Source organism: Giraffa tippelskirchi, chromosome 3, assembly GCF_054371585.1.
Source record: "Giraffa tippelskirchi isolate mGirTip1 chromosome 3, T2T-mGirTip1v1.2.pri, whole genome shotgun sequence".
NCBI classification, from domain to species: domain Eukaryota; kingdom Metazoa; phylum Chordata; class Mammalia; order Artiodactyla; family Giraffidae; genus Giraffa; species Giraffa tippelskirchi.
Genome location: NC_137277.1, coordinates 185771505 through 186059023, shown reverse-complemented (window position 1 = coordinate 186059023; position 287519 = coordinate 185771505). Strand labels below are relative to the sequence as shown.

General features: G+C 45.6%; 5 protein-coding genes, 2 long non-coding RNA genes and 3 other non-coding genes across 42 annotated transcripts; 4 read left to right on the top strand and 6 right to left on the bottom strand.

Moving 5' to 3' along the window:
• Window positions 1-13859: 13859 nt before the first annotated feature.
• Window positions 13860-13932, bottom strand: TRNAD-GUC (transfer RNA aspartic acid (anticodon GUC)). Its single transcript has one exon. It is a non-coding gene; the product is annotated as a tRNA-Asp (tRNA).
• A 53716-nt stretch (window positions 13933-67648) lies between these two features.
• On the bottom strand, window positions 67649-100498 carry HNRNPR (heterogeneous nuclear ribonucleoprotein R). Of its 9 annotated transcripts, none has more exons than XM_081574518.1 (12): window positions 99845-100498; window positions 97684-97808; window positions 97123-97288; window positions 94756-94874; window positions 94097-94204; window positions 92308-92421; window positions 78561-78737; window positions 76710-76845; window positions 75076-75281; window positions 71306-71455; window positions 69040-69161; window positions 67649-68928 (listed from the first exon to the last, which is right to left on the bottom strand). In XM_081574518.1, the coding sequence occupies exons 3-12, from the start codon at window positions 97277-97279 to the stop codon at window positions 68316-68318; spliced, it is 1902 nt and encodes a 633-aa protein (XP_081430644.1). In that variant the 5' UTR covers window positions 97280-97288; window positions 97684-97808; window positions 99845-100498; the 3' UTR covers window positions 67649-68315. The 9 variants fall into 9 exon arrangements, with proteins under 9 accessions (XP_081430644.1, XP_081430643.1, XP_081430642.1 ...); XM_081574517.1 differs by having other exon boundaries at window positions 99946-100496; XM_081574516.1 differs by having other exon boundaries at window positions 99896-100484.
• A 183-nt stretch (window positions 100499-100681) lies between these two features.
• LOC145540279 (uncharacterized) lies at window positions 100682-105717 on the top strand. Its single transcript, XR_014078245.1, has 3 exons — window positions 100682-101542; window positions 102865-102938; window positions 105640-105717. It is a non-coding gene; the product is annotated as an uncharacterized LOC145540279 (long non-coding RNA).
• Window positions 105718-112368: 6651 nt separating this feature from the next.
• On the bottom strand, window positions 112369-121304 carry ZNF436 (zinc finger protein 436). 15 transcript variants are annotated; one of them, XM_081574508.1, is made up of 5 exons: window positions 120090-120239; window positions 119320-119414; window positions 118959-119115; window positions 118371-118497; window positions 112369-116097 (listed from the first exon to the last, which is right to left on the bottom strand). In XM_081574508.1, the coding sequence occupies exons 4-5, from the start codon at window positions 118474-118476 to the stop codon at window positions 114845-114847; spliced, it is 1359 nt and encodes a 452-aa protein (XP_081430634.1). In that variant the 5' UTR covers window positions 118477-118497; window positions 118959-119115; window positions 119320-119414; window positions 120090-120239; the 3' UTR covers window positions 112369-114844. The 15 variants fall into 15 exon arrangements, with proteins under 15 accessions (XP_081430634.1, XP_081430628.1, XP_081430632.1 ...); XM_081574502.1 differs by having other exon boundaries at window positions 119048-119188; window positions 120090-120235; XM_081574506.1 differs by lacking the exon at window positions 120090-120239 and adding an exon at window positions 119615-119714 and having other exon boundaries at window positions 119048-119188.
• On the top strand, window positions 120200-122940 carry LOC145540276 (uncharacterized). Of its 4 annotated transcripts, none has more exons than XR_014078243.1 (5): window positions 120200-120334; window positions 120798-120876; window positions 121343-121536; window positions 122296-122405; window positions 122722-122940. It is a non-coding gene; the product is annotated as an uncharacterized LOC145540276 (long non-coding RNA). The 4 variants fall into 4 exon arrangements; XR_014078242.1 differs by lacking the exon at window positions 120200-120334 and adding an exon at window positions 120341-120489; XR_014078241.1 differs by lacking the exon at window positions 120200-120334 and having other exon boundaries at window positions 120341-120876.
• A 6561-nt stretch (window positions 122941-129501) lies between these two features.
• TCEA3 (transcription elongation factor A3) lies at window positions 129502-173180 on the bottom strand. 2 transcript variants are annotated; one of them, XM_081574496.1, is made up of 11 exons: window positions 172977-173180; window positions 167582-167644; window positions 166720-166825; window positions 166130-166274; window positions 158039-158101; window positions 144957-145120; window positions 144728-144784; window positions 140505-140659; window positions 133231-133377; window positions 131660-131731; window positions 129502-129615 (listed from the first exon to the last, which is right to left on the bottom strand). In XM_081574496.1, exons 1-11 carry the CDS (start codon window positions 173043-173045, stop codon window positions 129607-129609), a joined length of 1050 nt encoding a protein of 349 aa, XP_081430622.1. In that variant the 5' UTR covers window positions 173046-173180; the 3' UTR covers window positions 129502-129606. The 2 variants fall into 2 exon arrangements, with proteins under 2 accessions (XP_081430622.1, XP_081430623.1); XM_081574497.1 differs by lacking the exon at window positions 167582-167644.
• A 4152-nt stretch (window positions 173181-177332) lies between these two features.
• On the bottom strand, window positions 177333-227303 carry ASAP3 (ArfGAP with SH3 domain, ankyrin repeat and PH domain 3). 6 transcript variants are annotated; one of them, XM_081574490.1, is made up of 25 exons: window positions 226893-227303; window positions 203275-203347; window positions 203047-203192; window positions 200199-200273; window positions 198828-198877; window positions 190961-191072; window positions 190646-190731; window positions 190155-190230; window positions 189887-189973; window positions 189598-189713; window positions 188377-188446; window positions 187971-188058; window positions 186055-186103; window positions 185742-185932; window positions 185528-185661; window positions 185158-185252; window positions 184793-184970; window positions 183517-183602; window positions 183246-183361; window positions 182557-182624; window positions 182355-182462; window positions 182031-182229; window positions 180971-181196; window positions 180338-180427; window positions 177333-178990 (listed from the first exon to the last, which is right to left on the bottom strand). In XM_081574490.1, the coding sequence occupies exons 1-24, from the start codon at window positions 227019-227021 to the stop codon at window positions 180340-180342; spliced, it is 2646 nt and encodes an 881-aa protein (XP_081430616.1). In that variant the 5' UTR covers window positions 227022-227303; the 3' UTR covers window positions 177333-178990; window positions 180338-180339. The 6 variants fall into 6 exon arrangements, with proteins under 6 accessions (XP_081430616.1, XP_081430617.1, XP_081430618.1 ...); XM_081574491.1 differs by having other exon boundaries at window positions 182031-182226; XM_081574492.1 differs by having other exon boundaries at window positions 189598-189707; window positions 226893-227274.
• TRNAC-ACA (transfer RNA cysteine (anticodon ACA)) lies at window positions 207324-207396 on the top strand. The gene has a single exon. It is a non-coding gene; the product is annotated as a tRNA-Cys (tRNA).
• Window positions 208363-208469, top strand: LOC145543880 (U6 spliceosomal RNA). The gene has a single exon (XR_014081126.1). It is a non-coding gene; the product is annotated as a U6 spliceosomal RNA (small nuclear RNA).
• A 22744-nt stretch (window positions 227304-250047) lies between the features above and the next one.
• E2F2 (E2F transcription factor 2) lies at window positions 250048-271697 on the bottom strand. Of its 2 annotated transcripts, XM_081580615.1 has the most exons (8): window positions 271047-271697; window positions 265624-265729; window positions 263602-263821; window positions 262603-262761; window positions 261115-261229; window positions 259056-259248; window positions 257606-257611; window positions 250048-253232 (listed from the first exon to the last, which is right to left on the bottom strand). In XM_081580615.1, the coding sequence occupies exons 1-8, from the start codon at window positions 271296-271298 to the stop codon at window positions 252979-252981; spliced, it is 1305 nt and encodes a 434-aa protein (XP_081436741.1). In that variant the 5' UTR covers window positions 271299-271697; the 3' UTR covers window positions 250048-252978. The 2 variants fall into 2 exon arrangements, with proteins under 2 accessions (XP_081436741.1, XP_081436740.1); XM_081580614.1 differs by lacking the exon at window positions 257606-257611.
• Between the last annotated feature and the right edge of the window lie 15822 nt (window positions 271698-287519).

Genomic DNA, 287519 nt, shown 5'->3' with positions numbered 1-287519 from the left:
GGTAGCCTGCCGAGTTCCTCTGTCCATGGATTTCGCCAGGCAAGAATACTGGAGTGGGTTGTCATTTCCTTCTCCAGGGGATTTTCTTGACTCAGGGCTTGAACCTGGGCCTCCAGCATTGCAAGTGGCTTCTTTACCATTTGAGCCACCAGGCTTGGACCCCTAAGAGTTGCAGATTCATTATTTTTGAAAGGAGATAGTCGGTGGTTTTGTTCACCCCTGAGATGCTTTGCTCAAATAGTCAGTCCCATTTGAGATTTCCATCCAGCTTGGTTTCCACTGACCTGCTGGCTCTCCCAGACTCATTTCCTGGTTCCAGGTCCAACGGATCTGGTCTTCCGGTCCACCTCTGCCATATGCTATGCATAGAATTCTGGGCAGGCGGTTTACTCTCTCTAAACCCGTTTCCCCATCTGAAAAATGGAGGGTGAAGTGATAAAACTCTTCTCCAGGCAGAGATTGCAAGAGGAAATATGCTGCTAGTGAGCCTAGCACATGGTAGGTGTGATGCCTAAGCTGCTGGCTTTCAGCACAGTGAGGTTTCAGGGGAGACCATGCTGTGGGGGTGCGGGCTGCCGCTGGCTTGAATGCTACTGTGATCGTGGGTGTGACTTCTGGGGTGTAGTTGATGGGGACGGTGCACAACTGCTTGTGTGTGGCCTGAGTATGGGGAAAGTGTGTCTAGAACTGTCTCCTCGGGGAGGTTCAGGCAGAACCGTCTACTGTCTTGAAGCCACCCAACAGGGAAGGAGGGGCTGTCTCCGCAAAGGCTCTGAGGCCCAACTTATAAAAATAACTCTCCCAGCCCCTCGTGGGCAGAAGCAGCGACCCCCCGCTTTCCCTGCTCCTGACGCCTCAAGTGAGATGAGACAAGCGTAGTCATTAATTATTTCAGAAATAACCGAGGCAGCACTTGCCACCCCAGCAGCTGAGGCTGCAAATGCCATGTGGATTTTAATTATTTTTCAGGGCAATGGTTGCATTCATCAATCACAGACCCATTCCACTGAGTGCTCAGGGATGGGTTGGGCAGGATGAGGGAATGGTACCTGGTTGGGCTCTCAGGGAACCACCAGGGTGGTCAGGAGGAGTAGGGAGAGGGTGGGGTGCGATGGGACGAATTTAGGGAAACTCCCTGAGAGCAAACGGATCCTTTGCTCCAGGGGGTGACTCAGCGCTGGAGCCCGGCCTTTGAGTGTGGAAAGGATGGAGACACATGGGGAGGAGAGCCAGGGTCTGTATCCAGGCACCTCATTTCTCAGCCACGACCTTGAACAAGGTCACACACCTTTCCTCTAGGGTATTGGTCAGGAATTTGAAAACATCCTACTGTGGAAGCAGTGGGAAGAGCAGGAAGAAGGAACCAAGGCCCAGGGAGGTACACCGGCTGCCTGAGGTCACCCAGTGGTCATTGGCAAGTGGGATCCTCAAGGGTCTCACCTCTGGATTGTCGCCTCCATGGCTCCCGGGGCCTCCCCTGGTTCGCTCCCTTTTCCAGGCCTGTTTCTAGGAGCCTCACGTGCTTGATGGCTGCTCTCTTTCGGCAATGATGCTAGAAATAGGCCTGGTGTGTACCCAGCAAACCCGGGTGTCCCGCAAGCCTCCTTCCTCTCTGGCTCTTTAGACTTGTTAACTATTCCTGGCTGTTCAGGGTTTTTGGAGCAGATCCAGGTGGTGGCTTGCCCAAAGAGTGAAGAGGGAGGTCCAGATGAGCTCCTACACTGGGGAGTGCAAGAGATTCTCCTTTTATCCAGGAGCCCCCCTGGATCCTGGGGACTTCTGTCCTGAATTCTGGCTATTCCCACCAATTCTACTAGATGACTTTTCCAAATGCCTGACCAATAGCCTCTGTCCGAAATAGGTTCAAGCAGCGGCTCACACCACTTGATAAGCCACAGACAGTACAGACAGCTAAGCCCTGGAAACCCAGTGCCTGGGTTAAAATTCCCACTCCACCCCTTTCTAGTTGTGCAACCTTGAGCTAGTTGCTTCACCACTCCGTGACTCAGTTTCGCTATATGAAAAATGAGGCTAATACCGACATGACAATGTTGTTACAGAGGCTAAATGAGATAACACACGTCAGTGCATAGCCTCATACCAAGCCCATAAGAAGGGCTCAGTGATTGTGAGCTAATAACAGGACTATAATAGATCATTTCCACATATCTGCCTCCCGACGTGGTGTGCAAGCTTTTGGAGGGCAAGGTTCACATCTGTTTCAGGACTTCCTGGTGGTGCAGTGGTTAAGAATCTACCTCCCAATGCAGAGGACATGAGTTCAATCCCTGGTTGGGGAACTGAGATTCCACACACCAGACAACTAAGCCTGCTGGCTGCAATGAAGACCCAGCACAGCAAAAAGATCACATCTGTTTTATACCTTGCACATAATGGATACTAAAAAAAAAATTTAAATTTCCTTAATTCAGAAAGTAGGTGAGTAGGAGTCTAGTTCTTGGAATTCATGCTTCGGAGTTCTGGGATCATGTTCTACAGGAGTGATATTTTAGCACTTAATTTTAGATTCATACTGCTCATATTCTCCTTGCACAAAATTGCACTTCTCTGGACTTATCTTTTTTACTGTAATTATAAGACAACTCTGTAATTTTTCTTGAACTTTACCTCCTTTCCTAGACTATAAAATCCAGGGAGGAAGGAACCCTGCTTACCTTGATTATCTCTGACTGTACCCGTAGGCCCTGCTTGGGGGTCTGGCAAACAGTAGTGAAGAGAAGTGAAAGTGAAAGTTGCTCAGTCATGTCCAGCTCTTTGCAACCCCATGGACTATACAGTCCATAGAATTCTCCAGGCCAGAATACTGGAGTGGGCAGCCTTTCCCTTCTCCAGGGGATCTTCCCAACCCAGGAACTGAACCCAGGTCTCCCGCGTTGCGGGCAGATTCTTTACAAGCTGAGCCACAAGGGAAGCCCTGACAAACAGTAGACACTCAATTAATATTTGTCAACTGGCTGATGACTCAAATGCTTAGCAGAAGGGGCGGTTAGTGAATAGAGAAACTTGCTTTTTTTTTTAAGGTTTTAAAATTATTTTTCAAATTTGTACTTATTTATGTATTTTTATTTTTGGTTGTGCTGGATCTTCACTCCTGGATGGGCTTTTCTCTAATTGCAGCCAGCAGGGGCCACTCTGTAGTTGCAGTACATGGGCTTTTCATTGCAGCGGCCTCTCCTGTCGCTGAGCATGGGCTCTAGGGTTCTAGGGCTTCAGTAGTTGCGGCTCCCAGGTTCTAAAGTACTGGCTCAGTAGTTTCGGTGCATGAGCTTAGCAACTCCATGGCACGTGGGATCTTCCTGGACCAGGGATTGAACCTGTGTTGCCTTCATTGGCAGGTGATTCTTTACCACTGAGCCACCAGGGAAGCCCAACTTTGCGTTTTAAAGAGACCAAAGAAACACTGGCAAAATGTTACTGTTCTATATAATAACATATTATATTAAAATAATAATAACAATTCTATACAATAATATTTTATATTATTGTGGGACTTCCTGGTGGTCCAGTGGCTGAAACTCTGTGCTCCCAATGCAATTTGGCCAGGGAACTAGATCCCACATGGTGCAACTAAAGGTCCTGCCACAACTGAGACCCCGTGCAGCCAAATAAAATAAATATTAATATATATATGCAATCAGAATAACAATTAGTTTAATACAAGTAGCCAGGTATCACTAATTTTTAACCATTACTTATTATTGCTAGTTTTAACCTTGATTCAGGGCTCTGGCCAGAACAGAAAGTATCTTTAATTCATTCTTCATCTCTTAACAGTCTAAAACTTCCTGGGATGTATATCTAAATATCTCTGGGGGGCTTGAAAACACCTTTACCACAAAAGGCTGTACACGTGGCTTTTCTTACTCGCCAGCAGTGTTCTCATAGCCATAAAGACTACATATTTTTAGTTGGGAGTGCTAATTAACTTTACTGTTGTCCCTTTTTTCTCTGCTCCTATTTTTGCCCCTGTATCTCAATCCATAGACAAAAGAAAACACAAGAAAAGAAAGCCAGGTCTGCCTCACGTGGCCTCTACCCTCATCAGCAGCATGAACATTTTAACTACCTTTTCCCTGAACAGAAAAACATTACTCTTAACCCATCAGCCTTTTCCTAGTTATTATTTTTCTCTCTCTTTTTTTTTTTTGGAGAAAATTGCTTCTAGCCTCTCTCCTCCCTTTCCCTACCAATTACTCAGCTGGGTTTACTGTAAAATAAAGTTTACATTAAATTGTTTCCATGGCAACCTCACACAGGGGTTCTCTGGTTCTAAAGCAATCATATCCCTTTTCTGATTATGACTCAAGCTTGCCAGAAAGTAATTTTTCCTTAAAGTACACAGACAGAACCTAACAAGGTTTGTAAAGAGAGATAAAAGTCGTTGCACAAGATAGGAGTCCTTTGATAGGGGGCATGAGATGAATCCCTGAAAAAATCCTCTGTAAGTCATGGTTATTTACCTTGCGATAGAGCCATTTTAAGTCTACATAAGAAAGCTTGTTGAATTATAAATATCAGGGAGAGCTCTCGTTTCTGGAGCACCACCTGCTATGTGCTAGCCGTTGGACAGAACACTCTGCACACATGAATTGCTTCGTTTAGTTTAATCCTCTTTGCATCCTGCAGAGATTTTTGCCCACAGACTGTCATTAGAGCCAGTGGGCATCTGCTCCCATGGAAAATGTCTCAGCCCCTGAAATTAACTAGTTGGAATTGAAGCAGTCATCCATGGACCCCCTAATAAGAATAACAGCTGCCACTTACTGTGCCAGGGCAGTGCCAGGAGGTTTGGCCACATCCTCCCAGTTATTCAGTATTAGTACAGGCTGCAGAGGTGATGTTAGCTCCCTATCACAGGTGGGGAAACAGAGGCTCGGGGATGGAAAGCTACTTGCCCACACAGCTAGAAAGTTACCAAGCTGGAGTTTGAACCCAGGTGGGTTTAGTCCCAAGGCACGTGCTCTTGTCACTTTCCCTCCTTGAAATGCTTCCAGCCATAGAGCTAAGGGAGAGACCAAAATCGCTGCTCGGAAGACACAGGCTTCCAGATGGGTGTGAATATCCTGGGCAAGTCCTGTACTGGGGTGGGTAACTCTAGGTCATGGGAGGTGGGGAGGGAGGAAAAGGAAGCACTCCTCCCCATTCCTTGAAATTGCTGAGCTTTTGTTGGTTCCCACCAACTGGCAGGCTGTTTTCCTCTCCCATCCCCCTCAATTTTTCCTTCTGTCTATCTCCTACTCCCTCTTCAAGGCTCAATTTAAAAGCTGCCTCCTCTGGACATCCCTGGTGGTTCAGTGGTTAAGCATCCACCTGCCAATGCAGGAGACACGGGTTTGATCCCTGATCCAGGAGGATCCCACATGCCGCAGAGCGACTAAGCCCTGTGCCGCAACTACTGAGCCTGTGCTCTAGAGTCCGGGAGCCCCAACCACTGAGGCCATATGCTGCAACTACTGAAGCCCGCACACACCAGAGCCCATGCTCTGCAACAAGAGAAGCCACAGCAAATGAGAAGCCCGTGCACCGCATCTAGAGAGTAGCCCCTGCTTGCCACAACTAGAGAAAGCGCACATAGCAACGAAGAAACAGCACAGCCAAAAATAAATAAATACATAAAAAAAAAGATTCTACTGCCCAATATAGGGGACATGGGTTTGATCCCTGGTCAGGGAAGATCCCTCATGCTGCGAAGCGACTCAGCCAGAGGACCACAAAGACTGAAACCTGTGCTGTAGAGCCTGAGCTCTGCAATAAGAGAAGCCACTGCAATGAGAAGACTGCACTCCGCAACGGAGCGTAGTCTCTGTTTGCCCCAATTAGAGAAAAGCCAGTGCACAGCAATGAAGACCCAGAAAAGCCAAAAAAAAAACCTGCCTCCTCTGTGAAGCCTCCCTGACTTCTCAGGCAGATTTGAGTCTGGTGATCTGGCTCAAGCCCTCATGAGTGCTTTCAGTGGGACCTTTCAGATTGGTTTTCCTCTCTTAGTCTCAATTTGTTCATCTGTAGAATGGGCATCTCACAGGATCAACATGAAGTTCCAATGTGATAAAGTGTAATGGAAGGATGTAGCAGACCTCCTGACAATAGGAAGCCTTGGGTAAATGTCAGCTCCTACGATTGGCCTCCCATAGCACCTCATTCCCATTTCCAATATTGCAATGATCTTATTTTGAATGTCTCCCCAGTCACTGGTGAGGCCTTAGAGCAGGATCCTCATTTTCTCCACTGTAGCCCCAGCTCTGGCACCAGTGAATGTTTGTTGATTGAATGTGTAAAAGATTCTCTGGGACTATCTCCCAGAACACAGGGCTCCTGGGAACTGTGGCCTGGAAGAAGTAGGATGCTGGGGCATCCCGTGCTTCTCAAGGGCAAACATCCTGAGGAAAGGTCATTGACTAGTCAAGCTTCAGCTGGGCTTGGGTGACATGCAGCTGGGAAGGACCACAATCTTGGGGCCTGGGGTAGAAAGATACATGTCCTGGGGACAGGAAGAGGGAACTACAACTTTTCTCAGTGCCAACCCAGGCAAGGTCACCCTGAAAGACCTCTTGGTGCTTCAGATCTATTTTGGGGAGAAAACAGAGTATATAAAATAAATAAATCTTATAGGCCACCCAAGTCACGGGTTCTTCATCCCTTGGTGTCATAAGTTCCAAAACTGGTCCATCAAACAAAAGATAAAAAAGAGGGGGTGGTTATAGCCAATAGGTGGGTTTCCCAGGTGGCGCTAGTGGTAAAGAACCCACCTGCCAATGCAGGAGACTAAGAGACGAGGATTCATTGCCTAGGTCAGGAAGATCCTCTGGAGAAGGGAATGGCAACCCACTCCAGTATTCTTGGCTGGAGAATCTCATGGACAGAGGAGCCTGGTGGGCTACAGTCCATAGGGCCCCGAAGAGTCGAACACGACTGAAGTGACTTAGCATGCATAGCCAGTGTGCAAACGTGTGGGGGCCGGGTGGGCAGGTGGGTGGGGGGCTGTTTCATCGCAGCTGGCTGGAGGCCTCCCTGCAGAGCCGCAGGTCCCCTCTGGCCTGGGCTCCTCCTCCCAAGTGACTCAGCACTGTGTTCGCCTGTGGACACTGAGGACCGGGACTCTATGGGACTGGTCAGTCAATGACCTGCTCTGTTCATGACAGCTTTCAGACAAGTGGATCCTAGGAGAGCATCCACCGGGGCAGCTGAGACTGAAAAGAGAAACAGAAGAGGCTGAATCCTTTCTGGGAAAAACTGTTATTACAGCTGAAAAGCATGGCTAAACTCCACTCTGCCCAGACTCCGAGCCTAGATGCTCTCAAGTCACTGTGCGTTTCCCTGTGGCTCTTCCTTGGCCTCTCCGGCTCCAGCTTGTCAGTTAAGTTCAGTTCAGTCACTCAGTCGTGTCTGACTCTTTGCGACCCCCATGGACTGCAGCACGCCAGGCCTCCCTGTCTATCACCAACTCCTGGACTTGACTCAAACTCATGTCAATTGAGTCAGTGATGCCATCCAACCGTCTCATCCTCTGTCGTCCCCTTCTCCTCCTGCCTTCAATCTTTCCCAGCATCAGGGTCTTTTCCAATGAGTCAGCTCTTTGCATCAGGTGGCCAAAGTATTGGAGTTTCAGCTTCAGCATCAGTCCTTCCAATGAACACCCAGGACTGATCTCCTTTAGGATGGACTGGTTGGATCTCCTTGCAGTCCAAGGGACTCTCAAGAGTCTTCTCCAACACCACAGTTCAAAAGCATCAATTCTTCGGTGCTTGGCTTTCTTTATGGTCCAACTCTCACATCCATGCTTGTCACCGACACAAAATTGGAAAGGAGGGAGAACCGGAAAGGACTTGGAAAACACCTTGTTCCACTCAACGTTCCCAGGAGTGCGCTCTGTGTGCCAGACCCCAGGATACAGAGCCTGATAAGACAGCCATCAGCACCTGTGCCAACCTCACGCCAGGCGCTGCTCTAAGCCCTTGACAGATAATAGCTCATTGAATGATCACAATCACGTTGTAGTTATTATTCCCGTTTACAAAGGAGGAAAGTGGAGGCGCAGAAATGGTAACTTGCTCGAGACTACACGGAGAGTAAATGGCAGAGTAAATGGGTTGGTCGCCAGGCACTCAGGCTCCAGGCTCTTGGGCACCATAGTGGTCCTTGCAGTTGGCCACAGTCTGGCGAGTGTGTGCAGACAACAGACAAGGAAACAGGCCATTTCTGGGGCACCGAGTAGTCCTACCCCGGGAGCTAAGAAAAGGCCTTCAGGAAGAGATACTATTTTTTAAGATTTTTTTTTTTTTTTTTGATGCTGACAATTTTTAAAGTCTTCATTGAATTTGTTGCATATTTTTTCTGTTTTGTGTTTTGGTTTTTTGGCCATGAGGCATGTGGAATCTTAGCTCCCCAACGAGGGATCAGACCCGCACCCACTGCATTAGAAGGCAAAGTCCGAACCACTGGACCACCAGGGAAGTCCCTGGAAGAGATATGTAAGCTGAGATCTGAGATACGGGAGAGGGGGTGGAAAGGAGATCCTTGCAGAGGGAATAAAGTGAGAAAAGCACTGAGGCGGAACGAGGCTTAGAGAGGAGCAGCAATCTCGCTGGAGATCCTACAGAGGGTCCAAGCACAGCTGACCTGGAACCTGGCCCGGGGCCTCAGATCTTCAGCACACAGCCCAGGAGGATTCCCGGCAGCAGGAGGACAAACCAGCCAGAGCTGTAACACTGCTGCTGTGCCCTGTTGGGCCTCAGGACAGAATCTACTCACTTCAACCGAGTGAAAGTGAAAGTCGCTCAGTCGTGTCCGACTCTTTGCAACCCCGTGGACTATACAGTCCATGGAATTCTCCAGGCCAGAATACTGGAGTGAGTAGCCTTTCCCTCCTCCAGGGGATCTTCCCAACCCAGGGTTTGAACCCATGTCTCCTGCAGTGCAGGCGGATTCTTTACCAGCTAAGCCACAACCTGAGAAGGTCATACAAATCTGCACAGACTCACTAAGGGAACAGGACAGCAGAGAGCAATTAGTAGGCATTTTGGCAGAGATGAGGGCTTAAAAAATCACCACTCATGGAGACCCCCCACCCCTTTCATTTGTCCCTCTTTCTGGCTCCTCTTACCTGTCCTTCTTTCTTGTTCCTCTTACCTCGTGTGAAAAATGCCCTTCAGGACTTCCCTGATAGTCCAGGGGTTAAGAATCTGCCCACCAGTGGGGGCATGGGTTTGATCTCTGCCCTGGTCTGGGAAGATTCCACATGTCAGGGGGCAGCTGAGCCCGCTCACCCCAACTACTGAAGTCCACGCACCCTAGAGCCCAGGCTATGCAACAAGAAAAGCCTCCACAGTGAGACGCCCTCGAAGCACAACGAAGATTAGTCTCCCACTCTCAGCAACTAGGGAAAAGCCCCTGCACAGCAATGAAGACCCAGTGAAACCAAAAATGAAGATAATAAAATGTAATAGAAAAAGAAAATGCCCCACCCCACAAAGATAACGTTCATATCCCAATTCCCAGAACCCGTCAATGTTACCTGATTTTGAAAGTGGGTTGTTTCAGATACAATTACTTTTAGGATTTTGAATTTGAGAAGATCATCCTGAATTGTCCCAGTGAGCCCTGAATACAATTGTAAGTGACTTTGTAGTGGAATACCAGCGTTACTCACAACAGGTAAAGTGTGGAAGCAATGCAAGTGTCCTTGCATTGAATTGCTAAGCAAAATGTGGTGTAAACATGTAATGGAATATTATTCACCCTTAAAAAAGAAGGAGGTTCTGACACATACTACAATGTGGAGAGAACTTGAAGATATTATGTTAAGTGAAACAAACCAGCCATGAAGTTCCACTTAAATGAGATACTTAGAGTAGTCAGATACATTGGGTAGAAAGCACAGTGGTGGTTGCCATGAGCTGGAGGGGAGGGCAGGTTGGGGAGTCATTGTTTAATGGGTACAGTTTTGTTTTACAAGATGGAAAGAGTTATGGAGATGAACGGTGGTGATGGTTATACTGCATCATGAATGTATTTAATGGTACTGAATCGTACACTTAAAGTGGCTAAGGAAGTGAATTTTATTTTATGTATATTTTAATCATAATAAAAAGTGGGGAAGAGGGCTTCCCTGGTGGTCCAGTAGTTAAGACTCTGTGCTTTCAATGCAGGGGGTGCTGGTTCAATTCCTGGTTATGGAAAAAAGATCCCACATGCTGTGCATTGTGGTCAAAAGATATAAAATAAAAAATACAGAGACACATAAAAAATGGGGAAAATGTACCTGTAAACAATAGAATTAATAGTAAAGTCACAAACCACCAGTTTGAAATATATATATATATATTTAGAGAGAAAGAGAGGATAGAGGGAGATGAAGACAGATACACAGAAGAGAAGGCCATGTGAAAATGCAGCAGAGAGAGATGCAGCCACAAGCCAAGGGATGCTGACAGCCCCCAAAGCAGGAGAAGACGAGGAATATATTCTTCCCTAGAGCCTCATGAAGAAGTACTACTCCTCACACTGTGGTATAAATTTCTGGCCTCTAGCATTGTAAGAAAATACATTTCTCTCATCACATTTGTGAGAATTTGTTACAGTGATGTGTGCTAAGTCACTTGAGTCGTGTCTGACCCTTTTGACCATGGACTGTAGCCCTCCAAGCTCCTCTGTCCATGGGATTCTCCAGGCAAGAATGCTGGAATGGGTTGCTATGCCCTCCTGCAGGGGATCTGCCCAACCCAGGGATCGAACCCGCATCTTTTATGTCTCCTGCATTGACAGGCGGGTTCTTTACCACTTAGCGCCATCTAGGAAACCCTCACAGTGGTGACAGGAGACTAATACACATGCCTCCCTTTCCCGTCATTCCTTTTCCTGGTCTTTCTCCTCTGGGAAAAAGCGAAGAGATGGGGACAGGGGGCTTCCTTGACTTAAGCCATGGGACATCTCCACCCTGGAGATCCTCTGTCCTCCTTGGGAGTCTGAAGCAGCTGGATCATCTCTTCCTTTGCTTCTTGTCAAGCCCTCATATCCTTCTCGCACATCACCGGATATGTCCTGGCCGCAACTCGGAGAACACGCGGCCCCTCATTTACAGATGGGACTCAGGGGCCCAGAGAGGGGCCATGACTTGCCTGAGGCCACACAGTGAATTAGTGACAATTCCAGAGCAAAGACAGGTGTGTCCTGCCTGACAGCACTTCCACAACCTCTCTCTGCTGCTTGTGTTTCCCCAGCTGCTCCCAGCACAGAGCTGGGAACACCGCATCCCCCTGGTAACCTACCTAGAGAGGTAATGTGGGGTGATGGTGAACAATGTGGGCTTTGAAAACACATCAACCCGGGACTGAATCCTGGTTCTGTCACTTAAATGCTATGCGGCCTTCAGTCCTTGACCTCTCTGGGCCTCAGTTTCATCATTCATGAAATGGAAATAATAATAATAGCACATCCTTCAGAACAATCCTGAAAGAGAGCAGAAGTGAAGAGGATAGCAATGAACTCAGCTGAAAAATGGGTTTAATCATAGCATTTACCTTACAGTGTGATTTTAAGGATTCAAAGTGATAATGTACATACACTATTTAGAATGGTGGGTGGCATGGAAACACTCAAAAATATTAGCTGTCACTATTTATCTTTGCAATTACATTGCTGCGTCCTCTTGTGAACTAAGAATTTGCTGTCTCTTAAGAATCAGTTATTTTAGGATAAAGTGAATCTGTAATAATTGTTATAGAAACTGTCTGTGTTGGGAATTCCCTGGCAGTCCAGTGGTTAGGACTCAGAACTTTCACTGGTTAGGGCACAGTTTCAATCCCTGGTCTGGGAACTAAGATCCCACAAGCCTCACAGCAAGACCAAAAAAAAAAACAAAAAAACTATTAAGTGTATAGAAGTTAAAAGTATGGATGCTGGGACTTCCCTGGTGGCCCAGTGGCTAAGACTCCCAGCTCCCAATGCAGGGGGCCTGGGTTCAATCCCTGGTCGGGGAACTAGATCCCACATGCTGCTACTAAAGATCCTGCATGCCACAATGAAGACCTGGTGCAGCCAAATAAATAAAATTAAAAAAAAAAAAAAAGATTTAAAAAAAAAAAAAAAAAAAGAAAAGTATGGATGTTGGAGCCAGACTAATTGATACAGGCCCCAGGTCCACTTACATTTGACTTGGGCAACTGTGCCTTAGTTTCCCATCTGTAAGTAAGTGAAAGTCGCTCAGTCATGTCCGACTCTTTGTGACCCCATGGACTATATAGTCTATGGAATTCTCCAGGCCAGAATACTGGAGTGGGTAGCCTTTCCCTTCTCCAGGGGCTCTTCCCAACCCAGGGATCAAACCCAGGTCTCCTGCATTGCAGGGGGATTCTTTACCAGCTGAGCCACCAGGGAAACCCAAGAATACTGGAGTGGGTAGCCTATCCCTTCTCCAGCAGATCTTCTTGACCCAGGAATTGAACCGCGGTCTCCTGCATTGCAGGAGGATTCTTTACTAGCTGAGCTACCAGGGAAGCCCCTTCCCATCTGTAATTTGGGTATAATAATAGTATCTACTTCACAGAGGTAAGAGGACGAAATGAGATACTTTACATGAAAAGCTTAGCATCGAGCTGACACAATTATGTTCTCAATAAATGATATTCATCATTAGGTATGACCATAGGGTTATGAGGAGCAGTACATGAGATAATGCACAAAAGCAGTTGGTGCAGGGGGGGGACACAGCAAGTGCCCTCTAAGGGCACATGTCTCTGCTGTCACTTCTTGCTGAGAGGCTGTGGAGGATGGGGCTGTCATTCCCAGGGCCCACAGGTTCCACCACCCGCAGGCCCCTGGCTTCATTCTCAACTTTTGAGAACAGCATCTGATGCCCATTATAGATTGAGTTCTCCTAACCCACCCCAAGCCCTTTACCAGTTGTCAGCCGCTTATCAGCAATTAAGCTTCCATTTTAGATGCCAAGACAGAAATACATTTTGCTGCTGAGTGGGGAGGTGTTCAGATGGGCTGTCAGACTCAAGTTCTTAATGTTCTTTTCAGTTTGGCAAAGACTTTCTTAGACTTATATGGACTGTTAAGAGCAGAAGGGACCCTAGAGAAGCCCATTTTACGTGAGTGGAAACCGAGGCCGAGGAGCAGAACCAGATGAGCCAGAGGCAGAGGCAATATGCGTAGGGAGAGACCTACATGTATTCATGTGAGGCTTGACAAATAGTGGGCAGCTGTGTAGAAACTGCTGCTGTTGTGTGTTAGTCACTCAGGCGCGTCCAACTCTTTGCAACCTCATGGACTGTAGCCCAGCAGGCTCCCCTGTCCATGGGATTTCCCAGGCAAGGATACTTGAGTGGGTTGCCATTTCCTTTTCCAAGGGATCTTCCTGACCTAGGGATTGAACCCGTGTCTTCTGCATTGGCAGGGGGATTTTTTTTTTTATCCCTTAGCCACCAGGGAAAACCTGCATATAAATACGACAGGGGATATCTGGCAATGCCAATTTGTTAGGATTCTTCTTTGCATCCCTTTTTCTTCAGAGATAAGGATTCTCCTTTCCTCTGGGTAGAGAGATGGCACATCTTATTGAGGGTTTTATGGGAGAATCTTTCAGGGAAGAAGGGTTAGAGAAGGAGGTCAGAATGACCTTCCTGCTTCCTGTATTTTCTCAAATCCTTCAGCTTAAAATATTCAGTGTACCAAGGTGCCATATTTGGGAGCAGTGTGTCCTGAACCCCACCCTGGGACCACTTTTAAGAAAAGGATGAAACAAATAAGCAACAAGGATATATTTTTATAAAATATATAGCACAGGGAAATATAGCCACATTTTGTAATAACTTTTTGTTTGTCTTGTGGGATTTTAGTTCCCCAACCAGGGATTGAACCAGGGCCCTCTGCAGTGACAGCTCAGAGTCCTAACCACTGGACCACCAGGGAACTCCCTGTAATAACTTAAAAAAAGTTATTTACTTATTTGACTGCACTGAGTCTTAGCTGTGGTGTGTGGGATCTAGATCCCTGACCAGGGATCGAGCCTGGGCCCCCTGCATTGGGAGTGCAGAGTCTTAGCCACTGGACCCCCAGGGAAGTGCCCCCTCATAATAACTTTAAATGGAATATAAATCTATAAAAATATTGAACCCACATACCTATGATCATTTTTTAAATTTTTATTTATTTATTTTTGGCTGCACGGGGTCTTCATTGCTGCCCACAGGCTTTCTCTAGTTGCACTGACGGGCGCTCATCTCTAGTTGTGGTGCGTGGGCTTCTCATTGTGGCGGCTTCTCTTGTTGCAGAGCACGGGCTCTAGGGCATGCAGGCTTTAGGAGTTGCAGCACGCAGGCTCCAGAGTGCAAGTTCAGTAGTTGTGGCGCATGGCCTTAGTTGTCCCATGGCATGATCTTAGTTCCCTGACCAGGAATCGAACTCATGTCCTCTACATCGGCAGGTGGATTCTTAACCACTGAACCATGAGGGAAGTCCAGAAGTCTCTATGATCATTTAATCTATGACAAAGGAGGCAAGAACATACAATGGAGAAAAGACAGTCTCTTCAACAAGTAGTGTTGGGAAAACTGGACCCTGACACATTAAACAATAAGGTTAGAATGTTTCCTCACATTGTATACAAAAAAACCCTCAAAACAGGTTTAAAGACCAAAACGAAAGACCTGAAACCATACAACTCCTAGAAGAGAACATAGGTAGAACGCTCTTTGACATAAATCATAGCAATATTTTCTTAGATCAGTCTCCAAAGGCAAAAGAAGTAAACGCAAATGTAAACAAATGGGACTTATTTAAACTTAAAAGCTTTTGCACAGCAAAGGAAACCACCAACAAAATGAAAACACAACCTAGAGAATGGGAGAGAGTATTTGCAAATAATGTGACTGACAAGGGGTTAACATCCAAAATATGATCAACAACTCCAACAACTCAATATCAAAATACACAAACAACTCAATCAAAAAATGAGCAAAGAGCCGAATAGATATTTTTCCAAAGAAGACATACAGATGGTCAACAGGTGCAGGAAAAGATGCTCGGGGAATTCTCTGGAAGTCCAATGGTTAGGACTGCAGAGGGCCCAGGTTAAATCCCTGGTCGGGGAATTAAGATCCTGTAAGTCATGCAGTGGCAGCCAAAAGAGAAAAGGAAAAGAAAGAGAAGAAACGACGTGTGACATCTCTAACAGAGACAGGCAAAGCAAAACCGCAATGAGGTATCACCTCGTACACGTCAGGTTGGCGATCATCAAAAAGAACACAGATAACAAACGCTGGTGAGCTTGTGGAGGAAAGGGAACCCTCATCCACTGTTGGTGAAGAATGTAAATTGGTGCAGCCACTGCGAAAAACAGTGTGGAGGTTCCTTAAAAACTAAAAATAGGGCTATCAGATGATCCAGTAATCCCACTCCTGGGCACGTTATCGTTGTTCAGTTGCTCAGCAGTGTCTGACTCTTTGCGACCCCGTGAACTGCAGCACATCAGGTTTCCCTGTGCTTCACTGTTTCCCAGAATTTGCTCAAACTCATGTCCGTTGAGTCAGTGATGCCATCCAACCATCTCATCCTCTGTCGTCCCCTTCTCCTCCTGCCTTCAATCTTTCCCAACATCAGGGTCTTTTCAAATGAGTCAGCTCTTCACATCAGGTGGCCAAAGTATTGGAGCTTCAGCTTCAGCATCAGTCCTTCCAATGAATATTCAGGACTGATCTCATTTAGGATGGACTGGTTGGATCTTCTTGCTGTCCAAGGGACTCTCAAGAGTCTTCTCCAGCACCACAGTTCGAAGGCATCAATTCTTCAGCGCTAGCCTTTTTTATTGTTCAGCTCTCATATTCATTCATGACTACTGGAAAAACCACAGCTTTGACTATATGGACCTTTGTCGGCAAAGTAATGTCTCTGCTTTTTAATATGCTGTCTAGGTTTGTTATAGCCTTTCTACCAAGGAGCAAGCATCTTTTAATTTCATGGCTGTGGTCACCACCTGCAGTGATTTTGGAGTCCAAGAAAATAAAGTCTGTCACTGTTTCCATTGTTTCCCCATCTATTTGCCAGGAAGTGATGGGGCTGGATGCTATGATCTTAGTTTTCTGAATGTTGAGTTTTAAGCCAGCTTTTTCACTCTCCTCTTTCACTTTCATCAAGAGGCTCTTTAGTTCTTCACTTTGTGCCATGATGGTGGTGTCATCTGCATATCTGAGGTTATTGATATTTCTCCCGGCAATCTCGATTCTAGTTTGTGCTACATCCAGCCCAGCATTTTGCATGATGTACTCTGCATATAAGTTAAATAAATATATATATACTCCTGGGCATATATATGAAAAAGACCAAAACTCTAACTCAAAAAGAATTAAATTCTAACCCAACGTTCATAGCAGCACTATTTACAATAGCTAAGACAAGGAAGCAACCCAGGTGCCCATCAACAGACAAATGGATTAAGAAGATGTACATACATACAGTGGAATGTTATTCAGCCACAAAATAGAATGAAATACTGCCAGTTGCAGCAACATGGATGGACCTAGAGAATATTATGCTTAATGAAATAAGTCAGGCAGAGAAAGACAAATACTGTAAGATATCACTTATATGTAAAATCTACAAAATAATGAATGTATATGCAAAACAGAAACAAACTCATAGATATAAAAAACAAACTTGTGGTCACCAAAGGCAAGAGGGAAGGAGGCAGGGACAAAGAAGAGGGTATGGAATTAACACATATAAACGACTATATATAAAATACATAAGCAATAAGAATATACTGTACTGTACAGGGAATTATACCCATTTTCTTGTGATAACCTAAAATGGAAAATAATCTGTGAAAATAGTGAATCACTATGTTGTACACCTGAAACTAATATATTAATAACATTGTAAATCCACTCTACCTCAATTTTTCCAAAAGGATAAAAAATTAGAAACACAAATTTTGATGTGAATGTTTCAGAGTAAAAGGAGACAGTAAGTAGTCTCAACTACCTGCAGTTAAACTATCTTGTTTTTGCAAATTTCAGCTGAGTCAAGAATACTGAAGTGGGTAGCCTATCCCTTCTCCAGATATCTTCCCAGAAATCAAACTAGGGTCTCCTGCACTGTAGGCAGATTTTTTACCAACTGAGCTATCAGGGATTTGCATGACATCAGTTCAGTTCCTCAGTCGTGTCCGAGTCTTTTCAACCCTGTGGACTGCAGCATGCCCAGGCCTTCCTGTCCATCACCAACTCCCAGAGTTTACTCAAACTCATGTCCATTGAGTCGGTGATGCCATCCAACCATCTCATCCTCTGTTGTCCCCTTTTCCTCCCACCTTCAATCTTTCCCAGCATCGGTTCAGCTCAGTTCAGTCACTCAATTGTGTCTGACTCTTTGCGACCCCATGAACCGCAGCACACTAGGCCTCCCTGTCTATCACCAGCTCCCGGAGTTTACCCAAACTCATGTTCATTGAGTCGGTGATGCCATCCAACCATCTCATCCTCTGTCGTCCCCTTCTCCCACCCTCAATCTTTCCCAGCATTAGGGTCTTTTCAAAAGAGTCAGCTCTTTGCCATCAGGTGGCCAAAGTATAGGAGTTTCAGCTTCAACATCAGTCCTTCCAATGAACACCCAGGACTGATCTCCTTTAGGATAAACTGGTTGGATCTCCTTGCAGTCCAAGGGACTCTCAAGAGTCTTCTCCAACACCACACTTCAAAAGCATCAATTCTTCTGTGCTCAGCTTTCTTTACAGTCCAACTCTCACATCCATACATGACTACCGGAAAAACCATAGCCTTGACTAGACGGACCTTTGTTGGCAAAGTAATGTCTCTGCTTTTTAATATGCTGTCTAGGTTGGTCATAACTTTCCTTCCAAGGAGTGAGTGTCTTTTAATTTCATGGCTGAAGTCACCATCTGCAGTGATTTTGGAGCCCAAAAAAATAAAGTCAGCCACTGTTTCCACTGTTTCCCCATCTATTTGCCATGAAGTGATGGGACCGGATGCCATGATCTTAGTTTTCTGAATGTTGAGCTTTAAGCCCACTTTTTCACTCTCCACTTTCACTTTCATCAAGAGGCTCTTTAGTTATTCTTCACTTTCTGCCATAAGGGTGTCATCTTCATATCTGAGGTTATTGATATTTCTCCCGGCAATCTTGATTCCAGCTTGTGCTTCCTCCAGCCCAGCGTTTCTCATGATGTACTCTGCATAGAAGTTAAATAAGCAGGGTGACAATATACAGCCTTGATGTACTCCTTTTCCTATTTGGAACCAGTCTGTTTTTCCATGTCCAGTTCGTACTCTTGCTTCCTGACCTGCATACAGGTTTCTCAAGAGGAAGGTCAGGTGGTCTGGTATTCCCGTCTCTTTCAGAATTTTCCACAGTTTATTGTGATCCACACAGTCAAAGGCTTTGGCATAGTCAATAAAGCAGAAATAGATGTTTTTCTGGAACTCTCTTGCTTTTTAATGATCCAGCGGATGTTGGCAATTTGATCTCTGGTTCCTCTGCCTTTTCTAAATCCAGCTTGAACATCTGGAAGTTCACGGTTCACGTATTGCTGAAGCCTGGCTTGGAGAATTTTGAGCATTACTTTACTAGCGTGTAAGATGAGTGCAATTGTGCGGTAGTTTGAGCATTATTTAGCATTGCCTTTCTTTGGCATTGTAATGAAAACTGATCTTTTCCAGTCCTGTGGCCACTGCTGAGTTTTCCAAATTTGCTGACATATTGAGTGCAGCAGTTTCACAGCATCATCTTTTAGGATTTCAAGTAGCTCAGCTGGAATTCCATCACCTCCACTCGCTTTGTTCGTAGTGATTCTTCCTAAGGCCCACTTGACTTCACATTCCAGGATGTCTGGCTCTAGGTGAGTGATCACACCATCGTGATTATCTGGGTCGTGAAGATCTTTTTTGTACAGTTCTTCTGTGTATTCTTGCCACCTCTTCTTAATATCTTCTGCTTCTGTTAGGTCCATACCATTTCTGTCCTTTATTGAGCCCATCTTTGCATGAAATGTTCCCTTGGTATCTCTAATTTTCTTGAAGAGATCTTTAGCCTTTCCCATTCTATTGTTTTCCTCTATTTCTTTGCACTGATCACTGAGGAAGGCTTTCTTATCTCTCCTTGCTATTCTTTGGAACTCTACATTCAGATGGGAATATTTTTCCTTTTCTCCTTTGCTTTTCAATTCTCTTCTTTTCCCAGCTATTTGTAAGGCCTCCTCAGACAGCCATTTTGCCTTTTTGCATTTCTTTTTCTTGGGGATGGTCTTGATCCCTGTCTCCTGTACAATATCATGAACCTCTGTCCATAGTTCATCAGGCACTCTGTCTATCAGATCTAGTCCCTTAAATCTATTTCTCACTTCCACTGTATAATCATAAGGGATTTGATTTAGGTCATACCTGAATGGTCTAGTGGTTTTCCCCACTTTATTCAATTTAAGTCTGAATTTGGCAATAAGGAGTTCATGGTCTGAGCCACAGTCAGCTCCCGGTCTTGTTTTTGCTGACTGTATAGAGCGTCTCCATCTTTGGCTGCAAAGAATATAATCAATCTGATTTCGGTGTTGACCATCTGGTGATGTCCATGTGTAGAGTCTTCTCTTGTCCCAGCATCAGGATCTTTTCAAACGAGTCAGTTCTTTGCAACAGGTGGCCAAAGTATTGGAGTTTTAGCTTCAACATCAGTCCTTCCAACGAATATTCAGGACGGATTTCCTTTAGGATGGACTGGTTGGATCTCCTTGCAGTCCAAGGGACTCTCAAGAGTCTTCTCCAACACCACAGTTCAAAAGCATCAATTCTTCAGTCCTAGCTTTCCTTATAGTCCAACTCTCACATCCATACACGACTACTGGAAAAACCATAGCTTTGACTAGATGGAACTTTGTTGGCAAAGTAATGTGCTTCCTCAAATCAGGAAACAGAAAAGGAGCCCTGCCCCCAGCTTCTCCCCTCACCTTACACAGGGAAAGGGGAGATGGTTCAGTTCACCTTTAATGCTGCTTTATTCCTTACCTTATCTCCCAAGCACAACACTATGATGGAGCTTTTGTTTAGTCTTTGCTGCACTTAGGATGAATGAAGCATGGAGCCCCAAAAAACCGATTTGGGGAAAACCTATTTTTGGCCAGTTTTCAGGATATACCCAGCCCCAACCTCTGTCCTCCCAGAGAAGGGGGATGAGTTATCCCATTGTATGTATACACTACATAGTGCTTATCCACTCATCTAGCAACGGACACTTGGGTTGCTTTCTCAAAGATAACTTTATTAAACTCTTTAAAACAATTGCCATTTCAGATGGAAACATCTTTAAAAGTTCATGTGTCCCACCTCTACTGTATGAGAAAGAACTTGGGTATGAGTGGAAATCTCTAGACCTTTAGGCTTTGACTTAAGAATCAGAAGTCTTGTAGGCTTTCTTCGCTTTGAGCTAAGAACCAGAAGTTCCAAATCCAAGCCCTAGTTTTGCTACCAAGGCAGTTTTAACCTTCTAGGCCTGTTTCCTCACTTGTAAAGTGAGTGATGGTATAAGTAATCATATCTTAATCCATGTGCTCATATTTTATTCCATACACATACCCATTATGTGCTAGTGAAGTTGCTCAGTCGTGTCTGACTCTTTGTGACCCCATGGACTGTAGCCTGCCAAGGCTCCTCCGTCCATGGGATTTTCCAACCAAGAATACTGGAGTGGGTTGCCATTTCCTTCTCCACATTAAGTGCTAGGCAGCATAATTTTTTTTTTTTTTTTTTAATTTGGCTGCACCAGGCCTAAGCTGCAGCACTCAGGATCTTCCCTCTTTATTGCGGCATATAAGATCTTTAGTTGCAGCATGTGGGGTCTAGTTCCTTGACCAGGGATTGATCCCTGGCCCCCTGCATTGGGAGTGCAGAATCTTAGCCACTGGGCCACCAGGGAAGTCCTATGAGTATACAATTTCAATTCAGAATGAAGTCTTGTCCTTATCACTTACTTGACCCTCCCACAGCCCTCCATCTCTGAATCTGTTCCTTTATCTGCCAAATGGGCTCAAAGAATCAAAATGAGGTCCTGGGTGACTTGCAAGTGCGTATAGACATGAGCCGAAACCATGATCACCCTGAGACTAGTTCAGTGTCTGCTATGGAGCTGTTTGCTAAGGGGAGAGGGTGGCCTGAGCTAAAGAGATGTGACGTCACCCTTTAGCAGTCACACAGGAAAGAGGGGACTGTATGTGGGACAAAGACAGTGAGTATGGGAAGAGCATATGGAATTTAAGATTTTTCAGGAGAAGGATCTGAGCTGGAGGCAGATTAGATGTTGAGGGGATGGGTGCAAAGGTAAGATAGCTGTCAAGATGTGCTCAAGTGAAGGGTCCTTGGTGACATAGCCTTGGGGGGCTGAGCTTTCCTAAGGGCTGGGATGGAAGGTGAAGCGCCATCCCACCCCATTCTCCCTCAGTCTCCCCCTGGCTGCTTCCCTTCCCAAATTCCCCCAGGGCTTTGGCCTTTTTACAGTCACTTTTACAGTTGCTGGTGAGAATTGATTTCTCTTCTAGTGTTACTGGCACAGGGCTTTCTGGCTTTCACATGTCAGAACAGGTGCCGGAGTCCTCACGCAGGGGAGGCCCTCTCCAGTATGCCCCAATACATCTACTTACATTCCAGAAACATCAGGCAATCATCTAATTCCAGTCCTACAGGTTTTTTTCCCCCCTTTTCAACACTCAAGCCTCAAGAATATCTTTGAGATCATTTTGAGGTGCATTCAAAAGGAACACACTCAAACAGTTGGATGGCTTGCTCTCATTCACTCACTCATCAAACATCCAGAGAGCCCCTCCTTTGGGCCAAGTTTTGTGCTAGGCCAGGGTTTCCCTGGGATTCCCAGGTGGCAAATGGTAAAGAATCCGCCCGCCAATGCAGGAGCTGCAAGAGACATGGGTTGGATCCCTGGGTCAGGAAGAGTCCCTGGAGAAGGAAATGGCAACCCACTCCAGTATTCTTTCCTGGGAAATCCCATGGACAGAGAAGCCTGGTGGACTACAGTCCACGGGGTCACAAAGAGTCGGACATGACTGAGTGACTGAGCAGGCACGCATGGTGTATGCAGGAAGCACATCACAGGGGAAATGGTCACCTCCGGCTCCAAGAGGTCAGGGAAGAGCGAAGACTTGAAAGAGAAGTAGACATTAACAAGGGAAAGAACCAGGAGGCTTTAATGGGAGTGAGAAAAATCATTTCAGGCAGAAAGAATAGCACAGGCAAACACTCTGTGGTTTGGGGGAGCACAGGCTTGAGAAAGACCAGAGTGACTGGAGTTCAGAAAAGAAGAGGCTGGAGCAAGGGGAAGTAGGGGCCAGGCCAGGCGAGGCTTCATAAGTCAAGGCAAACATTTTTTAAGCAGCAATGGGAAACCACTGCTGTGTGTTAAATGAGACACACGGTTTCTCAGTGTGATGTGCCAAGCCAAAGACTTCTCCCCCAAATGCCAATAGTCTGAGAGCACTCTGGTTTGGCTGCAGTGGTCCAAAAGGACCTTCAAGATCGTCTAAAATAACCCCTTCTAGGGGTCTTTGCTGGTGGTCCAGTGGTTAAGATGCCACACTGCCAATGCCAGGGGCACGGGTTCGTTCCATGGTCAAGGAGCTAGGATGGATCCCACGTGCTGTGCGGCACAGCCAAAAGGTTAATAGCCTCTGTCCACACTCCTCGTGTGCCTCCCTTGTACAGGCCCTTGAGTCCTGGTGTTGGCTAAATCCCAGTGCTCAGATGCCCAGTCGTGTCCGACTCTTTGCGACCCCATGGAGTGTATGTAATGGAGCCTACAAGTCTCCTCTGTCCATGGGCTTCTCCAGGCCAGAATACTGGAGTGGGTAGCCAGTCTCTTCTCCAGGGGATCTTCCTGACCCAGGGATCGAACCCACATCTCTTAAGTCTCTGGCCTGGGCAGACGGATTCTTTACCTCTAGCACCACCTGGGAAGCCCAGCTATATCACGAAATAGGCCCCAGAGCAAAATGATTTCTGTGGTATCTCTGTAATGTTTGGAAACTTTAGGGCCAAAGCAGGGGCCAGGTAGAGTCTGGATTTGGAGAGGCTGAGACTGGGTCTCATGCATCTTTGCATCCCTCACTGAGTAGTTAAAGAATTATTATTAAAGGATTATTTTCAAAAAAGGGTAAAATCATACTATGTATCTAGGTATAAAATGAAAACATGTTAGAGATTTCATTTAACTCATTATCAGTGAAGGAACTGGTAAGATGTTACAACTAGTTTAAAGGAGAATCCAAAGGACAGACACATTTATTGATCAGGAATATTGACATAAATGCCCAAATGGAAGACAAACCAGTTTATTCTGCAGGGAAGGAATAAAGTCCATGGAGTGTTGCCCAGACAGAACTTGCGTGTTGATAGACCAGAACTATTTTACTTTGCTCTCAGTTCTCTACTATTTACAGAGCTATAAAGTAGTTCAAAGGCAATAAAAAAGCTAGAATTTCCAGCTAGACAGCCTGGAAAACTGTGAGCCAGACCAGCGTCAGCTTTTACTGTTAATGGCCAGGTAGTAAATATGTTAGACTTTGTGGGCCATGTGGTCTTGTTTCAACTATTCAGTTCTGTTCTTCAGGTGTGAAAATAGCTGTAGATAAGACCCAAATAAGCCTGCTGTGTTCCAATAAAACCCAACTCAGGGCAGTAAAATTGGAATAGCATATAGTTTTCACATGTCGCACAATATTCTTTTAATTTTTTTTCAATCCTTTAAAAATGTAAAATCCACTCAAGGGATATGAAAGTAGGTGGCTATTGGATTTGCTCAATATATAATATTTTGCCAACTCTTGCTCCAGACAATGCTGTTTTCCACTGAAGCTTAACTTTTCCTCTGTAGTCTCTCAATTTGGTAGGCAGAATATTGCCCCCCTCCATATATGCACATGTTCTAATCCTGGGGACCTGTGAATAGGTATATTGTGTAACACAGCAGAGGGGAATTAAAGTTGTTAATCAGATGATTCTGAGATGAGAAGGCTACGCTCGATTCTGTGGGTGAGTCCAGTGTAATTCCAAGTGTTCTTTTTTTATTTTTAAAGCATTTTTATTTATTTGATTGCACCAGGTTTTAGTTGCTGCATGTGGAATCTTTAGTTTCAGCATATGGAAAACAGTTCCCCGACCAGGAATCAAACTTGGGCCCTCTGCATTGGGAGCTTGGAGTCTGAGCTACTGGACAACCACGGAAGTCCCCACAAGGGGTTCTTAAACATGGAAGAAGTAGGCCAAAGAGTCAGAACACAGAGTTGGCATCATAAGAAAGACTCGACAGCCATTGCTGGCTTGAGAAGATGAGAAGATGGAAGGGGACCACGAGCCAAGGAATGCAAGCAGCCTCTGGAAGCTGGAAAAGACAGGGAAATGACTTTTCCTTGAGAGCCTCCAAAAGGAACACAGTCCTTCTGACAACTTGATTTTAGCCCAGTGAGACCCATTTTGGGGCTTCTGACTTCCAGAACTGTAGGGTAATACATCTATATTGTTTTAAGATACCAAGTTTGTGATAATTTGTTATAGCAGCAATAGGAAACTTATATATCTCCTCTTATAAAAAATATAATTTCAAAGAAAGATTATTCTTGATTATAGAATAAAATTGGTCTCATTCGGTTTGGCCTGATTATGTACACAGGTGCAGTGAGAATGTTCATTTACCAGATCTTAACAATTTGTTTCAAATTTTCAAAAGGAATCCCAGATTGGGGTTTAAGTTTACGTAAATTCCTCTCTTCTTGAGTTCTCCAAATATCTAAGAGTTTGGGATTTTCCAGGAAGTGAACTTACTGATTCACCTATAAGGCTGGGAACACTCCTCGTTGGGTGCCAGGTCACTTTTCCTGGGAGAGCTGTGAAAGCATTAACTTCTATGTCTTTAAAAGTGTTAGTCATATCAAAAGTGGTGATTAGGGACTTCCCTGGTGGTCCAGTGGTTAGGATCCCATGCTTCCAATGCAGGGGGCGCAGGTTTGATCTCTGGTTACGGGGAACTAAGATTCCACACGATGGGGCGGCATGGCCAAGGAGGAGGGGGAAGGAAAGCAATGACATCAAAAGCCTGCTATTAAAGACTATTCTTTAACATGTTAACAGTTTGAGGTAAGCATCACAGTTCTTTCTTACTGGGTGGGGAAAGGAAAGACTCTGAGATGGTCCTTCTTGGCTGAATACATAAACTCTTGGCTGATGGCTGATTGTTGAACCTTCAGAGGAGCATCAGAGTAAAACAAAATCTAGCTGTAGGTGATCTCATAGTGAAAGAGGTCACACTTCTGTTTGTTCCAAGAGTGTAAAAAAATCACTTTCTTCTTTAAATTGCCAGTTTATGGAAAAATGAAATTAATTGAGTAGACATAGGATCCATGAATAAATTTCTGAATCCTCCTTTTCTGAAGATTATTTTTTATAATCTACAGAATAATTTCTGAATTATTAGGTAAATACATTTGTACCTAATATTGTATGTGCATTTTGAAAGAGAAATCGTTCACAGCTTTCATCAAATCCTGAGAAGAGATGTATCCTCAAAGAGGTTAAGAACAGCTAAACTAAACGGTTTCAAGATTCTTTCCAGCACCGACATTCTGATTTTATGATCAGCCATCACTACTCCCATCACCTTCATAGGCTGCCCTTGCCCACAGCTGTAGGGCAGAAACAACTCTTTAGTTCAAGCAACATTTCTCTCTTTCTTCTTTTGAATAAGGATACACCCATCCTCACCTGCTGGACTGAAACGGCTCTGATCACTGCTGGTGGCTGCTATTTTTCTTGCTATTTTAACATACTTCAGTGTATAGGATGTTCTTGTCACTGTAAATTTTCCAAAGTGGTTTTCCTTACCTAATTATTTCTATCTTCTGGTAACCTAATTTCTACCTTTTCAATTAGGACCCATTTCCTCTTAAGAAATCCTGCTTGAAGACTATATGGTTCATGTAAAATTGTTTTCAAGGCAAATGGCTGGTCAGAAGCCTGGGATAGTTTGAGCAGTAAAATAAAGCATGGTAGTAATGGATTATAAACCATAGAATAAAGTAAGAATCTGTGAGTCCATACTGATAAATGAATAGAGGAGAAGGAAAAGTTCTTACTTATAGTAGCCTACCTATAGACTTCCTTCCTATAAGGAAGTTGATTTCTTTCCTTCCCATAAGGAAGTTGACTTCCTTCCTTCCTATAAGTCTTCCTTATAGTAGACTATATAAAGGAATAATGCTAAAACTAGTGGGTGAATGTTCAATGAGAAACATCGTCTCAGTGAATATCCCCACAAATGACTTATTAATTTCAAAGTGGAAAATAGTAACTTTACAAGGGAGGAATCTAGCAGACAGCATCTTAACCGAGTGATTAAAGCTAGCAGCAACATTGAGACAAACCCACAAATATGCCTCCTGATATGATGCATGAAGGACATGAGATCACTTATGTGGTATTTCTGCTAAATAGGCACGTACAACCCAAACCCAATCATAAGGAAACATTAAGACCATCTCAAACTGAGGAACGAACTACAAAAACAACCAGCTTGTGCTCTTCAAAAACTCCACAGAGAAGGGTGAAGAGTAATTTCAGGTTAAAAGAGTAATAACCCTTATGGCAGAAAGTGAAGAACTAAAGAGCCTCTTGATGACAGTGAAAGAGGAGAGTGAAAAAGTTGGCTTAAAGCTCAACATTCAGAAAACTAAGATCATGGCATCCGGTCCCATCACTTCATGGCAGGTAGATGGGGAAACAGTGGAAACAGTGGCTGACTTTATTTTTTTGGGCTCCAAAATCACTGCAGATGGTGACTGCAGCCATGAAATTAAAAGATGCTTACTCCTTGGAAAGAAAGTTGTGACCAACCTAGATAGCATATTAAAAAGCAGAGACATTACTTTGCCAAGAAAGGTCCATCTAGTCAAAGCTATGGTTTTTCCAGTAGTCATGTACAGATGTGAGAGTTGGACTATAAAGAAAGCTGAGCACCAAAGGACTGATGCTTTTGAAGTATGGTGTTGGAGAAGACTCTTGAGAGTCCCTTGGACTGCAAGGAGATCCAACCAGTCTATCCTAAAGGAGATCAGTCCTGGCTGTTCATTGGAAGGACTGATGTTGAAGCTGAAACTCCAATACTTTGGCCACCTGATGCGAAGAGCTGACTCTTTTGAAAAGACCCTGATGCTGGGGAAGATTGAGGGCAGGAGGAGAAGGGGACGACAGAGGATGAGATGGTTGGATGGCATCACTGACTCAATGGACTTGGGTTTGGGTGGACTCCGGGAGTTGGTGATGGACAGGGAGGCCTGGCGTGCTGCAGTTCATGGGGTCGCAAAGAGTCAGACATGACTGAGTGACTGAACTGAATAACTAAATGCAACATATGATGGTGGCTTGAATCCAAGATTGGGGAAAAATAATAGGACATTATTGGAATGGCTGATGAAATTTTAAAATGGGCTGTGGATTAAATAATAGTAATCTATCAATGTTCAACTTTTTTTTTTTTTTGGACGCACTGCATGGCATGTGTGATCTTAGTTTCCTGACTGGGGATCAAATTTGTATTCCCAGCATTGGAAGCTCAGAGTTTTAACCACCTAGACTGCCAAGGAAGTCCCAATGTTAAACTTATTGACTTCTACAATTTTACTGTGGTTATGCAAGCAAATGTCTGCTCTCAAAAGATATACATGAAATAGTTATGGTTATACAGATACAACATCTACAATTTACTCTTTTAAAATTATTTTAATTGAAGGATAATTACTTTACAATATTGTGACAATTCTTTGGCATTGCCTTTCTTTGGAATTGGAACGAAAACTGACCTTTTCCAGTCCTGTGGCCACTGCTGAGTTGTCCAAATTTGCTGGCATATTGAGTGCAGCACTTTCACAGCATCACCTTTGAGGATTTGAAATAGCTCAACTGGAATTCCATCACCTCCACTAGCTTTGTTCGTAGTGATGCTTTCTAAGACCCACTTAACTTCACATTCCAGGATGTCTGGCTCTAGGTGAGTGATCACACCATCGTGATTATCTGGGTCGTGAAGATCTTTTTTGTACAGTTCTTCTGTGTATTCTTGCCACCTCTTCTTAATATCTTCTGCTTCTGTTAGGTCCATACCATTTCTGTCCTTTATCGAGCCTATCTTTGCATGAAATGTTCCTTTGGTATCTCTAATTTTCTTGAAGAGGTCTCTAGTCTTTCCCAATTTGTTGTTTTCCTCTATTTGTTTGCACTGATCGCTGAGGAAGGCTTTCTTATCTCTCCTTGCTATTCTTTGGAACTCTGCATTCAGATGAGAATATCTTTCCATTTCTCCTTTGCTTTTCGCTTCTCTTCTCTTCCCAGCTATCTGTAAGGCCTCCTCAGACAGCCATTTTGCTTTTTTGCATTTCTTTTCCATGGGGATTTTCTTGATCCCTGTCTCCTGTACAATGTCACGAACCTCTGTCCATAGTTCATCAGGCACTCTGTCTATCAGGTCTAGTCCCTTAAATCTATTTGTCACTTCCACTGTATACTCATAAGGAATCTGATCTAGGTCATACCTGAATGGTCTAGTGGTTTTCCCTACTTTCTTCAATTTAAGTCTGAATTTGGCAATAAGCAGTTCATGATCCGAGCCACAGTCTGCTCCCAGTCTTGTTTTTGCTGACTGTATAGAGCTTCTCCATCTTTGGCTGCAAAGAATACAATCAATCTGATTTCGGTGTTGACCATCTGGTGATGTCCATGTGTAGAGTCTTCTCTTGTGTTGTTGGAATAAGGTGTTTGCTATTACCAGTGCGTTCTCGTGGCAAAACTCTATTAGCCTTTGCCCTGCTTCATTCTGTACTCCAAGGCCAAACTTGCCTGTTACGCCAGGTGTTTCTTGACTTCCTACTTTTGCATTCCAGTCCCCTATAATGAAAAGGACATCTTTTTTGGGTGTTAGTTCTAGAAGGTCTTGTAGGTCTTCATAGAACCGTTCAACTTCAGCTTCTTCGGGTTACTGGTCGGGGCATAGACTTGGATTACCGTGATATTGAATGGTTTGCCTTGGAAACGAACAGAGATCATTCTGTCGTTTTTGAGATTGCATCCAAGTACTGCATTTCGGACTCTTTTGTTGACCATGATGGCTACTCCATTTCTTCTAAGGGATTCTTGCCCACAGTAGTAGATATAATGGTCATCTGAGTTAAATTCACCCATTCCAGTCCATCTTCGTTCGCTGATTCCTAGAATGTCAACGTTCACTCTTGCCATCTCCTGTTTGACCACTTCCAGTTTGCCTTGATTCATGGACCTAACATTCCAGGTTCCTATGCAATATTGCTCTTTACAGCATCGGACTTTGCTTCTATCACCAGTCACATCCACAGTTGGGTATCGTTTTTGCTTTGGCTCCATCCCATCATTCTTTCTGGATTTATTTCTCCACTGATCTCCATTAGCATATTGGGCACCTACTGACCTGGGGAGTTCATCTTTCAGTGTCCTATCCTTTTGCCTTTTCATACTGTTCATGGGGTTCTCAAGGCAAGAATACTGAAGTGGTTTGCCATGCCCTTCTCCAGTGGACCACAATCTGTCAGACCTCTCCACCATGACCCATCCGTCTTGGGTGGCCCCACACGGCATGGCTTAGTTTCATTGAGATAGACAAGGCTGTGGTCCGTGAGATCAGATTAGCTAGTTTTCTGTAGTTTTAATTTTAGTGTGTCTGCCCTCTGATGCCCTCTCACAACACTTACCGTCTTACTTGGGTTTCTCTTACCTTGGGCCTTGGGTAATTCCTCTTGCCGCCGCCACCGCCGCCGCCGGCCCCAGCCCCCGGCCTGGCCTAGGCCCTCTCGGCCGCCGCCCCCAGCTCCCGGCCCCCGGCCCGGCCTAGCCCTTGTCGGCTGCCGCCCCCGGCTCCCGGCCCCCGGCCCGGCCTAGCTCCTCTCGGCCACACTTCTGCGCCGAGCTGTCGCAGTTTTCGTTCCAATCCCAAAGAAAGGCAATGCCAAAGAATGCTCAAACTACCGCACAATTGTACTCATCTCACATGCTAGTAAAGTAATGCTCAAAATTCTCCAAGCCAGGCTTCAGCAATACGTGAACCGTGAACTTCCAGATGTTCAAGCTGGTTTTAGAAAAGGCAGAGGAACCAGAGATCAAATTGCCAATATCCGCTGGATCATTAAAAAGCAAGAGAGTTCCAGAAAAACATCTATTTCTGCTTTATTGACTATGCCAAAGCCTTTGACTGTGTGGATCACAATAAACTGTGGAAAATTCTGAAAGAGATGGGAATACCAGACCATCTGACCTGTCTCTTGAGAAACCTGTATGCAGGTCAGGAAGCAACAATTAGAACTGGACATGGAACAACAGACTGGTTCCAAATAGGAAAAGGAGTACGTCAAGGCTGTATATTGTCACCCTGCTTATTTAACTTATATGCAGAGTACATCATGAGAAACGCTGGGCTGGAAGAAACACAAGCTGGAATCAAGATTGCCGGGAGAAATATCAATAACCTCAGATATGTGGATGACACCACCCTTATGGCGGAGAGTGAAGAAGAACTAAAGAGCCTCTTGATGAAGGTGAAGGAGGAGAGTGAAAAAGTTGGCTTAAAGCTCAACGTTCAGAAAACCAAGATCATGGCATCTGGTCCCATCACTCCATGGGAAATAGATGGGGAAACAGTGGAAACAGTGTCAGACTTTACTTTTTTGGGCTCCAAAATCACTGCTGATGGTGACTGCAGCCATGAAATTAAAAGACGCTTACTCCTTGGAAGGAAGGTTATGGCCAACCTAGATAGCATGTTTAAAAGCAGAGACATTACTTTGCCAACAAAAGTCCGTCTAGTCAAGACTATGGTTTTTCCAGTGGTCATGTATGGATGTGAGAGTTGGACGGTGAAGAAAGCTGAGCGCCGAAGAATTGATGCTTTTGAACTGTGGTGTTGGAGAAGACTCTTGAGAGTCCCTTGGACTGCAAGGAGATCCAATCAATCCATCCTAAAAGAGATCAATCCTGGGTGTTCATTGGAAGGTCTGATGTTGAAGCTGAAGCTCCAATACTTTGGCCACCTCATGCGAAGGGTTGACTCATTGGAAAAGACCCTAATGCTGGGTAGGATTGGGGGCGGGAGGAGAAGGGGACGACAGAGGATGAGATGGTTGGATGGCATCACCGACTCGATGAACATGGGTTTGGGTAGACTCCGGGAGTTGGTGATGGACAGAGAGGCCTGGCGTGCTGCAGTTCATGGGGTCGCAGAGAGTCGGACACGACTGAGCTACTGAACTGAACTGATTGTGACAATTTACTCTTCAAAATAAAAAGCTTTTCATTTTATATTGGAATATAGCTGGTTAACAATGTTGTGATGGTTTCAGGTGGACAGCAAAGGGACTTAGCCATACATATATGTGTATCCCTTCTTCCCTAAACTCCCCTCCCATCCAGGCTATCGCATAACATTCAATTTACTCTTAAGTTTCAGAAACCACACATTCAGAGAGAGGGAAAGATAAAGCAAATGAGATAAAATGTAAACAATTGATAAATCTGGATAAGGCTATAGGGAGTTCCTTGTACTAACCTGAAATTTTTCTGTAAGTTCAAAATTATATGAAAATAAATTATAAGAAGTATAGCTGACCAGAAACCTTTTATTTCACTGCACAGTGCTAAAAATATCACTAGGATTTAAGGCCACTTTCTTGGCTTGGTAAATACCTCTAAGGAACATAACTGAAACCCGATGAAATAATTCAGAGGTTCTTCAAGATCCTAAACCTTCAATAGCCATTAATTCATCGTTGCTGAGAAAAAAAATGAATTTTCCATGTAATCAAAATTTATTCCTTTCAGTCAGGAATAAATAAATGTATATCTTTCAGCAAATATGTGGGAACCTTTGTGCCAGACACATTCTAGATGTTCAGTGGGCCAAAGAGACCAACATCTCTGCCTTTAGGAAGCTTATGGTCTAGCAGAAGGAGATAGACAATAAACAATGTTCACAACTAAGAAGTAAATGATTTCTTATGCGTTAAGTGGTGATAAGCGCTGCAGAAAGAGTAGACAGGGCATGGGGGATCAGAAGCGCAAAGGCAGGGCAAGTCAGGCCAGGCTGCCATTTTAAATAGTGTCTCTTGTGTTAGAGTTTGAGCCAGCTCCAGGAGTTGGTGATGGACAGGGAAGCCTGGTATACTGCAGTCCATGGGGTTGCAAAGAGTCAGAGATGACTGAGCAACTGAACTGAACTGAACTGAACTTGTGTTAGTTGCTCAGTCGTGTCCGACTCTTTGTGACCCTACGAACCCCATCAGACTCCTCTGTCCACAGGATCCTCCAGGCAAGAATACTGGAGTGGTTGCCATGCCCTCCTCCACAGGATGCCCTCCAACCCAGGGATGGAACCCATGTCTCTTACATCTCCTGCATTGGCAAGTGGGTTCTTTATCACTAGTGCTACCTGGGAAGCCCATAAACAGTGTCAGAAAGGCCTTATTGTGGAGAAGCACAGGCTTGATAGAGAAGAGTTTGCAGGCATCTGTGGAAAGAGGAATTCAGGAAGGAACAGTGAGTGCACAGAGTCCTCACCTCTGGACCACCAGGGAGTTCCCATTTTGTTTTTGCTTTTTTGGCACAAGCTGCTCATTTTCAAGGAACAGAAACAACCCGTGGCTGTAGTGGAGTAAGAAAGTCCTATTTCTGCTGAAAATCTTCCTCTGACTTCCCATTTCTCTCAAAAATTTTTGCAACCCCCTTAAAGTTCCTATGGACTTCACACTTCTTATCTTTCTGATTTCATCTCCTACTCTACCTTTAAGTTCACAAACATCTTTGGGACTTCCCTGGCAGCCCAGTGGCTAAGACTCTGCACTTTCATTGCAGGGGGTGAGGGTTCAGTCCCTGGTCAGGGAACTAAGATCCTGTGTACCTCAGGGTGTGGACAAAAAATGGGTCTGAGTTCATAAAACATTTTTGTTTTAAACAATTAATATATTAGAATAAAACTGTCTTCTTAAAAATGCATTATTATCTTTTGAAATGCAAGCCTCACACTTTTTGGACTGTAGGTTAATAATTATACTGTATTGTAATTATCCTGAGTATTGCCATGTAGATTAAAACGTTAAGGTCTGTCAAACTGTAACATGTGAATGTGTGAGTCACGTAAAAGAAAGGCACAGGAAGTCCAAAACTGTATGTGCAGACATCCTCCTCACTGTTGGTTCTCTCAAGTATAGGGTTTTTCCCCAAATGCGCATGCATCCTCTGTTTCAGAGAATCAAACTCCTTCCGATTATCGCCAAGCTCCCTCCTAACTCTAGACTGACACCCCATTTTCCAGAAGAGAAAATTGCAGCTCACGGTAGACGACCTACCTAAGGGACACATACCAGGGAAAACTAGGAGTCTGTCTAAGCCACCTGAATCGACCTTCTCGCAACCCACCACTTTCCCAGAAGCAGCCTGGAGGACAAAAGCACAGAAGTTCCCTCTTCTAAGAATAAAACAGTTCACCCTATTATTCCCCAGGGACAATTATGGCGTGTTCCAGGTTGTCACTGATTGCTTGCTGCCATTTTGCAACTCCAAATAACTTTAGGTTCCCATAGCAACACATTCTTGCTCTGGAAACTGACATTGTTCCCTAATCCATGTGGGAAGGAACCAGAAGCTTCTCCCAGAAAACACAGCAGGTGGGAGAAGCCACGTCATGGGGGTGTGAAGGGTGGGGATGGTTACTAAGGGCTTTGTCCAGCCAAAGACAATGAACCTAACTTGGTCACCACTGAATGACTAACCAATCCTTGACCATTCTCCATGGGGCCCAGGCAGAGATGTCTGCCATGAAAGTGTCTATTTCATATTGCAAGAAATGTTATAATGTTTGGCAGGACGAAGGCAAAAAATTAAGAACCTAAGCTCCATCAAGTAAAAAAAAAAACTTCCACTAAACTTCATTAAAAGTACACAGCATTTTTCATAGAAAAGCTGTTGCAAACCCAGAAGATTCATGTTGGCATATAAACTGAAAGGTCTGTCACACGCAGAATTATTTGGGAGGTTGTTTCCTGATATCTGCAACTTACTTTGAAATCAGTTCAGTTCAGTCACTCAGTCGTGTCCAACTTTTTGCGACCCCATGAACCATAGCACGCCAGGCCTCACTGTCCTGGATCACAGAAATAAGATGGATTGATGGAGGAATGGACAGATACATACTAAAATAATTGTAGAAGCCTAGTGGTAAGGTATAGGTGTAGTCACTGTCAAGTGTTTCAACTTTTCTCTAAGTTTGAAATTTTCATAATAAAATGTAGGAATAAACTTAAATGTGTATCATGAGACCAGCAAAGAAAAAAAAAAAGTGTGAGAGAAAAAATGTTTGGGAAAAGATAAAAAGGAAAAAGAATCTTCAGTGTTCTTCCTAAGTTGATTCCCTTTCTCATTTCTGTCCTTGAGAGCTTACTGAAGCAGATTTTGGTTAAACTGGGCTGAAATTATTGAAATATATTTTGGTGTCAAAAGAAACCAAAGGATTTTTTTTTTTTAGTGTCCTGCACAGCATGTGGGATCTTAGTTTCCTGATTAGGAATCAAACCTGCACCCCCTGCATAGGAAGCACAGAGTCTTAACCGCTGGATTGCCAGGGAAGTCCCAGCAACCCAAAGGAATTTTTGAAAAACATCAAATCACTAATGTCTTTTGACGTTTTGAAATAGGCTACTGTTATTCTGAGATATCTATGTAAAATAAAATAAGCATCTAGTATGGGGTAGAATTAAACAAGTTTTTTTTTTTTTTTCCCTAAGCTAGCAAGTCCAATATCCCCAAAACAGAAGCTAAAGCTGGCAGCTTTTGAATGTTAGGGCTTATCACTCAAGTCCTAAGGGCTAGTGGAATATACAATGGAAACATTTCTTCAAGGCTCATGCTCATTCCTTTATACACAGAGCTCAAAACAGTGACTGTCAAGGTAAAAACCAAACTTAAAATCTTTGATATTTAAAGAAAATTTTCTGTGAGCTGACAGTTTCATAAATATGCTGCTGCTGCTAAGTCACTTCATAAAAGGATGTAGAGGAAGACCTATTACCTGTGAAAATAGTGCCACCTAGTGGACAGAGCAGGGAATACTGTAACAATGTCTTTCTTAGCAACTAGTTTTCTTCTCCTTTAGGGAAAGATTGTTGTTTAGTTGCTAAGTCATCTCCAATTCTTTGCCATCCCATGGACTGTAGCCTGCCAGACTCCTCTGCCCATGAAGATTTTTCAGGCAAGAATATTGGAGCGGGTTGCCATTTCCTTCTCCAGGGTATCTTCCTGACCCAGGGACTGAACCTGCATCTCCTGCATTAGCAGGTTGATTCTTTAACCACAGAGCCACCAGGAGTGCCCAAGAGTGTCTACTAGTTCTTTTCTTCTTCTATTATTCTTAATTGCTCAACAAATGTATAAAAAGAACCTCTGTCATGTTGAAGTTTGACAGAAAACGAAGTTCTGTAAAGCAATTATCCTTCAATAAAAAAAAAAACAAACCTCTGGAATACTAGAAAGACAACAGGACCTGGAACCAGAATGACTTGTACCCTATATTTCTATTTCTTTATATCCCTGTATTTCCAGCATTAGTTTTGAATATAATTTCTCACAAGGATTTGCTCATTATCTAAAAGCCCACAAAATGGTATTTATATGATGGGATGGAGGTATTAGCTAATGCTGGGTGATAATCATTTCACAATATATTAGTGTATCCAATCAAGACGCTGCACACCTTAAATTTACACAATGTTATATGTCAATTATATCTCAAAACAACAGAGGGCCAGAGGGTGGGGGAATGGGAAGAAGCCCAGAGACCAAACTGCCTTCCATGTGTCTGACTCTTGGTGACCCCATGGTTACCTGCTAGGCTCCTCTGTCCATGGAATTCTCCAGGCAAGAACACTGGAGTGAGTTGCCATTTTCTACTCCAGAGGATCTCCCCAACCCAGAGATGGAACCTGGCTCTCCTGCATTGGGAGGTGGATTCTTTACCACTGCGCCACCTGGAAAGCCCATAAACATCTTCATATACTTAAGATGATTGCAGTCACCTTGGTCATGCCATGCAAAACCCCACCTTGAAACAATTCCTTTCTAAAGGTCTGGAAAACTCTCCAGTTTTCAAATTAAGAATGTCCACAGGTAGAATAACACCTCAAACGAAAAGGCCTGGGTTCTGATACCTGCTGTCAGGTTACTAATTGTGTGGTTTGGGGAAATCACTCCCTTTGAATCCACTTTATTTATAAAGATACTTGTTTATGATCTACTTACTTGGCTGCACCAGGTCTTAGCTGTGGCATACAGGATCTTCACTTTTCATTGCAGCATGTGAAATCTTATACTTGCAGCATGTGGGATCTAGTTCCCTGACCAGGGATCAAACTTGGGCCCCTTGAATTCAGAACATGGAGTCTTAACCACTGGACCACCAGGGAAGGCCGAGTCTGCTTTATTTAGATATCTTTTGCCCACCCTACTTCATAGAGTTAATGCATCTTAAATTTTATGTTTTCTTTGTAACATCCAAGTCTGGGACTAGCAGCCAAGGCCTAGAATGACTCTCCTCTCTTCTTCCCTGAGCAGAGAGGGAGCATCTGCTTCCCTGCTTCAACTGCCTTTAGAGTATAGCAGCAGCTATAGCAGCAGGGAGTTGGGGCAGGAACAATACTGCAAGGATGCTAATTATTTTGCTCAAGATTACAAAGTTAATAAATTTAGATACGGATCTGGCTCCAAAGCCCATACCTTTTTAAAAATGTTTTGATTGTGAAACATGACACCAATAACAGACAAGGGCATTAAGCAGAGATTAGTAATTATAAAGCCAACACCCATGGAGACACCATGCAAAGCAAGAAATAGAACTCTACAAGTCTCTTGTGTTTCTTCCACAACCTTCTTGTATGTGAAGCCTGGTGCATGAGTACCTCAGTTTCTCTAAGGTACAGCTTTAAGGAGTGGTAATACTGTATCACTGAGTATATGTGTATGGATCTTCAGATTTACTAGGTAAAGCCTAACCATTTATCAAGTGGTTGTTCTGACTGATTCTGCCACCACCAGAATGAGAGTTCTCATCGCTTCATGTCCTTACTTGTCCTTGGCAGACACTTCCCTGATTGCTAATGAGGTTAAGTGCTTATTCATGCTATCACAGAAATATCCTCTTTATTCAGCTGCACTGGGTCTTAAGTCGCGGCACACGGGCTCAGTTGCCAAACGGCATGTGGGAGCTTAGTTCCCTGACCAGGGATTGAACTGGCGTCCCTTGCATTGCAAGGTGGATTCTTAATCTCTGGACAAACAAGAAAAGTCCCCAAAATATCCTCTTTAAGATGTGCTGATTCATGACTTGTCTCTTGCACAGTTTCGTACGGAGTTATACCACGCTCTTCGTTCCACTCTGTGCCTCCTAAGAGGTTCTAGGGGTGTCCAAACGGCAAGGCGCAGAGGGAGGACCAGCACCAGAGCTGCTTCTTTGCAACACTCAGAGTGCTCCACAGGCTGGCCACAAGGCCGGGCTTAGGAAACATGCTGACTGATGAGTACATAATCCTTACCGGCAATCCCCAAACACGGACTTATGAAAACCAAAGAATTTTTCTAAGTTTGGTACAGTGTACATTTGGAGTCAAAACCTGAACTGACACAAGGCTAATTATAGCTTTTACTCATCGTATGCTTCCTGCAGAAATATTAATAGTTAACTATGGTGGCTGTCCACAGACTCTCCTGTGAGGTAACATATAATGTTAAGTACCTATGTTTCAGAACAGCTTCCTAAAATCTGAAAATTTCTGAATTCTTAAACACATCTGGCCACAAAGTCTCAAATACAGGATTCTGGACCTGCCATTTATTGAATCCCTGCAATATTTCTAGCACCACGGATAAGCAGGTGCCTTACATACATAATAGACCTGTTGGGAAGATTAGATAAGGAAGTTACAAACCTACCTTATTTTACACAGGAGACACCAGAGGCTCAGACTGGTTAATATGCCTAGTCCACACAGCAGAGCTGAGATTCATGTTTATTGAAATTAGTATATCTTACAAAACACATACATGGTATATATTAAAGCATAAGTGATAACTAGTCATTTAAAGATATCAATGAAGCATACCTAAAAGTAGTTATACTGGTGAGCCAAACTGAATCCCTGCAGCACACTCACTGGGAAACGCGATTTAGATGGACTAGTCACACCAACGCAGATCAGAGGCGCTGAGTGCCCGTCCGCACTCTTCTCAGAGGAGAGAACTCTGCCCAGAGAGGTCCAAGTGCACGACCAGGGCCTCAGAGCTAGTCGCTCGGAAGAGCTGAAGGCATTCATTTTAGTCTGCTGAACTATAACCAGGCTTCCTGATACAAATACCAACAATCAATACGGCACTCCTCATGGACTTGCAAGGCAACATGAAACTGTTATTTCTGAAAAATTCAGTGTTTGAAGCAAACAAGGTTTAGTAACATAGACTCACATCTCCCTTCCCACTTCACAAGCTTGCAAAGCTCTTGCCTTGTCTCGGAGGGTGAGATTGTCTTTTTGCCCAAGGTCCACTGCTTGATCAGGGCCGACCATTCCACTCACTCCCATCTTCTCTGGGGCCTTGGTTTCATCATCCCCTTTCATATTTTTTAAAAACATTAAATTTTTTTTTACTCTTGGCTGCACTGGGTCTTTGTGGCTGCACAAGGCTTTCTCTAGTCGCAGAGCGTGGGCTTCTCATTGTGGCGGCTTCTCTTGTTGTGGAGCACAGACCCTAGGGTGTCCGGGTTTCAGTAGCTGTGATGCTCAGGCTTGGCTGCCTCTTGGCATGTGGGATCTGCAGGCACCAGGAATCAAACCCGGGTGCCCTGTATTGGCAGGCAGATTCTTAACCACTAGACGACCAGGGAAGGCCCCCTTCACACTGTTAAACTAGTTTTCAATTGACCCTTCCAACCTTCAAAAGAGGGGGGAGGGCCTCCTCCCTTCATTCCCTCTAGTCATCCCTGTGTTCCTCTTTACTTTTTCAGAAGCTTCATAGTCTACCCCACGCCGTTTTCTCACTCCTACTGACCCTCGAAGCACTAGCAACCTTCCGTCCCCGCGTTCCTCTGGCATCAGACGGCCAGCTTCCGGGGACACACCTCGGTCATCTTGCTCACACTCGGCTCTACTTGGTGCTGTTGACCGGTCCCCGCCTTGAGGCTCCTCCCCCTTGGGCTTGGTGCTGCTCATTTCCCGGTTCTTGGAGGTTTATCTAGATGTGGTCTCTCACTTGAGCTTCAGGCTACATGCAGGCAGGCATATTCCAGACTCAAGTTTCTGGCTTCTCCAAAGACACACCCATCTGTCTTCAAACTGCTTAGTCTCTCCTTTTGATCCCAGGCCTGCTCCTGAATTCTCTCAGGAAATCGCTACTACCTACCAAATAATCTAACTAGAAACCTAGTGGCCACCACCTGACCCTTCTTTCCCCTCCCTCCACATCAAGTCCCTAATTCCTGCTGGTAGCTCATCAAACAAGCTCAAAGGAGAATTCTCTCTTCTTGACAGTTCAGTTAAGCAAATATTGAGCACCTGATACACACTTAAAATGAATTAGAACTCAGTGTACAAATTAAGTAGCCTACAAATCTTAAAAAATGCTTAACACCTACCAATTTATTCATATAGGTCAAAACACTTGGGAGAAATCACTGTAGATAACTAAAAATGTACCAGAAATCATAAAAAGGCATCTCTAAGTTGACAAGGGCCAGCTTTTATAAATTTGTTTTAAAATAGGATAACAAATAGCTCAACTTCATCCTAAGCTGTGGCAGCCGGCTCCCAAGGTGGCCCCCTCTGTCTCACCTCCTGATGGTCTTACTCTTGTGTTGTCTCTTTCCACTGGTCGGGGCTGACTGGAGTGATCAATGGCATACTGCGGAAATGATGGAGTCTTGCTCCATTATTCCCTGGGTGGGTGGGGAGCTAGCCGCATGAGCACATTCCGTCAGTCCAAAGAAGAGGTCCACTTGGCTGGGACTGAGGTTTCCTGCCCAGCACCAGGTGTGTGAGTGAGCCACAACGGAAGCAGATTCTCCAGCCTCAGTCAAGGCTCCTGGTGACCATCATCTCCTGAGAGACTTGAGCCACATCACTAAGCCACTCTTGAATTCTTGATCCAGTTTAACTGTATGAAGATCAATGTGTTTTAAATGGCTACATTTTGACCCTCATATAAGAAATGTGGAAAGCCCTGGAGCACAAGCATTGACATTTTTGACCAAATGAAGACACTCTGAATGTAATGACTACTGTCAAGTTCTCTGAACTTTTACAGATACGAGAATTTATTTTGGAGAGAAAGCCCTACTGAATGATATCAGTATTGGAAAGTCTTCCATTTTTTTCCACATGCCTTAGAAAACTTGAGAACTCACACTGCAGAGGAACTTGTGACTATAAAGAATGACGGACAGCCTTTAATGATGTCTCTTACATTAGGAAATACGCAAAAACCCTGCCTGGATGCAAAATCTCTAAATGTATCAGCGTTGGGAAAATTGTCAGTGATTCCTATCTTCACTGACACGTGAGAATTCATACTGGAGGGGACCCTAGGAATGCAATCAATGTGGCAAAGTCTCAGCCTCAGTTCTGCAATGAGTGGCCACAAAATATACTGAGAACAAAATATAAATATTGCTAAGCACAGGATTAACTTTATCAATATCACATTCTTAGTTTGGGCCACTAGCTCATTCCGTTTGTCTTTTTTGTTTTAGATAAACATTGATGTCTACAGCTATCCTCTAAAATAAACCTTAAATCACATTCTTAAAAAAATACTAAATAAACTACTAAGCTTTGGGGGTAATTTGTTATGCCACAATAGATAATACCACAAAGAATTCCCAAGACATGTGAAAACCTGTTCAACTATGCATGAAAATTTTGTCCTCCGACTTTACCTGTTGGAACGGGGAAAAGAGACTCTTGGATTTCCAACTATGGGGGTCAGAAGTCCGCCAGTATAGAAACCGAGGACTAGACCAAGTACCCTACAGGCAACAACTTACGATTGTAGGTGATAGTCACACACGCACTCAAGACCCCAGCTCAGACTTCCTGATGTCTCTCTCCTCAGTACTGGCCACACATTTGGTTTTCTAGACCGTTTCTGTCAAAGTTAACAGGCAACAATACTACCCCAATTTATCTTTACATTCATATTTCCTACTCCTTTCACTTCAGGTACCACTGAGTGAAGCTAAAATAGCCAATCCAGAGAAATTATACCTTCTTGGACTGGCCATTATACATCCACCACTATATAGATCACGGTGTGGTATACACAGAATCTCTTGATTGCTATTATGAGAGTCAAGGTCTAGTTATGTTCCTTTCCATAGCACACATGGTTGCTGTTCCATAAACAATAACTTTAAATGCTACCATTTATGATCTCAGTTATTTTAGTGCCTTTTGCTCTATCATTTTGGAATATATCCTCATACACCTCTACTCCTAAAATTCTGGCTTACTTCTAGTAGTATCTCCTATCTTTTCTAATTTTTTGCCACTTCCTACTGGCAAACTGTTACCTGACCGCACACAAGATGGGTAACTGCTATTCATTGGAAAACTCACAGATCACTAAGCTATACTTTTCTCATGTTCTGACATCGTATTTGCTTTCTGCCCACCTAGTCTTCCCCACCAAACTATGAACCAAAGCTCAGAATCCAAGTTTCCCACAATTAGGTCACAGTTGAATGATGAAAGAATTGAGCCTAGGCATCCCAGTCTCCTGAGTCTTCTGTGTACCTGCTCTCTTTCAGTCTATCCTACTGTTCACCAGGGTATTATATCATTTACTCAGATACTTCCACCACTATACCCTTCATTCCCTGAAGACACCTAGAAAGGATCCAAATGTTCAACTGGAAGGAAATGTCTACATCCTCTCATTCTGATGTTCATGCATCTATTCCTCGCTCAATATTAACAGCATATTGGAAATCACCCAGAACTTTTGTAGAACACTACCAAAGAAGGATCTCTGTTACTATTCTGCCATTTATATAAGCATTCTCAACTTAGAGCTGCCTCTTTCAACTCAAAATGAATTTTCTCTTCTCCTTCAGACACCCTTACATGAAGAGTTTAAAGACTAGATGAAAAAGCCCAGGCACAGGAAGACTAGTGTTAAATGAGGCACTATGACCTTGTTTGCTACTGACTGGACACTGCCAGTTGAATTAAGTTAAAGCTCATGTCCTGTTTATTTTGTAGGTGCCCAAACATAATCTAGAGCCTGTTATCCATCATCACCTGGAAGCTTATCAGAAATGCAGACTCTCAAATGGTACAACCACTTTAGAAACAGTTTAGAAGTCCCTCAAAATGTGGAAGTTAACGTATGACCAAGATCTACTGTACAACGTTGTACCCACAGTTAACAATACTGTATTGTGCACTTGAAAATTTACAAGGCTAGGTGGTGCCGCGTTGCTATAATTTCTTAAAAAGGTATCATGACCCAGAAATTCCACTCCTAGTTATTTTAACAGAAATGAAGACACGTCTTAACTGAGATGAAAACATGTCCACAAAATCTTGCACACAAAATGTTCACAGCATTATTCATAAGCCAAAAGGCATAAAAGGTATAAACAACCCAAATGTTCCATCAACTGATGAATACATAAACAAAATGTGGCATGTCCATACAATGGAATATTATTTGGCCATAAAAAGAAATTAAGTACTTGATATGTTACAACATAAATAAATCCTAAAAATATTCTAAGAAGCCAGTTACAGAATTCCACATAATGTATGAATCCATTTATATGAAATATCCATAAAAGGCACATCCATAGAGACAAAGTAGATTAGTGGTTGCTGGAGACTTGGGGTAGTGGTGGAGGTGATGAATGGCAGTAATTGTGAATGGACATAGGGTTTCTTTTTTGGCATGACAAAAAATGTCCTGAATGAAAGACAGTGGTGATAGTTGCACAACTGTTATGCTAAAAACAAACAAACAAAAAACCCCACTGGATCATACACTTTTAAGGAGAGAATTTTATATCAACTCTATTTCAATATATGTTACTTTAAAAAAAAAAAAAAAAGAACTGTAGGTTCTCAGGGTGACCCCAGACCTACCGAATCAGAATCTGCATTTTAACAAGATCCCCAGGTGATCCTCATCTGCATTCAAGCTTGAGAAGCACTGATTTAGAAGAAATACAGTCAAAATTGTTTCTCCAGTTCATCACTATCTATTATGGGACAGTTAACTTGATTTCACCAGGGCAGATTTTTGTCACAATTGCTTGAGATACACAGTCAACCAGCATTTACAGTGATAGTTTTACAACATCTGGTTTTACCTTTGAAAATCTGCAGTTTTAGTTTGGCAAATGTATTTTTTAAACCCTCAACAATACTCGGTATACAGCAGGTGCTCCTACTTTAAGTAAACCACCAACTTTGAGAAGGGTGGCAATGACATAAAGTGACCAAAGGAGATATACCTCCAAATGGGAAATGAGACCAAAAAAACCCACTCACTTCAGAAAATAGTTTATTAAAGGTCAAATCAGATTTACAGAAATATACAACAGGATAGAGGTGCAGAGGCTTCAAAGAAACTATACATACAATAGGAAGTAAATTACCTACCTGGAGTCCTCACAGGTTTTTCTTTACTATGTACAGAGCCTAATCTATCTTCTAAAAGAATACTAGCGAAAAATCTCAGCAGTCATATTTTTTCATGAGTTAGCAGCTAAAGAAAATGTCCACATTCCCAAAAGAAAGAGGATTGGACGTAAGCAACAACAGGGCGTGAGCCTAACGGTAACCGCCGATAAGCTCTGCTTCTCCTCTGCAGCCCTTGAACCTGTGTGTGTGCACGCACACCACTGCAGGGAATGGTCGGAGGGGAAGAAGGCGGCGGCAAAGTAATCACACTCAACGGCTGTCCTGGAGCCAAGAGTTAAAGGGAATTTCTGGCTTTCTGAAAAGTTTAACAACTATTATCTACAGTCTTTCTATGCTACTGAAACTTTCCCTTTTAAAACTACCCAAGTTTTATTCAGAATCTGGAATGTCTTGCAGGTACTCCTAGCCAGGTACTGCATATAAATATCACGCCCAAACTGAGAGTCCAGCCACAATCAGCCTGTCTGGGTTCAGACACTAGTCTTAGATCATAGCTGTACAAAGCTGAATAAGGTAATTAGCTTTTCTGCCTTAATGACTTAAAACAGGTTTTAGTAATAGCACCCATCTTACAGCAGGACAGTTATAAGGATTAAAAACTATATATGTAAAGAGCTTAGAACAGTACCTGGAACATAGGAAGTATTTAGTAAATTCTCTCAAACACAAGCGCTGGATCTTTCAAATACAATTTGTCATATTTAAATTGCAAGCTACAGAGGATTTTTGATTGGGAAATGGAATTAGTCTCATTTTATTCGATTCTGATTCCCAAAACTAAAATTCTAACTATTTTATCAATAAAAGTGAATTTATTGAGGACATGAACTGTGTGCTAGTCCATCTTTTTACTCCAGGTCTGGAACAAGGCCTATTACATAGAAATTTAATAAATGTGGAACAATTTAATCTCAGTAATTTTAAAATTATCTATAAAATCAATGTAGGTGAGGTTAAGAGAGACCTATAAAACCCATTATTTTATTCTTGACTATATACAACGCAAATGTAGTTCTGGTAGGAACTTAGAAGCATTTGAAAATTTTTTCTATATAGTTAAAGGGATAAGATTAAAACTCAACTGAAAATATCTTTTTTAAGAGAGGAGTTGAGGACAAAGCAACAAAAACCGGCACTCTGTACACTTCAATGCCAGTTCGAGCGTAACTGCTGAGAAGTAGAGGAAAAGCCTCATGCCGGCTGGAACAATTCCACCTTCTCCACAACCACTGAGAACCACACCAAATGGGGGCAAGATTTCTGAAGCTCAGAATAAAGAAGCTATCCATTTCTACTAACACGTATGTAACTGGTTTAAAAATACCTAACAAAGTCTTTCTTCAAAACAGATATCTCACTTACCTTTTCAGTACATTTCCTAAAAACATTAAAGACAGACGTAAGGTTTAGTTGGTAATTTCCATGAACTCAGTTCTTTTCCTCTGACTGCAGTGAAGCTGACGTGACAAAGCAGGTTTGGGAACGCTAGAAATGAATTCCTACTTCCCCGTGCATTCTTCAGATTCATTTTCCCCCAAATTTCTGCATGGTTGGCTTCCATTTCAGCATCAGTCACGAAATCTTGAAGGTTAGACACAGTAAACAGGGAAGGACATAAAATTAAGTGACATGGGCGTAGCTTTGAGTCTCACAAGTTTAACAGGGATGAGTCATACTTTAAATTATATATTTTGTTCCTTTATGAAATTCAGCCCTTAGTCAAGCTAAAGGTATCAGTTTGGTATAGCCCAAATTTTGTTTGATCCTTTAATAAATGTTGAGTGAAACAATGTGTAAATCCCATGAAGACCAAAATGCAAGTTGATCAACAAGTATGAGTCGTACTACTGATCTATTTTGCACTATAAATGTGTAAAGGAAAAACAATTCTACGAAAAGTAATGAAAAATACTGGCAAATTACTGATTCTCTAATTTGCCAGACAAATTTGAAATGGATATTTTACTTACGTTATCACTTAAAGTCGGGGGTGGGGGGTGGAGGTAGAAAGTGAACCTTATCTGATTATCATTAGTACAAGCTTTAAATTAAGACTTATTCAACTGCTTTCTTAGGAAATTAGCATTGAAATTAACTGAGAGAGGAGAAAAAAATAAATGTGGAATTAACAACCAAGAAATGTCTTTAATGCTTTGCAAAATCATCAACTGAAAACCAAAACATTCTACACTTCCAAGTAGTCAGCAAACAAAACTATTTTTCTTTGCTTCCTATAAATCATTAAATAGGTTTGTTGTTCTCACATACTGACACCTCAATTCCCTTTGATAGCCAAAAGTGACAGAATCAGGTCACGACTTTGGGAATGGAAATGAGAGTAGGTAGATTAGGGGAATTCAGGCTAACAAAACTTGTTTTTTAGGGGACAGGAAGATAAAGCCATCGGTATGCCATTAGTTTGGGCATTCTGACCATGTATCAGGTAGTTATCCTTGTGGAATGGTTCTGGATTCCAAATGACACCTTCTTCCTCAATGTACTCACTCCATCACTGGCTGAGCAGTCCACACTGGAGACCATTTAAAAACGTGCCGTTTGTAATAACCATTATCTATTTTAGTAGCTAGAAAGGTAAAACAAAAGTTAGCATATAAAACTATCTTTAGGGACTAGGGCAGAATACTAATTCAGGAATAATGAACATAATGACCAAAGCAATTTTTCAAAAAGTACAATGAACACATCCTGTACTAAGGAGTTGGTTTATGTTTTTAAGGGGGGGGGGGAACAACCCTCAAAATGTCTTTTATTTAAAGTATGGTTCAAGTACCCTCTTTCCTCCCTGCAGTCTGTTTTAGGATTGGCATTCCAGACACGAACATAAAATAACATGGTTAGGTATTCACTAAACAGGAAGGCGAGCCAGTGAATTTACTGATACTGCTTAACTAAACAACAAACACTGGAATCAATATGACTTCGATCCCAGAAAAGAGAAGCTTATGGACGAAAATCAGACATAGCAACAACTGCTCCTGATGCCAGATTCTAACAGCAAAGGGCAAGAGGGATTCATGTTACCTACCCTTAACTTTATGAAGAAAAAGCAAAGTTCAGTTTAAAAAAAAGAAAAGGAATCACAATTGCAAATGATCTGAAAAGAGCTGAGAAATTTTATAAAACAGAGCAAATTGTGTGAATACTGGGTTCAATGCTTACTAGTTTGCAGTTAAGTAGTATTCAAAGGGAAGACAAAATGCACACATAACTTTTCAAAGCAGGACACTGCTCAAAGCCAGGCAATTGGGTAGAGCACTTGTGTTAAGCTGGTATCTGGAAATAAGGCAAAAATAAAATACTGTTTGGTGCAGGGTTAAGATGCATCCTGGATTAGATTTGTTAACCTAAGAGCCACGAGCTGGCAAGAGCAGACTTCTGTTCTTGAAGACATTCTAGTTTGTATTATAGTATTTTGTTCTTGTACCAGCCAACAATTATTAAGTTTTAAGGTCTGCATTAATACCTTGAAGCTGATTACTCATCTTACTTTATGAATTTTCAAGGTAAATCTTACCTTTTAAGTCAGTGGTAACAACTGTACTACAAAACACTTCTACTGTTTGTATTTTAAATCCTCTAACATAATATACTTAACCATAGCTTTACTGACATCACAACTGCTCCTACAGATTTAAAAAGAGGAAGGGTAGGGGTAAACTGAGAAATGATTATCATTATACAAGTTCCATGAGACCAGCTGAAGAGAATAAACCTCAAGATACGAAGAGTTAATTATTTCCTCTTCATGCCTGGTTTATAAGGTGACTACTGGACATAAAAAAATGGAGGTCCTAGCACCAAGTTTTCACAGGTATTTTCATCACTCATTTGAAGTAAATACCAAGGATACTGGCTATCCAACCCATATACGTATTTGTTTTTTATAATAGTGTAAATAATCAAGAATCACATGAGTCATATCCTAATAATAGCCCTATTTTTCAGGCCTACACCAAATCCAGCTACACTTTTAAGTGCTTACAAGGTTCTTTAGTAATTTCAAACACATAAAATGAGTAACATTCTTATTTTATTTAAACCAAATATCCAGTGTCCCTGACTGAGGTGGGCTCAATAACCTTTCAAAAATGATACACTTGATTCATATATATTTTGAATTAAGCTTTTCACCACACTTTCACTTAGTTCTCTCAACTTGGTTCTCCAGTCAGGGACAAAGCCAAGAGCAAAACTGAACCTGTAGACTAGGCCTGGCTAACACTGGCCGCCAGCTGTGATGTGGAAAGCTCTCCCCATTTGGGATGCTCTGGATGTGACAGTAAACAAAGGGTCAAGTGTAAACTATGTCCACAAAACGGAGATTCCTGTAGTTTTAGCTCAGGAAAATTCATTTTAAAAGATAACAAGGTGTTATGATTATTTTAGTTGTGAAATGTGAAATATCAAGGCAGTAAGATACCAGGGAACTCCCCTGGTGGCCCAGCAGTTAAGAATCCACCTTCCAATGTAGGGGATGCAGGTTTGATCCCTGGTCTGCAAACAGGATCCCACAAGCTGTGAGGCAACTAAGAGTGCCCCAACTATACCCCAGCGCAGCAAACAAACAAAAGAAACCAGAAAAAGAATTCTCAAACATAATTTCAACTTTTTTATATAAAATTTCCTGACAATCAAAAGTCATCAAAGGGCCCTTCAAGAAGTCTTATTTTATCCATTGGCTGATGATGGTGAAGCTGATCAGATTCAGGAATTTTAGACTTTTTCTTCGGAGATGCTGTTGCTCTTGGACTGAATGCCATCAAAGCCATTACGACCTAGATACAGAGCATCTGCTGCAAATCTGTGTCTCCAGCCTGGCTTCCCATTTTTTTCTCAAGTGCATACTTGAGGAATGAAATACTCATTTCATGTCAGTTGTGAGTAAACCACACTGGAAGCAAATAAGACCACAAATTACTTAACATCTCCTGCCTTCCTGATGCTGACCTTACTCCATTTCCTGCAGCTTTTTTTTCTATTTTCTTTTTAAGAAAACATTTCCCTGCATAATTCACTTCTCCCAACATTTGCGGGCTTTGCCCACCCCATCCTCTACCCTTTGAAAAAGACATCAAGCTAAGCTCCTGGAAATTTCAGGGGAAAAAAATCAGTGTTGAAACTAGAGGCAGAGTTTCCCTGGTAGCTCAGACGGAAAAGAATCCACCTGCAATACAGGAGACCTGGGTGTGATCCCTGGGTTGGGAAGATCCCCTGGAGAAGGGAACGGCTACCCACTGCAGTATTGCCTTGAGAATTCCATGGACAGAGGAGCCTGGAGGGTTACAGTCCATGGGGTCTCAGAGTCGAACACAACCTGAGCGACTAACACTTTGGCTACTGTGGGCTGCCGTCTATGGGGTCGCACAGAGTCGGACAAGACTGAAGCGGCTTAGCAGCAGCAGCACTCAAAAGAGTAAACACTTCTTTCCAAAGGGTCAAATTTAAAAGGCCACAATTGATCTGATTAGCACCCTCTCCCCTTTCTTCTTGCCTCTGGTTCCAACAATGAACCTTAGAAATCATGGTCACTGGCAGATTGTCAGGGACAATCTGCATAATTCCCTGGTCTGCGCTTTACTCATAAGTGTGGAGACTCTGACTCCATGTTTCTCTTAGAGAAAATCTGGATTTGAATGAACTTTTGCCAATGACTGTGAAGTAACCTGAAGTGCCACTCTCAAAAATAAATGGACAAAACATTTCCAAATGTCAACAGCCACACTTATTTTTATATACCAGATGAATTTCCTACTTACAACAAACTAAGTCCAAAGATGCTTTACAATCTTTATTTCTGATTGCTATCAACAAGCACCTTCTCTTTCCCTCTAGTTTTTCTTTTTCCAAGTAAATTCTCCAACAGTCTAATGGTTCTACCTGATACCCTGGGTGAAATTCTCAATGTGATCTTGCTAAATTAGGTTACCATAAAAAAGATATAAAATGTGGAATTTTTTAAAAAATATATTCTTGGATAAGAAGAAATCATCTCTATGATGTAGACACTGTTATAGTCTATAGAATTTTAAATTGAGGAAGCAGTTAAACTGTGCTATTTTATAGATGATGGTGAAGTCCATGCAGGGTTCACCTTGGCACACCTGGGTCAGATATATGAGAGAGACAACATGGAGTTTATACTCAGTGAGGGCTCTGGGGAAATTGGAAAGCGTTTCAGACACAGCAGCAGTAAAGCTTAATTCTGATAAATCTAAAATGTGTTTTAGATTAATATTTGCTATTCACTTTACAATTAAGTAACTCAAGTACTGCATAAAATTTTACACAGGGGAAATATTTGAAAGTTCTAAGTACTCCCTAATGTAATATGAAACCACCTTTTTCTGATGTGAAGGATTAGATAATTGATGTTACGTTTATAAATATAAGAGAACTGAAATATCCGTAATTGTTTTAGCAAAACCAAACCACTTAAATTGTTGTAATTTTCAGACTGAACATAGCAAGTAGGCAACTAAAGGAAAGGACTTCATAACCCTAATGTCAGAAAATGTTTCATATTATACTTTTTACCTATGTCCTTCTTCAAGTCTGAGGGCTCCAAAACATGCTAGTGAAAAAAAAGATCAAAATTAGCATTAACGTAAGGATTTTCAGTCAATATTGCAAATAGAATCACCAGGGGAAAAAAGGTCAGAATAAGGAAAACTCAAATATGTGACTTAATGAGAAACCCTTGAGACATACAAAATCAAACTGCATTACTTACCAAACCTCTACACCATCTCCTGATAAATATCCAGGGAAAAAATGTGAGAGATCTAAAATGTATCATAAACAGGCAGAGAAAACACTTTAACAGCCCTCCCCCTAAATAACATTTCAAAATGAAAAATTTCAAGATAAAACATAGGTCAGTAAAGTACAATTATTTTGAAGCCTTTGACACAACTTCTAAACTTATGAATAAAATTCCAATTTACTGCTCCTGAGGATGTTGAAATATTTTGAAAAGGGGGAAAAATAGCAGAACTTGAATGTGTGTGAGGGGGGAATCTACACGGAACATGGGGTAGGGGTATGCTGCAAGGAGGAAAGGGAAAGAGAAAACACCAAAATTAAAAATAAAAACCTTCTTCTACCTTACTCTGGAGCTCTATTTTCCCTTCTAGTTTAGTGAGATGCAGGGCTCTACTTCTGAACAGACCAGATCTTAAGTATCTGAATGAATTGTGACTCCACTGCAAATGTTCCTGCCTCTCCGTTTCCTCATCTGTAGAAGCGAAGCTGCGCAGATGAAGAGAACACCTGAAAAGCACTTTCAACAGCAGCTGACACACAGGAAGCATGTAACAAGTGCTAGCCAGTGGCATTAAACAGAGTACATATTTACTTAAATTTTACTTCCTCATTGGCTATTATTTTTTATTTTTGCAAGGGATAAAGCAAGGATCTTCCTGATGGGCTCTGTGAGAGGGTGGAATTTGAGCCCAGACTTTGCCAATGTATCGAATGATACTTAACTTTCAGAACAGCTTCAGGCAAATTTCTTCAAATGTTCTTTATGTAGAAGTAGCTGATCCAAATATGAGGTAGCACTCTTCCTGCCTGGCATCAATTATTACTATTAATAATAGGAGATGGAAGGCAGTATACCATATATTTTTATACACACAGTGTTATGTATATGTTAAATGTGGTGAACTGACTTTTCAAGTTTGCTGTGGGGATAATCTGCTGTGGTCAGATTACTTGCAAGTACAAAATCAAGTTAACCTCTTTTATCCCATTCCTCGACAAAATTACAGATTTTGTATATAAAGAAGCAAACATATATCAATCACAAAATGTAGAAAATATTCAACGATGCTAAGGACAGGGCAACAGAAGCATACAACAGCAAATAAAATTTTCACAAATTTAAACCTTATATTCTAGAATACACCATCTATTTTTAGCTTGTAATTCAAAACTCCCCACAATAAATCTAACCTAAAGAAAATGCTTTGATTCTAGCTCTAAAAAGCAAAATATATTTCTACAGAAAGATAAAAGTGAAAATAAGTTTTTAGTACTAATACTTGCTTTATTACAAACCTAGCTGTACAACCCTGGCTATGTCATTTGGTCTCTCTGGGCCTCAGTTTTCCCACTGGAAACAGGGATACCAGTGCCTAACACGGGGGTTCCTGAGAATATTAAAGATAATATAAAGTACCTGGCTGCATGTAACTGGTGCACAGTAGGAACTCAATGAATAGGAGTTACTGCTTGACCAGTATGAGAGGTGTTGGATATCAAGTCAAAAATTCAAAATATCAAGAAGCCTTTTTGTACTTTAATTTCCCCAGGAAGAGACAAAGCATCAAATATAGGAGGCAGGTCTGACAGACTTTGTCTAAAGGAGGCTATCTCCGTGATTAAAGTGTAGATTTAGACAGTCTCACAAGTATGGACGACTATTGCAATACGGACACGTACTGCAATAATATAATAGTACCTTTTTTTTTCAGAAAATACAAGAGCATGTGAAAAACCTCTGCATCCACCTGTTCAACTTTTAGGTCGAGACTGGCCAACTAGGCTGTTTTTCTACTGATTGGTCTGTGTACTTTCGAGAAGTGGAATTCTGAAAACTTTAAAGCAGAAGATTGCTCTTTAATAGTCATGAGCAGAGAATTTTAAATTCCCTTTGAGTCACTTGGTTCAGCCTCAAAACCTGATGCAAACTCCTAAATCCGCAGGACTAAATCTAAGCCTTCCGCATTTTCTACTTACAGACTGTTACCCACTGCATCTAGATAGTAAGTTTCAGTATAACTTCGTTGTCAAATTGCCACTGAAGTGATTCCAAGTATTCCTTAAAGCGGGCCGCTGGTTGAAACCTATAAATCATTATACATGGCAATTTTCATAGTTCAACCATATATCCCTGTTATTTTCATGAATGATATACCACATTCCAATCCATGTCTTTTTAGAAAATGTAATTGCTAAGAAGTAGTGAGTTAAAGCAAGGTGGACAAAGGCAGCGTAACTTTCCTATGGTTAACAGTAAAGGCTTGAACAGAATTAGTGTCAGAATGGGAAAAGAATAAAAGCTTGAAAGGAAAGATTAAGATGCCTGGGAAGCATATAAAAGGTCTCAAATTTCAAGAATTTAGATTTGACACCATGATGTAATGGGAATGTAGGTATTTAAGGCAATTGTATAGGACAGAGTAGTGAGAGACATCAAGTAGGAAAATTAGAAAGAGAGTTGTAACAAACTAGAAACTGACTTTTTAGACACATAGCAATGCCTCCAAATCTGTGAGTCTTAGATTTAGGGGTACATCAAGCCAACTAAATGTGAATTTCCTCCCTTAAGAGATTAGCTCCATAATGGGAGAAGACTGCCTTGTGCCCACTGTATACTTTTACTCTTTAGAACATTATTTAGCATAAAGGTGGCTCTCTAAAAGTATAGTCTAAATCTGAGTGTAAATGCTATGGTAATTAATTACATAATTCACTTAAAAAGTATTGCTGAATTCCCACAATCTTTTAACACAAAATTTCCAACCAATTAACGTAGTTAAGTACAATCATTAGTTCCTATGGCTAGTCTGATAAATGTCTTTCTACACTTAATCCTGCAAGATTAAGAACTACAATCCTAGGATAATAGAGAAAGTAAGTAGAAGACTTCATAGAAGAATCAGTATGACTCAATCAACAGAAAATCCAACAGAACAACTATTAAGATTGCTACCCAGAAGATCAAAACATGCTCCCCAAACACGTAATTCTTTCATGGTTATCTAAGAAGGAAATGGTAACCCAATCCAGTATTCTTGCCTGGAGAATTTCCATGGAGAGAGGAGCCTGACAGGCTATACAGCCCATGGGGTCGCAAAGAGTCGGGCATGACTGAGCAACTCTCACTCACTGTGTAAGGTTTTGTTCCCTCTGCCAGATGTTGCCTCTTGTATCTATCCGCAGCACCAGCTGAGTGCCAGGAACACATGTACTCACTAAATGTTTGTTAAATGAATGGCAACTGTTTTTCAGCACTATCAAGTTTCATGTGATCTGGAGATACAGATGAGATTCGAGGCTGCGAGTAGAATTAAGAGATATAAAATCCAGTGGCCCTAACAGTGGTTAAAGTCCCTAAAAAGGGACAAAAGACAAAGGAAGAGGGCATTACAAGGAACAAGGAAATAACACGCATAGTGGATGAGAGCCAGCAAAAGACAGAAAAGTTTTGAAAGTTTACTCAAATTGTGTCAAAATTAACAAGATGATTAAGAATAAAGATCAGGGGAGAAAAGGGCAACTGAAATGGCCTTTAGATAATTGCTGTCATTAGCAACACTGGTTTTGACTGAGCAGCAATTAAAATGATCTGTACTTATGAATCTCCTAGGCAGAACACAGCTGGATGGAACCCCAAAGCAACTGTGGGCACCTTGGTTTGTCAGATGTCTATTTGGAATTCTGAACTTGGTCTTGGTGCTAAGTACAACAAGAGCCAGCGTGACTTTGATTAATACCTTCCACGTCATAAGTCCCAGCTCTGATACTGCAGAATTGTTTATTCACCAGCCATATATACATACATGGGCTGTTACTATCAGTGAACTGATTTCCCCAAAGTTCACAGGCAATCAGAATGCCATTCAACTCTGCTTATGTATGCTACACACAGGCTTCTTTCTTCAGGAATCAAGGTATGTGGAGAACAATAAGGTAGTAAGTTCTGGTTCCTCTATCTTTAACCTAACACCTAGCCTAGGCAAATCATGAGTTACAAAGTAAAATGGAAACAACGTTTGTCTAAAACACACACACACAAACAGAAAAATAACAATTGCAGGTAATCAGAATGATGTTAGGGAAAAAAAGATAATCAATATTACACAAAGCTATGGTTATATATGCACCCAGCACACTTCATGACCTTCCAGCAGCCACTTCAAAGACATAAAAGAAAGCCAGGGAAGGTACAAAACAGGGCAGTTAAGAAGTGTTCACAAAAATAAAGTGGCTTTTACCTTCAAAGAGTAAGAACTCCAATCTGGAAAGAAAGTTAAGATGATAAAATTGAGTTCCATATAAAATCACAGTGATTACAGATAAAATACCACAGTCTGGCTCCATTTTATTCAAAGTAACTTAAATCCTGAAACACTCACTAGGAAATGTTTTAAAACTGGTAAAAAGAAATCTCAGATCACAAAATGTTTAGTAAACTTGTGACAAAAGCCACAAGTATAAAAAAAAATAGTTAACTGTAAATAGGTTTAAGAAGGTTCAATTGATGAAGGCTATACTAACAGCAATACTTACAAGAGAAGTTTCTCAGTTATTCCAAGGCTATCATTAATCTTACTATCACAACACAAAGTACTTCTTACACACCTACTTCTATGAAAATAGTCTTCAAACCCACCCATAGTTCTGAGCTGGGAAAATAACACTCCCCATTACTCAACATTTCAAAGAAGCTCAATAACAATTAATGGGGACATAATTGCATAAAGATTGCATACAGCGAGTAAATGCCAGGAAGCAATACACACACAGTGGTGGTTAAAATGTGAGCTCTGGTTTCAGACCAATCTGGGTTCAACTTAAGACTGGCCACTTCTGGTCAGGAGGCCTTGGACCAGAATGTCTCTGTTCTCACATTTATACTTACTTTACAGGGTAAATTTGTTTTTATTTAGTCGCTGAGTTGTGTCCAACTCTTCTGTGACCCCATGGATTGTAGCCCACCAGGCAAGGATACTGGAGTGGGTTGTCATTTCCTTCTCCAGGGGATCTTTCCAATCAGGAATCGAACCCACCTCTCCTGCATTGTCAGGCAGATTCTTTACCATAGAGCCATCAGGGAAGCCCCTTACAGGGTTAATAAGTTTAACACAATGACAGCCCATTGGAAATATTCAACATTAGCTTTTCTGTCCGGTCTGCCTCTGACTGACATTACAACCAGTTCAATGTGTTAACCTCAGTTCCCTCTTACTAAAAAGTTCTAGCTAGCAATTATAGGTCTTAGAACTTAAAAAAAGAAAATGTTCATAGGTGAAAAAGAGAGATAATAAGAGTGTATTATCAGACACTAAATTAACCGGTTTTGTTAAGACATAACGGAGTTTGAAACAGCCTGACCTCATGAAGAGTTACAGGCAATGGAGAAAAGTTATTTTTAGTAAATCCATCCCATTTGAACAAAGCAACATGTGTATGTCTATCTTCAGGGAGGTAAGAAATATTTCAAAGAACTGCTCATTATTTCAATCCTGACCAGGAATTTCTCACCTAAAGGCTTAGTTGTCAGTAAGGGGAAAAGGAGATAAAAACATAAGGAGACCTACCTTCACATGTGTTCTGTCAGATTCATACGGTCATTCCATCTTTATGTTTTAAAGTTTGAACTGTATGGTGAAAATTCTTAATATCAAGTTACTCTGATCATATCCAGTGGATACTAAACTTAATTTTAGTTAAAAAAATTCATGATATATACACTTTACAAGCTTTTCTCTCTAGGAGAAATCTAAATCATACACATTGTTCATGTATTCCAATTATAAGCTGAGTATTATATTACCAGGAAAGAATACCTTTCAAACTTTCAAAGGTGTTTTTTCTGGAAGATTTGGTTTGATCATTACTATTTATAAATAGTAAAATCAACCTGAGTATTCACTGGACGGTCTGATGCTGAAGCTCCAAATACTTTGGCAACTTGCGGCAAACAGCCAACTCACTGGAAAAGACCCTGATGGTGGGAAAGACTGAAGGCAAAAGGAAAAGGAGGTGACAGAGGGGTGACAGAGGATGAGGTGGTTAGACAGCATCACCGACTCAATGGACATGAATTTGAGCAAACTCCGGGAGACAGCAGAGGGCAGAAGAGCCTGGTGTGCTGCAGTCCGTGGGGTCACAAAGAGTCGGACATGACTTGGCGACTGAACACCACCATCATCATTTATAAATCTATTACTGCCTCTTGGAACCCTCTCTAAATTCTCTGAGGATAATGATGACTTACTATTTTGTATTTCTAACTTCTGAAACATAAAACACTCAGTGGTTGTAAAATACATGGAAAACACATCAATTATCAATGTTACGGACAGACTAGACTTAACCTTTTCAATGAACAGTTGACTTCTAGCTAATTACCTAGATTTGGTTGATAATGTATGAGATGAATCTATTTAATTATATCCCTTCCTTATTAACAGGTTGATCAAGATGTTACTGTACTTTCTGAAAAGAAAAAGAAAAGTTAATTACTTTTATAATACTTCCCAAAGACAAACTGCAGTATGGGGAATTTTTGCTCATTCCTACTGTAATACTGAAAGCCCATACTACGGAGAAAGCAACTGTGTATTTTGCAGGTTTTTTTAAGGCAAAAAAAATTATATAACTTAAAAAAAAATAAGACTAAAGTTAATTTTCAATACCACATGTCATGATGAAGTTTCAATTTGGGTTTGCTATTTATTAGATTTAGACATGTCCCCCAAATACCTATTGGTAAACAAGATCACATAAATTACATACTGAGAACTGATGCAAGCATTCAGCTGCTGGAATAGTTACTCAAACTTCTTTCTTCAAGGCTACTACACTATACATTTATAGACTGAAATACGCTGCCCTAGACAGAATCTCTGGGTAAATTTTAAGAAGCCCTATCATTGCTTTGACCTGCTTTGCAGATTTAAATGTAAAGCAACACAAAAACTGATATACAGCTAGTTACCTTAGAGCCAGATCACCTGATCAGTTATAAGCTCAAGTATGATTAAATATAAAGCCTTCAACCATTCTCTTATACAGTGTCACGTTACTGTCACGGTGACCTTAAATTCAGGACTGGTGGGTGTACTGGGAATCCCTGATTCTAATCTGAAATATCCAATTATTTTTAAGCAATGGACCAAATTACATAGAATTGTAGAAGCAGGATACACAGAATTCTAGAAGCAAGACCCTGCAGTCCTTAATAGGATTTTAACACAAATACTGGTATCTGTTTACCTATATACTGTTTTTTTAATATGGCTCAGATTTTCATGAAACAGAACAGCAGAAAAAAACTGAATAATCTAAAGCCATTATTTTTATGAAAAATTTTTTTAAAGACCAGTTTTCTTTTTTATTCAGGGAAGATAACACTTTATGCAAGAGTGCATAAGGAAAATAGGATCTTCATATGACCAATCTTAGGGCTGAGCATACTGGCTTCTTTTATGTGTTAATTCTGTATTTTGCACACATGCCTGTGCTCATACACACACACTCACTGAGGATTGGAAAGTGAAGGCCTATAACAAACTTTTCCACCATGTCCTTGAAAAACACAGAAGGACTAAAAATCAAATGTTAAACAATGGGGATGGCTTAATATTAACAATACTTTAAAAACACTTAAATACTAGTATATATCAAAACTCAGTGATGAAGATTAATTTGAATTTTGTGAATAAAAAAAGTGAAATTTTAAAATTTGAAGTCAATCAGAATATGGCATCTCCTTTTCAAATCAACTGTTTAAGTTTGCTTAGATAAAAAATGGCTTTTCTGGAGACCAAAATTCAGTATGATATTTTGACCTAAATTTTTACAAATGATGAAGAAAAACAAAACAAATGGCAACTGAACTACCAATATCACTCACACACAAAATGTTAGCAATCTATTTCAATCTAAACAAAATTACAGTTGACCATTGAACACACACATATTTGAACTGCACTGGTGTACTTACACATGAAATTTTTTTCAATAGTAAATACTAGACAGTACTATATGATCTGTGGTTGGTTGAATTCGAGAACATGGAATAGCCATATATGGAGGAACTGTGTATAAGTGAATTTTCCACTATAAGGAGGGTTGGTGCCCTAACCTGTGTTCAAGTATCAATGCTACTTTGAATTCAAATTAGGTTGGTTTATTTTAGGCACAGGTTAAAGACCTTTAAAGTAAACATAGAACTAAACATTTAAGTCTAACCTGACATTATTAGGTCTATTCCTAACCTAGTGTACACTCGGAGTTCAGGCAGAACCGGGTTTGAATCCTGGCTTTGCCACGTTATAGGTAATGACCACTAGCTATCCATAAAATATACTTCATCTTAGTCTCGGAGTTCCTCATAGGTAAAGTAGGGACAATATCACCTACCTTAAAGGGTTGTTGATTACATGATACACAAAGTGATTCCTCAGCACAATGCCTGGTAACAAGGTATACTATGTTAGTAGCTTATAATTAACCTACCATAAAGACATGCTTGCCAAAAAAGAAATAGCAGAATATTCTTTTCCATACTTCATCTATATTTTTTTTTTTTAAATAAAGTTCTGGAGTTCAAAGTAAGATATGTTATCAGTTAACAAGGACTACCTACCTCCAAGTCTCTCTTTATCTAAAAATGGATACACTTGCCATTTCTATTATTTGAATTTCCCATCTGTTGATCTTAATCCATATAAATTATTTTTCAAGTCATCTGTAATGATTTTCTTCCTTAATCTGCTTTAATTTTTTATCATCAAAGGTTTACTTTGATCTGATTAATAAATGTTAACTTTTTTAAGTCAGAAATTAAAAAAAAATACCACCAAATGGGTGTTCTTTGTGACCTGTTAGCCTTTCCTTTCTGAGCTTTCAGAAGTTATTTTTATCTTTTATGGCTTGTACCTGTTTTCTGATCTAATGCCTAAATAAACATGCCATGACACTTCCTCAGAGACCTAGTCTTTTTTTGCTTTTTCCTTATTATCTCCCATCAATTCCCTAAAACTATTAATGCCTGATTTTCTAAACTCATTTCATTTTCTTGCAGACTAAGCTCCCAACCTTTTCTTGGGATCCTAAACACTATTAACATTTGTGGTGGCTGTTAAACGTTTTTCATCTCCAACTAGATCCACTGAGACCAACTAGTCTATAAATCATTATAAACATCTGCTGTTGCTATCTTTTTCTACTAAGGTCTACTCTCTAACACCCCCCACCCAAATGTAAAATGACCTATGACCTTGCTATGTATTTAAGGTGTATTTAGGGACACTGGCATCACTAAGAAGCATGTTAGAAGTCTCTCGCTCCATCTCAAATTACTGAATCAGAATCTGCATTTTTAAAAAATCCCCAGGGATTCCTATCCACATTAAACTTTGAGAAACACAGATGAATGGTGAAACTGTGACCTAAACAGTTTAACTAAAAAGTTAAAATAATCACCAGAAGGTCTTTCAAAATTACTTTGATAAATGCAACAAATGGTCTCATTTATCATTTTCCCCCCATTTGAAAAGTCAAGTAAAAATGATATTACAACTAACAAGCAAACTTATCTTTACGATTTAAGAAGACATTTCAATAACAATATCGCTGGTTGTATTTAAATTCAAATAGACCAAACTATTTTCCACACCAACTCTACAGAGATTATACTTAAATATTATTAATCTATTAAGCTTATACTTCTTCATGGGAAGCATGGAAAGTTTCAATATGATAAGCAAATGCTAAACATATACCATCTAACCAAAGAGTATGCCCAAGTCATTATGACCAATGCAACTGGGGTAATTGAATGATAATATATAAACATACACAATTATAATCAATAGGTTCAAATAATAAAGAAATTATTACCACTTATTATCAAGATTTGTCTTGATAACGTTTTTCACATTTTTCCCCCACAAAATTTTCAAAATAGCGACTTAGGTGGTAAACAGTAACGGCCTTTTAAAATACATTAACCTCTGCTTAATCTACTTAAAAACTCAGGTAATGGAAATTTGCAGATTTAAAGAATTCCTGGCTGAACCATGAAATTAATACCCCAAGAACACGTGTACAGGAATATCTGTGTTGCCAATTCGACTAAAAATTGCTCAGTATATGAGACCTTTAATAATGCAGTATTCTCATATTGAAGGAAGTATCTTTCCCTCTACGTGTCTAAGGCTGAGCTCTTTTACCAATGTTACTGAACTACTGATCCTCATGTTTAATCCTGTAGAGAAAATTTGTAAGTGATCAAACCTCACGTTATTATGAAAGGCACGACAAGTTGTACAACTTTATGACTAATTTAACCTCTTGTCCTCTTAATAAATGGACAGCTAGGCCTAAAATTTACCCTTGGGGGATTTTAATAGTGGAATAGAACGGTAGTCCTGCTTATAAAGTTTTTTGAGGAAATGTCTATACATGATTGTGATTTCAGTCGTAAATTTTAAGTCTAAATAAACAGCAATGTGATTTCTTTCACATCAATAGGAAGATATTCCCTTATGTGAGTAAAATATGAGAGGTTCCCAGGTGGACTCTAGTGGTAAAGAATCTCCTTGCCAATGCAGGAGACATAAGAGACTTGGGTTCGATCCCTGGGTCGGAAAGATCCCCTGGAGGAGGACTTGGCAACCCACTCCAGTGTTCTTGTCTGTGCAGTCCCCGTGGACAGAGGAGCCTGGAGGGCTATGGTTCATAGGGTTGCAAAGAATGGGACATGACTGAACCTACTTAGCACCCATGCAACAGTGCATTTAAAGTGTTTTTTTGGGCTTCCCTTGTGGCTTAGCTGGTAAAGAATCTGCCTGCAATGCAGGATTGTGATTTCAGTCGCATCAATAGGAAGATATTCCCCTATGTGAATAAAATATACTCCATAAGAAAATACTTAATAAAAATCTTATTTCTAAAAATAAACTAGTAAATTCAGGGCTTTAGGTAGAGAAAAAAGACACCAATAGAGCCTAAGCTTAAAACAACCTCTTTCTATTCCTGGAAAAAATACACCACAAACCAGTGAGCTTCTCACCCCCACCCCAATCCACCCCCAGCCCCAGCTCTGCCAATACTTAAAGGTGCCCAAGTTTAGATACTTTTGCTGTCAGAATATTCCTTACTGTCTCAGTGAGTGACTTTTTGATTTGGGAGAAAACAAAAACAGTAAAATCTTTCTGGAAAATATTGACCAAAGAATTCTTTCTTTCTTGAAATAGGGTACATTTCTTCTTCCCCGTAGCTCAGGTTTATTTAACAATCTTCATTAAAAGAGGGTAGAATGTATTACTACTCCTCTGAATGGTTTCTTACTTGATTTGTTTACAAATCATCAGGTCACTTTCCTTCTAAATCCTGTTATTAACAGTACAGTATTCAGAGGAATGAACCTTTATTTCAAGCAAATTTCTACTCTGACTTGCAGAACTTCTACCTTTTTGACTAGTAAGGAAATAACCATGCCTTCAAGGAAGACAAGTCACAAAAAAAACAACTAGATTAGGGCTATCTTCAAGAGAACGGGATCAGTACAATAGAAACCCTTATAAAGTTTAAGAAACAGAGCTCTTGATATTCTTATACACTAGAGACATTCCTCAGCAGTGCACCTAAACCCTCCAACATAGCTTTCCTCAAATATTCCCTCACCTTTCCTTCACTTGCAGACACGTCATGTCAGGGGTCAAGGACACTGGAGAATAAAACGCTTCCTCAAAGCACTGTACAAGTGTTCCCCTTTGCTCACCTCTGTATGTTCTCCAGGATCATTTCCGATGTGAATATGCCAGAATTTCATCATAGAAGCTTTATAGGTAGCCTGTTATGCCAAAGACAACAATTCCATCTGACACCAGGAAACCCAGTTCTAACCCCAGTAAAGCTACTTCCTGATACCCTAATAAGCCACTGGAATTCAGTACTTTTATTTGTACTATCCCAATCCTTCACTACCTTCACGTGGACAGGTGCCCAATATCTAGTACTAAATGTGAAGAAAATAACTCCATTTGACTACAAGTCTCCATTACAGTAATACTGAATCTTTGTTGCACAATTGAACCCACCACACCCCACCCAAAATCACCAACACAACGCTTTGAACATGTTAGATTTTATTAAAAATATTTAACATTGTACAAATATTCCAACACAGTTATAGTACCTGAACACTGTACCAAAAGCATAATTTTTATTAAACTATTGATTAAATGGTCTTGCAAATGTACCTATTTCAATATTCTCATATTATTGTATGCTATCAGCAATGTAATGCTTGCAGAAGCTTTCAACTCAATTATAGAAATAGCCTTACAACATACTAAACATCATAACAGAACTCATTAAAGTACATTTCTATCTGTGTTACTAAACAGGCTAGAGAAGTCGCCTTTGTCCAGCCATCAAAGATGAGACATCAAGATAAGCAATGGGATCCTGACAAAGTTACTTCAGAAACTGAAAGCCCTTTTTTATATTTGAGAAATTTAAGTTTCCCCCATAATGCCTCCTTCTTTTCCAGTCCCATGAAATGTATTTTATTGTTAGTGTATAAAAGCCAACAAGTTTGCACTGCATTTTCCTTAACTTATATGAACCTTCAGCACTACTAGAGTGTTCCTATTGCTCATTATAAAATTTCCCTAGGATGATACATTATTAAGTACAATCTAAAAGTTCTACACTCCAATCTGTTCTGTCACTGATACATGTATAAAATGTGTCAGAAGAGAAACATTTAACACAATGATACAATCACTGCAGTTCTTAAAGTATAACTTCATGGCAGTCATATACCTCTGATCTACAGCAAGCTTACAGATACAGGTTAATATTCATGACACTGACTAGTCCATGTTTATCACCTAGGAGATTCTTTCTAGACTGATATACCCAACCAACAAAGAAGGCATAAGAATACTGAGGAGGTTCTAGGCATAAAAATTCATAATTACTTTTAACCAGTGCTTACAATTATTTTTTATGTGGTAATTAGAAATGCCTAATTATTAATTTCCTCAATTTATACTGTACCATCATGGGTATGAGATTTTGCTCTTCAGTAACAACCTAAAAATCAACTGTAATTCTATCAATATCTACTTATCCCATCAGCTCTCCTGGGGTTTAGACAAAATACAAGTTGATAGACTTAGATTTCTGTTTCTCCTATATAAAAAGGTCCTAATAGTTCAGCTACATAATTTCCTCTTGACCTAAAGGCATCATATCAAATGTATCTGTAAACTGAGCCCACTCTTATTTGTCAAATTGCTAAAACTTTTAAGATGTATTATATATGCTAATCTATCCAATAAAACGTAAATATACTGACGATATTGGACTGAAAATCACATAAAATAAAGCAAATTTACTGTTTCTCCAAGAGATTTAGTTTATCTTGACCACTTATAATATACCCTGAGTATTTCATTACTTTACTTCATACTTGCAGGCCTTTCCTGCTAATCTACAAATTTGAGAATAAAGGGTATGAAGTACTTTTTATATGTTCCTACTATGAACAGAATTATCTCGTGTTAAAGTCTTATTCTTCTACAAGGCTGACATAAATGCCCACTTACAGAATATGGGCATTCTCCCACACTTAATGCCCCACTACTGATTAAAAAAAAAAAAAAAAATAGGAAAAAAAAGTTCTTACCAACAATTCCACTGGTTATCGTCCCCAGCGAACCCCACCTAGCAAGTCGACATCATGACATGTCAGGTCAGGGCAGCCTCAACCTCGCTTCCCTGATAGTCAGGTGATAAAAGGAAGGAGTTAAAACAGGAAAAGTACACTTGCAGATTTCTGGATAACATCTGAAAATGATTAAAAAACAGAAACAAAACAAAACAAAAAAACCCAGAGCTTCTGGTAACCTCTAAATAAAAAAATATATATACATGTATATATGTAAAAAAAAAAAAAACTTTCCTAAAACGATTATGACCACTCCCAATTAAATATTTAAATTACTGACCAATACATTAAATAAACAATATTTTTTAAAGTTCAGTATTTGCATTTCTAAAATAAAAACTAATCAACAAACTTCTAATGCAAAGTAAAAATGCCTGGTCAATGAACTTGTCATTCTGGATTCTCGAGTCAGTCACCCAAACCCACAGTCTTACTCAGAACAACTAAGTTAACAGAAGCTCCCATTCTTAGAAAAACATAAACACACTTATAAATCCAGTGCACTCTTTCTATAAGGCTTTTTCTTAGACACTCACTTAAGAGGCTTCACATAATAAAGGACAACACTAACATTAACAATTCTTCTACATACTCTGGTTGGTTTTAAGAATACTGGATAGTTCAATATAATAAAATCTCTTTGGAAAAATCAAAATGGTAAACTAATATATTTAGAAGTCTTTTAAATGGACAAATGATAGCCTTATAGCAAGTATTTACTGGAAGGGTTTGGTTTTACAAATAATACACAATTAATAAAACATAGGTATGATTATCCAAATGGGCAGGAGGCAAATGATGCAATGAGTTTCAAGAATATTATATGGCTTTATGCTAGGAATGGAATTTAATGTCCCTTCTCTTTTGGAATTTAATAAATATATTTTGATGTATGCTGACCTTTTTAAAAAGAGGGTTCACCTAAGTCAGATTTCAAAGCCAAATGAGAAAAATTATCTAACAGAAAGCATTGGGCTTTCTTATGCAGAATAACCCCAGTAACTAGAAAAACTGAAAAACAATTATGCTGAACTCTTTAAAAAAAAATTAGCTACAGAACCATAGTAACTCAATTTCCACATCAATTGATCAAATAAACTTGGAATTATTAGAAATCTGGCTAATTAAAACTTTTTTGCTTTAAAAAAATTAAAACACCATCATATAAATACATACATTTAAGCAACTGCTATAAATGAGTGATCAAATAAAAATTAGGATTTCACTATGGGGAGGGGGCATATTTATATCATTCTCCGGAGAGTATCTACAAAGAAGAGGTCATCCTCAATATAAAGTAAAAATCTTTCCCAACACGCATGTTACTGTAGCAGGCTCAGAAATAAAAACAAATGAATTAGGTGGGGGAACAAAAAAGATGGCAGGAGAGTAGGAAATCAGATTTCCTAGAACTCATAATATGCACCTATTTAAGAAAAAACCTAATGCACATCTAGAATAAAAGCCTCTTCAGGTGACATTTTTCAGGTTTGTTTATTGGACTGTCAGATTTACTTCTGTGAGAAGTTAGCTCTGAATCTGTTTTCTTGGAATGCCGCTTACAGCAATAGCTTACAAGAAGACATCAGTCAGGCAAAAGCTCCAGAGTAGACTGAATGCTTATAAAGTTATGTTTGTCTGTTAAATAGCCACAAAAAACCTATAAAGTGCTATTAGAGGGATACCTCTATAGGTATATTTTTAATTGGTGTGAGTAAAATATAATTTGCAATTAAAGAAAAAGATTTTGACATGGAACCTAGGTTTGATTCGTATGTTTTTGCCGGGTTTACATTTTAGGATGGGTGGGGGAAGCTCATAAATTACTTTTTCAGAATTACTTCTATTCCCACTCCTAATTTTGTTCATAAGAATTTGTTCTCTGGTCACATCTAAGAAATACAAATAATTCAAATTTTACTCCTAGAGCCTCTCTTCTTTGCAAGAAAAATTGTGGGTTTTACTTAAATCTAATTTAGATTTATAGTTAGAGCTTCAAATTATATTTTCAAAATTGAAAAGACAGCATTTAAAGAATGTTTGGTGTCTATACCTGCATACATGGGCCTAAGAAAAACAACTGGATCCAAGCTTTACCAAATAGATACCCATGTTAACGTCAATCTGTTATACACGGAACTATATATAATTCCTCTACTGGTTTCCAAAAACATAAAAGGAATATTAACGAGGACTGTTAACTTACTGAACTATGTAATACATGTATTCTTAAAAAGAAATGATATACTGGCTTTCATCAGCAAATACTCATTTTTCTCCTCAAAGTCAAAAGAGAAGTCATGAAAACCAAAATATGCTCTGACTGAGCTCTCAAGGAATTAAGACAGCTTATAATTTTGAAATCTAATACCACTCATAAAAGACACCAAACAGGAACAAAACACAAAATAAAGGTGTGCCCATTTAAATTCTTCTCCAGTGGCTTATTTTTATAATTTAAAAACATTTTAGATCTGCCTAAGAATAAAATGGAAGGGAAAATTTTTATTGGTTTTCTGAAAGTGATCCAGACTTTTCTGCGCTGTTTAGATTCTCTCGTTCCTCTTATTCTCAAGCAAAAAAACGTTCTTACAATAAAGGAGAATTTCTAAAGAAATGGAAATAGATGCTATGATTTGGCCAACAAAATTTTTAGCCATTTGAGTAGTAAAATAAATAAATAAATAAATAAAAATAAGAGGTATTAACAGGAAGTCAGAAGTAGGACTACTGGATATTTTTAAGCCTCTCTTACAAGGCCTGAGTGTTTCTCAAAGCAAATTTACATAGTAATAGGAAATTATATTCCTAATTAGTAACTGAAGTGGTAGTCACAATCATGTATACTGAAAGTTTACATGAAGTTTAGTCCGCAGAGCAATTGACGCCACAGTACTAACATTTTTTCCTGCTATGTACATTCACTCCAGCAAATAAGGTCTTCAGACAACAAATTATCCTTTATAGAAAGAATGTGGGTCAAAATAAATTGCAGTCTGCTTCCCCAACCCCATTTTATTTAATGCAAATTATCCAATGCCTGCAAGAATGTTCAAAAGCCTGAGCTTGTTTTTATAAAAATAAAGGATAAAATTGCCAAATTAGATGACTATGAAAGAACATCAATCAATGAAGTACTATTTGGAATAAATATTAGAATTTAGACTAATCCTCAGTCTGATATCCACGATACATATTAGAATAGACAAGAAATTTTGCATGAATTTGATCACTCACATAGGCAGTTATAGTTTGAAAACAATATTCCTTGCAAGGATTACGAATAAAATAATGTTTTAGGACACAATTGAATTTGAAATAGGTAATGTTTTGAATAGATTTTTGAGTTTTATTGAAATCTTACATGAACAAGAAATTGGAAATACAATCACATCAAAGAACAAATTGTCACGGCTTTGACGTTTAAGCCAAACAAATTTTGTAGGGCAGGTTTCAAAAAGGTGTGAAGTTATAACAATTTAAAAACACAGTTGACCTACTTCTAGGAATGCAAAACATACAATCATAGGTTATTTTCAATACAAGAAAACTTAAATTTGTTTGCTTTTAATTTCTTCAAACTACTAAGACAAAGCACTAGCTTATATTTTTATTTACAGCATACTCCATACCCCTATGTAAGCTATCCCAAATCCAAAAAATGAAACTGTCCAAAACCAAAGGTTTTGCAAAATCATGATTTTAACAGTGTGCTCAGCTTGTTTTGAAGCTAAAATGAAGCCTGAAACGATAAAAGCATTGTAACTCCCAGAATAAGGGAACTCTGCAAGCCCAATAATGTCCAAGAGCATTTATGAAAAGAGGAAAAAATAAAAAGACTTGAGTATATACACAATAGTGATTTCTTCAGCCAAATACAAATGGCAGCAAATTGCTACTTAAAGATGAAACAGATAAGCCAATTTTTTTGAAGGATGTAGATATATAGAGCCAATCGTATCTTGTCAATATCATTTTCAAGCCCTCACTTGTCTATTTCCACTGTTGCCCATAAGTATCCTGATAAAATTCCTGGTTGTCATTATTGTAACCATAGTTACCAGAATAGTCACCACCTTGCTGAAGCGGCTGTTGAGCGATGGGTTGGGAACCCCAGTTCTGTTGGTTGTTGGTCTGACGGCGCTTGGAGTCAGGTTGGTTGTACCCGTCTGCCTTTCTCTTGCCTCCTACATTGCCCCCACGGTTGCCCCGAGATCCACGGGAACCACGGCCTCTCTGCTGCTGTGCAGGACCCCCTCTGCCACCCCTAGAGCCTCTTGGTGGTCCCAAAGGTGCCCCCCTCTGTGAGTAGCCAGCTCTACCTCTCGGAGGTGGTGCTCCCCGCCCCCGTGGTGGTGGTGGAGCACCTCGCCCTCCCCTTCCTCCTCCTCTTCCTCTTACTGCATAGCCATCATCATAGCCGTAGTAGGGATCTTCATAGCCTCCACGGTAGTCGTGATAATCATAACCATAGTAATCATCATAGTAATCTTCATAGCCATAGTAATCTGGAGGGTAGCCATATCCACCTCTCCCCCCACCACGACCCCGACCTCTAATTGGAGGTGGCATGCGAGGAGGAGGGTGATAGTAATAATCTTCATACCTAGCAATGGAGGGAAGGGAGAAAAGAAAATACAAGTCAGTGTGCTTCAAGAGTCTTCCTAACTTTTTAAACTACCCAATCTCTGATATATTCGACAAAATGCAGACTCACGCAGTACTCCTGGAGGCCTGTCTAGCAGCTTGGCGCTCTTTCCTTTTCTTGTCTGGTGGCTTGGCTAAGACTATTTCAATTTCTTCCCCTTCTATTTCTTTGCCGTTCATTTCATCCATGGCCTATGCAAAATTAGAAACAAATTTATTTTACAAGTAACAGTACCTTAAATATAACATTGCCTGTACCATTTAATACACCTGATAAACAATTTACTTCACAACTGTTTTAATTTCCAAGATGAATATAGCCACCAAATTTTTAAAAATACACAAAATACTTATTCCCCTCAACCTTACTTTATGTGTAAGTTACACTGAGAACAAAACTGATGTCCTATTACTATATTTAAAAAGATAAAGCAGAGAGCTGCTTGTTGCTGCTCCTTAATTTCAAGTAACTAATTCCTCCAAGCTAAGGCCAAAACAAACAGCAAATTCCCATCTGGAGAACATGCCAGTATTAACAAACTTTTCAGGATTAAAATTTTTAAACACATGGCATTCAGCCTGTAGGTCTTAAACTGTTCTTTCATAAAAATGTCGAGAATTTGAAATATAAATGAGACTATCGGTGAAATTCAACAAGATAATAACCAAAAAGAAAAAAGCCTAGGCTTCTTCCCCATACCAACAATGCTTAACCTGGAATATACTTTATCTGAATGGTTAAAAGCACAGAGCCCAGCAAAGACTTGAACTAATTAAGACTCAAGTACTCATCTGGAAAGCAGTAATCAAAAGTATTCCGGGCTCTAGTTTTTTATTTATATCATTCCACCTAATAACTTCTGCCATACTTCAAGGTTCAGGTAACTCAGTAACCAAGTATCACCTCCTCACCACAGTTTTTCTGTTTCCCAATACAACCTTTCCCTCTCTGGATATACGTAATAAAATGCTCTAACCGTAAAGAACATTTTAGTGATTTACAAGTACCCAGACAAAAGATTAAATCAGTATCTTCCTCTTACCTAGTTTTTTCCCCTTTAGCACCTTAGCTTTTGGCTGCTTCAACTAAAGCAACTAAATGAGTCTATAAAAGCTTCCTGGTATAAACAAAATAACAGAGTATCTGTCTATACTCTTTCCTCTGGCCATCCTCTGAGCTAGAAGTCTTATAATTTCAGAAATCGCTTTGGCAAACCACCCTTGAAAATTATTTTCAATTATGAACAGTTATTTAATACCAAGTAAATAAAAGGAATATTTAGAAGGTATAAATTCATTAGTTATCTGTCCTTCCTATCACTCGCAATTCAGAAGCCAAACAAGTTCTGTACTAAGCTATGAATTTTATAAGCAATATTGTCTCAGTAATTAGCTTCCATCAAAAAGCAAACCAATAAATTCTACTAGTCAAAGATTCTATAAGGCACATTGTAAAGCAGTACCCTGCCCTAATGTTTTTTTGGCAACAAAACATGCAAAAAAAGAACCAGGCCTGAGTCACCAAGGGTTTTAGATCTATCTCCCCAATTATATAAAAAATATTTTATTTTGTTCTGTCTTTTGTTTTGTCAGCCCCTCCCCCCACCTTTTCTCCAGAAGGGAGAGAGGGACAAGAGGAAGAAACTGAAAATTTTAGCCGTTAAAGATGGTGTTGATCCACCATCAACGGAAAGCAGCAGAGTACTCAGGTTATATGTTCTAGACACTATATGAAAATACTTTTTTTCATACTTTTAAAATACTATCATCAACAAGCAAATTAACTATTATATGCAAGAAATATTTCTAACAACTATTGAAACTGGCACAAAAAAAAAAAAAATACCGTGAGGATTCTAAATGACTAAAGAAAGGCAAGACTATGAAGAACTAACCATTCCCCCAGAACACACCTACTGAATTACACTGTACTAGATATGAAGCCATGTACACTACTCAGTTCCATTCATAGGTCCTTAAACAAGTAAATAAAGTAGTTATAATATATTCACTATCATTTTGGTATTTATGGAAGCTAATTACTATTCCTTGTAACATTTTCAAGGTATCATGCTATCAAAGCTTAGGCTTACAAAAATAATAGAGATTAAAAGTAACTTGCCTGAGCTCACAAACTCAGTTAGTAATAATCAGGCTTTGAAATAGAGTCTTACCTGTTACATTACTACCACTTCACAGAGATTATTAAAAGAAAGCTCCAGAGTTCGGTAAAAGCTGAAAACCAATTTCATTTGTTTATAAAGTCACTTTATGTGTTTTAGCAAGTTTCAACAACAAAATTCACATATCAAGAAACAAAATATCAAATTTTCTACCTTAACAGCTGCTCCTCTGTCTTCGAAATGAACAAATGCATAATCTTTCAACTTCTTCACTCTTTCAAGTTTTCCAAATTCAGAAAATGACTTTTCCAATATTTCTTCTGTCACTGTAGTAGCCAAGTTTCTCACAAATAAAACTTTCACCTAATATAACAAATATACAAAACTGGCATTGGCTACTTAATTTTAGCTGAAGTCCTATATTAAAGTATTTCTTCCTATTTTCATGGCATAGGCTTTTATTCTCAAAAACAATTAAGTGCTAAAGGTGCTATCAGAGAGGTATGAAAACTGAGAAAATAATTGTTACCATTTATATAAATCATCAGTTTCTTCTCCTGCCACGTTGTTAAAGTGCCTAATACTGTGAACAGGACCTTCAAGGGACCAAAATAAAAGTATTACTAGGTTACTTTACTAATTTAATATGGTCCCTTTGTTTTTGTTTAGCCGTTAAGTCTTGTGCAACTCTTGTGATCTTGTGGACTGAAGCCCACCAGGTTCCCCTGTCCATGGGATTTCCCAGGCAAGAAGACTGGAGTGGGGTGCCATTTCCTTCTCCAGAGGATATTCCTGACCCAGGGATCGAACCCAAGTCTCCTGCATTGGGTGGATTCTTTACATCTGAGCCACCTGGCAAGCCCAATATAGTTCCTAAGTCTCCCCCAAAACAAGTTTTTCTGTCCCTCCTACCCCACCCAAGAACTGGATGAGCTCATGCTTCTAAAGTTCATATGAAAAAATAAACAAGCAGTAGTAGCCAGGGAAAAAACAAGAACAAAGTTTTGAGACTAGTCCTACTAGATAAAACAAACTCTATCAATTCATTGCTTAAATCATTTAATCAGTGCAGTGTTGATCTGAATAAAGATGAAAAGTGGACTCATACCTCACACTATATACTAGGATAAAGTCCAAATAGTTAGAAAATTTAAAAGGAGGGGGATGTTTAAATATTAGAAGAAAATAAGAAAATAATTATGTAACACTGCACTGGAGAAGGCTTTGTTAATTTAAAATCTATATAAAGGACTGAAAAATTCAACTACCAAAAAAAAAGATTTCCATATGGGAGAAAATACCATAAGTAAAATTAAAAAAAAAAAAGCATCACAAACAGTTAACCTGTCTTTTATATCAGAACTCTAGAAAATAAGAAGAAGATTAACAGAAAAACAAATGAATGGAAAGACAGGCAAAATTCATGAATATATGGTTCATACAAAGAAACATAAATAGTCCTTAACTGCATAAGAAATGTAAACTCAGGCATGTACAGTAAAGAGAAACAAATCATATAACAGCTATGAGATACCACTTGTTACGAGATTTGGCAAAACCAAGTTTGAGCCTATCCTTTTTTGACAAGGATAGGAACATCCTGCTGTATTCTGCTTGTGGAGAGCAGAATAAAAGCGTACCTCCTACAGAACATATGGTCAGTATCTTAATAATTACAGATGCATTTACCCTTTGACCCACAGATCTATCCTACAGATCTATCTGTACTTATATTAACTGAAATGATATAAGCTTACTCATTACAGTATTATAAACAACAAAAGATTAGAAACACCCAATGTCCAGCTAGTTGAATATACTATGGTACACCTACAGAATGAAAAAGTACATAGTCATAAAAAATTAAGAGCTGATATTAAAAAAAAAAAGTGAGGATGCACTGTTGTTAAGATTTTCCCCCATTTTATACCTCCAAAATAGGGATCCAATTTACAGTCAATGTGACAGACAAGCACTTGTCATAGTTTAATTGGCAGCACTTTACAGTTTCTTAGTGATACATAAAATAACGGTATACTTCCTTAGAGCTGAAATACGAGATGAGATGAAATATGACAGTGAATAAAACAAACATCGTTCATTAATACAACTACCAGTGACCATTTGTGTAAGAAGTAGGGAAGGAAAGAATATATAATTATATTTGCCTGCTACGGACTACAAGGATAAACCAGAGACCACTAACACTGGATACCTACAAGGGACAAGGAGGAAACAGTAGCTGGAGCTAGAGGTAGAAATGGGAATTCCTTGGCTATACTTTTCCATACAATTTTGATTTGTGAACTAAGGAAATACATTACTTGTTTAGACAAAAAAAATTAACATACCTAACAAACAAATTGTTGCCTTAGATAAAGAGCTAAGTAAAAAGGATTTGGGGAAGACACAAATTCAAGGGGGGAAAAGTCTTCCACCTCTATCTTTAACCCCTTTAATTTTCCAAATGTTGTCATACTGATGTCTAATTCTACATCAGACAGACCTCCATTACTTTATTTACCTTCTTTTTTGAAACTCAACATAGATCGTTTTTCTTTTCTGAGATGAAACCAAGGTATCCTATATAAAAATTACTAGTTGAAATAATGTTTAAAGCACTCAATAGGAAAAAGATCCCTTTAAGAAAGACACCTGTATGTACAGCTGAAACTAACACAACATTATAACTCAACTATAATCTAAAATAAAAAATGCCCCTCTCAATCTATAATACTATTTTTAAAATATTTTAGAAAATGCAATACAGGCTACAGTCAGTTTCTACAAGATAGATACAAAGTTGTAACAGATCTTGTAAAGAGATTTATCCAACTCCAATAAAATAGACAACATCCAAATTCAGTAAGTTTGCTCAAAGTCACAACTGTATTAGAAGAAATAAGTGGAATTAAAATCAAGCTAGTAATAAACAAAAATAATCAGGGCTCTTTAGATTTCCAGCCCCTTCCCTTGACTCCTACCTACTCCAGGACTATAGAAAAAGTGTGCAACATATCTGAGTCTCTCTGGTTCATTCTCAGTGGATCTTCGCGTAATCCAAAAATGTTTTTGCTTACAAAAGCTTTTATCATGTTAGTATAAACCAGGTCCCTCCGCCAAATTAATCAACAGTGAGGACTGTCACCTCAGATTCTGGGATAAGAAGCTTGCAGAAAAGACTTTTCAGTCCAGGAAATCCAACCATTCTCACGGCCATCCACAGAGTTGCTGCCCCAAGAGTCAAGAGACATACACCAAAATAATCAAAAATTCACTAAAAGCAAGAGATGCAACTCAGATATGTCCCTTCGCCCCCAGGAGTCACCCAGAGGAAAGCCTAAGAACCAGGTCTCACAGAACCATCCTTTACCAGGCCAAGATCCCAGCAATGCAAGTATAGGGTTTAGGAGGAAAGTGAAACTCCACTACAGGATTTGCCATGCATGTTTTGCCACTAAGAGCAAACAGGATAACCCTTTGCCTTTCTTCACGGAGACAGTACTATAAGGAAGCTTGATCCATTAAAAAAGAAAAAAGACACTAAATCTAAATAAAATATAATTCATGGCCATGTAATAAAAGTCATAGTATGGTCAATGAAGATCATAATTCATAATCTCCAAAACATTACTTCTCTCTTTATTCCATAAAACCTTGTCTTTTTTCTTTTCTTGACATTTTTATCTTTGTATCTTTGATAGTGCCAAGCACTAATCAAACTTTCAGTAGAAACACCTAATTGAAGGGATTTAATTTCAGTTCCTTTTACACATTTAATCTGCAGAAAAAGAAATGGTTAATGGAAATTCCTGGATACCAAAACAGGCTGTTAAATTGGTGCTAAAGCAGGTTTTTGCTTAAACAGTTAAGATCAAGAGCTACAATTTGTATTTACCGTAAAATTTGAAATATTCAAGCTTATATTCTAAGTACAAAATGTAAATGATAACCGCACCCCCAACCCAAGATACTGCATTTACCTTAGCCATGACTTCTGGATCTGGTTCTTCCACAGGGTCAGCCCATTCAACTGTAACTACATTTCCCCATACTTTTACTTTTCCACTCATCAGCCGGCGTCTGGCTTGTGCTGCTGACTTGTGATCCTCATACTCAAGGAAGCAGAACCCCCGATTCTTCTTTTTGTCATCGGGTTGATGATAGAGAATAACGTCCACCAAACCCTCTGTTAAACCAACAGCCAGATATATAAGCCAAAAGCATCCACCACACATTTAGCGATTAGGCAGACCTAAATCCATGTGCTGAAGAGCAAAAAGTAATTGGAGAAGCCTCATAATGATCTGCTAATTATCTAGCTAGACAACTAAATCAGAATTATTAGATGTGGAGCTACAGACAGTATGTTATGTTCCTTTTAATTTCAGGGGCCCTGAAAGTACAGTCATAGTAAGTCCAACTACTGTATTCTGACATATAACATTCATTCTATTTTACAATGTTTTAAAGAGTGTTTGACATAACATGACCTTATTAAAACTTATGAAAATACTACCAAGGAACTTAAAAACCAAACATAAATCCAAGAGAACACTCAACAACTAATCATAACCAAAAATCATCCTTGAATCTCAAGTTTTTAAAAGTTACTATATTTACCAAGAATAAAAGTAACTGGGTAAAATGTACCTCTGATCTTAGTCCTGTGCCCTCACCTTTCCGCATATTATCCAAATCCTTAACAGTAATTAGATTTTATTTCTAGCAGCAATATCCAGAATGTGATTTGGATGTGGGAGAGCGGAAGTAAAGGATCAGAGATGAGGCAGTCATAAAACTAGGAGATTACGGTATTGGATAGTTCATCCACATAGACATTGAAAGTACTAACAATAAGTTAATTCAGGACAGAAGAGAAAGACTATGAGCCAGAAGCAATCTTCAGTTAACACAAAACTGAAACCAGAAGAGCAACAGATAACAGCTTGAAGGAAGGGGAAAGGATTGCTTATCTGTAGTATGTCTGGACAACAAAAATGTAAAGAAATAGTGGTTTTTGTCTAGGATGGAGAAACAATGGTCAAAAGTTGTCTTTTACAATGCAGCTACAATTAGTGGATCTCCATCAGCATTTTAAAAAAGGAAATGGAATAGGAAATGTATGATTAAATCATATGTAATAAGTGAATATGTAATTCTGCTAAATTTTGTTACATATACATATATAGATATAGATCTGTGATCTAAAATGTTCTTCTCAAATCAATTCCACGGATTTAGGATTGGAAATGCGGAAAAATCTGAAATAGACGAGGTAAGAGGAAGGAGGAGGAGGAGGAGAAGCACTCTCATCCCCTTGGCCTCAGAGTACACTGAGTACCAGACGGGGGGAAGCCTTCACTTGAGAGCTACAGGGCAAAGGTCGTGTCAAAAGTTATGGTTCAATTAAGGAAAAGAAGTGAAGAGGACATTCCAAGAATTTGAGGCTACAAGAGAAGCTGTTTAGTCCAAACCACTAAAAAAAGGAGAAAGGAGGCAATGTAGACACTCAGTATATAGGTGAATTCTTAGATTAAGATACACCTCCTTTTTTTGCACTTATACTGTACCACAGATTTCCCAAAACTAATTTCTAAACACATTTTTGTTTTACCTGTGACTTTACTGAATTCTTCCAGAATATTTTCTTTAGTCTTATTCTTCGGAATTGATCCAACAAAAAGCCTGTTGTTTGCCACAGAAATGCACACTCCAAGGTGTTTACCAGGGCGAATTTCATAGCTGTCACACTGAAAGGAAGAAAAGAACCAGACACCCCACAACCACCCCAAACTCAGAACAACTGATTTCAGTCTAAAAAACTGAACAATTCAAGATCAAACACTCCCTCCTTCATGAACTCACCAAGTCCCCTCATGCTTGCCATAATATAAAATGTGTATTTTAAACTTTTACAGTCTCTGTTTTAGTTTGGTTTCATTAACCTTCACTGCTCTATCAAATAGAAATGAATCAAAGTTATTCACTTTATCTTTGGAAAGATTTGATTTCTTATTTCAATTTTATCAATCTCAAGATTTTTTTCCCAGAGAATTTTAGAAAAAATACCTGAGACTGGTAATTTAGAGCCCTTGGAAATGAAATGAGATATAGATAAGTCTCAGGAAAACAACAATATGTAAAGAATAACAACTATGTTTAATCAATGCAAAGAAACGTAGAAGAATTTCACATTTTACATTAACCAGAATTTTAAAAATGTAAACTTCATATTAAACATAATACTTTCAAAATTGTATTAAATCATAGGAATAAAAAGTGTTTTATTTTTTTTTTTATAAATTTATTTATTTTAGTTGGGGGCTAATTACTTTACAATATTGTAATAGTTTTTGCCATACACTGACATGAATCGGCCATGGGTTTACATGTGTTCCCCCTCCTGGACCAAAAGTGTTTTATTTAAATGATTATGGTGATGATTTCCTAGGTAAACTTGAGCTTTTTATGCCTTAACATTACTTACCTATTAGTTTACTAAAAAAATAATTAAAAAAAAATCACCCACATGTTACCAGAAGCAAGGAAATAAAGCTCTGAAAATTTCTCAGTACTAAATAAACAAACTGGAAGGGAAAAAGTCCATAATAAAAAATCTGGGTCAAGTTAGAAGTAGAACAAATTCAGAGGCAACTAATGAAACAAAAAGCCTTGGTGAAAGAGGATACCATTCTGAAAGAATTAGAACTAGATTAAGTGAGGCCCTTCCGCTGTCTGGCAAGAGTACCCCCAAAAACCAATGATACTGCTATTTTGAGTTACTGAGATGATTGTATCTTAACATGGTAGGAGTGAACCCATACTTAATTTGTATACTACTCTGAAATAAGTACAAAGGGTAAAAGGCCCTACAGAAAGGAGATTCCTAGAAGACTGGTTATCAAGTAACAGAAAAAGAGAGATTAACGACAAAGAGAACTGGAGAGTTCGAAAACAAAAAGAAAAGAACAAGAATATACTTAGAAAATAAATAAATTGTATGATTAGGTTATGACAAAAACAAAAGAGATTCACAACCATTTCCTGAATTGTGTCCTAAAAGTCAATATAGCCTAGTTATATTCCCCAGAACCCATTAGAGACTTCATCACACTTTAAGAATCTTACTCTAAAGTTTAACAGCAAGAATAGACATTTCTGTCTAAGATCAAAAGGGAGAACTGCAAAAGCCAAGTATTCAAATGAAACTTTAGATACTAACTGTTGTAATAAATAACTTCTTAGAATTATGGGAGACTATCCCCTTATTTCTTGGGTATTTTTATTTATTTTTTACTTTCATAATATGAAAAAATAGCCACCAGTCACATACTAACTCAGTCAATATAAAAACTTTCAAAACAAAAACTAAAGTAAATCAAACAATGTTAACTGCAAATGTTTTTAATTGAGGTATTTCTCTCAAATGACTTGCTAGACAATGGGCATTTGTTTTATCACATACCAGTTTAACAGCTTCCTGTGCAGCTTCCTTTCCACAGAAGGTGATAAACGCATACCCTCTGTTCTGACCAGACAGTGGATCCATCATAAGACGCAGATCCCAAATGGGACCAGCCTTTTCAAAAAGGGGTACCAATTCATCCTCGTATAAATCTCTCGGTATTTTACCTACAAAGACCTGAAATAAAACCTGTGTGTTAGAATCCCAATGTAATAAGCATTTGATTTTAGAGCCACAAAGCCTAGCTGCCTTTTTTAGGGGGTGGGGACACAAAGACAGTTAAGGAAAAATTGGGGCAAGTTGAATCTTACGAAGTTAACCCTCGTTTTTCATTATAATGACTTTCAGGGCATCGACACAGAACAATCTTCTATACTGAAAAATGGAAACTGATTAACAGTAGGCGCTCAAAATTTGCAGTAACAGCTCTAAATTTGAAATTTTTGCAATTTGTCCTTTTCTCACAAAAAATAGAATAAAAAGCCTATATAAATCTTCACTGAAATACGTCTGCATTTTTAGAGAAACAATTGAATATGGAGAAGGGATTGGCAACCCACCCCAGTATTCTTGCCTGGGGAATTCCATGTACAGAGAAGTCTGGTGGGCTACAGCCCATGGGGTTGCAAAGAGTGGGACATGACTAAGCGAGGAACACTTTCACTTCCACTATAGTATAAACATGACAATTCAGTAAAGTTACAATAAAAGTTAAAATAAAAAAAAAAACTGAATAAAGATCAATGAGGTCTCTTTCAAATTTTCTCAACTCTAAAATCTTTACTACTTAAAACTCCACTGCTTTAATCTTTCATCAGAATTCCTTTCTCTATCAGAATATTACATTTTAAGATATGAAAAAAATTCATAATTTGAAGATTTTGTATTCTTAGTTAAAATTATATAGTAAGTAGGATTAAGTCATAATATACAGTAATGCTAAATTAGAATGAAACAATCAGAAACTCTCTCAGTATTTAATATCAGATGACAATTTTCTTCAAATTTCTACCATGTCAGCAATACGGAAAATAACCTTTTATGTTAAAACATTTGAAATCCACACACCAAGTCTTAAAGAATAAATTACTGCTTGCATGAGATGAATTTTCTAGTGAAACTCATCTACATCAACATTTCATATCCTGATAATTGATCTGACTGATGAAGTAATGAAGTAAAAACTCAACAATCAGAAAACTAAGATCATGGCATCTGGTCCCATCACCTCATGGCAAATAGATGGGGAAACAACGGAAACAGCGACAGACTCTTTTTGGGGGCTCCAAAATCACTGCAGATGGTGACTGCAGCCATGAAATTAAATGACGCTTGCTCCTTGGAAGAAAAGCTATGACCAACCTAGACAGCATTTATTAAAAAGCAGAGACACTGCCAACAAAGGTCCATCTAGTCAAAGCTATGGTTTTTCCAGTAGTCATATATGGATGTCACAGTTGGGACTGTAAGAAAGCTGAGCACCGAAGAATTGATGATTTTGAACTGTGGTGTTGGAGGAGACTCTTGAGAGTCCCTTGGACTGCAAGGAGATCCAACCAGTCCATCCTCAAGGAAATCAGTCCTGAATATTCATTGGAAGGACTGATGCTGAAGCTAAAATTCCAATAGTTTGGCCACCTAATGCAAAGAACTGACTCCTTGGAAAAGACTCTGATGCTGGGAAAGATTGAAGGCAGGAGGAGAAGGGGATGACAGAGGATGAGATGGTTGAATGGCATCACCACTTTGATGGACATGAGTCTGAGCAAGCTCCGGGAGTTGGTGATGGACAGGGAAGCCTGGCGTGCTGCAGTCCATGAGGTCGCAAAGAGTCGGACACAACTGAGTGATGTGACTGAGCTGAAATGAATGAAGTAATGGGCTTCCCTTGAAACTCAGACAGTAAAGAATCTGCCTGCAACGCAGGAGACCTGAGTTCGATCCCTGGGTGGGGAAGATCCCCTGGAAAAGGGAACGGTTACCCACTCCAGGATTCTTGCCTGGAGAATTCTATGGACAGAGGAGCCTGGCAGGCTATAGGCCATGGGATCGCTAAGAGTTGAATACAGCTGAGCAACCAATACTAACACTAATGAAGTAATACCAGCAATCCAAAAGATGCCAAATTATTGGAGATTAAGTTCTGTGAGAGCTGTGGTATCTTAAGACAATCCTTTTCAAAACAATCAGGTTCACTTTCACTGCTATCTGGTAAAGTCTGAGGTGGTCTTCTGAATCTCTAGCAAGATTCTTACACAATAGCTATTCTAATTTTTGTACTTCCTTAAAATCTCCAATCCTTATTCATGAAATCTCATTCTAAGAAGGTCGCCTGAAAAGTCATTGGTTTTCCTAACATTCTTTCCTCTTGGCCTTAAAAACTTTTCTCAACATCTCTTTTCATTTCTTTCCTTTATACCTCAGAGAAAAAAATGTACCTCTTTTCCAAAAAAAAGAGTAGCTCCTTAACCCTAATAAATAAGCCCATTTCTTCTTACTACCTTCTTCTGGAAATAATTTTAAACCTTTATTTCTTCAACTGTCCTATCTTGTTCAGTACATTCTTTCCTTCCCACTATTCCTCCATCTTCAAACATGCCAAATCTCCTATAATAAAACACAAAAACCCCTTCTTTAGCCTGTTATTGTTCCTTCCATTTTTAAATGCTTTAAAATATGGCCCTTACCTGTTTGATTTCACTCATACAGTTATTCTTTTCAACACATCTGCTGTATGCTTAATATTGGGCAGCTAAGGAAAGTATAAATAACAGATCGGCAATCATCTCAGTGACATCCCTACAGAACCATCTTTCTAATGAAAGCTCACTCTGAAAAGCACTTGCAAGTATGCTTTTTTAAAAAATTGTTCTATCATGTATTCATCATCAAGTTCCATTTCTATTTCTTTCTTATATTTTTTTGTTTGGTATCATTTTCTTTCCATTTTTTTTAAAATTGGAGGATAAATGCTTTACAACGTTGTGTTGATTTCTGCTATGAAACAATGTGAATCAGCTATAAGTACACATATGTACCCTCTCTCTCGGAGCTTCTCTCCCATATGCTTTTAAACTCTTTAAAAACTGGTTTCTTCCAACACTAAATTGTACACCCAAATGTCGCTAATGGATTTTTAAGGACCAAATTCAAAAGCCTTTCCTTCCTCAATCTCATCGTCCTTGCCTTCTCAACAAACATTAACACTAGTGATGCTACCTTCTGAAAATTCTCTTCCCATAAGTTTTCAGTTCAGTCGCTCAGTCGTGTCCGACTCTTTGCGACCCCATGGACCACAGCACGCCAGGCCTCCCTGTCCATCACCAACTCCCGGAGTTTACCCAAACCCATGTCCATCGAGTCAGTGATGCCATCCAACCATCTCATCCTCTGCCGTCCCCTTCTCCTCCAGCCTTCAATCTTTCCCAGCATCAGGGTCTTTTCCAATGAGTCAGCTCTTCACATTAGGTGGCCAAAGTATTGGAGTTTCAGCTTCAGCAGCAGTCCTTCCAATGAACACTCAGGACTGACCTCCTTTAGGATGGACTGGTTGGATCTCCTTGCAGTCCAAGGGACTCTCAAGAGTCTTCTCCAACACCACACTTCAAGAGCATCAATTCTTCTGTGCTCAGCTTTCTTCATAGTCAAACTCTCACATCCATACACGACTACTGGAAAAACCTCAGAATCCTCCACTAACCTGTTCTTACCTTTAACTATTCCTCTATCCTTTCCATGGTGATTCTTCTATCCATTTAATAAAATAAGCTGCATGTTTCCCAAAGTTATGGCCCTATTTCCCATAATTCACTGTACTTCCTTCCCTTGTAAGGATCATATTCACATCCATATTCACATACAACACTACAATCATCTCCCAATACCTCCTATATATCTCAAGACCTAATTCTGTATCTCCAACTACCTATTAAACATTTCCTCTTGGTAGTCCTGATTTTACCTCAAATCATCAGTAACTACTTTAGTAATGTCAATTTTCATTTTTTTGAGTATAAATGTATGTATAGATAAGAATGACTATGTATCAGAATGTTAAAAGTGGTTATCAATACATGAAAAATTCTAATTTTATTTTTCTTATTATATTTTCTAAGTATTTTACAATAAAGGTACAATGTATTTGTAACAAAAGTTTCCTTTGTCCAAAAATCAAAATAACTAAAACTGACCCTTGTCGATCAGTTTCTCTGATTTTTTCCCCACATTTCTCTTGGGAGAACATAATTTCTGCCAACCACCACCCCACCCCACCCCAGCCCCACCACCGGCAAATGACTGAGGAAAAATACTCTCATAAACAAAAAACCTCAGATACTTTTAATCCCTCCGATTCCCATCCATATCTAATTAATTTTTAAAATATCAGTTTGAGGGCTTCCTTGATGGTCCAGTGGTTAAGAGTCTGCTTTGCGGTGCAGGGGTCATGGGTTTGATCCCTGGTCCAGGAGGATCCCACATGCCACAGAGCAATTAAGCCCATGTACAGCAACTACTGAAGCCAACACTCTAGAGCCTCTGAGCTCCAACTACTGAAGCCAGTGCACCTAGAGCCCCTGCTCCACAACCAAAGAAGCCCCCACAATGAGAAGCCCGAGCATTGCAACTCCAGAGCAGCTACCGCTCTCTGCAACTAGAGAAAGTCCCCGCGCAGCAACCAAGACCCAGCATAGCCATAAATCCATAAATAAATAAGTGAAATGCCAGCTTGAAGTTGCTCCAGTGCAGGTAACTGGCTCCGTCCCTATTCATAGAACTTGTCCAAACCTTTCATGAGACGTGACTCATATGCCATGTATTTTTTCTACATTCTAGAGATGAGTGAACACCACAGACAGGTCTAGATGTTCATGAAGCTCATATTCTACTGATAGAGACAGACAATTTAAAAGATAATACAATTTCAGGAGGAAATTGTAAGATAAAAGCAAAGAAAAGGGATAAATAAAGAAGAGGTTCTATTGTAAGTAGGAGGGCCTCCCTGAGAAGACAAATTTGAACTGAGACCAGAGAGAGAAAATGAAGTATGAGGAAAGGACATTCCACGGTGATAGAACAAGTTTGTAAACATATCAAGTACAATTGATATATCTGAGGAACAGCAAATAGGCCAGTGATTAAATAAAAGGTCCACACAGGAGACAGTGACGAGAAAGAGAAAATGAGGACCAGATTAAGTTAAACCACGGTTAGAAGTTTAGAGTTTTATTCCAAACATGTTAGGAAGACATTAAGAGGACTCTGAGCAGACAAACAACTAGGTATTACTTATGTCCTAAAAGAAATAAGACTGGCAGGAGGGTAGAAAGTGGGTCGTATGGAAAAACAGGCTGACCAGTCAGGTTAACAGGGCAAGAGATGATGGTGGCTTGGTGCAGTAGGGTGAAAGCTTCAAGGCAGGGAGAATGTGAGAAACAGTGAGTTTCAAGCTATGTTGGATTCAAATCTACATTCCAGCTACCATGAACAAGTTTCTCCATCAGCGAGTCTCAAGATTCTCATCTGGGAGTAACATCAGCAAGAGGGTTCAGCTTCCATGTAAGCAGAGAGCCCACGTCTTGTTCCTCATTTTATTTCCAGTATTGAACACAGTGCCAGGGACATAACAGCTGCTCATCTTTGAGTAAATACATGTATAAACGTCTATTTCATACTGTGACTTACACGCTAGATTCCCTCCCTTCTTTCCTACTCAAGGACTCTTCCTCTGGTAATAATTTTATCATCAATTTCCTCCTTTATACATGGATCATTTCCATCAGCACATAGTATATTACAATCTCTCCCTTAAATTTTATTTTTTTAAAAAATATTTATTTATTTGGCTATGCAGGGTCTTTGTTACGGCAGGCAGACTCTCAGTTGTGGCATGTGGGATTTAATAGTTCCCTGACCAGGAACTGAACCCAAGCCCCCGGCATTGAGAACACAGAGTCTTAGGCACTGGACTACCTGGGAAGTCCCTTTTCTTTAAAATTTCAATTAAAATAAAAATATATCCTGACTATAAACCTTCTAACTATTGCCCTATTTCTCTGCTACCTTTTGTAGCAATGTTGCTCAGAAGAGTTGTAATATTCTTAATGCCTCAAATTTACTCATCTCTTTAGTCTCTTGAATCTTTTCCAATCTGACTTTTGTCACCACTCCAGTCAAAGTCACTAACAACATTTATGCTATCACAATCAAATGTCAATTCTTAGTCTTCATCTTACTTGGGAAGTTTGATATAACTGACCTTCCTTCTGTGAATACTTTCTTCAGTTGACTTCTGGGACACCACATTCCTGGTTTTTCTTATCTCATTGGCTCTTTTTTAAAAATTTATTTGGCTGTGTTGAGTCTTTGTTTCGGCAGGCAGGCTTCACAGTGCACAGACTCAGTAGCCCTACTCAGCATGTGGGGGTCTTAATTCCAAGACTAGGGATCACACCCAATCCCCTACACTGGAAGGCAGATTCTTAACCACTGGAGCATCAGGGAAGCCCCTTCATTGGCTCCTTCTTCTTAGTCCCCTTTGCTAGTTCCTTCTCATCTCCCCATCTCTCTAAATGTTGAAGGGCTGAAGGAATCAGATCTTAAAATTTTTCCCTAGCTATACACACTTCCTTGGTGACCACATCCAAACATGGTTTTAAAACACCACCATCTTAGATGCTTATGCCTCCCACATTTATGATCACCAGTCAAACCTCTATGAACTCCAGGCTCACATAAGCAACAGGTCACGCAACAGCTCCATGTGGATGACTAAGAGACCTCTAACTCATATATGTCCAAAACTGAACTACTACTTGTCAATCCTGCTCATTTGCTCTTCTTTACAGCCCTCCTCATTTTAGTAAGTGGCAACTACATCCTTCTAACTGCTCAGGTCCTAAGACTTAAAGCCATCCTCTGCTCCTTTCTCTCATGTCTCAGTATCCAACTCATCAATAAATCTTGTTAAGATACACTCTCAAATTATCCAGAATTTGATCACTTCTCATTAGTTTCAGCTGTATCACCCTATAGCATTCACAACTCTATATATTAGGACTGATTAACAGGGCACAGCACTTAAACAAACAAAAAAACTACTGATAAAAGGCATCCTGAGACAAAAAATACACACGAGTAGTTTAGTTCAGTCACTTGGTTGTGTCTGACTCTTTGAGACCCCATGGACTGCAGGATGCCAGGCCTCCCCGTCCATCACCAACTCCTGGAGCTTACTCAAACTCATGTCCATTGAGTCGGTGATACCATACAGTCATCTCATCCTCTGTCATCCCCTTCTTTTCCTGCCTTCAATCTTCCCCAGCATCAGGGTCTTTTCCAAGGAGTCAGTTCTTCACATCAGGTGGCCAAAGTACTGGAGTTTCAGCTTCAGCATCAGTCCTTCCAATGAATATTCAGGACTGATTTCCTTGAGGATGGACTGGTTGGATCTCCTTGCAGTCCAAGGGACTCTCAAGAGTCTTCTCCAACACCACAGTTCAAAAGCATCAATTCTTTGGTGCTCAGCTTTCCTTATGGTCCAATTCTCACATTCATACATGAATACTGGAAAAACCATAGCCTTGACTAGACGGACCTTTGTTGGCTAAGTAATGTCTCTGCTTCTTAATATGCTGTCTAGGTTGGTCATAGCTTTTCTTCCAAGGAGCAAGTGTCTTTTACTTTCATGGCTGCAGTCACCATCTACAGTGATTTTGGACCCCCCAAAAATAAAGTCTCTCACTGTTTCCATTGTTTCCCCATCTATTTGCCATGAAGTGATGGGACCGGATGCCATGGTCTTAGTTTTCTGAATGTTGAGTTTTAAGCCACCTTTTTCACTCTCCTCTTTCACTTTCATCAAGAGGCTCTTTAGTTCTTCTTCGCTTTCTGCCATAAGGGTGGTGTCATCTGCATATCTCAGGTTATTGATATTTCTCCCGGCAATCTTGATTCCAGCTTGTGCTTCATCCAGTCCAGCATTTCTCATGATGTACTCTGCATATAAGTTAAATAAGCTGCTGCTGCTACTGCTGCTAAGTCGCTTCAGTCGTGTCCGACTGTGCGACCCCATAGATGGCAGCCCACCAGGCTCCGCCGTCCCTGGGATTCTCCAGGCAAGAATACTGGAGTGGGTTGCAGTTTCCTTCTCCAGTGCATAAAAGGGAAAAGTGAAAGTGAAGTCGCTCAGTCGTCCGACTCTTAGCGACCCCTTGGACTGCAGCCTACCAGGCTCCTCCATCCATGGGATTTTCCAGGCAAGAGTACTGGAGTGGGGTGTTAAATAAGCAGGGTGACAATATACAGCCTTGATGTACTCCTTTCCCAATTTGGAACCAGTCTGTTGTTCCATGTCCAGTTCTAACTGTTGCTTCTTGACCTGCATACAGATTTCTCAGGAGGCAGGTCAGGTGGTCTGGTATTCCCATCTCTTTAAGAATTTTAAACAGTTTGTTGTGAACACAAGAGTAATTGGTATTAATTTTGAAATGTATTTTTTAGTGTTGTGAGGCTCTGGCCACACCTAAGTCTAGCCTGGTTAGAATATCTTTATATTTGAGAATATTTGTTATTTGAATATTTTAAAGCTGTTCTGGGAAGTAAATTCTGCTTATATCGTTTCTATTATAATGCAGTGATGCTTCATATTTACACCATTCACCATCCGTATTCTCTCCCTACCCATTACAAATGCATGCAAAAGCGAAGACCGCACACACAGTGGCACTATGAGAACACTCTTGATGGACTTCCCTGGTGGTTAAGAATCCGTCTTCCAATGCAGGAGACATGGGTTTGATCCCTGGTCGGGGAACTAAGCTCCCCAAGACTACATGCAGCAACTACCGAGTCAGCTCTCTGCACGGAGCCTGTGCAGAGCCGGAGGGAAGCCTGCACACTGCAAGGGAGACCCAGTGTAGGCAAAAATAAACAAATATTAAAAGAAATATACAGCTAAACACAGCTAAATGAGGAATCTCAGTGTCAGATCATTACACTACTTAACACGTGTCTATATTTTCAGAACCATTCAGGTTTACTTCATTAAGCTTACTTGAAAAGATCTGTATTTTCAGGAAAAGCAATCATTTGATTAGAAAGAATTCGTAACAGTAAGCTCCTTGTACTCTAAATGATCATCTGAATGTTAGAAGTCCACCTGACATTACAGCTTTTCCATAAGACTACTGTTCTATTTTAAAAGAAATACCAAGGAATTCCCTGGCAGTCCAGTGGTTAGCACTCTGCACTTCCACACAAGGGACAAGGGTTTGATCCTTGGTCAGGGAGCTAAGATTCCTTATGCCGCACATGGCATGGCCAAAAATAAACATATACACAAAAATAAAAGAAACATCATCAAACCTATGCCCAATGTTATAATCACTAGGGTCCATGAAGAAACAGGACAAAAACACTGATTTGCTTGAGAAACAGGATATGGTCTCATTTCAAGATCAGTTTAACTTAGGACTTTAAAAGAACTTTAAAAGGCTGAAAATAGATAGTATTCAAAAACTAACCAAGCATCCCTCTTTTTAAAGTTTTTTAAGCTCAGTTTTTAGTGAACTGAAATGTAATATAAATGTTTTCCTTTTATTACTGTGTTGATCCCTGAGCCATTCTGGCTCCATACAAGCTGTCCAGAGTAAACACTCAGTCATATGCAGGTTAACCCTCACCACCAGTACCAACAGAATCCAGTGAATACCCTAACAACTGTTCTTCCTTTACTCATTAGACATCAAGGTTTTGAACAAGTTTTGGCTGTTGTCTACCCACTGATTACTTCAACAGTAACAGAGGAAGCCCTGAAGACTCGGGAAGGAATCAACAGAAGTAACCCCGCAGATCAACAGTGTCTTCTGATTATCTACAACGGTTGTTCCATTATCCAGCTTCTATTTGCTATTTTTGCAAACACAGTAGCTTTTCTTTATATATAATGCAAATCAGATGCTACAAAGTCATATACTTATAGGTCTGTTAAACACCCTGTTTTTTTTAACACTTCAACTAGCTAATAAAACAAAGAGTTAAATCCAATATACAGAGTTTATTCAATATATAGACATGATCTGCATGGAGATTACATTTATGTCGATGAAATAAGTTTTACAAAAACAGCTGAAAAACCGAAAGGTACTGTGCACATGGCAACCAGACTTATGGTGATCACTTTGAAACTACAGAAATATCAAATCACTATGCTGTGTACCTGGAACTAACACAGCGTTGAAGGTCAATTGAACTTCAAAATCAAAGAGAAAAACAAACTCATACAAAAAGAGATCAATTTGTGGTTACCGGAGGTGGGGTTGGGAGGAGAAGGATCTGGATGAAAGTAGTTAAAGAAAAGTACAAACTTCCAGTTATAACTAGGGATATAATGTACAACATGATAAATATAATTAACACTGCTGTATGTTATATAAGAAAGTTGTTAACAGTAAATCCGGAGTTCTCATCACAAGGAAAAATCATTATTTTTTTCTATTTCTTTAATTTTATGAGATGATGGATGCCTACTAAACTTAGTGTGGTCATCATTTCATGATGTATTTAAGTCAAACCATTATGCTGTACACCTTAAACTTATATAGTAAGTATTTCTCAATAAAACCTAGCTATACTAGGTCTGAGAGCCAAGGCACACTAAAAAAAAAATACATTTCAAAATTGGTATTATCATTCTTGTGTATTTCTCATCTCAAGGTCAATGCTTAGCAACAAGGTCCATTAATGAGTATTCACCATAGGGTTAATTTACAGTAGATTTTGTCCAAAGATAAAACTTCACTGTCTTCTCCTAACTTACTTGAAATACTGTCAGTATCAGGCACTGACCCTAATTTCAACTTCCTCAATCAAGAGCTAGTAGTAATTTTCAGTAACTGCAATGAGCCATAAAAGAACAAAACCCCAAACCTTGGAGCATCAAAAGTGGTATCAATTAAAACCAATTACTTTACTAAATCTCTCATCAACCCAATATATTAAAAGCCTCCTAATTTTCAAAACTTTAATCTTCAACAAGTATGGGCCAAATCTCATGAAATCTGAACTTAAGGAAGGAATCCAAAATTTTACACTGCAATTTTGTTGCAACAAATTGCTTGACAGGAGTGCTTTAGGCTGGTGATCTCATATAGGGATTTTTGCTGCAACCATATATCTGCTGCACATAATGATAACTAACATACAGAAAAACACATCTTTCTCCTACAGAGGGAGTGCAATATAATATCTGCAAAGAGATCAAACCAGTCAATCCTAAAGGAAATCAGTCCTGAATATTCACTGGAAGGACAGACGCTGAAGCTGAAACTCCAATACTTCGGCCACCTGATGCGAAGAGCTGACTCATTAAGAAAAGACCCTGATGCTGGGAAAGATTGAAGGCAGGAGGAGAAGGGGACGACAGAGGATGAGATGGTTGGATGGCGTCACTGACTCAATGGACATGAGTTTGAGCAAGCTCCTGGAAGTTGGTGACAGACAGGGAAGCCTGGAGTGCTGCAATCCATGGGGTCGCAAAGAGTCGGACATGACTGAGTGACTGAACTGAATTGAACTGAAACAAATTTTACATTTAACATACGATTTGTTTTTAACTGGGTACTCAAAACAGTTTATTAAATGAAGAACTTCCAATGACATCTTAAAGTACTAGCAAATCCCTCCCTTATCTACATCAGTTCAGTTGCTCAGTAGTGTCTGACTCTGCGACGCCATGGACTGCAGCACACCAGTCCCTTATCTACACAGAGCAAAGATAAACCAAGTCTCCATTAAAGAGCTCATTAATGAACCTACCTAATGGGCGAAAATAATTTATTTCAATTAATTACAAAATAGATACAACCAATTTTACAGTAGGCTATATTGGGCACTGTGAAGAACAAAACTGTATGACACAACTTTTATTTCTAAGGATTTTATAATTAGTCAAAGAAACAAGACGAAGAAAGTGTAATAATAATTGATAAGGATATCATACAATGAATGGTATACTATAGATAACTTTTTCAAAACGTATTCCCCTCTTGGAGGTGTTTCAACTTGTCTCAGGAACAAGAAAAAGGCAAAGGAACAATTCCATTTTTTATTCACTTTACATGAGGGCTTAGGTGCAAATTTAAAACCATTAGAAAAAAAATACATATAGTACAGGAGTCCCTGTAAGAAAGCTGAGTTATATTTCCATATTGTTTATTATTCTTTTGGTCACACCATGTGGCATGAAGAATCTCAGTTCCCCAACCAGGGAGCGAACCCACGCCCCCTGCACTGGGAGCACAGAGTCTTAACCTACACTGGAGTACCAGGGAAGTCCCTCCATACACTTTAAAAATGAAATATAAATGTAGACTTGAAAGGGTTCACAACGTAAGTAGAACATTAAAGTTAAAGAATGGTGTCAGGGAATTAATGAGAGGACAACAGTGAGTATATTATGTTTCAATGACACTTTCTCCTATAAGGAATGAAGATGGCTTAGAGTCCCAATCCCAACTCTATCAATAATTATATAGCAGTAAGTAATTTACACTAGTTTTTTTGAAATTCAAAAACAAGCATATGTACCTGATTCAGGTATCATAAAAATAAAAAGGCCTAGAGTCCTTTTAATAATGTTAAATATTAAGAGACAGAATATTAACTATAATAATGCATAAAAGAAGCTCAGGGAACAATGACCAATAAATGTATATTTACATACAGAGAACATAATTAAAATTAGCTCTGATATAGATCTAAAAAGTTAACACTAAATGGTGATGTCTTTATTTACATACTCACAAACTAGAAATAACAATCTGTGCTTTGGGCTACCTCAAAAGTTAAAATTTCAGCACTCAGGAGGGTGTCATTGATAATGTTTGAGTAAAGTTTTCGAATTTCGTAAAATTCTAATAAGTAGCAGATACATAATAATACCACCCAAATATTTTAACTGACATCATCACCTAAGGATTTACCCCCTTCACTTTGTTTTAAAGAAAATCCTGTAAGATTATCATTTAATCTAATTTTAAACTATGAAGTCATGATTACAGTATTCAACGAAAAAAAACCATAACCACCAATTATCTGTCCTACTATACTCCCGGCTTTACGCTAGGCACTGAAAAGACAATGGAGACATCAAATCAGAAAAGGTACCTGCAATAATAGGACTTATCTTTTGGCATTCAGTGTTCTCCATTTAAAGGACTAGAACAGTCTAGCATAAAGGCATATGAAGAAACCCTCATGAACACACAGATGGAGAAGGGACTCCTCCTTTCAAGTATAGACCAATGTGCTCAACCTTTTATTTGATTCTACATCCTTCCCTTGTGCAACCCAGTCCTTTCAATCTATCTCTCTGTAAACACTGAGTATCTTCTATGTGATGGAGGGGAGGGTCAAGGAGAGATGACAAGCACCATTTTGACATAAAAGAAAAACAGAATAAAGCAATTACTTCTCCTTAACAACCTCATCCCAGACCTAAAACGGTGTGTCACTAGTTGCACAGTTCTAGCTACCAGTTCCAAGAACTCTATACATTCCTTTACAAAGTGTTTAGGTATCTACCATTCACAGGATTAGCCCTACTTACGATGGCAGCAAAATACAGATGGATACCAAAACAAAAGTCATGGCTACTCTGAAAAAAATGGAAGTTATTTTTCCCACCATACAATAGATAGAAATATTTACAAACTGGAAAGATTTCAGCAAATGACTGAAGAACACTTACTTCTGTTCCAATTCCAGGTTGCACGCCAGAGTACACACTGTCTGGGGGAGGACCACCATACTTCCTCTGTCCTGTGGTTACATCCAAGGTATAACCGGTCCTTTCAAGCAAGGCCTAAAGGTAATTACACATAACTGTTAATACCTGAATGTTAAATATCATACAAATATACACACAAATCAAAATATAAATCTTTTCCAAAAGGTACCCCCAACATTTTAGGTATTTTAGTCGAGGGGGAAAAAAAAAAATCACAGAATTCACACTGGTTCTTCTCACACTCACAGACTTTTACTTCTCCTTTCCAGACATTTAATGGAAAGAGCTGTAGGCAAATTAAGTCTCTAAGCACACATCATCTTTTTTTAATGAGAAGAGAAAAAAGGCGGAAGGATTACTAACACTTTGACGTAAGCTGAACCCAAGCTATCTGTTCATACTTACATACCACAGTATGCCTCCTTTTGTATCCCCTCTACATCAGATTTTTTCCTTATTTGTTCCCTTTACATACCATATACCCACAAGTGATTCTTTTCAAATAAAATGTTCTCTATCCTTAAAAACAAAAAGAAATCAGCAGTCCTAGCTCTTTTAGGCAACTACTCTCATTTACTATTTCTCACATCGTCCTACTCTGACTTTCTATTGTACTCAAATAATTTAAACTTTATTTTGTTTGATTCTGTTGTTTTGTACTCCTATACCATAAGCTTCATAAGAACCAGACCATTTCTCATACAGCACAGACTCAGAATACTTGGCAATTACCAAATGAATATATTCTCAGGTTTCAAAAAATAAACTGTTTTCTGATTTCCAACCTTCCTCACAACATTATATGAGGTATTAAGAATCACAGAAAAGAAGATACTGTCCTTGCCCTTAAGGGTTTGTGTTCATATGAAAGGCCTACAGAACAAAGACACAATGGAAAAAAAGAAAGGCAATCTATCTAGGAATGGGAGGATTTTACACTACAGGTTTTTAAAAACCACAGAATGTTAGAGCAACAAGAAATTTTAGATGACATCAAGTTCAATAGTTTTAAAAAATCTCTCTGGCTAACCCTGGGATAGCAGTTATCTTAGACCCTCCATTCTTCTACCATTGACACAAAACGTGTATTATCCATTACTTGTGTAATATGTAGCATACACATATTACATATACAATATGCACCTTCTCAAGAGCAGATAGCCAGTTTTAGGGAAATAACATAGACCTAGTCTATGAACAGCAGTTAAGTTTAAAAAAAAAAAATAACCATTATAGCAAATAAAGTTCTCATCTATTATTTAAGATATAAGAATGGGAGTGTGCCCTTTTCCACATGAGGAAAAAAAGGTACAAAGGAGTAAAAACTGTAAGTTGTATTTCTTGTCTAAAACATGATTGAACTGTACAAATTTCAACACTAACTATTTCAAATTGAAAAGTCTATCACTACAGCAAAACATCAATACCCATTTAACTAAAGTATGAGGTTCACTAGTCTTTTACTAAAAGCCCTGTATTTTCCTTTCAGTTTATCTAAATAATAACAACAGTAACAACAATGGCTCACAGTTATACTGATCTCCCTACATTCCAGGCATTATGTACTCTATGTCAGAGCACTGCAACTGCAGAGAAGCCCTTGCACCGCAACACAAGACCCCATATCCTGCAAGGAAGACCCCTCGTGCCACCATCAAGACCTGACCCATCCAAAGAAATAAATATTTCTAGAGCATCTGATCTCACGATTACATTTAATTTCATTACAACTACCCAAGTCAAGTTTTACCTTGATCTTTGCTTCATCAGGTCCCTTGGTGGATTCTTGCACCTTGCTCCCCTGTTTCTCCCTTTGCCTGTAGGTCTTCATAACTCCACATAAAAATGCACTTTTGTTCTAGAAGAGCCAAGTAATTCAATGAAAAAGAATTACCAGGAATTGTTGAAGGGTCAAATATACAATTAAATTTAAATTTCAAAAGAACAGAATTTAAACAAAATATTTACTCATTTATTCACTCAACAAATACTTGATGAGTGGTCGCTATGTGCCAGAAACTGGAACTGACAGCATTTAAGACATGTAAGACCTCCAAGGAGCTTACCTTCAGCACTGGCAAAACAGTCTTCCATTTGCTGATATTTAAACGCATCTGGGCTATTTTTGCCAGATGTCCTGACACTATTCCTCCTATCTACACTATTTCCCTCCAAAATAACAAAACAGTTTCACATAATCCAAAAACGTCACAAAGATGTGGGAAACTTTTACTTTACACATGCATTTCTGAAAACTTTTTGCCATGTAGATTTTTTTAAGCTAATTTTTTTTGAAGAAGCAGAAGTAGTCACAAATCAAAAATACCACTTATCCACAGGAAAAAAAGTAATAGTAAAATAATTTCAGATCATTAGCTGTTCAAAGACTTTTTTGGATAATGTCCTTACCTGAACATGTGATAAGTCACTTTCCTTGAACTGCTGTAGTACAGACAGAGCTCCTTCTTCATTAAATTCCCTGAGAGCATCAATTGCTCTTTCATCAAGATCGACATAAGCTACCAATCCTAAAAATTAAATTGAAAACGGGTAACATTATTGCAACAAAGAGGATAGTCTAAACTGTGCTATCAATGTTCATCAAGAATTGCTATATTCAATACTATCACTAACTACATTTTCATTCAACTATATGCATACAGGTCAGCTATACAAATACTATATAGAAAGATCAAGAGTACAAATATGAAAACAAAAGACACAATGTTAATAGCTATAAACATAAATTTCAATCCCCACATCCCACAAAAAAAAAATTCTAACCCCATTTCCCACTCTCCAAAATGTTCAAATCTTGGGAAGTTAAATCTGATGTACATACACATTGTACTACAGATTAAGCATTAATATAACAAGTTCTGGTTATGTTAGAGTGGTTAAAAAAAACAACAACACTGTATTTCCCAAGGATCAACCTTTAAATTATATCGACTGCTGGAGTTGTTGCTAACCACCCAAGAAGTGGGGGGAAAAAATGAATTATTTTTGCTAAATAATTTTTCCCACTCTCCAAAAAGTGTCAAAGGCTTTCCCTCCTTAGCACCCAAGATAAAATGAAATTTCATTTGTTTTGAGCATCTACTTTGCTGCAGTCAGAATGTGGAAAGGCATATTTTACATTTTAAATTTTTCCTATAAATGCAAGTGCAGCTTGATTAATCAATTCTGAAAAGTCATATTTAAGGCATTTTTTGTTCTTCAGAAGTGTCATGCTGAGATTTTAAAAGATGCTGTAGCATTAACAACACTGTCAACAATGACAATTTTTTTTTCAAATGGCATTAAAAGGACTTTACTATGGACTTACAAGCAAAGTATACAGAAAACATATGCACTGCATTCTATATATACATATAGTATATTTAACTGCACACAGAACATCTACTATGTTTAAATATAATTTAAGTCTGTTAAATTTTATATTTCTGAATATATTTCAGAATTGATCCAGAGTAAAATGGAAATACTTGGCAGATTAAAAGCCCCAAGTCCATATGAACTAATATCAAAAGTGACTCCATTTTGGTAAAGCCAAAAAGAACTTTATTCCATAATAAATAGTATCACTTGCAAAGTTACTTTAAAAAAAAAAAAGATGCCATGATTTAAGAGCTCAAAATGAGCATGCCAAAATAATTGGCATTTCCTTGACTATTCCATATCACCACCCAAAGTCACAACTCAGGATTCCCATCAATCCATTCTGTCAATCCAACCCTACACCCAAGCCATCAACCTCTTATCAATAACAAAACACTCTACAAGAGAGCATCTCTAAGCAGATCACTGCCAATTCTCTATGGCAGAACATCAAAGAAAGTTCCTGAGCACTGATTTTCAAAGGGACCATCACCCAGGAGTCAGTCTGAGAAGTCATTTTAGTGTCTAAATGAGCTTTAGCTTGAGCTTCTCGGATTTAAAAATAAACAAATAAATAAGGACAAAAAACCAGGTATTTGTTACTACAGTACTTAAGACACAGTTTGTGAGACAATTCCATTTTCTCTCCCAGAATCTGGACAGGCACACAAAACACAGAGGAAGAAGGTTTCCATCTAATGGCCCCAAAGGGGGAGGACACATTTATTTATGAACAACGCTCTCTAACGGTATATATATTTCTCTCCCTCTTTAGAACTTCAAACCACTTACAACAACCATATTAAAATGTTCAAATTTGCTTAAGCACTTAACCATGGGATTCTAGATTAAAAAAAAAAACACAGCTGTTACAAACCAAACACTTCCAAATTACTGAGAGTTGTAGATTTCTGTCTGTTACAAACTGGACAGGCCACAAACTCTCAAGGAGTCTGACATTTTATTATCATTTCAGACAATACCATCTAACTAGTCCTCTTATTATGCCACCTAATAAGACCTAAGCTATTTTAACAATCACTTTAAGAAGCTAAAGGTAGAAAAGTAAAAGCAAAATGACGACTGATTTAGATTAAGAAAAAAATGTAAAATTTGATATGCTGAAACACATTTTAATTGATGGTAAATCTAAGACAAATTGATGTACTGTTCTGAAACAACTCAGACTGCATATTCAACACTAAGAAGGCTTCAAAATAATGAAATAAGAATATCAAAGTCAAACCCAATATGCCTTCAATGAAGGGAAAGTAACATTCAGCTCTACATAGATCAGAAACAATAAGTAATATTTAACCTTAAAAAATCTATAAAATTCAAAGTGGTTTGCCCTCACTTTCATAACCAGTCAGAAACAAGAAATGTATATTATACCTGTCTGAAATATTTCATCAAGTCTTTCTGCCACCTTCTGAGGGAGGCCTGCCTCTATCAGTGTCTTGTAGTGTTCTGTGTGATTTACACTGGAAGTATCCATTGGTTCTTCCTCTTCTTTTAACTGTACCGCATTACCATTCACCTGATTAGCCATTTTATTATGCTGCTGGAAAAAATTCAGGAGCTATATTACATTAAGCCAGAAATAACTAGTTTGTAGGACAATGCATGATTTATCTAATTTGTATACATGCTGCTAACAACCTCTATCGAAATATTATTTCTGATGGCTTTTCTCATGTATCTGACCTAAATTTGCGATAATTCTGCAAAACCATGGGAAATGTACATGAAGTGTCGTATCTTTAAGGAACTTCATGTACACTAGGTTAGACAAAAGCTTGAATTTATTTAAGGTAGAATCACTGATTAACAAAAGCAGCTGTTGTGTCCTGACAAGCTTATCAACAGATCACCACAAAATCCTAAAAAGCCCCTCAGCTCTCAATTCTTAAACAGTTTTAAAAAGTCTGGTTTAAAAACAGAATGAACACCCACAGACAACTTAAGGTTCAAGGACTTTCAAACTTGACTAGCTCTGCTTCAAATCCAACATAGGTGTGAAATAAATGCCGTGTTGTCTCTAGTTCAACATGCTGCTGGTTTGGGTTTTCTCCACCTAACTTAAAAAACACAGCTTGACATTAATTTTTGTTCTAAAATTAATTTGCTATCCCCATTCACAGATTTAAAAGAAAAAATGACCAGGTTTAAAAGCTAAATGGTTGTTTTAAGTCCACATAAAATAAAAGTGAGCTATAGTTAAGGTTGCTTCTTTTTAAACATAGGTCAGATGTCTCAGATTAACCTACCCAAATCATTTTGGGTATTCAACTTTTATGTAATGCTGAAATGGATCAACTCCCTGAAGAGAGATTAAATAATAAAACCACACAAGGCCAGTCTTTATACTAGCTCCTCAAAAGATAGGGAATTAAAGTGCAGTTGTCTGTGGTGAAATTATAATGTGATGAAGATAATAAGCAGCAGAATAAAGACATTGCAACAAATACTGAAATAAAAGACATGAAGGTGGATTTCAAGGAAAAGCCTACTTTTCCTGATGAAACTGAAGATACCTAGACAGCTATAAAGAAAATACAAGTTTCCTAAAAAGCACTAAAACCCGTACATAAGATAACCACACTTCCGGACTGCTTATCAAAACACTGTGCAAGGCACCAGGTGCAGTTTTTCTGACTTAAACCAACTTCAAAGTCCACTGATATTTAGTTGAAGTTAATGAAAAAGGAAGACTGAGAAGGAGGTAATAGAAAGCAGGAAGAGAGGAAAATGCACAAACTGTTACTCTGAAAATGAGATAAACAGTATTCTTATGATTACAAAACATTAAGACTTAGTAACCCACTAATGTCTATATAGAGGCAGACTCCGTGGTTAATCTCTGGGTGGATAAATGTTTCTCAAGGCAAAACTCAAATTCTGATGAACTGGCAAAAACAAAAACATTCAAAACTGGCCCTTTTGATAAAGAAACTACTTATAGTGTAAGATGAATAGTTTACTGATTAGTACAACCTACTTCTATAAAGATGCATTCAAGTCCAAAATATTTTTGGGAACATATAGTTGTCTTCCATGCTCGCCCACCCTCAAATACGACCATAAGATCATTAGAACTCAAAAGTTCTCAGTATCACAAGACCCTTGCGGTATTGCACCTGGGAATACTATCAATCACGGAAAGAAAGCAAATTTTTAACAGAAAAGTTCAATGAACATCTGTTAAGGTGGTATTTTTTTTAAAGTATGTGTAAAGCAAAAAGACAAGTTGTGTATTAAGCACAAGATAGAAATATTTATGACTACCATTCATTGCAAAGGCTCTCTACAAGTTGATTATGAAATTTGTTGAAATTTTCAAAAAATGTCTGTAAACTTTAACAAAAAAGTGCAACTATTAAGAGAGTCCAGAAAATAAAACCTTCCAGATCAAGGAAAAAGCTCTCTTCAAACCAAATATAATGTGCTCATTTTAAAAAGACTTTCATGTCATATAAGACCATTTAAAACTCTTGTGTCAATTAAATGCCACACAGCCAAACCATATTTCTGGATGCAGCAAATATACTAATGGGACTGATGTTACTCGATCTAAACTTTTTTTGCAAAAAGGAGAAATTTAAAATCAGGGTTGCTGGGAAATTTGGGAAATCTGGCACTAGCCCCTCCCTGACTTTTTTTTTTTCTGAATATCTCGTGAAAATTCTTCTCATTTTAAGAGACCGGATTTCAAAGATCCAATGAAATGAAAACTAACGGTTCTCTCATGGCTTAGGAGTGTCAAGCCCTTATCCTACGACTGACTCATGAGACATAAATTTAGACTCCGGAGGACAGCAAAAAATCTGAAACAGGTAGTGTGGAAAGGGGCTGAACCCTTCAAGATCCCCGTGGCTTCTTCGAGTCTTAAAATTTTGGCAATACGGTTTCTATCGCAGAAGAAAAAGAGAATCGCCTTTTCAAAAGAGTGCGCCTATGGCATTTAGACTTCGGTATCTCAGGCGCCGCTCGAAGCCTAAGTTTCATGGCCTCTAGTAGTCATTTTTTCCTTCAAATCTCTCCTTGCAGCATGCAGAACTGGGGGGGGGGGGGGAGTTGCTGGGGAGGGGAAAGGGAGGCTTTTTCCTACACACACCGGCCTCTCGGCCTTTGCTTCACACAAAAGTTTTCTCCTGGCTTGGCTCACCAGGGTTGGCATCCCGCCCTCGGCCCACCCCGGCCCATGCCGGTCCTGACCATCAACAAACCCCACTCGCGGCTAGGCCGGCCGAGACGGGGAGCAAGGCTGGGCTCCGGCAGGGAGAGGCGATGGGGGTCTATCTAAAGAGGGGACTGAAAGCGGCCGGCCCGGCCGCGTGGAGCGGCGGGCGGAGGCGGGAAAAGCGCCGCGGCCCGGCAGGCCGCGCGGAGAGCGCCCGGCGGGCCGGACCGCGGGACTGAGCTTGGAGGGGAGGCGGCGGGTGCAGGGGGGAGCGGGGGGGATGAGCGAGGGCGAGGAAGCGCCTCGGCGGCGGCTAGACCCTCCGCTGAGCCGCCGGACGAGGCCGAAGCCGCCCCCAGCCCATCCCCACCCCCACCCTGGGGGCCTCGGAGCGAAAACGAAAACTGGGGAGCAGGCGCCGAGCCCGGGCCGGGCCCGGTAGGGTCGGATCGGGGCTCCCGGCCCCTCCCCCCGCGGGCCGGCGCGAGACTCACCAGGGCAGAGCTGAGGCCGGTGGCCGGGCCCGTGAGAACCAGCGCGAGGCGCTTTGAAAACGACTAGAAATGGCGCGCGCGCCACCCCCTCCCCCCCCCGTCACGGACCGAGACGCGATCCCGGCAGCACGCGGGGTTTCCCGGAACTGCTTCCAGGGACTCTGAGCGGCCGGACAATCACCTCGCGCGGCGGCCTGACGAGCAGCTCAGACGACCAATAGTAGCGAGAAGAGGCGCCCCACGCCGGACGGCTCAGAAGCCAATCGCGGAAGCCGGCGGCTGAGCCAATGAGGGAACTCAGCGCCGCCGGCTGGGGCGCCTCCGGGGCGGGGGCAGGAACACAAAGGGGTCTGTGGTAAAGCCCCGAGTGGTAGGCGAGGCTGTGGGGCCGCAGGCCCGGAGTGGCCGAGGCCCGCCCCCTGCCCCGTCCCTTCTCGTCTGCCGCCCGCGCGAGGTTGCCCCCGGAACCCCGCCCCCTACGGTCCGCATCGCCTCCATCGGCCGCGGGCCCTCCCGCCCCTTCACCGGCGCCTCAGCGCCGGTAATCCCCCTCCCTGGAGGCGCCGCTGCCTCCGTGTTCGCCCCAGACACGCCCACCGCCACGCGGTCCGGCCTCTAGGTCGTCTTCTGGGCTCCAATTAGAGCACGCTGTAGGGGTTTGGCTCATCTGTTTTGCTGGAGAATTTATTCGCGGAGAAAAATCATCCCTTGGAGCACTCAGAAAGCTCCCTTCTTGGCTCCCTGCCACACACGGTTGGAAGCAGCTCAGAATGTGAGGGAAATCGCTAAAGTGGGCATTTACCCACGAGTCTTGTTACCTACAAATGACAGAGCTGAGACCTTTCTGCGTGGGGTTTGGAGCTAATTCATATTCACAAAGAACATTGGGCTGGTATATGCATCTACGAAGCCAAAGGAGCCGTGCAAGTTAAAGGACTAATTCCCAAAGGAGACTAAATCCCGTTTTTCCTAAATGTTTCTCACCCTCCACCGCTACTGGTTTGTCCCCTGTTCCTCGCCTTAGTCCGAATCTCTCTCATCCCACGGCCCTTCCTTCCCCATCTCCAAAGCCCTGTCCCTCTCCAGGCGAGAAGGAAGCCAAGCAGTGGCCTGAAAGATTTCCAGATACACTTCAAGGGTAATTTAAATTTCCCGTAAACTATCAACCAAAAATTAGCTGTTGAAAACCTATGCATTCGGTACTAGGCTGAACGTCATGGAGAACCCAACTTTTGCAGCGCTGGGTGTGAAATATATGCAAATGATTTTTGTTCTTTAGTAGCTAAGCCGTGTCCAACTGTTTGTGTACCCCGTGGACTACAACACAGCCAGGCTTCCCTGTCCACCATCTCCCCGAGTTTGCTCAAACTCATATCCATTGAGTCTGTGGGGCCATCCAACCATCTCATCCTCTGTTGCCCCCTTCTGCCTTCACTCGTACCCAACATCAGGGTCTTTTCCAAAGAATGGGTTCTTCGCATCAGGTGGCCAAAGTATTGGAGCTTCAGCATCAGTCCTTCCGATGAATATTCAGGGCTGATTTCCTTTAGGGTTGACTGGTTTGATTTCCTTGCTGTCCAAGGGACTCTCAAGAGTCTTCTCCAGCACCACATTGCAAAAGCGTCAATTCTTCAGCGCTCAGCCTTCTTTATGGTTCAACTCTCACATCCCTACATGACTACTGGAAAAAAACCATAGCTCTGACTGTAGACATCTTTGTCAGCAAAGTGATGTCTCTGCTTTATAACACACTGTCTAGGTTTGTCATAGCTTTTCTTCCAAGGAGCAAGCATCTTTTAATTTCATGCAAATTAAAATGCTAATTTTATAATTTGAAATGATTAATATAATTTTGTAATTATATAATTCTATAATATATATGTTAGAAATAATTTTATAATGCAAATTAAACTGTATATGCTAGGATCCTTAAGAAAAATAATATAAAATGATGAATACAAATTTAGGAACAGAGTCTGGAAGGGCATGGTAAAGGGACTTTGAAGTTTAAACTTTATTAGCTTCACATTAATCTGCCTCTAGCTCGAGGGTTCTTAACCTATTTTGTGCCATTCGACAGTCTGGTAAAACTATGGATCTTTTGTGTTTTTAAATGAGCAAAGTAAAATACATAGCATTATAAAAGAAATTTTGTGTTGAAATACAATCAGGAAATACATATTTAAGACATTTGGGATATAGTAATCTTTTTCTTTAAACATCAAGATCTTGCAGCAAGTTAAACTACTGAAATTTTAAAGCAAAAAGAAGGTATTTCAAGAAATCCCACAACTAGAATGAGGTATGATATATGAAAATGAGATATGAAAATATCTGTTATTCCTATTGGTGACAGAGTGAAAGTACCACTAACTGTGGTTTGTTTCCTGTATTCACAATGGGAAAAAATGTTAGTTTCAGCAGTATGTTAACGAAAATAGTTACCTTTTTTCTTTCAAGCTGAAGGGCTAGCGAATTCCAGTCAGAGACCCTTCTCCATTTAACATAGAATGAAAACGCCTGGACTGGATACTGTAAGTAAAGTGATTCTATCATCCAATATTTTCTGAGGTCAAATACTCACCTGTATGGTTCTAAGTATACTCCACCTTTTCAGACCATGTATCTTGGTTTTTTAAAATTTGGAAAATATGGGCATCTGACCTTTGCATTTCAAAAAAAAATTGTATGTGTGTGTGTATTCATGAATGTGCTCCTGCTGCTAAGTCGCTTCAGCCGTGTCCGACTCTGTGCGACCCCATAGATGGCAGCCCACCAGGCTCCGCCGTCCCTGGGATTCTCCAGGCAAGAATACTGGAGTGGGTTGCCATTTCATTCTCCAATGCATGAAAGGGAAAAGTGAAAGTGAAGTCGCTCAATTGTGTCCGACTCTTAGCGACTCCATGGACTGCAGCCTACCAGGCTCCTTCGTCCATGGAATTTTCCAGGCAAGAGTACTGGAGTGGGGTGCCATTGCCTTCTCCGTCATGAATGTGATATTGCACAAATATTTGTTGTATGCCCTCTACATATAAATCACTGTGTGAAAGTACGAAATATAAACATAATAGCTGTCCTCTAAGTGCTTACATTCTAGTTTACAAGGCAAGACAAGTATACAAATAAATATAATAAAATGAATTGCTAGGGAGAGCTCCAGCTATATTTCTAACCTTTTAAGATGAGGTAACACAGCCCAGCTGGACCAGTCCACAGCTCTTCCCTGTCACAGAACAAATCTGTGGTCTGACTGGTATGTCAATGAACAACATGTTTTGCTTCTTTAAACAATTACAGAGCACCAGAATACTCAAATTGAAGCTTTGACTTTTACTACTTACAACCTGAAGTAATAAAGAATGTTTAAAATTATCAAACCTTTTTATTAGATCCTTAGATTAATCTTCGTCTTACTTGTCCCTTTCATGATTCTAAAGGAAATAGTCTATTCCTCAGACTCTAAACAAGATTACATCAATTCAGCCTCTTCAAAAATGCCTTCACTTGCTACTAACGAAGTTAAGCCATCTCAGCCACAGTTCAAGGTCACATTCAGGGGAGAGGAAAAAGAAATAGAAAGTAAGAAAGAGGAGAGAAAAATGGAAAATGAAGAAATACCATGTATAGAGTGTTAGTGGAGAGGACATCAACAACCAACCCTTGTTAACATTTAGGTGCCAAGAGGTGTCTACTCAGGGAAGCCCCAATATGATGAATAAGTTAGAAAATACTAGTTAGAAAACTTCAGTTCTACTTGGAATTCTCCCACTGTCAAATAGAACTGTTTATTTCCTCCATCAAACTTTAATAATTATCATTTTAAGCCACTTTCCAAAATGGTAGTGCTCCTGACCAGAGACTAAAAGACTGTGTCTCATTTATACCTCCTAGGATTACCCTTCTTTTAAAAAATAAAGTGCCATCTGGCTGACATACAATAGCTTATAATCAACTTACTCCAAGACCTTACTGCATGCCTGCTTTATCATTTTTGCAACATTGTTCTCTTGAAGATTATCCTAGCTGGCCCATCGACTTCCCTTAGATTCTCAAATTCATCCAACTGTTTTAAAACAGGAAGAGTGTTTCTCCATCTTAGTGACAACAGTGTTTTAAACAATAATCACTACCATTTATGGAGTTCTTACTATGTATTGGGGCTTCCCTGGTGGCTCAGACAGTAAAGAATCTGCCTGCAATGCAGGAAACTTGGGTTCAATCCCTGAGTCAGGAAGGTCCCCTAGAGAAGGAAATGGCTACCCACTCCAGTATTGTTGCCTGGAGAATTCCATGGACAGAGAAGCCTGGCGGGCTACAGCCCATGGGATCGCAGAGTCAGACGTGACTGAGTGACTAACACTACTATGTATTGAGTGCTTTATATATGCTGTTGCTGATCCTCACATGAAAACGTAAAGGCTAGTAACATCCCATTTTATTGAGGAAACAAAGCTCAGAGAGGTTAAAACATTTGCTCAAAGCCACACAGGTGAATTAAGACTCAAACACAGGTGTGAGCTACTTTATCAAGCTCCTTTTTGACTGAGTCCTAGTGTTGGCAGATTCGTCATTTGAAGAGATGGATATTTTTACCAGTCAAACACACACACACACACACACACACACCCCATCATTTGGCTTCCTTGGTGGTCCAGCAGTTAAGAATCCACCTGTCACTGCAAGGGACACAGGTTCAATCCATGGTCCGAGAAGATTCCATGTGCCACGGAGTAACTAAAGCCCATGCACCACAACTGCTTGGCCCATGTTCTAGAGCCTGTGCTCTGCAACAAGAGAAGCCACTGCAATGTGAAGCCTGAACTCTGCAACTAAGAGTAACCCCGGCTCGTGGCAACCAGAGAAAGCCCACGCCTGGTTTTTACTCAGCACAACCGAAAAAAGAAAAAGAACCATCATTGTCAATATGATGAATTTGTTGTTTAGTTGCTAAGTCGTGTCTGACTCTTTTTTGACCCCATGGACTGGAGCCTGATAGGATCCTCTGTCCATAGGACTTCCCAGGCAAGAATATTAGACTGGGTTGCCATTTCCTTCTATAGGGGATCTTCCCAACCCAAGGGTCGAACCCATGTCTCCTGCATTGCAGATAGATTCTTTACCACTGGGAGTCATCAGGGAAGCCCCAATATGATGAATAAGTTAGAAAATACTATTTAGAGCCAAAAGCAAACTGTGATATAAGATAATGAGAACATTTTCCTATGTCCTTTGCAGATTGGCGTCGCATTGCAATTTGAACACATTCTGAGAAACGACAGTATTTAAGAATAAAATTGTGGCCTCACAAAATGTCAACATTAAGGAGCAACAGTCGTTTGAGTAGCTTTGTTAGAAAATTTCCCATAGAGGTTATACCTATATAGACTTTACAACACTAGTTAACAGTTTTAAAGCACCTACCATGCTGTCTCATTTAATGCTCACAACAATATATGAGGCAAGTAGCAAAAGGTTATCATTTCCCTTTTGCAAATGAAGAAACTAATTCCCAGGTGAGAGCTGACACTCAAACTGTGACGTAAGTCCAAATTACAGTCTCGTAATTATGCTACACAGCTAGAGCATAATTGGTTTGATTCATTGAATCAAAACCAATAAAGTTAAACCTTCACCTTTCTAAGGCTTTGTATTTCCAAACTTGTTGGTAGTCTCTGATTTTTCTTTCTTTTGGTGATATTTCATGGCTTGTGGGATCTTAGTTCCCAGACCAGGGATGGAACACGGAGGCAGCGAAAGCGTGGAATCCATGCTACTGGACCACCTGGGAATTCCTGGTAGTCTCTGATTTTTAAATTCTTTTTTGTACTTCTTTTTTTCATGATTTCTCTGCTTTCCTGGAGTTTTGTTTAGGGAACATAGAAAAAGTGAAAAAAAAAAATAGCAAAATGAGCTCTCCTTTCCAGCCTTCCATTCCCTCAATCAAACTCAAGAAGGCAAGAATCAAATTTCAAGGCCAATTAGGATTGCTGAGTCCTATTTAAGAGTGATGAACACTCAGTCTTTGGAGGAATTTAACATATTTGTTCCGCTTGGCCACAGCAGAATTCCCTGGAGAGTCACCACCAGGACCTTGGTGCATCTTTGCACTGACACTGAACTCTGCAGCCGGTAAAGAGACTGGCACAGGCAGTGGTAGCAACTGCCACCTAAATTCAAGAAATCAAATTCTAGGAGACTGTTGAACATAACATTTGGTCCATTGACTTCTGATTATTTTAAGGCTTCCCTATGAGCAGACAGAAGAGTTATATGTGGCAAATCTTTTAGGAAGTGTTACTATAAGCTTTTAACTGAAATCCAGTAGAATGCTAAGTATTATTACCCATATTCCAATATGCAAGTTTAATATACTGTTACACAAATCAGATTAAACAGGGATTGTGAGTCCTGCTCCCTAGGTATAACTTTTGTTTTGATAGTGCAATAAAACAGTAAGAATTGATTATAAATAGACAATACATGTATAGCTAAAGTTTCGTTACCCTTAAGTTAAAATATCCATTAGAGGGACTTCCCTGGTTGTCCAGTGGTTAAGACTCCAAGCTCCCAATGGAGGGGGCTTGGGTTCAATCCCTGGTGGGGGAACTAAGATCCTACAGGCCGCATGGCACAGCCAAAAAATTAAAAAAGGAAAAGAGGAAAAAATATCCATTACAATAAGGGGGAAAGTGCTCTGAAATTATCATTAATACTAACAGTAATATCATACCGTATGTTTGCATAAAGTTTTTCCATTTACAAAGAGTTTCAAATAGAGTATCTCACTAGATATCTACTACATTTGAACATCCTGAAATGTATGGCCTTTGCCCTGTGACGCTTCTCTCCTGATTCTTCTGTGGGTTCTGTGATACTCCTCTACTCTGCCCATTGTTACATATGGGTGCTCCCAGGATTCCATCTTTGATGCTGTTCTCACATTCTTATCAGGGCCACCCCAGTCACGTGCATGGTTTTCACTATTCATTTCCATACTCACTATTCTCATTTTTTTTTTTTATTTTAAAAAATTTGTTTATTTTTGGCTGTGCTGAGTCTTTGTTGCTACACTCAGACTTTCTCTAGCTGTGTCGAGCAGGGGATACTCTCTAGTTTTGGTGCATGGGTTTCTCATCGTGGTGGCTTCTCTTGTTGTGGAGTATGGGCTCTAGAACATGCAGTCTTCAATAATTGCAACTCCCAGTCTCTAGAGCAGGAGCTCAGCAGTTGAGGCACACAGGTTCAGTTGCCCCACGGAATGTGGGATCTTCCCAGACCAGAGATTGAACCAGTGTCCCCTGCATTGCAAGGTGGATTCTTGACCACTGGACCACCAGGGAAACCCCATCACTATTCCTATTTATCTACCGGCCCCTTTTGGGTCCTAAGCTCTGAACTCATATTCTCAACTACCTGCTGGGCATGTGAATGTGTTTGGATGTTAAGAGGTGCTTTGAACTTCACAACTAGTCTCTAAAAATGGTTTTTATCTCCCATCATTTGCCCCCTTCCTCACGGAGCTCCACCCACCCCAACCTGGTGCTATTCCTCCAGCATGCCAACCACTGCCTCAGCCCCTCACATTTGCTCTTTAGTAAAGTAAGTACTTAGAACACTTTCCTCCAGATATCCTGACACCTTCAGAACTCTGCTCTAATGTCACCACCTTGGAGAGCCTTGACTATCTTCTCTTAAAATAGCAGTCCCTCTTCACTCCACTTCCCTTATTTTTATTTATTGCATCTGTTATCACTGACGTTATGTATGCCTTTGTCTGTCTCCCCCACAGAATACAAGTTCAATAAGGGCGGAGCCTTCATCTCATTCAGTCCTATACCATGTATACTGTTGGTGCTCAACAAATTTTTATTAAATGAATTAGCTTCTGTCCTTTGTACCCTGACCAGATTTCTCTTCTTTGTGTGTCCGGGTTCCGCTCACAGCATACTCATCCATCCAACAAATTACTCACCTCAGAAATCTGGATATCATAGGTTCTGACTCCTAATAAGTCACTGGTGGAAACAGTTCATTGTATACCTGGAGGCTGGGACTAAGACTTGAGCTAGAGTACAAATGAAAGCTTGTCCCCCTTCTTTTCCTATTCTGGCTTTGTCCTCTTCCAGAAGGGCCCTCGTGTTCACATGTGTGGCTGCAGGTCCAATCTCTGTCCGTTCTCCCAAACCCAGGGCTATGGGTACACACGTGGAGCTTGGTTTGCCTTCAAGAGAACAAACTTGGGGAAAAGGCTTGAAGTGGGCTGTCAGGGCAAAGGAGTCCAAGGTGCTAGATAGCTGAAGTGGGTGATCTAGAAGGGGAGGCAGGAGTATGAGCTCTAGATGGCACGTTCCCCTGCTCCCATGGGGAAAGGTGCAACTGGAGGAGGACCCTTTAACATACAGGGCTCAGAAAGATGGCCCTGCTGCCCTGATGTAATGGCAATATTACCTGGGCTAAAACCCAAATTCCAATAGCATGGCTACACCCAAATGAAGGTGTAGTCTAGAAAGCATGCTTCTTCCCTCCCTCGTCTAAAAAACAAAGAGAGTCTTGTAACCTGAGAACTATCAATACGGAGACTTAGAAAAGGAAAGCTTGGGTAAAAATCCTATTAGAACACAGGGCTTCATCAAAATGTGAAACTTTGGTTCCTTGAAAGATGTTAAGGTAATGAAAAGCCAAAGACTAGAAGAAATATTTGCAAATCATGTATTTGATAAAGGACCTGTATCCAAAATATATAAAGAATTCTCAAACAAGAGTCAAAACTTTCATTAGACTCTGAAAGGAATCTGGATCCTCCTCAAAATATTAACAACTATTGGTTTATAAGGCTCAACTTGGAGAATTATCAGCTTGGAGAATTCAGAGGTTGACCAATAGCCAAATCTACAGCTGGGAGCTTAGAATCCTGCCCAAACTCCCTGTATTGAGAGCTTGTCTTGCAACATTTTACCAAAGTTGCCATAATGTCTAATCCTAGATAACCCTCCAAAGATGACAATGATTCATCAAATACTGACGCCTCAAGAGTAGGTGACTTTATCCTCGTTTTACCTTGGGAGGACCACGTAGCCTCTAGGAGCCTTTTTTCCTCTTGCATGAGGCCCCACCAGATACGCAATGATGGACTATCTCCCGTTTCTTTTATGAGTGGCTTGTGTGGTGAAAAATCAGAAATGAAGTCACCGGTCCCGCTAAAAGGAATGAAGTTGATACATCAACTCCTTTCATTTATCCAAGACATATTTGTTGCCTCCCTATTCTAAGTCAAACATTTGCTAGGGACTGAAGATACAATGGTGAGCAAGACACAGTGATTTCTTGGAGGATATCAAAATCTAGTGGAGGAGACAAAGAAGTAAACAGGCATTTACACAACAGGAATAAAGTACTTTGACTGGGATAAACCCAGGGAACACTGAACAGGAACACCTGATACAGTCTTGCGGGATCAGGAAAGGTTCCCTGGAACAAGCTAGGCATGGAGACCTGAAGGATGGGGAGAAGGTGACCAGAAGAGTGGAGAGAAAGAGATGCAGCTTGGAGAGTGCTGCAAGTGCAGGCAAAGTGCAGAGAATCAAAGCTCAGGAGGGCAGCAGAGGCCAAACCTTGTTCACACATCACACGCTGTGCCACTGGCAATGGAAAGCATGAGAAAGTTTTGCACAGAAGACTGTCAAGAATGGGTTTGCCCTTCAGAAAGATCATTCTACCTCCAGCTAGGGAGAATAGTTGGAAGGGGGTTGAAAATATGCTATGCTAAGTCGCTTCAGTCGTGTCCGACTCTGTGCGACCTCATAGATGGCAGCTCACCAGGCTCCGCCATCCCTAGGGTTCTCCAGGCAAGAATACTGGAGTGGGTTGCCATTTCTTTCTCCAGTGCATGAAAGGGAAAAGTGAAAGTGAAGTCGCTCAGTAGTGTCCGACTCTTAGCGACCCCATGGACTGTAGCCTACCAGGCTCCTCCATCCATGGGATTTTCCAGGCAAGAGTACTGGAGTGGGGTGCCATTGCCTTCTCCGGTTGAAAATAGAGGAGTCTCATTAAGAGGTTGTTTCAGTAAGCAGGATGTGGCTTGGGGATGGTCTAAATAATTGCAACTAATATTTTGAGCTCTATTATTTCATTTAATCTTTGCAATTCTGTGAAGTAGGTGTAATTACCCACCACTTTACAGATGGGAAATCCAAGGAACAGAGAAGCTAAGCAACTTGCCCAAGGTTACATGATAAGTGGGGGCAACAGAGAAAGCAGGTAGACAGATCTGAGAAATATTTAGGAGGTGGCAAGGTAATGACTGGAAGACTAATTATGCAACTGATTTTCATGATTGCTTTTGGAAGGGTGGCTTAAGGAGCAGTTTGCAAATATGAAATACAAGTTTCTAGCATAGATGACTAGACCATGACTGAGTTTGGAAGTAAAGAAGAAGCAGGTGAAGGGTGACAGTGGTGATAGAACAAAGTGGTAGATTCAGTTTCAGGTCTGCCTGGGTAATTTGTGAGTGATGTCTACAAGGCAGCCACAGGGGATGCTATGAAATTCAAAGTGAGATTTTGATATCATCAGCCTCAGTCTCTCCCAAAGGGAAAAAAAAAAGCACCTTTGAAGAAGTTAAAAATGATACCAACTTTGCGTATGAACCATTTAGGAAAACAGATAAATACAATGAGATTCACCATGAAACCATTTTAGGTCATTACAGGGTAATTTTCTTCAATCCATTTTACTCAATTGTTTTTCACTAACAACCTTTTTATCTTGAAGTCTCCTAGAGATGGGTATCTAACCAATGCTTCAAAGAGTAAGTTTCTCCTGAGGCACAGGAACTCCTTTTTCAGCAGGAACACTAACTAACCTTTGAAACACTATGGAATCATTTAACAAATTATCATTTCAATGGACTCAGTGGAGTCCTAATGGCCTGGAAGCACAGCCCTAACCAAGGGCTAGCCACCTAGAGAAAATTCAGAGAAGGAAATCTGTCTCGATTAGAATAATGGTGAAATATTAACATATTGAATACCCTGAAGGAGAGGTGCCAGGTCAATTTCTCCAGCGTTTTCCTTGAATTTTCCTTTCCAGAAATAAAAAATGCTGAACATGTAGGAAGGAGAAAAAAAGTTTTAAGAAATGTTTATGCCAACTCCCTGGAGATCCAGTGATTAGCTTCTGAGCTTTCACTGCCAAGGGCACCAGTTTCATCCCTGGTTGGGGAAGTAAGATCCCACAACCCATGTGGCGGAGCCCATCACCTCCCCCTCACAAAAAAAAAAAAGTCTGATAATTTATAAAATCTCTTTCAAGTCTTGGCTATAAGGTAAATTAAAATTTTTCTTTCATATTTGTATTTTTCCCAGTTTAAAGCACTTTCACTCTCTACGTCTGTCTAAATTGGTCTTCCATTTTTTAAATAAAGGCTTCATAAGATAAAATTACTTGTAAGAAATTTGAAAATTGTGGCTACAACCTACTAGAACATAATCAGTGCCTTAGGCAGACTGTGAAATTTTGTCATGAATTGAGAGCCTTTGACTATTTTTAAGACACATCTCTGTTCTGGGATCCTAATACTAATTTAGTAGAAACTGTTTTAGTATTCTTAACAAATACCCAAAAATATCTCCTTCAAGCAATGTGGCCTCCCCTCATTTTTTCCTTTTGGATTTTTTTTTTTCCCTTTTGTCTTCCTTCCCCAAAGTTAATGAGTTACCCATACCAAATATTTCCATGTTGCTTTGCCATCAGCCTAATCTTCATAGGAAATGTCCAGGTTTTTGCATCTCCCCAAAATACGGCAATATCCAAAAGGCTGACCAATATATGAAGACACTTCCCAGATTCCCACAAGAACATCTGTACAAAGGCATCAATATGAAAAACCAATTGTGCCCAATTTTAATGAATCCAATGAAAAGCTGTCTTGTGAATTGGTGCTGAATTACTAAAATAATTCTCCACTTTTTGATTTTAAAAATTTTACTTTTAATTACAGAATATTGTTAGAATAATACAGATGTAGATAGATACTAGTATAACTGTGACCAATACCAGAAGGAAAACTGCGCTACATACTTAACTTGTTCACTCACTCTCCACAACCATAGAAAACAGGCACAATGTGTTCAGGGTATTTGCAGAAGCAGCCAGAGACTTGGGAGCAGAAGGCATGCAGAAAGCTTTAGCAAAGAGAGACTGATGCGTAACTTTACACAGACTTCAACGCAGCAAATGGGCAACAAGTGGCAGAAAGAGAGGAGATAGAGCTGGTCTGGCCCTCTGCCCTTTTAACTTCCCAACTGGAGTGTACATGTCTGGAGAGAAGGCTGGGGCACTTAGAAGCCAAAAGCAGCAGAAGGAACAGGTTGGGAGTAGGGCAGAAGAATAGGGAAGGAAAAGCGGGTAAAATACAGTTGGGTCATGGAGATGATGTCTTCTCTGGCCACTCTGAAGCTGATGCCCCTACCGGCTCACAGAAACAACAGAATTTTGTATTCATCAAAACCATCAGCAACACGGATATGGGAAAAAGACACGTTTGAGTTTAGTCATCAACAATATGTAAGTCATTCAACAATTAAAATATAAATACCCACAGCTAGATTTCGTATAGAACAAAGAACATGCTCCCTGCCCGAATCTGTATTTAAATAGGAGTGGCAACATAAAGACATCTACTTGGTGGAGTAGTTCTTTGTTACTTCTGAGGTTGTGTTATTGCAAGGGATGCAGACCCACAGGGAGGTGGATCACAGGAAATCACTATAGTACACTACCCAAGAAAGACCACTGGCTCTTTTAACACCAAGTCCCAAAGAGTTATGGCAAAAGTTTTTCAAATGTTACAACACTCACAATAAAGCACAGTATTTGGGGCAGACTCAAAAAAAAAAAATATTCCTTACTCTAGCCCCCATTCCTGGACATCAGTTCCCTCCCACTTCCACCCCCAAATGCTTGGATAAGCATCAACATTCGGGATATTTCTTGATTTCTATTTGAGCTAAGGAGAACTGACATTACCGGGCTTAAACTGGGTCAACGCTGACATAAACCACTTAAATTTGTAAGCTGAGAGAACGGAAATACATTCCTATCTAGGTTTATTAAGTCCTTGTGACTAGGGCAAAGAGAAGATCATTCAGTCTGAGAATAGGACAATCAACCTATTTGGTAATTATCTCCAACAGACTAATACATACAAACAAGTGCTTGGTTCTGTACAGATCTTTCAGCAGAGTGCACACAAGAGCACTAGTGTTTAAATTTTTTTCATAAAGAATGAACAAAAGGACATTTCTCACATTGGAGTTATGTCGGTTTTTCTGTCACATGATCAGTATCATCCAAGAGCATGCTAATTCAGTGTGAATTCAGTTTCTGCTATTGGAAAAACAACAATACACGTTTCACTGTACATACACATGCCCTTATGCAAGCTAAGATAAACACTGGGATGTGGCCCTTATCAAATCCTAGAGTTAGCAGTATAGGGAGTCTTGATCTTAAAGGGTAGAGGGGAAAGAACACAGAAACGACCTGATTCCTTTGGAAGGAACTCTATGCTTCCTTCCCCGGTCAATTCCACTTGCTCCTTACACTCCACCATCATTTATGGTCCTAGCTTTCCTTGAAGATATTTTCCCTACAATATTCCCTACAGTGATCCCCAAAGAAAAGTCATAAATTCTGATCAATGGCAATAACAACAGTGGGTATCTCTTGCTAAAATCACCACTGTCGATGAGTCCTTGGTCCCCAAATCTGTGTCTCATTTTTCCTTTCAATCTGAAACTTCAGTTAGCTTTCACAAAGAGGAAAGCTTTAAAAAAAGTTAATTAGAAACAATAAGGAGAAAAGCGATGATCACTGCCTTCACCGTGCAGAATCCTGCTCTCAGGAAGATAGAAAGATACAAATGCATGAGCAACTCAAGGAGAAAGCCCTTTGAAGGGAAGATGTGTGTGCCCAGCTACTATGGTGAGTGAATAGGTGTGGCAATTCAGGCAAAGTCTCTGGTGGTTTTGTTCCAAAGCAGCTGTGACCACCCTATCACAGTTCAACATTTCTCCTAGTATAGCTCTTTGGGTCAAGGATGGGAGAAATTACTTTGAAAGATTTATTCCATTTCCAGGCCTGAGCATTTACCAGCATTTATCACCTGGTCTTCAGATTTCCAGTTATTTGTGAGGCTGATTTTGATGAAATAATTCGTTAGTATTGGGTGAATACAAACCACTATTTTGGAAGAGGAAATAATATTCCCAAAGCCATGGGTCAGAATTTCAAGTGGCTTGTCTTTCTGTGATGTTTTAAATGGTGACCCACAACAAAGAAATTCAGTACAGTAAGCGAAGCTTCAGTCTTGAGAGAGCTCTTTGATATCAAATATAATTGTACCTTCAAATGAATCATTTCCCAGTCATAATTATAGGACTTAGTCAGTGTGCACTCTCTTATGTTTAATAAGAGCTGAGCTCCGGCTGAAACTCTTCTCACATTCTGTACATTCATAAGGCTTTTCTCCCGTATGAACTCTTTGATGTGTGATGAGGTTGGAGCTCTGGGTGAATCCTTTTCCACACTGCACACATTCATAGGGTTTCTCTCCTGTGTGGGTTCTCTGGTGTTTAATTAGGTCTGACCTTTCACCAAAGCTTCGCCAACACTCGTTACACTCGTAGGGCTTCTCTCCAGTGTGAATTTTCTGGTGTGTGATGAGGTGAGAGCTCCGGCTGAAGCTTTTCCCACAGGCATTACATTCATATGGCTTTTCCCCAGTGTGGGTTCTCTGGTGCTGAACCAAGTGTGAGATGCGGCTGAAATTCTCCCCACATTCATTACAGTGGTACGGCTTTTCCCCCGTGTGGGCTCTGCGATGGCGCACGAGGTCAGAGTTCTGACTGAAATTCTTCCCACACTCATCGCACTTGTAGGGTCTCTCCCCCGTGTGGACGCGATAGTGTTTGATGAGATCAGATCTTTCACTGAAGCCTCGCCCGCATTCATTACATTCATAAGGCTTCTCACCTGTGTGGGTCCTCTGGTGCTGAGCTAGGTGAGAGCTCCGGCTGAAGCTTTTCCCACACTCCTCACACTCGTAGGGTTTTTCCCCACTGTGGGTCCTTTGGTGCTGGATGAGGTGAGACAGCCGGCAGAAACTCTTTCCACACTCATTACATTTGTGAGGCTTTTCTCCAGTGTGGATTGTCTGATGCTGAATGAGGTGAGAGCTTCTTCCAAAACTTTTCCCACATTCATTACAGTCATAGGGCCTCTCCCCAGTATGTGTTCTTTGATGTTGAATAAGGTGGGAACTCCGACTGAAGCCCTTCCCACATTCATAACACTTGTAGGGTCTGTCACCCGTGTGGGTTTTCTGATGCCGATTAAGGTCTGAGATCTGACTAAAGGCCTTTCCACAATGAGAACATATATGATATCGGATGCTTGTGTGGACTTCTTTGTGGACAAGCAGATCTGTGACTTGTTGGAGAGGATAGCTTACCCACTCTTCTGCCGTTAAATCTCCCCATTGTCTTTCTGATCTATCCCTGTTGTCAAAGGCCTCTTCACTTTCAGGATTTTCCTCAGTATTACCAACAGGTCTTTCAGATGCAGTCTCAAATTCTACATCTTCACTAATCTCTTGCTTTGGATTCACCTCGTTTTCACTCCTGATTTCAAAATCTGTAATAAAGAGTAAAGAATATCATTGGTAAACACACACAAAAATGATCCACTGTGTGCTGGGCACTGTGCTAAGTTTTTTATGTGAATTACTTCAACCACCCTGAGCACCAGACATCATGATGATTTCCACTTTATGAATGAGAAATCCAAGGTCCACAGAAGTGGTTCACAAAAGGTTACACAGTAGTAAATGGTGAAGCTAAGATACAAATCCAGGTGTCTGATAAAGGTTAATGCTTTGTATCACTACAGTTAATGGCTGTTTATTCAAATTATATACGTTCCTGGTGTTTCAAGAGAAGAAAACCAGGGACTTCCCTGGTGGTCCAGTGGTTAAGATTTCAAGCTCCTAATGCAGGGGGCGAGAGTTCAATCCCTGGTCAGGGAACTAGATCCCACATGCTACAACTAAAACCGTGTGGCACAACTAAGACCCAGCAGAGCCAAATAAATAAATAAATATATATATATAATATATAAGAAAATATAAAAGACTCTAAATTAGAACTTCTAAAAGCCAAGAGCCTAGATATTTTGCGTATGAACGCATGTGTGTGTATATTGTATATTCTTAAGTTGTCAAGTCTTCATCATTAGCATTATTTAGTATCTACTAAGCACGTACTAGGGGAAAAAACGGACTTACTGGTTTAGCATGGAGAAAAACAGATTTTTATCAATCTATATCAAGTCTCACTTGACAGGAAAAATGACTGCCAAATGTTACTTGCTACTTTTCAGTGGCTTTTTTTTTCTGCCTCATCATGCAGCTTTTGGGATCTTAGTTCTCGGACCAGGAATTGAACCCACACCCTCTGCACTGGAAGAGCAGAGTCTTAAGCACTGGACTGCCAGGCAAGTCCCCCTCACTGGCCATTTAATGCAAACAGAAGTGAGACAATTGGAGACGGCAAAAAAGACGCCTGGCTCAGAATACTCTTGGGATTGACTAGGTAAAGACTTTAAAAGAAAATCAAAATACACAAAGTCACTGTGTATAAGAAACTTTCTACCAGTCACTGCTTTCCCAAGTTGTGTCTCTTGGTACACTTTTTTATAAAGAAGTTACTAGGTATTTTGGGGAAAAAAGGTCCATGGATAAATTAGTTTGGTAAATGGTGCATACAACATCCTCTTCCTAGAAATTCAAAATGCCCTGATACCAGATTATAGGTTCTGAAGGTAAAGAAGTCTTGTAAACATTATTTAACCCATTCCCAAACTTATTTGGGCAAGAAACTTTTTTTTGGTGCCTCCATCTTTCCAACCAGCATTCCTTGGGCTGGACCACTGATGTATAAATTCACATTTCTTTAAGATTCTTATTTCTTGTTTTTGTTGGATTAAGTGGAATACTTGGGTTCCTGACTACAACAGATCTGGGTAGATAGAGTCATTTCTAGTTGCATTTCTAAAGGAAGGATCCAAGAAAGTTGAGACAACAGAGAGAGTCCAGGTTAAAAAGGAAACCCTTCAGAGTTGCCATTTGTTTGTTAAAAGCTATGAAGATAATGCTTTCAGAAAAATAAATAATCTTAATGAATGGCAGATAACCTAATGAACCATACATGGTTGCTAACTTCTGTCAAGTCCTAACAGGAGACAGAGTGAGTCAAAAGACTGTTCAGCTCAAGAACAGTTTATTCTAGTTGCACCTGGACAAAAGGGTATCTCAGAGAAAAGACACGTTTGCAGAACATTAAAAAAAAATTAGCTTCCCTCTTTAATAGAACTTGTGATCTCATTTAATTCAGGATTCTCCTGGAACAGCATCTGACACACTCAAAATCTATGATCAACTCTGAAACATCTCTAGACAAGTACCTACTCTGGATAAATAAAGGACCTGAGGCAAAGCTAGGGCTCTGAAGCCAAAACGAACACAAAAAGGTGCCTTTTGCCCTTCTGTCAACCTCGGTCAGTACCCCTTCATCTTCTAGTAAAAGCACCATTTACAGGAGCATTTATAACCTGGCAAGTACCATTATGTCAGACCTGTTTGGTCAGTGATCTGTACAAACACGCTGGAGAATGACAAATGATTCAGGGCGCAAGAAATCTGAGTGTTTCTAAAATGTGCAGAAACAATCTTTCATCCTAGACGATATGACCTTGATATTCCCTCACTCAAAGATCTGCCTGAGGACTCAGCCCACGCCAAAATCCAATTAGGTGCTTTAAAAATCAAGTAACTAGGTTGTTTTGAAAGAGCTAAGGCATTTTTGATAGTCTCAAAAAACGTGGGGTGGAGAAAGACAGAGAATTCTTACCTAATGAGACAACATTTCCATAATTCTCCTGCATAACATCCCTGTAAAGGTCCCTTTGTGTAGGGTCCAGAGGTCTCCATTCTTCCCGGGTGAGGTACATGGCCATATCTTCAAATGTCACAGGTGCCTGAAATCACACATTGCTTCCTCAATACTCGGTATCTAGAAGGTTAGTACCAATTTTTCTTCTTGAAATTAGAGAATGGCTAGAATTGTTGAGAAGGCAAAAGGCATTAGGTCTGATATGTAGAATCCAAAGGAGAAATAGGTAAGGAACAAAGAGATGTGGTTCAGGAGAGAGCAATTTATGAGCAGACAGCTTTGGTCCCAAGGCCGGACACCCCTGCCCTCCTCTTAACAGTACTCTTCTCAGAACACATCGAGCATCTACATCATTCCATACCTTTACCTACAACGTTACTCTTTTCTTTGAATATCTTCCTACATACTAGTGAAATCCTACTATTCCTTAAAACCCTGTTCCAGCACCAGCTGTTCGTCAGTGCCCTCCCCCCACCGCCCATTCCGCCGCTCTGCTCCACTCCTTCCTCCCACACCTCAGAAAGAATACACTCCTTCCTCCCACACCTCAGGAAGAATACTCGCACGTCCTGGTTCCCACAGCACCTTGCTCCTACAGAAAATAGTGCTTTTATCACGCTAGTTTCATGGCTAACCGGATGAATCTGTCTTCCGACAGATTGTGAGCAGACGGGGAGGCCACGTTCCATCCATCTTTGTCTCCCTAGTATTGAAAGGCAAACAGCAGGTGTTCAATAAATGCTTGTTTGTGGCTATACTGTCTTGATACTGGGTCTCTGGAGGCAGAATGGCAAAGCAAGCGAATTACTAATTCCAGGGAATTTCCCACAGGGATTTGCAGAGCAAAGAAACGCGGGGACGAAGTGGTTAAGCACAGGCAGGGTCCGAGAAGGCACCCCCGGCTTACCTGGGACCCAGCCATGAGCAGGGTGGCTGCCATCTCGGGCTCAAGGATTCGCCTCCCAGGAGAGAGAAAGCAGGAAAAGCAGCTAGCAGACAGCGCTAAAGGAGGCGAAAAGCAGGGCGTGAGGCACAGAAACAGGCCCTGCCCACTCCCCAGGGCTGGAGTTCTGGCCGCCCAGGCGGGTGGGGAGGGCCCTGAACCCGGGCCGGGTCACTCTCCTCCCTGACTCTCGAGCGCGACCCGCCCTCTGTGTCTCCGCCACCAAGGGGTGGAGGCTGCCAGAATTTAATAAGACAACCCCCTGGCTCGGTCCCTCCCGGACCCGGGGGTCAAGCCGATGCTCTCTCACGGAGGAGGCTCTCAGCCCAGCCCACAGAACGCCTCCGCTCCTCCATGTCGAGGCTGGGCCCTTTCCGGCAGCTGCCTCGGCCAATCAGCGAGCGAAGCTCCCAAAGCGCTCTGCCAATTAGATGCCGAGTATTAGGCCCGCCTCTCGTAGCCCGGCAGAGCCCCTTTAGCGCGCCTGCGCCCGTCCCCGTGGCCTGTCGGGAGTTGGAGTTCCACTCTGTCGTACAAAGGCCAGTCAAGAGGCCAAAAGCCACGGAGGGAAAGAACAAAAGGGTGAAGAAAAAAAGCGCGTCCTCCTAGCCAGGGCGGAGTATCTTTCACTTTCTTCTCTTGGAGAGCGCAGCCAGATTAAGCCAGAGAGGTTGCCCTGCTTCTCCTCACACTCCTAGAAGTTTATCTTGAGTCGAGCTTAAGTTAAGCTTAACTGCGACATCGAGCCTAATATAGGTGCTGATCTGTGTTGGGTTCCTCCGGGATTAGCTCGCAGACGACCCGGGCCTGAGAGGAAAGCAGCAGCCGCCCACTCCCCAGGGGAGACTGAGCGGCCGCGCTGGAACTTTGAGCTCCACCCACGCACTACATCTCCCAGCAGCCACCGCGGCATTCTCACACTGCTGCGCAGACTACAACTCCCAGGAGGCACCGCGCAGCCCATCCGCTGGAGAGTGAGGTCCGCGGCAGGGCCCGGCTAGGTCGGGGCTCCATCGCTGTTAACCCTGTAGGGGCGTCCGACCGCGTCCTTCTAAAACGGGCTCCCCTTGAGGGGCCGGCTGAGTTGCGCCTAGCGGAGGGGAAGCAAAAGCTGGAGCGAAGACAGAAGCGAGAGTGGGTTATAGGGCGCGTAAGGTGGAGCGAGCCGGGCCCCGGGGTTCGGAAAGTCTGTCTTTATTATCCCCGAGGGCTTGCCTGCTAAAAGAGTTCCTGGCGGCCTCCTGCGTCGATGGGACCGTGGGCCTCTAACGGCCTAAGCCCAGCGAGCTCTCAGGATGTTAACAGCCCCTGACCGAATGAAGGCAGGAAGCCGAAAACCCGAAGTGGGAACCAACAGACTCACCTCCTGGCCCGCAAAAGATGCGTTAGGTCTCCGGCTTCAAAAGATACAAGAGGCCTCAAAACAGATTTCAAATCCGCAGGCGGAGTTCTCTTGAAACTGCAGACGTTTGGAAAGATTCTAGGGATCACCGGCAGATCCTGGATATCTTAGATCTGCAGGTAGATCTCGAATCCGTAGTCATGCAGGCAAAGCCCAGAGATGGTAGGCGGTTCCCAAAGACTCAAGGAATTCCCGAAACATCAGACTCTTAGGCAGCTCAGAGAAACCAATGGCTCCTAGGCAGATCTCCGAGACCACAGCAGCTAAGCTGCATTCAGCTGGAGCTCTTCCGAACGGAAGGACTTGCAGCCTTCCCTTTCCCCAGCCAGGATGAGAAAATGAGACAATGAAAGTGGAGCACTGGGGAGAGCAGGCATTCTGCGCGAAGAAGAGCTCCGAGCTCGCTGTAGCCTTGGAGAGGGAAGTGATGGAAAAAGAATATAGCAGCTTATTAGGGACTCCCACCCTCTTCAAGTTATAAATATCCCCAGAACCTTGGCCACGTGCCCAGAAGCCTGTTGTCTCTAACTGTACAGGAGACTTCTCTGCCTGGGCTGGGAAAGGGGCTTTTCTTTTGTTTTGCAGATATGTCCACCCACCAAGTGACTTGAATTTTTTTCATCAAACGTGACTCTAGGCTACGCTTTTATTAGTGAGTGTCCTGTTCCCAGTGCCCAGTCATTTATGGTTAATTACTCAAGTGTTTAAAAAGAACTCAGGACCCTACCCAGCCAGGAGGCAGACTCTCCCACTCCCCACTCTACACTGCCAACTGTGAGGTAAGAAATTTTTTAGATACCACAGAATTGTACCATCCCTCCCCCATCTAAAATTAATATGAGAACCACACAAAAAAATAGAATCGTAGAGGATCCCCAAGAGGCGGTGTCCTGAGTGGGAAGTGTGTGGGCATCAAGGTCAGACAGACCTAGGTTGGAATCCAGGCTGCGTATCCTTTGGAAAGTCATTTAATCGCTCCAGGCCCACTTCCCTTTCTGGTGAAATTGGGTAATCCGTACCTAAGGTGGTGGTGAGCAGTAAGATGATTTAAAGCACTCCATACAGAGAGAACGCTCAGATGATCATTAATATTCCTATTAATCCTGCCTTTGGTGGCAGGAGAGATTTTCAGAAAGCCTGTGGATATTTTCACTGGCTCAGAACATCTGGGAAGTCAGAGTGGTTGGATAGCTTTGGATATCTGCTGGTGACCTTATTATCCAGAGTGTTTCTGCTGAAAATCCAGAGGGAGCTGGCAGTTGAGTCAGTTTGTTGAGTTCAAGAGAACTGGCGTATTGAGCTGAGTAGAGCAGAAGTATTTGGGGCTACCAAAAACCCAGCAGGGTGAGGCCTCACGCTCCCAGGGAAAGCTCTGGGACAAGGAAGAGAGAGATCAGCTCAGAGTTTGCAGGTTTCTAACTGGGCTGAAGGTGAGGTGAGTGCCTGAACCCCTCTGCTCCGTGGGGCTCCCTTTTCATCCCTTCTCTGACAGATTGCTTTGTAAACTTTCTTAGGCCTTTTCTTTCCCCTTGTTCCAGAGCTTTAAGTCCTTCTTTGTCCTCTCGCCACCGTTCCTTTTATTCCTCAGGCCTGCCCGGGGGCAGGACGACTCTCCAAGCCCAGCTTGGCTGCTTGCCTCCTCCTATGAGTAAGTGCTTTTCTCTTTTTTCACCTGGGACCCTCCAGAGGGTAGAGAAGAAGGGGAGCTGAGAGTGGATGGAAAGCGTGAGTGCATTTTGGTGCCCCTGGGGGGTAGGCAGTGGGGAAGAGGGGGAGGAAAGACACTGGGTGAGGGGTTTCCTGTTGTATGTGACCTTCAGCTGGACTCTGAGGGTTGGGGGTCACTGGAGAAGGAGGTGGCTTCCTGCCCCATTGTTCAGGACTTTATTGTTTTCCATGAATACGTATTGTGGGTGGGTTTTCAGTAACTAACTGGGAAAGCTGTGTTTGTTCCCATTATTCAGCATACAATCAGCGCCTACTGTGTGCAGAGGCAGCAGCACAGCCTGCCACTGGAGAAGGGGGCCAGGAGAACAGTTTCATCAGGGTCTCCAATTTAGGCTTTTGACAATGTCTCCAAATGGGGTTTTACCTTATGTCACATCCACTGACCAATTTGATCAAAGAGCCTCCTTGCATATCCTGAAGCTTGTTTCTTATTAACAGACTGCTGTGCCTACTGAGCACTATAAATTATTATATCTTAATAAGTCTTATATATATAATGTATAAATACAATATATATTTATATAAATCATATAAAATAGTGTATTTCTTATACTTTAATGAATCATATATTTATTAATATTTAATATATCTCAATAAATCATAATTATCTTGTGAGCAGCACAATTATAATTTTTTGTACTTGGAAGCATTCATTTGCTAGACGTTGAAAAAGATGCCTCAATATTTGTGATCTTGTCACCTCTTCATTTTGAAATAGACCAGGAACATTAAAAAAATAAAAATCAGTGATCCCAAATCCTCTTTACCCCTGCTCGGAGCCGAGATGAAGCCTCATCTTAGCACAAGGAGCTGGGAGCCTGGGTGACACAGTGAGTTACAGACGGGCGCTGCAGTCCAGATGCAAGAGCACGCCAACCAGCTGGCTAGTCTGCTCCAAAGAGGGGCGGACTCACAGCTTGGGGAGGTGGGCAGGGGAGGAGTCTTCACAGAGGAGGTGACTGCGGAGCTGGCTCGCAGAGACCGAAGTAGGAGTCTTGGAGGTGGAGAACGAGGGGAGGGGAGGGAAAGCATTCCAGTCTTCCAGAACAGCATGTGCGCAGTCACGGAGGCGTGAAAGGACAGAGCGTGTTTCAGAATGGTCAGGATTGGGTATGTTTGGAGGGAAGAACGTGGGGGTGGAGTGGCAGGGGGAGGAAGCAGAGCAGGCACAGTCTCTTATGTCCCTTTGCCCGCCTGCCCACTTGCCTCTGGCTCTGGCTCGGCAATGCTGGTGACGAGGTGCAGATGGGATGGGGGGTGGCCTGGGGTGAGACGAGCAGATTGACTCTACAGGAGGAGAGGGGGGGTGGCAGGGACTGGGAAGCTCTTTCTGACCTCATGCATTTCAGCTGGTTTTCTCCTGAGAGTGTCAACACTTTGAAAAAATGTGAACAATTGCATTAAAAATGTGCCACAGGCTTATTTAGTATTGCTTAATCTATTGACAGGCGTCAGGCCTGATTCCACATTTACAGTGTATCTGTCCTATATCAGCTCTGCGCTGGGAGATAAGACACTGCCCCTCAATGACTGCAAGGCTGCCGTGAGGATTACACGTGAGAATGGCTGCAAAACGCAGGGGCCCAGAGGAGGGCCCTGGCACACAGTGGCCACGATGGTTATGGGGGAGGTAAACACATCACAGATGCTGTCTGAGGTGAAACTGTACTTCAGAGTGACTCAAGAGTATGCCTGGGGCCCCAAGTTCAAGTCCAGATTCTGTCTCCTAGAAAGAAGCAGATTCCTCTCTCAACCTTGGTTTTCTTGGTCTGTAAAACCAGTATAATAATACAATACATAGAGACATAAAGTAGAATAGGGCTTGCCAGGGACTAGGGAAGGAGGAAATGGGGAATTGTTTAATAGGTATAGAAGTTTAGTTTTGCAAAGTGAAAAGTTTTGGAGATTGGCTGCACAATAGTGGGAATGTTCTTGACATTACTGGACTGTATGTACACTTAAAAATGGTTAAGATGGCTAATTTTTTGTTATGTATATTTCCCCACAATTTTAATTTTTTTGTTTTTGTGCACAACTTCATTTAAAATCCACCAGTTCTCAACCCACAAGTTTTTTTAAAAAAAAAGAGTATAATAATAATAATCTAGTTCAGGGGGGTCTGAGGGTTAGTTGAGACAATATAAAGTACCACCCTCCCACCCCCCACCCCCCTGCCCAATACTCATACCAATAGCTAATACTCACTAAACCAGGTACTTTGTGTCAGGTGTGATTCTAATGAATGCTCACAACAACCCTATGAGTTCAGTGTTATTATTTCCATCATTTTACACATAAAGGATGAAGGCATGACATTTACATAATGTGCCCAAGACACTCAGCTAGTAAATGCTCAATAATTAATGGATAATATTGACACTGTCATACAAAGAAATTATCTTTGTCATGGTAGAATGCAAAATTATTAGCATTTCATAGTACTGTCGAAGTTCTGAGGAACCATATCTTTTCAGCTGGGGTATCAGAGAAGACTTCATAGAAGACATGAGCCTTGAAGAAAGCGTAAGATTTGGATTAGGATGGGGGTGGGGTCAAAATAGGCAGCCACAGTTGGAAAGGTCCGTCAGGTTTGCAAGAACAAGACAAATACTTCCCTTAGGCTGGTGCAGCATAAGAGGCAGCAAGGGTGGAAGACGAACCACTGAAGACAGGCAGGAGGAGAGGAGCTTTTCAAGTCAGACCAAGGCCAGCTGGTGGAAATCCACTGAAAATAACTGAGGGAATGATGCTTAGAGCCATGCATGGCTCATGCAGGTACGGTAGGGGGTGTTTGGGGGTTTTTTTGGCCATACCACACAGCCTGTGGGATCTTAGTTCCCTCTCCAGGGATCGAACCTGTGCCTCCTGCATTGGAAGCTCAGAGTCTTAACCTCTGGACTGCCAGGGAAGTCCAGGTAGGGAGTGTTTTGAGTTGGGAGTGTTTTGAGTTGAGTATCAGGCCTTTGCATCAATCCAAAAAAAAAACAACACCTGAGCGAAAATGTTGATGGTGGCAGTGGAGAGGAGGATTGGGCAAGAGAGACTCTAGAACTGATAACTGCTAAGATGATGAAGAGGGCAAGGGGAGAGGGTCAAAGATGGTTCTAAGGAAGGAGATAGTTGACAAATAGAAAAGACAAGACAGGATTTAGGAAAGAGAAGATGTGAACTCAGTTTGTGATGCATTGGACTGAGAGGGCCGGTGGGGTACCTGGAGGAGATAACCAGATATGTGCTTGGAGACTTAAGTCTCAAGCTCAAAAAAAAAAAAAAAACAGACCCTGAGAGCTAAGACAGAATTTGGTAGTCTGGATGAGACTACTAAGACTTTTCTATAGTATTTCAGGTTTCTGTAACGCTTGAAATCATCTAAACTGATCGCAGGATCTTGACTGTGGTTTTCAAGGCCTTTTGGCCCTAGCTTTCCTGCTGAGACCGTCTGTTGCTTCTCTGTTTCCCCTAATGTCATCCTTTCCCCCCTAACACCCCCCCCCACCCCCGCTGAAAGGTAGCAGTCTCTGTGCCCCTAGGAAGCCTTCCAGGGAGGTCGAGCTAATACTAACTCTCTTGCAGCTCACACCCTCTTCATCTTTGATATTAGGGAGGGCAAGGGGTTAAACCACGTGTTCCCAACAACAGTGAATGCAAAGCCCATGTGATAAGGAGCACAGCTTGACCAGTGTGGCCGGAGCACAAAGGGTCGGGGAGAGGCCGGGGAGAGGCCGAGGCCAGCACTGCGGGAGCTTGTAGGCTCTGCCACAAGCGGTGGGAAAACATGAAGGGTTGTAAAGGGGGGTGATGGAGTAGGGGGCTGCAACGTGATCAGATTTGCAGTTTCAAAAAGCCTATTCTGGTCAGTGCAGTGGAGAGCATGAATTGGAGGGGTCCCGAGTAGATACAGGAAGACTGGTTGGGAAGGTCCTGATGCCTGCTGACTAACAGTCTGAGGCCTAGTCATGCTTTTCTGTGTCCTCTTGTGAATGCAGATGTGAACTGTATCGATGCGGGAACTGGAGACGACGACTTGTTCTTCTGCTGTTTACTCTGACTCATGTCCTTTGTAAACAGTAAGGTTATTGAGGGTGGAGATTCAGTTTTGTGTTTCTTCCTTTGCTATAAATCCCTGTGACACCAGACCCACAATGGGTATTCAGGTGGAGAAGTGAGCACTGAAGATTGCCCAAGGCTGCCATCTTTAAACAGCCCCAAAGTAACATTTATTGACATTATTGTCAATAATTATTGACATTATTGTATTAATAGTGGTTGATATTTTGTTCTGCATTTTTTTTGTTGTTGTTTAATCCATTTGGGGAAGGGGTGATCTATTGAGTCCGTATTTTCCCAATGGGAGTCTTGACTGGATGATATCTGCATCCTTTTGACATACTTCCATCATCCATTGAGTAGTCCCTTGCCTCTTTTTTTTTTAATTATGTATTAAAACAAAACAAAACAATTTATGCATTTTTATTTTTGTCTGCACTGGGTCTTTGTTACTGTGCTCAGTCTTTCTCTAGTTGTGGTGAGCGGGGGCTACTCTTTGTTGTGGTGCGTGGGCTTCTTGATTTATTTTGGCTGTGCTGGGTCTTTGTTGCTGCGCCGGCTTTACTTTGGGAGAGCAGGGGTGCCTCTCTAGTTGCAGCGTGCGGGGTTCTCATTGTGGTGTCTTCTCTTGTTGCAGGGCCCCAGCTCTAGGACTCCTGGGCTTCAGTAGCTGGGCACAGGGGCTCAATAGTTGTGGCGCACAGGCTCCGTTGCTCCATGGCATGTGGCGTCTTCTCAAATCAGGGATCAAACCTAAGGGATCAAACCCACGTCTCTTGCATCGGCAGGCAGGTTCTTTACCACTGAGCCACCAGGGAAACCCTCTGTTTTGATTTCTAGATATTTGGAGGGAGGCTTAGATATTGCTGAGAAAAGTCTAGATATCTCAACCACAACTACTCAAAGTGTGGTCTGTGGATCAGCAGCATTGGAATCACCTGGGAGATTATTGGAAATGAAAAAAAACTCAGGCACCACCCCAGGCCCACTGAATCAGAATATCTTTCATTTTAACATGATCCTCAGGGGATTCCCACCCATATTACAGTTGAAGAAGTACCCGGGTATCTTAAGCAACGTCCCTCTGCCTTTCTGCGGGTGACACTCATACCTCAGGCATGTATCACATCCCATCATCCCATCTGGTGTGGAAGTCTGTCCCTGTGGGTTTCTTCCCTTGCCGGGCTGAGGGTTTCTGGAAGGTAGGGGCAGAGCACTGTGTTTGGCCCTGCATCTCTCATAGCCTCGAGCACAATGACAGGAAGCAGAAGACCAGAGTTGCAGTCTTGGGTCTGATATTTATGAGCTTTGGGTTTTATATCTTCTGAGAGTCAACTTTCCATCTTTCCAAAGGACCATCCCACATTTGACTGCTAAAAAGCTAGAGATGGTGGCAGGTTTCTGTACACAGTTTATTTACAGGCTTCATCTATAGGAAGAGGCAGTTGGATAGAAAGAGGAAAGTGATACCAAATTCAAGAGTGGATGATGCCAGGGCACATAAGAAGCGTGAGCCGAAGCTACCCCCAAAGCTGCCCTAAGAGTGAGCCCCGAGGCAGACGGAAATGCTATGAAGCAGGCACTAGGACCACTCCCATTTCTAACGAGTAAGTAAATGACTCAGAGAGGTTAAGGGACTTGCCAAAGCTCCCAAGACTTCACAAGCTCCTGCGTGCTCAGTCATTAAGTCATGTCCTACTTTTTGCGACTCCAGGGACTGTAGCCCGTCAGGCTCCTCTGTCCATGGGATTCTCCAGGCAGGAATACTGGAGTGGACTGCCATTTGCTTCTCCAGGGGATCTTCCTGACCCAGAGATCGAACCCAATGCAATCTCCTGCATTGGCAGGTGGATTCTTTACTGCTGAGCCACCCAGGAAGCCTCTTTTTGTTTCACAAGCTCTTACGAGTTAGCTATTTTAGGAAACAAGTGTCCAGGAGGCTCAGCCTAGGGCTGCTGGAAGGTCAGGGACAGTCAAGAGACTGAGACTCAGGACAGATGCACCAGACCTGCTCCCAGGGGTTTTTCAGAAGGTTCCAGCTTTGCCTAAAGTTTCCTATCAGCTTAAAAAGCAAGCCAGCTTCATCGTGGGAGAAGCACAACAGGGGCCTTGTGCCCCAAAGACCTCCTCTGTAGCTCAGGCCACAACAGAGCTGTGAGGAACGCATTGCCTGGGCCTGGACAGGTTCCAAGGCTCAGGATCTCCCAGGGGCCGCCAAACTGAGGCACCATTTCTTCACTCAGAAACCCTGAGCTCAAGATGATGTGTGGCCTGCCTAGAGGGACCAGGTCTGGAGTCCTCAGAGCCCTGCCCCCAGATCAGCTCGGAACAGGGGAGAGCAGCGAGTTTGAGAAGAGATGAGGGGCGGGGAAGAGATCTTCCTACACGGCGTGGAAGTCATGTCTGCCTTAGCCAAACCGCGTGCCAACTGTTCTGCACGCGTGACTCACAGTGGAGGGGGTAAGATCTGAGTCAGTCTGGTATTTTTCAACTCAGAAAAGGCTGAGAGGTTCAGATGTGAGGGAAGGGACTTAAAGCAAAGCTACTATCAAAGATACTGCACGTTAGCTCTGGGGCTCTGAAGTCTTGAGTTTCTGCAAGAGGTCTGTCCACATGGACTTAGAATCACCCCCCAATTAGCCTCCCTCATTAGTCAATGCCAATCAACGTGCTGCTGCTGTACTGTGCTCAGTCGTGTCCGACACTTTGCGACCCCACAGACTGAAGCCCACCAGGCTCCTCTCTCCGTGGAATTTTCCAGGCAAGAATACTGGAGTGGGTTGCCATTTCCTCCTCCAGCGGATCTTCCTGACCCAGGGATTGAACCCGCATCTCCTGCAACTCCTGCATCAAAAGGGAGATTCTTCACCTACTGAGCCACCTGGGAAGCCCATCCCTATTGATAAATGATTATTAATTTGCAAAAGAATTTTCCCCCTGATCCCTAATGCCCCATTCAGAGTTCCACATTTCTCTTCATTTTAATTTTTATTTTTCTCCAGTTTACAAAGGGCTTGGTGCTTTCTCTTTGTTCTTCCTCACCTTGTTCACTGAAATCCTGGCTGGTGGTTCTGTCAGCAGAACTACAAAATCAAGAAGGCAACAGCATTTTAGAACTTTCTCTGTGCCACTCAAAGAGGGTAAGGGCATGTAGAGGGGACGTGAAAGGGAAGGTGGGGTCTGGAGCCACGCAGGATTGTTTTCATTCACTCAGTCATGTCCGACTCTTAGCGACCCCATGGACTGCATGGGGTGGGACTGCAGCCCACCAGGCTCCTCTGTCCATGAGATTTTCCAGGCAAGAGTACTGGAGTGAGTTGCCATTGCCTTCTCCATACTCTGGGCTAAGCAGTATTAACATATATCAACTCATTTCATTCTCATAGCTACCCTGTGAGATAAGCACTATTATAATACTTGCATTTTCACAGGGAAAGAAGCAATTCAGACAGGTTAAATGACTTGCAAGCTCCCATTATACTAACAGGTAACAACTCTGAATATTAAGAATGGTGGTGTCTATGTACCAGGCACATATGTGCTCAGGACTTTTTTGTGTGGTTGTACAGGTGGTTCACTCCACAAGAGAGCCTCTTCACAGGGGCAGGTTGGGGCTGAAACCCCACCCCTGCCATTTCCCAAGCTCGTGACCCAAGAGCAAGGCTCTGTCTACCTGGAGGAAGAACACCTTTCCCTAATTTGACAAAGATACCATTTGAGCGGTCAGAGGCCCTGTCAGTTTTTTATGTGTATTACCTTCTCTAATCCTCAAAATAGCTCTGTGGGCTATATTCCTACCCTTATTTTATAGACGAGAAAATCCAGGCCTCGAGGTTCAGGGCACTTGGCAAAGGCACTTCATGAGTGATAAAGCTAGGAGTTGAGCCTGATACCCAAGCCCATGCTTGAAACCAGTATACCATTATCCTGGCTTCACCTCTAAGTGCTCAACAGGTGGATGAAAGAAAAAAAATACATAATCGTCTGACTTTTACCCTAAAAAAACTTAGCAGTTCTTATGAGGCCCCAGGGCTGTCAAGGCCTTTTATAGTCATAGAAAGATCCATCAATCAGGAATTTGGAGCACTGTCTTTCCGTGCTCCAAACTCCGAGACTTGATTCTCGTTAACCATTTCAGTAGCTCAATTTCCTCATCTGAAAGTGAGAGTAATATTACGAAGGAACATTTCTCGTAGCTGTTGCAAAGCTTGTGTGCATATGTAACAGTCCTCATAATCATCCCGGGAGAAAGGCGTTCGCATCACCCTTTAGTTCAGGGAGGTGGGTGACATGCTCAGGGTCACACATGGAGGAGGGCAGAGTGGAGGCCGGAAACCAGGGCTCCTGACTTCCGGTCTCATGCTCAGTCCTCGCTAAGTACCTTACGACTTTCGGAGCACCTGCAGGCTGCCCAGTGACCCAGACATCACACAGCACACATACAAATCAGATGGCACTAGAAGCGGACACTAATCACGTGACCACACTCAGGTGGTTCAGAAGATGAGGCGGAAAGGAGTGCTCCAGAAGGAGCCTTTGCTTGGCTCCCACGCCTGAAAACAAAACCGCTGCCTTTGCTGGAGCTGGGGCTGCCTGGGTTACAGCCTTGGGTAACGTAAGGCTTTTCCAGAGCTGCCTTAGGAGGGGAGGGCGACCTGGGTGCATTTGAAAGCAGTGCCAGTTTGACGGGGCTCAGTCGTCCCCACCTCCCTGGCTGTGACCGGGCTCAAAGGAAATAGCATCTGTGGAAGCACTTTGCAGAGAGGTGTGGTCCAAGTGCAGAGGGCTATTGTTTTTCCTTCCCCCCCCCCCACCCCACACCAGGGATCTCAGGAGGCTGATTCCATCTGTGTTCAAATGACAGACTTGCCCATCCTGTGATAAAACGCCGGCTGCTGTCCCCACCCCAGCTGGGTGCTTTGCAAACAAAAACATGTGCACACACGTGTCCTCCACCCTTGCCTTCCCAACAATGCACCACTATCTCCAGCTCTGCAGACCTGCTCTGTGCAGGCTGGCAAAACCGCGCCCCCCTCAGCCCCCGTTTGGGGCTGTGGGCCTAGTACTCCTTAAGTGGGGCAGCACCTGAGGATGACAGGGGAGGAAGAAAGATACAGACATACAGACCTTCCAGCGATTGCCACACTCATTGCATAAGACAAAGGTCGTCATGGGCTCATCAGCGCTGCGTGTCTGCACCTGAGAGGAAAAAGAGCGCGGGACCACTCATGAAGTCCCCCCCCCACCCTCCACTCTCAGACCTGCCATGGCTCCCACTGTCTGTAGAAGTAGGTCAAATCGCAGAGGTTGGCACCATTATTCCCATGCCACTGGCAGCGCCCTCATCACTGAGCACTCCATTGTGTGTGCATGTTCTCCTCTCTCCTCGCAGGCCCATCGGCTCCCTTCCAGTATCTATCTCACTGGCTCAGCCTGACCTCTTCACTCTCACTCTTGTTGATGCTTCTGAACTGATCTCTCTTCTCTCGCTTCTAGACTCATCTCCTACAGGAAGAATGAACACATCCTATTGGATGTACCTCTCTGATCAGAACTGAGTGAGCTGGAAGCACTCTTAGGGATCATTCTGTTTCTTCTTCATTTTACAGGTGGAAGAACAGAAACCCGGAGAGGAAAGAGGATTTGAAGATCATGGGGGATATTTAGTGTTGTTTTCTGGTTTCTCATCCCTTGAACTAGACCGTTCAGGGTGCAGAAATCAGGTCTGCCCCAGCAAATCCCGGGCATTTCGAGATTTAATGACTGATGTTGGGACTTTCTGCAGCCCACCCTGGACGGCCATGACATGTAGCAAGTTGTGGCTTTGCAGACTCTCAGCCATGAATGGTGTCAGCTATGAATGGTGTCAGAGGGGTGGGAGGGAGTCCTCTGGCTAATGAGTGTGCCCAGCTGCGGGCCAGGAGGACACAGCACAGCACAGCCTTGTCATTGCAGACCAATGACACCCCAGGAGAGAGAACTCTGCAGAGAGCAGGAACCTGCACACACATCTTCGGATTCCTGAATGGGAATTCTCCAAGGGACTTCTGGAAGGCAGGGCCGACTACTGTATTTCTGCTGCAGCCACACGTCCCCAGGGGCAAGGTGCTTGCTTGACAAGCAGATGGGGGAATGAATAGAGTTCTAGAATAACAGAGCACTAACTCAAATCCAAGAATATTGGTGCCTCAAGGGTATAACTCATGTAACCCAGAAATAGGAGGCCAGGCCAGGGCAGTGGTCTTCACCCTCAGGACTCAGGGCTCAGTCCCTTAGGCTTTACCACCAAGTTGGCTGGACTGTAGGCAGAAAGGTCTGGACCTGGGTTTATTATTCTCTCTGCCACTAACCGTCTTTGCCACTTTAGACAGAGCCTGTCCCCTCTGGACCTCAGGCTCCCTGTGTGTGAAGTGAGGAAGCAGAGTTTTTATTGCCAAGTTCTCTTCCAACCATCTGTGACTCTGCAGAAGTTCTGTGCCCCCTGTAGGTCTGGTCCTTCTTATTCTGGCTGCAGGTCAGATCTGGTCGCACCTCACAGACATAGATCTGGGTGATTCTCTCTGCATCTTTTCTAGAAGCCACAGATGTATCATGCTGGTGAACTAAGACATGCCCCTCTCCGCAGCCCAGAGTTTTAGCCCCTTCTCCCTGCTGGCTTGTCCCTTGGCTCTTTCTGGTCCCCCACCCCCACCCCATACCTGGTTATAGGTGCAGTTCTTCTTCTTGCATTTGCTGCACTGGAAGAGGTCGGTGGTGGTGCCACCAGTCTTGGCCATCTGGTGCTCACGGATGGCCTCTTGGGTCATGGCATTCCTCAGTTCCCTCAGCTCATCACTGGCCATTTCCTGGAGAAAAAGGAGTCTGCCCTTCAGGGCTAGGGAGCCCCCAGGAGCCCTACCCCACACCTGGGTTTCAGGGAGCTTGAACAGAGGAAGGGGAACATTCTGGACTGAGTATGATGAACTGGACGGAAGCCTGGCCCTGTCCCAGCTGGGGCAAGGCTTTACCAGAGGAGTCTCTGTTCTGCCTCTGGGTGGCAGGTCAAACCTTGGGGCTCTGACCAGGCCAAGTACAGTAGGGCAAGTACGGGAGAGCACAAGACAAACAGCTTCCACCCAGAGTCAACCATCTCGTGTACATTTCCTCAGCTCTGGCACTCACAACGCCCGCCAAGGACCTCGGGAACCTGCCTGAACCTTCCTGCTTAAGCTTATTTGACACTGACCCTGTGATCTATGATGTTCCCCTTGTCCTTCTGGGCTGGACTTGACCCACCGCCTGTCTGAGCTATGATCACTGTTCAGCCAGGCCATTCTGCCTGGTGGGAACCTTGGCCTCAACTCTCCACGATTTACTGCGGCTACCCCACCCAAGCAGGACCTGAGGCTCCCGGGTTCACACCACTGACCACTCACCTGTGATTGCATCATGGAACATCTTTTTCTCTAATGTTCCTATAGAACAGAGCCTTCCATCTCCTGTCAGCTCCCTGTAGACACCCAGTCTCTGCATTATCCAGGCCCCCCCTCTTTTTTTTGTCTATCTCCCTAGCCATCTGACTTGCCTTGACCTTCTTCCAGAAGAGAGGGAGACACTCAAGCTGGAGAGAGCTCTAGTTAGCCTCAGTTTAGGGGGAGGAAGATGGCTGAAGCTAATGTGTTTTTTTTTTTTTTGGCTTCGCACATAGCATGTAGAATCTTATTTCCCTGCCCAGGGATTGAACCCATGCTCCCTGAAGTGGAAGTGTGGCGTTCTAACACTGGACCACCAGCGAATTCCCTGAACCTAATGTTAAAAGAGGATCTGGAGAGTTCCTTGGTGGTTCAGTGGTTAGGACTTGGTGCTTTCACTGCTGTGGACAAGGTTCAATCCTTGGTCGGGGAGCTGAGATCCTACACACCTTGTGGCATTTACCAAATTTAAAAAATTAAAAAAAAAAAAAAGAGGATTTGGCACTGGCTAAACATTTTAATTACTACCATTTAGCCTGACCCCTTACACCACGGAGAACAGAGTTGGCCCAAAGGTCAAACAATTTTTGTGTGCTGATTTCTGTGTTATAACCAATTGTGTTTCCTGATAAAATGCAGATTCCTATGAATCCAAAACTTTAAGGGCAGGCCCAGGAATATGCATTTTACTACTGCCCCCAAGTTATCCTGGTGTACATGAATGTTTAACTCCTACTGTGTCAAATGCAAGAACTAGGTCTTAACCAGTGGCAGGGGTATATACAAAACAAGTCATCATGCTCAGTTGTATCCGACCCTTTGCAACCCTGCAGACCATAGCCTGCCAGGCTCCTCTGCCCATAGGATTTCCCAGGTAAGAAAACTGGAATGGGTTGCCATTTCCTTCTCCAGAGGATCTTTCCAACCCAGGGATTGAACCCACGGCTCCTGAAGCTCCCCCACTGCGAGTGGATTCTTTACTGCTGAGCCACCAAGAAAGCCCACAAGTCAACCCCAGGCTATATAAGCAAAAAAGCAGCTGACTTTAATGTTGAGGGACTTTCCAGAGCACAATACATTTGTTCTTTCAAAGTGTATTGGATATCAATCTCTTGAATGCCTTTCATCGCACTGACATGCTGGTAAACTGGCTTTGGCCGCAGCGGGTGGCTGATTTGTAGTATCTACCAATTTCCATAGTATAAGCACTCCCACCACAGCCTTTCAAGCTACTAATGTGATGTAACTGAACACAGACCTGGGAATAGCTATACACAATCATCTCTGTTGAGCTGGTAGCATGGACAGTCCACCACTGCCTCTAAGCCCTAAGGACTAAGACATGATTTGGTTTCTGTCTCCAGGTAATGATGATCTAGTCAAAGAGCCAAGCATTCACCTAAGATTGCAAGATAGTGTTGTTGTTCCGTCAGTGGTGTCTGACTCTGCGACCCCATGGACTGCAGCACACCAGGGTTCCCTGTCCCTCACCATTTTCTGGAGTTGGCTCAGACTCGTCCATTTAGTCGGTGATGCCATCCAACCATCTCATCCTCTGTCACCCCCTTCTCCTCCTGCCCTCAATCTTTCCCAGCATCAGGGTCTTTGGAACTAAAGCAAAGGTCTGCAAAGTGCAGGGAAAGCCTGACTAGTGGCTAACTGCCTGGGGGCAGGGAGGCTCATTAAAGAAATTGATACCTTCACCAGATTTGAAAGATAAGCTAGACTTCCCGAGGGGCATGGCACATTCCATAGGAAGAGAATAATAGATGTGAGAGATCAGAGGACAAGACTAACATGTTTGGGGAAGGCTACCTGGGGTGGGTTCAAGGTGAGGAGTGTGGGAGACCAGACTAGGGTCAGACTGTTCCAGCTAAGAAATAGAGACCAGACAATCAACTATACTTCAATTAAAAAAGAGAGCGAGAGAGAGAACAGGAAAAAAAAAATCTGTCCACTCACCAGTCCATTTCCCTATCTTCGCCTGCCTTATTAGGAAGCACATCAAAGACACAAGGAGTCAGTACAGTAATATAAGAAATAAGGTTGAAAATGAGGAAAGTAAGCGATGACACTGGATTTTCACATCACGTACAAGGTGAATTTGATACATATTTGTTGAGCACTTAAGAAACAGCAGGCACTGGCCTTGACGCTGGGTATAGACAAAACCCCTCTCCTTTCAGGCTGCCAATGTGTCCACTCAACAGTTCTAATGGGTATCTCAGAATCCACCCCATTCTCAGAATCACCTGGGTGTGAGAGGAAAAGCCAGAAGAAGGAAGCATAAGGGTATCAGGTGGACCAGGAAAGAGACATAGAAAGGGAGTTAGGGAGACCCAGGAGGCAGAGAGGGATGGCCAGTCACATGCGGGCATCCGCTTCCCCAGGCTCTGTCTGATGGGAGCCCTTGTCTTCTAAGCAGGCAGCCCAACCCCAAGCTGTTATCTTTCTTATTAGAGCAAAAATGGTCCTGTTCAGTTCAGTTCAGTCGCTCAGTCTTGTCCGACTCTTTGTGACCCCATGGACCGCGGCACGCCAGGCTTCCTTGTCCATCACCAACTCCCAGAGCTTACTCAAACTCATGTCCATCCAGTTGGTGATGCCACCCAACCATCTCATCCTCTGTCGTCCCCTTCTCCTCCTGCCTTCAATCTTTCCCAGCATCAGGGTCTTTTCCAATGAGTCAGTTCTTTGAATCAGGTGGTCAGAGTATTGGAGTTTCAGCTTCAGCATCAGTCCTTCCAGTGAATATTCAGGGTTGATTTCCTTTAGGATGGACTGGTTGGATCTCCTTGCAGTCCAAGTGACTCTCAAGAGTCTTCTCCAACACCACAGTTCAAAAGCATCAATTCTTCAGCACTCAGCTTTCTTTGTAGTCCAAGCTATTATTTTTCTTATTGGAGCAAAAATGGTCCTGTATTTCTTTTTATTATTATTTTGGCTGTGCTAGGTCATCCTTGTTGCAAAGGCTTTTCTCCCATTGTGGTGCCTGGGCTTCTCATTGCAGTGGCTTCTCTTGTTGCAGAGCACGGGCTCTAGGGCGCGCACAGGCTTGCTTTTCCTGGGCCCTCGGGCACAGGCTCAATAACTGTGGCACATGGACTTAGCTGCTTCTCAGCATGGGGGACCTCCCGGATTAGGGATCGAACCCATGACTTCTACATTGTGGGTGGATTCTTTACCACTGAGCCACCAGGGAAGCCCTGTTCCTATATTTCCTATAGAAATCTCCTGCTTAGAGCAGAAGTTGACCCCAAGAAGGAGGCCTCCTGGACCTCTGTTGCCTGGGTTGCTGGTGGGGGCCCTTCGGCAGCTGGCATTGGCAGTCCCTGGGGAGGGCCTGGTGCAGTCCTGGCTTGCTGTCCTTGGCCTGGTCAGCCTCTTCTTGGGCCTGTTGATCACCTGACTCTCTTGCCCTGTTCTAGTGAATAGTCCTTGGATGGGGCCAGAGTTGGCCGGTCACTTTGCTGAGACTTCTGGGGCCTTTGTCCTAATTCAGGCACCCAGCTCTGTTCCAGCCTCCGGCTTCTGGGAACTTGCCAGGCTTGGCTCACACTCATGCCTACACCTTGCTATTGGTTCTCCAGGGCCTGGTTTCCCAATGTCTCTTCAACAGCCCGTAAGACACTCTGATGATAGCACTCTTAGGACACACAGGCACACAGAGGCAAAGGGACCCCAGAGCCACAGAGGGAGAGACAGACGGAAACACAGGCTGGGTTCCCATCTAAGTTGCAGCGCCACCTCATAAGGAAAGAGGATACTCTGTTAAGCCAAGTTGCATGTGTAACCCTGGGTATATGTTGTTAGTGGCCTAAAAAGATCAGATACTTTAAATGAAGCAAAAAGTCAATTCTTGTTCACCTGAGCCAGATTCCCCGTTTTTATCCTAAAGCCGGGGCTGGGAGGGGGTGCTTCCCTGGTGTCTCAGCTAGTAAAGAATTCGCCTGCCATGCAGGAGACCTGGGTTTGATCCCTGGGTTGGGAAGATCCCCTGGAGAAGGGAAAGGCTTCAGTATTCTGGCCTGGAGAAGTCCATGGACTGTATCGTCCATGGGTCACAAAGAGTCAGACATGACTGAGCAACTCTCACTTTCAGGGCTTTTTGTTGTTCTGGGTATTTGAGGAAAGCAGTGAACCCAATTCTCAGAAAAATGTACGCATACACATTATGTGGGGCTTCCCAGGCGGTGCTAGTGGTAAAGAATCTGCCTGCAATGCAGGAGACTCGGGTTGGACCCCTGGGTCGGGAAGATCCCCTGCAGGTGGGCATGGAAACCCATTCCAGTATTCTTGTCTGGAAAATTCCATGGACAGAGGAGCCTGGCAGGCTACAGTCCATGGGGTTGCAAAGAGTCAGACATGACTAAAGCGACTGAGCAAGCACAGCACACATTATATAACACATACACCACATACCTACGTACATGATACATTAACTACACATACCACACACACATATACTACTTCACACATACCACATACACACCCCACATACACATGCACTACATCTCACACACCACAAACACACAGAGGCACATCCAGACTTCAAGACATGTCTCCATCCCTTCTCCAGCATCTTGGATTTAGTGGCATTTTAGCTATGCCATTGCTTATGTGCTTGCAGGAAATCCCCTGAGCGCTGGCAGCAAAGAGCCACTCATACTGAGGGTGTGCAAAGGTCTTTCCAAGACAGAGACTCTGAAATAAACAGATCTGGGATCAAATCCTCATCATCACTTATGAGTTGAGTGGGGCTTCAGTTTTCTCATCCATAAAATGGGGATAATTATTTCACTTTGAAGAGGGTTACATGAACTGGCTGGTGAATGGGCGTCAGTTCAGTTCAGTTCAGCCGCTCAATCATGTCCAACTCTTTGCAACCCCGTGGACTGCAGCACGCCATGCTTCCCTGTCTATCACCAACTCCCAGAGCTTGCTCAAACTCATGTCCATCAAATGGGCCTAGCATATACTAATGCTGGGGATGGCTTTACTTGTCTTAACCTTTTAAATACTTTACATGTGTTAACTCATTCTGTCCTTCAGGAGAGAGCTGTTATTCCCAATTTACAGATGAGAAAACTGAGGCATAGAGAGGTTAAGTGGCTGGTCTAAGATCACATAGCTCATGGCAGAAGTCAAACCAGGGCAGTTTGGTGCAGCCCCTGAACTTCTAACCACTGCATATACTCCCTCAAACACGCTTGTTCCCTTTTCCTTCCCTTACTGACCCCTTCACACTGGGTCAATCCTTCCCTCCCGTTAAGTTCCTACAGTGTGGCTCTAACATGGCAGCCACCACCTCTGTATGAAACACATTTGTATACATGTCTGTTGTGCTCCATAGAGTCAGGGACTCCGATTCAGGCTTGGGCCCAGAGCTGGGGAATGGGATATAGGGTTGAACGAGGCAGAAGAGGGAGGCAGATCACAAAGCAGGGAAGAGGGACTTCTCTGGTGGTCCAGTCATTAAGAATCTGCCTATGTGGGGGACGCTTGCTCCTTGGAAGAAAAGCTATGACCAACCTAGACAGCATATTAAAAAGCAGAGACATTATTTTGCTGACAAAGGTCCACCTAGTCGAAACTATGGTTTTTCCAGTAGTCATGTATGGATGTGAGAATTGGACCATAAAGAAAGCTGAGTGCCGAAGAATCGATGCTTTTGAACTGTGGTGCTGGAGAAGACTCTTGAGAGTTCCTTGGACTGTAAGGAGATCAAACCAGTCAATCATAAAGGAAATCAGTCCTGAATATTCACTGGAAGGACTGATACTGAAGCTGAAGCTCCAAAACTTTGGCCACCTGATGCGAAGAGCCCACTCATTGGAAAAGACCCTGATGCTGGGAAAGAATGAAGGCAGGAGGAGAAGGGGATGAGAGAGGATGAGATGGTTGGATAGTGTCACCAACTCAATGGACATGGGTTTGAGCAGGCTCCGGGAGACAGTGAAGGACAGGGAAGCCTGGAGTGCGGCAGTCCATGGGGTCGCAAAGAGTCAGACACAACTGAGTGACTGAACAACAACCCGCAGGGGATGCAGGTGTAGGGGAACTAAGACCTCAGATGCCACGGAGCAATAGCCTGTGCACCACCTTTGCACTGAAGTGAAGACCTGGTGCAGCCAAAAAAAACCAAAAAACAAAAAAATAAAGTAGGGAGGAGTAGATGCTCTGAGGCCAAACAGCTCCTGGCATCACCCTTTTCTGGCTGTGTGCACAGGCGAAATCAGTTAAATCCTCTGAACATCACTGTCCTCACCTGTAAGACTGGAGACGATAAACATTTCTACCTTGGTTGGTGTGAAGCTAGAACTGGCCCATGTGCCTGAAGCGATGAGCACAGTGTTGAATACCTGGTAGCCGTGTTCACTGTTCTCACGGTGCAGAGGCCCTGAGGGATGGGGCGTCCGAGACGGTCCCCAGCTAAGGAAGCCCCTTGGCTCATAGCTGCATCACAAGCCTCTGCCTCTCAGACTCGGGCAAGACTGGAGGGGCCCCGGCCCTGCCCTCACCTCCGCCGTCATCTTGGCAATGAGCCCCGCGGAGATGGCCCCGCTGAGCACGTTCCGCCTCAGGCCAGGGTTCCTGGGGTCCTTGAGGTTGCTGATGCGGCTGCGCACGCGGTTCCGATACTTCATGTCCGTGCTCTTGAGCTCCTGGTAGATATGTGACACAGTCAAGGGCCAGCCAGCCACTCACAGAGGGGCCCGGGAGGACGGGGAGCCTGTCCCTGAAGCCCGAGGAGCCCCAAGGCCACCTCTCCCTTTCCTTGGACTTGGCTCACCCCACGTGCCTAAGTGAGTACCCCCAACTTGTACAGGGGTCAGGCCCCTTCATGGCCTCTGACTCCCCAAGTCAGGGTCCTCACACGGGCATTTGGGATCAGCCACATATCGGGGACAGGAAATAGCCTTCAAGGTGAGATCAGGTCATCACAAGTACTGTGGGGCCAGGGACCCCAGGAATGGGAAGTCTGGGTTTGTCTGAACCTCCTGTGTGACCTCAGGTGAGCCCATGACTTCCTTGTGCCTCGGCTTCCCTCTTTATAAAATATAGGTTGTCATGAGGATTCCCTGAGCTAAGCTGCACATTGCACTAGCGTGGTGGTTGGGGCATGTCAAATGCTCAACATTTAGGGGCTAAGATGATAGTGATGACGATGACCCCCTAGTTTGGAAGGGCTCCTGGACACTTTAAGTCCAGCTGTCAGAGGAAAACATAAGATTGGGGGCCATGTGTCTAAGGCTCTTGGAAGTATTAAAATAAAGAACGCAATGGCTTTTGTTTCATCTGGTGTTCCCAGCATATTAGAACACAGACCAACCTCCCCTTCCCCTCTTTTTCTCTAGGAATACCTATCACAGAACCCACTTTGGCAATTGCTGGTCAGAGTTACTTGGCTCATTAATAGATGAGGAAGCTGAGGCTCAGAAATGGTACAGGCCCTTGCTCAAGGTCACAGGGCACATTCCCAGCAGAGGCAGGGCTGGAAGCCAGACTCCCTCCTGACGGTAACACTCTTCTCCACTCACCCGGCAGGAAGTCACCCCTGGCCACCAACCACAGGGAGTTCTCTGTCCAGAAGCTGCATCCCAGATGGGCCTCCCGTCCCCTCCTCCCTCTTCCCTCCTCTGGAGGAGCTCAGGGAACACAGCCGCATTTTCTTGACCTCCGCGAAGCCAAGAAGAATTAGGAAGATGAAGCCTTTTCTGGGAAAAACCCTATACGAGAAAGAAGCTGTGGGGAATGTGGAGAAACGGACACAGCTGGCTAGTTCCAAGTGGTGGGAGGGAAGGTGGTGGTATTTATTGTTTTGGTTCTTGTGGTTTGTGTAGTACAATACAATGTGAAAAGGAAAAAAAAAATGTGAAAAGGAAGAATATGCTCTCATGCACTTGAAAGCCCCAGTATTTGTTTAAAAATCTTCTGGGTGTGGGATCCTTGGAGGTGGAGATGTGCTTGATAAGTGAGGAGAGCAGGGCTGAGGATCCTTTGGTCCACCTCTTCCTGAGCCTGTCTCCTTTTACCGAGGTCACAGAGGAGGATGAGGTGGAGCAGACCTGGCATCACTGACCTCCCACCACCACTGACCTCCTCCCCGAGATGAGTGCGTGCGAGCCCCACGGCTGCCATGTTCGTCCAGGGCTGATCCAAAGAGGTCCTACCTTTTTTAGGACATGGGACATTCAAGCCCCCAAACTCATCCTCCCTCTGACCTCCCACCACCTACAAACAAAGAGCTGAAGGGTTGTTGGTGCAGCTCTGATGCCCTTTCCTTCAGAAGAGGGTCATTCAGAGGATGGAAGGCCAGCAGTAGAGACCGTGCACTGGATCATTCACCTTTTGTCCCTATCTGGGCTTGAAGGGGGAGGGACCTTCTCGGAGGGACAACTATTCGGGAGAAAACAAAGATGAAGCTCGTGATAGTTCCGATGCCTCGATGTTCTGTGTTCCTGAATTAATTAGATGCCCCGATGTTCTGTGTTCCTGAATTAATTAGAAATTTTGAAAAGGTACTTGGAGAGGTATTAGATTGGTTTGAGAAGTGCTGGTCAATAACTAAGTGATGGTGGAGGGAAACTCCCAGAAGATGTGTTGGAGGATATTAGGGTGGTTCTTAGACAAGAGATCAAAGGAGGCAAATCTGTTTTCTGAGATTGGCCCCTGTACCTTCCCTAACCTGCTGAGTCCCTAGGTAGAGCCCAGGAGGCCAGGAAAGGGCCTTAATGGGACACTCACACCCGTTTCCTGGGAAGTCCGTCCCCACCCTGTACCCACCCTCCAAACTTCTTTGATATGCAAAGCTTTGTCTCCAGTAAAAGGAATTCTATGCACTCATTCAGTGGGGCACAGTGTCTTTTTTCTCTCAAGACAGAAATCTTAGGACTTCCCTGGTGGTTCAATGGTTAGGACACCATGCTTCCACTGCAGGGGGCCTGGGTTTGATCCCTGATTGGGGAACTAAGATCCAGCAAGCTCAAGGCATTACTAAAACAAAATAACAAGTAAGTGTTGGTAAGTAACTGTTGGTCACTCAGTCGTGTCCGACTTTGCGACCCCATGGACTGTAGCCTGCCAGGCTCTTCTGCCTGTGGGACTCTCCAGGCAAGAAAACAAAAAAAGCAACAAAACAACTTTCAGTTCAATTGGCCATACCACCCAGCGGTCATCTCCTCTGTCTACACGAGTCTGCTTTCAGATGGTGGGAGCACGGGGTATAGGGGAAGAACTCAGGACATGGAATCCAAAAACTAAGGCTTTTAGTTCAGCTTTGACACTCAGTAGTTCCTGAGCCTCAGTTGCCTCATCTGTAAAATGGGAACAACAGCCCCTACCTCAGAGAGATTGTTGTAAGTGTTAACAGAGGTTGTTGTTGTTCAGCCACTAAGTCTTGTCTGACTTTTGGTGACCCCGTGAAGCTTGACAGGCTTCACTATCCTTCACTATTCCCTGGAGTTTGCTCAAACTCATGTCCACTGAGTCAGTGATGCCAACCAATCATCTCATCCTCTGTCATCCCCTTCTCCTCCTGCCTTCATTCTTTCCCAGCATCAGGGTCTTTTCCAGCGAGTCAGCTCTTGGCATCAGGTGGCCAAAGTATTGGAGTTTCAGCTTTAGTATCAGTCTTTCCAATGAATATTCAGGACTGATTTCCTTTAGAACTGACTGGTTTGATCTCCTTACAGTCCAAGGAACTCTCGAGTCTTCTCCAGCACCACAATTCAAAAACATCAATTATTTGACGCTCAGTCTTCTTTATGGTCCAACTCTCACATCCATACATGACTACTGGAAAAACCATAGCTTTGACTATATGGACCTTTGTTGGCAAAGTGATGTCTGTGCTTTTTAATATGCTGCCTAGGTTTGTCACAGCTTTTCTTCCAAAGAGCAAGCGTCTTTTAATTTCACGGCTGCAGTCACCATCCTCAGTGATTCTGGAGCCCAAGAAAATAAAGTCTGTCACTCTTTCCACTTTTTTACCTGGTGCCATGATCTTCATTTTTTGAATGTTGAGTTTTAATTCAGCGTTTTCATTCTCCTCTTTCACCTTCATCAAGAGACTCTAGTTCCTCTTTGCTTTCTGACATTAGGATGGTATCATCTGCATATCTGAGGTTATTGATATTTCTCCCGGCAACCTACAGAGGTAGGAAGTGTTGACTGACCAAGACGCAGAACCTGGTACATACTTGGGGGGGTCAAAGTGGGAGCTGTTATCTTCAGAGGAAGAGAGGGAAGGCTGAACATGGGGAATGCTGTCCTCTCTTTCTTCTCATCTCCTCGATGATGTCACAACCCAGACCTGTCAAGACACAGCCTGTCTGAGCCCTTGGGTTCTTTCTTTTTTTTTTGGCTGCTACAGCTTGCAGGATCTTAGTCCTCCGATAAGGGATTGAACCCAGGCCCTTAGCAGTGAAAGCATGAAGTCCTAACCACTGGACCTCCAGGGAAGTCCCAAGCCCTCAGGTTCTAGAGTCACACTTCCTGGGTTCAAATCTCAATTCTGCCAGTACTATTAGCTGATGAGCCTTGGCAAGGACTTAGCCGCTCTGAGCCTCAGTTAACCTCACCTGTAAAATGAGGGAACCTTCCCTGTGAGATTGTTCTCAACATAAAATGAGGTACTGCTCGTACACAGCGTAGCCCACTCACTGTCCCGGATCCCTTGCACTTGGGACACCTGTTGCTGGACAGTTTAGGCACCCACAGCCCTGGCACAGCTTAAGGATATGTTCTTCAATTTCTGATGCCATCTTGTCACAGTTGACTCCATAGTCCTTGTAATCATCTAAAAGAGATTTGGGAAACATAGGCATCAGTTGAAGATGACCTTGGCAGGGAAGCCTGTTTGTATAGGGGACTCGAGCATCTTGTACCACTTTTGTGGTGCTGAGCAAAACCACCTCTCCCAGATGTTGGGAAGCCCTTCCCTCCCCGGTCACTGGTTCAGGCTCTCTCACCATCTGCCTTCAGAGCCGCAGAGAGCATCTCCACGCACTTGTCCCGGACGGAGTCCCCCGTGAGATAGCAGGGCGCCAGGAGGCAGACAGAGGGGGCGAACGTGGGGCTCGAGGGGCTGCTGGGTGTTCTGGGAGTCTCCGCTTTTGATCTGCTGCTGTTTGATCTGAGGATGACAACCAGTAACAAGACATTTTGACAACAAGGGAATAAAGCATTTTGTTGAGCACCAGTCTGGTGTTTTCATGGATGATCTCCTTTAATCCTCATAAAAACTCTATGAGGAAGGTGCTATTTTAGGCACTTGACACGCATCATCTCATTTAATCCTCCGAACAATCCCATGAGGTCGGTGCTATACTTATTCCCACTTTAGAGTTGTATTTTAAAGTGTGTTAGAAAGAGAGAGAGAGAGAGAGAGAGATGCGCACATCTGGAAACCAGGAGAAGCAGAATTGAAACCCAGGTGGGTGAACTCTGGTACCCAGGCACTTAGCCAACCACTGTGCTCTGCTGAGAGGTTGCAGAACACTGTATGATGCCGGTAACTCCATCACCCACCATGCTAGCTGCTCTCTCTTATCTGCTCTCATAGAATCATCTATTCACTCATTCAATAAATATTAGGCATCTTATTCTCCAGGTCCCGTGCTGAGAACAAGGGATAAAGCAGACAAGTCAGAAAAGTTCCCTCGCTCAAGGAGCTATAGTCCAGTGAAAAATGAATTTACCACCACTTAATTGGCTTTCACCATGTGCCAGGAACTGTGCAAGGCCCTGTAGGAGCATTTTCTAATTTGGTCCTCAGAGCCGTCCTTGGAGGTCGACACTGTAATCACCACCATTTGCAGATGAAGAAACAAGAAAGTTACACCACTGAGATCTGCCTACAGTTACATTGCTAAGATGTGAACTCAGATCGATCTGATTCCAATGCCTGTGCTCTTAACTCCTATGATACACCGCCTCAGAATCATCCTGTTTTGGTCTGGAGGGATACCCATGTTTCCTAGTCAGCTCAGGCTGCCATAACTAAATACTATAGACTACATGACTTAGCAGCAATTCATTTCTCACAATTCTGGAGACTGGGAAGTCCAAGATCAAGGTGTCGGTTAATTTGGTTTCTGGCCAGACCTCTCTTCCGGGCTTTATACAGCCACCTTCTTGCTAAGCCCTCACATGGTGGACATAGAGCAAGTGAGTTTTGAGGTGTCTTTTATAAGGACATTAATCCTACTGGATCAGGGCTCTATCCTTATGACCTTAACCTTAATTACCTCCCTAAAGGCCCTATGTCCAAATACAGTCACGTTGGGGGGTTGGGATTTTAACATATGAATTCTGGGGACTCACAGACATTCAGACAATAACACCATTTAAAAAACTATTTTTTTTTTTGGCTGCACTGCATGGCATGCAGGATCTTAGTTCCCCAACCAGGGATTGAATCCGCACCCCCCGCAGTGGAAGCTCAGAGTCTTAACCACTAGACTGCCAGGGAAGTCATAACACCATGTTAATAGCAGTTATCTCTCTTAGATGGGATTATAGGAGATTTTCATTTTCTTCTTTCACATACATATTTTCTAAGTCTGCTATAAAGAACATATCTACTACTGTCATGAGAGACGCTTTTTTTTTTTTTGGTTTGTAATATTTGACAATCATGAGTGGCCCCTCTGTGCTGACAGGAAGCTTCCTGTCTTCCTGTTCTCCAGCAAAAGTGGAGGCAACCCAAGTGTCCAGGGCTTACAGGTGGTGCGGTGGGAAATCCAGCTGCCAATGCAGGAGACACAGGAGATGCAGGTTCAATCCTGGGTCAGAAACATCCCTTGTACAAGGAAATGGCTACCCACTCCAGTATTCTTGCCTGGAGAACCCCATGGACAGAGGAGCCTGGCGGGCTACAGTCCACGGGGTCACAGAGAGTCAGACATGACTGGGTGACTGAGCACACACACGCAACCTGAGTGTGTGTCCATCAATAGACGAAGCTATAAACCACTGTGGTATATAACACAATGGAATATTACTCGGCTATAAAAGGAATGGAATTCTGAAGTATGCTACAACTTCGAAGACATTATGATAAGTGAAATAAGCCAAATACAAAAGGACAACTACTGTAAGCTTCCACTCATATGAAGTCATACGAAGTCTCTAGGGTAGCCAAATTCTTAGAGACAGAATGCAGAATGGTGTTGGGGGGAAGGGAGAATGGACAGTTATTATTTAATGAGTACAGAGTTTTAGTTTCAAATAATGAAAAAGTTCTGGAGATGGATGGTGGTGACGGATATATAACAGTGTCAGCATATTTAATCCTAGTGAGCTGTACACTTAAAAATGATTAAAATGGGTAAATTTTATGTTATGTACATTTGACCACAATAAAAAAGTGTTTATAGTAAGTTCAATGAATAAGAGCAGCCAGAAAACCTGAAATAAGCAATGGTAACTAGTCTGTTTTAAATACTGGGTTGGCCAATAAGTTCATTAGGTTTTTCTACAAAACATAACTGAGAAATCCGAATGAACTTTTCGGCCAACCCCATATTTGGCAAATCTTTTTTTTTTTTGATATGGACCATTTTTTAAAAGTGTTTATTGAATTTGTTACAATATTGCTTCTGTTTTATGTTTTGGCTTTTGGGCCGCAAGGCATGTGGGATCCTAGCTCCTCAACCAGGGATAGAACTTGCGTGCCCTGCATTTGGAAGGCAAAGTCTTAACTACTGGACCGCCAGAGAAGTCCCATTTGTCAAATCTTAATTCATTTGGAATGATGAAATACCTTTTTTTTCCCCTCACGCTGCAGGAAAAAAAAAAAAAGGTTAAAGTGGGGAATTCTCTGGTGGTCCAGACTTTAATGACTTTGCACCTTCACTACTGAGGGTGTGGATTCAGTCCCTGGTCTGGGAATGGAAATCCCACAGGCTTCACGATGGCCCAAAAAAAGGGCGGTGAGTTTGAAATGGTACATTTTGTTATATATACTACTTTGAAGTGAGAGTCACTCTGTCGTGACCGACTCGTTGCGACCCCACGGACTATATAGTCCATGGAAGTCTTCAGGTCAGGATACTGGAATGGGGAGCCTTTCCCTTCTCCAGATATACTACTTTACCACTACATAAAAAAAGAGTGACGTGCTGATACATGTAACCAAAAAAACCAGGCTGAGGCTCAGACTCCCACTGCTTGTTGGTCCCTTTGGTTCCTGTGAACAGGTGCTGGGCGATGCAATGAGAGCATCACCTAGCTTATTGGTGGTGGCCCCAGGCCAATCGGCATGAGCATGTCAGGCTTTCCTGAGTGGCATAAGAAAAGTCAAACAGGTCATACTACAGTGTAATTTGGCCCAAGAAATTCAGCAAGGGATGGGGGTCGGGAGTTGGCCCCCAGAGGAGTGGATGGGAAAACGAATCCTCGGCAGAAATGCGTGGACGCATGGAAGTCCGTGGTTTGTATGGGCAGGACTGAGGGGCTCGGGGCAGCTGAAGGGTGAGGGCGAGGGAGCTGGGGAGACAGGATTTGGCCAGACTCTTGGGCATGTTAAAGATGCTAATAACAAAAGCCATCATTTACCCCGTTTGCTATTTATTCCACTCCATAGCCCTGAGAGTCATAAGTAACTGGCCCCATTTTACATATCAGAAGATGGGAGTGATAACCGTACAGTGCTCTCCCTTTCAGAGCTGTTTCCACACTACTCTTGGGGTGGGGGCCAGTCAGGACCTCTCTGCCTTTTTCTCTTGGCTCTTCCCACTCTCCTCTTTCAGTAACCCATCAGGATCTGCTAGTCAGCCCTCATGCTTCCAAGGAAAAACTGACTCATCAGAGTTGAAGAAACGAGTCACTTCTTCCACTCCACTACACTGACCCCTTGTGGAAGGGCCCAAAGGACTGCTGTTTCCCCAAACTCCAAGGGGCACCATCCTCACTGTCACCTGAGTACCTCTTGAAGTTGTACAGTGCACAACCTGGGCAGCTGTCCTAAGCAGCTCTGGAGATACAGATGCACTTCTTTCCTTCAGGAAAATGGTGCTGGACTTCTCAAAGGTCAAGCCCAAGAAATTGTGTCTGGGAGTGAGGCTGGCTGAGTAGCCCAAGCTTCCCAGTGTTAAAAAACCTGAAGTAGGACTTCCCTGGTGGTCCTGTGGTTAAGAATCAGCCTGCTAAGACAAGAGACACAGATTTGATCCCTGCTCCAGGAAGATGCCATATGCCGAGCGACAGCTAAGCCCGTGCGCTACAACTACTGAAGCCCCAGAGCCTGTGCTGGGTAACAAGAGAAGCCACTGCAAAAAGAAGCCCATAACTAGCTTTCTGTACCTAGAGAAAGCCTGCACACAGCAACAAAGACCCAGCACACCCAAAAATAAATAAAATTTTAAAACTTGGGGTTACAAGATAATCCCATTGTTCAGTGTGGATTCTGCCATCCACCTCCTTGCCCCCAGTTCGTGCTGTTTTGGACTGACCTTGACACAGGGGACTCTTGTCACCATAGATACCCTTGGGCCCCTGGGAGTTTTGTGTTCTCTGGAGCCCTGAGGTTCCTACAGGTGTCTCACTGCTGCCACAGAGTGGGGTGGTCTGAGGAGGGAAGGCTCTGCCCTCTGAAGGTTTATTTTATCTTTATTTTTTGCCTCGCTGCAGAGTTTGCAGGATCTTAGTTCCCCAACCAGGGACTGAACTCAGACTCATGACATTGGAAGTACTGAGTCCTAACCACCGGATGGCCAGGTAACTCCCAAGGTGTACATCTTGAGTTCCCCCCAAATTTTGTCCAAACAGATTCCCAAGTTTCATTTTTTCTTTAATTGTTTGAACGTCACCAGTTCAGTTCAGTTCAGTCACTCAGTTGTGTCCGACTCTTTGCGACCCCATGAATTGCAGCACGCCAGGCCTCCCTGTCCACCACCAACTCCCGGAGTCTACCCAAACCCATGTCCATCGAGTCAGTGATGCCATCCAACCATCTCATCCTCTGTCGTCCCCTTCTCCTCCCGCCCCCAATCCTACCCAGCATTAGGGTCTTTTCCAATGAGTCAACCCTTCGCATGAGGTGGCCAAAGTATTGGAGTTTCAGCTTCAACGTCAGACCTTCCAATGAACACCCAGGACTGATCTCTTTTAGGATGGATTGATTGGATCTCCTTGCAGTCCAAGGGACTCTCAAGAGTCTTCTCCAACACCACAGTTCAAAAGCATCAATTCTTCGGCGCTCAGCTTTCTTCACCATCCAACTCTCACATCCACACATGACCACTGGAAAAACCATAGCCTTGACTAGACGGACTTTTGTTGGCAAAGTAATGTCTCTGCTTTTAAATATGCTCTCTAGGTTGGCCATAACCTTCCTTCCAAGGAGTAAGCGTCTTTTAATTTCATGGCTGCAGTCATCATCAGCAGTGATTCTGGAGCCCAAAAAAATAAAGTCTGACACTGTTTCCACTGTTTCCCCATCTATTTCCCATGAAGTGATGGGACCAGATGCCATGATCTTAGTTTTCTGAACGTTGAGCTTTAAGCCAACTTTTTCACTCTCCTCTTTCACCTTCATCAAGAGGCTCTTTAGTTCTTCTTCACTTTCTGCCATAAGGGTGGTGTCATCTGCATATCTGAGGTTACTGATATTTCTCCCAGCAATCTTGATTCCAGCTTGTGTTTCTTCCAGCCCAGCGTTTCTCATGATGTACTCTGCATATAAGTTAAATAAGCAGGGTGACAATATACAGCCTTGACGTACTCCTTTTCCTATTTGGAACCAGTCTGTCGTTCCATGTCCAGTTCTAACTGTTGCTTCCTGACCTGCATACAGGTTTCTCAAGAGACAGGTCAGATGGTCTGGTATTCCCATCTCTTTCAGAATTTTCCACAGTTTATTGTGATCCACACAGTCAAAGGCTTTGGCATAGTCAATAAAGCAGAAATAGATGTTTTTCTGGAACTCTCTTGCTTTTTCGATGATCCAGCGGATATTGGCAATTTGATCTCTGGTTCCTCTGCCTTTTTTATAACCAGCTTGAACATCTGGAAGTTCACGGTTCACGTATTGCTGAAGCCTGGCTTGCAGACATCACCACTCTAGATTAATTCACCCTGGATTTTACCCTGCTCTGCCTCACAACTGGTGGCCTGCAGCAGAGTACAGGGACAGAGAAGCTGAGATCCAACCGGATCTGTCTTAGAGTCAGATTCCAGCAGGAGTAAAGGTGTGGGTGAGGGAAGGCTGGGAAGGGGGTAAACTCGAGAGTCTAAGGGGCTGCCTGCAATCAAAACAAATCTTCCCGCACCCAGCCCTGGCCACTGGGCTCTCACCTGCATGACCACAGTAGACCCCAAGCTGGTCTCCCTGCCCCCCCTGACAATCTACAAAAACCCACAGCTGATGCCATCACTCCCCTGCTTCTGATTCTCTAACAGCTTCCGATCATTTCCAGCATAAAGTCAAACTCCTCCCCAGGGCCTCCTATCCTCCCCCCAACATCTGGCCGTGGCCTCCCCTACTGGCTTAATCTCACACCTCACTCCTCTCACTGAGGTTCCCCCTGCACTGCTGCTTTCTGTTTCTTAAGCACACCCATCATTCCCACCACAGGGCTGGTCCCCCTCCTCCTGGAAGGCCCTTCCTCCTGCAGATTTTCTTATGATGGGTCCTTTCCTGCCAGGCAGGTCTCAGCTCCAATGTCATATCCTCAGGGAGGCCTTCCTGGACCATCCCAGCCAAGCCAACTCTCCTGCTCTGTAACTTTCCAGCACATGACCCAATTTCTTTCATCCACAGCACTTATCCAATCTGTAATTAACTTGTTTGTGTGTTTATAAACACTGTCTGCCTCCATCTCCAGATTACAGGTTCCAGAGCATCAGGACCCCCATCTGCGGGTTCACCACTGTCTTCCAGCACCTGTGACAAGGCCCTAGGTAGACACCTGATGAATCTTTGTCAAATGAATGAACAGATGATGAATTGAGGGAGTGGGCCACAGAAATGAAAGGCACAGCCAGGGGTCTAGACAGTGCTGACTTGGGCAGGGGACAGGTCCTCTTTGGAAAACCAGTTGCCCCACTTCTCGGATTAAGAGAGGGTCCTCTGAGCCAGCATCTGTCAACTCCCACAGCCTGGACCAACCCATCTCCTACAGCTGGGATGGAGCCCAGATTCTTCATGGTGTTGCCCCTCACAGACCTGTGTGCCCATCACCACATCCTCAGTGTCTACGACTCACCGGTGGGGAACCAGGAAGGGAGGAGTCAGCAACACACTGCTTGGAAGGAGGCGTAATAATAACAGTAATAAAAGTTGTCATTTTGGGGGTAGTATATTTATGAAGAGCCCAGGCTCCAGAGGAGAAGGGGGCAACAGACGACGGAACAGTCAGACAGCATCACCTCTACTGGATGATATGGTTAGATAGACTCAGTGGACATGAATCTGAGCAAACCAGGAGACAGTGAAGGATGGGAGGCCTGGCATGCTGCCGTCCGTGTTCTTGCAGAGAGCTAGACAAGACTTAGTGACTTAACAACAACAGCCTCCAGGGCCAGACTCGCAGATTCAACCTCTGACGCCACCACTTTGTAGCTATTTGACCTGGGATGAATGAGTTCCTTAACTTCTAGGTTTCTCTTGTTTTCTCATGTAAATAGAACAACAGTGCTCACCTTATAGAATTGCTTAGAAGATTAAAGCATCTAAGAGAATTCCAGCAACAGACTATTAGATAATAATTTACACAGATGGCCACATTAAGTGTGAGTACTCTTACTAAGCACTGTGTATCCACTGAGCATCCATTTGGTTTAGGGATGGTGCTAAGCATTTCATTACCTCATTTGGGTCTCACAGTGACCTTGTGGGGGTCATAGTTATCCCCATCTTACAGTTTAAGAGACTGAGGCTCAGAGAATTGAATTTATGTACTCAAGGTTATCCAGCTTGCAAATGGCAGAGACAGACCACACATCTAGGTCTGTCTGCGTTCCAAATTCTTTTCAACACATCTCACTGTTCCTCTAAAAGGCAGAGAGCTTTCCAGAGTCCCCTTTCCTGGGCCAGGCTGGGCTGCCTGTTGCATTTCCCCCCTCACCTTCCCGGCAGGGCACTCCAAGCCTTGGTCCCTCCTCTTGGAGAGGAGCTGGCAGGCTGGCTGGGATTCGGGTCTGGGTGGCAAATCAGGCAGCCAGGCTCATTTTGTTTTCAGTGCATATGAGTGGGAACTGTGCCAAACTGCAGAGAGGGCATCATGGGCGGGGGTGGGGGTGTTGGATTTGTCAACAGCTTCCTTCTGCTCCCCGGATGTACCAGGGCCAGCACCAGCCTGTGATCTGACATCACCAAGCTCTGAAAAAATCCTCACCAACCAGGTCTGAGCAGAGGCATCTGGAGGCCGGTCTTGCTGCTCCTGGGCGCCACCTCGAGGGCATTTCGGTTACTTGCACCACCAAGCCTGCCGAAACTGCTCGGGTGAAAACCGAAGGGCAGCTGGCAAAGTGCAACCTTCTGCCTGTCACAGGGGTGCCCTTGGCAGTCTGTCTCCTGGTACTCCTGCTCCAGCTCCTTGAGCACCATGCTTACTCATACCGCCACACCTCTGCACATGCCATCCCCTCCGCCTGGGATGCCCTCAACTGGCTGGTCTACCAGGCAATCCATCTTTCGGTTCTCAGCACAAATACTCTCCCCTGAAGTCTCCTTTGACTTCTCCAGTCATGTTGAGACACTGTGTGCCCATTATGCATCAAGAGCTTCAAAAAACAAGCATTTTGGTGTCTCCTTGCCTAGCTTTGGAGGTCGCAAACTGGTGGGCTACACATGTGTTTTGTTTGAGCTACTATGTCTTAGGAAAATAGGAATATGTTGCTAATACATAAAACTGGGCATTTCTTAGGAAAATCTAGTTGGCCAGCTTTCCTTAAAAAATTGGAAGGGATGGCATGCTGGGTGTCATATCCATAAAGCAACCACCAGCTGGGGCTGGGTAATGGGTGTCCCTTTCAGACGGGCAGGTATTCTCCACTAGTCCCCCAGTGTGTCCACATGCCCTTGACCCCTAGAAGATGTTGAGTTCGTAAGGAGGTGCTCAACAGATGTGCTTGCTGGGAAACTTCCTGGTGTTCCAGTGGCTGAGACGCCTCGCTCCCCATGCAGGGGGCCCAGGTTCGATCCCAGGTCAGAGAACTAGACCCCACATGCCAAAACTAAAGATCCTGCATGCTGCAACAAAGATCAAAGACCCAGCATGCCACAACTAAGACCCCGTGCAACTAAAAATGAAATATTTAACGAACAAAACCAAACGTGCTTGCTTAATGAATGAATGCATGAATGAACGAATGAGTGAATAAGTGGAAGACAAAGATGAAATAGAGGTAAAGAGTGCAGGAAACAGTCTGAGTGGTGGATAAAGTGAGTTTACAAGACTTGCTTCTCTCCCTCTGGGGTGCCCATCCCCAATACTGAACCAGCAGGAGACGGCACAGCTGTTGGAAGGACAAACAACATACTCGGCCTGACCAACCCTCAGAGAAAGAAAGCATTACAGGAGAGAGCCAAGAGACTTCCAGGCCACAAGGCAAAGTAAGGAGAGGAGCCTGAAGGTATAAACCCTGACACAAATGTCGAATGTGCTTATTATAGCATCAAACCCAGAAATGGGTTAGTGGCCAGCATTTCACTTGGGGATAGGACAATCCTTCTTGACGCAGAGCTGTCCTTCACATTCCAGGACATCTAGCATCTCTGGCCACTGCCTACTAAATGCCGGTAGTGCCCCTCCTCGCCCTCCCATTATTACATTGCAGTATAGACTGTGTCCCTCGGGCAAAAATTCATATGCTGAAGCCCTAACTCCCAGTGTAATAGTATTTGGAGGTGGGGCCTTTGAGAGATTATTAGGTTTAGATGAGGTATTGAGGGTGAAGTTCCATGATGGGATTAATGTCCTTAGAAGAATAAGAGAGACCACAGGGAATTCCCTGGTGATCCAGTGGTAGGACTCCATGCTTCTACTGCAGGAGGCACAGGTTTATCCCTGGTAGGTAGAACTAAAATCCCACATGCCACATGGCACAGCCAAAAAAAAAAAAGGAAGAGAGACCAGAGCCTGAAATCTCCCTCTCTGTCTCTCTCGGTCCTGTGCAGACACAGTGAGAAGGTGGCTGTCCACAAGCCAGGAAGTTCAGTTCAGTTGCTCAGTTGTGCCCGACTCTTTGCGACCCCACGGACTGCAGCATGCCAGACCTCCCTGTCCATCACCAACTCCCAGAGTTTGCTCAAACTCATGCCCATCGCGTCAGTGATGCCATCCAACCATCTCATCCTCTGCCATCCCTTCTCCTGCCTTCAGTCTTTCCCAGCATCAGAGTCTTTTCCAATGAGACAGTTTTTTGCATCAGGTGGCCAAAGTACCGGAGCTTCAGTTTCAGCATCAGTCCTTCCAATGAATATTCAGGGCTGATTAGTGTAGAACCAAGGATGCTGCTGGAGCCTCAATTCCGAGGCATCGCCTGTGGCAGACAATGCCAGTCGACCACTGAACTCACTTCTCTGGTAGGACGCAACCTCAGATTCGTGCTCCAAGCAGAGAGCCTCCACTCATCCGCTGGGGCTGGCACTCAGCTGCGACAGTAGGGATGCTCGACACAGTTGCCCCATCAACATCCCAGGCATGTTTAATCTTTATAAAACCTTAAATGCCCCATTTTTTCTTTCCAATGTCAGTCTTACTGTACATTAGGCCTAAAAGATTGAGGGCAGGAGGAGAAGGGAATGACAGAGGATGAGATGGTTGGATGGTATCACTGACTCAGTGGACATGAGTTTGAGTAAACTCCGGGAGTTGGTGATGGACAGGGAAGCCTGGCATGCTGTAGTCCATGAGGTCGTAAAGAGTCGGACACTACAAAGCAACTGAACAACAACGAAAAAATCCAAAATAACTGGGCAGCTTCCAAATTACTCCCCTAGAAGTCAACACCCTTACCACTCCTTCCAGTCCCCCGAGCATCCACATCATTTGCCTCGATCCACCTCTAAGCCGCTTCCTGGCCTGGCCTGGCCTGCTCTCCCTTTGCTCTGATTCTTCTGCTCTGACCTCTGACCTCTGACCTCCCTCCCAGGCCACAGCGCACACTCCTCTATCCACAGTCTCTCCTTGGTGATCTCATCCAGGTTAGTGGCTTCAAACGTGAGCTACACATTAACGATTGAAATTTGTATTTCCAGCCCAGGCTTTCTTCCTGGATTCCAGCCTGGTATAACCTACTGCATACTCAATTTCTTCACCTGAGTGGTCTGTACACCCCTAAATCCAACATATCCAAACCTGAACCCTTGATCTCCCACCTCTAGCCTGACTGGCACAGAGTCTTCCCCATGGTATCTCCATCCTCACAGACACTCACGTGACAAGTCCTGGAGGCATCCTGATACTTATTCTTCTCTTGTACTCCACATCCAATCTGTTAGGAAATCCTGGCAGCTCTCCTTTGAAAATATATCCAGGGTCAGGACTTCCCTGGTGGTCCAGTGGTTAAGACTCCAGCTTCCACTGCAGGGGGCGTGGGTTTGATCCCTGGTTGGGGAACTAAGATCCCACATGATGCAGGGTGTGGCCCCCCTAAAACATATACCCGGGGTCTCCCACTTCTCCCCACCTCCATGCTGTCACTCTGATCCAAGCCACCTTCACATCTTCCCTGAATTATTGAAACAGCCTCCTGGCTGGTCTCTCTGCTTCTGTCTGTGGCCCTGACAACCCAGCAGAGCAACAAGAGGCATTCTGATAAATTCACTCATCGGATGCCCACGCTCAGTACCCTCCAGGGGTTCCTGTTTCACACCATCTTCCAACTCCCACCTTTACTTATTCACTCCAGACCCACTGGCCACCTTACCACTCCCTGACCCTGCCAAGCACATTCCCACTTGCAGGCCTTCTGTTTGGAATGACTCCAATGTCTGCCCGGCTAATTCCTCATTTCTTTCATGTTTTTGCTCACAGGCCATCTCTTCAATGAGGGCTCTCTGACCACTGCAGTGACCATCCTTTCCAACTGCCCCCCCATCATTCTGCCCTATTGCCTCCCACAGCATTTATCACCTATTGAACCATCATATAATTTACTTGGGCTTCCCTGGTGGCTCAGTGGTAAAGAACCTGCCAGCCAATGCAGGCAGGTGTAAGGGATGTGGGTTCGATCCCCGGATTGGGAAGATCCCCTGGAGAAGGGCATAGCAACCCACTCCAGTATTCTTGCCTGGGGAATTCCATGGAGAGAGGAGCCTGGCGGGCTACAGTCTATGGGGTTGCAAAGGGTGGAACATACCTAAGCAATTAACAACAATATTTACTTATCATATGGATTACCAGTTTCCCCCATTAGAATATGGGACTTCCCTGATAGCTCAGTTGGTAAAGAATCCGCCTGCAACGCAGGAGACCCTGGTTCGATTACTGGGTCAGGAAGATCCGCTGGAGAAGGGATAGACTACCCACTCCAGTATTCTGGCCTGGAGAATTCCACGGACTGTATAGTCCATGGGGTCACAAAGAGTTGGACACGACTGAGTGACTTTCACTTTCACCCATTAGAATAAAGGCCTCATGCCCTTGAGGATTTTGTCTCATTTGTCCACTGCTATATCCTTGGCACCTAGAATACTTCTTGGCACACAGTAGACCCTCAATAAATATTTGATGAATGAATGAATGACTTGATAATTTAAGGTCAATACCAGTTCTGCCCCAAACCCAGAGATCCCAATCCAGGCACAGGCTCTTAAGACCTGTTTAATTGGGTTCAACTTGACTTTGGGAATGTTCCCCAGACAGCAATGGGATAACAGCGACTGCTCAGGCACCCCAGCGAAGGAACCATACCTCTCATTCAGAGGCTTCCCCCAGCACCCCCGCCAGTCTTACTGTGTGGGTGGGTCCTAGAAATTTCAGTCAATGCAACATATGAAGCTTCCTCCTTTCCCGTCTCAGGATTCCTCCAGTAAAACAGAGAGACACACACACATGCCGAACAGGACTTCTGGGCTGGAGAGGCCCATGGCTTCCTTTACCTTTCCACTGATGGTCTTTTTGGAGAGGAGGTGGCTGAAGACTTGGACTCCACAGAGTCTCTCCTGAAAGGAAGAGAAACTGGAGATGAGATGCTTTGGTCAACGAGCATCAGTGCTGGCCTAGAGAGATCAGAGTCTGGGGAGGAAGCATCCCAGAGCCAGGCCTGCTGGGCTGGGGATGACAAAGTCTACCTGGACCCCAGCTGCCTGGCAGGGGGACCCCCAGGAGGTGCTGGCTGGTCTCCTCACCTACCTGCCATCAAATGAGGTAATAGGAGGGAAGGAGACCAAGATCTGCCAAGCACCAGATATGTGTCAGATGTGGTCCATGTGTTATGTCATGTGTTACTAATTACTAATAACTAATTCTCAGCAGGCCCTTCCTCCTTGCTGTCAGGCAGGCCTTGGCTAGCTGAAACCGATGGAATGGAACTCCTCGGATGATCAGTTCCCATGAGGAGCTGGAGTAGATCAGCCTCAGCCTCCCCTGTGAGCACCTTAAGAGGAGGGGAGAAGCAGGTGGGCCTTCGAGGTGCAAGAACTGGGTTTAAAATGGCAAGTGAGAAAGGAGGGTACAAACTTAGAAGCGTACTGTGTCTGAAGCCAGGCAAGAGAACTAATGTCTAGGAGAGGAAAAGATTGAAAGAAATACATCCAAATGCCGAGTGAGTGAAGTCGCTCAGTCGTGTCTGACTCTTTGCAATCCCGTGGACTACAGCCTATCAGGCTGCTCTGTCCATGGGATTCTCCAGGCAAGAATACTGGAGTGGGTTGCCATTTCCTTTTCCATTTTTGAAATTCACTCAGTTGTGTCCAACTCTTTGCAACCCTATGGACTGTATAGTCCATGGAATTCTCCAGGCCAGAATACTGGAGTGGGTAGCCTTTCCCTTCTCCAGGGGATCTTCCCAACCCAGGGATCAAACCCAGGCCTCCCGCATTGCAGGCGGATTCTTTACCAGCTGAGCCACAAGGGAAGCCCAAGAATACTGGAGTAGGTAGCCTATCCCTTTTCCAGCGGATCTTCCCAACCCAGGAATCGAACCAGGGTTTCCTGCATTGCAGGTGGATTATTTACCAACTGAGCTATCAGGGAAACCCATAACCAAATGCTACCGTAGTTATATCAGGGTGTTGGGATTAGAAGTGAAAAATCACACCCCCCCCCCGAATTCTATGAAATACACGTAGCTACATTCTTTTTAGGGCTTCCCATGGTGGCACAGTGGTAAAGAATCCATCTGCCAATGCAGGAGATGCAAGAGACTCGGGTAAGAACCCTGGGTCGGGAAGATCCCCTGGAGTAGGACATAGCAACCCACTGCAGTATTCTGCAGTATTCCATGGCCTCAAAAAGAGTCAGACATGACTGAGCACACTTACACACATCCTTTTTATTGTATAGAATGTATTTCCCCCTTTCACTGTTTTTGTCACATTAACCTGCTTGTAAATTGTAACTCCTATTCCCCATGTCACTCACCCAGCTCTCTTTTCCCCCTTTAACCCATTTACTTATTTATTTTTGGCTCCCCTGGGTCTTCACTGCTGCACTCGGGCTTTCTCTAGTTGCAGTGAGCAGGGGCTACTCTCTAGTTGTGGTGCGCGGGCTTCTCACTGCAGTGGCTTCTCTTATCACCGAGTATAGGCTATAGGTCTGCGCGCTCAGTAGTTGTGGCGCATGGGCGTGTGGGATCTTCCTGGGCCAGGGATTGCACCCACGCCCCCTGCACAGGCAGGCAGACTCTCAACCAGTGGACCACCAGGGAAGTCGTTTTAATTTCAGCGTAGGTGTCACCATCTAACAGACCACATAATTTGCTTACTTACTTTATGCATTGTCCAAGCCACCTGCCATGTAAATTTCACAAGAGCAGAATCTGGTGGGCTTTGTTCCCTGTGGTGGAGGCTGTCTATGCCGAGTCCCCATCATCCCTTGGGCACTCCTCCCAAATGTACTGGGACCCAAGGATTTCCTTCTCCAAGATACCCTGGGACTCTGCCTGTGCCAGCCAGCGCCAGCAGACCGGTGGGCAGAAATCACAGGAGAGTTAACAACCCCAGGAGCAGCCCTCAACTAAACACGTGGGAACAGATGGGCAAATACTCCAGCTTCCTCGGCCCTCCAGTGGATCAACTGAGGTGTGTCCTCCACCATCTCCAGCAGGATTTAAGCCCTGGCTTCCCTTGTAGCTCAGTTGGTAAAGAATCTGCCTACAATGCAGGAGACCTGGGTTCGATTCTTGGATTGGGGAGATCCCCTGGAGAAGGAAATGGCCACCCACTCCAGTATGCTTGCCTGGAGAATCCCGTGGACAGAGGTGCCTGGCAGACTACAGTCCATGGGGTTGCAAGAGTCGGACACGACTCAGTGACTAAACCACCAGCACTCAGGGCAGTAACTTGCTCAGGAACACACCCTGTGGCGGTTCCCCTCCCTTCCCTGTCTCACTTCCTCACTCCTCTGTCTGCATTTCCTGAAATCACTTCCCAAATAAACCTCTTGCACCTAAATCCATGTCTCAGGGTTTGCTTCTGGGAAGCCCGGTCTAATATACTCAACTCAACTGACTTCTCCTAAGTGAACAGAACAGTGCTTGCCACAGAGTAGGTGCTCTATAAATATTTGTCGCTGAAGGCTGTGAAGTCAAACAGTAAAGAAATGATTAAAAAAAAAAAAGTGGAAAAAGAACCCTCCCCAGAGGTAAGAACTGTTTATGTTTAACATCTTTTTCTCCATGCATACAAACATACACGACATTTACCACTCTAAAAAGGGAGGCAGTAACACGCTTCCCAGGTGGCATAGCGGTAAAGAATCTGCCTGCCAATGCAGGAGACGTGGGTTTGATCCCTGGGTCAGGAAGATCCCCTGGAGAAGGAATGACAACCCACTCCAGTATTGTTGCCTGGGAAATCCCATGGACAGAGGAGGCTGGCAGGCTTCAGTCCATGGGATTGCAAAGAATCGGATACGGCTGAGCGGCAGAGCGCGGCACAGAGCGCAGGACAGTGACATGAGCTGTAATCCCAGCCCTGCCCCTGGGCAGGTCATCTTCTTTGAGCAACAGTTCCCTCATTTGTCAAATGCCAGGAAAAGGACCTGTGTTTGTGGGCTGGCTAGAAAGAAAACTCTAGATCATTAACATCCCTACTGTAGTTCCCACCAGGAAGAGCTCCTCAATGCTCCCTAATCCTAGGTATCTGATTTCTCCTTTTCCATCCCTAATCCTAGGTATCTGATTTCTCCTTTTCCAGATAATAATAAGGGTCCTGCATGGATTTCCAGCTCCCATCTCATCCTCCACGTGGCCTGGGGGACAGCAGGTAAGAAAGTTTCAGGTGCCAGCTCTTAAGGATCCTGTGGACCTTTGCCCCAGCTTAGACACAGGGGGAGGCAGCAGAGAGGGAGAGGGGCAGAGACCTTCCTTTGCATGCCCCCTCCAGTCCCACACTGGGCCCTGGGAGCTCCTCTGCGGGGCTCCCCTCTGAGTGCCCCACGGGGATGGACAGGTGCAGGCAGAGCTGGGAGCTGAAATTCTTGCAGTGGGAGAAAGGCGGGGAGACATGAGTCTCTCCTCTCCCTGGGACTCCCCATTTTCTGGCCTTTCCTCATCACTTTTCTTTTTAGAACAAACCAGAAAACTCTGCCATTTTTGCAAAGGATCATTATGAAAACTATTCAGGAACATGAAAAAAATGCCTAGAATACATTAAAAAGATAAATAAACAGGGATGTAATTGTCCCCTGTGTCTACAGGAACGGTAAAATTATGTAAGTAGATCAGGACTGGAAAGGAAGAGGAAAAAATTACAAGCTGTTTCCTTTTTCAGAAGCGGCACACTGTGGAGAAATATTTTTAATTCTTATTTTAAATTTTAGTAATGTGGTTACAGTGCTTATATAATAATGTGGTTATAATGTTTATATATGATAATAAATTGTCAATTAAGAAAACTAAAAAGAAAGGAAGTTCACCAGCGGAACTGAAATAGGACCCCTGTCCACTGGATTCTCCCAGCAAGGCAGGGGCACAACCACCCCATTCTCTGCTCAGCCACGGAGACAACTTCATCTCATAGCTCCAGCTATGAAAAGTGAGCTGGCATCAACAATTTAACACCCCAGGATGCTGTTAAATGTAAAATGCTGGTTATAAAACAGTATTATAGTGTGCTTCCAATTTTATTAAGAAAATATAACTCTATGTGTGTGTATATATATATACACATATGTTCTTAAAAAGATGAGAAAGATATACATAAAAATGTTAAAAGTGATCATTTCTGTTATTTTCTTCTTGTGTTTGACTTTTTAAACTTTTGACTCTAAATGTGACCCACTGTTGGAATAAATATATGATGTCAAAAGGCTACAAAATAGTATATGGAGTTTAATTCCATTTTATTAATACAATAAGTATTTCATGGGTAGATGCACAGGAAAAAGCCTAGAAGGATATATACATATACATACATATAGGGAATGGCAACCCACTCCAGTACCCTTGACTGGAAAATCCCATGAACAGAGGAGCCTGGTAGGCTACAATCCATGGGGTCACAAAGAGTCGGACACAACTGAGCGACTTCTCTTATCACTTATTTATAGTTATATAAATTTTAGGGCTTCCCAGGTGGCTCAGTGATAAAGAATCTGCCTGCCAACGCAGGAGATGTGGATTTGACCCCTGGGTTGGGAAGATCCGCTGAAGGAAATGGCAACCCATCCAGTATTCCTGTCTGGAGAATCCCATGGACTGAGAAGCCTGGTGGGCTACAGTCCATGGGGGTCGTGAAGAGTCTTTTGACACGACTGAGGAACTGAGCACTGCATATAAACTTTATATATAATGAGAAAATGATGTGCATTCTTCAGGTCACAAGAGTGAATCTCAGAGTCTAAGGATTTAAGTGATTAAGTTCAGCCTAGAAATCTGCTTTCTGCTTTCCAACTGTTTCCTCACCCATACCTATCGTCTCGGTGGGCCTTTAAAGGAAATCCCTTTGCTGATCATTTGGTGGGATCTGGGGACAGAGCAAAAGGAAACACCCATGCCGAAGCTGCCATCTGTACCCGGATGTCTATACTCCCTATTCCCCAGACTAGTTCCATGTTCCATTTGGTCTCCTCATCCAACAGTTCAGCCTCCAATCTTTCAACTGCATGTCACAAGATCCTGTTCCTTCATTTATTTGCCAAGGTATTCAGAAACAAACTTCCCTGGTAGCTCAGATGGTGAAGACTTTGCCTGCAATGAAGGAGACCCAAGTTCAATCCCTGGGTCGGGAAGATTCCCCTGGAGAAGGGAATGCTAACCCACTCCAGTATTCTTGCCTGGAGAATTCCATGGACAGAGGAACCTGGTGGGCTATGGTCCATAGGGTCACAAAGAGCTGGACACAACTGAGCAACTAACACTTTCACTTTCAGAACCAAACAGGTGCTCCAGACATGGCCAAACCAGCCAGAGCATGAATTTTCCACAGGGGACTGCACTGGTACAGCCGGGCCTGGCAATGCTCAGTAAATGCTCACTCCATGCTGGGCATGGGAGATCGCAGGATCCCTGGAGGCCAACCTTTTAATCCCTTTGGGAAAACCAAACACGCCATGCGAAACATTAAATGCCAACGAGGATTTCTCCAGGTGGGATACAACTGCAAAATTAGCAGAATGAAAGGGACAGAACATTCAGAAGATTCCAGAACCAGCTGACAATACTGCATCTTAAAAAGCAGAGTACAGAATTGATGATAACTACAGAAAACAGAGAAAAACATATACCAAAATATTAGTAGTGATTATTTTTGGGTGGTGGGAATGTGATTTTTTCATACTTTTAAAATATTTTCCATTATTTTTACAACAGATTAATTTATTTATTTTTGGTTATGTGAGGTCTTGCTGCTGGGTGTGGGTTTTCTCTAGTTGAGGCGGGCAGGGGCTACGCTCTAGCTGCAGTGTGCAGGCTTCTCATTGCTGTGGCTTCTCTTGTTGCAGAGCATAAGCTCTATGGCACAAGGGCCTCAGTAGTTGCAACACACGTGCTCAGTAGTTGTAGCATGGCGTGTGGTCAGTAGTTGCAGGTTGTGGGTTCTAGCGCTCAGACTCAGTACTTGTGGCATACAGGCTTAGCTGCCCCGAGGCATGCAGAATCTTAGTACCAGGACCAGGGATCGAACCTAAGTCCTCTGCATTGCAAGGCAGATTCTCAACCACTGGACCACCAGGGAAGTCCCAGAATTACAGTACTTTCAAAAATTAAACAAGGGTGATGAAAATATATTATATGTTTCCCTGGTAGTCCACTGGTTAAGAATCCGCCTGCCAATATGGGGGACATGGGTTCGATCCCTGGTCCCGGAAGACTGGGACCAGAGCAACTAAGCCCGTGTGCCACAGCTACTGAACCTGCACTCTAGAGCCTGAGAGTTGCAACTACTGAAGCCCGTGTGCCTAGAGCCTGTGCTCTGCAACAAGAGAAGTCACTGCAATGAGAAGCCCAAGCACCATAACTAGAGAGTTGCCCCCACAGGCTGCAAGTAGAGAAAGCCCACACACCACAATAGACCCAGTGTAGCCGAAAATAAATAATTAAATAACACAATTTTAAAAAGTTTAAAATGTTGGTATATCACGAGTCATATTGTCTGTAACTATCTAGTACCACTGGTTACTATTCAGTGTCATCTAGTCTCATTCCCTTATCTATTAGATGACCTCCTCCAGAAGGAATTAAGTGATCTGACCAGTCATATAGGGAATAGGTAGGACCTACTAATACATCCATGAAGGCTTTTATCTACCGTCATGGATAAGGCCATTTGGGTCGATCAGAAAGTCATGCATTGGGACTTCTCTGGTGGTCCAGTGGCTAAGACTCTGTGCTCTCAATGCAGGGGCCTTGGGTTCAAATCCTGGCCAGGGAACTAGATCCCACATGCCGCAACGAAGACCCGGCACAGCTAAACAAATATTTTTAAAAAGTCATGCATTTTTGGAGACCTTGGTGGGTGTGGGCAAGGAGGAACAGACACAGAGTTGAGACCTCAGCAGAGGTCTGGGGGTCTGACAAAGATGGGGCTCCCACTCTTGCCACATAATGGCTGTGTGATCCTGGGAAAGACCCTGCTCCCCAATCTTCAGCTTCCTTATCGCTGAAGGCAATTTTGACTAAAAAGCCAAAACACACTCCTTCTCTGCGGACAAGAAAGTTCCCAGCCCCATTAACCTGGAACCCTGACGAAGGTGGACCGTCAGCTGTATTCCTAGGTGACATTGCGTCGAGAGCAAATGAGCCCTGATGGGTAAATTGTGTCTAGATGGGAAAGGGCCATGAAAGAACTATCCATGATTTATGGGAAACCGCAGTCTGGGGCCACCCCGAGTGCTGTGAATCTTGTAACTGGTCATTGCCCTTGATGGAATCCTGGAGACCTGGTTTATGGGACTTATCAATTGGAGGATGTGACGAGAGTTCCCACCCTTGGTGGTCTCATTCTTTGCACCTGGGAATGTCATCCGGGTGGGCAGGAGAATAGCTCTGGATACAGCCTGGTCCCTATGACAGGGGTCCCCAACCTCCAGGATCTAAGGCCTGATGACCTGAGGTAGAGCTGCTATAATAATGGAAATAAAAGTGCACAGTAAGTGTAATGTGCTTGCATCAGCCCGAAACCATCCTCCTCTCCCCCTCTGCCACCCCACCACCCATGGTAAAATTGTCTTCCATGACACTGGCCCCTGGTCCCAATAAAGGGTGGGACCACTGCCCTGTGAGAAGTCTTGGTGATGAGAAACACCTTGGTGATGTGTTCTCATCACCTTGGTGATGAGAAGCTGCCCTGCTGGCACACTGCATCTCCTGTCCCTGCATCCTTCAAGGTGAAGCCCCGCCAGGGACGGCCTCTTTGAGTCTCGTGAGTCTGTCTGGTGGGGACAAGAAGGCCCCCAGAGGGGGCACTGCAGAGGGAAATAACAACACCCACCTCCTGGTGTGTGAAGACGGAGAGACGGTATATAAACAGAAGGGCTGTCAGAGGACGTGACAAGCATCAGCCCCCTTCTCGCCATCCCAGAACAAGTACCTGTCTTTGGGCTCTTCCACCCGTTTTTTCCTTGGTGGAGAAAGACTTGTCTCTGGCTTCCAATCCGAACAGTCAAGCCCTTTTTCCTTCTTCTTGGCTTTTACTCTTTCCTCTCCTTTTTCTCCTTTGGGGGTTGCTGGGGAGTCTAAAAACAGAATAACGACATTGTTCCTCAACCCGCTCTGTCTCAGCCAAACCCAGGACTTTGGGGGAGAAAGGACTGAAGGGCAGGGACTGGGGCAGCCTCACCCCTCTCCCAACAAATGCACATTCACACACAAATGCACATACAATGTGCACATGTGTGTGCAAGCACAAGCTCATGCATGGGGACAGAAAGACATCTCTGCACACCAATGTGTATATACAGATGTGTACACACACATGAAGCACACAGAAATACACACATAGGGACACGGACACGAAAACTCACCCCTCTACAAATCCCACATTTGTGAAGTAGACAAACCCTGGCACTCCCACCGGGGGTCGTAACTGAGTCATTCAACAGCCATACACTGGGTACCTGCTCTAAGCCAGTACCCAGGTGCGGGGAGAAACACTCGGCCCCGGGGACCCTGCCCCCTCACCCAGCAGCTGCTTCCAGTTCCTGATGAGGACTTTGGCCAAGGCCACCACCTCCTTGTTGGAGCAGTGCTTGCGGACTCCGTTCACGGCGACTCCAATCCTGGTGGTCTGCAAAGGGAGAAGGTCAGGAGCCAGCCTGGGAATCAGGACACGCTGGACTGGCTGTCCTGGTTGGCAAGACCTGCGCCAGGGCACCCACCCCCTTCCCCTGGCCCAGGCTCCCCAGGGCTTTAGCCCAGAAATGTGGCTGAGGTTATCACCCTGACTTTATAACGGACCTGCTGCCCTGAGCAAGGTCAGTGCCCAAGGCCTGGCCCCCCATATGCAGGGGTAACTGCAGCTTTGAAGTAAAGGTGGGGTGGTGGGGGTGGTGGCCACGGGCCTGGCTGGTGCTCAGGACTCCTCCCTGTTCTCTGCCCTCTGGTGTCCTGGAGTTCAAATTTCAGCCTAAGACACAACTGGCTACTACAGCCTGGGTACGTGCTAATTTTTCAGGGCCCAGAGCTTCTGGTAGAGTTTTGTAGGCCACATGGGTAACACATGAAGATGCAAAAATGGGGGCTTTCACCTCTCCCTGAGATGCTGGCCTCCTGGATCCCACAGACCTCAGGTCTTGGGAACTTGGGAGTTCAAGGAAAGCAGGTCAGGCTTGTCCCCAGACCCAGAGGGCCCCGAGTGCTTAGAAAGCTACCATTGCCATCTGCACGCTTCTGTTCCCACACCTGGAGTACCTCAAGATCCCCCCTGCTGCCTTCCCTTCAGAAACCCCTCCCAGACCCCCTCCTGGGAGGGCTCCCCCACGGGGGTCTTTCCTTCCTACACAAGGTTGCCCTCCTGCCCCAGTGGCTGCCCACTGCCACCCACCTGGAGCAGCTGGATGGACATCTGCCAGCTGTCAAGCTTCTTCAGGAGGTCCAGGGCCCGTTCCTGTGGGAGGCCACAAGGTGAGGGCTGAGGCCTTCGGGGTCTGCCCAGGCCCCTCTCTGACCATTGTGCGGTCTTAGTGGGAAGGAGGGCGGCGGGAGGTAAGGAAGGAGGTTGTTCCAGTGACAGATCCAGGCAGACAAGCAGTCAAAGGAGAGGCAAGGAAGAGGAGGAGGAGAGAAGGACCAGCTTCTGCCCCAAACCAGCTCTCTGACTTCACCTCCCACCACCCATCTAGGTTCCAGCCTGTCTGAGCAGGGTCCAGCCCTACCCACTCACCCTGACCCCCTGACCCCATGGTTCTGCTGTTCCTTCCACTGGGAATGCTCTCTCCTTCCCCATCTCTTCCTCTCAAGTTAATTACCTCATGGTTTATTGCTTCTGCTTTTACGTCTGTATCTGCCTCCCTTCACTTCCCAACTGTGACCCTTCTGTAGGTTGAGGACTGTGGATTTTTATTTTTTAAGAAAACAGCTTTATTGGAGTATAATTGACATACTATAAAATGCACATATTATAAGCTACAATTTGATGAGTTTTGATATAACATGTACATCCATGAAGCTATCACCACAATCAAGATAAGAACACAGTCAGGGGGTTCCCTGGTGGTCCAGGGGTTAAGACTCTGCACTTCTACTGCAGGAGACATGGGTTCAGTTCCTGGTTGAGGAACTAAGACCCTGCAAGCTGTACAGCGCAGCCAAAAACAAACATAGTCAGCATCCCCGAAGTTTTCCTTGTGCCCCTTGGTAATTATCCCTCTCTGCACCCCCAATCCCAGGCACTACTATTCTACTTTCTTGCATTTTTAAGGGTTTTACAGAATGTGACTGTAATGGACTTTTTGGTCTGGCTTCTTCACGAGTGAACGCTATCATTCTGAGGTTCCATGCACATTGCTGAACAGAGCCACAGTTCCTTTTTATTACTGGGTTGTTTGCCATTGTAGGCAGAGACAACAGTTTGTTGATCCATTCACCTGTGAATGGGACTGTTAGGTAGTTTCCAATTTGGGGCTGCTACAAATAAAGCTGCTGGGAACATTTGAGTTTTTGTGAAGATATGTACTGTCTTTTCTCTGGGTAAAGACGACTGTGTAACCTCTGAGACCTCTGGGTTCAGCACACAGCCCAGTGCTCCCTGAGTGAATGAATAAAGCAGAAAGCAGAGGTGGGACGGGGAAGAGGGAGGAGAAGAAAAGAGACGCAGATGTGAAAACCTGTTGGTTGCCAGGCCCTGAACAACCCCTGCCCCCTTTCAGTCTTCTCTCTCTTTCCACACACTTCTTAGAAGCCAGCCCCAGCCTCCTGTCCTGAGAGCAGGTCCCTGGGAATCACCAGCTCACTGCGTCCTGTATGCCCTGTGCCCTGGCCCCACTGTGCAGTGCCAGCTGCCAACCCCTCCCCTACCAGGCTTCCTGGATCACATCCCCCAACTGCCCTCTTTCAGTCCTCAGTCTCCCTTAGAACTTGGGTTCATAGTATGTTTCAAAGGAATGACTTGTGGATGTGTGTGCGTGTGAACTTGCGGGCATAGAACTCTGCACGTACCACTAATTAAAGGCTTATTATCTGCTGGGCACGGTTCTAAATATTTTACATGCATGATCTCTTCTGACTCTCGAAATGATTCTAAGAGATAGGTCCTATTACTATTCTCATTTTTAAAGAAGCAAGATCTCATTTGCACAGAAGAGAAATCCAAGAAACAGAAGTGAATTTGCCCAGCGTTGTAAGGAACTGAGCTGGGATTCAAACTCAGGCCTTCTGGGTTTGACCCACTATACAACCATGTAAGTAGGTATGGACATAGGTCTGGCGAGATGTGTGCAGTCATGAAATATCAACACGAGTAAGTGCAGTGGTATGTTGGTCAATGTTTAACAGCAGGTTCTCAAAGGAAAAAATTGATTTGTATTGTTTGTCAATTTCCGTGGCATCAATATTCTCCCTACAGCAATGTCAAGCTAGAGCATGCTGTCACTGAACTGAAGGAGACATCGGGAAGAGATGAGTGATATGCTGTGTTGTACTTAGTCTCTCGGTCACGTCCGACTCTTTGTGACCCCACGGACTGTAGCTGGCCAGGCTCCTCTGTCCGTGGGAATTCTCCAGGCAAGAATACTGGAGTGGGTTGCCACGCCCTCCTTTAAGGGATCTTCCCAACCCAGGGATCAAACCAGGTTTCCTGCATTGCAGGCAGATTCTTTACCATCTGAGCCACCAGGGAAGCTCAAGAATACTGGAGTGGGTAGCCTATCCCTTCTTCAGGGGATCTTCCCGACCCAGGAATTGAACCGGGGTCTCCTGCATTGCAGGCGGATTCTTTACCAGCTGAGCTACCAGGGAAGCCCCATAATGATATAGTACAGTATAATAAATAGCCTCCAGACCATAGATGACAGAAAAATGTAATAAAATAATAAGGAAGTGACGATTCTGGAGTATTTATGACATTTGTTTTTAACATAATTTAATTGTAAGCATATAGTTTAATGTTAAAAATAATGGCTGTATTTAACAACTGGCTTGCAAAATCCCTGAAAGTTCAACAATCAGCATTAAGCCAGTTCCAGCTCACCACTGGGTGTGTGCCTGTGTATGTCACACTGTATATATAACTGGGTCATGCTGGAGAATAGCCGTGAGCGCCAGTTGTAGCTGGACTCACAACGCCATGGGCAAATGTTGCTAGGCACGTCTTTCTGCATGCATGTATGGGACGTGCAGCCAGCAGCATCTCCAGTTCAGGTGGGAAGCTGCTGTGTGTATGCCGCTCGAAGGACTGGGCTGACAGAAAAGTTCATTCAGGTTTTTCCAAAAAGCTGGCGTGGGAGCCCAAACGAACTTTTTGGCCAACCCAATATAATGTGTCTGTTTGTCTTTGTGGGATGACGTCTATGTCACAACCCATCTGGACACATAAGTGCAGCTGTTGGCTACATTTATAGCTTTGCATGTCGGGGTACAGCTTACAGTGCACACACACACGTTTAACCATGTCTTTGCATCTTTTTCCGAAAGTATAATGGTCAGTGTGTCAGTCACGTCAGGGTCAGCAGCCACATCTGTCATGCAGTTATTTATGTTCACAGATGCTCGTTTAACCACACAGTGTGTGGCTGCATGTAGCTGTGTCTGTGTGTGTGATCATGTGCTGTTTTGCTGTATGTTTGAGGCTGTTACAGTAGGTGTGCGCTCACAGCATCTGACAAAAGCCCTAAGTTGCTGGGACTTCAGTAATTGGCAGTAAACCCTGGGCCTGAGCTGCAACGTGGAAGATCCGTCTTCTTACAGGAAGTGTGTCCTCCTCTCCCTAACCACCACTGGGCGGGCCCCACTCTGGCTCCCAGAGCAGGCCCCACCTTTCGAGGTTACATGCCCAGAGCTCTGTGCCCACCCAGATGCTGCCAAGAACCCAGGCGCAGACGTGGCTGCAGACCGGCTCTGTGCTCCAGGGACCCTGTGGCCAGACTTGCATCTTTCTTGGAGAGAGCTCTGGGTACTTCCACGGGACTCCTTGCCAAAGGACACTATTTCTTCTTCCCATTTCACAGAAGAAGAAATCCAGGGCTAGAGAGAGAAAGCAAGTGGTGGGTCTAGATCCATCAAAGGAGTGAGGGGAGCCAGGGCAGGTCCCTTCCTCCTCAACCACTCTGCCTTTCTCAGGTCTCCTAAGCTTCCCACTCCTGCCCTCTCAGCAAGAGGCCTAGAATCTCCCGGCCCAAGTCGGGGGTCAGCAAGGGGCAGGGCTGGGACAACTTGTCTGACTGCGGTGGAATCTGCTTCAGGCGACTCGGGCTGGGCTCTGCCACCCCCAGCTGAGTCTGATGACTTCAGGTTCAGTTTCAACTGCTTTGGAGCATCCTGGAATGGAGGCTCCTTAAAATCTGCATTTCCTCTGGCCGTGCAAAAGCAGGTGTCACTCTCTGAGCCTTCCCAAGCACCAGTCCAGATCTTCCTAAGGGTTTCACATCTCTTCCACCCTCACCATCACCAGCAGAGACAAAAAAAAAAAAAATCCAGCGACAATCCTTCCCAGGAGGTAGATCATCTCATCTCACAGATGAAGAAACTGAGGCTCTGGTCTTCATATGGACACCAACTCAATATTGCCCACGTCTTCCTTGAGGGCTCCCTGTCACTCCATGGATCCAGCACCCTCTCCCTTGTCCCTGCTCTAAAAGCACCCTCAGGGTCCGGCCCTTTCCTGAGCTTCTAGGATTACAGAGTGTGTTGGAAATGCAAGTCCTGCTTCCGCACGTGCCCCTGGACGGCGGAAGGAGGGTTCTGGGACAGGGTCGAAGGGGAGGGGGGGACCTGCCTGCCAGGCTACCCTCCCCTCTCACCCCACTCTGGGTGCCTCCCAGCTCTCCCTGTCCCAAGGCCAAGTTTGCTCGGCTAGGAATCAGGCGGCAGCCAACTCGAGGCAAAGATCAAGGGAAGGATCAAATATTAACTTCAAGCCGGCCCGCGCTAAGGGCTCCGGGCACTGAGCGCTCAGGGATCCGCAGGTAGGGCCGCCAGCCCTGATTCCTCTCAACCTCCCGGCACCGCTGTCCCCGCCGCCCCCGCCCCCGAGCCCTGGCCGCCAGCCGGCGGTCCCTGCTTCCCCCGCCTAGCGGGCCCCGTGGGCGCAGCGGCTGCCGGACACCTGTTAGGCCCCCGCCCGGGGCCCGGGGCCCCACCCCGCGGCCAAAGAAAGCGAGAGTGGCCAACAGCTCCTGGAGCCTCAAGCCGTGCGGTTGAGGGAACCCAGGCCCTTGGCTCTTTCTGCGTCAGCTCCACTCCCGGGGTGCGGGGTAGACAGGGCTCAGCACTCCTCATCAGTTCAAGTTCTTTCCTGCTTCTCGGGCCACCCAGGAGTTCTCTGCACCCCTATCTCCGGGTCCCCTGTCCCGCAGTCGCCACTGCTCCCCCAGGGCTTTTGCACACGCCAAGTCCAGGGGCTCCCGAAAGTCCTTTTCCAGCTCCTGTCTCCCACTTTCCCGGGCCCCGCACGACCTACCCGGGGGCTCCCAACTCTGCAGGTCCAGACGGACGGGCACAAGAAGTCTTCGGGTCTTCGGGGGCTGGCTCGGTGCTCCCGACGCCCCCACCCCATACCCCGGAGCCCAGGGGCCAGGCACACGCCCATCCTGAGATGCCATTCTTCCCCCCAGGGCGCGGAGCCCGGCCCCAGCCGCGCCTCCCTCGGGTCCCCGAGTCCCGCGCGCGCGCCTCCCGGGCGCCCGGCCAGCACGCGCCCCCGGGACTCCTCGGGGCTCGCACGCGCCGCGCCTCCCCGGGGTGGGGGGCGGGGGAGGGGTGCAGCCTGAACTTTGTAGCCTCACCGTCTTCTTCCTGGCCACCATCTTCTCCAGCTTCCTGGCGATTCTCAGCAGCTCCTCTTCCTGGCCCATGTTGGCCCGCGACGCCCGGCGGGCCGAGGGGCGCAGGGGCCGCAGCCGGACTGCGGCGCGGGGGGGCCTGGAGGCGTAAAAAGGCAGAGGGCGCGCCAGCCGCGCGGGCCCCAAACACACCCGACACACACGCCCGGCGGGGGCGGGGCTCACCCCCGCACACCACCCCCCCCCTCGGCCGCGGGCCTCCTGACGTGGGGGAGGGGCGGCGTGCACTAAATATAGACTTCAAGGACTCGCCCGGGCAAAGATTGCCCGCGCCCGCCAGCCCAGCCTCCCTGGGAGAGGGACAAGGCTACGAGAGCCTGGCCGGTCCTGGAGGGGCGGGGTGGGGGGCCTGGAGCGGAAGGAAGATTTGGGAAGGAGGGCGCTCCGGCGAGTGGGGGCAGCCGTCGGCCCCTAGTCCCCGAGAGAGGCCGTCGACGCGAGGAGGGCTCCTCTCTGCAACCTTTGCGGCTCAAACCCGGCGCACCTAGTTAGCGCCAATGCCCAGGTGGAGGCAGTTTGGTAAAGTCCAATCCCCTTATTTTTGCATGATCGTGAAATCCAGTTCTGTCCCATCCCCGTGCTCACTCATTGGTGCACACGGCCTGTGCACATGTGTGTGTATCCAGGCCCACCGTGGCCTTCAGTTATGTTGAGGTTTTGCATTTCTGGTCCCACGACTGCACTCTAGTGAAGGTGAGGGCTTGGGAGATCCCTAAGTGCACAGGACTGAGAACTTTGGATCCAGATGCATGAGTGCCCTTTATTTATTCAGGGTCTGCACGCTGCCTGCCCAAGGAGATTGGGTCTGGAAATGAAATTGTGCCCCCACAGCTGTGCACACGTCTGTGTTCCTGTGGAAGGACTCTTCCAGTGCCCCCAGCAGACTCACATCCCTCCCTAAACGAGTGAGTTTAATTGATAGAAAATGATCTATGCGTGTGTGCAGTGTGTGTGTGAGGGTGTTTATGGGCCTGGAGGGGAGTCAGGAAGAATGGTTCATAGTGTGTAGGGTGTGGGGAGTTGTAGCTGGGGGTGTTCAAGGGAAATCTCCAGACTTTCCTGAGAGAACCTTAGAGAATGGATGACAGAGTGGACTCATCCGGCTTCTGATGACAAATTGAAATTAAAATAGCATGATCCTAGTTCAGGCATACAAATATGGAGTTGGGTGGCCATTGAGGATCTGTCATCAGACAAATCTCTGCACCATTCAACACTTGAACTTTCGGGGCTTCCCTGGCAGTCCAACGGTTCAGACTGTGCTTCCACTGCTGGGGGCGTGAGTTCGATCCTTGGTCGGGGAAGTAAAATCCCGTACACCATGTACTGTGCGGCCAAATAGATTAAAAAAAAAGATTAAACAAAACCCTTAAGCTCTCTTTGAGCTGTACCAGCTCCAAGAACATCACCAGAGTGCTTAGAACAATACCTGTCAGCTGCCAACCTTTTTTATCTCAAGGTCTCCCCTTGTAATTATGCAACCGTTTTGGACCGCAACCAATCTTTACTTCATAAGCACCTTTACTTCTGGCCAGCTCCAATTGTAATTCCTGATAAATAGCTCATGTAACTGACTATAACTGTGCCATTCGGTAGTCCTGCAGAACACAATTCATGCGCTTCTCCAGGATTACAGAGCTAATAAAACCCAAATAAACAAACTTTTTTCCCAATAAGTTCTCCATTTCTAAAACTGGGCTAAAACTTCTAACTGCTACTGTGTGACCTGGGACCAAGGTAGGAAGGGGTGGGTTTTTCATTCATTCAACAGATACACACTGAATGTCTAAGCAACGAACAAGACAGATCCAGTCCCAGCAAGCTTGAGGCAGTCTCTGGATAAGAAAAACCTCAAACAAATATGGACACCATCACTTCTATATTATCACAACTGGGGTGAGGGTCAGGAAGAAGTAGAGGATACATTACAGACATATCTAAGGGGTTTTATACCATTTGGCATGTCATGTTCTCTGAAGAAATGAAGTTGAAACTTTGGCCGATGTGCTCAGTGGGAGTTGGGGGGTCAGAGGAGGAAAGTGTTGAAATAAGAGAAGAGGGACTTCCCTGGTGGTCCAGTGGCTAAGACTGCGCTCCCAATGCAGGGGGTCCAGGTTCGATCTCTGGTCAGGGAGCTAGATCCCACATGCCACAAGTAAAAAAATCCCCCATGGTGAAATGAAGATCAAAGATCCTGAGTGCCACCACTAAGACCCGACGCTTTGTGACTCCATGGACTGTAGCCCACCAGGCTCCTCTGTCCATGGAATTCTCCAGGCAAGAATACTGGACCCAGCACAGCCAAATAAATAAATATTAAAGAAAAAAGGAGAGAGAGAGAAACATTCATTCATACATGTATTTATTGAGCACCTACTAGGTGCCATGCACTTTTAGCCTTGAACATCCTGAGAGGTACAAATCAGTCCTGCTGGAATTCCAAATGTGCAAAACTTACGGAAGGGAGAGTGTCAGCCTGTCAGGGTTAAAGAAACCGAGAAACTGGTGTGGTGATAGCACAGAAGTGAAAGGAATGTGCAGAGGGGGAGCGGCCTGATCATAAAAAGCACTATGAACCACTTTTAGGATGTTAGACTGAACAGTCTTGACCAACCCCCAGGCAAGCCCCTCTGGGTTGAAGAGACAGCTGTCTGCAATTACTTAGGACTGGTAGTTGTAAAAAAGCCCATAAAAAATCTTAAAAAAGATCTGAGTTTCCTCAAATTTCCACCCAAATCCCACTGTGAATTGAGTGACATCAAAAGAAGCCAGGACTTTCATCAGGGACGCTGATGAAAACATCAAGACCTACCCTTTTTTTGTACCAATAGGAAGATTGAGGCCCAGGATTGCACTGCTCAACCATTATCAGTAGGTACCCACTATCTCCCCTCTGCCTACCCATCCACCTTGGAGGTCAGTTCAGTTCAGTTCAGTCACTCAGTCATGTCCAACTCTTTGCGACCCCATGGACTGCAGCACACCAGGCCTCCCTGTCCATTGCCAACTCCCAGAGTTTACTCAAACTCATGTCCATGGAGTCGGTGATGCCATCACACCATCTCCTCCTCTGTCGTCCCCTTTTCCTCCAGCCTTCAATCTTTCCCAGCACCAGGGTCTTTTCAAATGAGTCAGTTCTTCGCATCAGGTTCCTGAACACATCTCTGACAGCTTCCTGCATCTGACTGTAGGCTTCAGAGCAGCCTGGAAGTTGAGAATTAAGAACTGGCACTCCTAGAAAGGACCCCTGAACCAGTGAGAGAGTAGAGTTGGTGGGAACTACACCAGTTCTTCAGTCTCCATGGGACAACTTGAAGGCATGTTCTAATTAATACAATCTGTCAGAGGTTCCCTTCTTTTCTCATGGTGGTAACTCATTAACACACCCTTTACTGCTTTTTTTTTCTTCTTTTTAAAAATATTTATTTGGGGGACTTCCCTGGTGGTCCAGTGGCTAAAACTCTGTTCCCAATGCAGGGAGCTAGGGTTTGATCCCTGGTCAGGGAACTAGATCCCACATGCCACAACTAAGACACAGTGCAGCTAAATAAATAAATATTTTAAAAATATATATCTATTTATTTGGCTGCCTTGGGTCTTAGTTGCAGCACGTGGGATCTTCGTTGGGGCATGTGGGCTTCTCTCTAGCCACGCATGGGCTCTGGAGCGCATAGGCTCAGTAGTTGAAGCGCGCAGGCTTAGTTGCCCTGCAGCACGTGGGATCTTAGTTCCCCAGCAAGGGGTGGAATCCACATCCCCTGCCTTGGATGGCAGATTCTTTGCCACTGGACCACCAGGGAAGTCCCTCCTTCGCTGTTTTTTGACTTTCTGTTTCACATCCATGCTTCCTCATTGTGCTTCCTGGGACCACCTCACAAATAAAGTACCTTCTCCAATCCTTGTCTCAGGGGAGATGAAGTCAAAGCAGGGACCGCAGCAGACTTACACTGCAGGTCTACAGACTCCCAGTCCAGTGCTCTCCCTCACACCATGGTTTCCCAGCCTCGGCACTATTAACATTGTAGAAATTCATTGTTTTGATGGGCTGGCCTGTGAGCTGAAGGATGTTGAGCAGCAGCCCTGAACACTAGCCACTAGATGCCAGCATCACCTTCCAGTTGGGACAGTAAAAGATTTCTCTGCCTCGCCATATGTCCTTGGGGGGAGAATCACTCTGGTTGCCATCTATTGCTCTGTACCAGGCTGTCCCTTTTCCAAGTCTAGAGCAGGAATTCCAAGCCCTAAGAATCTCTCCCCTTCCCTATGGCTCTTTAGAGCACATAAATGAAACCACTGAAATTTACTCCAAAAAATGCTTTATTAGAGATGAGTAAAATGACAAATCTGAGATGACTAAAACCAGTCACTGGGGGCTCTGAAGATAACTCTGCTCCTGTGGGATCACAGACTGGCCAGGTCTCCAGGGTAAACAGCCCAGCCTCCCTGGCCACTCTGCCGCATTGGCCATTGGCATCTTCCAGCCTCCCTCGCTTGTCCCGGTCCATCCCTGCCAGGACCCAGTGCCCAGCGCCCATAGAACTGATGTGTTAGACACTGATGATGGCTTGCTGCTGCTGCTGCTAAGTCATCATAGTCATGTCCGACTCTCTGCGCCCCCATAGACGGCAGCCCACCAGGCTACCCCGTCCCTGGGATTCTCCAGGCAAGAACACTGGAGTGGGTTGCCATTTCCTCCTCCAATGCATGAAAGGAAAACTGAAAGTGAAGTCACTCAGTCGTGTCCGACTCTTCGCGACCCCATGGACTGCAGCCTACCAGGCTCCTCCGTCCATGGGATTTTCCAGGCAAGAGTACTGGAGTGGGTTGCCATTGCCTTCTCCAGATGATGGCTTGGGTGTATCTGTTTTCCAATATGAGCCTGAAAGCCATGGTGGGATTTCTGGTACTAGAAAGCAGAACCTTTAAGTCTCCACCCTCCATTTCTATCACTCTCCTTTCTCCTTTCTCAGCCCTTTACTTCCCCCGAGACTGGACGGCTCCTGAGCTGACTGAGAGAAACAGGAGAGAAGTGATGATAATCATCCTAGACCACGCCTTTCCTTCTGGCTAAATCAAGGAGAGTAGGCAAATCGGGGGTGAGCCCTACCCTACCTCCTGGCTGGGGATCTAGCAGAGGTCCACAGCAAGACTGTGCTGTCCCTCAGAAGGAATATTTATTTTACAGCCAGCACAGCATGGGCATTGACCAACCAGGATGGATACAGGCTGCAGACAACTGGAATAATATTCGGGTGTAAGCCAGCTGATGGTCAGTCTGCCCCTGAGCCCAGAACCATCTTCTGGAACAACCCTGACCATTTCCAAGCCTAAATCTTGGGACCAGCTGCTGGGAAAGGGACTACAGTTACAGGACCTGGATCTTATTCCTGTGGCCTCTGCAGTGCCTGGCCCAGGAATGGACAAAGAGCCAGAACTCAGTCAAAGAATACTAGGCTAATGAATGGCTGAGAAGATAGCCCCTCATCTGGCAGAATCCCTGGCCTACAGAATGATGAAGGTGAGCTAAAGTCCCCCAGACTGATGGAAGAAACACAGTCCTCCTCTGATGAAAGATTTAGGGTTCTGCAGCTGGAGCTAAGTCAGGAGCACTAGGGTCCAGACATAGGGTTCCCTTGTCCCTGGCAGGTACGAGATAGAGGAAAACAAACCACCGTCAGCCCTAACACAGAGGGCCCAGTGTTCCTGGCAGGGGCATGGGTCATAGCAGGGAGGAAGGCCAGCCATAGAGGCACAATGGACAGAGGGAACAAGACCCCAGGGCATGAACACCTCAGCTCCTCAGTCTTCTGGGCTGAAGTCCTAGCTCTGAACGCTGGGGTTCGGCACAAGGGTGGTTCAGGCATGCAAGGGCCAGCAAGGAGCTAGTCCTGCAAAAGCTGCACAGAACTTGGCGGGAGAACCCCAGTCCTCGAGCCATCTCCTTCAGGGAAGCTGACCTGGGGAGGAAAGGATGAAAACTGACATCTTCTAAGCACTGGGCAGGGCAACCCACTCCAGTATTCTTGCCTGGAGAATCCCATAGACAGAGGAGCCTGGCAGGCTACAGTCCATAGGGTCGCAAAGAGTCAGACACGACTGAAGTGACTTGGCACGCACATAAGCACTTATTATATCCCAGCTGTTTATCTCACTCAGTTTCAAACAGTTCTGTTGTAGGTAAATGAAATTATCATGAATGAAATACCCGATTTTAGAGAATGAAACTGAGGTTTGAAGAAGTGAAACACTACTTCTTCAAGACCTCCACAAACCAAAGCTCAGGTCCTTATTCTCACATCTCAACAACGGGCATCAAGAGGGTAATGGATGATGGTGGCTGTAGACACACATTCGTGACTGGTGCCTGACTTTGGTGGACTGAGGATGACGATTCCCCAGAGACACCCAGTTCCTCCCATCCCTTACTCTCAACACAGACAACTGACACCATCCCTGTTGAATCCCCAGGGGAACCAGGAACAGAGGTGGCTTCCTTCTTGGCATGCTTGCCTCTGCCCTGTGCCCACCCCTAAGCTCCTCATCTAAAGATGTGTGATGGTTTGAGAGTCTGTGATTCAGCAGGGAGAAGCTGGATTAGGGATGACAGCTCTTGCCGTGCATGGCAAGAGGATGATAGCACATCCCTGAATGCCTAGAAGTTTCAGTGGATTCCAGGAGACTCCTGTACAAGGGGAGAGCCTGGCAAACCAAGGGCTGGTACCCTAATCCTACCCTAATCCTAATCAGCCACCTAATTAGCCACCCGAATCCTACCTTGTCTGCAGGGAAGCAGTACCTTTTCTCAGCGATCAGGCTGGCTGACACTGCTTTGCTTATCCTCCCCTAAGGAGCAGCCAGAACTTGGGCCTCGTCACCTCTGCCATCCCTCAAGGCCTCAGCTCTCCCCAGCTGCACCCATCAAGGGCTGCAGCGGGGAAGGAGGAGCAGGAGGAAAGGGGCTGGTCAAACGAAGGCTGGCCCCAGTGCTGAAGAGAGATCTCCCTCCCTAATATACTCACTCTTGACCAACTCTGCCTCCCAGGCACCCTGTTGTGCATGGATGCCTGCTCAGTCGCTCGGTCCAACTCTCTGAAACCCCATGGACTGTAAGCCCACCAGGCTCCTCTGTCCATGGGATTCTCCAGGCAAGAATATTAGAGTGGGTTGCCATTTCCTACTCCAGGGAATCTTCCCGACCCAGGGATCGAACCCACGTCTCCTGCATTGGCAGGTGAATTCTTTGGCACTTCGTCACTTGGGAAGCCCAGGGACCCTGTCACCACCCTGCAAACCACATGTCCTACCATCACGTTCCTTCAGGGTACAGGCTGCCGGGCTGAGGGACACTCTTCCAGGCTCCGCCCCCCCGCCGATAGGAGCGCGTGCTCTCAGAGCTGGAAGACAGGGAGAGGCCAATGTGACCCCTGTGCCCAGAGAGCCCCTTGGAGCTGGGGGAAGAGGCTCAGGGAGAGAGCGAGGCTGGGGGCTTGGGATGGCTGGGTAGACCGTCCACAAGGCCCCCAGGCCAAGTCCATCACAGGGCTCAAAGGCCTGGAACTGACCTCTACACTGTAAATTTCCCCATGTATACTCCCCAGACTCCAAAGTGAAAGGGTCTGCAAGGAAGGGAGGACTGGATCCTGGATTGGAGGTGGGAATAGAGTGAAGATCCCATTGTGAGCCCCCAGAACAAGTACACAGGTGGGACGAGGCCTTCGCTCTTCCAGCCTGAGCTCTAGACTTGGGTGCAGATGTGTGAAGGGGAAAGAGGTCCAATCACCCCCTATTTAAGGTCCAGCATTTCCACATCGTTCGTGGCCTCAGAGCTGGTAGGCATCTCAGGCTTCAGGCATGCACCCTTTAGAGGTGGGGAAGTAAATGAAGGCTCAGAGAGGTCTGGAGACTTGGCTATGTTGCACAGCCGGGCTTTCACCAACCTGAACCTGACCGGGGGATACATCTCTGCAGAGGAGGTTCCAGATGTCAGGCTGGGGCGGGAGGGGCCTGGGGGTTCGCAGGGGCCCTCTTCAGAGCTGGGTAGGGTTTCGTTGGGACTCCCAGGTTCCACAGGGCTTGTGAGGCTGGAGGAGGAGGAGGCTGGGCTGCTCAGGTTCTCAGAGACCCCAGGGGACTCTGAGCTCAGGCTGGGAATTTCAGGACGATCTGAAATCAGAAGTGATAAAGCCTGTCTTCATCACTTACTCAAAGGAACTTTTGACCTCGGGGATCTATCATGGTTCTCTCCCAAATCCCACCCCCCTACCTGCCTCTCCAGCACTGAACTCTTCCCCACCACGCTTCAGTCTCACGGCTCATGCTGTTCATTCCTGATGGCCAGGGCCACGCTGACTCACCGGTTTGCTTCTGCTCACAGCCTCTCCTCAATCTGGACTTTCCTGTTCATCCTTCAGGCTCAGCTCTGATGCTGCCCCCTCCAGGAAGCCTTCCTAACCACCACACCAATCCCAACAGGATTGGCTCCCTTCCTCTCCTGAGTTCCCAGGACAAGCTTGTTCATTCATTCAACAAACAGTCCTTGACAACAGCCAGGCACTGTGCTAGGTGCTGGAGAAATAGTCAGCAAAGCTTGCTTCTTTCCTTTTGGGATTTATGTTCTATGTCACACTATGCCTTATATTATAATGAGCTAGCTTCCAGTTTTTATCTCCCTCTCTAGACTGTGTCTCAGTAGACCCCAAGGGACTTGAGATACAGTGGATGCTCAAAACATTCTTCCCTCTCTTATTTAAGCGAAGCATTGAGGAATCTGGAATAAGACATACCTGGATTTGAAGCCCACATCAGGGTTTAGCTGTGGGATCTTGGGCATGTTACTTAACATCTCTCTGCCTTTACCTGTAAGGGGGAGATGATAACCCCTACCTGCCAGGTGATAGGATAACATGGACTAACACGGCACTCTTAGCTCAGTCCCCCAGCACATAGCAGGCCCTCAATGAACGGCATGAGAGCATTTTTCTGGGCAACCAACCATACCTCCACTGGCATGTCCCACACGCCCTTGGGCCATGGTCCGAGAAGGGTTTTTGACCGGCAAAGGTGGGGGGCAATCCTCGCTCTGGCTCTTAGGGGCAGCTGGTCCCAGGCTGGTGATGGTCTCGTAGGTCTTGTTGCTGATGTCCAGCCTCCCACTGGTCCAGCGGGCCTGGGCTGGGGGCTTCAGTGCGCAGCGCTGCTGGGCCAAAATTGTGGTAGGGAAGAAGGCCTTGGTTCCCCACGCTCAGCCCTGTCCTTCCTCACATCAGGGCCCATCTGACTCTTCCCTTGGGCTGTCTGGAGACCCGAGAGGCTGGGACGCACCTTCTCTTCCTCATCCTCCTCACTGTCAGAGCCAGGCTCTGTGGAAATTCCCCAGGGGTAGTCCACGTGCAAGGGGAAGGTGAGGGTCCCAGCCTGGGCCTGCTCCAGCTGCCAAAACACAAAGCCCTTGTAGTTCAGAAGGCCAGGGGCGCGGTGGAGAGAGAGAAGGGGTCAGGGGCTCCCTCTCCTTCCCGGATCTCACCAGGTTCTCACACTCCTTGTGCTGCTTCTTCCTGGCTATATCCAGAGCTGTCTCTCCTGCCTCGTTCACTGGGAGGGATGAATGCAGGGGTAAAAGTTAGGGTCAAAGAGGCATCACAGCTTAGAGCTTACGATGAGTCTTTGGAATCAAGACTGTCTGGGTTTTAATCCTGGCTCTGCTACTTCATGGCTGTGTGACCTTGGACAAGTGACTTAACTTCTCTGGGCCTTAATTGTCTCATCCATAAAATGAGTATGATACTAACTACTGATGAGATTGTTGTAAGGATTAAATTAGTTAATGTACATAGAAAACCTGGCACACTATCAGGTACACATTAAACAGTAAGTTGTAGCTATTATAAGCACTATTATTCAGATTTAGTTAATGTTTATTTGACTAGGTACTTGCAGAAACATTTTATTTTATCCTTTTAGCAGGTCTACTAGGTCAGTGATCTCATTCTCATTTTACAGATGAAGAAGCTGAGGTTCAAGAGATGAACAGACAAACCCCAACATCACAAAGGTGGTCAGAAGCAAGCCAGGATTAGAATCCAAGTCTGTCTGCAAAGTCCATTTGCAGTGCTTGGACTCTGCAAGTGCTCTGTGTCTGGGAATAAGGCAGGAAGTCCCCCACGAGGGGTAGTCAGGAATGGGGGGTTGATGGAGGAGTTGTTGGAGCCCCACCTGTGGCCACTGAGGCTCTCCCTTTCAGCAGCAGCTTGAGGCAGTCGAGCTGGTTATAGAGGGCAGCGCAGTGGAGGGCGCTGTTCCCATCAACAGCCTTGGCATCCAGGTGACCACTGCGGGTGTTGGGGGGTCAGGGAGGTAGGAAGGGAACAGGTGAGGGGATCAGAGTCAGGGGGAAAAGAGGGAGAGGAAAGGAGGGAGGAGATGGGGAAAAGAGGAAGGAAAGGGGAGTGTGAGGAGGTGGGCAGACAGGCAGGAAGGTTCTCACCCATTTTGGATGATGAAATCCACCAGGGGCAGGGAGGCCTGGTTGGCGACTCTGACAGCCAGGTACAGGGCGAGCTCTCCGGGTGCCTGAATACACGTCCACACCTCTGAGTTTCCCCCAGTTCACCTGCCCCCACAACATTACCCTCTTGAATGCTTGCTGCCCCCTGACACCTCCAGATATGAAAGTGCCAGAACCCTGGTGAGAGGAGACTGAATGGGGAAACCTCAGGTTTCAGAGCGGGGTGCAAGGCCATTCCTTCACTCCTTCTTTCAGCAGTCTACCTCCTCCTCCCCCGAGAGAAGGTGTTTCCCAAACTTGGTTTTTGGCACTGCACTCCTCTCTCTGCTCCTCCCTCTCATGACCCCCAAGACCTCAAATAACCTTGAGCTTTCAGCTATTATTTGCATGTAAGTTGCTCCAAATTCTTATCCTAAGTGCTGCACCCACCCTGGCCCCTGGACAGCCCCACCAAGATATCAGGCAGAAGGCTCAAAGACATGGTGCCCAATTTTTGATGTCCAATCAGTGTCCATTTAATCTTTCAAAAGTCTGTGTTATCCTTTCCCTCCTGGCTCACGAGATATTTGTTACTGGAATCACCAATGTGATGGCCTTCCCCTGCTCTGATCTCACTACCTCTACTCATTTCTAAGGCTTCTCAAGAGAAAAAAAAAAAAGATTCTAACATTTATTGCTCATATATGATGCACCACACCCTTTCATACATGATGTAATTCTCACCTCAACCCTGTGGGTGCTATCATTAACCTGTTTTACAGATGAGGGAAAAAAGAGACTCAGAGAAGTTAAGTAACCTGCTTAGGAGCACACAGCTAGGAAAAGACAGAGCCAGGATTTGGCCTCAAGACTGCCTGCCTGAAGCTGTACTGTCTCCTATTTACCCCTCCGATGGGCAGGGTGTGAGCAGATATCAAGGTGGGGCACGGGCTTCTCTGGTGGCTCAAATGGTAAAGAATCCACCTGCCAAGGCAGAAGAGCTGGGTTCGATCCCTGGGTTGGGAAGATCCCCTGGAGAAGGGAATGGCAGCCCACTCCAGTATTCTGGCCTGGAGAATTCCATGGACAGAGAAGCCTGGTGGGCTTGAGCCCATGGGGTTGCAAAGAGACGGACACGACTGAGTGACTAACGCATACACACACACACATACACACACAGAGGTGGGGGCAGGCGGGAGTTATAGTCAGTCCTGGAGGAGGACAGGGTGTGCTAATTGTGTCTGGGTTGTAAGTGGTCCTTGGAGAAGGTTCTCACCTGCCCCTCGGGCCCTGGCAGTGGCTGTCCAAAGTCCTGCCCATTAGCGAAGGCCTCCAGCACAGACAGGAGATCACGGTTGCAAATGGCTGTCCAGAGTCTCTGAGGCTCGGGGGTGGACCTCCGGGCAAACCGGTGTTCCACATACTTGGCCACAATATAGTCCCTGCGGACGCTCCTGCCAAAAATAACCGCGGGACGTCAGAGCCAAGACTGTTTCCACCCAGCTGACCCTTGAGACCATCCCACATGTCCTGGACTCTTCCAGACCGGAGGCTCCTCTCTTTCCCCAGACTTCTCCCTGGGCTCTGGGGAAGCAGCATTTTCCCGGCCGGCATCCACCCCCCATCTGAGAATCTCCTTACATGTCACTCTCAGCTGAGGGTTTAGGGCCGCCGTGTGAGGGCAGCTGGGCCTCCATGACCTCATTGAAGCGAGTGTTTCCGATGTTCAAGGCCAGCTGGGTTCGCGGGAAAGTGATGGGGTTGAGACCCGGAGCTTAGGACAGCACCTACCCCTGGAGGACTGAGCCTCCAGAGGTCTCGCCCCTCAGCCTCCCTCCTGGTCCCGGCCCCGCCCCTGACCATCCTCTTTCGGCTCGTCTGGGTCCTGGCCCCATATCGGCCCCATCGAGCCCCACAAGCTCGGCGGAGCTGAGCCAACCGACCCAAGCCCCGCCCCATAACCAGGCCACGCCCCACATCCCCGTCTCGCCCCGCCCCGCCCCGCCCTCACCAACAACTCCGAAGGGCCCAGCAGGTCCAAGGTAAGGGACTGCATGCGTGAGAAGCGCACACCCAGCTCGCGGTGGACGCCCGAACACTGTATGCATGTGAGCACGCCCAGGTTGGTGCTGAGCCAGGTGGGGTCTGCGAAATAAAGCCACTCATGCCTTAGAGGCGTGAGCCCCTTCCCTCCGCTCCACCCGCTTCTTCTCGCCTCGCCGCACCTGCAGCCCCGCAGTCGCAGCACTGGCCATTCCCCGGCCTGCTCTTGACCTCGGCGATGAGCAGTTTGGTCAGATCCTGGGGCTCCCCGTCCAGCCCGGCGCCTCCCCAGGGCCCCGGACCGCTGCCGGGCTCCCCGAGGAAGGCACTGCTCAAGGCTTCGTCCTTGCTGTTCTGCAGCACTGACACCCACCTGCGGAGCGGGACGGGCCACAGCGTGGGGAGGACGCCGCCGGTGCTGCGGGGGCTTCTGTATCAGGCTGGGAAGCTGGCCCCCCGCCCCCACCCCCAGGCTGGCCGTCGGGGGGCACTCACGCCTCACACTCATGCTCGTCCTCCGCCTGGAAGTGGTACGTCCTGCTGTCTGTGGGGAGAGGAGAGGTTGTCTGGGCCACAGGAATCCTGCTGCCCTTACCTCCCAGGGCCCGGGAAGGTCTCATCCCAAGTGCTGGGTCCAGAGGGAGCTTTTGTCCCTGTGGGGCCAGGCTCCTCTAGGCTACCAGAGGAGGGTGATGACAGTGGCCAGCAGAGGGGGCAGTTTCTCAGCAGTCTCCTTCAAAGTCCAATCCCAAGAAGGCCCCTCTGTGTGAACCAGCTTCCAGGGTCAGGTGCCGTTTCCCAGGGCACAAGACCCCCCTCAGCCCACAAGCAGAGTATCCTCTGAACCTACAACCACCTTTCCACTTAACCCCAGGTCCACAGCCTCCCTTCTGGTCTTCCTGGCCTGTTCCCCCCCAGCCCCCAGCCTGCACCAGCTGCCAGATGGTTGGGCCCGGGGTTCTGCCCTGATCACTCCATTTCACTGCTCCAAGGTCTCCTATGGCGCCCTCCTTCCAGGAAAGAAGGTCCAAATCTTTAAGAGGTATTCCCAGGGACTTCCCTGGTGATCCAGTGGCTAAGAATCCATGCTCCCAATGCAGGGAGCCCAGGTTCGATCCCTGGTCAGGGAACTAGATCCCACCTGCTGCATCTAAGACCTGGCACGGCCAAATAAATACAATTAAAAAATAATAAATTCCCAGGCTTCATCTCCCACTGCTTCTATGTGAACCTGCACCCTGGCTAAACTGGTGGGTGCACCCTCCTGCTTCCATGCCTTTCACCACACCAGATCCTGTCTCCCGAAATGACCTTCCCTAGACTTGATGTCCTGTGTTTTTCAAGGTCAAACTCTAGAGCTCTATTCTCCCAGCAGCCTTTCCTGATTCCCCGAGGCAGGGCAGGACTTCTGTCCTCTAATCTCTGAGGGGGCTCTATCTGCACCTCTCTTCTGGACACTCCCCATCACCTTGTAGTCCTGGGTCTCCACATTACACCCCTGCCAGGCAGAGCTCCCCAAGGACCAGATCTAGGTCTTTCTCAGCCTGTACTGGCCCCAAAGACTGTCACCAAAAACTCCAAAAGATGAAAATGGAACATTTTTAAGTATAATAATTTTGAAAGTCAAGTTACCCAAATCCATTTAAATATGTTTTACAGAAATAATCATATTCAGAGTGGTGTGTGGATATATTTTGGGCTTCCCTAGTGGCTCAATGGTAAAGAACTGCCTGCCAATGTAGGAGATGAGGGTTCAATCTCTGGGTCGGGAAGATCCCCTGGAGAAGGAAATGGCAACCCACTCCAGTATTCTTGTCTGGGAAATCCCACAGACAGAGGAGCCTGGTGGGCTGCAGTCCATGCGGTCAGAAAACAATTTAGTGACTAAGCACGCATGCACGCACGTGGGTGCATTTTAATGTTCAATGTGATATAGGGTGAAGCCTTTAAATAGACTGTCCAGGGCTTAAAGAGTAGGCCTGTAGTAGCAGCTGGTTGATAAACACTTGGGGCTTCCCCAGTGGCTCAGCAATAAAGAATCTGCCTGCAATGCAGGAGACCCCGGTTCGATTCCTGGGTCGGGAAGATCCGCTGGAGAAGGGATAGGCTACCCCAACTCCAGTATTCTTGGGCTTCCCTAGTGGGTCAGCTGGTAAAGAATCTGCCCGCAATGTGGGAGACCTGGGTTCGATCCCTCAGTTGGGAAGATCCCCTGGAGAAGGGAAACGGCTACCCACTCCAGTATTCTGGCCTGGAGAATTCTAGGGTCGCAAAGAGTCAGACATGACTGAGTGACTTTCACTTTCACTTGTGAAATTGGACACAGACCCCCTAATTGGAGCCTCTCAGGACTGACGGGTCTTTTAGAGAAGGCTTGGCCAGTTGAGGGGTAGGGGGCAGGGACTACTCACGGGTCACCAGGTCGAAGCACTTTTTCTCCTCGGGGTTTGGCCTTACTTGGCACGTCAGCAGGGTCAGCTTCACTGGGGGCCGGTTTATCTGTGGAAAGTTGCAGATGGAGGATGTACAGTTACCCTCTGGGCCTCCCAAACTCTTAGGCCTCGCTTTCCCAATCTGTTAAATGGGCATAATAATCGTGTTCCAGTTAATGTCTCCCCTCTCCCAGCACCTCAAGGATGTGGAGGGTGGACCAAGACCAGCTTGGGGGCTTTGGAGCCCATCCTTCCTCCTGCAGGGGGTCTCCAGCTCCCTGGATCCAGGTTTGCATCTTAGAGGGAGGGCTTGCCACCTGTCTGTTCTAAACACCAGGAGGAGAGGACCCATCATGCCCTGAGACCCCCATCCTCCAGGCCTCACCGTGCTGTGTGAGATGGTCAGGCAGCCATACTTGACTCCACACTTCCTTTTTTGCCAGACTCTTCGAATTCTAGGGCCCAGAGGGATAGAAAGACCATCACCCAAGGCTCGTATTAGGTGTGAACATATCATATCAGTGAACAAGGTCCTGGACCAGGTCTCTGGCCCCACCTGTATGACATCCAGTCCCACTTCTTTACCTTCTCAGTCCCCTGACTCCGACCCCTATACTCCTCACTTCCTGGCTCCCTTCTGATGAAAGAGACACAGCCCTGCCCTTAGAAAGCTCCCAGTCAGATAGAGGAAACAGCCCCACTCTCTGGGAGTCTTTATTCTAAAGGGGACCATGTGACCTTGGCTCTCTGAGAGCTTCCAGTCTGATGGAAGAGACACAGCTTGCAACCTTAGGGACCTCCTAGTCTGAGAGAAGGAAAAGGCTCTTGACCATGAGAGATGAATTATGGTTAAAGACAAAGCAAGATAAACACTTGAGACTCCCAAAATAAGATGGACTTTCCAGGTGACACTAGTGTTAAAGAACCCGCCTGCTAATGCAGGAGATATAAGAGACGTGGGTTCAATCTCTGGGTCGGGAAGATCCCCTGCAGGAGAGCATAGCCACCCACTCCAGTATTCTGGCCTGGAGAAGTCCATGGACAGAGGAGCAGGCGGGCTACAGTCCACAGGATTGCACAGAGTTAGACATGACTGAAGCGACTTAGCATGCAAAATAAAATGAGCAAATCCATAGTCAAAGCTACTTAACACTTTTCCTATAAGAGGTAAATATTAACTGGTTTAACCAAGTTATTTTTCTCTGATAAAAACTGATTAGTTAGTAAAAAATAAATAAATAAATAATCAATGGTCCCATAAAGGCTTTTGCATTTACAGCCTGATTTTTTTTTCACACAAGCAAGCAAGGCACAGCCAACACTTTCATGTCCAGGGATATTTAGTATATTACAGCGGTTAAGAGTGAGGCCATGGAGACTGCCCAAAAAGTGTTTGGCGCTGCTATTCTCCTTCTTTACATTAAGAACTGCAACGTTCAGCAGAAGTTCATGAGCCCAGGATTCTGATGATTTTGCACTGCAACATGGAGGGTCCTGGAACCCTCAACAAATAATAGGAACAAGCCCTTCAGGCACCTCCTTCAACCCTATCATTTACTGGCTGTGTGGCTTCAGGCAAGTTACTTGAGCTCTCTGAGTCACTTACCCATCACTTTTCTTGTACAAAAAGCCCACCTTCTCTGTCCCAAACTGCTTGTTGCCTTGGTGCTGGTGGATGCTGTAGCCACCTCCTGAGTTCTTCCGGCTCAGAGTCTCCTGTTGCTTAGACATGTGAAGGAGACCTCAGGGCATGTGGGGAAAGAGCCCCGTTCTGCAGGGGTCTCGCTCAGGGAGACCTTTTCAAGGGGACCCTGTGGGGTCTTCCTTTCTCTCCCTCCCTCCAGGGTGGGCCTGGGAGGGGTGGGCACTTGTTCGGGGATGATTTGGGGGCTGACCTCTCTGCTTTCGAGCTGCAGCGTCCCTCGGAGGGAGTCTCGGAGCTGGGTCAGCTTCTGTAGCTCCTCCTCCTGGGCTTGACGCAGCTATGGGATGAAGGGCAGGACCCGGTTATCAGCCGGCAGCTGTGCCAGGCACGGAGCTCATGCCCAGAGCAGCAGGGCAGCAGCCTTGCTCTCTTGGCAGGAGCCAGCTCTTCCACAGCCACAGATTTTCCTAGGAGGACAGGGGGCTTGACTGCACGCTCGGGGGTGAAGCCCGACTTACTGTGTGTACTGAGGCTGCCAGCTTCTCGATGAAGGGGGACAGGCTCTGAGCTGCCTTCAAGCCATCTTGGAAAAAGCTAAGAGTGTGAGGCCAAGCACAGGACCAGAGAGAGAGAGAGATGAAAATGAGAGATGAAGTATGAGAGAAGGTGCTCTAAAGATCCCAGGGCACCTGGTGGTGGTACAGTGTGATGGTCCAGATCCCACTTTCTAGCTATGTGTCTTAGTAAATCTGAGCCTCAGTTTTCACATCTGTAAAATGGGAATAATATCAGTAGCTGCTCACAGCAGGGTGTATAAAGTACTTAGTGCCTGATACCTGGTGAACATTCAATAAAGAGCAGCTGCAAAAAACATTACCAATGAGGTACATTCACATGTAGAAACTTCGAGGATCTGCCAGACACTGGGGATGACCCTGTTCTGGGTTGCCTGAAGGGTTAAGGGGCAAGAGACTGTGGGGATAGGGGTGGGACATGGGGGGAAACCTACTTGTGCTGAGCGTGGAAGAACTTGATGAGGCTCTGCAGGAAATCAGGACCTTGCTTCATCTGGCTCTCCCCGGCTTTCAGCAGATACTGGGAAGAGGGCAGGGCAAAGTGTGTGACACAAGCAAGATGGAATCCTGGGGACAAGAGGCTGCTGTCTCCATCACAGGCTAATCTTTCTGGCCACGACTGAACCTTGGTGACATCTCAAGGGCCGTCTGGCAAGGACCTGGGCTAAGACTGTGACTGGGCCCCCGAGGGTTCAGGGATGTAGACTGGAAGACGCGTCCCACCCCGCCCTCGCCCGGGGCCCCCTTACCTCACACATGTGCAACTGGAAGACACGTCGCTCTCTCTGCGTGTCCTGGGCCACCTCCCCGGTGTTCCCTCCTATCACCCTGGCCCGGTCCCTCTCCTTCTCCAGCCTGGCCCTAGACCCCAAGGAAAGAGAGGCCTGAACAACTCTCCCTAAGCCCTGGCATGTCTCACCATCCCCACATGCTGCTCTCTGTACGGGCACACGAGGGTGAGGGGGACACTCCTTTGTGCCAGCTGTTGGGGTACAATGGTCAACAAGGTGGATTCAGAGAACCTACAGGCTGGTAGCGGGGAAAGACGTGAATCAAATCACAGCCTTGCAGAGAGTGAGGGGAGAGTAAAATGGGCATCCGACCTCATCTGACTGCTCAGGAAGTGATGCTGGAGCTGAGATGAGAAGTCTAAGGAAGCTGGGGCTGGGTGGGAGGATCGGACCATGTGACAGCCTGGAGGCAGGAGAGACAGGGCTCACAGCAGGGATGGAGAGGGAGGTGCTTCCAGGTGCCAGACCCCGCAGGGCCTGATTCAGACCATGTTGAGGTTCTTGGTCTTTGTCCCAAGAGCAATAGGAAGGGGTTGAGGGTTTCTATGCAGGGAGGGGATGGGCTCCCATAGGACCAGCTGGGGTTGGGGTGGCCAGTCCTGAGTTTGCTGGAGGGATTTAGAAGGCACCACAAGGTGCCCTCATCCTTCTGAACCACAGAGCTTCCATTTAGGGCTTAGAAAACCTTGATTCTTTTCTTCTGTAGGTGAAGAAAGCACTTCCCACCCTGTAGCTGAGAGTAAGCGGGGCCTTCCCCTACTGATCTCAGGGTTGGTGGTTTCCCCTGTTTGGGGTTGGGTGGAACTGTGGGCAAATAGTTTCCTGGAAATCCCACACCCATTAAACCACCCACTCCCAACCACGAGAGTATTTCCACACCTGGGGCTGGACCCATGAGCCTGTGTGAAGGAGACGACTTGAATAAAAGTTTTGCTTCCAAGTGAGTGTCAAGGAAGACAGACGTGGGATAACCTTACATCTGCATTACTTCCCCTCTCTAAACCTCAGTCTCCACATCTGGAAAATGGGGCTGTTTATCTGTACCCAGGTGAGATAAAGGATCCAAAAGACTTAACACACAGAAGACACCGCAGCTGTGTTATAGGCCTCTTGAGGCTGCAGTTCTATAAAGTGAGGAAGCAATGGCTGAGACTGAGTTCTCAGTCTTTAGTTCTAGGCTTTACTGACCTCAGACCTCTGGGATGGTGCTTATTTGCACAATCTGTCTCTGGAGACCTGAAGAGCGATTTCTCAACCTTGCAACTACAGGCATTTTAACCAGATACTTCTTTGATGTGGGGGCCGTTCTGTGAATACAGGCTGTTGAGCAGTATCCTTGACCCCTGCCCACTAGATGCCACTAGCACCTCCCTTGCTGTGACAACCAGAAATGTCTCCCGGGGGTAAGGGTGGGGGCGCAAAATCACCTCTAGGTGAAAGCCACTGCTCTAAGAGCAGACTTTTGCAGGGTTTTTAGTGGTTTTGTTTTTAATTTTCTCAGAAGTGGTGATTCTTCATTTCGCTAAAGCTTTTGAATGCTCTGAGAGGGAGTCTGTGGCAGAAGAGTGGAGTTAGGTGGGGACCGACCCTGTGAACAGGCTTGGGGGTCAGGGCAGATGCTTTTTTTGGGATCTGAAGATGAGCAGCAAAGAGAGAGGCGATGGCCAGGCCTGAGCAACAGTGAGCCTGGCAGCTCATTAAGCAGGACAGGGGACTGAAGGGGCAGAGCAACTGGGGGAGGGCAAGGGGGGCTTCTGCCTTCACTGTTACCATGTCTGTAAACAGGGAAAAATGAAAAAATAAGCTAAATATCTATCAACAGGAAGTGGTTAAATAAATTATGCTGTGGCCACATATAGGGACACTATGCAGCTGTTAAAAAAGGATGGGGAATACACTGACAAGGAAAGCCTGCTCCAGGGTATATGGACAAAAAGGAAGCCACAGTACCGTATAGTGTCATGTCCAACTCTTTGCGACCCCATGGACTATACAGTCCATGGAATTCTCCAGGCCAGAATACTGGAGTGGGTAGCCTTTCCCTTTTCCAGGGGATATTCCCAACTCAGGGGTCGAACCCAGGTCTCCCCCGCTGCAGGAGGATTCTTTACCAGCTGAGCCACAAGGGAAGCCCAGTACAGTGGCTAGAAATGTGGATTTTGGATTTATGGCAGTTCCCTTGCTTATTTAACCTTTATGCATCTTTCTAAACCTTACTTTCCCCATTTCCAAAAATAAGACTAGTACGCCCTAGGTCTCAAATGATCTAATGCATTGGAAACATTTAGTACAGTCCCTGGTGTGTGGTAAGGCCCTCAATAAATGGCAAGACTATGATGCTGCTAATGACACTGATGATTAGAGTAATAACCTGATGATTCCTTTAGATACATTTTTTTAGTGTAGGGTACTTCCTATTTAGGGCTTCCCTGATAGCTCAGTTGGTAAAGAATCTGCCTGCAATGCAGGAGACACTGGTTTGATTCCTGGGTTGGGAAATCTGCTGGAGAAGGGATAGGATACCCACTCCGGTATTCTTGGGCTTCCCTTGTGGCTGAGCTGGTAAAGAATCTTCCTGCAATACGGGACACCTGGGTTGGGAAGATCCCCTGGAGAAGGGAAAGGCTACCCACTCCAGTATTCTGGCCTGGAGAATTCCATGGACTGTATAGTCCACGGGGTCGCAAAAGTCGGACACAACTGAGCAACTTTCACTTCCAATAATTTGTTTTTTATGCAGGGTCTAATGGAGATTAAAATATAGAAGCTACTTAGTTCAGGATGAAGATAAGTTGTAAAGTATGATACAGGGCCTCGTGAATTATCATAGCTCTGTCTTTCAGCCTCAGCTATGGTAATTATAGAGATTTCCCTACAAAGTCTGGTATAGTCACCCAAGATGACCCAAATCACCTCACACTAATAGCTGGGAGTGCTTTCATTGCAACACACACACCCCCACCCAGAAAATAACAAATTCCATTCCCTCCCTGTCCTCAAAGGATCACTAGTGTTTCTTAAACATTTCAAACCTTAAGAATATTTTTTATTTCCTTTGAATGGAGTTGCAGCAGGAGTGAAATAAAATAGTGAAAAGTGCTGAAATGCTAGTTACTAAGAAGACAGAGACAACTGGAGAAGGGGACCACAGCCACTGTCTAATGTGATCCAGGGGATGAGAAACAGGTACGGGTGGAGTGAGGACGTCGGGGTGGGGAGATGGGAGAGGAAAGGAATCAAAAGGAACCGTGCCAACCTGACCCCATGAACCACCTCTCTGGTGATGTCTTTTCCAATCACCCTTCTCTCCACCCAAACAAAACCACCTTCCTCTTCTGCTGCCTCTGTGCTGATACCATCACTACAGCACTTTTACTTTGTATTTTCATTCTTTTGGGACTTTCTTCTTGCTAACAACCCAGTGGGATCCACTAAGGCAGGGATTGTGGTGGGTGGTATTCTTTCCCCTCACTATTCAACCTAGAAATTGGGGATGACAGCCCCTTTCACTTCCAAGAACAATCAATAACTGATAATTGATGTAAAAGAGCTTATCACAGCAGTTGGCACAAAGGAAGCTCTTAAGGAAGTATAAGCATTAGCTGCTGTTATTAACATTTAGTTTGAAAAAAATTTATTTGGCTGCACTGGGTCTCAGTAGAGGCATGTGGAAGCTTTAGTTGTAGAATGTGGGATCTAGTTCCCTGACCAGGATGGAACCCAAGCCCCCTGCATTGGAAGCATGGAGTCTTAGCCACCGGACCATCAGGGAAGTCCCTTAATAATTATTTTTAAGCAATAATTTTGTGCTTTGTACTCTGCTAGACCCATCACACACTAAAGCAACAACCCCCTGAGGCAGGAATCATGACTTTATTTTATAAACAAGGAGCCTGAGGCTGAAATGATAAGTGACTTGTCCAAGCCACACAGCCACTAAGAAGAACAGCCAAGATTGGAACCCAAGTCTGCCTGATGCTAGAGGCTTAGGGAGGGTGCTGGTAGCCAACACTGTGCTCAGATTCATTCCATCCCTCCTTCCCTGCCTGGTTTCCGCCAGCTGGTGACAGTCACAGTGTCTCTTCTGATAGATCACGGTCAGAAACTATTTTACAGAAGGTGAAGCTGAGACCCAGAGAATGGAGGTAATGGCCCAAGATCCCGGGCTGGTGGGGGAAATGCTAGGAGCAGAGGTCGGGGCTTCTGCCTGTCTATCCTGTGCTGTTATTCTGGCCCAGTTCTGGCTCAGCAAGATGGCCAATAAGCACGTGTTGAACTGCAGTGCCAGGCGCTGTCTATGTGCTGCATCTATTTCATCTCCACATCAACCCTGGAAAGTAATGTTGGCTCCATTTTTCAGATGAGGAAACAGCCCTGAAAATGGAAGAGCCTAGATAACTGTGTCCCCTGCCCGGGGCCTGGGATGCCTTTCTCAGCAGCCCCAGGTGGGGAGGGGACCCTCCTACAGGAACAACCAGTGCTGAGAACCTGGCGGCTAATCAGCAGATGTTATCAGGACCCTGGGTCCTTGCAGCTGCTACCCAGACTGGTTTGGTAAGAATGAGGTGGAATTACACAGCAACTTTTGGCTTGCTAATATCTAGCTACACCAGGAGCCTTCATAAAAGGAATGTACACAGAGACCTTAACCTGTGTAACATGAGAAGGAGACAGGCGGCTACATGGGGTGGCAGGAAGAGCACCAGACTCAGAAATCCCGGGTTCTAGGCTAGGCCCTGTTGATAACTCACTGCAGAACCTCAGCCAAACCTCTTTCCCTGTCGTTCCACAGTCTTTTCTTTAAATGAAACCTCATAGACAAGATCAATAACAATCTGGTAAAAGCCCAGCTGCTTGAGGAGGTCAGCAACGTAGCGCATATTCTTTCTATTTAGTAGATCGGTGGTCCCCAGTGTTTTTGGCACCAAGGACAGGTTTTGAAGAAGACAATTTTTCCATGGACCACGGGTGGGGATGGTTTGGGGATGGTTCAAGTGCATTACCTTTATTGTGCGCTTTCTCTCTGTTCTGTGGCAATCTCAGGCTATTCTGCCTTGACTTTAGGGTTAGCGTCTGCACTCCTATGAGAACCTAATGCTGCTGCTGATCTGATAGGAGGCAGAGCTCAGGTGGTAATATGAATGATGGGGAACAGCTGTAAATACAGATGAAGTTTCACTCTCTTGCCTGTCACTCATCTCCTGCTGTGCAGCCCAGTTCCTAACAGGACTGGTATTGGTCTGTGGCCCAGGGGTTGGGGACTCTTGCAGTAGATGATGTCCTGAAAGGCTAGGGGCTCAGTCAAGGTAACTCAGGAAGACGAAGGCTACGTGATCCCACATCAAATCAGAAAGAGAAAGATCTTGTGCCTGTGTGTCCACACCCCTCCCCGGGCCTCTGATGAGAACAGGTGGCCACGCCCATCACAGCTCCCACACCCTCCACCACCAGCTCTACACCCACAGCTGGCGTGCACATGGAGACCCTGGTGGAGGAGGAGTTTCTGCCTTCCATCAGACTCAGGGAGGTCCCCGTGGTGCTGGGAGCCTGAGGGACAACAAAGCTCCAGGAACTACTTCTTGGAAAGATTCTACAGAAATAATCATGGGTGGAAGCAAGGACATAGTTCCAAGGATGCCTCCCGAACAACAGGGGCAGATTAAATACACGGTGGGTGGTGCATATGTTGAGTCACAGTGCACCCATTTAAGTGATGTTATTGGACTTCCCTGGTGGTCTAGTGGTGAAGAATTCGCCTGCCAATGCAGAGGACACAGGTTCGATCCCTGGTCCAGGAAGATTCTACGTGCTGCAGGGAAACTAAGTCTGTGTGCCACAGCTACTGAAGCCAGCACACCCTAAAGTCTGTGCTCCGCAACAAGAGAAGCTACCACAATGAGAAGTCCACACACCGCAACGAGAGAGGAGCTCCCGCTTGCCACGACTAAAGAAGGCCCGAGTGCAGCGACGAAGAAACAGTGCAGCCAAAAACAATAAATAAATAATAATAATAATGCAAGGAGATCCAACCAGCCCATCCTAATGGAGATCAGTCCTGGGTGTTCATTGAAAGGACTGATGTTGAAGCTGAAACTCCAATACTTTGGCCACCTGATGCGAAGAGCTGACTCATTGGAAAACACCCTGATGCTGGGTAAGATTGAAGGCAGGAGGAGAAGGGGACGACAGAGAATGAGATGGCTGGATGGCATCACTGACTCAATGGACATGGGTCTGGGTGGACTCCGGGAGTTGGTGATGGACAGGGAGGTCTGGCGTGCTGCAGTTCATGGGGTCGCAAAGAGTCGGACATGACTGAGCGACTGAACTGAACTGAACATTGTATAAAAATATGTAATGATGTAGAAAGATGGTCATGATGTATTTTTAAGCAAAAAAAATAAAACCCCCAAACCCAGTATAATTATTATGATATTGGTTTTGTAAAAACAGTTCTTTATACACAGAAAAATGACTAGATAGATGTTGATACTTTAGGCTTAGAAATGAAGGGTCAAAACTTCCCTGGTGGTCCAGTGTCTAAGACTCCACACTCCCAATTCAAGGGCCTGTGTTTGATCCCTGGTCAGGGAACTAGATCCCACATGCCACAACTAAGAGTTCGTATGCTGCAGTGAAGACCCAGCACAGTTAAATAAACAAATAAATAAAAATGAATGTCCAGAAAAAGAAAGAAAAGAAATGAAGGCTCTTCTTCCAGGTTTTCGGTCGTTTCCCTTCCCCCCACTTTTTTTGTTGGTTGGTTTTGCCCACGCCACACAGCTTGTGGGATCTTAGTTCCCCAACCAGGGATGGAACCTGGGTCACGGCAGCGAAAGCACTGAGTCCTAACCACTGGACTAACCCAGGAACTCCCCCTCCTCCACTTTTTAAAAATGATGAAATTACAGTGCTACCTGCACTCTGGAAAAAAATTCTAACCATAGAGAAGTCCTAGATATCCCCCTAAGGATAACTTAAATTTTTTCCTCTTCTACTTCCTCACATTTTCCAAAGTTACTCACAATGAACACATATTGCTTTCGAAAAATGCAACAGAAGCCAACATTTTACAAAGAAGAGTAAACAGTGCCCTGAGGTTCGGTGGGCCTGGCTGGGCTGGGGCAGAGGGCTGGGGCCAGGACTTGGACAGAGTTTAAAAGGCAGAGCCAGAGGAGTCCCCACTCAGGGAGAGTTGGTCACTGGGCACCTGGGACTCCTTTTGTTGCCATAATGTCCCAGGAGCTAGTGAGAAACCTGGTTGGTGCACACAAGAGGCCTGGGTGTGGCCTTTCCTCCTCTATGTCCAACTAAATGTTTACAGATACCGCCTGGTGTTGCAGAAACAGGATCACCGAACATGAGTCCCAGCTCTGCCTCTGCCTAACTGTGTGGCCTTGGGCAAGTGACTTAACCTCTGTGAACCTGTAATTCCTCCTTTGATAACTGGGATACTAATATCTCCCTCAGAGGGCTGGGTGAGTGTGAGGATGGATGTCTGGCACTTGGAGGTGTTCAGTAAATGGATGCTCCTTTCTGTCTCTCTACCCACGTCAGCACCACCAAGCAGAAGGGTCTCTGAGAGGAGCATCTTGGGGTCCTTTCACAATAGCTCCTCCTTGGTTGTCTCGTGGTCAAGCCCCCAGGCTCCTTTCAAGGTCTGGGCATAAACCAGCCCCCTCCTGTAAACATTTCTGGAGAGCGGGATGCCACGTACTTCCGGTGACATGCCCTGGTAGCACTTGGGTTCTTCCCCACATCCAGCCTCCTGCTGCAACAGAAGCATCGCCCTCCCAGACAAACCACCCTGGCCACAGTCACTTACATTTTGGCTTCGTAGTCCTTCCATGCCTTCTCCAGCTGCTTTTTGGAATCCTGTAGTTCAGAAAAAACAATTTGCCCAAAAGCAGGTCTTGGGGTCTGGAATTGACAGGACACTTTGCTACAATTAGGGGGACCCTGTGTTTCCAAGCTGAGAGCTACCCTCCAAGCAACTCGTGTTCACATTAGCCCTGACAGCAAACCTCATCCCCAAATTAAACCCCACTGACCCCACTTCTCAGAGCAGAGCCCCTTCTGCCAACTGACCTCTTCCCACAGTTGCTAGTAATCAGTCTGAACTGGTAGGCTCATCAGGCCTAGGATATTGGAGCTATTTGTGTGTGTGTGTTGGGGGGTCTGCCCTGAGTCCCCTCCCTTAGAAGATGGAGATCACCATGAGGAAAAAGAGGGAGGATAAAGATCAGGATCCTTCCCCTAACTTTGTTCCACTGTCTTCTTCTGCCTAGTTCTAGCTCATCCTTTTAACAGGAAGGTACAGTGAAGGGACACAGGCACAGAGAGGCTAAGTCTACCCAAGGCCACACAGCAAGCCAGAGAGACCTGGCTGATCCCTGGCCTAGTGTGCCTGGGCCCCATCCAGCGGGCTGCTCACACCCTTCAGAACAGTCAGCCAGACAAAAGCTGCTGGTCTGGTTTGGGTGGTTCCCAGGCTGGTGCTTAGCCAGGGGCAAGGAAGGAAGCCTGGGGAGGTTGGGGTGGGGAGGTGGGGGGGATGGCTCCTCCCCTGGGCCTTCTGGAGCAGACTTCCCAGGGAGATTATCCTGTCACTTTCTTTGAGTTCCGGGTTTGCCTCCAGCCAGGGGCTGCCTGGTGCAGAAAGAGCAGCAGGCATTGGGGGTCAGGAGCCCTGACCTCACACTGGCTCCTCCACTGACCAGCTGGGTAGACTGTAAGCAGGTTATCAAACCCCCGAGCCTCAGTTTCCTCAACCGCAAAATGAGGACGACAGCACCTACAGAACACACCTCATGAGGCTGTTGTAAGATTCCACGAACTATTCCCTAAAGGGCCCTGGCTCACCTAGGCTCACCCCAGACCCGGGCCCTCCTGTCTTCCCAGGGGTCAATAATATGGGGACGGCACACCCACTGTGATGGAGAATGACATGGCACCCGCTCCAGTCCTCTTGCCTGGAAAATCCCAGGGACGGAGGAGCCTGGTGGGCTGCCGTCCATGGGGTCGCACAGGGTCGGACACGACTGAGGCGACTTAGCAGCAGCAGCAGACCCACTGTGACAGCTTCACTCGGCCTCTGTCCTCAGCCCAGCCCTGTCCCCCGCTATGGTCTCCTGCCTGTCCCCCTTCTCACTCCATCTCACCACCTCTGGGCACCCCTCCCCACATGGAAACTCACCTGTCGCCCATCTCTCAGCTGCCCCTTCAACAGAGTGTCCAGGGGGAAAGAGACAATGTTGTTCAGGTTCTGAACCTGGAAGAAGCAGAGACCCCCATACCCCACCTTGAGCCAATGTCTGTCCAGCCCCACAGGGCTCAGGGTACAGTGAAGCATCAGCAGGACAGCACTGGGGTGAAGGGGGCAGGGGAGAGAAAGACAAGAAAGTGGAAGGGTACACGGGGGTGACAGGTCAGCCTCCCCCAACTAATGGGCCTCGTCCCTCCACGGCGCGCTCCACTGCATCCACGGTCAGCCCTTCTCTGCTCCTTGGCCAGAGGGACACCCTCACCTCTCCTTTCTGACTCTCCGAGGTCCACCTGTGTGGCCCACCTGTTGTTTCTCCACTCCCCTGTAACGTGAGAACCCTTTCGCTATGGTCACGTGGGGTGAACATGGAGTCAGAGCTGACCAGAGTGTTCCATCGGGGGGCCACTGTGATTGGCTCAGGAACAGGCATGTGACCCAAGCCAGCCAATCAGGATACTTTCTGGGACTTTTCTGCCAAAATCACCAGAGAAAGACTGTCTTTCTTCTGCAAGGTGTGAAGTTGGGCCTGCTGGGCCGTCCTGCTCCCTGAGCAGAGACAGAGAGAAACCCTAAGAGAAAGAGAAGGAGCCTGAAACCAGCTGCACGTCTGTTCTTCCCATTACAGGGGCCAGTGAATTCTCTTTTTGAAAATCAACCTTGAGGGGCTTCCCTTGTGGCTCAGTGGTAAAGAATCCACCTGCCAATGCAGGAAACACAAGTTAGACCCCTGATTCAGGAACATCCCACATTCCCTGGAGCAACTAACTTGTGCACCATAACTATTAAGCCTGTACTTAGTTGGGAGCCGCAACTCCTGAGCCCAGGTGCTGCAAGTACTGAAGCTCAAGTACTCTGCAGCAAGAGCAGCCACTGCAATAAGACACCCAGGCACAGCAACTAGAGTAGCCTCTGCTCTCTGCAACTAGAGAAAAGCCAGTGCAGTAACAGAGACCCAGCACAGCCAAAAATAAAATAATAATAAAATAAAACAAAAAAATTAACCTCAGGAATTCCCTGGTGGTTCAATGGTTAGGACTCAGTGCTTTCACTGCCAGGGCCAGGTGGGCCCAGGTTCGATCCCTGGTTGGGGAACTAAGATCCCACAAGTCGTGTGGCATGACCAAAAGAAGAAAAAAAGATTGGAAGAGAGAAAAAGACTTATTTAAAAAAAGAAAAAAAAAAAAAAAAAAACACCTAGTTTGAGTGCAGTTCTAGGCCTCTGACCCAAGCTGCTGGGTCCTTGAGTTTGTGCCACACTGCTGGTCTTGCTTGGCGTCATCTCACACCTCAGTTTCCATCTCTTGGACTAGGCTATGGCTCTGCAAGGCACAGCCTGACTGTTCCCTGGGTCACAGCCCCTGGTACAGTGCCCACCACCGAGTAGACCCTCAACAAACATTAGTTTGACCAAAACAAGGAGAGGAGGAGTAAAGACAAAGGAGCCCCTGTTCACTGTTCACTGATTCATTTGAACCCAAACACTGTTAAAGGCTTCTACTTGCAGGACAGGGTGCAAGGCAGTGCTACCCAGAGATAAAATGATGACAGATAGCATTAGCTAACATTTCCCTGGAGCAGGCACTTAACTTGAGAAATCCTCATCACTGCTCTGTGAGGTGGGGACCATTGTTACTCCCATTTTATTTTAATTTTTAAAAATATTTATTTATTATTCGGCTTGCTGGGTCTTGGTTGCGACATGTGGGATCTAGCTTCCTGTCCAGGGATGGAAACTTGGCCCTCTGCATTAGGAGCACGGAGTCTTATCCACTGGACCACCACGGAGGTCCCTTTCATCCTCCTGTTACAGACGGGGCTCAGGCAGACTGAGTGACTTGCCCAGAGTCATACACCTCGTGAGCAGCAAAGCAGGGATTCAAGGCCTGAGCCTAAGCCTGAGGTCTGGGTGCTTGATCACTAAGCAGCTTGCCTTACAGAGATGATGTGGTCCTCGCCTGCCAGGGAGGGCCCTGGTGGGACTTCAGCCATGAAAGCCAGCCCTAAAGCTATGGAGCCTGGGGCGGGGAGAGAGGCTTTCCTGGTAGGCAGTACCAGCAGGCTAATTACGCTCAGATGCTGGGTTCAAATCCACCTGCGTGACCTCAGGTGAGGTACTTAACCTCATGTCCTAGTCTCCTAGCCTGTGCAGAGGGGACAATGGTAAAACCAACCCCACAGAGCTGTGCGCCAGGATGGATGTGAACGCACGTGAAGTGCTGAGAGCCGTGCTTGTACCTGGGAAGAGCTGGGGTCTTGGGGTGGCCTCGAGGTGCGGACTTAGGGAACAGAGCCATCTCAGGAAGGAACCGGAGGCCACTGGGCCACATGCAGGAGTGAGAGGTTTACTGAGAGGAGGCACGTTCTAGGCTTTGAGGGCAAAGTAGGTGTGCTTGGGAAAGCAGAGTACAAAGCAGGTGAAGGAGAGGCAAAGACAGGAAGCAGAGCTGGCCTTCCCCTCTCTCAAGCCTCCTCCAGGGAGCCCTCCCTTACTGGACTCTCTGCGCCTGAGTGCTCACCACAAAGAAGGAGGAGGAAGGCAGGGAGGGAGAAAGGGGAGGGGAGACACCGACAAGAAGTCAGAGAGGAAGAAGAAAGCAAACGGGGGGTCAGAACTGGAAAGGGACCTCAGGTCATGGGTCAGAGGTCAAGGGGGACTAGAGGTCAAGGGCAACCTGAAAGAAAGATGGAAACCAGCCCTTTCCCAGTCAGAGTTTTAAGCCACCAGATTGGATTTGCCCTGAGCCTGGGCTGAGGCCAACAGGGAGGAGCAGGGCCTCACCAGGTTCTTGAAGAGTGCGGCCACCTCGCGGGTGAACACGGCCAAGTTCAGGAAGCCGGTGGACAGCTCATGACTGTTCTGGGACAGGTGGCTGTTGCCCAGGGACTCCACGGCCTCTCGGTACTGCTCCTCATTCTCCACGTGGCCTGTGGAGGTGCAGAGTCAGCTCTGAGCTGGGGCCGGGGACGGGGCTGCCTTAACCGGGCTGCCGCCAGCAGGCTCACTCACCGAGGCCGGAGCTGTGGATCGCACGCACGGCCTTCTTGATTCTCTGCAAGATGGCCTGGTCTCCTTCCAGCACCTGGAAGCAAACGTGGACAGAGGCTCAGGGACGCTCAGCTGGGAGGGCTGCCCGATTCCATGATCCCGCCCTCCAAACACACACACAGTTTCCTCCTTAGGGCCCCCCTGCATCCCCACCAAACATAAACAGACCACCCTCCCTCACCCAGACCACACAGGAAGCCATGGGCCAGTCACACCCCTCCAGGAAGATTTGCGGGACAAGTAAAGGCAGTGATCCCAAGGCACGCGGCGTCATGAGGTATGCCAGGCTGGGTATGTCGGGTAATGTCGGCTCTGACATTAACTGGTGTGTCAACCTAGACACATCTATTCACTTCTCTGAGCCTTGGATGCCTTGTCTGCAAAGTGAGGGTGACACTACGGAGTTGCTGAGAGAATGAATGATTTGATGAATACATACATGATACTTAGCAAAATACCAGAGGAAAGAATGTGGACATCTCTATATTGTTATTTATTATTTGGCTGGGTTAGGTCTTAATGGTCACTACGGAGTTGCTGAGAGAATGAATGATTTGATGACTACATACACGACACTTAGCAAAATACCAAAGGAAAGAATGTGGACATCTCTGTATTGTTATTTATTATTTGGCTGGGTTAGGTCTTAGTGGTCACTACGGAGTTGCTGAGAGAATGAATGATTTGATGACTACATACACGACACTTAGCAAAATACCAAAGGAAAGAATGTGGACATCTCTGTATTGTTATTTATTATTTGGCTGGGTTAAGTCTTAGTGGTGGCACGTGGGTAATTTTGTTGCACCACATGGGATCTTTCATTGCAGTGCACTGGCTTCTCTCTAGTTGTGGTGAGCTGGCTTCTCTAGTTGGCGGCGCGTGGGTTTAGTTGTCCCATGGCATGTGGGATCTTAGCTCCCCAACAGGAGATTGAACCCACATCCCCTGCATTGGAAGGCAGATTCTGAACCACTGCATTCCCAGGGGAAGTCCTGACATCTCTATATTCTTGAAAGATTCAGCAGGGGAACACTTGTTCCCCATACCCCAGGCTCAATAAGCAGTCGTGTGAGGACGAGGAGGAAGAGGCTGGGATACCAGTGGTGGGGGGGAGATGTGGAGGGTAGAGGGGACACTGAGCCCCCTCTGGACAGAACTGGTGGGACGATATCAGGCAACCCAACCCCGAAGTCCCAGGGGTTGCAGAACAAACAGTCAGACTGTAGGGAAGCCTGAAGATGTGATAGAGAGAAGCAGGAGTCACATTTTCCTGGGGCTCAACCCACATGGAAACCTCCCAGACACACTCCTGTTTTAGTGGGGTAGAGAAATTGCCAGTCTCATGAAACACTCGTGAAATGCAGAGTCAAGTGGGAAATGACAGAATTAGGGCTGCAAAGGGCCCACAGATCCACAGGTGAGGAAACCAAGGCCAAGAGAGGGGGGGAGTCTTGCCCAGAGTCAAACACTGGGGCAACAGCTGAGCTGGGCTTCCAGGGGGTGCCCTGGTACAGTGCTCCAGCCACACATGATGGCCCCATTTTGATCCCAGCCCCCCTATGTTTTCTCCAGTGACTATAATGGGATCAAAGTGTGATCTCAAAGAGTTACTTCAATGTGACAAGGGTTAGCAAACATATTTGGAATGGTATCTGCAAAGATTTTAAACGAAATTCATAGGACATGCACGGGACAGATTTTGGAGGCAATGGAGTGTTCTGGAAGCCTTGGGGTTGTGGGAAGCCTCTGGAGGGAGAGGGGTCTGGTCTTGAAGTGCAGATCCACTGCCCAGATGCTGTATGACTTTGGGCAAGCTCCTATTCTTTCCGAGCTCCCTGATCAGCTGTCTGTAAAATGCAGGAAATAATGCCTACCTCTCAGGACCATTACAAAGATTGTACATATGAGATGATGCACATAAAGGGTTTAGTTTGGATTTCCCTGATAGTTTAGTTGGTAAAGAATCTGCCTGCAATGCAGGAGACCCTGGTTCGACTCCTGGATTGGGAAGATCCCCTGGAGAAAGAATAGGCTATCCACTCCAGTATTCTTGGGCTTCCTTTGTGGCTCAGCTAGTAAAGAATCTGCCTGCAATGCAGGAGGCCTGGGTTCAACCCCTGGATTGGGAAGATCCCCTGGAAAAGGGATAAGCTACCCACTCCAGTATTCTTGGGCTTCCCTTGTGGCTCAGCTTGTAAAGAATCCGCCCGCAATGTGGGAGACCTGGGTTCGATCCCTAGGTTGGGAAGATCCGCTGGAGAAGGGGAAGCCTACCCACTCCAGTATTCTGGCCTGGAGAATTCCATGGACTGTATAGGGCATGGAGTCACAAAGAGTCAGACATGACTGAGCGACTTCCACTTTGGTGTGAAGCACAGAGTGTGTCCTCAATGAACAGTCAGCAGTTGCTCTGATACTAGAAAGTACCCATCAAATTCTAGGTACTTTTCCTCCAGGTAATATAAACCTAATAGTCTCTTTCCCGAGTATGGCCTTGAGATAACTTTCATGTCTGGGACCAGTAGAGGCCCATCCCAGGGCTGAAGAAAGAAAGAAAGCTGAGGAATAAGGGAGCCTGGGAGAGGAGGCCACAACTGACTCAGCTAAAGAACTAAGACACTTCTCCTTGAGAGACAAAGACAAGAGGAGAGAACGCAGACAGGTCTGTAGTTCCTGAAGACCTAGGCTTGGAAACACGTGTTTGCCAAAGTCCTTGATTCCCACCTTGAAATGTGAAAAGGGAAAGATAAGAGTTGATTAATGTAAGGAACTGGAACTTCACTCCAAAAGATAGTGCAGGTTAAAGATACGGCAAATAGAAGGGGAAAACGGGAAAACAGTGACAGATTTTCTTTTCTTGGGCTCCAAAATCACTGAGGATGGTGACTGCAGCCATGAAATTAAAAGACGCTTGTTCCTTGGAAGGAAAGCTATGACAAATCTAGACAGCATGTTAAAAAGCAGAGACATCACTTTGCCGACAAAGAGTCAAAGCTATGGTTTTTCCAGTAGTCATGTACGGATGTGACAGCTGGACCATAAAGAAGGCTGAAAATAGTGAAATAGAATCAGTCACTCAGTCATGTCCAACTCTCTGCAATCCCATGGACTGTAAGCCCACCAGGCTCCTTTGTCTATGGGATTTTCCAGACAAGAATACCGGAGTGGGTTGCTATTCCCTTCTCCAGGGGATCTTCCTGACCCAGGGATTGAACCTGGGTCTCCTGCATTGCAGGCAGACTCTTTACCATTTGAACCACAGGGAAGCCCCTAAAGAAGTCTGAGCACAGATAAATTGATGCTTTCAAACTGCAGTGCTGGAAAAGACTCTTGAGTCTCTTGGACAGCAAGGAGATCAAACCAGTCAATCCTAAAGGAAATTGACCCTGAATATTCATTGGAAGGACTGACACTGAAGCTGAATCTCCAATACTTTGGCCACCTGATGCAAAGAGCTGACTCATTGGAAAAGACACTGATGCTGGGAAATACTGAAGGCAAAAGGAGAAGGGGGAGGCAGAGGATGAGATGGTTAGATAGCATCACCAACTCAATGGACATGAATTTCAGCAAACTCTGGCAGACAGTGAAGGACAGGGAAGCATGGCATGCTAGCAGTCCATAGGGTGGCAAAGAGTCAGATGCGACTTGACTGAACAACATCAAAGATATGAACAAATTCCAAAGAGATTTAGAAAACTCCCTAGAAGGCAGATCTGTGCGCTGAGCACACAGAAGGTGCTCAATAATTCTTTATCTAAATGAATGATGGTTTACAAAGCCCTGGGACACAGACCTGATCGGTCTATGTCTATGCTCTAGCTACTCTTTGGGGAGTCTTCCTATCCCCTGACACATATTTTCTGACAACCTCTCTACAGGTGGGCCCTTGCTGCCTTGTTTGTCCTTGTCATAGCTGACTGGACCAAGGTGGACACCTGGCCCAAGCCAGGCCAATCAGATTCTCTTTCCAAGAAATTTGGAATCAGCTCTGGAAAGCTTGAACTTCCCTGGTGGCTCAGATGGTAAAGCGTCTGCCTACAATGCAGGAGACCCAGGTTCAATCCCTGGGTCAGGAAGATCTCCTAGACAAGGAAATGGCAACCCACTCCAGTATTCTTGCCTGGAAAATCCCACAGACGGAGGATCCTGGGGTTGCAAAGAATTGGACATGACTGAGTGACTTCACTTTCACTTTTTCACTTTCTGGAAAGCTAGCTAATTGACTGGAAGTGTTTAAGCTGGGACACCTTCCCTATCATGGGCAAAGGGAAAAGAACAAAGTAGATGTGTGGAAAGAAGCAAACGAGACCCACCCTGCCATAGAGAGGCACAAGAAAAGAGCTGTCCTGGTTTCCAACAACTTTCCAGGTCCTTCACTCTCAGAGGCCCTTCCATATTTCCTGTCCTTGGGCCTCCATGAAATACCCCCGAATCTACCCAATAAATTCCCTTGACAGCTCAAACTAGTTTAAGAAGGTCTGTCTTCCCTGCAGTAGAGCAGACACTACTGGTTGGCTCTCAACCCATTCTCTTTTCTTCCTTCAGCAATTAGAACCCTGATTTTTCAAATGGCCACTTGGCCAGTCACAATAAAGACTACACTTCCCAGCCTACCTTGCTGCTGAATGTGGTCACGTGACAGAGTTCTGACCAATGGTATGTAATGGATATTTCATTTGTTAGCTTCCAGCAAGTATTTTTTAAGAGGAAGGGAGGGACTACACACCTAATAGAATGAGCAGAACCCAACACACTGACAACACCAAATGCTGGTGAGGAAGTGGAGCCACAGGAACTCTCACACATTGCTGGTAGCAATGCAAAATGGCACAGCCACTTCGAAAGACAGTTTTACAGTTTCTTACAAAACCATACATTTACCATATGCTCCAGCAACTGCTCTCCTTGGTATTTACTCAAATGAGTTGAAGCTTATTTCCACTTAAAGACTTGCACATGGATGTTTATAGCAACTTTATTCATCACTGCCAAAACTTGGAAGACAATGAACTATTATTTAGTGCTGAAAAGAAATCAGCTATCGTGCTCACTTCGGCAGCATATGCACTAAAATTGGAACGATACAGAGAAGATTAGCATGGCTCCTGCCCAAGGATGACACGCAGATTTGTGAAGCATTTCATATTTTGCATGCATGGCAAAAACCATCACAATACTGTAAAGTAATTATCCTCCAATCAAAATAAATAAATTTTAAAAAATGAAAAAAAAATAGAAATACTAACGTTTGAACATAAGTCAAGGAAATTGAAAATAGGACAATAAAAAAGTCAAGAAAACATAAAAAAAAAAATGAGCTATCAAGACACAAAAGACATGAAGGAAACTTAAAAGGAAAGAAGCCCATCTTAAAAAGCTACATACCATATGATTCCAAGTGTATGACTTTCTGGAAAAGGCAAAACTATGGAAACTGTAAAAAAATCAGTGGTTGCCAGGGGTTGGGGGGAGGGAGAGATGAATAAGTAAAACACAGAGAACTTATACACAGTGAAACTATTCTGTGTGATGCTGTGATAGTGGAGGCATCTCACTATACAGTCGTGAAAACTCATCGAATCTACAGCACCAAGAGCGAACCTTAATGTAAACTGTGGACGTTGGGTGATAATGATGTGTTAGTGCAGGGCCCCTGATGATAACAAGCGTCCCATGCTAGCGTGGGATGGCGATGACAGTGGCGGAGGTTGTGCATGTGTAGGGTCAGGAGGCATATGGGACCTCTCTATGCTTTCCACTCAGTTCTGCTGTGAGCCTAAAACTGCTCTAAAAGACAAAGAAAACAAATTAATAAAAGTTAAAAAAAAAAAAAGGAAGGAAGGGGTGTCCTCTGTCGTGTGTGTGAGGTGATCAGTCATGTCTGACTCTTTGTGACCCCTTGGAGTGTAGCCCGCCAGGCTCCTCTGTCCATGGGATTTCCCAGGCAAGAATACTGGAGCGGGTTGCCTTTTCCTATTCCAGGGGATCTTTCCGACCCAGGGATCGAACCCACGTCTTTTGCGTCTGCTGCATTGGCAGGTGGATTCTTTACCACCTGGGAAGCCCATTTTTAAGGAGGAAATTCTGATCATAGCCTGGGAATGGGATGGGATTTGGAGAAGGGCACGGAGGTTTTTAGAACTCCTGTAACGAGGCTACCATAGTATGATCAGTCACAAGCTGAGATTCTAGCCCCAGTCTCCTGAAAACTATCTCCCTGGGTGACAGCCACATCTCCCATAGGAGAAAGATAATATCATATGGGGAAAAAAATCCATTCTCCACTTAGCTCACAGAGTTACTGTGAGGCTTAGATGAGATCGCAGACATAACAGCATGTGCCAAGGCTTGAGGCATTCGGAAAATATGAGTATGATTTTTACTGTGGTTTGTTCTCTGCCTCTGTATGAGATCAGCCCTCATTCCTCATTCCTGTGACTGGATAGGTTAGGAAAAAACAAAAATTAGCCTCTGGACTCAAGGGGGTCTATTTAATCCCCAAGTCAGTGATGCTCAAAGTGGGGTCAGCAGCATCACATCACGTGAGAGCTTGTTAGAAATGCAAATTCTTCAGCTGAATCAGAAAATCTGGAGGTGGAGTCCAGCAATTTGCGTTTCAACAAGCCCTCCAGGTGATTCAGACACATGCTAAAGTTTGGGGATCACTGGTTTAATTCTACCCTTCAGAGATGCAGTAAATCATCATGGCTAAAATTATGAGGCTGGCTCCAAACTACCCATTTAGATAGTTGGAATGGAATTCTAGCTCCATTTAGATATTTGCTATGTGACCTCTCTATGCCTCAATTTCCCTATTTATGAAATGAGGATGATAATTGCTTTTACTACACAGGGTTATTGGGGAAATGAAATGAACACACATAGGTAAAATGCTTCAGTTCAGTTCAGTTCAGTCGTTCAGTCGTGTCTGACTCTTTGCGACCCCATGAATTGCAGCACGCCAGGCCTCTCTGTCTATCACCAACTCCCAGAGCCCCCAGTCTTACCCAGCATTAATGCTTAGAATACTATTATTTGATTGCTAATAATATTATCCATTTCAAAATGAAACTGAATTTGAGGATTTCTCAACTTTCCTTGAGCTAATTGAAGATACCTCCCCCCAACCCATAAGCCTGCTCAGCAAGATGTGGGAACCACAGTGGTGAGGGACCGCAGTGCAACCTCTGCCACTGGGCAGCCACAGAGTGCAAGGTGTTACACGTCCTGAGTGCCTGAGGAAGCGTTCTGGGCCAGGCTCTTACTTGTCCCTCTTCCAGCCACACTTTGAGGTAGGCATCACCATCTGCATTTTGTAGATGAAAATGCCAGGGGAAGGAGCATGTCCAGGTTTGTCCGGGTCACGTAACACTGCAGAGTGGCAGAGTCATAATTTAAACCCAGGTCTGGCCAAGTCCAGGACCAATGTTCTTTCATTACGAGTAAGCAGCCTCACAGAGACACGGCTCCTTTGATCCTGGAGCTGGATCCGCCTTTGAGCCTGAATCTCAGCTCAAGCATCTTTCCCATATCCCCTCAACATCCCCTCACACAGGAAGGGAGGAAGGAGCGACAGAGGGAGACCTGTCCAAAGCAAAGGAAGTTGACAGTAGTGGCTGGGCCCCCACTGCAAATACTCCAAGGGCTGTCCTGCTAGAGAGAAAACAGATTGGTTGAAGTTGGCCCTAAAGAGGATTCCCTGGACTGACAGGTAGAAGTTACGCAGAAACAGACATCAGCTCAAACAGAGAAAGACGTTCCTAGGGAAGAATAAGCGACCCTGGAAACAGTGAGTTTGAAGTATTCTGGGACTTCGGGTGGTAGAGTGTGGTTCAGATTTTGGATCAGCAGTGATGGCCATTTAGATTTCTCTCAAAGCTACGAGTTCACGCAAGAGTCTGGGCAGGGACTGGGCAAAGGTAGGCAAAACTCAGAGTACCGAGGACGTGTCTGAACTTAGAAAATCAACCGGAGTCCGTCGGGCAGCCTTGCCTGGCTGGGCTTGGACAAAGTCTGAATTCCAGTTGGTGATACAGCTCCATGTTGCCCCCCACCCCATCCCAGACATAAACACACACACACACACACACACACACACACACACACACACACACACACACACACACACACACACACACCCCACCACCACACCACACATATACACACACTGTGCTCTCCCTCACTATAGCAAAAGACCACAGATGGCAGCACTAGGGCCATGCCCACCTTCCCTGCTTGGAAGGGCCTTCTGCATGTCCCCTTCCTGGGTCGGGATTCATCAATAGGAGCCATTCTTCAGTCCTGTGGTTTCTCAGAACCAGCTGCGGTAACCATAGCGACCCAATCCAGGGGGCAGAGCTGCTAAAGCTAAGGCCTTGGGAGCTGCAGATTAAATTTCACCATTGGACATTCATTCCTTTGGACTATTATAATACAGGGCATAGGCACCTCTTTTGTGGGATTTCATGACCACTGGAGCCATGATTAACCCACCACAGTATTTTCCCCACTGACTGGCTTTGTTTCATCATTCTGTTAAGGCAGTTAGTTCTTCAGGGAGCCTCTACCTATCAAACTATAATTGGCCCAGGAGAGGAAAACCATTTTCTACCTCTGCTTTGGACCATGATGTTGTCCCTTGAGAGACTAAATCACAGAATATGGGAGATAATCTAACATTACCTCCTCATTTTACAGATTGCAAAACAAAAGCTCAGGTGAGTTTCTGGCCCCAGCTCCATTGGAAATGCAAACAAACTAAGGAAAGAATAAATCCAAAACTTGCACAGGGCTTTACAGTTTACAAAGCAATTTGACATCCACCCTTTAAGACTCACAACATCCCAATAAGGCAAGTATTGCTTTTATTCCCATCTGGCTGATGTCAGTGAGGCTCAGAGAGGTGAAGAAAGTGGCCTGAGCTCACACAGCCAGTAAGTGGCAGAGACCGACCTGGGACCCAAACTGGAGCCCGTGTGCCACAACGAGAGAGTCTAAGCAATGGAAGATCCCACCATGACCTGATTCAATTAAATAAATAAATAAATAATTTTTTTAATGGGAACGATAGTCACTCCTGCTTCAGCTACTTTCCCCTGGGATTTGGATCATAAAGACCGGCTAAGTTTGTAGCCCTTGCAAACGTGAGCTGTCCTGTTCGTATCATGCTCTAAGTTTGCTTTTGCTCACCCACCTGCCCAACCAGCAGATCCAGAGAAAGGCAGGGAGCCCCACAGGGCCCTTCATGGGTGGCCAGCAAGGAGGGGCAAGGGTGGGACTGGGAAGTATTCGCTCGCATCCCACCTCCAGGCAATCCCAGCTCAGTTCTACTCCCTGAACAGCATCTACTCTGGAGCCTCAAATTTGAAGGCTGCCCCTCTCTGCCCAGTGGGGCAGCAGAGGCAGGGGCTGGGGTAAGGTCCCCAACAGAGTCGCCGGTACACAGTAGGGGCTCGTCCACACATACTGAGTGTCCAGCTGTGCTCTGCCTGACCGTGCAAGTGCTGGGAGAGGAGACGGTCAGGCCAAACGTAGACAAGGATGTGCTCGGCCAAGGGCTGAGGTGGCCTGGGCGAGGCTGGAGCAGAAGAGATGCCTGTTGCGGGGAGTGGGGCACAGGAGCGTCCACCCCACCCTGGGATGAAGCAGTGCTTCACCAGAGCCTTGAAAAGATGAGGAGACACTGGTGGAGAAAAGCAGGATGGGGAAGACAACTCTAAGACAGGAGAGGGGACTTTCCTGGTGGCCCGGTGGCTAAGACTCTGGGCTCCGAGTGCAGGGGGCCTGGGGTTGATTCCTGGTCAGGGAACTAGATCCCACAGGCTACAACTAAAGATCTCGCATGCCGCAGTGAAGACTGAAGGTCCCCTGCGCCTCAAGGAAGACCCGGCACAGCCCAATTAATTCATTTTAAAAAAAAAAGAGGGGAGAGGCGCCTTGGCAAAGTCCCTGGGTAGAAGCGTCAGCACATTTGGGGAACAGCCTGGAGCTTATGTGGCAGGCACCTACCAGGCCGGGTGGGGAAGTGGCAAGTAGTGAGGCCTCAGGCTAAGCGGGATCCCGCATGACCCGCTGGGAGCCCATGTTCCTAGTGAGAAGCCAGGGGATGGTTTTACATCACTGCCACGTGCCTGGCTTCTTCTAGGGACGTGACAGACTCTGCATTATTTCATGCAATCCTGTCAACAACCCCAGAAACTTTTACAGATGAGGAACCTGAGCCCCGGGGAAGTTATGGCATTTGTCCAGCTCACATAGCTGGTAAGTGGTAGGACTGGACTCAAGCCCAGGGTATTGGGCTTCAGAATCCATGCGTTTAACCCAAACTTCTAGGTTTTAGCCCACGAGTGATGGGAAGGTCCTGCAAAGTTCTGAACAAGAGAAGAATGACCTGATAAATTCTCGTGGTAGATAGGACCTCCCTTGTGTTTCAGTGGTTAGGAGTCTGTGCTGCCACTGCAGAGGGCATGGGTTCAACCCCTGATCAGGAAACTAAGATCTTGCAAGCTGCACGACTCAGCCAAAACAAAAAAAAATTCTTGTAGTAGAAAGATTGACTCAGGGACACATCTGCAGACCCAGACCCAAGCGGGAGGAAAGGGGTGCAACCTTGAACCTCAGGCTTGACTGGGTTATGGGAGAGCACAGCCCGGCCCAAAGCAGATCACCAACAGGAAACACTTGGGTTCCAAGCTCCTGGGAGGATCTACTTACATGAATCCAGCCACCACCCCCACTTACTGAATGCTGGTTTATTTCTGTTACTTTGTTTATTCCTGTGAGGTAGTTAATATCCTCCCCATTTTACAGATGAGGAAACTGAGGCTGCGGGAAGCGAGGCAACTGGTTCAGAGTCATGTCTGTAGCGCCCTCTGCTCCAGAGCCTTCTCTCACTTGCACCCCTCTCTGAGCTCCACTCAGCTCTGTAAGGATGGCTGTGAAGATTATTAATAAATTAGGTCATGGTTTTTCTAACGGCGGATGTCAGGCATCTTTGAAAGCAATGCAGAAACATTTTGAGGGAAAGGAGGGGAGGCACTGAATTTTAGGCTCAATTCTGCCATCAGCCCCTCTGCACCCCTCTGAGCAAATTCCTTCCTCTGTCTGTGCCTCAGTTTCCCCACCTGTACAATCTCAAGCTGACAGACATGACCCTTCCTGGTCAAAGCTCCGGGAGTCAGAGCTGAGTTAAACATTTTCTGTAAGGCTTCCCCAAGCTCGGCCACCAGCAGGAGTGTGTGTGTGTGTGTGTGTGTGTGTGTGTGTGTGCGCGCGCTAAGTCGGCTTCGGCCATGTCTGACTCTTTGCGACCCCATGGACTGTATCTCGCCAGGGTCCTCTGTCCATGGGATTCTCCAGGCAAGAATACTGGAGTGGGTTGCCATGCCCTCCTCCAAGGGCATGGGATCTTCCCGACCCAGGGATTGAACCTGTGTCGTCTCCTTCATTGGCAGATGAGTTTTGTTTTGTTTTTTACCACTAGCGCCGCCTGGGAAGCCCCACCAGCAGGAGCAAATGTCTCCAAATGGTTTTCATCTGGATAAGCCCCCATCCCCAGCACCCGAGCATCCAGGCTGGGACAGTCAGGAGGAGGGGCTCCACTGCCAGTTCCAGGTCTGCCCGGGCCCCAGGCGTGACCTCGGGCAGTCAGTCTCCTTCCCTCCCTGGGCCGACTCCTTGTCTGGAACGAGGGGCTGGGCGGTGACGTGGAAGGCTCCCGCCAGCTCCAACATTTATTATTTCAGGGTCCCTCAGTCTCTCGCTGTTTTCCTTCCTGCGCCGCTGGAGCCCGTGGCTGGCCGTGTGCCCCCTCGGTCTGGCCCCTGAAGCTGTCTCCCCAGCCTGGGCACCTGGCCAGCCCTGCCAACTCAGCCTCACGAGCTGCCCCTTGCAGGGTGGTGGGTTGGGAAGCAGGGTTGTGGAGGGGGAGAGGGGTTGCAGGAAGGGAGCCGCACCCTCTGTGTGCACTGAGGCCTCCACAAACCCCAAGTTTCCTGGCTGGGATTTTCCTCGGGAGACTGCTCGGCAGAGATGAGCTAAGACAGCAAGAACTCTGCCCGAGGATCGCTGTAGATTCCCATCTGACCTCTGGCCCCGAGCCCTGAATTCCACCCAACCCTGAGGAGAATGCAGCCTGTCCCCGGGACACGGCAGCAGGGGGGGCCCAGGCCTCCCGTCCTCTGGGGTCTCTTGTGGGCCTGGGTGAATCCTTCCCTGCCCCCACCTGACAGTCACCACGAACCCCTGGAACCCTGGTCCTCCCCAGCTCTGCAGTCTCCTCAGTGTGTCTGGCTGTTTTCCAGCTGCTACACCTTTCGCCATGCTGCCTAGTAAACACTCCATCCTTCCCCACTCAGCTTACAGGTCATCGCCCCCCACCACAACAGAACTGACTTTAAGCCACCCCGGGCCCACCACGGGCTTCTATCAGAGCAATCGTGGCCCTTATTTACCATTTCTGACTCTCTACGGGCGCTGAAAACACTAAAAGGGCAAGGGTAAGAATTTGCCAGTGGCGGGGCTGGGGTAGGGGAAGCACTGGGGTTTGATCCTGGTCGGGGAAGTAAGATCCCACACGCCTGGAGCTACTAAGAATGCCACAACTAGAGTGCCTGTGTGCCGCAACTACTGAACAGGCGCTCTCGAGTCTGTGCTCTGCGATAAGAGAAGCCTATGTGCTGCAACAAAGACCCAGTGCCGCCAGAATTTTTTAAAAATTAATTAATTACAAGGGTGGGGGGCGTGGATGGGCTCGTTTGCCTTCATATCCACAGCACCCAGCACAGGGCCTGGCACATGAGCAGCAGTAAACCTTCGTGGAATGAATGAATGAGTAAATGAATGCTAGCAGGGCCCTATGGGAACAGAAAAGGCAACAGAGGTTAAGAATTCAGGACATCACACTGTTCTGAGGTCCAAATTCTAGTTCTAATACTCTTAGCTGTGTGACCTGGGGCAAGTGACTCAGTTTCTCTGAGCCTCCATGTCCCTATCTGTTCGATGGGATAAAAATAGCACTTATCTCATAAGGCTGAATGCCATCAGGCATTTAAGCACCTAGCCCAGTGTCAGGTACACAGAGAGGGCTGCATGATAGCCATCCTGTCTATCATGGAAGATAGCCAGGAAGAAGAAGCATGGAAGAAGATAGCAGACATCTCTGCATTCCCAGGGCCTGAGACACAACCCCAGGCTATCAGGGGAAAGACCTGGGGTGCTTAAAAAAATAAGGGAGCCAGAGCCTCACTTCAGACTTAACATCCTGTAAAGTCAGAGTCCCTGGGGGAGTGAGAGCTGTGGCACTCCCACGTGCTTTGAACTGCTGAGTCCAAATAACTGGCTTGGCCACTTACTGCTAGCCGAGTTGCCCAGTGTATCAAAAATAAATACAGGACACGCAGTTACATTAGAATTTAATATAATCAATCAATAATTCTTAGTGTAAGTATGCTGCAAATATTGCATGCACATCCTGTATGTGCTTTGGCAATTCTGCTTACTGGGCTATTTCATCTCTCTGTGCCTTTGATGGGGATTACAAGAGTTAATATGTACATGGGAAATGCTTATAACATTGCCTGGTGGGTATGGAAGAACCTTGAAACATTAAGCTAACTGAAAGAAGCCAGATACAAAAGTCCATATACTGTAGGATTCCACTGATGTGAAATGTTTGGAATAGGCAAATCCATAGAGACAGAAAGTTGCCAGAGGCTGGAGGGAGTCATAGTGGGGAGTGACTTCTAATGAGCACAGTATTTCTTTCTTGGCCTGATGGAAATGTTCTAGAATTAGACAGTGGCAATTATTGCACAACACTGTGAATAAAGACTGCTGAACAGTACATTTTAGAATGATTAAAATGGTGCATTTTGTGTCATATGAATTTTATCTCTATTAAAAAAAAAAAAAAAACTACCTAAAAGCAACCCAGGGGATTGTAATGTGCAGCCAGGACTGAGAATGGAGACGGCTCTCGACAAATGTTTGATGTGGAAAGAAATGGATGGGAGAGAGCAAAGGGCAGAGCTGAGGGGACAACCCATCTCATCCAGAATCAGGCTCAGCTACTCATTCCCGGACACCTGCAAGGTACACGAGATTTCTCATTTTGCTCTGGTGCCAGAACTACACAATTTTAGTGCTTACTCACGGTAATTACCTCATCCCTATTGCAATGATCTTCCCCTTTTCTCTGTGGTTACTAATCTACTTAACTATTCTATAAGCAGAGATACTTGTGTTTTCAGTAAAAGAGAATTTAAAAAAATTAAGTATCTGTTATGCGCCAGGTAGATGCTAGAGGCTTTATATGTAAGCCCCTCAAAAAAAAAACCCATAAGACAGTTATCATCACCCTGATTCGCAGATGGGGAAACTGAGGTTCAGACAATTCAAGTCATGTGCCTGAGGTCACATAACCCGTAAGAATTTAAACCCAAGTCTGCTTGACTTCAGTTACAGGACTCTCCTTCGATCTCAGCCACACCCCTTTAGGCTGCGGGCTCAGTCATCTTTCCATGGGCATGAGTTCTTCTCCCTCCCAGGTGGGTACCTTGTCATCTCTATGCCTTCAGAGACTACCGTTTCACCTTCGTACACAGCAGATGTTCAATAAATAGTGTTTAATGAGTACCAAACCTTAAGTGTGCACGCACAGCTCACCACAATAGTTTTCACTCTGACTGCTCATCAGAGTTGCCTGGGGAACTTCTGACTGTTCCCTTGCCCAAGTCTCAATGCTGAGAGATTTTGATTTGCATGTCTGGGTGGAGCCAACAGCATCTGAAGTTTTTGAAAGCTCAAAGTCAAAACCAAGCCCAGTTAGAAAACCTTTAGCAGGGACTTCTCTGGCAGTCCAGTGGTTAACACACTGTGTTTCCAAAGCAGGGGGTGTTTGTTTGATCCCCGCTTGGTGAACTAAGATCTCACATGCCATGCAGTGCAGCTAAAAAAATAAAATAATTAAAAAAAAAAGAAAACCTTTAGCAGCTGTTCCCAGCTTAGCCTCCTGTACCTTCATGGTGAGGCCCACTCCTAAAGTTCCCAGGACAAAGGGGGCCCAAGGCCCTGCCCCAGAGTCTGGGGAACTCACTGTGCCCCTGTGGGCTTCACTGCTGCATATACTCTGAGCCTATCAAAGGGATCTTCTAGCAAAGATATCTGAGGACTATACTACCAAATTGACTTTGCAGAAAGCATTTCCCTTCTACTCTGATCTAAAACTCCAGTTTCTGTCCCCAAACCTTCCTGTGTCACCTTGGTGGCCAGAAACAGCTGCATACCAAGCAAGGAAATTGGGCCCAAAGACTGAAATTTGGGGAGGCAAGGAGACTTTGTGAGACTGGGCTTGAGGCTGGCACTCCGGGAGGACCCTGTGTCCTTGTGTAGAGGCAGCCTGGAGTGGGAAGAGGCTGGGCTCAGACGGAGCCGGGTTCTAAGTCTGGCCTGGAAAACCCTCTTGGCCCAGGTCCCTGGTCAGCATCCCATGTCTCTACTTCCCTTCTCAGGAAAATTTCTCATCTGTCTCCCTCTCAAATTAGTCCAGGCCAGTGTGAAGGGGAAAACAGCACTGACCTTAAAATAGCACTTCAGGTTCTTAAGGTCACCAATGACCTCCAAGTTGCCAACATTAGGAGTCGTGGCTCTGTCATTTTCTTATTTGACCTCTGGACATCTGACAGAGCTGAGCATTGCTCCTTCATCGAAACATTCCTCCCCTGGTTTCTGAGGCACTGTACTCTCTTGATTTCTTTCCTTCCTCCCTGGCAGCTCCTCTATCTCCCTTATTAACTATTCTTCCCCATCCTAACCTGTCAGACCTGGAGCTCCCCAGAGCTTGAGCCCAGACTGTCTTCATTCTTCTCCCTGGGTGATCTTATCCACTCCCAATTCTTTAAGCACTAAATGCAATAAATGCATTAAATGCAATAAATGCATTATGTAGTTCATAGACCACCTACATGAGCATCTCCTTGGGGTGCTGGTTAAGATGCAGATTCCCAGACATTCTCCTGCAGGCTGGTGAACCTGCCAAGGACATTTCTCATTTCTGCCAGGCTGGTATCTGAACCTCTTTCCTACACCTGGGAAATTACTTGCTACGCAAGCCTCAGCAGAGCTTGCCTTCTACAAAAGTTGCCAAGACCAAATTCATGATTTCCAGACTCCCTTGAAGCTAGGGTACAGGTATGTAGGATCTAGGGTACAGGACTGTAGGCCAACCAGAGGCACTCAATGCAGACTTTGGATCAGGAACAGAGAGAGTGGAAGATCATTCTGATACTGATGGCAAAATTGGACAGCAAGGAGATCAAACCAGTCAGTCCGAAAGGAAGTCAACCCTGAATATTCATTGGAAGGACTGATGCTGAAGCTGAAGCTCCAATACTCTGACCACCTGATGTGAAGAGCCAGTTCATTGGGAAAGACCCTGATGCTGAGAAAGATTGAGGGCAGGAGGAGAAGGGGGTGACAGAGGATGAGATGGTTGGATGGCATCACTGACTCAATGGCCATGAGTTTGAGCAAACTCCAGGAGACAGTGAAGGACAGGGAAGCCTCGCATACCGCAGTCCATGGGGTCTCAAAGAGTCTGACACAACTGAGCGACTGAATAACAACAGCAGCAGTGAAGGTACCCAGTCCCCAAGGGACAGAGGTGGTACAAACTGCGGCATTTAATGCATGTCAGCAGTGTCCTCGCCAAACTGGCTCAGTAGAGTGGCTTGGCTGAGATCCCGTCTGCTGCCTTGCCCCAGTTCTCCAGCTTCCCAGAAATCCTGTGAACTACTGAATATTCCCTTTCAGTGAACTCCTTTTCAGTTTAAATCAGCTCAGGTTGGTTTCTGTTACTTGCAATGAGAAGGCTAAGTAAGAAACAGCTATTCAATAGGACTCTCTGGGAATGATGCCAGGTGATGCTTACACAGATCCAAGTTTGAAACCCATTATCTCAATGCTGTGTGTGTATGTTAGTCAGTCATGTCCAATTCTTTGCGACCCCATGGACGATAGCCCACCAGGCTCCTTTGTCTATGGAATTTTTCAGGCAAGGATACTGGAGTGGGTTGCCATTTTCTTCTCCAGGGGATCTTCCCGACTCAGGGATTGAGCCCAGGTCTCCTGCATTGCGGGTGGATGCTTTACCATCTGAGCTACTAGGGAAGCTCATCTCAATGCTGACAACTCTCAAATGTGTATCTCCTGCCTAGTCCTTTGAGCTTCAAATGAATATATCTAAATGTCTTCTTGACTTCTCCACTTGAATGTTTCAAAAACCTATAAGATGTAAAAACAGAATTCTTGACTACCCTCCAAACCTGTTCCTGTCTCAGATTTCTCTTCCTAGGAAGGGGCAATGGCATTTTTCTGTTAGGAATTTGGGAACCATTCTTGACCACTCCCCACATGCATTCCATCAACAAATCCTGCTGTCACTACTTATGAAATCCTTCTAGAATCTGCCCACTTCTCCACCAACCACAGCCCCAACCATTTCTCCCCATAACCACCATTGTCTCTTCCATGAACAACTGCCAAGAGCCTCCCTGGGTCTTCTCCTGCCTCTTCCAGTCTAGTCTCCACGCAGCAGCTGATAACGATCTTTCTACAATATAAGTTGAGGGGGACTTCCCTGGTGGTCCAGTGGCTAAGACTCCTTGCTCCCAATGCAGGGGGACCCTTGTTCAATCCCTGGTCAGGGAACTAGATCCCACGTGCAGCAACTAAGAGTTCGAATGCTGCAACTAAGACCCAGGACACCCAAATAAATAAATATTAAAAGAAGCAAATATTAAAAAGAAATAAATAAAAAGTATGTATTGGGTCATGTTGCTTGCCTGCAAAATAAATAAAATCCAGACTTGCCACCAGGGCCTACAAACTTGAAGATCATCTGGCCCTTGCTTCCCAAATTCATCCAGGATGGCTCTTCCATTTTCCAGGCTATGCTTCTGTTCCTCTGGCCTTCTTTCACTGTCATAAACACTTTAGGTTCTTTACTAACTCAGATGTTCCCTAAGGTGTTCCCTCCAACTGGAGCACCCTCACACCATTATTCCCTATCACTGCTTCTTTTCCGGTTTCTTCTTTTCATTATTTTTATTCCACTGATATTGTCTGAGCTCCTACTATGGTGCTATGGCCAACACTAGGGATCCAATGGTGAGAGAGGCTCTTTTCTCATGAAAGTCAAAATCTAGTGAGAAATCAGATTTTAATAAAGTAATTATGCAAATAAATGTAAAATGTATCTAGGATGTATGCTGCCAAAGACAGCGACACAGTGCTGTTAGGGAGAACAGAGCCAGAGTAAAGGTGGAAAGACAAGTTAGGAAGCCAGTGCAGCATTCCAGGGGAGAGGAGACAGTGATGTGGACCAGGGTCGCGATGTAGAGAAGCAGACAGAGATGCTTAGAAGTTAACACCGATGACCTTTAATGATGAAGGACATGGAGCTTCTGCCTTGTGTAACAGAAGAGAGGGAAGGACCTTTCTCCGAAAAAGGAAAACTGGAAGGGCTAGCCTGGGGCAGAAGTTGTGATGTGGCTTTGGATGCACTGACCAAGTGAAAGTGAAACAGCCATGTGAGCAGCTGGACATGAGGGTCTGGGCTAAAGGTACACATATGTGAGTCATCTGAAGACAGAAGACTGAACCCATGGGTATGGATGAGATTGCCTGCAGAGATGAGGACCCAGAACCAAACCTCAGGGCAGGCCTAGACAGGGAGGATGAGCCTCCATGACATTTATTACATGTGCAATTACTGACCCATTTACTGCCCATCTTCCTCAGAAGACTATAACCTCAGTAAAGCAGAGACTGTGTCTCTTTTAATGAGCAATGTGTCTACCCAGGGTCTAATGTGGGGCCTGGCATGGAGCAGTTTCCATGCATGATGTTGGCCACTGTGTCCCTCAGCAGGGACAGCCTCATCCAATCCTTAGACAACATGACTGGTCCATTTGTCTCTACTGTCCAGCAAAAAGCCCAAATGCCTAAATGACACTCAAGACCCTCATGCTGCATGCCTCAGCTCTTCCATATTTTTAATTGTACTACCACTGAGTTTTCCAAACTGGGGTTCCTCTTCACCTGGATACCCAGAGGCACAAAACAGAATGAACACAGCTCATCTCCCAGGAGCCTAGATTGTGCCAAATGAATTGCCATGGACATGCAGGGGTGTGGCTGGGGACTTTCCAGGTCCTGCTCCTCTTCTCTGAGAAGTGTCTCCTCCCACAGTGTAGGCCTCTATGGCTGCGTTTCCCTGCCTGAGTCTATCCCTTCATGACCTCTGCTGATGAAACCAGGGGTGGAGACCCAGCTTCTGGAACCAGTCCAGAAGGTCAGTGGGCTGGGCCACCAACCTACCAGGAACTTGCAAGTGGGACACAAGACTGGCTTGGTTGCCTTTAGAAGCTGGACCAGTGAGGTCACGAGAAGATGGGGGCTAAAGATGCCTGGCCTCCCAGAAGACTGTGTGATGCCCTTGGGGGCCTGGGTGATGATGAGTGAGCAAAAGCACTGCTCAGAGGTGCAGAAAAAAAACAGAGGCAAGTGGCAGTGGGAATGATGAAGCAGCTGCTTTTGTTCCTGATGACTTTTCAGCCTCAAGTGGGGCCTTGGTGAGGCCTGGGTGAGGTCTACTGGTCTTCAGCACCACAAAGCACCTCTAATTCCTTAAAACAAGTTTCCCTTCAACATAAACTTGAGAGGGTTTCTGTTTCTTGCAAACAAAAAAAATCTCTAAGATTACATAATTTTTACCATTTTTTTTAAAACAAAAATGTTATCATTTGGGTAAAACGAGTATCAACACATGACAAAGCAGAATGTAGAATTCACAAGAATACTGAGAATTAAGAATGAAATCCTTTCTAAAATAAGATTCAAAAACGCTAAAGTTACAAAGGAAAAGATTAATTTGACTCCAAGGAAACTTAAAACTATGCATTATAAGACACGATACTGATTTAGGTAAACATCCCTCTTCACCACCACCCCTTCACTGAGAACACATTTTCTCTGAGAACAGATACTGGGAAGCATGCACATTTACATAGCAGTTACCTCTGGGGAGAGGACAGGAATCATAAGACATGGTCACAGGTGACTGTAGCCTTTTCTGTTGTCTTTAAATTTTTTAAATAAAAATCAGTATGTCTTTTGTTCAATGAAAACTTCATTAAATTTCCAAAAACATACACAACACACAAGTGTATTTGTGGTAGACAGATTCATCCAAGACCCACTGTAAGTTCAAGACACATGACATAGCATAAAGTCTCAGCATTGTCACAGTGAGACTTAGTGGCTCACTACAAGTCATAGTGGCTTACTTGGTTCCTGAATATGCTTTCTTCCCATCTGTCTCCATATTCATTCACTTGTCCTCTCCACTTAGTAGAGTTCTTCCATCCTTCAAAACTCATCTGGAAGTGTCACCTCCTCCAGGAAGCTCTCCCTGACTACATCGGTCTCTCTTCCTGTCTTGCTCCACTGGTCTCTTATGGCACTAACCATATCTTTCTCTGTGTACTCTGGATAGACTCCTGGGGTTCCACTTACCAGTCAGCAAACCTGAGCAGCATCTTTATGTTCTTGGTGCCTAGCAAACAAATAGCATGGAGAACTGACACAGAACAAGCCTTAAAGTCAGACAGATCCACTATGTGACACAAGGCAACTGCCTTAATCTCCCTGGGTCCATTTTCACCTGTATTACTGTGAATATCAATGTAACAACAGCCCAGGACAGGAAGAAGGTGGTTGATAAAATGATTATCTGTCTTAATATTCCCTTATATTTGAACAGTTTTAAATTAAAAACAAAAACCTTTACCAACCCAGAGAGGTAAGCAAGGAAGGATTATTAGACCCATCTTAAGGGTAAATAACTGAGGTTCAGAGAAATTACATAGGGACTTTAGAAGGAAAGTGAATAGGACCAAGGGTTAGAACATTTGGGTGGAAATGCTGATTCTTCCACTCCCCAGCTATGGGTGCTTAGACAAGTCTATAGTACTCTCTGGATATCAGTTTCCCCATCTTTTTTTTTTAGATTTATTATTTTTTTATCTTAATTTATTTATTTTTTAATTGAAGGATAATTGCTTTACAGAATTTTGTTGTTTTCTGTCAAACATTGACAAGAATCAGCCATAGGTATACATGTATCCCCTCCCCATCTTAAATGGGAGTTCCTAGGTGATCTTGACCTTCAAGCGCTCTCAGCATTGATATTCTAGTTTCCTGTAACCTACCCAGGACCCTTCTTAGCAGGACAGCAAAAAAAGACTGCAAGTCCCAGGGCAGAGCCCTTAGTTACTCCCAGGAAAACAGCTGCAGGACTTGCTTTGAGAATTGGTTAAATTTTGATTAAGCCAAATGGAGCTTCAAGCCTGGGGGTCAGTCATGCCCAGAACTGAGACCGGGGGAATGCCAGCATCAAACTGCATGTAAATATAAACACAAACGCAAAGCCAAACAGGAAACCTCAGGAAAGTCCAAAGGTCCGAGTCTAACTTTTGAGGCACTGACATGCCGAAGAGAAAAGCTGAATTTGGGTGTCAGAAAACTTTCTGTTGCAAAAATGAACCCTTGCGTGCACCAAACTAAAGTCTCGAAGGCAAAGATTTGGGTTTTGTCAGGCCCACACTGGAGCCAAGGCGGAGTCCTGATAGGAGCCTGTGGTGGCCTCCAGATCCATTCTGAGGACTCCCTCCCCCAGGCACACACAAGTGCTTACCCACACGGAGCTGGGCAAGGCCAGATGCACGGGCATAAATGGGCATTTCTGTCCCTGGAGAAAGGTTCATAGTACAGCCCTTTCTCCAGATCCTGCTCTGATTTAACATTTTAATGAACAACCCCAGGAGGAGTATGAACTGTGAAGGCCCTAAGGATGCTGATCGCACTGACCTCTTCCAGGTCACAAAATTAAGACAATCCTCTGGAGGCTCTCTCTCCTCAGGAGGAGGTTCTGGGCAGTTTCCCTGTAAGCCTCCAGTAAAATACATCCTACATTCACAGGTGGTAGGTTCCAAGCTACTCGTTCTGCTCAAGGAAAGAAGCCAAAGGTCATTGCTGCTTCAAACAGATACTGCCCCTCCCCCACTATATGCAAAGCATTAGGCTAGGCTGGGGACAACAGAGGATGAGACGGTTGGATGGCATCACCGACTCAATGGACATGAGTTTGATTAAGCTCTGGGAGTTGGTGATGGACAGGGAAGCCTGGCGTGCTGCAGTCCAAGGGGTCGTAAAGAGTCAGACATGACTGAGTGACTGAACTGAACTGAGCTGTGAGAGACATGAGGACAAAAAGAGACCCAGCCCCGTCTAAAGAGTTCTGTCAATTAACCCTATAATCATTCCATTAATCAAAATGCATGCGTCACCTATGTGGCCTCATATAATACCATAGTCCTGTGAGGCAAACATTACTATCCCCATTTTACAGATGCCAAAAGTGGGGACACAAACAGATTAGGTCATGTGCCCAAGCTCACACAGCTGGCAAGCTGCAGAGCCAGAATTTGAACACAGGTCCACCGCCTCCCCCAAAGAGGATCATCTTTCCACAGCCCTCTATCATCACGACTCTAGGATGGGGGCTCAGACCGCAGGGGAGAGGAGGAGGAGGAGAGATTCCCCAAGACATTGGCCCAGAGTATGAGGAACCACTAATCTTTGTATCTGCTACACAGTAGGTGCTCAATATTCTCAGGGTGAAGGATGGAAGGTGAGAGCCACTTCTGAGGTCCAAAACGCCACCTAAATTCAGGGCATCTTCTGAAAGGGAGCTGCAAAAACACATTATTCTCCTTTGGCCCAAAGCCTCAGGGTGTCTACCCTAGAATATTCCGGCAGAGGAGGCCCAGGAAAGTGCGGTGGGTCTGGAGAAAAGGAACGAACTCCTCTGAGCAGGGGAATGGGGTGGGGCAGCCTGCAAAGGCCAAAGAAAAGGCCTGGGAAGGCAGTGCTGGAAAAGACAAAGAGGAGAGGGGAGGGGAGAGGAGACTGTAAACTCCTGAACAGCCTGGCCAAGGTGAACCCCGGCTCCTGGCTCCTTCTCCGCATTCATTCCACAACACCAGCCAAATCTCAGAACCAGCAGTCGGAGCTGGGGGCCCTCTCTCTTCCCAGGGAGAAGTTTCGTTAAGGACTGTGGCGGAAAGGTCGGCTTCCCAGAAAGGGTGTGACTTAGGGGACGAACTTGTGGGGCTCCAAAGATGAAAACCCAAACAGATGCAGTGAGGCGCTGAGCAAACCCGCAAGCGACCGGGCGGCAGGTCATCAAGAACATTGGGGGTATGTCCCTCGACCTGGGAAGTCTGTCGTCGAGGTGACTGCGAGGCCCCCCAAATGGTTCCTCGCCCCCCGCCCCAGGCACTCGACGGCGAGGACGCAGATGCTAGCGATGCACTCGGTTCTCAAAGATTTAGGGAAGGGACAGGTTTCTGGGGCGCGGTAAGGACCATCACTGCTCGGGTCACGCCTGTGAAAGTCAAGGAAAGAGGCGCTGCCGGGATCCCAGACCCCTCCCATCTCGGCTCCCCTCTCACCTCCTCCCGCGCCAGGGCTGCCCCCCGGCACCGGGGCATCTTGGCGGCGAAGGCGGCAGCCCCGGCCGGGGAGCTGAGGTCCTCTGCCGTGACGGCCAAGAACTCGGCGACGCTGAGCTGCTCGGGCATGTCGGGCGCGAGGTGTGGGCGCCGGGGCTGCCAGAATGGGGTCCGGGGGGCGCTTGCTGCACTGCGCGGGGCCGACCTCTCCGCCAGCCGCGAGCTCCGTCCGGGACTCGGCGCGCCCCGCCCCCTCCGTGCCGCCCGGCCCCCTTCGCGTCCCGGGAGCCTGGACTTTTCCCACTCGCCCGCTTCTCAGCCCCGCCCACGGCCTTTCAGCCTCTCTCAGCACCTTAGCCCGGACCGCCAGTCCCCAGCCCTCTCCGGGCTCCTAGGCCCCGCCCCTTGCTCACTGCCCCGCCCCCGGCCCATCGGCCCCGCCCCTGACCTCCCGGCTCCTGAGGACCCCGCCCCTGGCTCACTGCCCCGCCCCAGCCCATCGGCCCCGCCCTCTGGTCTCCCGGCTCCCGAGAGCTTAGACCCTGGCTCACTGCCCCGCCCCCGGCCCATCGGCCCCGCCCCCTGGCCTCCCGGGTCCTGAGAACCCCGCCCCTGGCTCACTGCCCCGCCCCGGGCCCATCGGCCCCGCCCCCTGGCCTCCCGGGTCCTGAGAACCCCGCCCCTGGCTCACTGCCCCGCCCCCGGCCCATCGGCCCCGCCCCTGACCTCCCGGGTCCTGAGAACCCCGCCCCTGGCTCACTGCCCCGCCCTGGGCCCATCGGCCCCGCCCTCTGGCTTCCCGGCTCCCGAGAGCTTAGACCCTGGCTCACTGCCCCGCCCCCGGCCCATCGGCCCCGCCCCCTGGCCTCGGGGCTCCAGAGAACCCCGCCCCGGGCTGACGTCCCCGCCCTTGGCCCCTCAGAGAGCTCCGCGTCCCCTCCCCCTCCCTCTCTGCCGGGTCCTTCGGCCTCCCTTAAAGCTCCTCCGCCCGGCCTCGCTCTCGGCTCGTCTAGGGCTCCGCTCCTTTGTCGGGGTCCTGGGCCGCTGAACTTACCCTCCCTCCCAAAGCCCGGGGCCCCATCTCCGCACCCCTCCTGAATGCACCCTGTGCCTTCCTCTCCTGTCCGTTGGTTCCCAGCCCTCACTATCTCACCCTTCAGCCTTATCCCCACCCCGTCCATCATCTCTCTCTCGAGCCCGGGATCGGAGGGCTCTCGGTGCCCTGCCTCCGCCCCGGATCGCCCCCACCCCTCCCTTGCCCCGCACACCAGGCTCTGTGCCTCTGCTCGTCCAGGACCGCCCACCCCCCCCCTTGGCTCCGTCCCTAACCGTTGACCGTGCCTCCGGGGTCTGTGTGTCTTGGTGACCTAGCTAGCTGTGATTTAAGGAAAAATATGTCCCTTCTTGGAACCTCAGTTTCGTTCTCTGCAGAATGGGAAGTCTAATGCCACTTGGTTGTAATTTGGGGAGAAGGGAACCTCACACGTGCGTGTACCCAATAGGCGCTCAGGAACTGGTTCCCCACCACCCCTTACCCAGCCCTCTCACCCACACCTTCATTATTTCTGGGCTCAGTCTCCTGCCTTTCACCGACTCACCATCCTGACCAGGCTCAAGACTGCCACTCCTTCGCACCCACTAACTTCTGCCTCTTGGGAAAGAACGTATATATTTGGGTGGATAAGGGATGGTGTTCAGGATAAAAATCCACTTAGGTTTAGTTCTGGAGCATGAGGTCCTCTAGAAAATATCAGGAAGCACTGCGCTGAAGAACACTGGCTTTGGAGTCAGATAGATCTCAGTTCCCATCCTGGTACTGCTGTGGACCAAGCTGTATACAGCTGAGTAAATTGCTTGCTTCTCTAAGCTTGAAATTTTCCCTCTTTGAAATGACCTAATGGTATTTCACCCCACTACCTTATTGAGAGGGATTATATAGCTAGCCAGTAGTTGCAGCACATGGGCTCAGTAGTTGTGGTGCATGAGCTTCGTTGCTCCTCAGTGCATGGAATCCTTCCGGATCAGGGATCAAACCTGTGTCCCCTGCACTGACAGGCAGATCCCCATCCACTGGGCCACCAGGGAAGTCCCTCTGGATGTATCTTAGAGGCCCTTGCTCTTCTCACTCTAACCAGGCTTCCTGGGCACCTTCATGGCACCCCAACAGCTCTCCTTACACCATTAATGTTGATGTCTTTTATATTCATTTCCTCTGTAACAAATTCCCACAAATCTGATGGCTTAAAACAACATCTATTTATTCTCTTATAGTCCTGAAGGTCAGAAGTCTGAAGTGAGGTTCATTGGACTGAAATCAAGGTATCGGGGGGCCACACTCCCTCCAAAGGCTCTAGAGGAGAATCTGTTTCCTCATCTTTTCCTGCTTCTAGAACTGCATTCCTTGCATTCTTTGGCCTATGGCAAAGTTCACATCTTAAAGGCCATCTTGCTCTGTGTCATATTACCCTCTTTTCTGTGGTTAAATTTCCCTTGATGTCCACCTTATAAGCAAGTTTATGATTACATTCTTGGCCCACCCAGATGATCTAGGATAACCTCCCCGTCTCAAGATCTTAAATTAATCACATCTGCAAAATTCCTTTTGCCATAGACAATAACAGGTTCCAGGGATTAGGACCTGGGTATCTTTGGGGGCCATTACTGAGCCTATCACATCTTGTAAAACTCTTTCTCCAGCCTGGAACCTTCTCTGGCTTAAGATCTATGTATATAACCATTCACAGGATGGTTTCATGTGACTATCTCACAGACAGTCTATGTGTTCAAAACTGAACTGGCCAACTTGTACCTCACTCCTTCTCTGTCCCCATCTTGGTGGAAGGCACCACCGTGCCCCCTGGAGACCATACTCCCCATCTCCTTCCACCGGCCTTCACTCAATCATTATCACTACTTCCTGAATGTGTCACAAACATGGCCACCTTCTCCATCTCCTGGCCAACCCTAGTCCAGGCCATACCACCTCTCATCTCCTCACCAGTCTCTCTGCCCCTAGCCTTGAATATCTGGTCAGCTGCTCCCCTCCTTAGAATTCTCCAATGACCCCCATTGCTCTCTGTATGAAAGACAAACTTCTTCATGGCTACCTGGTCCTATATGATCTCTTGCTCCTGCCATTTACAGCATTACCTCTCACCTCTCCTTGCCTGCCATGAACTGAAAAGAAAGTAGAAAGTGAAGTCACTCAGTCGTGTCCGACTCTTTGCGACCCCATGGACTATAGCCTGTCAGACACCTCCATCGATGGGATTTTCCAGGCAAGAATACTGGAGTGGGTTGCCATTTCCTTCTCCAGGGGATCTTCCTGACCCAGGGATCGAACCCGGGCGCGGTAAGGACTGCAGTGCAGTCCCGCACTGCAGGCAGACTCTTTACCATCTGAGCCACCAGGGAGGCCCAGCTCTCTCATTATTCTTCCCATAACATACCCTAACCTCCTTTCAGCTGCTCAGATAAGATGTCAATTCCTCCAGGAAGCCTTCCCTAATGTTCTTCCTGGGACTCCCACTGGACTCAGTACCCTTGGCCCCAGCACTTCTCACTGAAGGCTGTAGTCACCTATTTGCTGGTCTGGGTCTCTGGCCCACTTATTTATTGAGCACTTACTATGTGCTCTGGTTTCCCTGGTGGCTCAGATGGTAAAGAGTCTGCCTGCAGTGCGGGAGACCCGGGTTCTATCCCTGGGTCGGGAAGATCCCCTGTCGAAGGAAATGGCAACCCACTGGAAAATCCCATGGATGGAGGAGCCTGGCAGGCTACAGTCCATGGGGTCACAAAGAGTCAGACACGACTGAGCGACTTCACTTTCTACTTTCTTTCTACTATGTACTATGTACAGAGGCAAGGGCTTTCTACTATCTACTATGTACAGAGGCAAGGGCTATACAAGCAATACCTCACTCAATACCTACAACAACCCAAGGAGGTGGGGAACATTATTCTTCCTGTCTCTGTGTTAGAGACGGAAAAAACCAAGGCTTAGAGGGGTTGTTAATTTGTGTAAAGTCAGAATGAATGACCCACTTATTTTGGCTTCCCTCGTGGCTCAGAGGGTAAAGCGTCTGCCTGCAATGCGGGAGACCTGGGTTCGATCCCTGGGTCAAGGGTCGAAGGAAATGGCAACCCCACTCCAGTACTCTTGCCTGGAAAATTCTGTAGACGGAGGAGCCTGGTAGGCTACAGTCCATGGGATTGCAAAAAGGCGAACATGACTGAGCAACTTCACTCTCAGAATGAATGAATAATGTAACCAAGACTGCAACCCAGGTCTGCATGACTCCAGAGCTTTTGCTTTAGTTTTATTATTAATCACCAAACTATGCTACCTAACTAGAAAATATTGCCTCTTATAAATTAGGTAGATATACGTGTTCCATATATTCTCTCCTATAATTAAAACATGACATCCACCAGAGGCAGAATACGATCATAATACCTTGCAGGCTAACAAATTCCTCACTATTTTGTAAAGCAACCTCTTCAGTGTCAAATCCTCTACCAGACACTCAAACCAAGAGACACATACTTTGAGGGTGGGTCACTTTCTGAAGTACAAGTTTTATTTATTTCAAGACTTTCAGGAGAAAATGGATAATAAATAATAAATAAATTACAGTATTATTTGGAAATAAGATAAACCCAGAGCAATATCAGGGTAGGTTAAAAACTTTGTTTTGTTTTGGCCACACTGCACTGCATGAGGGATCTGAGTTCCCTGACCAGGGGTCGAACGTGGGCCCCAGCAGTGAGAGCACTGAGTTCTAACCACTGGGCTGCCAGGGGACTTTTCAGGAATTTTCAAAGGAAACATGTGCCTTCAAGGAAATTTCTGGTTGCTTCTAGTTATTTCCGCAGACCACCCTACATAAACATTCACTTTACTAAGTCTATTTCAAGAGAAGAGGTTGAGACACACTACTTATAAAATCACTGTTTCTAGGTCCCTGGACCAGCCTGTGTAAATTCACCTCCCTGGAACTCCCTCGTTCACTCAGTAAACATTTATCAAGCAGTTCTAGGTGTACTCTTGAGTGAAAAATGAGGAGTGAGAAGGCTTTGGATACAAAGATGGGCGAGATACGGAGCGATTCTCAGGGAACTTGTACTTTAATGAGATGTTATGGGAATTAGGAATGGGGAAGGGAAAACAGTCCTTTGGTGTCTGGCTCAGGGAAGCTGGGGAGGCTTCAGAGAAGAAGGGCACCTGATCTGAGCCCTGAAGGATTTGAAGGAGTTGGGACAGAATGAGCAAACACAGGAAAGAAAATACAGAAAAGCCCATTCCCATCAGCGTGGGCACATGCTGCAATACCTCCCATAAGAAAACAGTTCCTCTTGGATTCTGACTTCTCCCTCTAGCTACTGCCCCATTTCTCTGTTCCTCTTTGCAACCAAACTCATTGAAAAGTCACCACCATATTCACAGTAAGTATCCAATTCCTTTATTCCTATATTTTTCTTTTCAATAAAATAATATTTTGTTTTTATTTAAATATTATGTGGACAAGTCAATTACACTGAAGTTTTCCCTAAGTGTCTAGGTTTGGGGTAATCTTTAGATGTTTGCTATCATATCATGCTTTCGAACTGCGATGTTGGAGGACACTCTTGAGAGTCCCTTGGAAGCAAGGAGATCAAACTAGCCAATCTGAAAGGAAATCAACCCTGAATATTCATTGGAAGGACTGATGCTGAAGCTGAAGCTCCAATACTTTGGCCACCTGTTTCAAAGAGCCGACTCACTGGAAAAGACCCTGATATTGGGAAAGACTGAGGGCAAGAGGAGAAGGGGGCGACAGAGGATGAGATGGCTGGATGGCATCATCGACTCAATGGACATGAATTTGTGCAAACTCTGGGAGATAGTGAAGGACAGGGAAGCCTGGCATGCTGCAGTCCATGGGGTGGCAAGAGTCAGACACGACTGAAAACAACACGACTGAAAAACAACAATCATATCATGCCCAAGATTATATTTATATTGGATTTATATAGAGGAGAAAAATGTAAGAATTCCAGTGTTTGATGTCCCTAATGCAAAACTCTTTTAGATTTGTAACTTTTTAAACAGAACTTCTTAAGATAGCTTCTCTTTATCTATACCACCAGTAGTATAGAATCAGGAGTAATTGAGCCCAGCCTCACTGGGTTACTGTGCTTGATTTTGGGTCATGGGCAAATTGCCATCTGTCAGGATGAGAATCTAGCATGTTGCTGGGACGGAGCAATGGGGAGGATGAGAAATGAGCTCACTGGGCAGAGGAGGAGTTCAGGAGGGAGGCCACTCCTGCACACTACTATTCTGCTCCCTCTGATCAGGCTTTTGTTCTCACTGACCACCGAAACTGTTCTGCGATGACCCCCAAGCTTACAGCTCCAGCCTGGACCTCTCCCCTGAACTCCAGACGCCATCTCCAACCACCTCCTTGACACTTCCACCTGAAAATCTGTTAGAGCATCTTGAACTTAATGTGTCTGAAGGTGAACTCCTGATTTCCCTTCTCAAACCTTTCCCCCCACATCAGAAGACCCATTGGCTCTTCCTCAAAATAGATCTAGAATCCACCACCACTCACCACTTCACTGCTATCAGCCTCATCCCGGCCACCATCAGCTCTTGCCCACATTCCTTTGGGAGCCTTCGGATTGGTCTCTCTGCTTCCACCCTGGCTCCTCTACAGGTTGTTCTCAACAGAGCAGCAAGTGAGCCTTTCAAATATCATGTCAGATTTTGTAGTTTCACCTCTCAAAACCCTCTAATGGCTTCTCATTTCATCCAGACTAAAAGCCAAGTCCTTGCGTGGTGTGCAATTCCTGTATAATCTCTCTCTCTGAGCTCATCCACTCCTCCCCATGTTCCCCACCTCTGTTCTAGTCACATTGACTCCCTTGTTCCTTATTTTAAACTTTTATTGGAGTATAGTTCCTTTACAATGTTGTATAAGTTTCTACCATACTACAAAGTGGATCAGCAATATATATATATATACATCCCTTCTTTTTTTGGATTTCCTTCCCATTTGGTCACCATAGAGCAATGAGCAGAGTTTCCTGTGTTATACAGTAGGTTCTCATTAGTTACCTATTTAATACTTAGTAATGCGGAGAAGGCAATGGCACCCCACTCCAGTACTCTTGCCTGGAAAATCCCATGGACAGAGGAGCCTGGTAGGCTACAGTCCATGGGGTCGCTGAGAGTCAGACACGACTGAGCGATTTCACTTTCACTTTTCCCTTTCATGCACTGGAGAAGGAAATGGCAACCCACTCCACTATTCTTGCCTGGAGAATCCCAGGGATGGCAGAGCTTGGTGGGCTGCCGTCTATGGGGTCGCACAGAGTCGGACACGACTGAAGCGACTTAGCAGCAGCAGCAGCAGCAGCAGCAGTGTGTATATGACAATCCCAATCTCCCAATTCGTCTCACGCCCTCTTCCTCCCCCTGGTGTCCATATGCTTCTCTACATTTGTGTCTATTTCTGCTTTGCAAATAGGTTAATCTGTACCATTTTTCTAGATTCCATATGTATGCATTAATGTATGATATTTGTTTTTCTCTTTCTGACTTACTTCACTCTGTATGACAGTTTCTAGGTCCATCTGTGTCTCTGCAGATGGCACAATTTCATTCCTTTTTATGGCTGAGTAATCAGTTCAGTTCAGTTCAGTCGCTCAGTCATGTCCGACTCTTTGTGACCCCATAGACTGGACAGCACGCCAGGCCTTCCTGTCCATCACCAACTCCCGGAGTTCACCCAAACTCATCTCCATTGAGTCAGTGATGCCATCCAACCATTTCATCCTCTGTCGTCCCCTTCTCCTCCTGCCCCCAACCCTTCCCAGCATCAGGGTCTTTTCCAATGAGTCAGTTCTTCCCATCAGGTGGCCAAAGGATTGGAGTTTCAGCTTCAACATCAGTCCTTCTAACGAACACTCAGGACTGATCTCCTTTAGGATGGACTGGTTGGATCTCCTTGCAGTCCAAGGGACTCTCAAGAGTCTTCTCCAACACCACAGTTCAAAAGCATCAATTCTTCAGCACTCAGCTTCCTTTATAGTCCAACTCTCACATCCATACACAACCACTGGAAAAACCATAGCTTTGACTAGAGGGACCTTTGTTGGCAAAGTAATGTCTCTGCTTTTTAATATGCTGTCTAGGTTGGTCATAACTTTCCTTCCAAGGAGTAAGCATCTTTTGATTTCATGGCTGCAGTCACCATCCCACTGTATATATGGACTACATCTTCTTTATCCATTCCTCTGTTGATGGCCATTTAGGTTGCTTCCATGTCCTGGTTACTGTAAATAGTGCTGCAGTGAACACTGGGCCACATGTCTCTTTTTGAATTATGGTTTTCTCCAGGGACTTCCTTGATCCTTGAATGCACTAGGCACAGTCCTACCTCCGGACCTTTGCACTGGCTGCTCTTCCTGCCTGGAATGCTCTTCCTTTGGATATCCACATGGCCAACTCCCTCATTTTTTTTCAAGTCTGAACTCAACTGTCACCACCTTAATGATGCTTATCCTGACCATTCCATTTACAACTGCAATCACCTCCTTTTCTCCCACACTCTAAATCACATCCTGTTCTGTTTTTTCCTACTGAGCACCTTTTAATATTTGCACCTTTTCACATGCTGCTTTTCTAATTTGTTTATTGTTTGCTCCCTCCATTAGAATGTAAGTTCTGTAAGAGTAGGAGCTTCTTTGTCCTAATTATGGCTTTCTGGGGAACCAGGTTATGTGCCTAGGCTTTGAAGACAGACTGCCTGGATTTGAATCTTGACTTTGCCATCAACCTTGGACAAATAGCTTAATCTTTGTGAGTCCCAGTTTCCTCATTTGCAAAATGAGGGAATAACGCTGTCCCCTTCATGGAGTTATACAACTGGTTAAGTGAGATAATGGATGCACAGGATTTAGCAATAGTTCTTGGCATACAGTATATGTCTTAGCTCTATATGTGTTAGTTATTGGCCATTCCCATGTCTGGGCCATGAAAGAGTTAGTCGCTTAGTCGTGTCCGACTCTTTGAGACCCCATGAACTGTAGCCCACAGGCTCCACTGTCCATGGGATTCTCCAGGCAAGAATACTGGACTGGGTTGCCATTTCCTTCTCCAGGGAATCTTCCTGACCCAGGGATTGAACCTGGATCTCCCACATTACAGGCAGATTCTCTGCTGTCTGAGCCACCAGGAAATGTCTGGCATGCAATAATGTCTGCAGGGAATATAGGCATGCAATAAACATTTACTCAATCCAGTAGGTGTTATTACCCCCATTTTACTGATGCCCAAAAGTGACATGACTAGTGAGTGGCAGGGGCAGGTTGAGAATCCAGGCTTATTTGAAGTTAAAATCCCTGCTTCGTCCATGATCCGTAATCTACTTTCTGGCAGCAGGTTCTAGGCTCAGCTGCAGGGCATGGAGAATTCATTTTCATATTATGGGGCGAGATGACCAGAGACCAGAAGAAATGAAAATGAGGAACGCCAGGGGAAGTGGATGCAAAGAGGGGCTCCTCCTCCCCCTCAGGATCAAGCCCAGGCTCCTTTGCCCCTTCCCCATCTATCCCCATCTGCCTCTGCAGTCCTCTCTCTCAGGAGAAGAAAGCCAACCTCAGCCCAGTTCCTGAGGCCACCTCTCTGTTCATGCATAGCCCGCTCCTTCTGCCGGCATTTATTTCCCCTCCAGCTTCTTTGCCTGGTGACCTCCTATTCGTTCTCATAACTCAGACGTCACAGAGGCCACTGCCTCAGGAAGCCTACCCTGAGGTTCTGAGATGGCTTGGGGCCCTTCCCTTTGGTGTCCTTGAGCTTCTCCATCATGTCTCACTTGGTTTCTTTGCAACCCTCTCACTCCCTGTGTGTGAAGACCCATCCCCACTCTTTGTTAGACCGAGAGCTGTATGATCCTGTGGCCTCAAGTTGTGAAAGATATTCCCTACCCAAAAGTCCTTCAGGAACTGGAGAATACCCAAGAGGCAAAGGCAGCTACCCTTTGGGGCCAAATGGTCTTTGCATTTCCTTAGTTTAAGCCACCAGCAGAGATTAATCTCAGAATTTCAACTCTTAAATACCTTTGAGGACTTCCCTGGTGATGCAGTGGATAGGAATCCGCCTGCCAGAGCTGGGTACACAGGCTTGATCACTGGTCTGGGAACAGTCCACATGTTGCAGAGCATCTAAACAGCTAGTCCGCAACTACTGAAGCCCTTGCGCCTAGAGATGGTGCTCTGCAACAAGAAGCCCACCCACCGCAAAGAACAGTACCCCTGCCCGCCACAACTAGAGAAAGCCCGCATGCAACAGGAAGACCCAGCAGAGCCAAAAAAAAAATCCCTCGAGAGTTGGACGGCCCCAGCCTATATCGCAGAGGAAACTCACAAGCTTCCCGGTCGCACAGCCCTTGACTGTGAATTGCATTCTACATCACGGCGCCCCCTAGAAGGGAGCAGTGCACAGCCGAAGGCTGAGCGCAGTAACCTCGAGTGTCCACTAGGGTGGCCCAGGCTGCCTGTGAGCTATGGGGACTGCCCACACCCAGAATACAGAGCCTAAGGGCACCTACAGGGGCACTTTTCAGAGAAAGGTGTGAACTGATCAGATATACAAAGAGCTGTCGTTGTCATCAGATTCCCAAAGGGTCCACAAGCCTGTAAAAGGTTTAAAACTCCTAAAGAGATATTTGGTGAACACATAAACAATACTCATACTGAAAGGGTATCCCCGCGAATCCATCGGCATGGCCCGTCACCACAATTGTTTCCAAGAAGGGGCTGGAGGTGGGGTTGGTTTCCCAGGATATATTTAAGGATATGTGTGTGTGTTAGTTGCTTAGTCGTGTCCGACTCTTTGTGACCCCATGGACCGCAGCCCACCAGGCTCCTCCGTGCATGGGATTCTCCAGGCAAGAATACTGGAGTGGATTGCCATTTCCTTCTCCAATATTTAAGGATATGAAATAAAAATGAAAATAGTATCAGTTGTCCAATTTACTCAATGTAAGTACTTTTCTAAGCCGGTTACATACAATAGCTCATAGAATGTTCTCAAAGGTGTGTGTCTGTGCTCAGCTGTGTCCAACTCTGTGCAACACCGTGGACTGTAGCCTGCCAGGCTCCTCTGTCTATGGAATTTTCCAGGGAAGAATACGAAGCGGGTTGCCATTTCCTATGCCAAGGGATCTTCCTGACCCAGGGATCAACCTGCATCTCTTGTGTCTTCTGCATTGATGGGTGGATTCTTGACCACTGTGCCACCTGGGAAGCCCACTGTCAGAGGTAGGTACTGTTTTACCCCCATTTACGGAATGGGAAAGTAAGACAGGAAGCAGTAAGAAACTTGCCCAAGGTTGCAAGTCCAGAAGTGACAGGACCCGGGGACAAACGCAGGGTCTGTGGCTGTGAACCAGTGTCCAGTGCCTGGGTTTCCATCTCCCGGCCTAGATGAAAGCAGACTCAAGCCGGGGTGGATGACTAAGTCCAAGTCGTCTTCACCAACTTCCTGATTAGAGGAGGAGGATAGTCAGGGTCCTCCAACCCTCTGCCCCTGTTCCAGCCAGGAAGGGCCCCTAGCACCTTTGGCTGAAGCCCATCCAAGCAACTTGGAGTAGAGACTGTCATACGAAGTCTTTTATCAAGCCTGGTGAAGACAACCTTTGGAAACAGGCCTGGGTTTCCATCCTGGCTGTGCTCCTTATAAGGATGGGGAAGCCTCTGTTTTCCAAATAGAAAATGGAAAGAATAGTGGCTGTCCGTGGGGTTGTTGTGAGGATTAATGGGGAGCATGCTCATAAAGTACGTGTGTGCTAAGTCGCTTCAGTCGTGTCCGACTCATTGCGACCCTATGCACTGTAGCCCGCCAGGCTCCTTTATCCGTGGGATTCTCCAGGCAAGAATACTGGAGTGGGTAGCCATTCCCTTCTCCAGGGGATCTTCCCCACCCAGGTATCGAACCCATGTCTCTTATATCTCCTGCATTGGTAGGTGGGTTCTTTACCAGTAATGCCACCTAAGAAGCCCTCAAAAATTACACAACACTGCAAACACTCAGGAAACACTGATTGCTGTTGTCATTCATCTTTGGTTGAAGAACAGAAAACTCCTTACAGTTTTTTGGAGATCTGTCTCATAGCTCTGGATGCCAGAAGTCTGAAATGGGTCTTACCAGGCTAGAATCAAGATGTTGGCTGGACTGTATTCCTTCTAGAGGCTCTAGGAAAGAATCCCCCTTCCTTCCCAGCTTCTAGGGGCTGCCTGCATTCCTGGTCTTGGCCCCTTCCTCCATCTTCAGAGCCAGCATCTTAGCACCCTGAAATCTCTCACTGATTCTGACACTGGCTCTTCTTCCTCTTTCACTTGTAAGGACTCTTGTGATTCCATTGGGGCCACCTGGATAATCCAGGATGCTCTCTCCATCCCAAGGTCAGCTGATTAGCAACCTTAATTCCATCTGCAATTTTAATTTCTGCTTGCTATGTAACGTAACATATTCATAGGCACTGAGGAATAAGACATGGACTTTGGAAGGCCATTACTGTGCCTACCAGAGTTAAGAAAGAAAATGTTGTTGGGCAGTGACATACTGGGACTTTGAGCCACCAGTACACCTGTACTCAAAAACCTACATGGCTTCCTCTGCCTCCAGGAAAGGGCCCGGCCCTCTCAGCCTGGCAGGGCCTTTCATCAGCTGGCCTCCATCCCATTTATGAACAGGCACTCTCGGGACTCCTTGCCTGTGCTCCACCTGAAAGGCCTTTTCTTCCGTTTATGATCATTAAAGTCCTTCCATTTATCATCGCCAAGTTCAAATGTCATCTTTTCCATGAAACCTCTTCAGAACCCCCAGAATGACTCTTCCTCCTCTAGCACTATTGCAGAATGTCTGGACTGGAGTTATGTGTATATGTCCAGGTTTGGTTTGGCCCCCATCTGACTGTGGGCAGCTGAGGCACACAGACTGTGGTAGCACAAGTCTGGAGTTTTCACATTTGAGTGTGCATCAGAACCACTTGGGGGGCTTGTTACAATATCAATACAGGCTGCAGGGCCCAATATCGAGAATTTTGGATTCAGTAGATCTGAAGTGGGACCTGGCAAGTCTGCATTTCTAACAAGTGCCCAGGGGACCCTGACGCTGCTGGTGTGGGGAATGCACTTCAAGGATCTTAGGTTCAGAAGTTGAGGTGATAGCATGAACCTAGACTTGGGCTCGGCTCTTAGCTCTTCCTCTCACCGCGTGACTGGATACATCCCTTGCCCTCTCCGAGCTGCTTTCTCATCTCCAAAAGGATTCTCTTCCCCCTCCATTGGGTTGATGTAAGGAGTCACAGGCTTAGGACAGTGTGATTCACCTTAATGGTACTGAATAGAGGGCTTAGAACTCTACCTCTGTAATTTCCCTTTTCTTTGTGTTTTGACTTCCTAGTAGGATTTCAATAAAAATTTGTGAATTGGCTTCAGGGAAAACTACTGACTTGGACCCTAAGGACAAACGCTGGCAAAATGAGAAGAGTTAAAATAGCCAAGTTGCGTATGTCTGGGTCAAAGGAATGCTAAGTACCTTCATGCTGGTGAGCGTTTCCACGCTGGTGAGGGTTTTCTTTCCATGCCAGATGACCACACAGTACAATAACGATCATGTGTAGTGTCACAGTGGACTGCAGATCAACTGCGTTCTAAGTTCATGGTTGTTTATCCAACAAATGCTTCCTGAGCACCAGCAAGGGGCCTGCCGGATGCCCTCTTGGCTCAGGGCATGTACTCCGTGAAGAAGACTCCTTGTGACTGGGGCACTGCCTTCAAGCTTCCCTGAGGACCTAGTCCCTCAGGATGCCAAACACACACACACACACACACACACACACACACACACACACACACACACCATGCCCCTCATGCTGCTCCTGGAGCAAGGCATCTTCTCCCAATTTACATTTGTCAGATACGAGCCTTGCTCTTCAAGGGAAAAGGGTTGTGTCTTTGTTTGCCCAGCATCTAGCATTGTACACACAAAGGAAACATCCAAGGTGAGAATGGAACCCCCACATGCCAGTCAGGAGGCTGGGCACGTGGTGGCTAAGACCATAAGCCTTGGAGTTTGACCGGATTCCAGTCCCATCCTTTGTCTCTCTTACCTTACTCTAGTCACCACCCTGTCCATTGTGCCTAGCTGTGTGACCTCAGGCAAGTAACATCACCTCTTGGAGCCTCATTGGGCATAATAATACCTATTCTACAAGGTTTTGGGGAGATTAAACCTGTCCTGAATGGTCTCAATAGGGACAGTTCTTTTCCCAGTTTCAGCTTTTGGCAGAGTGGCCACCAGAGGGCGGTGGTCGCCGTGATGGGAAAACAGCCTGCCTGGTGATCTGTGATTCCTTTGAAGAAACACACCCACATATCTGCGCACACGTGCACCAGAAGGATATGTGGCCTTGACTGGGTCAACACAGCCACTGGCCGACAGATGGGCACCCTGCTGGTCACTCTCCTCTGCGGTCACTCAAGGACGGGCCTGACCCTGAGACCAGTGAATAGGCACTTACTGGGACCTTCTATTCTTTCTGCCTAACCATGGAACCACCAGCCTTTTCTGAAGTGGTTCCTTCTGCTTGCTGTGCTTTGGTAAACGTCCTCTTTAGGCCCATCCCCACCTCTCTGAGTTCTTTCCTCCATAGATGGGATTCATCTAGGCTCCCAAAATACTGTAGTCTCCTTAACGGTAGCATTTAAACACATCATTAAATTACTTACGTGCAGTTTAACTAGAGGTTAAGAGTAAGGATTCTTGGGGATTTGCAGCCTGGGTTCTGTCACTTACTGTGTAATTGTGTGCACATTATCTAAACTTTCTGAGCTGCAGTTGCCTCATATGTAAACGTGGGGCTAATAACAGTACTCAGCACATAAGGTTTTCCTGAAAACTACGCAACATTAAGAACAGAAAGCCCTGGTTTGATGAACAAATGAATGAGCAAGTGAATGAGTGCCTATTAAAACCCATGGAGTTTGAAAACTATAAAACAATGATAAAGGAAGATGGTTCACAGAAATGGAAAGATATCCCATGCTCTTGGGTTGGAAGAATTAATATTGATAAAATGGTCATATTACCCAGAGCAGTCTACAGATTTAATGCAATCTCTATCAATATATTCATGACATTTTTCACAGAAAAATTTTCCTAAAATTTATACAGAACAACAAAAGACCCAGAATTGTCAAAACAATCCTAACGAAAGAGAACAAAGCTGGAGACATAAGCCTTCCAGACTTCAGACTACACTACAAAGCTACATTGAAACAGCATGTAATCAAAACATAATAGTGTGCTATTATGGCCAACTCTAAGGATGTACCATACCCCACCAGACTCCGCTTCCATAGAATTTTCCAGGTAAGAATACTGGAGTGGGTGGGTTGACATTTCCTCCTCCGGAGGATCTTTCTGACCTAGCAATCAAGCCTGTATCTCTTGCATTGCAGGCGGATTCTTACCAGTTGAACTACTCGGGAAGCCCCAAATGGGACCTAATTAAACTTAAAAACTTTTGCACAGGAAAGGAAACTATCAAAAAGACAACCTATGAATGGGAGAAAATATTTGTGAAGGAGGGCTTCTCTGGTGGTCCAGTGGTTAAGCATCCACCTTGCAATGCAGGGGACATCGGTTCGATCCCTGGTTGTGGAAGATGGGGCAACTAAGCCCATACACCACAACTAAGCCTGTGCTCTGTAGCCTGTGAGCTGCAACTACTGAGACCACGTGCTACAACTACTGAAGCCTATGCGTGATAGAGCCTGTGCTCTGCAACAAGAGAAGGCACTGAACCAGAATTCTTTCTAGAGAAAGCCCAGGCACAGCAACAAAGATCCAACATGGCCCAAAATAAATGAATACATATTTTTAAAATATTTGCCAAAGATATGATCAACAAGGGGTTAATATCAAAAAACACATCCACAGTTCATACAACTCAATATCAAGAAAGCAAACAACCCAATTTTAAAAAATGAACAGAAGACCGAAAGAGACATTTCTCCAAAGAAGACATAGAGAAGGCCAACAGGCATGTGAAAAGATGCTCAATATCACTAATTATCAGAGAAATGCAAATCAAAACCACAGTGAAGTATCACCTCATACTGGCCAGAATGGCCATCATCAAAAAGTCTACAAATAGTAAATGCTGGAGCGAGTGTGGAGGGAAAAGAACCCTCCTACACTATTGGTGATAATGTAACAGTGCAGCCAATATGGAGAACAGTGGGGAAGGTTCTTTAAAAAACTAAAATTAGAGCTACCATATGATCCAGTAACCCTACTCCTGGGTATATATCTGGAAAAAATGAAAACCCTCATTCAAAGAGATATATTCACCCCAATGTTTATTAGCAGCACTCTATACAATAGTTAGGAGAAGGAAATGGCAACCCACTCCAGTATCCTTGCCTAGAGAATCCCGTGGACAGAGGAGCCTAGTGGGCTGCTGTCCATGGGGTCGCACAGAGTCAGACACGGCTGAAGCGCCTTAGCATGCATGCATGCATTGGAGAAGGAAATGGCAACCCACTCCAGTATTCTTGCCTGGAGAATCCCAGGGACAGAAGAGCCTGGTGGGCTGCCATCTGTGGGGTCGTACAGAGTTGGACACGACTGAAATGACTTAGCAGCAGCAGCAGCATACAACAGTTAAGACATGGAAACAACCCAAGTGCCAAACAACAGATGATTGATTTAATAAGATGTGGTATATACACACAGTGGAATATTACTCAGCCATAAGAAAGAATGAAATCGTGCCATCTGAAGCAACATGGATGAACCTAGAATATTACTCTTAGTGAAGTAAGTCAGACAGCGAAAGACAAATATTATATGATATCACTTATATGTGAAATCTAAAAAATAGTACAAATGAATCTATACACAAACAGAAATAGACTCACAGATATAGAAAACAAACTTATGGTTACCAAAGGGGAAAGGGAGGTGGGGAGGGATCAGTTCAGTTCAGTCGCTCAGTCGTGTCCGACTCTTTGCGACCCCATGAATTGCAGCATGCCAGGCCTCTCTGTCCATCACCAACTCCCGGAGTCTACCCAAACCCATGTCCATAGAGTCGGTGATGCCATCCAACCATCTCATCCTCTGTCGTCCCCTTCTCCTCTTGCCCTCAATCCTACCCAGCATTAGGGTCTTTTCCAATGAGTCAACCCTTCGCATGAGGTGGCCAAAGTATTGGAGTTTCAGCTTCAACATCAGACCTTCTAATGAACACCCAGGATTGATCTGTTTTAGGATGGATTGATTGGATCTCTTTGCAGTCCAAGGGACTCTCAAGAGTCTTCTCCAACACCACAGTTCAAAAGCATCAATTCTTCGGCGCTCAGCTTTCTTCACCATCCAACTCTCACGTCCATACATGACCACTGGAAAAACCATAGCCTTGACTAGACGGACTTTTGTTGGCAAAGTAATGTCTCTGCTTTTAGATAAATTAGGATTAAACAAACAAACCAACGGAGCTATAGGCTCCTCAGGAGTAGGAACAATTTTCTTTCTTTTTTGCATTATGTAACGCCTGAATCCCAGTGTGGACATGTTGCTAGTACAACGGTTTTCAAAGTATGTTCCCCCCAACCAGCAGCCTTGGCATAACCTTAGAGCTTGTCAGAAATGCCCATTTTTAGGCCTTGCCTCTGACCAACTGAATCAGAAGCTCGGGAGATGGGGCCCAGTAATTCGTGCTTCAGTTAGTTCTCCAGGTGAGTCTATTGCATGTGAAACTTTGTGATCTACTGGCCTAGAGCACAGAGGCTCAGGGGTATTCATTTAAGTGGATGTGGTGGTGGGTTAGTCTCTAAGTCGTGTCCGACTCTTGCAACTCCAGAGGCTGTAGCCAGCCAGGCTCCTCTGATATGGGACTCTCCAGGCAAAAATACTGGAGAGGGTTGCCATGCCCTCATCCAGAGGATCTGCCCGACCAAGGATTTGAACCCAGTCACTTACATCTCTTGCACTGGCAGGCGGGTTCTTTACCACTAGCGCCACCTGGGAAACCCATTAAGTATAAACTTGTAAAATTGGTGATTTGAATTAGAATAGGCTGTAAGCTCCATGAAGGCATCAGGGGCCATGTTTTCAACAGCACCTAGCAGACGCAGGCACATAGTAGGTGCTCAAAAATGTTTGTAAAATAAATGAGTGAAAATCCTTTCCAGTTCTTCTGTTTTTTAATTACCTTAAACCTTCCAAATTTCAGTTTTATTTTCTGTCCTCTCTCCCAGGATGGACGGAAGGATCAAGAGGCAAATGAAATAGATGAATATATGTAATCAAATAGTATTGTCATCAGAAATTCCCCAGAGAGGTCTGGACTTCTATCCCTGCTATAATCTAGAACTTCAGGCAGCTTAAGAGTTCTGCCGCAGACGCACACCTGCTAGGCCTTGGAATGAGGAAGCCTGCTCTTAAAACAGGTCAACACTCTTAACAAGTGAGGAGCAGTAGTTATGACCCCATCCTGGCACAAGGTGGATACTCAATAAATGTCTGAAAAGTAAACAGCCCTCTGGAGAGCAGAGTTAATTGCATGGATTTTGAGCCATCGAATCTTTTTTTTTTCTCCCTCTTGTCCTACTGCTTTGTCCAGGATCGCCAAAATGATGTTGAGTTGTAGGAGTAATAGTAGGTGTCCTTGTCTTGTTTCTGAGGTTTTAGTGTTAAGTATGATATTTTCTATGGGCTTCGCAGGTGGCACTGGTGGTAAAGAACCTGCCTGCCAATGCAGGAGACAAAGAGACATGGTTCAATCCCTGGGTCAGGAAGATCCGCTGGAAGAGAGCATGGCAACACACTGCGGTATTCTTGCCTGGAGAATCTCTTGGACAGAGGAGCCTAGCCGGGTACAGTCCATAGGGGTGCAAAGAGTTGGACACGCCTGAAGCGACTTAGCAGGCATGCACACATATTTGCTGTAGAATAGTAATTCTTGTGTATTCTGATTTACCTATCAGGTTTCTAAAAATCATAAATGATGTTGATTTTTTCCAGCATTTTTCCTGTATCTATGGAGATGGTCACATGGGTTTTCCTCTAATTTGTTAATGTGGGGATTGCATAAATTGCTTTCTTTCCATTTTTGAGGGCAGAAGTTTGTGTCATGTGCGGTGTCAGAATGGCACCCAACAATTCACAGGCACCTAAATATATCTGCTGAATAAATAAATGAGGAACAGATTCCTAGGAAAACTTACTCAAAAGCTGTATTTCTAGCTCACAGTTTGCACAAAAGAAAAGCTTAGAGTTTTGCAGCAAATGTGCTGATAACGTGTTTGTATGCCTGGATCAATCCAAGCTGGCTGTGATTTATTTTTATTTTGCAATGGCTACTATATATTTAGGTGGAGAAGGAAACGGCAACCCATTCCAGTATTCTTGCCTGGAGAGTCCTGTGGACGGAGGAGCCTGGTGGGCTGCTGTCCATAGGGTCGCACAGAGTCGGACACAACTGAAGGGACTTAGCAGCAGCAGCAGCATATATTTAGGATTTGTGTCTCTACATTTGAGAGAATTCTTCTGGAATTTTCTTTTCTTGCATTGTCCTTGTTTGCTTTGGGGATCAAGGTTATCCTAGCCTCATAAAACACATCGATGATTTTGTTTCTCATTCTCTGAAAAATGTGTAAGTTCAAGATTAAGATTTAATAAAACTTGTAAACTCCTTCTGGCTCTGGCATCATTTGGAGTCAGAAACTCCTGAATGCCAATTCAAGCTAGTTAACAATTTGTATTTCCTCTTGAGCCAATTCAGGTAAATATATTATTTTCTAGAAAATTGTTCCTTTCACATACATTTTCAGCTTTGCCTCTCATTGGCTGCATTACCTGGGAACTTTTTTTATTTTTAAATAAACAACTTTATTGAAGCATCTTTTATATAATCTAAATTTCACCTATTTCAGGTGTACAATGCATTGATTTCTAGAAATTGTATTAAGTAACTATAACTATTACCATAAATTTGCATGCATCCTATTTCCATTTGTAAAGCAATAGCTTTGTTGAGATATAATTCATATACCACATATTCAACTACTTAAAGTACACAATTCAATGGGCTTTAGAATATTCATGGAGCTGTACAACCATTACCACACCAATTTTAGAATATTTCCACGGCTCCCTCTCAATAAAGCCCTGTTCCCATTAGTAATCACTCCTCTTCTCCCTTCCTTCAAAGCCTTAAGAGCTACTAATCTGCTTCCAGTCCTTAGATAGGCCTATTCCAGACATTTCATATAAATGAAATAATATCCTGTTACCATTTATGTCTGGCTTCTTTCATTTAGCAGGTTTTCAAGGTTCACCTATGTTGCAGTATAAACCAGTAATTTATGTCTTTTTATTTGCTAAAGAATACTCCATTACTATAGGCTTCCCTGGTGGCTCAGATGGTAAAGAATCCACGTGCAATGTGGGAGACCTGGGTTTGATCTCTGGGTCGGAAAGATCCCCTGGAGAAGGAAATGGCAACCCACTCCGGTATTCTTTCCTGGGAAATCCCATGGACAGAGGAGCCTGGTGGGCTATAGTCCATGGGGTCACAGTCAGACATGACTGAAGCGACTTAGCACACATGTGTGCATGCGTGCGTTCCATTACTATATGAATATATTTTATTTATCCATTCATCAATTGATGGACATTTGAGTTGTTCCATTCTTGGATTATTGTGAATAATTCTTCCATGAACATTTGTGTACAAGTTTTTGTGTGAATGTTTTCAATTCTCTTGGGTATATACCTAGCTGTAGAATTACTTGGGTTGCATGGTGGGTTTATGTTTAAAGTCTTGAGGAACTGCCAGACTTCTCCCCACAGTGGTTGTACTATTTTACATTCTGACTAGCAGTGTACAAGGGTTCCAATTTCTCTACATCCTCAGCTTTGTTATTAAATATTATCTTTTTGATTATTGCCATCCTAGTAGATATGAGGTGGTATCTCGTAGTTTTGATTTACACTTACTTCCCTGGTGGGTGGCTAATGAGGTTGTGAATCTTTTCACGTACTCAATGGCCATTTGTATATCTTCTTCGGATAAAAGCCCATTCATATCCTTTGAACATTTTTTTAGTTGGGTTATATATATTTATTAAGTTCTAAGAGTTCATTCTGGGCTTCCTAAGTGGCACTAGTGGTAAAGAACCCACCTGCCAATGTAGGAGACATAAGAGACCTGGGTTCATTCCCTGCGTCAGGAAGATCCCCTGGAGGAGGAAATGGCAACCCACTCCAGTATTCTTGCCTGGAGAATCCCATGGACAGAGAAGCCTGGCGGGCTACAGTTCACAGGGTCCCAAAAAGTCAGACACGACTAAAGCAACTTAACACGCACACAAGAGTCCCTTCTATATTCTAGATGTGGTGTGGTGTGGTTTAGTCGCTAAGTCATGTCCGACTCTTGTGACCCCCAATGGACTGCAGCCTGCCAGGCTCCTCTGTCCATGGGGATTCTCCAGGCAAGAATACTGGAGTGGGTTGCCATTTCCTTCTCCAGGGGATCTTCCCAACCTAGGAATCGAACCCAGGTCTCCTGCATTGCAGACAGATTCTTTACCGACTGAGCTACAAGGGAAGCCCCATATTCTAGATACAAGTCCCTAATTATATGTCTGTCTTGTGAGCATCCTGAAGATGGGGACTATTCTTATTCATTTCTAGCTCCCCAGTACTTAGTAGGTCTTCAGTAACCCATAAAAGACCATATCAACTGTACAAAGTATTAATGACTATGTTCCAGTGTCAAGGAAAACCTCTACGAAAAACTGAACTGGGCCTTGAATAATCAAGTCTGCCCAAGCGAAATGCACAGAAGGGGGATAATTTGCTGCTTACAGGAATTGACAAAGAAGTCCAGTGTGGCTACAGGTCGTGGGGAGGAGTGGTCAGTAAGGCTGGAAAGGTAGAGTAAGCCAGTTGGAAGGGTGGAAATAGACGTTCACACCAAGTAAAGGGGCATTTCATCCTGAGGGCAGAGGAGCCACCCATCAAGCAGGGAATGACGAGAGCTGTGTTTTAGATGGATCTCTACGGGGTTTCCCCTGGTGGTCTAGTGGTTAAAACTCTGCCTTCCAATGCAGGGGGCACAAGTTCAGTCCCTGATCAGGGAATTAAGATCCCACATGCTGCGTGGGGCAGCCTAAAAATAAATAAAAATTTAGAAGGCCTTCTCCAGATTAGTGGAGGGGCATAGTTTGTCAAACTTTGCCTGCATTGGAATCACCTGGAGGGCTCATTAAGACAGATCCTGAGTCACACTCTGAATGAGTTTCTTCTTATTCAGAAGGTCTAAGGTGGGGCCTTAGAATATACATTTCTTACAAGTTCCCAGGGAAGGATGATTTGAGGGCCACACTTTGAGAAACACTGATACAGAGGATGAGATGCAGAAGAACAGGTAGCAGTGAGAGTATTAAGGAAGCTGCTGAAATAGCTCAGGTGAGAGGTGATGGAGGCAACATAGGGCAGGAGTTCACATTTTAGATCTGGGTGCTAACTTCAGGGTCTTATTGATGACATTTCAGGCATGGTAATAAGCCAGTGAATAAGCTTTTGAACTGTGGTGTTGGAGAAGACTCTTGAGAGTCCCTGGGACTGCTAGGAGATCCAACCAGTACATCCTAAAGGAGATCAGTCCTGGGTGTTCACTGGAAGGACTGATGTTGAAGCTGAAACTCCAATCCTTTGGCCACCTGATGCGAAGAGCTGACTCATTGGAAAAGACCCTGATGCTGGGAAAGATTGAGGGTAGGAGGAGAAGGGGACAACATAGGATGAGATGGCTGGATGGCATCACCAACTTGATGAACATGGGTTTGGGTGGACTCAGGGAGCTGGTGATGGACAGGGAGGCCTGGCGTGCTGCGATTCATGGGGTCGCAAAGAGTCGGACATGACTGAGCGACTGAACTGAACTGAATAAGCCAGTGGAGAAAAGGGAGGCTGTTTTGGGGGGCTGGATCAGCCAGTTTGTCAGAATAGTCCCCACCCCCGACCTGGGAGGACCAGACACACCTTTGGTAATGACCTGCAGAAAGCACAACAGAGACAAGGGGCCCAGGTTCGTCGTTTAATGCCCAATCATCACAATATGAGGAGGTTTTACATGGTGCTCGTCAAGGCAGGACCAGGCTGGAGGTAAGTGACCTGCATGGAATCCCAGCACAGGGACCAGGTTCCCTCTAGGCACCGGTGTTGCATCCAAGGCTCCACCCAGGAGCCAGCAGGCTGGCCGGGTTTCTGCTCATCGAGGGCCCCAAGGATGAGGCGGGGACTTCAGGACACAGTGATGAGAACCAGAAAGCTGCTTGCAAACAACCCCAAAAGGCTTTTACTTCAAATGTTTTAAGCCACACAATGCTTGGACACAGGAACACCCAAACTCTTTCACTAAAAACTAAACACAGCACAGAACTGAGACTGAACACCTGGAAAGGAGAAATGAAGTCAAAACCACGTGACAGCCAGTTTTAATGTGCTGCACCTTCCTGCTCTGCTTCCCTGTGGCCGCGCCGCTCAGACCACAGTGTGGCTGTGGAGAAGGGAGGCTACGCTGGTTTTAAGAAATGTCTTCGAATCTCTGAACAACTCTACCAGATGACTTAATGCTACTGGGTTCCCGGCAGCCCCTGCGCCTTAGATGCCCCTGGGGGCACAAGTGGCGTGGGGGCTGCCAGGGGGACTGGGAAATTTCCTGGCAGAAATAAAGTACCTCAGAAAGAAACTGGCTTTTCTTCTACCCTGGTTTTAAAGTTTATTGGGCCCCTAAAGGGAATTCCACTCAAAATGCCTTTTAAAGCACTTGATGGAACTTGGGAGGTTTCAGGCATCACTGGCAAGAAAGAGGCACGAACTTGTTTCCTGCATGGAACCCGAGGCTTGACCCGGGTGGTCCAGGCCCTGGGCCAGGCCGAGTGTGGAGGGGTCAGGATGGGAGGGGGCGGGATGGGAGCTGCTCTGGATACAGGCCATGGGTCCAAGGGGCAGCCCCTCTGTCCGGCCGTGTGGCTGGGCTTCTGGGGAATGAGCTTAAATTCTGGCTGGACTTCACCATTAGGTTCATTCGCGGTGGGTCCTGCCAGTCTCTTCTCCTTTTTCCTCTGATTTAATTCCAGGAGAAAGCTCCAGCCAGAGCCCCAGGTATGGAAGTCAAAGGTCTCCGTCCTCAGAGATGGCACATGGCTAAACGACCTCACAACAGCCATGCCAGCTCCAGCCCCACATGCCCCAAACCAGGCCCTAGGAGGCAACCCCTTCCCTCCACCCAAGGGCCCCGGGGGGTCCCTTGGCCCTGGGCATGTTGGGCTTCCAAACTGACTTTTGCTAAGACCCCTGTGAGTATCTGGAGAGGGGAGACGAGACGCACCTCTGTAAAAGGCAAACAGTCAGCCCTGTTTATAGACTGGGGCGGCTGGGACCATCCCTGAGAGGGTGCTGACTTGAGGATCAGGGAGCTGAGCTGATGACAAGGCCTGACCGTCCCAAGCTGGGCGTTAGCTCACATCGGACCCCACCGCCAAAGAAGCCCACCTTCCAAACTTCAGATGTCAGTAGGTCAGCTCGGGAGCAACCCCGTGGAGCCAACTTCATATTTGAAACCAACTTAATGCTACAAACTTAAAAAAAAAAAGTGCTACCCTGCTGAGCCCCTGAGGAAACCTAGCTGCCCGAGGGTCTCTCAGACCACCACCACCCCGGGCTGCCTCTCTCCAGCAGGCACAGCCGGGCTTCCGCCCAGAGCACCTCCACCCCGAGCTGGGTGGGGAGGAGAGCAGATTCCTCGCTACCCAGCCGGGCTATATGGACAACGTGGGATGGTCCAGCCTCTGGGGGATGGCGAGGAGGTCAAAAGACCCGCTTATTAATAGGACCCCAAGCCTGAAGAGGTAATCTGAGCACATCTTCCTGTTCATTAGCTGCCAATGTCTGGTCTGCAATGAAGACCCTTCCCTGTCACCCTTTCAACATCCTGTGGCAAAAGGAGTCAATGTGCCATCAAGCCATGGTCACTTCTGTCCCTAGGGGGGTCTGTGTGAGAGCTGGGGGCAAGGGGAGGTCCTTAAAGAATCACCCCCTTCAACGAATGCGGCAAAAAAAAGAATGCTTCCGGGGGCAGGGAGGCCCATACCAGCAGCTACCGCAAGACGTACTTTCTGGCAGTTTCTTCCTTTAATCTCACCCTTGTCTACAGTGGGACTGCCTCTGTCTCCCAGGCCTTCAGTGTTAAACAGCCCCCTGTCCCAGCGAGAGGCAACCACAGAGCAAAGGTGCCTATAGCAACCTCCCCTGCTTCCGAGTTCCTGCCCCTGTTTCCCCTGGAACTCTTCAGGGCTGACTCCCCCGGGACCCCAGCTCTGGGACAGAGAACGGGAATCTAGCAGCTCCCTCTTGCTGGAGTTAGGAGGCCGAAGTGCAATTGGCGTTCCAGAAGACTGGACGGGCCCTCGGGCCTAGCCTGCCGTGTTGGGGGCAGTTGGGGATTTGGCCTGGGTCCCTGGAAGCCCCAGCCTCCCCTTGGACAGCAGACGGCACTGGGCCTGTCTGAGGAGCAGTCTTACTAGAAACTAGAACCACCTCCCTGTTAAAACTCAGGGAGGGCAGACAAAACTCAACCTGCAATAAATACAAAGGCATTAAGTGCTTCTCGATAAACTGAGGGTCCTAGTGGCCCCTCAGAAAGGCAGTCGCTGGGCCTCTCCTTGAACCCAGTCCCCTCCTCTAGAGCCCTTCAGGCGAGAGGTCAGAGATCAGGAGACTCACTAGGCCTTCCCAGGCCTGGCACCCCTGCTGGGCCCCTACCCAACCCCCCCATCCTCCACCTCCCCCGGGACAGCATCGGCTGGCAGGTGGGTAGGAAAGGAAAGGGGGGCGGGGACCCTCCCGGGGACCCTTCCACCCTGAGGGCAGCACCTCATGTCTCACGTCCTGTGAGGAGGTAGAAACGGGCTGGGCTGCCCGGGGGGAGGCAGGGGTGCAGGCAGCGCCAATTCAGTTAATCAGCAGGTCCCCGAGGTCGTAGGTGTCGAAGAGGTCGCTGACGCCCTCCCCGCCGTCCAGGCCCCACAGATAGTCATCCTGGTCCAAGGGAGGGGAGAAGCTGATCAGAGGGGAGCTGCAGGGCAGCGTCGGGGACAGGAACTGGTCCTCCGTCTGCTGCAGCAGCGGGTGTGGCAGCTCCAGCATGTTCTCCGTGGCCTCCAGGGGGACCAGGGGCGGCGGGGGCGGGGGCGTCAGTGCTGGCTCTGCAGACAGACAGACAGACATGGTTATGCCCAGTCCCCCCTCTGGGAACAAGAACCGCCTCCAGTTCCTGGAGTTCCAGTTTCGGCTGTGCACCCCGCACATCTCTCCTATCCTGGCCCTTGCCGGCGGCACAGGACACCTCCCTTTCCTACCCCAGCTCCAGCAGCACCCCACTCCTTCACCCGCACTCTCTCCTCTCCCCTCTCCTGTCTCCGCACAAACCCTCAGCTTCTGCCCCCAACCTTCCCCACGTTCACCAGCAAGGCCCCGGACCCTGAAGTCATTCACTGTTCTCTTTTTTCCTGCATCATCAACGCCTCTCACTCTCCCAGGTCCTTCCTGTCAACGCACAGACATCCTTTAATAACTCTTATCTTTAAAGAGCATTCCTCCTCTGACCTCATGACTCTCTCCAATTACCTGCCCATTTTACTGCTCCCTTTCGCAGTGACGTTTCTCAGGAGTTACCCGTGGGAATTTCCTGGTGGTCCAGCGGCTAAGACGCTGTGCTCCCAGTGCGGGGCGCTGGGGTTCAATCCCTGGTCAGGGAACTCCATCTTACATGCTGCAACTAAGAGTTTACAACTAAAGATCTCGCATGCCATAACTAAGACCTGGCGTGGCCATAAAAAAAAGTTACCTGCGCTCACTCCCTACTTCCCTACTACTGTTCATGCTTCAGCCCACTCCAACCTGGGGTCCGTCCCCACCACACCACTGAACCAGTGCCCTCTGTGTTGCTAAATCCAGTGGTTGGTTCTCTGACCTCATCCTATTTGACCTTTCAGCAGAATCGCACGCTCGCAACCTTCTGGAAACACGTTCTTCCCTTGGCTTCAGAGGTACTAGATTCTCCTGCTTTTCTTCCTACCTCTTTGGCTGCTTCTCCTTGATCTCCTTTCCTCTTCCCAACTTCTAAACCCTGAAGCCCAGAGGCTCCATCCTCTGATTCTTCTCTCCTTTGGTTTCACTCCTCCCCAGGTGATCTCAGCCAGCCCATGGCTTTTTATCCGTCTCCAGACCTATTGCTCCCAAGCGGACACCTCCAGCCTGGCCCCCACTGCCAGGCTCTGGGCTCCTGCTTCATCTCTACTTGGTGTCTATGCAACATCAGAGCTCAGCATGTCAAAACCACACTCCCAGTTTAGTTCAGTTCAGTCACTCAGTTGTGTCCAACTCTTTGCGACCCCATGGACTGCAGCACGCCAGGCCTCCTTGTCCATCACCAACTCCTGGAGTTTACTCAAACAACCAGAGGCAGGCATGTGGAATCTTTGTTCCCCAACCAGGGATCAATCCTGTATCCCCTGCCTTGCAAGACAGATCTTTAACCACTGGGCCACCCAGGAAGTCACCTAGCTCGGAGGTTGATCAGGCAGTCTGGCACACCAGCATGGTTGTATTTTCAAAACAATGCTTGGTTGGTAAGGACCAACTCAGGTGGTGAGATTTTGGGTGTCAGGGTATATTTGGCAGGGGATTTCCAGTGCCCTGCTCCACATGCCTGTGTAGGGAATCGCCTCCTTACATCTAAGTGGAAATGAGCTGGGTGTGCTGAAGAGGAGGTGATGGCTGGTGTGTCTGGAGAGGTGGGCATGAGCTGTGGGAGGTAGGCGGGAGAAAGAACAGAAAGGGAGGCAGGGACCAGATTGTACAGAGCCTACTCAGTCCTGGTGGGAACTTGGATTTTATTCTAAGTCTTTTTTTTTTTTTTAACTTTTTGGTGGCACCACACAGCATATGGGATCTTAGTTCCCTGACCAGGGGCTGAACCCAGACCCCTTGCTTTGGAAGTGCAGAGTCTTAACCACTGGACCACCTGGGAAGTCTCTCTAAGATTCCACGTGCTGTGGGGCAATTAAGCCCGCACACAGCAACTACTGAGCCTGTGTGCCGCAATGAAAGATCTTAATGATGCAACGAAGATCCTGCATGTCGCAACGAAGACCTGATGCAGCCAAATAAATATTTTTAAAAATGGGTGGAAAGAAAATAAAATAAAATTCGCGAAAAATCCCTAGAATTACAAAAAACAAACAACACACACACGCAAACCTCAAGCTAGCTGTATAATTGTGTGGGCAAATAACAGCATTCACAGGCCTCCATTTCCTCATCCCTAAAATGGGAATGATGACACCTGCCTCTGGTTGTTGAGAGGCTTAAATGGTAAGTGAAGCTTAAGAACAGCTGGTCTGAAGGCTGCCCTTCTGAAAAATAAAAATAGATCCCGTTTACCGAGGGCTTGCTTCCCAGGTGGTTCAGTGGTAAAGAATCCACCTGCCAATGCAAGAGATGCGGGTTCAATCCCTGGGTCAGGAAGATCCCCAGGGGGAGGAAATGGCAATCCACTCCAGTATTCTTGCCTAGAGAATCCCATGGACAGAGGAGCCTGGAGGGCTACAGTTCACGGGGTCCCAAAGGGTTGCACATGACTTGGTGACTAAACCACCACCACCACGGGCTTACCAGACCCAGCTCTCCTCTCAAGGGGAGGCCTGGTGCACCTCCACAGACACTCAAGCAGCCCCAAGGGAGGCATTGTTATGATGTCTATTTACAGATGAGGAAACTGAAGCCCAAAGAAGGCAATCAAGTGTAGTATTTGCATGAAAAAAAAAAGTTTGTTTAGCTCATTGCAGAGGCCTGCAGGTGTTCAGAGGCCTGGCTTGGGAGTGAGGAAAAGACTGGGGGCTCAGACTCTAGCCCCTCTCACCAGCTACAGGACCCAGCACCTTTGTTTTCCCACCCAGCAACATAAGGATCCACCTCGCTGAGTTGTGGAAGCAGTAACTGAGCTGTCACATGTGAGAGGTTCGACCCCAGGTCAGACTCCTCTCATCCATCCATCCACCCCCCCACCCACCCATCTATCCATTTCCCCCCTCTCTCCCTCTTTCTCTCTCTCGCTGTTTATTACATCCAGAAGAGAGCTGCTCTTTGTAACATCTGTGCCTCCACTGCACCCTGAATGGCTCGTATCCACTTAAATATCTCCAAACCCACACATAGTAGGTGTTCAGTTCCCATAAACTTTTAAAAAGTCACATTCATGCTGTATCCTCACCTGAAATGCACCCAAACATCACGAGGGAGTTTTAGTGTCTGTTTTACAAACGTGGGAACAGAGGCTCGGAGGGGTTAAAACAGCTCCCCCACAGTCACCCCATCATAGAAGGGGAAGCGCAGACTCAAACCCAAGCCTCCCAACTTCAGCTCAGGCACCCTCAGCCACGTGTAGGTTTAAGTCAGAATGTCACAGCCTGGAAGGATGTTCAAGGACCCAGGTTCCAACCCTCCCGTTACAGATGAAGGAAACAAGGACCCACAGTGTTAGTGATTCCCCTGGTGGTTCCAGAAGTGGGAAACCATCCCTTTCCAGGATGGGAACCTGAGTCCCAAGACTGCAGTGATTTCCTCTTTGGGCCTGGCCCTTGGACCTCAGGATGACCCGGCTTCAAGCCAGAAAGTGGAGCATGTGCACGTGTGTGTGTGTGTGTATAACTTATGGAAAACTTCTCCTGCTCTACCTAGCAGGGACATCACTAAGAGGCCACGTGACAGGGGTGGAGGGGGCGGCAAGGGCACGGGCCCTGGCATAGAGCTGGCCCCTCCACTGGCTCTTCGGTAAACCTCTAGTCCTTCGGGGCCTCAGGCTCTTGACTTGCACAAGTGAGGTAAAAACCTTCCCCTGATTTCTGCTTTCAGGTCGGCCACCTCTGCCCAAGGTCTCAGATGAAAACTGAAGGTTCTAACTCTGGAGAGCCACATACATGTTGACAGTGGAGTGAAAAAGCAGAGCATTGGAGGAGGAGGGAAAACAGGGTGGGGCACAGGTCTGGACTGGGAGATAGGCCCTGGGAGGTGCCCAGAGGGGCAGATGGCTGATGCAGGGAGAGCTTTGGTCCCCGGACCAGGCCAGGACACAGGAGAGATCACTAGAGAAAGAACTGGCAGTCTGGGCTCTTGTCTAAGCCCTGCCGAATCTTGCTGTGTGACCCTAGGAAAGTCGCTTGCCCTCTCTGGGCCTCAGTTTATTCGTGTATAAAATGAAGCATTGAGTTAAAACAGGGGTCAACTAACTTCTGTAAAGGGGTCAGATGGTATTTTAGGCTTTGCAGGACATGTGGTCTCTGCCACACACACATCACTTGCCCTACCCCAAACCCTCAACCCTTTAAAACTATGAAAACCATTCCTAGCTTATGGGTCATATAAAAACAGGTCAGATTTGGTCTGCAGGCAATAGTTTTGTTAACCCTTGAGTTAAAGAAATGGAATCCAATCTGTGTTCTGTAGATACCTGCTCCCATCCACCACACACACAGTAAGCCTCTTCCAGGGAATTCCCTGGCAGTCAAGTGGTTAGGACTTGGCACTTTAACTGTCATGGCCTGGGTTCAATCCCTGGTCAGGGAACTAAGATCTCACAAGCCACACGGCCACAAAAAAAAAAAAAAGCCTTTCCCAGCAGACCAGTTCTAGCTCTGCATTTGCTTAAACACCAGGGTTCTATTTAGGGGAATTCTGCTGCTAAGAAAACAAGGGCAAAAACCATTCGGAGGGACGGGCCTTTCAGAGGCTCCCATTTCTACTCCTACCGGACTCCCAGTCTCCCCAGGAAGCCTTCAGGGACTCTCCCACTTCTTTACTTCTTGGCAACAACCTCATTCTACCTCCTGCCAGGCGGAGACAGCTTTTAGCTGTACCACCCAGCTCCCATCCACCATCCTTCCTTGATTTATTCTGTGCCTGGTGGAGAGAGTCCTGGACTATGAGTGTGGAGACCAAGGTTCAAGATTACAGCTCCACTGCCTTCCAGCTGGGAGGCCTTGGGCAGGTCACATCAGCTCCGTTTCAGTTTATTTATCTCTAAACTGGGAACAATAAAAACCACCTCAAGAACTGATGTGAGGAGTTATGGGATAATGGATGTCCTTATACATAGTTGTGGTTCAAAAAACCTTAGTTATCATCTCCTAAGAAAGTGTTAAGAACTTCCCTGGTGGTCCACTGGTTAAGAATGCACCTGCCAATGCAGGATATAGGAGTTCAATCCCTGGTCTGGAAAGATCCCACATATCACAGAGCAACTAATCCTGAGCAACTGAGTCCATTGTTGAGCCTTCCTCGGAAAACCTACAGTTTCCATTTACTAAGGGCTGATTGAGTGTCAAGGAGCTTTGCTATTAGTTGTTACACAAGTAGCGGGACTAACGGCAGAGAGCACCATAATGATAATAATAGGTAATTATTATTGCTATTAATAATAATATGGCCAGTTATCGCCAGGCATTGTTCTAAATGCTTCACCTATATATGTATTTTTTGGCTGCACCTTGCGGCAGGATCTCAAGTCCCCCAACCAGGATTCAAACCTGTGTCCCCTGCATTGGAAGCGTGACGTCTTAACCATTGGACCACCAGTAAAGTCCCCACCTTCCTTATATTTATTAACTCATTTAATTTTTACAACCTGTGAAGTAGATCCTATTAATTACTATGCCCAAGTTACAAATGAGGAGATTAAGACAAAGAAAGGTTAAGTAACTTGTCCAAGATCATACGGCTGGTAAGTGGAAAAGCTGGGATTCAAACACAGGCCCTCCTCTGCCCAGAGCAGCAGCAGCCTCCCCATTGAGACAAGGAATGTGCGCGTGCTTTATAAAGTGTAACGTGCAATGGACACACGTGGGGAGGAAGGACTCGCTCCCCTGCTGCTGGGTAGAAGGTAGGTATCCCACAAATGCTGATACGGAAGAGGAAGACTCGAAGGCCGGTGCCCCTCCCCATCTCCTGTCCCTCTGGACAGAGGGTCTCACCTGAGGATGCCGTGGGTTCCGTGATCCCAGGGTTGCTGATGCTGCTGGGCTGGGTGGAGTCAGGGCTGGGGCTGAGGGCGGAAGTGGAGGGGAGGGGCTCCTCGGCAGGACTGTGGGGCTCCTGCACCTCTTCTGGGCACAGGTAGACCTCGATGGGCCCCTGCGTGCTTTTCAGATATATCTGCAGGTTCTCCTGGAGAAGGGAGAGAAGCCAGGTCATGGGTCTGGGCACCAGGGCACTTACTCATGGCTCAGCGTGTGTGGACGGACACACGAGGCTCTCAACGTCCATGCGAGCTCGCAGCCCCAGAGCTGGGCGCTGGGCCTGCCCCGTGTGGCCTGTGGCAGACATCTGTCTGGGCCCAAGACCCCCCATCCCTTCTTTTAGGGAGAAAGCCTTGATTTTCCTTTGAGAAACCTCTTCTCCCCTACTCTCAGGCCTGAACTGGTATCATAAAAGCTATCTTTGCCACTGCAAGGGGAGAGCTGGCCCAGAGTATGGCAGAGAGAGAGACGGAGAGCAAGAAGCCAGCTTGAAGTCCCAGTTTGAGCACCTGAATCCAGCCTTGCCTGCAATCCCCAAATCTTCCCCTGGACCCGTCACTTGGTTCCCCCGGGGTGTCCCTCACTGAAGCGGGCTGGATGTGGCTTTCTTTTATTTGTAACCTAGAGACTGATACTTGACTTTCCCGCCCTTGCTTCCTGCCTGCCTCAACCAACGTAAGCCGCAACCGATAACACAGGTGCTGCTCCCGATGATAATCGGGTGTCCGAGCCTGTGCCCAGGCAGCCCCTCTGCCTGCCCCTACTTCTCCTGGCAAAGATCCTATTCATTCTTTAGGACTCAGTTTACCTGTCATCACCTGTGGGCCCTTCCTCCAACTCTCCTTCCTCCAGGCCCTCAAAGCAAATGACAGTGTCACTGCTTGCTTGGCTGGCTCTTTTTCCCACTAAGTCCTGAGATTCTTCAAAGCGAGGGCAGGGCCCTTATTTATCTTAATGCTTTTCGGCTAAACAGATTATGTCCTGAGCCCTTATTAGACTCTGGGTTGGGAGTACAACACGGGTGGAACATGGTTCTGTGGAGGTTACCCTCTAATAGAGGAAGCAGCACATAATTATGTAATGACCAATACATCCTGACCAACGGAGGTTAAATGTGACAGAGAAGGACAGGTGGTTATGAAGCTGGGGGGTAATCAAAGAAGGCTTCCTGAGGAGGTGACGTTCACGTTTCGACCTGTAGGATGAATAGCAGTAAACCAGGCAGAGAGGGACTTCCCTGGTTGTCCAGTGGTTAAGAATCTGTCTTCCAGTGCAGGGAACGGGGGTTCCAGGAACCTGGTTGGGGAACTAAGAGCCCACGTACTGTGGGGCAACTAAGCCCACACGTCCTAGAGCTCACGAGCTGCAACTATCGAGCCCACAGGCTCTGGGGTCGGTGCCACAACTAGAGAGCCCATGTGCTGCAACTAGACCCAACGCAGCCAGATAAATAAATAAATAGAAATAATGAGGCCGAGAGAGGGAAGAGCATTTCGGCTAGAGGGAACAGCATGTCAGAAGGTCTTGTACTGGGGTTGAGCTTAGTGTGGTATGGGAACTGCAGGCAGGTCAGTGTGGCCGAAGTAAAGACAGGACAGGAGCAGCATGGAGAGGAGGTTGGAGGGGTCAGAGCTCAGACGGTCTCATAAGGTGTGTAAAGAATGCTGGTCTTTAACCTAGGAGAGCACGGTTAACATGGAAGGATTATTGTGAGTACTGACAGCGCTGTGTGTGGGTGCACGTGTGTGTGTGCGCAGGAACTCAGGGCTGGTGGGGGGTGGAGAGAAACCAGGAACAGAGATTTATCAGGCTGGTGCCTGATGCCCTTGCCAGCTTCTGCCTCTTCTGCCCTTGCCACCTTCTGCCTCTTCTGCCCCAGCTCGGAGACCATGTCTTGCCATGGCCACCAGCATGGACCTGGGAAGCTTGGGCCTGGGCAGTGCCGGGGACAGAACCCGCAGAGCTGCCTGGAATGTCCCTAGTCCTGCCCTCCTCCAAACGCTTCCCCTCTCACCTCGTTCCTGTCAGGCACCTCCAGTCTCGTCTGCGGAGGGGCCTTGACTGCAATCACCGTCTGCTCCTTAAAGTTGCCCACAGCACGGATGTCCTGGTACGTCACGTAGGCCAGCGTAGGGGCAGGGGAGTCAAGAGAAGTGACTGTTGGGTTGAAATTCAAATTTCCAGCCTGCCCAGAAGGGATCTAAACCCACCTCTCAAAACCTCTAAACATCCCCAAACTATAACCTGTTCTTTTAATATCATAAGTGACCTTGAACCCCTTGAGAAATAGGGGTATAAAGCATTTTTTAAAAATGCTGCCTTAGGGATTTCCCTGGCAGTCCTGTGGTTAAGACTCCACTTCAAATGTAGAGGGTGTGGGTTCTATCCCTGGTCAGAGATACTCCACGTGCCACGTGGAGTAACCAAAAAAAAAAAAATTAATGCTGCCGTATATCAGCTTTTTACATAAAGGCTTCAACTGTTAAGCGAGATTATTAGCTCTGTCTTATTTCTTTATATTTCTCACAATGCCTCCCATCCTTCCAAAAATACAAGGTCAGATCCAAAAGCCAATTAGATGGTCAAACCATTTGGGGAAAGTGTATGTAAAGCCATTGCAAAATTTATGCTCTTTGACCTCATTGAATCAATCCTAGGAATCTAACCCAGGGAAATAAGTAAAAAAACTCAGGAAAAGGTTCTGTCTATAAAGATATTCATCACAATGTTGCTTTACAGACTTAGAAATCTAGAACTGATCTCAATGCCCGTTCTAGGCCTTGTCAACAAACCACAGTGGGCTGAGTAGGACATTCTCAAACCATTTAAAATATGAGGTTAAACCATATGAAACTGCTGTTTTTATAGGTTAAAAAATGGTCCAATACCAATTTCAAGTGAATCAACCAAAATAATTAGGAAGGATGTATAACAACATAAAAACCACCTATGGTAATATACTAACTGGAGAAAAAAAAGTGAAAGTGAAGTCGCTCAGTCATGTCCGACTCTTTGCGACCCCATGGCTATAGCCTACTAGGCTCCTCCGTCCATGGGATTTTCCAGGCAAGAATACTGGAGTGGGTTGCCATTTCCTTCTCCAGAGGATCTTCCTGACCCAGGGATCGAACCCCGGTCTCCCGCACTGCAGACAGACACTTTACCGTCTGAGCCACCAGGGAAGCCAAGTGGAGAAAAGTAGGATATATTAAAATGCTGTGTACAACAGGTACGCACTCTATTTTTCTATTTTTCTCCATATATTATGTTTTCTCCATTTTCCAGATTTACGGAAATGCACTTGTCTTTTTTTATCATGAGAAAGTAACTCCTCCTTTAGACCCAAGAGGAAAAGCCACCAAGGAAGGCTTTCTTTGGTGATACGGCAGACCCCTGGGGTGGATCAGCCCCTGCAGAGAGGTTCTGCATCAATTCTGGGTGGTCACGAGCATGCCACAGGCGCCCTGCCCCCAGACGCCTTCTTCCTAACCAGAGAGGATATCTCTTGTTGGCCTTGTCCTCCGTCAGGTGCTTGAAGTTCAGAGAGCAGCTGTGGATGAGCTGGTCCAAGGCCTGCTCCATGCTCATCAGCTCCTTCAGCTCCTGCCCCAACTGCTCCTGCTTCCCAGGCCGCGTGGGATCTTCAAACAGTCCCCTGCCTCTGGGGACAGAACAGCCACCCCCCCCAACAGTGTCAGTCTCAGTCTCCATCCAGGGACCCCCACCCCAGGGCTGCTGTGCAAAGCTGCACAGGCGGTGCAGGCAAAACTCCAGAAAGAGGCTGTTCACTGGTTCTATGAAGGTGCCCCCTGGCTTGTAAAGATCAGTGGTCCTGCCTAGCTCCCAGGGAACTGCCATAGATTGAAACTTGAGTTTTGGGGGTTGCGCTAGGGAAAAGAAACAAGTCAGGGCCTGACTCCACTTTTGGGGGGGTGGAGGCTTTCAACGTTACCCACCCCATGCCCCAGGCTCCTCCAAATGGCAGGGAGCTGCGGTGACCTCACTCCTGACTACTCTGCCTGCGTTCTCTTAAGAGCTCATGCCAGGGGTTCCAGGTCTGTTCTATTAAGACCTTGTAGAAGTGACGGATGGCGTCTGGAGTACTTATCTCAGCTGAAAGGAGTATAGGTTACTACTGCTCAGTATCCCAGAGAACTGTCCTAAGTTAGAAGAAGGCAATACTGGGACCCCTGGTTGAAAAAGACCTGGGGTGCTCTTAGCCCCTACACGTCCTGGATATCACTCTCTGCCCCCGCCATGCTCTCCTCGTTTTATTCTGGCATATACACCTGCTCTTCCATCCCCTTCTTAAATACATTGGCTCTACCTCCAGCGTGTAAGCCTATTGGATGTTGCTCTCGAGTTCCCCGGCCAGCGCGTGTGCCCATTGGATGTTGCTCTCAGGCCCGCCTCCCGCATCGCAACCTGCGGCTATTGCCCCTGGCCCAGCCCACTGCACCTGCTCTCATTGGTGCCACCTGCCCCAGGCCCAGGCACTCACACCCACTGGATGTTGTTCTTGGCCTTCTTGCGGATGAGCTGGATGCCCTCCAGCACGTTGGTGATGTCGTAGATGCGCCGCTTCTGCACGTCCAGCACCTCGGCAGCCCAGTTCAGGTCCAGGACCCCATCCTCAGACTCACTCAGGAGGTAAATGAATTTCTTGGTGAGCAGCCCCAGCGATGTGTCATAGCGAGTCTTCTCCCCGGGGGACTTGGGGGCTGAGGAGGAAAAGGGCTCAGTCACTGCTCAGAGAGGGGCCCCTGGGGACCTTCCTCCATTGACCTGAAGCCACAAGTCCCACCCTTCACATGAGCACCCACTTCCCAGTTTACAGAGTACTGGGGGGCGGGGTGGTCATTCACCACCATTGTTCAAACAGGGAATCTGATAAACTAGAGAGGCAAAGTGACTTGCTTCAGGTTTCACAATAGTGGAGGCGTTATCAGGGCTGGAAACCAAATATTCTAACTCTTGGTTCACACCTTTCCACCAAAGCTCAGGGCAGCCATACCACCACCAACACCAACAACAAATGCTTACTGTGTGTAGGTCACTGTTCTAGGCACTTCCCATATACAACAAATTTAATCCTTACAACACCCTATAGGTTTAGTATGGAAGCATCCCCATTTCACAGATGAGAATACTGAGGCACAGACAGACTAAGTAATTTGCTCAACTCCCTCAACTAGAAAGTGGCCAAGTTGGCACTTAAATCCAGGCAGTCTGGCTCCAGAAGTCTCCCTTCCTAACCATTACCCAATCCTACCAGTTATGTCAGGAATTTGGAATTAAGGTAGGAAGGAAATGACAAGAACATGTTTATAGACTTCCTTTTTTTTTCTTTCAGTTTTATTGAGATATAATTGAAGTCCAGCACTGTATAAGTGTAGACTTGCCTTTTCTTTCTATGTGTCATCCAGTGATTATCTGAGAGGAATCAGTCCTGTTACGTCACATGCAGCAGGTTCATGAAAAAGGTCCCTTTCTTAATGAGGTCGATGTCACAAGACCACAACTCAGCTGCAGCATCTTAAACCACAAGACTTTTGCAATCTAGTGACTTGCAAGTCATATAGCAAGTAAGTGGCTAAACTAGTTCTGGGAAATGAGTTTTAGAGAGTCTCAGATTCTTCTAGAAGGGGACATTAGAACCCCTTAATATATAGATAGCAAGTATTTGGCACACAGACAGCTTTGTCAATTTTTGCATCCAAGACAGACATTACTAATTGATTGGGATCCTTCAATGAGGAGCTCTGGGAAGCCTCTACTAGTCAACTGGGAGGAAACTTTCTTGCTATTCCTGATCTAGCTGGGCCTTGTTTTACAGATAATACGGCGAAGGAGTGACCAGTCATGTCAGAGCCCTGCCCAGGCCTGTAAGTTCCAGACCCTCCATCTTCCAACCCAGTCACATACCTTTTTTTATTAGGTCTCAGTTCCCCCAAATTAGTGTTAACACAATTGCTTAAACTCCCTCTCAAATCAGGATGGTGTTCAGTCACTCAGTCGTGTCTGACTCTTTGCAACCCTAAGGACTGTAGCCTGCCAGGCACCTTGAGTCCATGGAATTCTCCAGGCAAGAATACTGAAGTGGGTTGCCATGCCCGCCTCCAGGGGATCTTCCCGACCCAGGGACTGAACCCACGTCTCCTGTATTGCAGGTGGATTCTTTACTGTTGAGATACCCTTGGAAACCCCTCAAATCAGAATACTGACTGAAAATATCAAGAGGCAGAAACTGGCTTCTGGCCCTGACTCCACTGACTAGCAGTATGACATTGGGTAAGTCACTGAAGCTCTGAGTTTCCGGCTGCCTCATCAGTAAAAGGGGGATAATCAACCTGCCTGGCAAGATCCAGTAAAAAAGTACAGGACACTGCTTTGTAAACCAGAAAGTGTGCTATGAATATCAGTCCTAGTGACTTGGCCTGGGCTGCTGCCCTCTGGCCCTCGCCACTCCACCTTGTCCCCGAGCCTGCCCTTAGATAATATCCCATCAGCGTGGGTATCTTACTTTTGGGGCTGGGGAGGCCATCCACTCTAATGCACTTCCCCTTGGGAGTCCGGAATTCAGGGACCGTGGGCCTCCCGATCCCCTCCAGGTCCAGCTTCCTTTTGGCCTTGGGGAGAGAGGAGAGAGAGAGGCAGAGTTTGAGAAGCATTCCTGCTTTACCCTTTCCCCGACCTGGGGCCAAAGCCCGAAGGCTGCCAGCAGCCACCTCCTGCCTCAGTTTACCACCAATCCTGGGTGAAAAAAAAATCACTGTACCTGGTAAGGAAATATCAGTGACTTGAAAAGTAAGCTTTCAGGGGAAGGAAGTTCTATTGCTGAGGGGCCCACCACACTCCCATCTTCCGAGGCCCAGGCCCTCCAGACTACCAAGGCCAGTCTGGGTTTTAATGCAGGGTTCCTTACTAAGAAGCCCCAAGGTCACTTCTACATCTGTCTCTCCACCCCCTCCCGGGATGATACAGGGAGGAAGGAATGGGTGGGGCCTACACCACATCAGGCTGGGGAGAGCTCCCCCCGCCCCTTGCAGAAGCAGCTGGCCCAGCCAGACCGAGTGCCCATCACAGCCTCACAGCTGGCCCTTTATCAGGGTGGGGCTGGGCATCCACCCAGGCTCAGGGGACTTCTGGCTCAGTGCCACACCCCAGGGAGGTGTCCACATGGGGAAGAAGTGCAAACATCCCCCCACCCCCATGTTTGGGCTCCAGCTCAAGGGCCCCGGGAGCCTCCTGAATAGACTCTATTTGCCATTCTTTCTTTGCCGAGAGGGGCAGACAATGAATCCTTCCCCTGTGTCTTAAGGACAAGCAGCTGAGGTCCCCCCTGCTCCCCCCTCCCTGTTCCCGCCAAGCTTGGGAAACACCTGCTGGGGAAATCAAACCACAGACCCATCTGCTCCTCTCCACCCCACTGCCGCCCGGCCTCAATTACGCCCAGAAGCGGTGCTGGCCCGGAAGGGGCCTCTCTCCTTGAGAGGGCTGGGCAGAGGCAGGGTTGGGGCACTGGGGCACAGGTCACAGATATGAGCTTGGGTCTCCCCACTCCTTCACAGGCTTGCTGTGTGACTTGGGAAACGCTCCACATTTAGGAGCCCCCGTTTCCTCCTCTGTAAAACGAGGTAGACAATACCTACCACGGGGGCTGTCCTAAAGCTTCAAGGAGATAACCTTTGTAAAGTGCTCAGCCCGTGGCTCAGCATTCAGTAGGGGTTCAGGCTAATCTCAGCTTCTTCTTTGACAAACTATTCTGGGGGTCGCTGAACCCGTTTCCTTCCTCTCCCTTTCCCCCAGTCACCTAGACACCCTTACCCTAGCTGGGACAGAGAGGCCTATTTTAACCTTTGGTGGTGAGGTCATGCTCAGCAGGGCTGAGACTTCTAACCGCTGCTGAGCACAGCTGGGCTGACAGGTGATGACGGCTCTTGCTGCTGTCAGCTCCCTTCCCCCTTCTCATGCCTCCTCCAGGTAGTCTTCCTTGACTGATCTGAGGAGCCCCGTTCCTTGGTTTGAGGAGCCTGGATATGATGCTCCTCTCCTCCAGCCCCACCCAGACCTGGACATGAACAAAACACCACACCTCTCTGCTTATTCCTCTTGTTGAAGTCTCTCTGGAATATTCCTTTTCTGACCTCCCAGCTGGGGAGATGCTAGATTCTAGGGACAGTGAGCTGCTATAGTCCCATCTTGTCTATAGAAAAAGTCCTAATCATTCATTGAGACCTTCTACCTGCCTTAGACCAAGTCCCAACATTCATCACCTCGCTGAATCTTTTCCATACTGCAAATCCCCATTTTACAGCTGAAGAAAATGAGGCCTGGTGAGTCCAGGGCAAGGAGAGGAAGGGAAGTCAGGCTGAGTTCTACCTGAGACAGAGATGGGACCCAGAGTCTCCCCACCTCCACTCTCCTCCCCCACCCAGAGGAAACCAGCCTCTGCTGAGTTCACAGAACACCCCAGGAAGAACCACAAGACCTGCAGAGCAACGAGGGGAGGACCTTGAACAGAGTACCTGTGCGGGGCCTTTCACATGCTCCCCAGCCCCAGCTCATTATGGCATTCTCTCTTCCAAAAGGAGAAGTAGAGACTCAGAGAGGTTAAGCCACGTGCCCAAGGCCACGCAGACAGGGAGGACAGTCAGAGTTTGAACCCAGGTCTGTCTGACTGCAAAGCCACCAACCAGGCTGCTCAGCTCCATCCCGTACACATTGCCCAAGAACCTGCTAAAATTCAAGTCAAGACCTGGTTGTGTTCACCTGCCCCCATCACTACTTCACACACACACACACACACATGCACACACCAGTCCCCTCCCTTTTCTTCCTCCCCTTCACCCTTATCCTGCACTCTCAGGGTCCGTAAGCAGCCAACTGTGAGTACGTCTCACTGACACCTTTGAGCTCTGCCCAGAGAAAAGCCAGCACAGATGTGCCCGAGCCTGGAGAACAGAGCCCAGGAGGGTGAGGACCAAGGAGAGGCTGAGCGCAGGCCTCGGAGCCAGAGCCACCTGGGTCCCCACCCAGTCGGGGTGAGCAGGGCAAGTCCGTGGACCTCCTGAGCTCCACTGGCAGGATGGGGACGCCTGCTCCCTGTCAAGGATCCCGTGAGAGGGCGGCAAAGGGCCCGCTCATGCCGGGGAGCTGTGAGCAGCATGAGCTGTGATTGCTAACCAGGGCCACCAGCGAGGGGAGGGCTCAGAGGTGAGCTCAAAAGCATCGGGGGTGTGCCTCAGAGCAAAGGCCAGCTGAGCTCCAACCTGACCCTCTTAGGCAGCCCCTCTGACTTAACCTAAAGGCTTGGTTAAGATTCCAGTCCACACTGGCAACCCCACAGGAGAACGAGGTTCCTTGCTCAGGCAGCCCTAGAGGTGAGAGGGCCAGCGACGCCAGACACCACCCCCAACAGGTGAGGTAACCGAGGCTCAGAGGAGGGGAGGAGCCTTGCCCAAAATCACACGGGGGCGTGGAGCCATGTCTCTCCTGAGTCCCAAGTCCTAAGTTAGACGGTGCGGGTAGGAGCCGGTGTTAAGGAGCTGAGAGCTTCGCTTCCAGATCCCCACCCCCGGCCTCCCTACACCTTCATTTCCTCATCTGACCCACCTTGTAGGGGTGCTTATTGAAATGCTCGTTTTCTTTCCTGATTCTCAGAGGAAATTTGGAAAAATACAGATAAATGAAAAGCAAAGGAGAAGTCTGCAGGATCCCACTCTCTCCCCAGGCTCCGGCAGGGTGACCCTGATTAGGCCATGTGCCTGGCTGGAGCCGGAGCACCCCACAGGTGGTGGAAAGAGCTCTAGCCAGGAAGCGAGGAGACCCGGGTGCCTGCCTTCTTTCTGCCACTGATCTTGTTTTGCCATCCCTGAGCAGTGCCTAAGGTCCCTTTAAACAGCAGCTCCCCAGCAAATCCTGCCTCACCCTGCACTTTGCAGCCTGGCCACAAAGCAAGTGGCCACACCCAGGGTTGGGGTTGGAGCTGCTCCTGGTCACACCCTGTGAAAATCAGTAAACAGGGGGCCAAGGCCTGCCCACAGGGCTTCGAGACACCGGGCAGCTGGGGAAAGACAGGAGAGGGGGCTCTGGGCCCCAGAGGCCTTTAGGATGATCTGAGGCAAAGAGATGCTCCCACGTCTTGGCTTAGGACCTGGACAAGTGACTTCACAACTCTACTTAGTCTCCTCATCTGTGAGATGCCTCATCCCAGGCATCTTGACCAAGATAACGAATGTGAAGAGTGCCAAGCAGTGCCTGGCACATGAGAGGCATTCAGTAAAAGAGCCATTCTTGCTGTGATCACTGAGCCCCTCCGGGAGGGAGGTACAGACAGATGCACTTGGCTCCTCTGGGAGGCAAGCGGTTCAAAACCACAGCTGTTACTAAAACTCTGCCGGGTTGCCTGAAAGCAGCTGGCCAGAGGAGAGACTGGGCCCACCACTGAGCCCCCTCCCTGGGGGCACCCAGCTCCTAAATCAGGCAGTACTGGAGAAAGTCAAGCAGAGAAGAGACTATATCTCCTTATATAACTTCAAACAGGTTACATCCCCTTTCCGAGCCTCAGTTTCCCCCTGCAACATGGAGCTGCTAACACCATCTACTTCCTAGGGTACAAAACTGTTTTAGATTGTAAAATACTGATCAAGAGATAGATGCAAAACTCCTGGTTATCCTTGGGTGCTTGACCTGTAAAAATAGGAAAAGCACTCCTGCTTTCTTCCTCCTAATTGGAAAGAATGTACAGGAAGGGGCTCTGAAAGTTTAAAGCATTGATCATGAGCAAAGCAGGATTCCAGAAGCAGGAAGTGAGGGCTCTGCCTGCAGCCTGGGAGCCTAAGCCTGCTGACCGACACAGGTCTGATCAGTGCCTCTAGATCAGAGGCATTGGGGCAGAGGGGGTTATCAGTTTCTGTTCTTGAACTTGATTCACCTCTCACAACAAAGCAACCTACAACACCACCATCTTCCCTCCCCGATCCTGCTTCCAAAACCCTGGACCTTGAGCTGGGAGAGAACTGACGTGAATTAGTCCCACAGCTACCCCATACACACACAGATGTTCAAGACAAGGAAAATGAAGCCCAGACTCGGGCTAAGACTTGTTCGAGGACACACAGTGAATTAGTGGCAATCAGGATGAGAAACCAGGCTCCCCAACTACCACCCCCACTCCCCAGGGCTCTTCCCACTCCATCCCCACCCTATAGTTGTTTCATTTTTCATGGGCTCCAAGAATTCCACTCCCACAAAACACACCCTGTGCCTGGTGCCACCATACTTTGGGCCCTCCCTGGCAACAGGCCTGGGGGTTTGAGAAAGGAACATTCAATCTGCAAAGGAACCTCAGAGGGCTGCCCCAACCTTGCACCTGCTACTGGCTGTCTGGGACAGAAGACTGGGCCTGGGGGTGGGGGGTGGGGGGTGGGGTAGGCAGATAATTGGGAAACAGTTGGCTGGATGGTAAATTGAGAGTCTCAGCCCAACTGGATCTGAGAGACCTCCTCCTGTTTTAAAGCCCCCACGGTATCCCCAGGCTCAGCTCTGTGCTTGGACAATAGCAGGTGCCAAGTACTGGTTTCTGAACCAAAGAATGAATGAAGGAATGAATGAATGATAGCACACTGATTCCACAGATCTCCCCAAGGTCACAGGGTGCACTGGGGGTCGGGGACTGGGTCTCCACACTCCTGACCCAGTGTTCTTTCCATTCCACTCCAGTGGATGAGCTCATTTCATCCCAAGTCTGAAAAGGAAAAGCTCATCTCCTTAGATATTGGGGCAATGTGTTGGGTTCTGAAAGCTGAAAGCAACACTTCTGCCTCCCCAGACTCAATCTGCCTCACTTAGACTAGGTCCCAGGCGCCCCTCCCGCCTTTCCCACACCCGTAAAAGCAGAGAGGGAAGCGGTGGGTGTGGGTGGGTGGGGGTCCCCAGCATTACCGGCAGCCGGCCAGCCGGCACGCATCGCACAGCTTGACCCTCCGGTCCGTGGGGGGTGGCGTCGAGGCAGGTGCCGGGCGCCGCAGCGGAAGGCACAGTCTGCGGGTACAGCTGGGTGTAGTAGGTGGTGGTGGCCGGACAGAGCTGGGGGCTGCTGAGGCCCGGCGACCACAGCTCCGTGGGGCTCATCGCGGGCAGCCCCTTTGGGGGTGGTCCGGCTGCCGGAGCCAGGGCCCGAGGCCCCCGCAGCATGGCGAGCGCAGCGCCCCCCTTCCCAGCCAGGCCTGGCGCGCCCGCCGGCACCTGCGGGCTTCGGAGCCCGCGGCGGCTCACACCGCCCGCGGCATGGCGCGGAGGCCGGGCAGGGCCGGACCCTCCTCTCCTGGCCCGCAGCCGAGCCGGGCAGCGCTTGGAGATCGCCGCTTGGAGATCGCCCGGCGCCGGCGGCGGCTGCGGCAGGGCCAGGGGCTGCCCCGCCCCTGGGGCGCCCGCGACCTGCGAGAGCCCCGCGCCCCTGGAGGCTTCCTCCCCTGGGGTCCGGCGCGCTCCGGGGAGGGGGGTCTCTGGGATGCCCACGGGCTCGGCAGAAACAGCGATGCACTCAGATGGGGGAGGGGGACTGGTCGCACCGACTCCCTCTCGCCTCGATCTGAAGTCCCTGAGTCTTTCTCTGCTTCTTTTTTTTTTTCCCTTTTTTTTTTTTTTTAGCGCGAAACTGCGTGCCGCGAAATTCGGATCTCCCGCGGAAAATGCTGCACTCCGATTGGTCGCTGCAACAGACACAGGCTCCACCCCCCGGAAGGACCTGTCCCCCGAGGTGGTGATTGCAACACAAGCTTGATGCTTAAAGGGGCCGCCGTACCTGCTGTCTCCCGGTGCCCTCCCGCTCTGGCAGCCCGAGAAACTGACCCGGAAGGTGGTTCCCAGACAGCAGAGGCAACCACGTGCTGAGGACTGGGTCCAAATACCCTGAGGTGGAGGGGAACTTTTGGCGTGGAGTCTTTGACCTGAGCCCAAACCCGGTGGTACATTTCCCGGGCTGCAGGCCTTTTGTTAGTTTGCATTACAGCTCAGCTAACGCTAATGTAGAGGTGTTTATATCCTTTTCCCCGCTGAAATGAAAGCTAGCAAAGTGTACCCTTTCTTGGCATGGGGCGGGATGGGGGTGGGGGGAGGACGAGGGGCGGAGACTGAGGTTTATACCTCTTCATAGGGGGATCCTAACAACTATTGGATGAGATGATTGGATGGCATCACCGACTCAATGGACCTGAGTTTGAGCAGGCTCCCGGAGTTGGTGATGGACAGGGAGGCCTGGCATGCTGCAGTCCATGGGGTCTCAAAGAGTCAGACACGACTGAGCGACTGAACTAAACTGAACTAAACATCTATCGACAGCCGCAGCATGCCTAGCACCCTTCTAGACGATTGCTTTAACTTATTTTATTTAACTGAATCCAACAATTGCCAGAAGAGGAGTGATGATCTTCTTGGTAAAAATGGACCTTCTGAGAAGCTAGGTCACTTGCTCAAGGTCACACAGAGAGACTGGCTGATTTGTGATCTGACAGTTCAGTCTGGGACAGGCCAACTCCTAAGCTCTTGTTTGTTCCAATGAAAGGATCCTCCCACACTCCCAAGCTGAGCCCAGGCCCTTGCAGGCTTGGGTGGGAGTCCTCCAGAGTGCAGAGCTCTGACTTGTCCACAGTTGTATTCCCAGAGCCCAGCACTCAGTAAATATTTGAACATCTCCAGGTTTCTCCTCAACAACCCTTTTGACACAGGTCTTCCTTCCTTCATGGCCAATAATCCATTTACATTCCTCATCTCTCCAGTCTAGAGAGGCCAAGGCTCAGAGAAGTAACCCTGGCTAGTGAGTGGCAGAGCCACTAAACGGTGCTGCTAGATTCCAGGTCTGCTGATTCCTGCCTGCTTCTGTGTGATTTTTATGCAAGTCTGAACCTGGCATTCAAAGCACTTCAGAGTCAGTTCCCAGCTTCATACTTGATCCTCAGATCTCGAAGATGAAAATGGTAATAATGCATGGGGATGAAGAACCCAGACTTTGAAGCAGACAGCCCTGCTTTCACACCCAGACCTGGTCACTTTACTAGCTGTGTGGGTCCAGGCAAGTTTTGTAAACTCTCTGAACTTGGGTTTTCTTGTCCCTTATCACTCACTTCATAAGACTGTGGGGAAATCTCATGAGATAATGCATGTAAAGCTCTCAGCACAGAGCATGGTTTATAAGGAGCCCCAAGAAATGGCAGCTGTGGTTACATCTCTGACCTTATCTCCAGTGCACAGATCCCTTTACTCCAGTCTACACATTTCACAGGTCTTTCATGGCTCAGTTTACTTTTAAAAAATTTATTATTATTATGTTATGTTATTTGAATGAAAATAGAGTTTATTGCCCAGGGATTAAAACCATTTGAACATGTATTTTTCTATATAACTTATTGTGAGGTGATCAGTGTTCACTAAAATATGAATTTCCATCATTTGCTTCAATTCATGTCTCCTTGACCAATTCTTTTTTTTCCTTCTCATATATTGTATGCCACACCTTTCAGGCAATGAAGAATTTTTTAAACACCACAGCTAAGGACTTGAACGTTCATCTGCAAGTACTCATATGCTTATTATTAATACATACATTTATGTTCTTCGTGGTTTTCTCACAGCCATCCTCTACAAGGATGTTTTTGGAACACAAGTTTTTGGAAAACATTTATCATGACAACCTTCACTCACCTTCAACTCATAGGATGTTTCACCTTGAAGAGTCTGGTGACTGGCCTCCAGGTGCTGCTGCCCTGCCCACACAGCTTGATGGTGCCTCTGGTGACTTCTTTCCTCAGCAACCACATGGGGAAAAGTTTCATGCCCTAGTTTAAATACCACCTCCTCCAGGAAGTCTTCCCTGCTTTCCTCTCCTCTCCTGGTCACAGTGTTTCTTGCCCTTTTCTGGACCTTCTGTGTGTTCTGCCTCCACAAACAAGGCTTTGTTTCCATGCTTTGTTTATCTGTTAGGTTATAAGCTTCCTCAAGGGACCAGGTGGTATCCCTCTCTGAATGTCCCTCAGCATCTAGCGCCTGGCTTGGCATGCAGAAGATGGATAATAAATATTGATTAAATGATTCACTCATCTTCCCAGCAAAGACTGGCAGAAGTTAATGAGATATGAAGTCAGAGGTTAGGCAAGCCCAGATTCAAGCCCCACACTCCAACCTCCCAGCTGAGAACCCTCAGACAGGCCGCGGCTCCACGTCTCCACGACAGTTTCCTCAACCATCAAATACAGATGCTTCCACTTGGCCGGTGTCACTAGACTCTAGGGATGTTATCGGCTGATGATGGTGTTGATGATTGCTAATATTTATGGAACCTACTGTGATCTGGGCTCCAAGCACTTGGGCCTCTCTTCTGATCCTCGTGACACCCCTCTGAGACAGGCACTGTTATTATCCCCATTTTACAGATGAGAGAACCTGGAAGGAATTGTGGCAGAGCAGGTTTGGGGAAGGAACAGGGCCCCAGGGCCAGGAAGGGAAATGGGGGTGGTAGGGTGGGGCTGGGATGAAAGAAGGGAGCCAGCAAGGGGGCCACGAGCCAGCTCTCTGTGGCTGAGTTTCGGGCAGCTGGGGCTGCCTTTAGAGTTTCACTGCCTGGGAACTAATTCCTGCCAGAGGTGTGGGATGCCGACCTGCAGTCTGTCGCCCTGAACTTGAATTCCTAATCCCTGCCCCTTCTATTCCTAGTGTAGGGCTCTTAGTCAGGCTGTTGGATCTCTCTGAGCCTCAATTTATTCATCCTTGAAATGGGTATGGCAAAAGTGATCTTTCCATTCAAGAGTCAATGAGGTGTTGGATATAAGGGGTGCACAGCAGGTATTTAACATATTTTCACTGAGTTTTGTGTGACTGAACCAGAGAGACCTTCACAAGGAACTATAATAAAATACTTGCAGTTTTCCATTCACGCCCTACACTCTCCTGTTTTCCAGCCTTGACTTCCATGGCTCCATATCCACAAGGCCCCTCCTGCCTGCCATCCCCACGTGACAGATCTGACCCATCCTTCAAGGCCCAGTTCAAATGGTGGAGTGGCAGGAACAGAGTTGGAATAAAACTGCCACTGACCCATGCTGTGTTTTCATCTTCATGCCATCTCCCTGAGCATGCCAGGCACATAGTAGGCCAGCAGTAAGTGATGATGGTGTTAAGAGTTCACGTCTCCTGAACACTTCCTCAGTGTAAAGCACCAACCAGGCACTTTATATCCATTGTTATTTTTTAATGTTTATTTAGTTTTGACTGTCTCTTGTTGAGGAGCACCGACTCTAGGCACTCAGGCTTCAGTAGTTGCAGCTTGTGGCCGCTAGAGGGCGGGCTCAGTAGTTGTGCATGGGCGTAGTTGCCCTGCAGCTTGTGGGATCTTCCTGGACCAGAGACCGAACCTGTGTCCCCTGCACTGGCAGGTGGATTCTTAGCTACTGAACTACCAGGGAAGTCCTACATGCATTATTATATTGAAACCTCCCAACTACCCTATTGTACAATAAGGGCATGTGTGCATGCTGAGTCGCTTTGGTCATGTCTGACTCTGCAACCCTATGGACTGTACTCTGCCAGGCTCTTTTGTCCATGGATTCTCCAGGCAAGAATACTAGAGTGGGTTGCCATGCCCTCCTCTAGTTTCTGACCCAGGGACTGACAGAGGCTCAAATATTAAGGAATTTGAGCTAGGGCTGGTTAAAGAGGAAATCGAAAGTGTTAGTCGTTCAGTCGTGTCCAACTGTGATCCCATGGACTATATATTATAGCCCACCATGCTCCTCTGTGCATGGATTCTCTAGGAAAGAATACTGGAATGGACTGCCATTCTCTTCTCCAGGGGATCTCCCTGACAGCGGGATTGAACCCAGGTCTCCTGCATTGCAGGCAGATTCTTTACTATCTGAGCCACAAGGGAAGCCCAGTGGTTAAAGGGGAAACCAGGATCTGAACTCAGATCTCTGACTCCCAAGACACTGAGCTATTATTTTGAATAAAGAACTCAACGCTAGAACCAACCCCATTGAAGGAGGGTGTGTTCTGTCAGTGAACCCGGGGTTCGAGTGCTGCACACATTGATGCAGGTGGGAAGAGTGTGCCCACAACTATCAACTACTTTGTAATTATGGATGTTTAGCCCCGTTTTCCAGATGAGGAAGCTGAGGCACAGGGAACATTAAGAGAGGCTACACAGCTGGTAAGGGAGGAGCCCTGTTCTAGCCAGAACCAAAAGCCCTGGACAAGACCCCAAACAAAGCAAACTTCCATCCCAGCTGTTGTACCTCATCCCTGGTGAATTTTCTTATGAAAAATGCCTCTGATTTCCTCTTCTCAAAGCCCTACTTATCAAAATATAAAATGCTTGATAGAAACTTCCCAAAGGCACAGACCTCCCGTTCTGGGGCTCCTAGTGTGTTATCTATTCACAAAAATCCAAAATCAGACAGAAGCCAAATTGGCGCTGTACAAAGGAAGGGGGAAAAACCCTCCGCATTGTCATATTTGTACTTTTCTGTACAGTCTTTTTCAACTGTTCTAAAATAAGCACGTATTACTTAGCTGGTAAAGAATCTGCCTGCAATGCAGGAGACCCCGGTTTGGATTGAGAAGATCCCCTGGAGAAGGGAACGGCTACCCACTCCAATATTCTGGCCTGGAAAATTCCATGGACTGTATCCTCCATGGGGTCGCAAAGAGTTGGACACGACTGAGCAACTTTCACTTTCACACTTTCGTAACTGGAGAGAAAACGTCATTTTTATAAGGGGGGGGGGCTTTCCTGGTGATTCAGAGGTAAAGAATGCCTGCCAAGGAGATATGGGTTCGATCCCTGGGTGGAGAAAATCCCCTGGAGAAAGAAATGGCAACCACTCCAGTATTCTTGCCTGAGAAATTCCAAGGATGGAGGAGTCTGGCGAGCTACAGTCCATGGGGTTACAAAAGAATCGGATATGACCTTACGACTAAAAAATAAGCCATTTTTTTTTAAAGCAATAAGTTGCTGCTTCAGGGAAGCAGAGAAGTTCTGTTGATAATGATATTTTCACTGGAAAATTGTTGGAATGTGAGGTTCAGGGGTTCTCTGGACTGGCACATAGTAAATACTATATGAGTATTTGTCAAGTAAATAAAACTCTGGGCCCTGACATTCTGTAAGCTGTGGCCTCTTGGTCATATCATTCCACTACCCTGGGCCTCAGTTTCTTCACCTTAGAAGTGGAACAAATCATGGCTTCCTCATATAGTTACTATGAGAGTTGAAGAAAACCCGGGTGGTTGTGTGTGTGTGTGTGTTGGGCATAATATTACCAAAGTGAATTGAGAAGATAAAAGATCTGAAAGAACAGTTCTCCGGAGAAGATATATAGAGGCCAGTAAGCATATGAAATGGTACCCAGTATCATTAATCATTAAGGAAATGAAAGTTCAAACCACAAGATTCATACCCTCTAGAATGGCTGTAATCAAAAAGAATGTTAGTAACAAGTTTTGGCCAGGATATGAAGAAATTAAAACCTTCATATATTGCTGGTGGGACTGTAAATTGGTGTAGCCATGTTGGAAAACAGTTTGGCAGTTCCTTAAAAAGTTATACACATTATTGTTGTTCAGTTGCCAACCTGGGTCTGACTCTTTGCAATCCCATGGACTGCCTAGCATGCCAGGCTTCCCGGTCCTTCGCTATCTCCCGGAGTTTTCTCAAATTCATCTCCATTGAGTCAGTGATGCCATCCAACCATCTCATCCTCCGCCACCCTTGCTTTTGCCTTCAATCTTTCTGAGCATCAGGGTCTTTTCCAATGAGTTGGCTCTTCATATCAGGTAGCCAAAGTGTTGGAGCTTCAGCTTCAGCATCAGTCCTTCCAATGAATGTTCAGGATAGAGTTATGATATGACCCAAGGATTCCACTCCTAGATATATACCCAAGAGAACTGAAAACAAATGTTCATACAAAAACATATACATGGATGTTCGTAGCAGCAGTATTCATAATGAGCAAAACATGGAAACAACCCAAATGTCCATCAGCTGATGAATGGATACACAAATGTATATCCATCCAAGGGAATATCATTCATTGAAAAAGAAATAAAGTACTGATATCTGTTACAACATGCATGAGTCTTGAAAACATTATGCTAAGTGAAAGAAACAAGACATGAAAGGTTATATGTTATATTATTATATTTAGGTAAAATGTCTAGAATAGGCAAATCTATAGGGACAGAAACCATTCCGACATAAGGATGTTAGTGCCACGCTTCTCCAGTGGAGACAGGCCATAAAAAGGTGCTGTTCACGACCACCACACGTGGGTGGGGCTTCCCAGGTGGCTCGGACGGTAAAAAGAATCTGCCTGCAATGCAGAAGACCTGGGTTTGATCCCTGGGTTGGGAAGATCCCCTGGAGAAGGGAACGGCAACCCTTTCCAGTATTCTTGCCTGGAGAATTCCATGGACAGTCCATGGAGCCGCAGTGAGTAGGACACAACTGAGTGACTAACACTTTCCCTTTTTTCACAGGGACAGAAAGTCGATTAGTGTTGCCAGGGGTGGGTCGGTTTCATCTTACAGATGAGGAAACTGAGGCTCAGAGAAACTGAGTTCTGCTATGCCCACCTATCTGGTGACTTTGGACTGGTGGCTTCACCTCTCAGAGCTTTAGTTTTCTCAAGTAAAAAACGGAGGGGCACCTGAGAGGGTGGTTGCCCACCTTCATAGTAGATCATGTCCTCTCTGCCCTTTCCAGGTGGAAGCTGGTGGGGTTGGAGGGGTAAGGCTGCCACCTAGAGGTGACCTTTGGTACCTGCCAGAAGCCCGCAAAGCTGTATGATACCTATTAAGGAATGAACCAAACCCCCCATAGACTTGGGGAGGAGAAAAAGAATGTGAGAGATGCAGCCCGCCGGGAGGGCCGGGGCTACCAGATTGGCCAAATTCTTTCCAGATGTTTCCAGGCCCTGAAGATGTTTTTCACAGATGTTGGGTCTTATGGTCTCACTGGAGGAGGGCAATCGGATTCAGGTCCCAGTAGAGGTGCCCGGAGGAGTTTGGGGAAACACAACCTACCAGTCCTGTGATTATCAGCTGATTCCCTCCTTTTCTCAAAGGAGCTCTTTAAAACACACACCTGGTCTTGTCACTCTCTAGCTTATGACCTTGCAACTAGCTCCCCTGCATGGCCCAGCCAACCCCCCGCAACCTCCCTGCAAGACTCTCAGATTTTCAGCCTCCTTCACAAAAACCTTAGGCTTTGATAAAACACCCTTCTTTTGACACTCCCTCTGACCTCCCTGCTCTCCCTCTTAGCCCACGTTGTTCTCTCTGCTTGGGCTTCTCTCCACCTCTCATCAGTTCAGTTCAGTCGCTCAGTCGTGTCTGACTCTTTGCGACCCCATGAACCGCAGCACGCCAGGCCTCCCTGTCCATCACTAACTCCCGGAGTTTACCCAAACTCATGTCCATCAAGTTGGTGATGCCATCCAGCCATCTCATCCTCTGTCGTCCCCTTCTCCTCCCACCCCCAATGCTTCCCAGCATCAGGGTCTTTTCCAGTGAGTCAACTCTTCGCATGAGGTGGCCAAAGTATTGGAGTTTCAGCTTCAACATCAGTCCTTCCAATGAACACCCAGGACTGATCTCCTTTAGGATGGACTGGTTGGATCTTCTTGCAGTCCAAGGGACTCTCAAGAGTCTTCTCCAACACCACAGTTCAAAAGCATCAATTCTTTGGCGCTCAGCTTTCTTCACAGTCCAACTCTCACATCCATACATGACCACTGGAAAAACCATAGCCTAGACTAGACGGACCTTTGTTGGCAAAGTAATGTCTCTGCTTTTTAATATGCTATCTAGGTTGGTCATAACTTTCCTTCCAAGGAGTAAGCGTCTTTTCATTTCATGGCTGCAGTCACTATCTGCAGTGATTTTGGAGCCCAGAAAAATAAAGTCAGCAACTGTTTCCACTGTTTCCTCATCCATTTCCGATGAAGTGATGGGACCAGATGCCATGATCTTAGTTTTCTGAATGTTGAGCTTCAAGCCAACTTTTTCACTCTCCTCTCTCACTTTCATCAAGAGGCTTTTTAGTTCCTCTTCACTTTCTGCCATAAGGGTGGTGTCATCTGCATATCTGAGGTTATTGATATTTCTCCCGGCAATCTTGATTCCAGCTTGTGCTTCTTCCAGCCCAGCGTTTCTCATGATATACTCTGCATATAAGTTAAATAAGCAGGGTGACAATATACAGCCTTGACGTACTCCTTTTCCTATTTGGAACCAGTCTGTTGTTCCATGTCCAGTTCGAACTGTTGCTTCCTGACCTGCATACAGGTTTCTCAAGAGGCAGGTCAGGTGGTCTGGTATTCCCATCTCTTTCAGAATTTTCCACAGTTTATTGTGATCCACACAGTCAAAGGCTTTGGCATAGTCAATAAAGCAGAAATAGATGTTTTTCTGGAACTCTCTTGCTTTTTCGATGATCCAGCGGATGTTGGCAATTTGATCTCTGGTTCCTCTGCCTTTTCTAAAACCAGCTTGAACATCTGGAAGTTCACGGTTCACGTATTGCTGAAGCCTGGCTTGGAGAATTTTGAGCATTACTTTACTAGTGTGTGAGATGAGTGCAATTGTGCGGTAGTTTGAGCATTCTTTGGCATTGCCTTTCTTTGGGATTGGAATGAAAACTGACCTTTTCCAATCCTGTGGCCACTGCTGAGTTTTCCATATTTGCTGGCATATTGAGTGCAGCACATTCACAGCATCATTTTTCAGAATTTGAAATAGCTCAACTGGAATCCATCACCTCCACTAGCTTTGTTCATAGTGATGCTTTCTAAGGCCCACTTGACTTCACATTCCAGGATGTCTGGCTCTAGGTGAGTGATCACACTATCATGATTATCTGGGTCATGAAGATCTTTTTTGTACAGTTCTTCTGTGTATTCTTGCCACCTCTTCTTAATATCTTCTGCTTCTGTTAGGTCCATACCATTTCTGTCCTTTATCGAGCCCATCTTTGCATGAAATGTTCCCTTGGTGTCTCTAATTTTCTTGGAGAGATCTCTAGTCTTTCCCATTCTGTTGTTTTCCTCTATTTCTTTGCATTGATCACTGAGGAAGGCTTTCTTATCTCTCCTTGCTATTCTTTGGAACTGTGCATTCAAATGGGAATATCTTTCCTTTTCTCCTTTGCTTTTTGCTTCTCTTCTTTTCACAGCTATTTGTAAGGCCTCTCAGGCAGCCATTTTGCTTTTTTGCATTTCTTTTCCATGGGGATGGTCTTGATCCCTGTCTTCTGTACAGTGTCACGAACCTCTGTCCATAGTTCATCAGGCACTCTGTCTATCAGATCTAGTCCCTTAAATGTATTTCTCACTTCCACTGTATAATCGTAAGGGATTTGATTTAGGTCATACCTGAATGGTCTAGTGGTTTTCCCTACTTTCTTAAATTTAAGTCTGAATTTGGCGATAAGGAGTTCATGATCTGAGCTACAGTCCGCTCCCGGTCTTGTTTTTGCTGACTGTATAGAGCTTCTCCATCTTTGGCTGCAAAGAATATAATCAATCTGATTTTGATGTTGACTATCTGATGATGTCCATGTGTAGAGTCTTCTCTTGTGTTGTTGGAAGAGGGTGTTTGCTATGACCAGTGCGTTCTCTTGGCAAAACTCTATTAGCCTTTGCCCTGCTTCGTTCTGTATTCCAAGGTCAAATTTGCCTATTAATCCAGGTGTTTCTTGACTTCTTACTTTTGCATTCCAGTCCCCTATAATGAAAAGGACATCTTTTTTGGGTGTTAGTTCTAAAAGGTCTTGTAGGTCTTCATAGAACCGTTCAACTTCAGCTTCTTCAGCATTACTGGTTGGGGCATAGACTTGGATTACCGTGATATTGAATGGTTTGCCTTAGAAATGAACAGAGATCATTCTGTCGTTTTTGAGATTGCATCCAAGTACTGCATTTTGGACTCTCTTGTTGACCATGATGGCTACTTCATTTCTTCTAAGGGATTCCTGCCCAGAGTAGTAGATATAATGGTCCTCTGAGTTAAATTCACCCATTCCACCTCTCATACCAGGGGGGGAAAGTGATCTGCTCTCAGACACAAGTTTCTCAGATACACAAGTCATAGAGAATGCTGTGTATAACCCCTATGCACAGGTGGTCTCAAACTACACTCAATAAAATGGGTGTATTTTCCATCTACATATGGATGGTTAAAGGGGATGTGGTACATGTATACAATGGAATATTACTCAGTCTTTAAAAAGAATGCAATAATGCCACTTGCAGCAACCTGGATAGACTTTTTGAGATCATACTAAGTGAAGTAAGTCAGACAGAGAAAGACAAATACGATTTCACTTATGCAGAATCTAAAAAAATAGATACAAATGAGCTATTCACAAAACAGACACAGACTCATCGGCTTAGAGAATGAATGTATGGTTATAGTCGGGGAAGCGGGTTAACCAGGGGAGGGATAGATTGGGAGTTTGGGACTGACATGTACACACTGGAATATAATACTTGAAATATATAGCCAAGGACTTGCCTGGATCCCTGGCAGTCCAGTGGTTGGGGCTCTGCAATTCTACTTCAGGGAGCATGGGTTCAATCCCTGGCCTGGGAACCAAGATCCCACATGCTATGCGGGGCAGCCAAAAACTAAAAGAAAAGAAAAGATGAAAAATAAAAATAAAGTAGATAATCAACAAGGACCTACGATATAGCACAAGGAATAGTCTTCAGTATTCTGTAATAACCTCAATGGGAAAATAATTTGAAAAAGAATAGATACATGTATATGTATAACTGAATTACTTTGTTATACACCCGAAACTAACACAACATTGTTAATCAACTATCCTCCAAAATAAAATTAATTTTAAAAAATGGGTGTGTTTTAACCCTTCAGCTGAATAGAATTAAAACCTGGGACAGCAGTATCAAAAATCCAGATCAACTACTAACATAAAAAATAAGACTCAGAACTATTTTGAAATAAACAAGACATTCAGTCTTTGGCGTCTGAGTAGTACTGGCCACACTATGCACATGGGTGGTGGTAGCTTAGAGCACCCATTTCTCAGATTCTGACCCTGACCCCTGCTCCACACTTCCTATAGGGGATCTCAGTCTGCCATCATTTCACATTGTAATTCTGATCTGTCCCTCCCCCCAGATTTAAGTCACTCTTTATCTTCTTTATTGTCACACCCCCATATTCAACCCAGTGTTCATTGCAGAGTACAAGCCCGAGAACCGCTGATTGAATTGACCTCAGTGGAAGATTTTTGGAATAGTTAAGAGGCCACTCCCAGTCTCTTCCCAGAATAGTCTCTGGCCACTGTCAGAGGCTCTGTTACTTTGCAAACCAAAGAGACTGCAGGGACCAGAATTCTCAGGTATATCCTCCTGGCTTATTGACAGAGTAGCATCTCTCTGCCCATTCCTCTGCCCCCATGATCAGCCCTCCCCAAAAAGGCAGATAAAAAAAAAAAATGATGCTAATAGTATCAAAGCAAGTACATTCATACCTCAAATCCACTTTAGTTACCATGATAGTCCTAAGAGGAAGCCACGATTAACCCCACTGAACAGGTGAAAGAGGGGCTTCCTGGTGGGCTCAGTGGGTAAAGAATCTGTCTGCTAATGCAGGAGACGCAGGAGGCGTGGGTCAATCCTTGGATCAGGAAGATCCCCTGGAGGAGGGCATGACAATCCACTCCGTTATTCTTGCCTGGAGAATCCCATGGACAGAAGAGCCTTTTGGGGTCACAAAGAGTCGGCCAGGACTGCAGTGACGGAGCACACACACACGCACAGGTGAAAGAACTGAGGCCAGGAGCTCAGTGACACACCTGAAGGCACACAGCTTAAGAAGTGTCAGGGCACAGGATTTTATTTATTATGTGCCAATCACTGTTCTGAAGGCTTATAAATCTTATTTTATATAATCCTCGTAACATCACTATGAAGTATGTATTGTTATCACTCCCACCTTACAGATAAGAAACAGACTCAGAGCTCAGGTACTTTTCCCAAGATCGTCAGGCTGGTGATGCCTGGTTTTGAGCCAGGGCAGTCTGGATTCACCCTCTCAACCACTCTGCTTTCTTTGCTTCCTTCTGCATACCATCTGAAAGCCTTGGCTTCAGCATGTGTAAGTAGGGTAAGAACACCCACATCACAGAGTGGTTGCGAGGATTCGATCAAATGTATGTGGGCAGCTGGAACACACTAGATACCCAAGGAAAAAGAGGTAACAAGTTTGGCTACTCGAGTCGAAGCTGACAATTGCAGCAACTGGCCACCAGGGGGAAGTCACGCGCCGAAGACCTAATACCTTCCCGGGTCCTGGTTGACTGCTGGATGGTTAAGAATTCGATTGAAACCTTCTTTTCCCTGTGCCCGGACCTTGTGATCAGTGACATCTTGCCGATGCAGAAACTGGTGGAACTAACCTTCCTGCAGGTGAAATTAGGTATAGACCTTAAACACATCCAAGGCCCCTTTGCCAACACCAGTTCTGGGAGGATGTATGCTGGGGGGAACCTAGTTGTGTCCCATTTGGGGATGGCTGTGGTAGGGGGCAGCAATTACTCGCAATGCCCCTTCTGCTGGAGGCTGGGCTCCTGGAGCCACAGCTGCAGGGTGAAGGGTGATAGGAGGGGCTTTGGAATTGTCTCCCTATGGGTTTCCGTGGTTACAGATTGATGCAGGCAGCCCACTAGGCTGGGTCCTTTATCTGTATTGTTTCCTGGGGAGACAATGGGTTTTAGGGATTGGGGGGGGGCCACTCCATGCAGATCACTGCTGCAGGAGGGCCCTCCTGGGCCCTGCTCCGTGAATCCCTTGACCCCGGGGCTGCTGGGGCTGAGAGAGCAGGGCGTGGGGGTCAGCCTTGGCAATCAGTCCCTGCTTTAGGGCCCAACACTACCGCTAGAGACTTGCGAGCGGCCATCTTCAGGGCCCTGAAACAGCAAAGCGGCAGAGGTCTTGGGGTACTCGATAAAAAGCACACATTTTAGAATCAGCCCTGATTACATCATGATGCCAACTTGGGCAAGTTATTTTACCTGCCTGAGCCTCAGTTTCCTCATCTGAAAAGTGCGGGGGAGCACCGACTTCATAAAATTACTGTGAGGAATATCACGCACGAAGCCTGGTGTCAAGAGGCTCGCGGAGTCCCTGAGCTCCGATAGGCTCGGAGCATGCCTCGGGTCGCAGGACCGGCTCTGTCACTCAGTCTGGCCTTAGCCAAGGCCCTTCCCCTCTCAGGGCCTCAGCTGCCCCATGTGTGGCGTGGGGACTTTGAAAGGTTTATAAAGGATGAGATGAGATGATAAGAAAATGCTTAGAAAAATACAAGTCAAGCCCTAACACACGACTCTGCCTTCCAGGACTTAAAGGCACTTGGAATATACAACACGTGATCACAGAGGGCACGTGACATCCGGATGAGTTGAATCTTTGGTGCTATGGCAGAAAGGGGAGATTATTTAGGAGGTTGGACGTGGAGGGTCTCAGAATCAGGGAATTATTCCAGGTAGATCTGCCACCCTGATCAAAAACAGAAACAAAAGCACGAGAGTGGGAATTCCCTAGTGGTCCAGTGGTTAAGACTCTGCACATTCACTGCCAAGGGTGTGGGTTCGATCCCTGGTGGGAAAATTAAGACCCCCCCACAAGCCAAGGGGCATGAGCAAAAAAAAAAAAAAGCACAGAGAGGTGAAGGGACTCAGCTCTCTGCCACCCAGTTTAATCACCTTGTTCTGTCATCACCTTCCTCTCCAAGGAAAGGGTGTGTCTAGGTGGGGAGAAAAGGAAGGAGTAAGGGAAAGTTATTGTCATTTATGGGACACTTTTATATGAGGTTAAGTTGATCATTAGCCCCATTTTATAGATAAGGAAACTAAACAATGGTATTATGGTTATTCAACTGGATTGGCCAAACAATGTATGAAGCCCAAGAATAAAAATAATTTATCTGCAGGATGGAAGACATAACTTGCTCAAGAGAAAACTAAAACAATTCCTTCACCTTTAAATAATCAGCAGAGGGAATCGAAACTTTTAAGTGTCTATCACTCATCTTTCCATTAAGATGCACTCAGCCCAGAGTCTTGCACAATACAAGTGTCCAGGTAATGAAAGTTCTTATCACCACAAATGTTACTATTAAATTTATTACTATACATTCAACGCAGGAGATACAAAGGTAAATAAAACCCCCTCCTGTCTTTGAGGAATTCAGCCTAGTGAGAGGGAAGGAGGGTGCAAAAACTAATCTCTTACACTTGTTGAACTTACAATGTACAAAGCACTTTTACATACACTATCTCACGGAATTCTCCAAACAACCTCATGAGGAAGGCACTTTTCCCACGTTAGAAATACGGAAACTGAGGCTCAGTGAGGTCCAATGACTTGCCCAGACATTGAAAAATGTGAATGAAATAGGAAAGAAAATAATTTTAGGAGGAAAACCACCTTTATTGGATTAACAGATGTGTTTAAAAAGCAATAAAGGGTATTAATTACATAAGGCACCCTGTTTTATTAAACCGTTTATATAACCCTGTTTTATTAAAGAATATAAAAAGATAGCTCTAACTGAGTTAAAAAACCAACGTGCTTTGAAGGGCTCCCGTATATGGAGCAACGACTATGTGCCAGGCACTTTTTGTGCACTTCTCTAATCCTCACGACCTTGAAAGGTCCGCCCCCTTTCACAGATGGGAAGTCAAAGCTCAGAGAGGTGAAGTGAGGTGCCCAGGGTTGCACAGCAAGGAGGGGAGAGAACCAGGACTGAGACCTGGGCTCTGATAGTCAGGTTAAGAGCGGGAGCCAGGGCTTCCTCCCAGGTCAGTTTTTTAATTTTTGTATTAATTACTTTTATTTATTTATTGGAATATAATTGCTTTACAATGTTGTGTTAATTTCTGCTGTACAACAAAGGGAGTCAGTCATACGCACACATATATCCCCTCCTTCTCAAGTTTCCCTCCCAGGCCACCTCCATCCCATCCACCTAGGTCATCACAGAGCACCGAGCTGAGCTTCCTGTGCTTTATAGCAGCTTTTGTTCTGATTGAGACAAAGAGTCAAGACTTGGGCTTAGGGTGGAAAAAGCCTGGTGCTCCCCAGAAAGACAGCACTGAATTCATCTGCCGCCAGAGAAGGCTGTCATATCCTAGCTGGTCTGGCCACACCTGACATCTTGGCTTTTGGTTTTATTGTTGTTTTTATTTTTATTGACTTATAGTTGACTTACAATGTTTTGTTCATTACTGCTCTACAGCAAAGTGATTCAGTTACACATATATATACATTCTTTTTTATATTCTTTTCCATTATGGTTTATCATGTATGCGTGCCAAGTCACTTCAGTCGTGTCCAACTC

What these genes read in the sequence shown, in the direction of transcription:
- HNRNPR (XM_081574513.1), bottom strand. An exon ending in AGAATTCAGTAAAGTCACAG is followed by an intron (nt 75,282 to 76,709) that starts GTAAAACAAAAA and finishes TTGGTTTAACAG; the next exon opens with AGGGTTTGGTGGACGTTATT. An exon ending in CAGGCCTCCAGGAGTACTGC is followed by an intron (nt 68,929 to 69,039) that starts GTGAGTCTGCAT and finishes CTCCATTGCTAG; the next exon opens with GTATGAAGATTATTACTATC.
- ZNF436 (XM_081574498.1), bottom strand. Translation starts at nt 119,711, where the DNA reads ATGGAGGAGCGGAGGCGTTCTGTGGGCTGGGCTGAGAGCCTCCTCC. An exon ending in TGCTCATGGCTGGGTCCCAG is followed by an intron (nt 118,498 to 119,319) that starts GTAAGCCGGGGG and finishes GTGTGATTTCAG; the next exon opens with GCACCTGTGACATTTGAAGA. An exon ending in TGGAAATGTTGTCTCATTAG is followed by an intron (nt 116,098 to 118,370) that starts GTAAGAATTCTC and finishes TCTTTATTACAG; the next exon opens with ATTTTGAAATCAGGAGTGAA.
- TCEA3 (XM_081574496.1), bottom strand. Translation starts at nt 173,045, where the DNA reads ATGGGCCAGGAAGAGGAGCTGCTGAGAATCGCCAGGAAGCTGGAGAAG. An exon ending in TGCGGCTCTGAAGGCAGATG is followed by an intron (nt 144,785 to 144,956) that starts GTGAGAGAGCCT and finishes AATCTCTTTTAG; the next exon opens with ATGATTACAAGGACTATGGA. An exon ending in GGCATCAGAAATTGAAGAAC is followed by an intron (nt 140,660 to 144,727) that starts ATATCCTTAAGC and finishes TGACTGTGTCAC; the next exon opens with ATATCTACCAGGAGCTCAAG.
- ASAP3 (XM_081574490.1), bottom strand. Translation starts at nt 227,021, where the DNA reads ATGCCCGAGCAGCTCAGCGTCGCCGAGTTCTTGGCCGTCACGGCAGAG. An exon ending in CTGCGACTGCGGGGCTGCAG is followed by an intron (nt 185,662 to 185,741) that starts GTGCGGCGAGGC and finishes TTTATTTCGCAG; the next exon opens with ACCCCACCTGGCTCAGCACC. An exon ending in TGTGGGACATGCCAGTGGAG is followed by an intron (nt 181,197 to 182,030) that starts GTATGGTTGGTT and finishes TTCTGATTTCAG; the next exon opens with ATCGTCCTGAAATTCCCAGC.
- E2F2 (XM_081580615.1), bottom strand. Translation starts at nt 271,298, where the DNA reads ATGCTGCGGGGGCCTCGGGCCCTGGCTCCGGCAGCCGGACCACCCCCA. An exon ending in GAGGACAAGGCCAACAAGAG is followed by an intron (nt 261,230 to 262,602) that starts ATATCCTCTCTG and finishes CCCTGCCCCTAC; the next exon opens with GCTGGCCTACGTGACGTACC. An exon ending in AGGTGCCTGACAGGAACGAG is followed by an intron (nt 259,249 to 261,114) that starts GTGAGAGGGGAA and finishes TCCCTTCTCCAG; the next exon opens with GAGAACCTGCAGATATATCT.